Raw genomic sequence first — 288,358 nt, forward strand, 5'->3', positions numbered from 1 at the left:
ATAATCAAAAAGATATACTTGCTTGTAGCTGAGTGTTTTTGAAAGCACAAGGACATCTTGTTTTTGTTTTGCTTAAAAGAAAAAAAACCCAGTGAATGGTCGTTGACCGTTGTCATTTGCTGGAGACGAAAAGCACAAAAACATTTTGGACGTCGTTTATTTGGTCGCCATTTTGACACAGAAGACTCAGGAAAGAGAGTCTCATTAATCAAAAAAGTAAAATAAAAATGTTGACAATGGGATGAGAAGTTCCGGGATTTCGTGACATCATGAGGTTTATTATGTAAAAGAACCCGAACCGTGATGACATCATAGTTTCCGGATTAATCCATTTTTTTCCCATCCAGGAAGCACATGAATCAAGAAATGTGTATTTAATTTCAAGATTAGAATATTGTTTATACAGGAGATTGTGAAAAGTTTGTAAGATTTCTTGTTCTCAATCAAGAGACGTTTTCATGTTTTTCTGCAAGTTGTGTTTTGAAACATAAAGACATATAAATGCTTCTAACCGTACAGTCCACAGACAGAAGGATAGGCACGCTTTGGGTGTGAGGATTATTAATTCAAAGGTAGGTGCGTGATTTTATGGCATTGATATTTTTATTTGATTATATTTAAGCCTCTGCAAATCTATTGCTCTAAGAAGTTGTTACATTTCTGGTGAAAATCTACAAAATTAGTAAAAATCTTCATTACACTTTTGAACACAGTAGTAGTAATTATGACCATTAAACCGAGAGCGAATTTTCATGCCGCCCCCCCCCCCCCCCACTTTTCCTCTGAAAAAGTCCGTTCGAACTTTAATATTTGGTTTTAACCATAGCAACGTATAGAAATAATACTCGTTTTGGAGTATGATGTTAATAAATCAATTTATCAAAACTGAAATTTTAATTAAATCAACATTTTAGGTTGATCTTGCTGGTAGGTCATAAGTTAGTTTCCTCAACTAATTTAAGCTGTCAAGCACTGGTTACTGAAACATGTGTATTCGTGAAGAATTTATACGTTTACGTTACGTTATCATTCTTTTATTTGCAAAATGTACCATAATTTTCTATAATTATAACATAGTTATAATTATAAGGTTAACATCGTTTATACATGTAATATAAAAATGAGAAATCTTGACTGCAGCACTGTAGATCGGGTATACTGGCTGTTGAGTCATACAATTCCATTAAAGCAAAAATAAAAGCTAAACAAACAAAAAAACAAAAAAAAACAGGCTTATTGCAAATCGATCTAGAACCATTTTAACAAGACCTTGGACTTTCAGTAGGGCCTAGCTCTCTATTTCTTGCGTCAAAACAAGTTTAAAATGACGCGATTTCAGCTAAATATGCACCGATTGGGTAGTCTTATCTCATAAAAGCCAGATAAATCTTGTTAATTCCAAAAAGTCTTGGCTGAGTAGCACTACCAATATTAATGAAAATGACAGACCTACGTCACAATGCTGTTTGATACATCACACTACCCAAATTCCAAGCTCTTATCAAAATGGTTCTAATTCATGCTTCGTGCTAGGTAAACCTGATATGTATTGTAAATGGAACAAAAATCATGAAGACATTGATTATGTTTCGCTGAATTCATCCCCTATTGACATCAGCAAGTCTATAAAACCGCTGCCCAACTTTCGACAAAATTAGTTGTTAAATCTGCCACATTAATCTGCAAACAAACTACATCCTTGGGATGAGGATGGAAAAGAGTTGTTGAGACAAACGAGGTAATCTTTTAAGAATGAGTGGTTACCAAACATATACAAAAAAAATTTAAAGACAATTTGCAGACTGATAGGAAGGGCATCCATATAGAATCACTTAAATGATGTTTTTCTTTTCAATTTACATGTCTGATAAGGTGCTATGTAGCAACATTAAAGAGGTTCCTTCCTCTGTTTTGGGGTAACCACTATGGGTCACCTCTAGTCTGAAAATTCTGCTTCATGAAAAAATGACAATTACAAACAGTCAACCATCTTAAAAACCCATAAAACGAGATACAAATTCAAAGCAGAGCAACACGGACCTCCAAAAAGATAGAGGTAGGATTAGGTGCCAAGGAGGAGTGAGCATCCTCCGCTGACCGGTCACACCCGCTGTGTGCTCCTTGTCACAATTGGGCATGTCATGATCAAGGTAAATGTCATGATAGGAAAAAAACTATATAAATTTCGTATAATAATTCTGCTCGCACATTTAAAATTTGACAATGCCAAATATATTATTTTGAATAAAATTGTTAAAAAAATTACAAATTTACAGAGTTTAATAAGTTACTGTCTTTTGTGGCGGTATGTATTCAAAAAGAAAATATACATTTTAATTTCATAACTCAATAGATTTGAAGTAGTGGTACTTTAGGTTCCTAAATTTCAGTGCATACCAAACATCCAGATAATTAAGTCTTAAGTCTAGTTATTAATAAGCAGACAGGTACATCATTATATTATATGACGTATGTGACACCTTTACACGATACATCTTCTCATCATGAATTTGTAACATGTCTAAGACTTCATAATACGCTAAAATTCATCGATTTCAAAAGTTTGATTGCAGTTTCATCCATATCTAGTTACACCGAGAAATAAACATTAAGGTACAGGCACTATTTGTACAGTAAACTGGTATTTGAAAGTTTATCGTTTAGTCAATGAATTAGTAACACATGGGCGGTAGTGTGGTTTTTTTTTTTTTTGTTTTTTTTTTTTTTAACATTTTTATTCTAAAAACGCTAGATCTGCCCTTTTCTCTTCTTTTATATATAAAAATTTACATATCATATTACGTAGCTCAGTGAGTGTGTATTTTTTTAATTAAAATGTAGGTACGCATGGTGCCTTTCACGTCAATACCAGGAATAGAATGCATTGGAACCCCAAATATCTGAAACTATTACAAATTGCCGAATTAATTGTTATATGACCGATCAATGGCCACGGAAATAGCTCTTTGGTCTTCTTTAAGACACTCGAGCCAAGAACAGCTCTATAAAGGTCGTATAACTCGATCGTTTATGCATAAGCAGCATGTCGGCATTCCCCATTGTATTTTTTACTTTCCTACTGTCAAACATGGCACAATTTCTCTTAAATTCACAAATACTTGCTGAGAGGGCAGTCCCGTAGCATTGTTTTTGAAAGTGATTGGGGGGAAGGGGAGACTCGTCCAAAAAATCTGCACCAGCAAAAAAAAAAAAAAAAAAAAAACACTTCTCAAAATCACAAAAATCCTATTCCATGGGGGAGGGGGTGTTAATGGGTAATATAGCATACCTATAACTTCAATTTCAGTGCTAGTGTTCCTTTTCTTTTTTTCATTTCAATTTCTTTACATGTCCCAAAAAGCTGGAGGGGGGGGGGGGGCAATATTAAAATCAAGTTCAATTAATAAGCAGCTGATCTTTGAAGGTGGAATAATACACGTTATTTTTAACTGTTTTGACCCTACTTTATAATACTTACTGTAAACCAAATTTCATTTGTGTGCAAACAATTTCGCGAGGTTCGCAAGAGCCTCAATGTCGCGAATATTTGTCGCCGCGAACCAGTCCTCAAGTGTGTCTGATAATTTTAAACAAATATCACTCATCTTGATGGCAAGCTTATATTTAGTCACTGCTAACCACATCGTTAAAAGATGGTGTCGCGAATGAAAAATTGTATACACAGGAAATCAGTCTGTTATATATGTAACTATAGCAACTTCTTTCAAAAATCAAAATATATGTTATACTGTGGAATCATTAGATTTCGTGGTGGCTCAATTTTCGTGGAATTCGTGGGTACCTCTCATCCACGAATTAACATCCTCCACAAATTAAAAAATTAGGGTAACAAGGTCATATTTCCTTTGTAGGTTTAAGAGAATACACGAAATCGCGTCCCCACGAACCTGTAAAATTTAAGCAATCCACGAAAATTGGCCCCCACGAAATTTAATGATTCCACAGTAATTTATTTCACTAAAATTATGACTCCATATTTTATTACATCGGCATATTGATGTGTTGCAGATCACTCAACAGATTTTGCTATGCTTACAACAACGTGGGATACAAGAAAGCGTTAATTAGGGTAAGTCTTATTGGATGGAAAGTTGTTAACGACTTGACGATGAGTTTAGTACACTACAATCTCAGGAGTATCCATAGAATGACATTTATCTTCTTCAAAACTACTAACTAGTACCCAGTGCATCACCTCATTGTAAATGTTATAAGGTTGCCAAATCTTATTGTTATACTTTCATGTTAAATACTGAAATCTGATTGGTTAAGACGCAGTTCATAATCCATTCTATTACCCTCAGCGTTAGCAACGCACTTAGCAACGGGTAACATTACAAACATTACATGCGCAAAAATTATGCGCGTACGGTTCGCTGTAGCATTCACGTTATTCCTATATAAAAACAGTAAAATTTTCTTAAAAATTAAGACTTTCAGTATAACAAAATAAATAGTGCCTGTTTGGGAGCATAACAGTTGAAATTGACACCCCTCGAAAACCATTGTCAACCGACGCTTCGCGTCGGTTGACAATGGTTTTCTCGGGGTGTCAATTTCAACTGTTACCCTCCCAAACAGGCACTATTTATATAATGATATTCACAGTATTGATTTGAAAAAAAAACCAAAAAATAAGTTTTGTAAATACAGGATACCTTTTCTAACCATCTTAGTTGTCACTGTACCAGTCACTGCACACCAGTGGTTTTTTGTTTAACTTTATCCTTTTGTTGTCTGCTAGATGTAAAGAACATTTCTTACAGATTAAATGTGTTTTCGCCAGTTGACGAATATAGCCCCAGCCTTACACGGTATCTGAACCCACCCACTAATTAGTCAATTTGATAGATTTAGTTAAGGAGGTTAGATTAATAACAACCTACTTATCGGATCTACCTCAGAATGTTAAATATGACCATAAACTACTATTTACGTAAGAAAAATCCAAATATATTAGCTTTAATTTTAAATATATTCCTAAATCTGAAAACAGAACCTTTCTTCTACTTTAATATATTTTTAAGTATGAGATTTATACCATGTACAGTTTACGACCATTTTGCTCACGTAAAACTCCATTGCTAATCACAGCCATATATTTATCCCAATTTGCTGCTAGAAAATGCTTTAAAAATATCATTATAAGTAACGATGCTTCATCTTAACATCAGAACCACTTATGAAAGGTTGAGTCAATACACATGTGCTGTCTTGTTCTATAACCGAATTTGTGACTTTTAAAAATTCAATGCAGTTTAACAAAATTGCTAAAAAAAAGTCCTATTCTATCACCGGAATATTTTAGGATACTGTTGGGGTACAGTAGAAGCGTTCTACTTTGTAAGCTATAGAGCCCCAATTATCATTCAAATCATCAACACAAACCCTGTTAATCATAAGTTTGGTACATGTACATATCTTCTTGTACATTTTAGCAATAAAAACAGCTGCCTGCGGGTGGAGGGTCAACTATATATAAAATACCATCACTTGGTCAACTAATTACCATCAGATCTATATATAAAATGGTATAAATAAAAAAATATATAAAGTCATTAATTTTATATTTTTTGAGGCCATACACTATTTTGAAAAAAAGCCAAAATACCTTTATACATTGAGTACAATAGAAATCTTTTCACAACATACCGATAACTAAGTATAGTACAGGCTCACTCTTTCACCAAAACCCATATTTCTTAAACTCAACTGTAACAGATTTTACCCAAAGATTATTGGTCTTCGGTTGTACAAGTAAGGATAATAAATTTCAAAATCAATGGCCTCCTTCTTCTTCAGGCGTCAAATGCAATTATATTATCTTGGTGTTCAATGACGAGACACTGAAAGTATTCAATGACATTATAAATTACGAACGACATTTTTTTCATGCGATTGCAGACATTTATTAATTAATTCAAAATTTCTATAGTTCTATGTTAACTAATATGCTTTTCGACTATAGGACTTTGCTCCCGGGAACTGAAAACTCCCATTCCATTCTAAAGGATGACGTCAGAAACCACGTGGTTCATTATCTCCCTTTGTTTGCTCCAGATGGTTTGCCCTGTCTTAAGCGGGTTTGAAAAGGTGTGCACGTTTGAGACGTACAGGCGCGGCGTGCACCAGCAAGGCGCGTGCGGGGACAACCTGGCGGACATGCTTAGACTTGTTTGCCGTAAATACAAGCGGTCGGGTGGAACGCGACCAGACAAAACATATGGTAAGTGAAACCTTTGTTCCAACGTGACGAAAGTTAACGTATAACTTTCGTCACAGAAAATGCGGATAAAATGAAGTAACGGTCATTGTTTAATCAGCGTCATTTAATAATACACCACCTAGATCAGTTTTGCCCTGCATGTAGTATGACATACACTGGCGTCGGAAGCAAATTGAAAGTGGGGGGGGGGGGGGCTAGACTAATACTCAGAAATATTGAGAAATAAGTAATCCCCAAAATCATGGAAATTCGTAATCCGGGGGGGGGGGGGGGGGGGGGGGGGGGGGCTAGTATGCTTCTGAATCCAACTTCTCAATCTTTCAAGGTAAGTTAAGGAACAATAATCTTTCCTGCGAGAAAAAGTGTGTGGGGGGGGGGGCTGAACCCTCTATCATGCTATGTTTCTATAGGTTAGGTATAACTTTGCAAGAAAAGTGAGGGGAGAAAAGCCCCCCCCCCCCCCCCCCCCCCCCCCCCCCCCCCCGGTTCCGACGTCTATGACATATTAAGCTTTTTTATCAATCAGCAAAATATAGCGGAATCGTGAAATCAAATTTTAAGAATCCAAAATCAAACGGAGTACAAGTCCTGAAATTGCGTTGCCTCGGGTTGACAACGTCATTGGTTATAACGCATCACGTGATTGTCGTCCATGCGCGGATCTAGGAGAGGGGTTGGGGGGGGGGGGGGTTCCGGAACCCACCCCTCCTCTTGCAAAATTAAGATTTCTTTAAATTACATTATAGAATTACCAAAAATATGCCTCGGAACCCCTGGCAAATTCAACTAACCGTCGGACCCCCCCCCCCCCCCTAAATTTTTTTTTGATCAGCTTAAGCATATGCACTAATTCAAAAAATGTTTTAATTATCGACATGCAAAACAAAAAGCTTATCAAGCCTAATTGCCTCGCCCTCTTTGGAAATAACTTAATACGTTATACTGTCATAGATGAGAGAGAGAGAGAGAGAAAGAGAGAAAGAGAGAGAGAGCAACCTTGAGAATGACAAAAATTTTCAAATAGACACACATTTCAAAATTGACAAATATAAACTTAAATGTGTAATAGATGTACTTATTTTCTTGCAGATGTGCTGAAACGTGCGAATTTCACAGGTGGCGGGTTAAGCCCGCCACAAATACAGGCAAGATCCGCTCCCTGGAAGTCGGTCTTGAAGAGAATGATGGTGTCCAAAGAGAAAGCACTCGCCTTCATCGCCAACAATCTGGATTTCCATCGCCGCAAGAAGAAAGGATCTCCGTATAATTTAGATAAACGCTATGGCGACATCAATATCGTCTGCGAGTGCTGTTACCATAGCTGCAGTGTGGCGGAGTTTGAGGATTACTGCGCAGAGTGAAAACTATTCTGCTGGACATGCGGATGCGCATTTTTTTTTTAATTTTCCCGTTTGAAAGATTCTGTATAAATTGGACTATATTTCTTTCTCTTTTTTATTTTTTTCCCGAATACAATGATGCAGATTGATTTATTTGAATCAAAAAAACTGTTTCTACTTAAATTATACGTACTCGAAACAAATTTAATTTAAAATGTAAAGCAAATGTAGATTAGTAGGGAATAATGCATTTATTAATTCTTTCGCTGTTTAGCCTGATTCAGATACATAGATTTAATATATACTGCATATATAGTATATTGTTTTGTCTTGAATGTCATTTCTCTTGTATGAAAATTTTAGGTCTCACAACATAAGTGCGGTCTTCTGGATTTTTTTAATAATCGTGTATAGGTCTAGCTATTGAAAAAGTTCAAAGGTTGGCTCTATAATGATACGTAAACAGTCAATCAAAAACTTTGATAAAGTTAAAGAAACAACTCAGTTGTCAGTCAAAGAACATATACTGCACAATTGGGAATATTGGGAAAGGGCGGGGGTGGGGGGGGGGGGGGTGAGGGTAAGACAATTCACCAAACATCGCAAATTTTTCTTTGATTTAACAAACGATATACACTGTACATTTCGTTTACTCATTTCTTGGCGGAATTTTGCTCGCGATTTCAACTTGTCTTAACCAAGCTACCTACGTTCATTTATAGAATGTACTTATGTATATATTTGTTTTTAACATAAACATCAATACATGTTCTAAACATGCAGCAGCAAATACTGGAGTCGGGTAGGGCAGTGAAAATATCACTGATCCTAGTAGTCGTGCAATTTATTGTACACCTTCAAAGCGCTATTTTTACTTACTAATTTAATGTGTTTAATTAGAATCTTAATCTAAAAATATTACGTTAAAATGGAAACGAGTATATATACATGTAATTACGTATCGCCCCGCTACGTAAAAAAATATTCTATTCACCATTTAGCATGAAAATTTTTATTTCTACATTAGTTTATAAATAATAATTCTATTTATATATATACATGTGTAACTCACTGAAAAATAATGAGGCCTACCTTGATCAATGTCGTATACAAGCATAAATGAATGAATATGAATAGTTGAATGGCCAATAAAGATATTGCAACTTTATACATCTTCTTACTTTATCATTTTTTTTAGAATTCGAGACATTTTCCATATAAAATAGCGGCCTTTTATTTGGATGAAACATGCAACTATCATGCTTAATATGTCCAAACCTGATCCCGCTAAATTCCAGTGTTGCTATTTTTAAAAATCTTAATATTCATGCATACTCCATAACCTATATCCAAAAAAGTTTTTAGTAATGGTATTTTACATGTACATTGCCCAGATATGCTATGCGATCGAAAATTGAGATGAAAACGGCTGCGTATTTAAATGTTAAATGAATTGAAACCGTTCTCATCTAGATTGAAGAATTTGGCGTACACCAATACACCACTCAACCATTATCATGAAGAGAAACGCTATGGCACGGTGGCACCATACCACTGCCTACTCTCTAATTCACAAGACGAAGAATCTACAATAAAACATAATTACTTTCCATTTTTAAAGAGTTACCGAACCTTGCTGAGGAGCAGACGCCATTAAAATAAAAAAAAAATAAACCTATGAAAATTGTAATGTAAATAACACGTATTTTGACCATACTGCACAAACACTTTCCTTGGATGCAGTTGTTGGTTGCTTATACCAATTGGAATTATAGGAGGAAAAGCTTTATTATGTTTCACAACATAATTATAAACATCCCCTTGATGAACACTTCATATAATTTCAGATCACATGGTTCAAGACAAGAAATCATAATTTGACCCCCCCCCCTCCCCCCAATTTCCCCTCTTTAAAATATCCGGAATAAGGGAGTATTCTACTTTTTTTTATAATTCTATATGTGCAATGTAAAGTGCCTACAAACAAAACATAAATATAAAATATGTAAACATGTACTCATATAAAGAAATAAGACCAATATGAAGTACAGTGTACAAAAACACAACATCGTATCAACAAAATTTCACATTTATGAGTCGTTTATTTCACAATTTTTTTACATGTACACATTAAAGACATAAAACTAGTTATGTTTTATTCCCTTCAAAATAAGAACTACTTCTTATAAGGCAAAATAAGTGAACTTAGAATAAATAAAATCATGCAGGTCTTTCAAATTTCAAAATTAAAAAATAATCCTTTCTTTAATTTTGGGTTTTTATCATTTTGTACGATCTTGATAGCAACATCCTATAGCTACATCTCTCTCTCTCTCTCTCCCCTCTCTCTCTCTCCTCTCTCTCTCTCTAAAATAAAAGAGAGAGAATTTAATAGTTGTATAGCTAAGAGTTGAAGTTATAAGAAACAACAAACGCATGTAAAAAAAGAAATCCCTAAATGATTTATGTCTTTAATCAATCAATTTCTATCCTTCACAAACTTATTCCACTTTCTCCATGGCCTTCAGTCTCTCCAGTAGAGGGGGATGGGAGTAATTGAAGGTCGAGTACAGCCAGTCGGTGACCGGGAACCCGAGATTGTCTTTGTTGAGCTTAATCAGAGCCGATTTGAGCTCAGTGGCTCGCTTCAGCTGCTTGGCGAAGAAATCGGCCTGGAACTCACAGTGTCTGCTCCATATGATCATGATAAACCCTAGGACCTGCAAATGTAAGAACATGGACACATATCAAGCTAATTCATCTCATGTGGAAGTGAAAAACTAGTCACTAGGATTAGACTAAATGGGATAACACAATGAATGGATTTCATGAATACAGTAAAACATGGCTATAACAAACACGTTTTTAATGAATTAATGTTTACAGCGAGGTGATTTTGATTTTGATTTTCATTCCCGTTACTTTTTTACATGTTTTGAACTTGACGGATATAAGAAAATACAATTATAGCGAAGCAAAATCGCCCATCCCTGGCACCTCGTTATAAGTGAGTTTTACTGTACTGATATACTTTTAACGAACTATAATTAGTGTGCAAGAAAAATTCTTGAGGTTCATCACAACTTTGTCTTTGCTTATATTTCTAGCAAATTAGTCCTTAAAATGACTTTTGTACTTGTCTTATGATTTTTTTTTCATTACATTGGCTCAATGGCCTGAATCAGTTTATCGCTTGTGAATATGAAATAGAGCTGTTGCATAAAAGCTGATCATCAATACCCTGTAGCTAATCTGCCTTACATGGAAAAGTTATACAGATTTTATGGTAGACTTAAATAGGCAAGAAAATTTAATTGATTTCATGGTTAAACCCTACCCATTACTTACAACCTTTACAAATATTGATAAAAACTTAATACTTTCAAAATAAATCATTCAGAGAGGAAATACTTCCACCTATTGGATGTACTAAAGAATATGACAATTTAAAGGGGATACTAGTAGCTCATAATGACAATTGATATGATTATGTTAATTGTGTGAGAATATATATAAGAATAGGGACATTCAAGAACAACCTAATTTAAATCAATTCCAACTTCTTAGACATCAATTATTCATTAATTAAGATGGCTTACTTTTATTACAGTGAAACAAAAACATTCTATACATAACAGAATCTACACAACACATACCTCATTGTACGGCATAAAGATGTACTGGAACGTTATCATCATTCCGATCAGAGCGGGCTCCGTGTCGAAGCCGAATGCGCGGAAAATCACCACTTCCTTGGACAGGAAGGCGAAGACCATGAAACACAGGAAAGTGTTTAGCTGGAAGACAGATCAGGCAACAACATAAATAGGGGATGCTTCCCATGTCTGTTGTACAGTGTAATTGTATTTTCAATTTTCTGTTCTTATCATAATAAGCTGCTAGTGACCAAAGGAAAACAAGTATATTATTTCTAGATATATATTCTGTAAGTTTACTTTAAAAACTTTAAAATGTGTTCTTTGATGTAAACTTGATGTGAGTTTGAGCATAGCAAGCATTGCAGAAAATTCATAATTATTGACATGTTAGCAAGACCTGAAAAACAAAAAGGGTAATATCCTTCTGAAGGACAATCAACACCTTTAGCATTCATTTATTTTCAACTGCACAAACACAGAAAATTCAAACTGTTGTACTATACCTGAGATATAAAGAAGTTTTTAAGAACATGGTTTAGACTCCAATGACCTAGTTCATGGGCTAACACAGCCAGAATTTCCTCTGTGTTGCACCCTGTCTTTTTCTTTGGTTTTTCTTCAGATTTTGCTTCTTCTTTCTCTTCTTCCTTGGCTTCAGTCTGCAGAAAAAAAATTGAAAAAATAGAGATGAAAATATATCTGGGACTTCTTACTAATTTTGACATATCCTGGGTATCTAAGATATCAATGTCTGAGATACCAAAGTTCAACTTAAGTTAACACCATTCATTTGATAGGTATACATACATGAACCAGTTTTTGGTGAAAGTTAACATGCAGTATAATGGGCAGATAATGTGCAGAGTCAAAAGAAACCCTAAATTAAATTTTGGAGAATATCAAGGAATATACTTTTCTTCAAACATGAATGTACAATTAAACTTCGATATCTCGAACACTGATATCTCGAATACAATGGATATCTCAAAGTGATTTGTAAGTCCCAACCACTTATTTTTTAAGTATTTCACCCTTGATATCTCAAATACTCGGATATCTTGAACTATTTAAACAGTCCCATCTAGTTCGAGATAACGAAGTTTGAATGTATTATCAATATTTCTTACTTTGTCTCCCTCGTCTGGAGGTGTGTAGTCCTCTATCAGTGTGTCAAATAAAACTATCCTCTTGTTCTTAAAGAATCCATAAAAGTAGGCATTGCTGTGTGCTGAACGCTTTGATCCTAGGACAAAGAAAATTATGATACTTGGAAAAATATCTCTTTGTTTAAACATACTGTGATACTGCTTGTGTGGGATGAAATAAATGTTTACCATTTACAACAGTCATACAGCTGGGTTAGAGAGAGATCTTAATGCTTCAAAACATACAGTTTTTAATGACCTACTCAATACTTAACAGACAGCATGGTAAAGGGGACTCTACATCTTACATCTTGATGAGGCAGAACATAGTTCTCAAAGGCTAAAGATGAAGCTTGTTAAGACCAAATTTAATTCTTACCATCCACAACATACAGCTTGGTAAGGGGAAACTCAATGCTTGCTGCCAACTCCTCTATCTTGGTCCTCAAATCGCCTTCTGGTAGAGGTGTGTATTTGTCAAAGAGTGGAGCAATGAAATCAGCATAGATGGTGATGAGAAACTGCAAAATTAAAGAACCTGGTTATGAAATTTACATTGTAAAATGTATTAGAGAGAGAGAGAGAGAGAGATCCTATCTACTTGAGGCAACAGTATTAAACTCTATATAGTTTAAAGCTAATGCTTAAATCCATTCTAACTTAAAATTACACGCATATGGTAATATAATCTTCACCATTCATAATTTAAGTTATGAGTACGATACCATCTTCAAGTTGAAAGTTGTATATGCATAGAATATCATAAAACCTTAAAAGGACTAATGGAAAACACATAAAGCTTGTTTGTAAATAATTACCAGTGAAACAACCAGCATGAATGCCCAGGCATAAATAAAGAAATAATCCCCTCCTATCTTGATGATGTAAATGAGCAGGGAGACAATTGGAAGAGCCAGGGCCATTCCAACAAATAGCTTCTTTACCGTGTCCTTCAGAAAGAATGGTAGAGTCTGCAACGACAGGTCAATGTGTTTATTAAAAACAATATCAAAGCACAGAGATCAAAGATATTTCATCATATTTCAATGCTTATACAAATATATTTTTCTACAGCTAAGCAAATATGAATATCAATTCATTTTACATGCAAACTATGTGATAAGGAATATGCCTGTATTTTGTAAATTCAGCATTTGAGCAGAAAAATAAGGCAGCAAATTAACTGTGAAACACAAGCACTACAACCATAAAAAACCTCCAAGTATTAAAGTAAAAATGATGATTCTAACTGCGCAATTAATTTCTAAACTATCAAACAATAATCTAATTTTAAAAATAAGTTACCACAGTTACAGAAAAAAATTCATTGATTCTCCAGGTTCGCTTGTCTTTATATATAATATGAAGAGTAAAATATCTTTATAATGATATTTACTGTAGATTCCTAATTAAACACGAGGAATTAATATCTGCTGAAATTGCGAGAAGAATATCTCACAAATTTTTAAATCTCACTTTTATTTTTGGACATAGTATTACTTAAACTATATGAAACAATGTTAAAAATTTGGCGTTTGGTGTTTTTGTTCTCGCAATTTGATGGAAAACAGCAACAGTATTACTTACCTAACCAGTAAATGAAGCACTGAGAGTTTTAAATAGCATGTGTTAAACAAACCTGCTTGTTGAATCCATGTTTTTCCTCCAGTACAAATGTTTCATAGAGACTCCATGGAAGGGAGGTAATTGTGGAATACAGCATGAATATCAGGATAAATGTGATCGACTGTAGGATCTGGAAAAGAAGGAAAAAGGCATTGAGTAGGCAGAATACAACAAAAGCAATTGAGTAAATTAATACACAATAGTCAGTTATGTTTTTTTTGTTCTTCACTTATTATTTCATTAGTCCTTGTCACCAAGTAATTAGTACGTTCCATAAGTTTCCCATTTCTCCTCTGTAGTTAAACATGGACTCCGAGGTACTAATTGCTTTTTTTTAGACAGCATATCCGCATGCATAGTGTTTATATTATACATGCTAAGATATCTGAGATTAGAAAGTTAAACTGTATTGACCCTTTTGCGATAACTGCGGTACTGCTCTCTTGCAGGGCAAATTGATATACTTTGCCAAAGTTTAAGCACCTACTAGGTAGATAATTAAATAACGTAATTGAAACAATTGATGTTACATCATATTTTACCAAACTATATCATTTTGCCCTGCAAAAGAGCAGTTAAAGTTAGCGCGAAAGGGTCTATTTAAAGCCAGTTATCATTACCTTATGTGCAGAAGTATAATAATGTAGAGAATTAAAGTAAGCAAGAAATATTTCCATAATTTGTAATTATTAACAAAGATGTATTAATTAATGCTGGTATTTAATTTTATAGTCATTCTAAGATTAGAAATTAAATGCTGTCATATTTACCTCATAATCGCCACTAAACCCAAAGTGAGCGATAATTCGACCAGAGAGTTTCCACACAAAGGGCAGGGCACCTACACACAAGATTACCTGTAAAAGGAAACAAGCTACATGTGTAAGGAAAACCAAAAAATTCAACTCTTATACTGATTAAATTGCATTTACAGTACAGCTCTGTAAACATTTAACAGATCAATGGACAGTAATAGGATTTTTGTCACACTGTAACTTCTCCTCACCGTCGTCTCGACCTGATGATAGAGGCCGGACCAGAAACCATACGTGCTTTTGTCCAAGGAATAAAGCCTGGCTTTGGTGAACGTCTCCTGGTCCAGGACTTTCTCCAGCTCTTTAGGAACTTTTTCTACAGTCCTAGCAAGATATCTCTGTAAATGAAAAAAAAAACCCACCAAAATGTATTGATTTTGCAATAACCCAGCTGTTTCTCAGTTTAAAGTACTTATCTGCATATGCTTGAAATAATCGTACTGATACCATTTTATTACAAAACAGTCTTCAAACATGATATCAATCATATTACTCCACCAACCCTTCCTCCCCCCCCCCTCCCCCCCCCCCCCCCCCCCCCCCCCCTTCTGATAGACATTGCAGTTCTGTAGAGCACTTTACTTAATTGTTTAAAATATATAAGTATACATCGATCTACGACTAAACAATTGTCACCTGTCTCGATGAGAGATATGACTCCCAAAAGTAAACGATCCATAGGAAAACTAGGACCGAGTAAAATATTTCCTCCTCGCTAAACATATTCTGTGTTTTCTTTGCCGATGCCGTATGTTGCATGTGTATACAAGATTGTCGATCCCGATATCAATATGGATTTCATTTTAGCATTGTTTTTTGAAAAATTTCTATATTTCTCGTAATCAACAAATTCAAGAAATACCGTTCAAAATGAAATAATAGTCAGAGAGAATTTCGTTTGTCTGAGTCTTGAGTAATGTATTCCAAAGGCATCGGGCTCGAGGTCAAGAATTTGCAACTATGACAAAAATTCAATTTCCTGTGAAAACAAAAATTGAATGTGAAAAACAAGGGGATTGGATAAGTATTACTCCAGGTAATTTCTTGACGAATTCATAAAATGGACCTTTAGAAAATTGGCTTATAATGACGAGTAAGGCATGGATATCACGCCAATTGTGAAGAAATTATTACGAGCAGACGAAAAAGTTTTATACATATCCTTTTCCATGAAATGTTTAGTTCATTCTTTAGATTAGTTGCGTACCCTATTGATAAGATAACGGTTATTGAGACAGATAAAGTAAAAACGTATATTAATGCATTTGTTGTGACATAGCAAGTGTCATATTGTATGATAAGCCGGATTCAATCAGTGATTGGTTTTTACGCAATGCATGTGTTTGTAAGTGGAGAGCACTTGCAACACTAATAAAACACGATTGATAGAGGTCAATTACGTTGATGGATATTATGTTGTCCCATAGTGTTTTTTTTTTAAGAACAAATTAGTTTTATTCATTCAAACAGTTGAACTGATGCAATAAATATTTAATCTTAGACTTTATGTATATGTATCTGTTATTTAATTAATTTGCATTTTTACACTTTTGAATATTTGATTTAAAAAACACAGATTTATGCAACTATTAAGGAATTTTTCACACCCTAGTACACTGTTTGAATGCCGGTGACATTAGCTAAAGGCACACATCTGATGTTATACCGCTACGTGTAGTAACGGATAGATGAAAGTAGGGAGATATATATTAAGTGCTTACTTCCTGCTGACATATATACTTGTACTTTTCTTCTCATATTTCCAGGAAGCTTTATGATCAATCAGATTTTATTTTATGCAATTTTAGTAACTACTGTATATGGTATAGCTGTAATACCCTGAAGTAGACTTAAACTGACCTGGTAAGAAAAATCCCCCTCCCCCAAAATCCCATACGCTATTTTGTTCGATTATTGTTATACAATGTAATTTATAAACATTGATTAGTGTTTTAGATTTGAAATACTGACAACACGGTAGTTATGATTGCTAGTTTCTATGCAAGAAAGATTGCAGTCATTAACATTTTTTTTTTAAAGGATGGGGGGCAAATTATATAATATTTTGTTATTGAGGAAAATGTTCAGGAAAAAAAAAGACAGGAAAAATCATGTTGACTTTAAGTAGATTAAATGCACCAAATAACATCCTTGGTCAGTAGTCAGTAGAACTTTAAGTAGGCCGTGCAAGTCGACAGCTAAAAAGCAGCAAATCCACTAAGGTCCCATAAATTGACAGAGCTATCACATAAATGTACTTGAATAGATAAGACTCATTTTTCACTGTAACCAGAAGTTTCCCATTTTCCCTTTAATATCCTTGTCTAACTGGTAATTTTTTTTCTCACTATTTCACACACATATAACATGTATAATTATGTTAAATTGAAAGTATGTGTACTACATGTATATATATGCATCTATATGAAGCTGTAAAAAGTTCAGTTTCCTGAACAGTAGTACTGCGTGCTTGGTCGAGTGATAGAGGACAACATACAGGCAGACCGATACATTGCCATTGTCCAGAAGCAAGCAGACACTGCGTGAGTATATACCTTCTGTGGTTGTCACATACTTTAATGTACAATGTAATACTGCAGATATTAAACCCTCTGTCTTTAAATTATTAATTCTATTATTGTCAACACAAAATGTAAAGGATTTATGCAGTTTAGGTAAATATATTAAGAATGCTTTTGTAACCAGAAAACTTCATGTATAAACTTGCCTTTTTCAAGTGACCAGTGTATGTATTGTAACATGTGTATATTAATTGTATATGTCTATGAGCTGTACAGCTGTTGACCAATAAACAATATTGTCACATAATTATTTAGAATTTCCACAGTACCACAATCGTTCTGTAAATTGTTTGAATTTCACACTGTCAAAGTTTAATTTAAGGTTTTCTGTTAGACAATTTAAGGGTCTCACTGATGAGATATAGCTTCAGTGTATAAATGTTATTTAAATAAGCATTCATATGCTTCAGTAATTAAAATTTCTTTTAGTTGTATATTTAGTGATATCAAATTATCAATGTGTATGCAAATTAGAAATAATATATTAAGTGAAATTAAAACCACTTGTTGATGAAAGTTTTATGATCTATAAACATGATAAGAGCGTGTTTTTGATATAGTTAATTATATATTTTATTCAGTGAGTAGACAATGTGTGTTTTCTATCAATCAGCTTTCAACATGTTGAAACAAGAGATAAGAACAATAAAATGCTTAAATATGTCTTGAGTAAGAACTGTATATCAAATCTTTGTGTGCTTGCAAGGTGTGTTTGAAATTTGTCAGGAAGTGTCCTCTGAATGGCCAAATCTATAAAAGCAAGAAAATGTTAAAACTTTACTTAAAATTGTGTTACATAGTTTATACTATTACATACATGTATACAGACACCTCCATTATTTTCAGGCCAAAATGAATAGGAAACACACCCTTTATTTAGATCTTATTTAGAATATTTCTTGAGAGCAGGAAAAGAAAAAAATAAACTTTAAGTTTGATTGTTATTAAATTCTTGTAAATCTATTTTCAGATTATTTTTGTTTTCTTCGCGGGGAATCCCCTGCAGCAGTGAGGGAGACTTGTCAGTGGAGGATGTGATAAAAATCAACGAGGATTTCCACCTAAGGCAAAGTAAGAGTATGCTTAAGAGGCCTAGCAATAGAACAGAACAGAGTGACACACAGACAGACACACTCACTGAAAGTGATCCCATTCCCCCCAGTACACAGAGTATGAAGAGTTCATTGTTAAGGTCTTTAGTTTGGTTAACCTTGGAGTAATGCATGCACATTCATTTGGTGATCCATTATTTGGATGATTTGGTTGGGAATGAATTTGTCTTTAATGGCTCTTCAATGTACTTGCCTTGTTTGAAGTTCAAAGTTTGGAATTTTTTTTCATTTCATTTTGATACACTTATTACATTAATTATCCATTTAAGCAATCAATTTTGATAATTATGGGACAAGAGTTATCCCTCTTTTGAGAATTTTAGTTATACTTTTTTCAAAAAAGTTGATATTTTGTCACTCAAATGGAGAAAATTGAATTATAAATTGTTGTGTATTTGAATTTATTTTGGTTTTCCTGGTTGTCAAACAAATATTTGATCATATCTTGATTTTACATATTAATGTACTCATTACTTGCTGATAGGACATACATGGCTTAAAGTTAACATGGCATGAATAAGGATTTTTGTATGATATTAATATGTAGATTTGCATGATAACAATGTGGTACAACTTGATTAAAATATATCATTGATTAAATTTTTCCATTGTCATCAGGATCATTAATAGCTTATAACTACATGAGAACAGGAAAATGTTCCTTGAGTGATGATATGAATTCTGTCGTTATGTTTGATGAAATGTTTCCTGTCATTTTATAAAATAATACAATTACAAAATGTTAGCTAACGAAATATATTCAGCTCTGTTTCTCATTCTGTTACCTGACACTCTCTCTCTCTCTCTCTCTCTCTCTCTCTCTCTCTCTCTCTCTCTCTCTGACTACATATTATAATCTCCTATTTACAGATAATGTCAACAGACAGTCTTCTATAGATGACTTTGATCCTTTGAAAAACAGTATGTATGATGTAACTACTTTTTGATGTAGATACATATTTTTTACCCACAGCTAATTGATAAGGAATAATTGGCTAACTGAAGTCATACACAGTCCGCACAAGAGTTAGCTCCCATTGCGGACTGGTATTATGATGTCAGCTCCTATACACTGATCTGGTTTAATTGATACATTTTAATGGATAGAACACTAAATTTTGTTTTTGATTGACTATATTCTGCTACATGCTATCTAATTAAAGGCTGTGGGTAATAAATATTTGTTACATGGTTTTTGGTTGACCTGGTGATTATGTTGTTTATATGTGGTCAGTGTATATTCAGTAGGTACTGTGGAATCATTAGATTTCATGGTGGCTCGATTTTCGTGGAATTCGTGGCTACGAATCTACCCATGAATTAACATCCTCCACGGATAAATAAATTAGGACTGTAAAGTCATATTTCCTTTTGTAAGTATCCGAGAATACACGAAATTACGTCCCAACGAACCTGTGAAATTGTAGCAATCCACGAAAATTGGCCCCCATGAATTTTAATGATTCCACAGTATATGAATGAGCTATGCTTTAGATCGCTCCATACGGAATTAACTGACCATGTGTAAATCATATCATTGCAACTACAGACCATGAACTGTAACGACATGTAATTATAATGCCTGTACATGTATGCAGTATTCCTGTCTTGATTTATAGTCAGCTTCATGTTTAAAATGAAAACACTTATTGATTAATTTTATTTTTGTTCTACATTGATGAAATTTTAGAATTTATTCATAAATTATATTACATGTATTTCATACTATATTACAATACTACATGTAAATCTGACTTTGTATGCTTTGGTTTAGCATATGCTTTGAAATGGAGCTGAATTATGTCACTTTGATCAAATGAAATGATATCTTTAATAAAAATACGAACAATTGATGAATATTAGATAAAATTTGTTGATGATGATATGTTACAGCTGAGCAGGTGGTGGACCTTTATATCGGGAAAAAGAACCTCCGTGTATTGTTACAGGATGCCCTGTCCGCTAAGTCTCTGATTGGATGGATACAGAAAGCACAGAATCGTAAGTGTCCGTAGATATCTACATACTAGGGCATTAAAATATTGCATCATGATAGATATCCTTTAGATATTTTAAAAAAGATTCTAGTAGTGCCAGAAATGAACGTACAACGTGGGTGAAATCCATGAACGTTAAATTTTAAATTTTTAGATTTTGTAACTTAAGCAAAATCATCTGTGACACAAAGTCAGAAAAAATATTGAGCCGACACATTTCGTTAAAAAAAAATTTCACAAACATTATCTCCCCTTGACCTGCAGTGTGTTAGAAATCACAATATTTTACCTTATTAAAATTTTTAAGTTAAGTCATGACCTTGATGTCTGCTGTAGAAAATAGGTACCAGTATTTAGATATTTACTGAGGACAAAGAAATAAAACTTTCTATTGATATTTTATCATAATGCTGTTTACTAAGAGTTTAGACTCAGTGTCTCCAAAAGGTTGTATCTTTAGAGAAATTTAATGTTCACAAAAGTTTTGAGTTTAAAAGGGAATATTCCAAAATAAATTCTACGTACAATATTATTCATTGTTTTCAGAATGCTTCAATAAACATTTATTATACCCTTTGCATCACAAATATATATTCAATATATTCATATTTTATAATCCTCTGCACCATCAACCATGTTGCTAGGAAATATATCTTTTGCCAAATTCATAAATGCACGCATATATTATATGCAAGTCTTACCAGGTAGTTATAATGGCTAACTGTTGATGTATGTCCTGTGGTTTAACATATTTTACAGAACAAACTTACATGTAAAAGGCTTTTTTTGAATGACATACTGTAGATTCCTAATTTAACGAGAGGAATTAATATCCGCGTTAAATCGCAAGAAGCTTCTCTCTCCGATTTTAAAATCCCGCTTTTATTTTTATAGGAAAAGAGTACTATAAGAATTAAGATAAAAAATTCAGTGTTTGCGATTTTATATTCCTGCGATTTGATCCAAAATGACGAGATCGCGGAATTATGTGCTCACGGAAAATAAGGAATTTACAGTAATAGAACATTATTGTAAACATTATTACCTGAGTTGATAAAATGTAAATTTCTATTTTTCTTCAATGTGCTAGACTAAGTCTACAGAAAAAATCAGTTACCCCATACAATTTGAATTTCGATATCTCGAACATCAATGTCTTTGATACCATGGATCTGTGAATTTCAAAAAGATTGGGAAAAAGTCCCAACAATGGTTTCCATAAACATGTATTTTAACCTTATAAATTTTGAATTCTTTTTAAGTTTGCTGTCCACTTGAGTTCGAGACATTGAAATTTATTATATATTTCTATAGCAAATGCACCCTCTTGGAGCCTCCCATGTAATCTCCTTACAGAACTCCCTCAAGGTGCCCCTCAGGGCTTGCCCTCCTCCTTTGCATGGACAGACAAGTATCGACACTCCCAGTCCGGCTGTCTGTTTGCTGCTAATCCGCACCATCAGGATAATCCATTCCTCCACGACACCTTTAATCCTGGCTCCACAGATAATCCTTTCCAGGAAGATGTGTTTGATCCACTGAAATACATGAATATTTCAGATGGACAGAAGAGAGTCGTAGCCACTGATAATGTTCCAAGTTTGTATTTATATTCTGTTTCATCAGTACTTGTAGTGGCTTCTAAAATGCCAGCTAGAGTCTGTAAAGTTAAAAAATTTATTAAATGCCTCTAGTTCATGCAAGACTAGTCTTCTAACATAGTTTCCTGAAGATCTTGAATGTTTTTTGTGTTACCTGGTAGATAAATAATACATACTAGGTTAAAGTTTGTTAGAATTTATTTTTAAGATTAAATCCAATATTTATCAATTATCAGTTTTTTGAATTTTAGAAAATATATTATGAAATTTTTAATAATATTTCCCTATAATAATTGTAGTAAAATGATAGTAAATTTGACAAAACTAGTTTTGCAAGATATGAGAGATCAAAGCAGATGTCAGTAAGATAATGTGTCCATCACTGTAACATGGCAACAGCTGTGTCCATAGCAACAGCTGCATGCATAGCAACAGATATACATATATTCATTGTCACCACACTTCACTGACCCTAATTACAAAATCAATCATGTAGGTTGCGAGGGATGAACAGATTACCATAAATGTGAATTTCTATGAGAAACATCTCTGTTTGAAGGAGTTACTAAAATGTATTCACTGGTGACACATGGTGCTGAAAATGGGTTGATTGATCTTATTTTGATGATAAATAAACTCAAAAGAAATTGACATGTAGTTATGGGGTCATATACATGTTCATTCTTTGTAAATGAGTTCAAGACTTTGGTAAGTTGTAGAATATAGTAATTAATTGATTGGTTTAGAAAAATGATAAAAATTTGGATGTTCTCAAAGGTCAGAGTTTCCTGTGTGGAAGGTTCTATGTGGTAGTGGGGGGGGGTTAGAATTTTATTATTGAAATCAGTTACAGTAGATTTCTATTTGATAATCTGCTGAATGATTCCGTCTATGGTAAAATCCTAATGGAAGGATATTATTAGTTTTTCATTCATTTGTATTATACATGTCATTTTTATTTGAAAATGTCAAGTGGAGAAGTAATCTGTGGCAATTATTACATAGTTTACAAAGGCAGTTTGCTTTTGTTCAAATTTTGTTCAAATTAATTTTTTTCCAAAAGTCCATTTATATATAGATATTATATAAAATGAATGTTGTGAAAAAAGGATTAAGTAATAAAATGTTTGTCATAAGTCTTGTTGATATTTATTGTTTGCATAAATACTTGGTTTCAGTATTGAATGTGATGATTGAAACTTGTAAGTTTTTTGTTGTTGTATTTTAACAGGGAGACAGAAAGCTATGTCAGCAGATATGAATACAGGGGAAACAATGTCAGCCTTACGTAAAACAGAAAGTAGAGATTCTATCGACCTGATTGGAGAGTAAGTTAAATATACATTACAGCTATAACAGATTTATACCTTACCATTAGTAAAGATTTGTAAAGATTTGAAAACATAGATGATAATGAACATAATTATCCTAGCATGCAGCAGAATATTCATCAAAATATACATATATTCATACATGTGTATAACAATGGTATCACCATGGGACATTGAAAACACAGAAAGGGAAGTAACTGAGAAATTAACAATATTTGAATAAACGGTGGAGATTTTTCCCAAAATTACACGTCAGTTAATTCTGAACATTTAAGTATGATATAATTGCATAAATTTGTGCTGACATAACACCATTAAACTTTGAACAACTCATAATCATGGCAGCATCAGACACTGAAAATTGACCAATACATGTACTACATTGAATTCATTGGACAATTATTGTCCTGCATTGATGACATCCATAATTGCTTGTTTCCATAGTTACTATGGTGATGAGGACAACACAAATGGGGGCGTTCCCGATTCCTTGAAGTTGATCACCAACCAGCTGGGGATCCCTGGGTCAGGGGTGGAGCTGGTCAACAACTTGAAGCCGACCACGATGCGGGAGCACGTGGTCAAGCATTACATGCGACAGAGGGAGGAGGAGTTTACTTACAAGAAACATTACACGTAAGGACTAATCAATTATCTGTAAGAGGGGAACAAAAAAAGAGAAACATCACAAATGAGACCTAATCCATTATTTATCACAGTGAAGCATATAATGAATACAGTGAAGAAAATAATTATATCCACTGGTCATGTGAATTTGTCAAGTTTGAACTGCATGTTACACCTACAATATACTCTGCATAAATTCATCATTTATTTTAAATTGGAAAAAAACCCAGTTTTAGATGGGTATAGAGTATGGGATGCAGTCCAATATTGTAGAATTAAAAAATATTGACATTAAAGAGACTAATGAAGACTTTAGGGAAAATATTTTGATGCTTTAATAAGAATGTGAAAGATTCAATGATGATATAGTTTAATAAAATGACTATTTGTAATGAAACACACGCTCTCTATTTAAAGTATATTTTGTGGAACCTGGAACGTAAATGGACAAAACCCGCCTGTAACCCTCAAACAGTGGCTAGACAGAGTGCCCGATCCACCGGATATCTACGTCATAGGGTAAGTGTTGGCAACTCCACCAGATATCTATGTCATAGGGTAAGTGTGTGGGTATACATAGTACCCAATCGACTGGATATTTATGTCATAGGGTAAGTGTTGCCAACTCCACCAGATATCTACATGTATGTCATAGGGTAAGTGTTGCCAACTCCACAAGAGATTACGAGATCCACCCGATATCTATATATATATGGGATAAGTGTAAGAATATAAGATAAGTAATTGTTGGTAAGAATTCCTGATAATTATCTATGTATTACTAAGCAATTTTGCAGATTTTACAATGACTAAAGATTTGAAAAAAGAAAACTTCAAAAAACCACAGACAGTTTATTAGAACATGTTTCTTTATTTCTGTAAAGTTCTACCCCCTCCCCCCCCCCCCCCCCCCACATTTTGAAAAACTGTCTATATGCTATCACTATATGCTACACAGATATTGTGTTACGTTGCCCGCTAGAACGTCTGCTCTGTAGTGTGTGGTTGTTTACAGATTTCAAGAGCTGGACCTCAGTAATCAGGCCTATGTGTTCAGCGACTCGCGGAAAGAGGAACAGTGGAAGAATGCCGTCAGGAAAAGTCTACCTGTCAAGGGCAAGTACAGAAAGGTCAGTATCACCCAGCAACTGATTAATTATATGTATATATACCACGGGCCTGTTTTGACCTTAATTGCAATGTAACCATAAATAAAGATATCTATTTATGGTTACATTAGAATTAAGGTCAAAACGGGCTAAGTCCATGTTGTATATTCTGGTTTTTTTATTATGAAAAAAAGCATTGATTATTAGGGCCCCGCAAGGATTTGTGGGTGCCCTATAGTAATCACTCTGTCCGACTGTCCTTCTGTCTGTCCGTCTGTCACTCTTCCATCCACAGATTTTCTGTTTTTTTCTAATAACTTTTTTTATGGTTGCCCAATCAAATTCAAATTTGGTATGGTAGTTCAGTAGGCAGAAATACATATTTTGATGCTAAGTTTGGTTCTCTATGTCTTCTGGTTTGGAGCTGGGGTGGTGGGGTAGATTCCTTAACTATGCATAAGAATGAATGGGCAAAGAGAGATAACTGCTGAGAATGTTACCATTGTATACTTGGAAGGCTGTGCAATATTTGTCCTTTGGGATTAATTAACCTTCCACAGGAAGAAAATCCTAAGCTTTATCTTTATCTGTCACATTGAGATTAATTACTGCACTGCCTGTGTCTGCAAATGAACTTTGTTTTGAAGTTAAGGTCAATTTTGAATGATGTGTAGTATTGTGTACATTCTTTGAAATATGGATTTAAAATATAATATTCATACTTTATTTTGGTTAAAATACCGTACACAATGATTTGTAATAATTTTATTGAATTCTAAAATCAAGATATATACTAAGATATCCTTTTTCACTATTTTATTTTTTAATTATTTATTTTATTTTTTAATAAATTATTTTATTTTTTTTCTGCCTTTATGCTGTTAATTTTAACAGGTAATCAGATAATAACCCCATTCTGTCATTTCTGAAAAAAAAAAATCTTATTGTAAATCTAGAAGAAAAGGATGAGAGAGCAGAACAATTAATCCCCTGGGATTAATGATCTTGCCTGCTGCTTAGAGGCTTATCTCTATCTGTCATATGAAGATTAATGAACTCCTTTGTCTGCAACTGATGTTTGTTTTGAAGTTGAGGTCAACCCTGGGTGATACAATGTACATGTATTTGCATTCACAGAAGGCTTGCATTTTATAAAACACCTGTTTAAATCTTTTTTAAATACACATTTAATTTAGTTTTTTTATAAGACATGAGGTTATCCCTGTTTTATGCAGATACAAGGTTACTATTTAGATTTTTTGGACATTCAGGAATTGTCTTAAAATTTTAAAAATACAGTTGTTACTTATATAAATTATCATATTTTTTTTTTACCACCTTATATATATTGCAGTTCTTTACATCTTATGCCAGGCATTTATTTTTCATCATTGTTAATATAAAGAGGATGGAATTAAAAGTTTTTTTTTCACTTTTCTATATTAAATCTCATAGTGGGGCCCTTCCTGACTGGTCAGTTTTCTAGTTTATCTACTACTACCATAATTATGATACTGGTTATTAAAAATGATGCTTGGACCAACTGAATTAAAGTACGTGCATACTTAGAATTCCAGCTTTTTGGGAGGGGTAGTATTTCTTCATAAGGAAATGGTTTTGTTTTCTGAACTAAAAAAACTAATTAGAATCTTGAGTTTTTGATGCTGCACACATATTATCACTTTACATAAAAGTGTTTACATGAAGAAATTTTGATTGTAAATACACGTCAATTATATGCTTTTGTGATTGCAGGTCAAGTTGATTCGCATGGTGGGGATCATGATGCTTGTGTACGTCAAGGAATCCCTCGTCCCCGACGTCCCGCCAAGTCTTGTCGACGCTGACACAGTCGCCACAGGAATCATGGGAATTATGGTGAGGTCAAGGTTCAATGCTGAAAACAAACCACAAGACTTGGTTTAAATTTTTTTAACATTTGTTGTTTGTTCTCTCTCTCTCTCTCTCTCTCTCTCTCTCTCTCTCTCTCCAGTGCTCAAGGGAAACAACTCTCTTTTGTCACATTTATGAGTTCCATTTTTTTTTATATCAAGTATCCTTTAAACTGGTCCATGTGTTTTACAGGGTAACAAGGGTGGGGTGGGAGTGAGGATGACCCTACACAACACCTCCCTGTGTTTTATCAACACCCATCTAGCGGCCCACCAGGAGGAGTACGAAAGGAGGAACCAGGTCTGTATAGTATATATATGGTCAAATATTGAATGAACCAGGTCTGTATAACAAAAAAATTATAGTCTTTGTAAGCAAACACCCAATTGAATATTTGATGATAAAAATGTTTAAGAAGTGAATTGAGATAATTTGAAATAAGATATTATTTTTTCAATTTTGGGCCCAGAGGCAGAGGGCATAATTATTAGAGAAAAGACCTAGTAAATGAAAGTTTACAAACACAAAACAGTCCATACAAATACTATTCCGGTAGATTCCAAATTAAACGCGAGGAATTGATATCACGAGAAGCAACCCTCGCGGATTTTGAAATCTCAATTTTATTTTTTAGACAGTTTTGAACTATAGGAAATCATAACAAAAAGTTTGTGCTCTCGATTTTATATTCTCGCAATTTGATGCAAAAGAGTGGAATAGCAGAATAAAGTACTAGGTGAAATAAGGAATTTACAATATACTGTGGAACCATTAAATTTTGTGGGGGCCAATTTTCGTGGATGGATAAAATTTTACAGGTTCGTGGGGACATAATTTCATGTATTCTGATATATCTACCAAAGGAAATATGACTTTAATTATTACCCTAATTTATCAATTTGTTGAGGATGTTATTTCGTGGATAACAGGTACCCACGAATTCCACGAAAATTGAGCCACCATGAAATCTAATGATTCCACAGTATGAATGTGCAGCAGTTGGGTCAATCCTTTGTATACACATGTTTTCTGTTAAAGCATGGGTACAAATAACCAACCTGTCTTCTTAATAAATACATTTGTAGATGGTAGCCATGTTTTTCTGACTGTCTTGTAATTGTTTGTAGGATTACCGTGATGTGGAGAGTAAGATGAGGTTCAAGAACTTTGCTCCTCCATTAACGATTTCTGAGCATGAGTAAGTCCTCAGTATAAAAAATTCCACATCTAGTACTAAAGACCAAAAGTTTGATTGTCATAATATTTTGGGTAATCTTCCCTGTGAAACAAAATTATCATTGGTAATCATCCCTATGTATGGGTTTTGTGATTTTGTCAGAGCATTTAATTACTTGTAAAAAAGAACTGACATTGAGCCATTTTAAGTGACATCATTTGATTTATCTGTTTTTTTGTTTTCAGCCAGGTCTTTTGGATTGGTGATCTGAACTACAGGATAAACGGTCTGGACATTGACAAAGTGAAGACCATGATTGACAAGATGAAGTACCGGGATCTTCTTAGTTATGATCAGGTCAGAGTTCAGTCTGTGTCAGGTTAGAGTTCAATAAGGGTCAAACCAGAGGTCAAATAGGATCAAATAGAAAAAAGTTAGCTTGTGGTCATGTAAGATTTGGAGCAGGTTAAAGTTCATCTAGAATTAAAGGTCAAAAGCTATTTGATTGGTTAGTTGATACGTTGTAGTTTTCTTTATCAGAATCCTTCTACTAGTAGATGGTTGATAGGAGGTTTTGTTTTATCAGAGTCTTTTTATTTTTAGCTTCACCAGCAGCTGGGCAGATCTGATGTGTTCAAGGGCTACAAGGAGGGGATCATAGGATTCCGGCCGACCTATAAATACGACACGGGCACCAACGAGTGGGACTCGAGGTCAGTAAACTCAGTGAACTCAGAGTGGAGAAAAAGTGGGTCTGTTTGATCTCCCACTGAAATGTCTCTCCACCAAATACTAATACATGCAATAAATATCCAATAGATTCACAAGTAGCGACTTTGAGATTATAGAGTTGATTCCAAGCTGATATCTAATATCATGCAACACAAAACACACATTTGGATAAATATTAAGTAAATTAATTCATTTGGACACCTTACTTTAATGGTTAAGTCCTGAAACCACTATTTTCAAATGAAAAAATTCAGTCGTGTAAGACTTGGTTTACTGAACCTTGGTGGGTTGGACAACTGTCGATATTAATGTGGATTAAAGTACATTATAAATGAAACAGTTTCACCGCTGTAGAATTTTCTAATATTACAATTTTTAACCAAGAAATAGCTTTTAAAAATATTTGGAAATATAAAAATTGTAAAACCCTCAGTGGGATTCAAACTCATGGATAACAGAGTCGTAGTAAACCTTTAACCCACTGCACTACACTGTTAGGTGACAATATTGGGAAAGAAACTACTTATATAATTACACTTTATTTTATAATTGTTTATTTCAATAAACAGTATGTCACAACATGGAAGTGTCCAATACCACCTTATTTTGTTGGGCTAAATGAGACAGTTTTTCATCGATGTAAGATGATACTAAACATGTATCATAGAATTAATACACTAAATAGCCTTTATTAAGCTTTTGAATTAACAAAGAAAAATTTATGTGTGAAGAGATTTTAATTTTCCATGTTTCTGTGTTACAGTGAGAAGAGCCGAATCCCTGCCTGGTGTGACAGGATCCTGTATAAGGGGGCGGGGATAGAACAGGTCCACTACATCTCCCACCCAGACCTTACGATCAGTGACCACAAACCAGTCTCCTCACTGTTCAATGTAGAGGTGAGTGCTGATCTCTGTATGTGGGGTTAGGGGATGAGGGTAGGGGGTGGGTGGTAGGGGGTGGGGGGATAGAGCAGGTCCACTACATCTCTCACCCAGATCTAACGATCAGTGATCACAAACCAGTCTCCTCACTGTTCATTGTACAGGTGAGTGTGATCTCTGTATATGGGGTTAGGGGATGAGGGTAGGGGGTGGGTGGTAGGGGGTGGGGGGATAGAGCAGGTCCACTACATCTCTCACCCAGATCTAACGATCAGTGACCACAAACCAGTCTCCTCATTGTAGAGGTGAGTGTGGATCTCTGTATGTGGGGATGGGGTAGGGGGTGGGTGGTAGGGGGTGGGGGATAGAACAGGTCCATGATCTGCTATTTAATGACCACAAACCTGTTTCTCTACTGTTCATTGTAGAGGTGAGTGAAAGTCTTGAGTATTTCTATCATTACAAGCCTTTAAGTTAGTATACTGGGAACCAATTTTTATTTTTGAACAATAATTTTCAAAGAGGCCTACAGGAGCCATGTCTTTTTGAATATTCATCACCGTCAAATAATGTCTACCTGTATTGTATTAAATTTTGTTGAAGATTTCTTTTGCTTAGGCTCGGCCGCAAAGACGAGTTATGACATTGATATAATATCTCTATTTAAACACTGAGTCAGATTTATTATTACATTGACTTGCAATATAATTAATGTCTTCAGAATGAAATGAAATTGTTAACCAAAAGGCAAACTATAAAACTTGCTTTTAAAGACAAAATACTGTCAACCAATTTTTATTCGCGGCGACTTTATTTCACGATTAACTGCCAATACACTGGTTCGCGACGACTAATGTTTGCTACCAAGTCTCATCCATACCTGTATTGTTATAAAAACTATAGACAAAGGATTGGTTCGCGGCGAGAAATATTCGCGACGTCAAGACTCTCGCAAACCTCGCGAATATTCTCACATGCGAATAAAAGTTGGTTTACAGTAATACTTGTACACAGCATGATTACATATTTAAGTTTTGGAAAAAAAATACTTATTAGGGCCCCGCTCTGCGAGTGCACTATAGTGATCAGTTTGTCCGTCAGTCCATCTTTTTGTACATCTCTCCATCCGAGATCACCTTGTCCGGAGCATATCTTCTCTCCCTTTGCTATTATCTGGCTCATGCTTCACTCACAGAGGGTCTATAATCAAAGTATGTGCAGTGACCTTGAATGAAGTTTGTAGGTCAAGGGTCAAGGTCATATCTGATCAAGCAATAATCCCTTTTTCAGATCATATATATACTTTCCACTTCACACTTTTTGGCTCATACTTCACATATTAACAGAGATTTTGAGTAAAGGGTGTGTGATGACCTTCAAGCCATTTTCAAGGTCAAAGGTTAAGGTCATAGTAGAATTATATAAAATATCCTTGTCCGGAGCATATCTTTTCTTCCTTTGCTATAATCTAGCTCATATTTCACCCACATAGTGCCTCTGATCAAAGGTTATGCAGTGATCTTGAATGAAGTTTGTAAGTGAAGTGTAAAGGTCATATTGGATCACACAAAAATAATTTTTTTAGAGCATATATATACTCTGCGCCTAATCCAGTTTGGCTCATACTTTACTTACAGAGCTGTTTTGTTCATGGTTTGCAGTGACATTGAACCAAGTCAATGTGAAGGTCATAGCAGATCTCTTTATTATCAGTTTTAGGCCATAAATTATTTCCCATTTGCAAAAACTTGCTCAGATTGAACAAAAAAGCCTGTATGTAAGGGGTAATGAGATTGAAAAAGAAGTTCTATGCCAGCTGGAAAATTTTTAAGTAATAGGTCGAAAAGCAAAATTCTCTGAAATATTTTTCATCCTATAGTCAATTATTTAAGCGGGCCTTTTGAGATGGTCATGATATGCATCATAGGCCTAATGTTGTCGAGTTATTAATAAAATATAATTATAATTGTATTATCAACATTGCAATGATACACTATTAACACTATAGGACTGTGTTGAAAAACATGATGCAAAAAACAGACTGTTCAATGTTAAAGATTTTTTATGCAATCTGGGTATGTTTGAATTGTGGGAAAACAAAAATAACAGCTGCAGGTTTCTTTATTGTCAAACAACATATTTTTGATCAAGCTAGACAGGACATTATTTCTCAACCAGATAGCACTAGTAAATGCACTTTTCAAACACCAAATTGCAACCCGTATTCTACAATTTCATTTACAATTTAATTTATATCAAAAATGTATTTCAAGATTCAGATTGTCTACGCATCAATTAGCAAAAGAAACCAGTCAATTTAGTAACAGTAAAGGACAAGGTAGAAAGTGTTTTCTGTGTTCATATTATATTGATGATGAATTTCATATTACTTTAATATGTCTTGTATGTGTAGAGTATCACAAACTTAAGAATACATTATGCCTTATTACTGAAAAAAAACCCTTCAATATCTAAACTATTGCAGCTTTTTAATACTGAAAGTTTAAAATAGCTACTGTGGTTTCATTAGTATTCAAGGGTATCAATTTCGTGGATAAAGTGAAAATCACATGTTCAAGGATATGTAAATTCGTGGCCAATGATCCTTTCAATACAAATTGATAGTAGAAATTGCACTTCAATGAACATTTAATTTCATGGATAAACTTAAAAACGAAATCCACGAAAAATTGGTATGCAACGAATATTGAAGAAACCACAGTATGTAATGTAGGGAAATTTATTCAGTTTAGCTTGAAAATAAGACAAGATTTATAAAACATGTTAAAGGCAGATATCGATGTTGACATCATACATATGTGACCACGCCCGGATGTCTGGTACATAACTAGGCGATGGTGCACGTTCATTTGGGGAATTAAGCTCAAGGGGAATAAGTAAATCAAGAATGCACAAAGTCCAAATGGCAGGATATGAGAAATGTTTATTAAAGATTGAATGTTAAATAATCCAATCTACACACGCAGGTAACAACATTAATGAGCAAGTCTTGTTCCTAACTGTAATTTAGAGGAGGGGCCTAAACAGATGAATTAGAAATTTGTCTCCTAACACTCTACATGATTTCCTAGCTTCGCCCTACATCCTTTCAGTCCGAAGTCTCAACGCTAACTCTCTCTAAAAGAACTCATGTACGAGAATTAATTTTCTCTATGAAATGCCTAAGGTAAAGTTGTCACTTATGGCTAATCAAATAATTAAGTTATCAGTGTCATCCCTTTGATGTGAAGAAGTCAAAGTGGTTTTGTTTACCCTAACTAACACCTATGAGTGCCCAGTGCCATGAGCAGTGTCACTGACAATAAAGATTAACAATTACTGTGAAATCACTAAATATTCTAGGGGATTAAGAAGTAAACAACAGCTTGGACAACCTTAAGAAATAAATAATAAGGAATGCTTTAGATGTCAATAAGCAATTGCTAAGTATGGGAACATATCAGATAAGAATAAAGTAAAATAAAGTAGACTATGAAAATATATGCTAAAGTTATCAAAAGTGAAATGGATGTCATTTCACTGGTGATATGCTCCCCCTACTTCACAAAAAGATTTCTCCTGAAATCTCAGAATACCATAAGTCAATCCTGCCTTCTTTTTTTTTCATAATTTGCAAAATTAATGACACATATTATCTGATACATGTAGCAGGTCAATTATTTTTATGAAAATATCATTAACCTAAAGGCATAGGGTCAGTATAGATAATAATATCCTAAATTTAAGAAATGTCTAAACCAGGAAAAATATACTTTAAAAGTATTAATTCCTAAGGGCGTGGATTCCTTATTAATTGAATGAATTCTAAACTATAGCTACTATATACATGTATATACAAGGGCCCATTATATATAAAAAAAAAAAAAAAATTGGAGAAAGAGAAAAAAAAAAAATATCAAGACTTGCATGTACAATGCATAAGAAAAATAGTAAACAATAGAGCTATACAATTTAAAAGATGCTATTTCACTTTACATTGTTCATAATGAAAATATAATGTCTCTCTGAAAACAGCATCATAAATGTCACATCAGTCCATGGAATAATTGGATGAAATGAATCAGTCATGTTTCACATAATCACGAAAGTCTTTGTATTGGTTCTGTATTGGTTTGTTGATTTGCACTTGGTTTTCTTTTGTAATTTGTATTGTTCATTGGATTTGATGTCCTCAGACAGGAACTGCAGCAAGTGGACGTCTCCACAAAGAATTTCTACCAGTAATTGGGAAAAACTGCAACCTGGTTCATGATCATGACATCCCCTGAGGGAGTTCCATCATGATAAACAATAAGTCATGACATCCCACCTGAGTAGGGAGTTCCATCATGACAAAAAAAAGTATATATCAAAAGAGCTATAACATCCCATGTTTGCTATAGGAGTTCCATTATAGCTTATATCAAAGGTGTTCATGGCATTGGAAACAGGATGGCATCGGTTTATGTTGACCTGGAATCTGCAAATTTGGGCATTGGACAAGGCATGATAAATGATCAATCAGTAAGCACATCCACAAGAAATCAACATGTGACACAACGGAATTACCTATCATAGATTACTTATAGAAAAGAAAAATAAATAGAATAGTATATGAGATACAAAACTTTGGCAAAAATGAATTATGATTTTAAGGTATAAAGAAAAATTATTCTGATGGAAAAAGTAAGTTTACTTGATACTGAGATAGAGCATTATGCCGTGTCCCAGCAGTTTAAGAAACTACCACAGTTTCCGCTGGTTCATAACTTACAGGCGTTCTAATGTTATTCAGTAAATTAAACAAAATTCAGAATCTTTAAAGAAAAACAGAAGGGAGAATTATTTTTAAAATATTGGGGGGAAAAAAAAAAATTTTGAGTTGTGTATATTTATCCTGGGTCCTTTTAATTTGATGATAATGTGCTGCAGTCACACTACCTAGCACTATGTACAGGACACAGAATAAATATCAGCTGACCTACCGGTAATTGGGAAAATGTAATAGTCTAAGAGTGATTTTTGAAAAATTAATTTGTATTAAGCTGAGAAATTTAGAGGTTTGCATTTGTATGGAAGAGTTTGACATGATCATAGAGTTTTGTTTTGAATGCTAAAATGCCTTCTGGTGAAGAGTTACAATTTTTCAAGAGTCTGGCTTTTGAAGGAGTAAGATGATGCATGAAAAGAGTTGGTCTGTGTTTAAAGAATAAGACTCTGGATACAGGAAAGTATTGGTTGCTGTTCCAGTTTACGAACTCGCATCCTTTCCCTGATATACAGTCACTGATTTCTTGTTCAAGTTTTCTGAAGAAAGGCTTGAATAAATGGCTTGGAACTTGATAAGCATACTTTCCGTTTGTAGTAGATCCATCATGATTTTGGAGGTAAAACATGATATGTGTGCCTCTTCGGTCAATGGAAGCAGTGTGTATCTCTTGTTGACTCTTTGGAGGGAGTGAAAGGGCTTGTACAGATTCCTGTTTGTTAAAATGTTTTTTGTTGGGTCGCTTTCTTTTCTTTCCCTTGGCATTGTAGAGGGAATGGAAGGTATCTTTAAAGGATTTTGGGATTTGGTTTCCGTCTTGCCATGAAGTTTGAGCTGCACCTTTGAATTTGATCTTGTAAATCGGCTTCCCTTGGTATAGGCTATATTCAAGAATTTTGTCTATTTGGTCCGTAGAAAATGGTTTGGATTGTTTTTCATTTGGTTTTTCGCATTTTGAATTTCTTTTGTGTTTGTTTTGATTTTTGGCTTGATTTTGTGGTTTAGAAGATGATGGTTCAGGTGGAGGATTTTGATGCTGGGGATCATGAGCTGCATTTCTGATGCTTTGGTCATCATCATTATCATCATTATTCTCTTCAGCATCATCTTCATGGAGAAGCTGATTTTCATCATCAGCCGAAAGCTGATCAGCATCAGCTTGATGCTGGTCACTTGGAGGAGGAATCTCCTCATTATTTTGGTTGTCCAATTCTTCAGGATTGAGTACAACATCTTGATACTCCGGTAAGAAATAGTGAGGTCTATCCTCAGGACTATGGTAAGTTTTTAGTCTTTTGGCATGTACGAGACTCTTCAGAATTTTGTGGTCTGAATCTCTTCGGAGTTTAAAAGTATGGTTTGGTCCCTGGTAAATTACTGAATATGGACCAACCCATTTTTGTAAAAGTTTTGGAGATTTTCCTTTAGGAACATGGCTGCAGTAGAGCCATACTGTGGAGCCAACCATGAAGTCTGGTTCTTGTGCACGCTTATCATGCTGCTGAGTGTACTTCTGTTGATGTTGTCGAATGTTTTCAGCAGCAACTTCTCTGCATATTTTAAGTTGTTCCAGAACACGCATCAGATGTAACTTGGGTTCATGTGCCATGGATGGTTTTGGTGTCAGAGCAACATCAACAGGAAGGCGCATCTTCTGTCCAAACAACAAGTGAAATGGTGAAAACATTGTTGATTGTGTGGCAGGTGTAGATCTGTATGCCATGAGGACAGCCGGAATAAACTTCACCCAGTCGGATTGGTCCTTGTTACAGTATGATCTTAGTGTTTGGCTGATAAATGAGTTCATCCTTTCACAAGCAGCATTTGTTTGTGGGTGGTAAGCACTTGTATAGTGTCTGGTAACTTCAAAGAGTTCACAAAGGGCTTGGACTAATTTTGACATGAAATTTTGTCCCCGGTCTGAAATAAGTGTCCTTGGTGCTCCGTATCTCGCAAATATTTCAGCAAAGAGTACTCTGGCAACCTCGGTCGCTTCCATGGATTTCAAGGGAAAGGCCTCGCACCATTTTGAAAAGCTGTCAACAACCAAGAGAAGGTACCTGTCTTTGTTTGGTGTTATGGGTAATTCCAGGAAATCCATGTGCCATCTGCTGAAAATATCCTCAATAGGGAGTGGTCTCAAAGGGACTGGCTTCTGATGTTTAGAGTTCTTGGACTGTTGACACGTTTCGCAAGTTTTAATGTATTGTTCAATGTCTGAATACATATTTGGCCAGTAGTATTTGGCGCGGATAGCAGCATACGTACGTTCATGTCCTTGGTGTCCGCCACCAGCAATACAGTCATGATATGAGAGAAGAATATCATTCCGGAGGGGTGCAGGAATGCAAAGCTGTCTAATAAGACATTGATCAGGAGATTGGTTCCTAGCACGTTCTTTGTAAAAGTGGAAAAGAAGTCCATTAATAATTTCATAGTGGAAGGATTTTGCAACTATTGCAGTAGCTTGCTTAACATTTTGCGGCAAATTTTCTGTTCTTTTGTAATCGATAATCGCTTGAAAGTCTGGACAATTTTCTTGCAGATGCTGAAGGGTTGGGTTGTCTGAAATATGATCATCATGTTGATCGGCTGTATTTAGGGCAAGAATTTCAGGTTTCCTTGGCTGATTGTCTTCTGGATATTCAAAGGTTGTGGCAATAAACTCTTTTGTGGAAGCTTCAATGGATCCAATGGCTGGCAAGTCATCATCTGATGGAGAACATGGTTGGTCTGAAGGTGGATATTCACGACGAGACAGACAGTCGGCATTCTGGTTCTTAGTTCCTGGACGATGCTGTATCTTGAATTTGTACTGCTGAAGGAATAGAGCCCAGCGTCCTAGTCTGCCTAATGCATCCTTATTGGTATCCAACCAACGAACTGTGATGTTGTCAGTGAAGACTGTGAATTCAGCACTGGTAGGGTAAGCCTTGAAGGTTTTGATGGCTTCAATCAAAGCAAGTCCCTCTTTATGGTTTATATGCCATCGTTTTTCTTGATCCCTGAGTGCACGTCCTCCATATGCGATAACATTCTCAAGTCCTTGTGAGTTTATTTGTCCCAAGACATATCCAATGGCAGCATCAGAAGCATCCACAGACAATACAAATGGTTTGCTAAAATCAGGAAAGACAAGGATGGGTGCTGAAGTTAATTTTCTCTTCAGAAGATTGAAAGCATCAGTGTGTTCTGGTTTCCACTGGAATTTGATATTTTTCTTAAGAAGATTCAATAAGGGAGCACAGATTTTGCTATAGTCTTTGATGAATTTCCTGTAATAGTTGCACATCCCAAGGAAGCTGCGGACATGTTTAGAATTTCGAGGTTGTGGGAAGTCAGCTACTGCAGCAATCTTAGCTCTGTCTACTTGAACTCCTTTCTCAGAAATGATGTGTCCAAGGTATTTTACTTCTTGGGCAGCAAAGTGGCATTTTGTTGGCTGGAGAGTAAGATTGGCTTTACGAAGTTTTTGAAAGATAAGATCTAAATGCTGTAAATGTTCATCAAAACTTTTAGAAAAGACCAAAATGTCATCAATGTAGATAAGAGCAATTTTCCAATTTAGTTCCTGTAAAACTTTTGTCATCAGCATCTGGTAGCTTGTAGGAGCATTTGTTAAGCCGAAAGGAAGTCGTTTGAACTGGTAAAGACCTTGATGTGTGATAAATGCAGTCTTGTGTTTGGTTTTCTCATCCAAGGGCACTTGCCAGAATCCACTAGCTAAGTCTAAGACACTGAAAATTTTGGATTTAGAATCAGCTATTGTGTCAAAAACTTCATCTAATTTTGGAATCGGAAAGGAAACAAGCTCTGTGATAGAATTCAGTTTTCTGTAATCTACTGCAAATCTGTATTGTCCATTAGACTTTTTCACCATAACGACCGGACTTTGGTAAGGAGAAGTTGATTCCTCAATGACATCATTTTTCAGCATTTCTTGAATCTGACGTTCTGTCTCCTGGCGCATCTTTGGATTCTGGGAATATCTTGGGTAGCGGACTGGCTTATCAGTGTTGGTGATGATAGAGTGTGTGTGGAGGTTTGTTTTACCAAGTTCGGTGGCATCTTTGGCAAATACATCTCTGTTTCGTCCAATCAGATCTTGGAGTTGTTGAGTTTGAGCAGGAGAAAGATTTTGTTTTTCGATATGGATTTGCAGGGTTTTGGCGATAGATATATGATCTGTAGTAGAAGCCTTTGACTGACTGGTGTGATTGTCAGAGGAGTGTGTGTCAAAGCAAATAATGTAATTGTTGTCTATGTTGAACACTTTAGAAACTACAGAATTTGCTTTCAATGGAACTGATTTGTTCAGAGGATTTAGTATCCTATATGGAAGTGTGCTGTTTAGACATGTAGCAATGCATTTGCTTCCAACCAGATTCTTGTTTGTAAGAAGGTTGACTGGTTCAAGGAAGACTTGTGAACCATGAGGGATGTTCGTGACAAGGAGTGAAAGTGTGCTTTCTGAAAGGGGTGGTAACATAATATCTGATTCCGTTCGAGCAAGAGAAACATGTTTCTGGTTGTCATGTTGGATATCAGGTGTTGAAATAGAGGCAATGGTTGTTTCATTGTGAAAAGACACATATTTATGGGTAAGATCTATTACAGCGTTGTTTTGCTCTAAAAAGTCTTGGCCTAAAATGATAGTGTGGGGCAAATTTTCCAAAATATGAAAGGTATGGGGCATTTTTAAACCATTGACATCTATTTCAAGATCTGTTTGACCAAGAACAGCATGTGATGTTTTACAAACACCTGTGACAGCACAGAGATCTGATTTGTAAATATGGGGATTTTTGAAAAGTTTCTTCAAAAATTTGTCGCAAACAACAGAAATAGTAGCACCGGTATCAACAAGGGCATTGATATGAAAGTTAGAGAGCTTGATTTGAATTTTGTTCTTATTGGTAATTGCCGCTGAAATAGTAGCCAAAAAGTTGTTGGGATTGGAAGTATGTTGGGACATTGATGGGATTTCAAGTGAGGAAGCCATTATCAGTGATAAAAACAGCTAAACAATAATCAATCTATAAATGTCAAAAAATGATAACAATAGAAAGTTATCTAAACTGTGTCACATGTGATAAAAGTGGCTGTACTCACCAACAGGAACTGGCACGCTGTCTCTGTATGGACTTGGTCTTCTTTTCTTTTCATAAGAACGTTAGAGTCACAAATCACAGTTTTTGACAGCACAGAAATCCTGCAGAAATCCTAAGAGTCCCAGGATCATGGATGTTTACATCAGTTCACTGTGAGAGGAATTCCATAAGATTTGAACCGGATTCTCGACCACTCTGTGACCACGCCCGGATGTCTGGTACATAACTAGGCGATGGTGCACGTTCATTTGGGGAATTAAGCTCAAGGGGAATAAGTAAATCAAGAATGCACAAAGTCCAAATGGCAGGATATGAGAAATGTTTATTAAAGATTGAATGTTAAATAATCCAATCTACACACGCAGGTAACAACATTAATGAGCAAGTCTTGTTCCTAACTGTAATTTAGAGGAGGGGCCTAAACAGATGAATTAGAAATTTGTCTCCTAACACTCTACATGATTTCCTAGCTTCGCCCTACATCCTTTCAGTCCGAAGTCTCAACGCTAACTCTCTCTAAAAGAACTCATGTACGAGAATTAATTTTCTCTATGAATTGCCTAAGGTAAAGTTGTCACTTATGGCTAATCAAATAATTAAGTTATCAGTGTCATCCCTTTGATGTGAAGAAGTCAAAGTGGTTTTGTTTACCCTAACTAACACCTATGAGTGCCCAGTGCCATGAGCAGTGTCACTGACAATAAAGATTAACAATTACTGTGAAATCACTAAATATTCTAGGGGATTAAGAAGTAAACAACAGCTTGGACAACCTTAAGAAATAAATAATAAGGAATGCTTTAGATGTCAATAAGCAATTGCTAAGTATGGGAACATATCAGATAAGAATAAAGTAAAATAAAGTAGACTATGAAAATATATGCTAAAGTTATCAAAAGTGAAATGGATGTCATTTCACTGGTGATACATACACCTCTGTCACACTCTCCTGTTCACATATCTGTATATTGTTTATACTTACTGCACTGATAAGCTGTACCGCTGAAAGTTAATTATAAAGAATTGAACACACAACTCATTTTATGAAAATGTTTAATCCAATCACAATTCATAAAAAGGGCCTCTTTAATCCTTATTGAGTACAATTAAGGAGAATCCAGTCAAAACACACATGTAATATATACATATCCTGTCCAGCAATTATTTGTCATTTGACTGTAGTTTTAATTGGCAAACCAGCAAAATAATTAACTTTTTATGTACATGTGGGTTCTGTTGATAAACGCCAGTGTGTCACCAGCATCAATAACTTCCTGTCACATGTGACACATGTCTGGTTAATTCCTCACTTCTTCCTGAACGTTTTCTGAGTGGCATATAACCACAAATAGGCAAAATTTATAACAGAAATAGATTAAGTTTCCTTATTGAATGAACATCTTGTGCTTTTGATCTCAGTCCATCACCAATATCTAAGTAACAAGACACGTTCAATATTGAAATCACTCATTGACAAAGATTGGCTCCCATAATGGATTATTCATGTTTTCTTTAGAACTGTCAAGGAAGCATTAGCGTCCAAATTTTCAAAAATTGAGGAAATGAATAACTTTTAAGAAATTCTTTGAGTACCAGGTATTTGATTGGACTTGGATTTTTTTCATTTCATTTAAAAGAGAAAAGAATTATTTTGAATTTTTCATTTCCTTATATTTAGATGAATAATTATTCTTTGATAAGATATTTTCTGAGATTTTTAATACATGTCCCCCTAGAATGATAATTTGAAATAATAATTATAATTGTTCCTGTATTCACCATGGAACTTTTCAAGAATTTCCAAAACTTTCACCACTTTCCCCACCGCTAGAAAAATCTTTCTAAGAATACCCCCCCCCCCCCACCCCCATCTTTTCCTACGTACAACTTACCCAGTCCTCAACAAATTATCCCATCCAACAAATTAGTCAGTTTATGAAGACAGTGGGTGAATCGTTGTACATGTATGTACATACATGTATATCCCCTCATTCTGAATTTTGTTTTTAACAAATGAAAAATATTAATGTGAATTTAAACCTCAAGTGAGGAGGAAAGAGTACAGTAATGACCTGTGATGCTGTCACATTATACCAAGATCACATTTCCTCATTCAGTGTAGTCGTGTTTGGATTTAATTTCAAGTTCTCTTTATAACTTTGTGTTGTGCAATGGCAGTGGAGGTAGATAATGAAGGGAAGTTCTTGGTTTGATAGTTCTTAAGTCAAGAAATGGCAGGATCATATCCAACCACGCAGGTATCTGTACTTTAGTTATTGATGTAATTGTACCAAGATGATGTCAGTGGGCATGAAGTTTGACATCTAACAGTAACAGGCAATCTAATTTTATTGATGATTATATCAGACTCCATTGATTAATCATGAAGGCATACATTCTTTTTTTGATCCGATAAATTTATTGCTAAGAAATACTTGCTATATAAGCTTTAATTTTTTTGCACTGGCATTTAATTTCGAAGCTCCATTACATAATAACAAATTTGGAGTGTTCAATTATTACCCAGCTATATTGTTGTTCAAACTTGACTTATCAAAAATAGGGGATATTAGTATGTAAATTATGCATTCTAAAACATGGAAGTAAATTTTTATCTTTTGTTCTAAGCCTGCAAAATATTAAAAATTAATGTGCTCCTACAGACAAATGTATCTTCCAAACCACTTTACAAATGGTCATACAATGTAGCTGAAGATAAAACAATGTCTGACTCACTGGATGTTGAATCTTCAAGTTATTGTACTAGATGAATCTTCCCTGGCTTTTTAAAAAGCTAGCTTGTACATGTTCATGTCAGAGTTCTGTTTTCTGCTTGAAAGTCACCATGATAACTATATCCCTAATTTGAGAACTTTTTGCATGTTTTCAGGTGAAAGTTGTTGACAGAGAGAAATCCAACAAAGTGTATGAGGACGTTATGAAGAAACTAGACAGGCTGGAAAATGACTACCTACCTCAAGTCAAATTAGACAAGACAGAGGTAAGTCAAGTAGTGGAGAAGACAAAGTCTAGTCAAATTAGACAAGACAGAGGTAAGTCAAGTAATGGAGAAGACAAAGTCTAGTCAAATTAGACAAGACAGAGGTAAGTCAAGTAATGGAGAAGACAAAGTCTAGTCAAATTAGACAAGACAGGTGTTTGTCTAATTTAGATATTAAGTCAAGTGTTAGTCAAATTAGACAAGACAGTTGTTAGTCAAATTAGACAAGACATTAGTCAAAAATAGACAAGCTTGTGCTAGTCCAATTTTAACAAAGCGGATATTATTGTAATTACAGATGATATTTACTAAGTATCAAGGCAATTTTCAAGCAAGTTAGAATATATAATTGTTATTATTTAAGATGATATGTCACTTTGATAATTAAAGTCATTATTGTTAAGAAAAATTTGAATAAGAGAATTTTTTACCTCAAGTTAATTTTTTTGTAAATTTTAAAATGTTTAGAGTTTAGTTAAGTTGAATATGTGGTAAAACATTTTTTTTTTTAAATTAAAATTAGATTTTCATTTTGATCTGTTCCTTGATTGAGAAGGAACCATTAATTTTGTAATATTATTAGGGAAAAAAAGGAAACAGGAAGTCCTTCACACATGTTTGCTGTTTATTTTGAGTGGCAAATAGGAGATTTAATTAAACAAAAAACCAATACACAGATTGTATTTTAACATTCATCACATTTTTCCCCCATGTTTTTCAGTTCCAATTTAAAGATGTGATGTTTATTGAGAAGAAGGCAGAAATTCTGACTGTCTGCAATATAGGACAGGTAAGAAAATGTTTATAAAGCCTATTACATATTCATCAATAGTGTATGAGGCCAAAAGTTTCAAATTGAAATGCTATAGCTACAGGCAGGAATTTGTTTTCCTGTAAAATTATTGCAAGAACTAACTTTCATCAATACATTGCATTTTAATTTGAAATGGGAATGACTCAAAATTTTTCATAAACATTGTATAGAAAATTGAATTACTGTAAATTCCTTATGTAACGCAAGTACTTAATTCCGCAATCCTGATGCTTTGTATCAAATCGCGAGAATATAAAATCGCGAACATGGAACATTTATCCATATTTCTGATAGTTATCAACTCTCAGAAAATAATTGTGAGGTTTTAAAATCTGCGAGGGATGCTTGTAGCGATTTTACGCGGATATAAATTCCTCGCGTTTAATTAGGAATTTACAGTTACTGTACTGAAAGTATTTTTTTTTAATATAACTATAAAATTGATGAATTCAGCAAACAGGCATAACAGGCTTTTAACCTCTCTTTCTATTGGCCAGGTCCCTGTGGAGTTTGAATTCATCAATAAATTGGAGGAACAGAGCTACTGTCAGCCCTGGCTAAAGATAACCCCTTTTAAATCTGTGATAACCCCAGGTAATTGTCTATCATGGAAGTCATATATGAAGTCTTTGGAGTCTATAAAAAATAGAGGAAATGGCATTTTACTTGAGAGAAAAAATGATAATATGCATTTCCTTATTAATTTGAAAGAAAGCATAAACTTAGTAAAATGACCTAGAAGAGTCAAGCTTACATCCAGTTGATATCCTGTTCCAGGCTCCAGTTGTGAGATCCGGTTGGAGGTGCTGGTTGATAAGTCCTGTGTGGCGACACTTGACGCCTCAAACCATGTCCTAGATGACATCCTAGTCCTACACCTCACAGGTGGCAAAGACTTCTTTGTATCCTTCTGTTTCTATTTCAAGAGGGTAGAGAGGCTCTTAGCCAGTCTGTAGTATTCTAGCTTCTAAAAAACACTCACAAGTGTTGGGTTCCTTAAAAGGTTAAATGCCATTTACCATTTTTTTTACACATGTATGCATGTAATTGTAATAATAAAAGTTAACGAACTATGAATTATAAGCAGAATTGAATTTTTAACCTACAGTAACAAGATAAGTCATTTTTTGCTATGCCAATACATGTATTTCATCTGTAATATTAAGTGACAAAAATTATCAAGACAGATTTAAAGGATAAACTCATGGAATTATCATTGACAAACCAACTTTCATAATTACTGTTATCATACTCTTGAAAAAATCAGCTAAAAAAATATCTGTAAATCAGTCAACTGATTTCAGAAAATGCACCAGATGGAACAATTTCATAATAATGTATTTGTGTAGTTTGATTTGAATGTTAGTAAGAGTTAATGACAGTAGAGTTTCCTTAGCCCTGTGTGTAGATTACCGTGAATGGGAACTTCATTCCGTCCAGCTTTGGATGCTCATTGGAGGCTCTGGTCCAGATGCATGGACCCATCAGAGAGACCCCCACCGCCCAGCTTATAGAGATTGTAAGTGTTTGGCAAATCTAATCATTTTATCCCACATGTAATCCAAATAAAGCTGACTAATACTCCTCTATTTAAAAAGAAAATCCTCTAAACAATAATGACATAAAATGTCTTCTGTTAAGAATTTGAATATGAAGCCCCTAAAACATGGAAAAAACTGCCAAGACTGCTCCCCCATTTCATTGTCTGAGATCCCCCCCCCCCTATTCCTTTGGTTTGAGACCTCTTTGTGTTGTGTTTCTAGGAGCAGCCTGGCAGTCTGATGTCGCGGGACCTGACCCAGGGGGGCAGACTGTACGCGGTCCCCAAGGAGGTGTGGCGGCTGGTGGACCACATCTGGCACTACGGCAGGGATGAGGTAACGTAACCCTTGTATTGATACAGGCCATTATGTAATAGACTTCTCTCTACAAAACTTTGGTATTGATGTGGTGCATGATGAAATACACTTTGCTCAATAAGTAATGAAGTTTTTTTAATTAGATCATAATTTTAATGAATAATACAGTCGGAGTAGACATTTGTCCTCTTAAAATTTACATACATGTAGATAATATTATTTGAATCAAAGGAGATGGATTGTTCAAACTATCAATTCACATTATGACCATTGTTGTGTCAATCATTGGCATCACACCTTTATCACTATTTTTTTTATTTTATAAAATTTTATAAAATTTATAAAATAAAAAAAATTGTATTTAATACATCTAAGACTTTTAATTATTTTGAGATTTTAAATATACATACTTTCAAATAATATTTCAGGAAGAGCTATTTCAACAGCGTGGATTAAAGAATGAGTTGGCGGCCATTAGAGATTGCCTGGATACAGGCGTACCAGACAAAATCCGTATCCTTGGAAACATGACATACGTTACTTTATTTTTATGAGGACATAAGCAATTTTTTTTTTCCTCGATACAATAAACTTGTTGTTGTTCAAATAGTCAGTCAAAAAATGTTTTGTCCTACCAAAGCAGAAACTATATTAATTTTCTCAGACACATATTTGTATGTGAAAATGCTCTTAGTAAATAAATAGGCTAAAGTTACAATAACACCAGAATACATGTACATGTAGTTCCAAAATTGAACCCAGTGGGAAAATGAATGCTGTCAAACAAATGAATAGTTTTGATAGCTTTTCACCATGGGCAGTAAAAATTTAAGTAAAATTGTCAAGTTAGATGTAGATTAGCAGGTTTATTTGTCATAATTTTACATATACATGTACATGTAATAATACCTAGAGTTATAAGTTTGATTTCCTGAGCCGGTCCCTAGCTGGGAGCGTACACTCGGTAACGGAGGCCCTGCTACTTTTCCTGGAGTGTCTCCCGGACCCGGTCATTCCGAGCCGCGTCTACTACCGGAGTTTGGAGTGCTCTGGGAACTACATGCTGTGTAAACAGGTAACCAGGATTACCGAGCATCTTAAGTTTATCTGTGTTCTACAAGTCATTTCACAGTTGTATCTAGTAGTATATAGCTTGTACAGCTTACATGTAATTGATTCAATTAAATTAAATTCAATGATTGATATTGTGACGGTCAGACCAGGTCCAATACCGGCACAAATAGCTCAGTTGGTAGAGCATCTGACTAGAGATTCAGGGGGCCCGGGTTCAATTCCTGGTCTGGTCCGTCATTATTTCTTCTATTCTGTTACAACATCTTTAACATCAGTATCGCCAATATACCATGCATAGTTCAGAGAAAGTGATTTGAAAGCAGTCACTGTTTTTTCTGTACATTTTAACCTTTAAGCCTTTGGATATCTCGTGTGAGTTTTTTCACAGTCCACTTGAATTTGAAATAAATGAGTAAGACTGTAATTTCACTCTTTGACCATTACTGACACTGTTCTCAACTTAAACTTTAAAATTCCTTTTAACTGACAGTATACACAATAATGAGTTCAAACTGATAACGTTAGGGGTCAATGTTGAATGTTGATGAGTACGTTACAGTATCTATCATAAATAAAACTTCTATGATTTTATTTTATTTTCATTGTTAAGGGCACCTTTTTTTCCACTTTTGCAAGAAATAAAGAAAGTGAAAATAAGAATTTGTATCTTATTACCTGTAAGTTATTTAAGAACTAAGTTTATTGCTAGAATAAGGTTAGAATTACTGCATATGGAAGTTTAAATGAACAGTCAGTCGTTTTACCTTGAAACGTTTATCTTTTTGTTGATCAGCTGATATCAGAAATCCCGGAGCATCACAAGAACCTGTTCCGATATCTGTGTGCTTTCCTGAGGGAACTGTTGAATCACTCTGACAAAAACAAGCTGGATATCAGTATACTAGGTAAGTACATCTCAGACAGAAACAAGTTAGATATCAGTATACTAGGTAAGTACATCTCACACATATGACTGTGAGTAAATGGGAGGTGGAAGAGTTATCTTTCTTGTTGCAATTGGAATATGAAATAATTTAATCAGATACACCACTTGCTTTGTTCAATTCAATTAAATTAACTATGTTTGGGTCTATCGGCAGGCTTCCAGGGGAATTTTTGATATGATATGAAATGATGCAAACAAGCAGTCTGTCTGAATTTTATATGGTCCACAACTCTTAGGGAAGGAAAAGGGGGGATAGAAATATGTCCCAAATTTGTTATGTGATTTGACTATGACCCCCAATTTTGATCAAATCTGATGTTCTGAAAGTTATTATCATGTGAGAAGGTTAACTTTTAATAAATAAATGTTTTGACATATTTGCAGGACATTTTGTAGATACTTTTAAGTCTTAGAATAACGAAGTTCTCTGTTTTAAATAAAAAGATATAAGACAATATGCAATCTTTCTCTAATAAACCTGTTATAAATTCATAGAGAATTTAGTACTCAATTATTGTACCAAAAATGTAAAAGAAAAAAAATGTAATAAAACTGTGTCCTTAAAAATGCATTACAGCGTCCATCTTTGGAGAGATCTTCCTTCGTCCCCCTCCAAACACTCTGATCAGGTCACTGTCCACTCCTGCCGGGAAAGCGAAGGCCATGGAGGAGGAGATGAAGAGGACAGCCTTTGTTACGCACTTCCTGTCTAATGAGTTCGACGAATAATGAAGTGGAATCTAGGACACCTGTGATGTAGTGGAATTCAGTGAATCTTATAGTCAGTGTGTTGATTCAGTAGAGGAGATCTTCAGGGGATGCAATTAACATTGCCGTCAGGGTGCTGTGAAGGGATGAATGTTGAATGATGTAGGAGAAATGAGAATTAGGGGAATTTGATAAGGTATTCCGTTGAGGCTCTGTGATCAAGTTTGACAGTTTCATCAATGAACAGCTGTTGCAATGAGCACTCCTGATTTTAGGAGGGACAAAGTGTTGCAATTTATGAGATTGACAGAAACAAAGGAAATAGTATATTACACAGAATTACTTAAATACTAATATACACATGTATGTGTATTAAATACATGTTTTTGAAATTTAGTTCTTCAGTTTATCAAGCATTGCCCAATTCTGGCAAATTCTAGCAAACTGTGAAAAATGTGTTACAAGGGAGATAACTTTTCATGAATTTTCTTTTTTTAAAACGTTCTGCATATCATTGTGATTAAGATAATTGTGTTTTCTGAAGCTTTGTAAAGATGTTACAGTGTTCTATTGTAAAGGTCCAAATATGCCCTCATAAAATTGCATTTGTGAATTGTGAACTGAAGGTGAGACAGTAGAATTTAAATCTTAAATGCTTCATACATGTAGCTGTCAATATCGCATTTTTAATTTGCATGTATTTATTTTAGTTTAGTTTTAATTAAGAATTTTTTCTTCTGTTTTTATTTCTTTATATACATTACTGTATGGAATATAAATCTTTTGATTTGAATGAAATTTATGAAAATGAAGATATGAATAATTATGATAATAGCTAATAAACAGTATGAAAATCTTGATATTTTTGATTTTCAAAACAGAATAAAGCAAAGTTAATAATGGAAATGAACCATATTTGATTAACAGTGTTTGTTAATTAAGAATTGATGAGTAGTATTATCCTTGTAAATTTTTTCCAAGATAAGATTCCCATTTAATAATGTGTATATGATTATTTTCGCAAAAACTGTATCAACTATGTATTCAGAATTTATGATTTTTAAGAAAAACAAATGCAGATTATAAAGAGTGTCCCAGTTATCTACTTAGCAACATTTCCATAACTGTACTATGACTCATGAGAGAGAGGATTTCATTTTGTTGGTGAAAAAAATTATATTAAATGTGAGCCTGTCTGGAAACTGCTATAATTCTAGCTATTGGTAGGCCTACATATACAATCTTCAAATTCTGTAACAAATGATCTGATTGGCTTGACATTCATGCCATGTTATGTTCTCTCTTGCATAAATTGTAGGGAGAATCTTAAAAGCTTGGAAATGAATTCAGTAACCAAATATTTTAAAATGCATGACGTAGGTTTATATTATGCCTATTAACTATATTACCTTTTAATTCATATCTAGGATAAGGTATAAGAGTTAACTTTTAAGAGGCTAGGCATGCTATTTTACGCATTGATGTTATCAAGTCTCTAGTGTTTGTTGGTGATAACAGAAAGAGGTGTTACCCAATTCTAATTTTGGACCAAACATTAAGTGGAAATTAAGAAAGATATGCTGGATTCCTTTACTATATTCCCAGTATTACACTTGTGTGATGATAATACATTTTAATCTTCTTAATTTTGCAACAATGCAAAAAATGACTCCCCCTTCTTGCCCCACCCCTTCAATAAGTAGTGGGGAGGGATAAAGGGGCATTATAGACTAGTCCCCATTCAGCATGCTGGAGACAATTTTATGTTTTGATGAGTGGCCAGGGAGAGCTTGGAACATTTTTATCTAAATGTTTATCATTATGTAATAGTAGAATTCTTGGGGAAAGGGCATTTTTGAAAATTTTTCTGGTAGTATTTTCAGTTCCTTATTATTGCAGGGAGAAGTCATTCTAAGTCCCAAGAGTTTAACATGTAGCAGCTCATATTTGTGTACACATATTTTTTTTTTATTTTATCATTACCTGTACCTAAGTGCTGTCATATATATAAAATTTATGTTAACTTTATTTATTTGATTCAAAGCCATGTAACATATAGCATCCCTTTTCAAATTCAACAAAGGAAAAAGAAATGTTCTGTGTACTGCTGTTCAAACTGCTCATGAAAAAAACTAAAATGATCAAATTGAATGACAAGGTATATAAAATCATGTTTCTATTTTTAACCACACTTTTTGGGGGGGGGGGGGGGGTAGGTGTTTCTGCACATAAAGATTTCAATGTTGTTTTACCCAATATTTTTTTTTTCACACAAAAGTGATGGGCTTTGTTAAAATATTGCACAATAAAAATAAAGAATTCAAAGAAGATTTTTGAATAAAGATTAATGACTTCATAATTATCTAAATTGTTAAGTAGTTATCAGTTTTTGTACACCTTGTTATAGGAAAACTTTCTGAGTGCAGAAAGCATGCAGAAAGAATAAAAGACCTAAATTGCTGAGTAATATATTTATGGAATTTTTGCATTTGATTTTGAATTGATATGAGTGTGGTGAAATAGCAGTCTGATAATATAAGCTTTTATTGTAGCATTTGTAGTACATTTATCAGTTTCAGTACTTTGATTGCTTGCGTAAACAGCTGATTGTGAATGCAGAGCTCATTCAGATCTGATGTAATTGTTGTAATTCATTACTCTATCTTCATGATATTTATAATTGTATTCATACATACAGTACAGTAATGCAATGTTGAATACGCCTTTATGCTTAAGTGCAAGTAAATGGCAATAAAATTCAGAAATAATTTGACTCTGCTTTTTAGCTGTTCACGATAACTTTTTTGGACTGGGTGTCTTATTTGAAAATGAAGTGCACTTAGTGTAGTTAACGTTAAAAAAAACTACATGTACATCCATTATCCATTGGGTAACCTTTTGACAACTTACTGGTGAATTATTCTGAAGTTAAAAATATAAATATATTTATAGTCATAACATTGGTTAAATTGCTGCCAAAGTAAGCTGGTCTTTAGAGATTGGTTAAATATCAACTAAAGATTACAGCAAAAAAAACTTAAAGTACCTAATGTCAATCATTCATGAGAGGAAAATTGAAAAAAATCATTTTGTTTTCAAGTGGCCCCCCAAAAAGGGAATGGTCAAATCAAAATATTAATGTTTTATTTATTTAGCAGGAAAAAATGAATATTTTTCTGTATTTAAATTGTGAATAAAGATCTCTTCTTTTCAGGAGTTAAGAATAATCCGAAATTGCCATGAACACCCAGCCTCTTTAAACTACAGCTACGTTTATGTTCACATGAATGAATCCACCATATACGGACAAAACGGTGTTTCCATCTGAATAGCGTAATGTTCTAAGAAGTGAATTGGTTCCACTGTTTCATTATATAACATATACAACCAAACAAGGAGAAATAAGGAAGAAACCCATTGTAATAGGAAGCCAGCCTATGATAAAAAATAGAGTCGACCTACACAGGCACGCCCGTGTATCCTTAAAAAGTGTTGACCTAAGAGCTTTCATTAAACTTCGTGCACATACGTTATGTCATGTTTTTAAATCGAAAATAGTTTTATCTTATGTATATATAACTTCGTATATTTGGATACTTAAAAAAAGCCAATAGATTACGTTGTTGTTTTTTATATTTACAAGTCTGACATGCCTCTGACAAGAAAATGAATATGCATTAATTGTAGCTGTTTTTCATATTTAACTACAAACGTAATCTATAATTGAGATATGTTCCAAACGTATAAATATATATGCCGCGAATTCACCCATATATAAGTCCGTTAATATATATAATTGTTATACTTTCATGTTAAATACTGAAACCTGATTGGTTAAGACGCAGTTAATAATATTTACTATTACCCTCAGCGTTAGCAACGCACTTGGCAACGGGTAACATTAAAAAATGTTACATGCGCGAAAATTATGCGCGTACGGTTCGCTGTAGAATTCACATTATTCCTATATAAAAGCAGTAAAATTTTCTTAAAAAATTTTAAAAAAGACATTCAGTATAACAAAATAAATAGTGCCTGTTTGGGAGGATAACAGTTGAAATTGACACCCCTCGAAAACCATTGTCAACCTCCGCTTCGCGTCGGTTGACAATGGTTTTCTCGGGGTGTCAATTTCAACTGTTACCCTCCCAAACAGGCACTATTTATATAATGTCGTTTCAATTTTTGAGTTAGCCTACTGTCCTTTCCTATATTGCATTCTATCTAGTACTTTAAAGTAGTCATGTATAATTTATTTGACAGAATGAAATATATCTGAAAAGACACTACAATGATGTTTTAAGGTCACTCCTGATCTCATGCAATTTATTAAAATTAATAGATCTTTGATCCGCTCCAAATATATCGCTACCCCAAAAGATCTAATGAAACCCCTTAATAGGTCAAATCCAGTGACATTTTTAGTTTTTATTAAAAAAGATGTCAAAGCTTAAGTAGTCTTGACCGAGATTAATTTTTCTTTGCACAGGATGAATCTCTGCCATTCAGTCAACCGAATAATAACTGAATGGTCTGGAAAGGTGACTGAATGGCACACATATGCCATTCAGTCACATTTCAGTTACCTCTAAGTCACCTTTCAATTGACTAAATGGCAGAGATTCATCTTGTGTTGTCTATCCAGGATGTTTATAAGGAATCAAAAGATGTATATATCAAAGAAGCTATAAATCTGTTGAAAAAAAAAAGAATGTAAGGGGTTAATATGGTTGTATCATAATAAATGATTTATTTATATATAAACACGTTGTTTTAATTTTAAAAAAACAGTAATAGAGTAACGTTACAGTACTAGTAGGTGACATTAACGTAGGAAATAGCTTCCATATTTATACAAAAGGGCAAACAAATGGTGTCTGTTTTTAAGTAGCATTAGATTCGTGTACATCCTTCTATGCTAAACGTCAATTGAGCTTTTTGTTCCTGTGTGGCGGCTATTGAAGAATCAAACAACATATATTCATTCAATTAAATTGTATTTTTAAAAACTCTGTCACGGAACTGTTTTGAAATCTACAAAAAAAAAATACTATACTTTTAAGACATATTGCTTTGATTTTACATTCCACTGCGCTAGTCACCAAGTGGTTTTTGGTATGCCACATGTATAATATAAGTTAGAAAAAAAACCAGGAAATTTTAAATCAGCCTAGGTTTATGCTCATCATCGCCTGTCGTTTATATATGATTGTCTTTTGAGTAAAAAAAAAGCCTTAAACATTAACATCTGTGGTTCTTTTATCTATCATATATGGACATAGTGATCGACTCCCGTTGGATCTCCTTCAAAAGCTTTCACTTTTTTTAATTATGATATGTTTCCGACCTACTGAATAAAACTATTGGTCACTTCCGGGAAAACAATACTTGACTGCAGTGGCTTGTCAACAATCCGGAAGCGGGGCAGCGTTATAACACATTCCGACGAATAGAGACATTTTGTTTATCATTACACGGCGACACGGTGGAGAAAAAGATTCAGCCTTTTCGGTTACTTGGGATTTGTGACATTTCATTTTATTTAACGATTAAAAAAGCAACATGGACGTTAACGAGAGTGATTTTGTTACGAACCCGACTAGCAATCATTCGGTTTTTGGAAACCTAGAAGATTGGAACAACGAGATTGCGGCTGATCGTATACCCAATACGATTATCTTATGTCTGTACATGGTAATAGGGGTCACTGGTAATTTACTCGTTGTTCTTGTCTATAAATCTCGTACACACATGCAGACGGACAATCGCTACTTCATCCTGTTTCTGGCGGAGTTGGATCTCGTGTCAGTGGTAGTAGGCGTGTCTTATTCCCTTTACCTGAACTTTGCCTTCGTACTTCCCAAAGAAACTGCGGTTTGTAAGATTTTCGCTTTTCTTCTTCAAACCGCCGGAGTGACGTCAGGAATTGTTCTGTTGTATATTTCCATACAGCGCTACAAGCTAGTCTGTAGGCCAGCAAGACGTCAAATTACTGCTCGACACCGAAAGGTCATGTTGGGGGTCAGTGTCGCCGCTGCGGCGATTTTTTCTATTCCCATCTCTGCTTACTATGACGTCAGCATAATACCCAACGTTGAGAGAAATGTGACGGGATTTGAATGCGCCATTGTGAAACTGACAACCCTTCATAGAGTAACGTACGCGATGTACAACGGTATCATGTTATTGGCAACCATTGGAATCCTGATAACAATGGCTGTTTTGTATACGCTGATTTTGAAATCCATGATGAAGAGGAGCGCCACCTTCAAGGCACGAGAGAGCAGACGACAGCAGCTTCGGGAAATGGCGGATGCTAATACGGGTGATTTTTCAAGCGAGGACTTTCTTAACATCTCTTCTCAATTTCCAACTACTGAAGAGGAGTCCGTATCACGGAATTCACAATTCAATATGGTCAACTTAGCAAATGAGAAACACCCAAGAACCTCCATGATTATCGATAAGGATGATCGGTCAAAACAGAGGGAATCAATTGCAACAAGAAACTCTTGTGTTAACCCTCAGATCCCCAAGCGCAAACGTAAAGCCAGCTACCAAGCTGTGAAGAACCATTTCTCCACCCATCGATATTCCTACATATTCATATCGATAACTTTCTTCTTCGCGATATCGTACATACCAACAGTGGTGGTATCGGCATTTGAATCGCGATCAACAGAGTTCTGGATTAACCAATCATATGCCTCCTTACAAATATTATTGGTGTTGCGCCGGATGTATATTTTGAATCATATTGTGAACCCGGTGATTTACGGGTATTTTGACCGGTCTTTTCGACGCGAGGTCAAGAAAACCATTCGAAAGATGTTTTGTGGACTTGTCAAAATGGAGATTACTAGTTCCTCGGACAAGACGAGCAACCATTATTGAATACGTTGTGTACAAATGTATAATATCAATGTTATTTTGTACACTCTTTTAAAGAATTTTTTGTTTTTAATACGATTCAAAAATCATGATCTAAAATCTTGAGAATGGATTCTTGATAACGCAAAGGATATCTAAAGTACAGCGAAAGCGATGTTTTAACATTTCCGTAAGAGTAGAGACTTTTTAGTCTGTTTTTAGATTTGCCTGTCATGATTTTATTTGGTAACTATGTTTTTTCCCAACCCACATAAAAAAAGACCAGACACCACGTGACTCTATTTTTTTATTTTTCAATTTTGAAGATTTTTACAGATCGTTTTTTGTATGAAAATTTCATGTGAATGTTTTATTGTTTTATTTGAAATTTAAAACAGTTAACAGTTGAATAAATATGTGTAGCTGCCTGGTCCGCGTTTTGTTAATTAACTAAACTTATCATCTATGTTTAGCAACATTTATAAACATCACACAGATGCAAATTACCCATTAAAGTGATCAACAAAAATATCCTCCATCAATGATGACAAGAAATTCATAGATATTTAAATTATTATCTGATTTGAACACATTTTAGTCTTACGTATATATTCACACATTTATACATAGAACTTTCGGTTTCAATTACTCACAGCTATATGTATGAGTCATCTTAATGTTAAAGAAACAACACAAGTAGGCGTCTTTTCAAATATTTCGGTTACGTACTAGTGTACTTTGACAATGCTTTATGCTGACTAAGACGAATATTGATGCCATGTAGAAGCAAAACGTTAAAAAAAATCTAAACAAAATCCACATCCGTCTTTTTAGAAGTCCCATTAGTATTATATGTTTTCCTGACACTATTTGAATGCGGGGTAGGCTGAATCATTTTGTATATATTGTATAGGCAATTAAAATCAATTGAAAATTATTTCTTTAAAGATCCTTGTTCGAATTGTGTTTGTTTGTAGAAAGTGCCCTTTATTGTGGGTTAAATCTATCAAGTCATTATGCAAGAACAAATCAGGTGGTGATCTTCATCACTCAATCAACTTCCGGTACTGTCATTATGTGTAAGTGATATCTCTTAATGATACTTTAGTTTATTAGTAATGCCATGTTGTAAATTTTACCACATGGTGAACTATTTTTAATATACATGTTCTATATAATATACATATTATTATAACGATGGCAAAATTAAATGTTTTCACTGCTGGACAAATTGACTAATATTCTTATATTCACTGAACCAACCAATATAATGCAGTTATTCTATGGAATAAACACATTTGTTTGACTTGCCGTCGACGTGGTTGTTTTTCATATGCCTCTTAAGTAGTGAAGAACGATGTAGCGATCCTGGCTGCAACCCGAGACCTTGTCCTTTGCTGAATATCATGCCTATATACAGTTTGGTTGAGTTTCTTCTAGAGCTTTTGAATTATTGTTAGTTGTCGACGGAAATAAAAAAAACTTTATATACATGTACAGTGATTGTCAAAATTTAATAATAATATTCAGACCCAAATAAGCAATATATTTAAAGTAAGTACAGCCTATTGCAAAAACAGTTTCGACTCCAACATTGCAACTTTTCCCGTTCTCATTCTGTACTTTTTAAGTGTTTTTGATTTGATACTACACGTATCACAAGATACTTTTGGTTATCGCAAATAGTTGCCATTAATGCGAAGCACCTGCTGAAAAACATCAATTTCTTGTTTTGAGAGGTTTTGTCCCGGGTTATTAATTTCAATCATTCTTATTTTATTTTATCTGACTGTGCTTTTTTTAGAGGACAGAAGGAAATGTTGAAAAAATTAAATAATTTTATTCAATTATTCTATTTATCAGAGTGAACACTCAGTTTAAGTTTTTTTTAAGAGTATATAATTAAAATCAATTGATTGTCGACAAAATATAATTTCATTATCCGGAATATTCTAATTTTGTAACCCTACTTATTAAGCGTCCGCAATATAAAATGCTGTAATTAAAAAAAAAGAAGTATCATACTCAAATGTGGACGAAAATAAACGAACAGGAATGATTTATGTTGAATTGGTTGTCTTGTATTAAGATACCCCAAATGCACATTAATTTAAGGTTTTACAACATTAGTGCAGTTTTGTAGAAAAATATATTTCGACAAATTATTATTTCAAATAGCATGTATGTATGTGTGTATGTATGTATAAATGTGTAAACCATCTCCGAGTCCTTTTTTTTTCACCGTACAAAGTTAAATTTGATATGCATTTTTGTTACGTCTAGACTGGAAATATACGTATTTTTCTAGTGTACTTGAGGATAATGTTTTACATTAATGTGGACTGCCAGCGTCCCTCCATTTGTTTATACAGGATGAAGAAGATCACTTCAAAATTTGTATTTTACAAAACATCACTACGTACGTTTGGCTGTCCACATTGTTTTCAACGTAAACTTTAGAAAATGATTAAGAGGTTTGCTTTCTATACTTGTACGAGAACAAACATACTACATGGTGCAAAATATATATGTTTAGTTTTTTTCCCTTTTCCCGCTAGACCTCATCTCTCTTCGATCTTTTTTTGTCTCTATTCGGTCCTCCCTATTTCTCTCTTTCTTTTCCTGTTGGAGAAATCAAGCTACTTATCATCTTTAGCACCCCGAAGGTCTTAACTATATGGGAATTTTTCCAACATAACGTACGTGCTAATAATGCCCCCGAAAAATCATTGTTGCAAAATTAATTCGGTAATTTTAAAAATATAAATACTAATATTGGATATATCCATATATATCCCCGAGTTCGTTTGAATCAGAATGAGAGAGGATACCTAGGCATTGTGCCTGCTATTGGTCCAATTCAATGTATTTATATATATTTGAATACTTATCAAATTAAACCACAAGGGCCATACTCAATGTTAATATGCTAGCACAATTGTGTCTGTGTATGTCATTTTGTGTATCTGTGACGTGTTAAGTGTTACATTTACATATATTTTTCAAACAATTTGTTTGTTTATGTTAATTTTTTTTCTAGTCCTTATTTGCTTTAAAAACATTTTCCTTCTGTACTGGTTAACATACAGTACAATAGGCTTTATTCAACATTGATTCATTGATGCTATATGTACTACTTGACATATTTGTGAGAATACAATTAAACATGGCTTCTGTTCAAACAATTGCAATGTATATGTCTATTTATTATAAGGGCTTTGAACCACATTGTGAACAACATGTTAAAATAACAAGTCTTTCGACAACAGGTAAAAAAAAGCCGGATGCTATCCGAAAGATTAGACCAGCAGTGTGTAATATATGATTCATAATTTTGGACAGGTGATACATTTTATACAATTTGTATATATTTAACAAAATATTTTATAAAGCAGCCTAAATTAATACCCCCCCCCCCCAAATAAAAATCAAGGTAGTATGTATACAGTTTGCCGATTGATAAAGAATTAAATTATTTTAATAATTTTATCTTATCAAGAAAATCTTCACTTGTCTGTCGTATAACCTATTAGAACACCTTATTAGCAAAACAATATGTATTTTAAATGTATACTCTTGAATTAATTGAATTGTCTTCTTTTCTTCTTATTAGTCCTAGTTCATGTTCAGTTTATTTATCTTGACCATACTTAAAATGGTATATATGAGATTCAGAACAACATTACTAGTATTATCATCATAACGCATGTCGTACGTCCGAGGAAAACGTGCTACAGTGCAAAAAGGAGATAGAAGTACAGTGACATGCGCATTTATGTTATACAACCACATATATACATAATTACAGATATGACATGTAATGACTTTAAAGAGGGCAACTAAGTCTTATATTTCATGAATAAAAATACTAAGTGTTAACAATGTTTTATCATGAATGAAGAAGGCTGTTTTAATTTGTTTATCTATCACTTCAACCTGTAATTTACGGAATAGAACCTGCATGTTTAAGTAAAGATCATTACTTGATGATATTTCTATGAAGGAAACTGTTTTATTGTGACCTACTCTTATTTGCTGATCAAACTGTTATGTTTTTTAACACAAATTTATCCTATTTGTCTATTTCCTAAGCCATGTGAGTCCACATTAACAACGAATATCTGGGCATATTGATTTTATTAGTCGATTTAGTCGTATTTGCTATTGAAGATTCTGTTAATTTACGCAACTCAACTCAACATATTCATTGACCAAATTTCTATACATGTATGATACTGGCCAATTTTGACTAGATGGTAATTGTTATTTGGTTTTCATATAATAATAATAATTTCATAAATTGTATACACATATTTTAAACTAGTAATGTTTCCATTGGCTAATGTTTATAGAGAGCAAAAGGCAAATTGTCCCTATATGACTGGTGATAATGTAAACATGAACTGATAAAATATTAGCATATGAATCGATATATGCTGTAATCATTATTTGGTCGAACAGATAATGATTAATCAATTTAATTAAGAGAAAAAAATAAGAAACAACATATTATGTCTATAAAAATGTTATAAGATGCCTACTTGACTCTAATGATCCAAGTGCAACAAAACAAGTATGAAATTAATTGAATGATGAATTATTTGGACAAAAAGATGACCATGCAAATTTTTAAATTGGTTTTCATGGATGCATTTATTATTACACAAAATAACACCAAAAAAATAATAAAAATGCCTGCAACATTTTTTCTATTTTTACGCTCATATTAAATTTTTATCAATGCATATGCCAATAATTAAAAACGGTATTATAGTCTATTCCTGTCCATACTCCACATGCATGAATCGACACTAATTTACTACCCACACAATTTTCTTTTATTTGTTAACGGTGAAAGTCTCCGGATAAGTACACATATATTGTGTACACTGGGGATGCAGGCTTATCAATTTTAGTGTCCTCTGTTGTCATTATAAACAGAGGAAGGATGTGACATCTAGTTTGTCCTTGAATTAGGTCGAGTCGTGCAGGTCACACAAAATGCCATACGAGCATTTGTCGGTCTAATTTATTTTCAAATATGATGTGTGAAGTGATATTCATACAAATATTTCACAAACTCCTTTAGCCCTTTTTCCTATTTATCATCCTATTGTGCTAAATTACACACATAACATGTATTCTATGCTTTATCTAGCTTTTATTTACATAATTTGTTGTTGTACTCTGTACTCCTTGACATATATATGTATTTGCAAGTCAAAAATTAGCTAGTATGTTTTCGATTCAAACAACTGCAGTCATTGCAATTATAATTATAACTTTGATACAAAAAGAATTTAAAACGCTGATAGAATCCCATGTTTTTTTTTAAAATTATTTGTTTGAAGACATTGTATGCTCATCCTCAGAATTTTTACACAACATATATTCATTCAATTAAATTATATTTTAAAAAACTCAGTCACGAAATTGTTTTGAAATCGACAAAAAATACTACCTTTCAGACATATTGCTTTGATTTCACATTCCACTGCGCTAGTCACCTAGTGGGTTTTGGTATGCTACATGTATAATATCAGTTTTAAAAGCAAAAAAAAAAAAAAACAATAAAAAAAAAAAAAGAAAAAAAAAACAAAAACAAAAAAAAAAAAAAAAACGAAAAAAACAAACAAACAAAACAAAACAACCCTCCCTCCCCCGGAAATTTCAGACCAGCTTTGGTTTATCACTGCCTCTCGTTTAAATATGATCGTCTTTTGCAATATATAATTACAGCAATATAAAATGCTGTAATTTGGAGAAAAAAAAGTATCAAACTCAAATGTGGAAGAAACTAAACCAACAGCAATGATTCATGGTGAATTGATTGCCTTGTATTAAAATACCCAAAATGCACATTAATTTTAAGTGTTTACAACAGTAGTACAATTTTCTAGAAAAATTATTATCTCAAATGGCATGTTTGTATGTATGAATATATAAACTATCTCAGAGTACTTTTTTTCACCGTACAAACTTAAAATTGATATACATTTATGTTACGTGTAGACTGGAAATATACGTATTTTTTTTAGTATACTTGAGAAAAGTGTTTTACAGTAATGTGCACTGTCAACGTTCTTCCCTTCGTTTCAGGATAAAGAACAAAACATTATATAGATCACTTCAAAAGTTATATTATACAAAGCATCCCTATGTTCGTTTGGAAGTCCACATTGATTCAGACGTAAAATGAAGGAAATGAATAAGAGGTTTGCTTTCTTTATTTGTACGAGAACAAACAGAGTACATGGTGCAAAAAATATATCTTTAGTTTTTCCCCTATTTTCCTTTCCCTCTAGACCTCATCTCTCTTCTCTCTATATTTTCTCTTAATTCAGTCCCCCCCCACCCTCTCTCTCTTTCCTATTGGCTCTTTTTCCGGATGGAGATATCAAGCCACTTATTATCTTTAGCACCCACAAGGTCTTCACTTGTTCCCATTTTTATTAATCTAGCTTCTTCAGACGAAAAGCTCTATATATAAATATGCTTGTGAGAAAACATTCAAATATCTGATCTAAACTAAATGGATTTTTGTATAACTTTAAGTTAAAGGATAAAAATGTTTCATTTAACATTTTCATGCAAAGCCGGGTTACTTGATGACCGTCCCTCCAACATCCTTAAAAACGATATATATCATATCGCTCTCCATGATCTGTTATACCATATATCAGCTTTTTTCCGCGAATCAGGGCCTAGAAAGGTATATAAAATATACGCGAATCAAATTTTCACTTTTTCAATTCACATTATAAATATAATTCACGATTGTTTAAACCTGTGAGGTAAGAGGGGAAAAGTATCTAAATTGTTGCTCTTTGAAATGAAAAATTCGGACAATGAAACCATCTACACGATTTCCTTAATGTGAAATAATTACCGAGAATTATTTTTAGAGACGCAAACAGTCATAGATAAATAGATCATGTACTGTTACATATACCAGTAGCTCAGGTATAATAATTAGACATCGGTTTACGCAAGGAAAGCGACCGTTTTAATTAGCTTGTCAATGGATTATTAGATAAACAACGAGGCTTACAAATCTATTATCTGGCGCTTGTCCTCCGATCCCGCAATTTGTACATCAAACTAAACTAACTGAACATTGGTCACCCTACTATTATTTATCTGTTTACTTCATCAGGAAAAAAGAGAACTCTATTACAAAAACAAAACTTTGTATAAAATTTACGCTGATTTATTTTCCGCGATTCGGAAATCGTCGCGAACAAAACGGAAATTGGATACAGGCGGAAAAAACCTGATATACGGTACAAGTATTAATGACTGTCAATGATTAACAACATACAAACATTACTCCTTTATTTGTGTATGGTTGACTTATCCGTCTGGCTATGTTTGCGTGAACTTAGTACACGGCGATTCACACTTATCACAAAAAGTTGTTTACAAATATGTCATCCATTTTATTCTCAAGCTCGATTGGAAGTCCACATTGATTCAAACGTAAAATTAAGAAAATGATTAAAAGGTTTGCTTTCTTTATTTGTACGAGAACAAACATAGTACATGGTGCAAAAAATATATCTTTAGTTTTTCCACACTCTTCCTTTCCCTCTAGACCTCATCTCTCTTCTCTCTATATTTTCTCTCTATTCAATCCTCTCTCTCTCTCTCTCTCTCTCTCTCTCTCTCTCTCCTATTGGCTCTTTCTCCGGATGGAGATATCAAGCCACTTATTATCTTTAGCACCCACAAGGTCTTCACTTGTTCCCATTTTTATTAATCTAGCTTGTTCAGACTCTAAAAGCTCTCTATATAAACATGCTTGTGAGAAAACATTCAAATCTCTAATCTAAACTATATGGATTTTTGTATAACTTTAAGTTAAAGGATAAAAATGTTTCATTTAACATTTTCATGCAAATTAAAAAAACAACGATATTTATCATATCGCTCTACATGATCTTTATACAAGTATGTATTGATTGTCACTGATTGACAACATACAAACATTACTCCTTTATTGTATATGGTTGACTTATCCGTCTGGCTATGTTTTCGTGAACTTAGTACACGGCGATCCACACTTATCAGAAAAAGTTGTTTACAAATATGTCGTCTAGTTTATTCTCAAGCTCGTTTAAATCACAAGAACATACATGTATATAGACATTGTGCTTGCTGTTTGATCCCAATTCAATTAATTCAATTCAATTAATATACCGGTATATTCTTGAAGAGAATACTTATGTATGTATTATTGTACTAAATAACTTGCATTATTCTTTTGTTTATCTAACATTTATTTGGGATTTCTTTTCGTATTGTGTATTCTTTGACACATTCATAAACATACAAATAAATGAATGTCTTAAATTCGAACAGTTGCATTCATCATTATTATTGCTGTAAGTTTCATTTCCGGGTCTTTGAGCTAAACTGTTTTATTTTTTATTAATTCATGTGCAATTTGTTGTATTAAATGAGTTTGAAATATTACCTATGGAATGTAATTTAAGTAACGTTTTGGAGAAAGAATGTAACAGAATGGACAATGTACTCAACAAACGTGATAGCTATGCACCTGGGTTTTAGAATTTAGACATATTTTGGATTTATTATAATAGTTTTAAGTTACTTGTAACAACACGGTAAACTCCTAAAGATATTAGTAAATTGATACATGTTTTTAAATATTAAAATTGTTTTGGTAACAGAGTGTAAAAATACGTTCCTTCAGAATTTAAATACACATTTATTTGTCTGTTTCTCTTTGTTTTCCCCTCTCTTTCTCTCTGATTTAGATTTTCTGTTTATTTGAGCAAAAGTTAAAACCTGTCCATGGAACATATAAATGCACCAGATTAAGACTCAGAAGATAGGATAGGTGTGGCAAAGAGATGCAAGTTGTTGCTGTGAGAAGCGGGTGATTTGTGTAGGGCATGAGTGGAAATTTGCCTGAGTTGCTGAAAAATGCAAGAAAATTCTACTTAAAGTTCAAAACAACAAAAGAGAAAAGTATGGAGTTATTTAAGCAATACTAACAAAGAAAGATAACTGGAAAGACACTTTTGAAGACATGGAATAGAAAAAAGAAGAGAAACAAGAAGTACCAAAAGAGTAAGACATGGAAAAGAAGCAATAAATAAAAAATGAAAACAATGAAAAGAAACAAGAAGTTCCAAAAGAGAAGAATGAGGAAGAAAAACAAGAAGTACCAAAGAGGAAGACGGAAGTACCAAAAGAGGTAGACATGGAAGTGAAACAAGAAGTGAAAAAAGAGAAAACATGGAAAAGAAAGAAGAAGTACAAAAACAGGAAAACATGAAAGAAACAAGAAGTACCAAAACAGGAAGAAAATCAGAAGCTAAACACAAGCTAAGATAAGCAAACAAGTCATCCGTTGAAGTACCTCCTCCAGCTGGACTTTCATGTCGTTATGTTCTAGATAAGTAAGAGGAAAAGCCCTAATATCCAGTTACTGTGGTTGACGTAGATGGGTCGGAAGTATGCACTAAGATTGCAAAAGTCATGAGAGCATTTGGTTTTATTGACTAAAATCAATTGAAGATATTTGTTTGTTTGAAATGGAAAACGCGTCTCTTTTTTGTCTTGATTCTTTGTACGATTGTCCGTCCTGTTGTATTTTTGTTCGTACTTATCAGTACATATTTTGTTATAAATTTTCTTTTTAGAATGCTCTTTATGCAACGAAGTATTCTCATTAGCAGAACAGAATGTTATGTGATTTTGCCAAGTTTTGATATGTTCCCTTGAATCTGTAAATAAAACATAACACTTAAATTGTGTTTTATCCTAACAGGAAATACTTAATCATTATTAAAAGTATTTATTTTCTGAAAAAAAAATTACTTGTTTTCTGCATGTAATAATAATATAATCTTTTTCTTTAATAGAATACAACAGATTTATTAAAAATTTGTAACATTTTCCAAATTTACAGCTCTTAGTATGAAAATAACAGGATGGACATAATATTTTAGATGACATATATTAAATGACATTTTTTATTTCACACTATTTTTTTTTTCCTCATCTTGTTAATTTTCTGTAGTTCAATGTCATGTAATTGAAATAAAGTTGGAAAAAATAATGTTATTTTGCATTTTATTCTAAAAAAAAGACCCTTTTTTTTTAATGATCCATGTTTATATTTTGACAAGTGCCGGGTGATCTCTAACGCACAAGTCGTGATAAAAAAGCGAGGGAAAGATCAGAGGAATTTCGGATTAGCTTCAAGGCAGTATAATGTGTCATAACGCCAACGATGGCAAAGACAGATGTTGAGTCACGTTATGTCCGCTGTCACGTCATGTCCGCCGTCACGATATATATGTCCGCCACTTTTTTGAAAAAACCGTCACGTTATGTCCGCCAGAAATGTATTTCATGCATGCACGTCGCTAAAAATGTCAGCTTTGTTTTTTGGAAAATGTATGGTCTAATGTCCGCCACCAGTGTTGAACACACTATTCTCCCGTTTTATTTCTAAATATCATATTTGCTATCCCATTGTGTAATATAATGTCTGCCTTCATTGATCTGAAATTATTTTAAGAATGAGAATTATATACATGTATACACTTTCTTTTGCAATTTACAATGATCGTATAAAAAATTACCCATCAATGTACACACAATCTCGAAACGTTGAAAAATATGTCCGTCAAAAATTCGAAAAGATCGTATCATGTCCGACGCGGAAATTTATTGCATTATGTTTGAGTGCACGTTCAAATCGTAAGTCGGAACATTTTGTCCGCCGCCTTATATACTTGGTTTAACGCACACGATGCATATGCACACGCTAAAATTTGTGAAAAATCATGACAAAATGTCTGCAAACAAGGAATGCATGTTTAAATCGTAAGTTGTAACCTAATGTCCGACATTATAAAATATTCTCCTATTTTTTAAATGTCGTTACATTATGTCCGCCGCCTTAACTTTTGTAGAAAACGCACAATGTCTGCAAACACGAAAATGTGTCGCAACATTATGTTCGCCATTAAAAAATATGTTTCCTTATTATTATTTTTTAAGTCGTGAAAAAAAAATCCTTTTATGCCCACGTTATAAATTGTGGTATAATGTCCGCCATCATGAATGTATATTTAACGTAGATCGCGGGTTTGCTGACGTCACAGTAGAAATCGACATAAAGAGTTGACCGTCATAGTAAACTCATAGGCTACTTTTTTTTAAAATGACAAATGAGATATTTAGAAGTATAAAAGGAAATATTTCAAAAAGCTTAAATGCACTTTATCACTGTTTATACAAACATTTATTATTATCAAGTGCTGAAAATTTAAAGATGTCACATACATTGTCACATTTTGTTCTATAAAGTATGGGTGTGTATTGGAACTCTTCCTTTTAAAATCAAGTTTTAAAATAGACAAGTAAATTAATTGAACCGTATGCATTAACTTCGCCATTTTTTTTTTTACAATTAAAACTTCCGTAATTTAAACTACCGATCAATTTTTTAAAATTCTTTTGGCTTGAGCTTATTATTGAATACGATTACAAGCTTTTATGTCAGTAGTTGCCTGGAAATTGTTTTGCATTGATTGACTCAGAGTTTCATAAAAAAATAATAGCAATTTGCTGTATCTTTACAACCTTACATTAATTGCATTTGTGCATTTGATAACATTTACAATAATGTAAAATTAGTATTTACGTGTTCTAAAATGTGTTAATCAGCTAGTCTTGTCAGTAAATGCATTTCAATTTTTGGGTTCTCAGACGTAAGGAAATAATGACGTCAGGCTAAAGTCGTAATGAAAATATAAGGTTTTGAGAAATCTTTTAAATCTTTAAAGTTGTTTTGCCAAAAATTGGCCGAGAACACATACGGATTATTTTTTATGAATTGATTTAAAATTATATCCTCTGTTATTGTGTTGAGTATAATTAATTTCGTCTGAATCGTTTAAAAGTTTGGAACATAGTTTTGTAATGCGTTTCTCGACTAAGATGTGCATTTTACAATATATTTCATTGAAATGGCGTTGCTTGATTTTATTAATGACACTGTATTTAAAACACGGTATCATTATTACCGCGCAGACGAATCTCTCATAAATTTTAGAAATAAAACTCTGAAACCTATGGATCACGCGGACAAATTTTCAGGGTAGGTTTTCTCACAAGCATGTAAACCCGCGAGCTACCTTAAATCGTAAGTCGTAATGTCCGACATTAAAAAAATGTTATCCTATTTTTAAAGTTACGTGGCTTTAACTTTTAGAGAAATCATAAATGACCACGCTAAAAATTGTGGCATAATGCCCGCCGACTGTAATGCATGTCATAGCACTATGTTTGCCATCTAAAAATATTCACCTATTTTCTTAAGGTCGTGATGTTATATTTGCCTTTACATTTTTAAAGAGATTATATATTGAACACACTAAAATTGAAAAATAAAATGGCATAACATTTGCTAACACGAATGGATATTTCAATCGTAAGTCGTAACATTACATCTGCCATTAAAAAAGTGTTATTTTTTAAAAGTTGTAACAGTATGTCCGCCAGTTTGAAATTTTGGAGAAATCGTATTATGACCTAGCAAGACCTTGTGAACATTGTTGCATAATGTCCGCCGACTTGATTGTATTTCGAAACATAATGTCCGCAATTAAAAAAGGTTCCCTAGTTTCTAAAATCGTTACATTATGTCCGCTACATTTAAATTTTGAAGAAATCGTATTATGCCCACGCTAAATATTGTGAAAAAACGTGACAAAATGTCCGCCGAGAGGAATGTACGTTTAAATAAATACTAAAGTTATAAGGCTTAATATATGATAAAATCTGTTTCATGTCGAACATGGACCTGAGGGCTGATATTGATGGTTTAAATATTATGAAATGTATTTTTGTTTTTATTACGAATTTGAGATTTTTGTAACTTGATGGGTGTGCCATTTTTGGCCGTTGTCAGACATGTTCTGATTGCTATTATGAGGTAGCGTTTCGAAAAATGTGAAAGACCCTTAAAAGGGCCGTTTATTGTCTACTCCAAGGAGCGACTTTTTACTGTCTTGCTTATGGAAAGCAGGAATATGACAGTCCCAGCATCGTTAAAATGGATTTCGTCTGGTAAATAGTGTCTTGGAAAAAACCTGACGTGTATTCTGATGAAGGTTCTGCCAAGGATTTTCTTCATCTTATTGTTGGCGGTTCTCCTCTTTTCGTCAAATTCCTCCAGATGTAGAGAAGAATGGAATTTTCCTCTGGAGACTATCTCCATGATGAAAATATCAAGTTGTCGGGGAATGAAATATCTTATTCTGTGGAAGAGGCATCGGACACATCCTAAGCAGAAAAGCTCAATTTGAAAAGTTACAATGAATTAGAGTTATCAAGAGATATTAAGTTTCATATTGCTTTTTGATACGTCAGTTACCAAATCATGTGTGTACTTCTTATATAAGTCGTTTGATCTAGTGACAAACATGAACGCAGAATGATATAGGTAAACAGTTTTATTACTTATAGTCAAACATAACAAAAATAATCACATTACAAGGTTTATATTTAATTTTTACGCATTGTTATAATAAGACTTTTCGAAAAGATAAAATGATAAGAAAATGATAAGAACGAGATTAACATACATTAAATGTTCACAATAAACAAATATAAAAAAAAGTGTATTTTTTCCTATTATTATTTTTTTTATAATGAATTTAATATATATATATATATATATATATATATATATATATATATATATATATATATATATATATATATATATATATATATATATATATATATAAATATAAATATATATATATATATATATATATATATATATGTGTGTGTGTGTCTACCTATGTCTACCTATCTATCTATCTTTCTATCTATCTATCTGAAATACTCGATAATATAAAATTAGTTTAATTGTTACCAATGGTTACGATTATAAATATCAAGATTTGAACAATAGGGGCTATAGCATACGAATATGGCCTCAAAACCAACAATAGTAAAAAACACCTTTTCAGGTGGGTTGACCCTCTAATAAGAGAGATACCGTCTGTAAATTTTAGAAATCCGTTCAAAAGGTCTTATTATTTTAGGTCACTTTGTTATCTTATGTTAATAAAGGTATGTAATACTGTAATACTGTTGATGTTTTTGTTAAACAAAATGGAGTTAGTGGAATAACGTAATGTATAAACAAGCATATTTAGAAATGGAAAAACAGTATCCTTTTATTTATTGGAACAGTATCCTGTTATTTATTGGAACATGTATAATCTAAGTTCAGGATTTTCTTCACAATTTCACTTTGTTTCTGTTAACATAAAATTATTGCAAGGAAGTACAAGAAGCAATGGGGGGGGGGGGGGGTGGTGCTGGGCTCCAATTTAGTTTGAAAAGCGATTTTTTTTACGGACGACGGACCCAGATATCAGCGCATATGCTATGAATATGACGGTCACAATTACTTACATCAGAATAAAAGAAAATTATAAAGTTTTCATTCTATTTAACATAATTTGTGATTCCAAAATATTTTTAGTGGAGAAAATTTGAATTTCCTCTGTTTGCGACTAGTCCGTTATATTTCCACGGTTTACAAATCCTGAAACGCCCAAAGGCGGTTTATAGTCTTATAATCTGGTAGATACTGAATTTACACCTTTGCATAACAATATCTATATATAAAGCAGTTAATGTAATACCTGGCAATAATTAATTATGCCCTTTTTTCAATAATATTTCGGAAGAAAAATGAACCATGCAGTGAACTTTGACACAACCCCTCAAACAATTTAGGTCGATGACCTACATTTTTTTTTCTGTTCATCAGTAAGCTAATTGACTTCTTAATATTACAATTTCATTAGAGTAAAATTTCTATTGCAGAATTTTTAAAATATCAGTTTTTATACCACACCCCAGAAAATTTCCATTACTTTCTATTATATATGAGGATTTTCGTACCCAAATTTTGAAACGCCCCAGTAAAAAAATAAAGTCGATGATCAAAAATTTGGATAAAAAATCTATTGTAGAAATGAATTGGGTCCGCCGTCCTTACTTTACATATTAAAAAATGAACTTGAACGGACTTATTCCCACGTTTGGCATGGTACAAAATTTTATAGAACACTTTAAAAACTACAGGAAACTAAACACATAATTGTATCAATTATTTGGTTTTTAAAAAGAAGCAATAACTACATGTATATTCTTATTCCTACATGAAATAGTTTTTTCCCTAAAAAAAATATCACATTCCAGTGTAAAGTATATGAACAATACTTTTTTATGTTCTAGACCAGAACATGTTTGAATGGAAAAAGTTCATTTTTCTTTTAATAGCTAGTTTTCAGATGTAAATGATTTTTTTAATTGGGAAAAGCACGAGTAAGACAATTCCAAACTGTTGTAGTTTGCATCATTTGAAACTAATGTCACACTCATATTTCTTTTGTTTACATGATCAAAAGGAGTTGTTCTGACAAATAAACAAAACAATTAAAGACAGACGGACTGACTGACGGACGGACGTGCCAGTGACACTTTATCTTCGCAACTTGTTCAATGCATGTTTAAATCAAAGTACTGAAGTACTGACGGGAGTTGATTTTATCGATTATCATTTATTTAAAAATTAACTTATCTTGCATGACAATTACTATTATTAAACTTTCATGTTAAATACTGAAATCTGATTGGTTTAGACGCAGTTGATAATCCGTTCTATTACCCTCAACGTTAGCAACACACTTGGCAACGGGTAACATAACAAATTGTTACATGCGCGTAAATTATGCGCGTACGGTTCGCAATAGAATTCACGTCATTGCTACATAAAAGCAATAAAGTTTTCTTTAAAAATAAGACATTCAGTATAATAAAATAAAAAGTGCCTGTTTGGGAGGGTAACTGTTGAAATTAACACCCCTCGAAAACCATTGTCAACCTCCGCTTCGCGTCGGTTGACAATGGTTTTCTCGGGGTGCCAATTTCAACAGTTACCCTCCCAAACAGGCAATATTTATGTAAAAGTTTCTAGTATTTATTTGAATTACGCACTTTTTATAATATAAATTATTAATCTTTTCCGGCAAGAATTTCGAGAAACTCCATATGAATCATGTGTAATATTTAAAGATAGATTTCAAACTATGTATTAGTAGTCGAAACAATTCTAAAGATTGTATGGATCGAAGCACTATTGACATCGATCTCTTAATACAGTCTCGTTAAACTATACGCTCGGCTGTCTCCGTTAATCTCAGAAAAGCAAGAGAGCCTCTCTGCTTGTCGGAGATTTACGAAGACAGCCGAGCGTTTGGTTGAACGAGACTGTATTTAACTCATTAAACTCTGGCGTAGGAATACATGAGGCTACAAAAATATCTAAATTGTTCGTATTATATAAGATCTGACTATTTTCAAAGTATTTATAGATAAGTTTCCTTGAAAAACAATGATCCAGCATAAATTACATCGAATTTTTCTATTTTTCCAAAAACTACGTCTTGTCAGCGGTGATGTTTTGTGCCTAGGTCCAAACACTGTCTCACTTTCGGGTTGCCAGAGTAACTGCATAGGAGAGTTGATTAAAATCAACTTCCAAAAAGTACAACATGACAAAAAGACCTGATACAACGAAATATTTACATTCAGTGTATATTTTCCCTAATATTTGCTTTGAAATCTGTGACGTTCATTTTTCTGTAACCCACCAAACCTGATCGTGGCGTATGATCACAAGTTAACATCATGACGCGTTTTGAATAGATTTATTATTGTAGGATTAAATGATACGTTCAAATTTGCATAACCAGTATGATATGTACTATTCGTTTATAATAAAGAGTTTTTTTCGACAAAATTTCTGGTACTATATGTTTAGTCGCGGAGGCGAACTTAAAAATATGCAATTATGGTTATTCAATTAACTGCTCATATCCCTTACTATGAGCGTATATAATTGTTTTAAAGCGACGATACACAAGTATTTTATACAAATAAACATCACCATGAAAATAAATATAAGCATTGAATGCTTATTTTAGGATATCTTCGGTTTTATATTAAGTAAGGTAAACAATCGACCTAAATATAACAGAAGACATGCACAGTATACATGTAACATGTGAGATATTCAAGATTTATAGATAAATGGTGCAGATACGATCTCTTCTAATGCTTCCAAAAGTGCCTAGGGGTATATGTAACATTCTCCATAAATCGTCATTGGGCTCTCTTTCGTAAGCTTTTAACCATGTCCGCCAAACTCTGCATGGGTTTGAGTATTTCTGTATATGTATCTCTGATTGCATTGACTGTATGGAAATCGAATAATTCTACGGAACGGTTTTCCAAACCCATATAGTAAATAAGTTTAGTGTCATCTATGGTATCTGTAAGCGTAAAATCATAAATAAACCAATTATTCTTTAAAAAACAATTTGACAAAATAAACAGAAAATTTAAAGTGAGTACAATGTGCCGTAGAAACAATGCGGACACTAATGTTTCAATTGCTTTAGATGCTTTCACATAGATGATTATGGGCATATAAATATATATATATATATATATATATATATATATATATATATATATATATATATATATATATAAGATATCTATATTGAGTGATTTTATATTTGCTCTATCCAACCGTGAACGAGTTTGAAAGTTGTATATATTCGCGAGGCTTGCCGAGCGAATATAACCATTTCAACGAGTTGGATAAAGCAATACAATTATAGATGTTCTATTTATCTCATACAATTTGATTTATATTATGAAGCTTTTGAGACAGTCCCTTTTATGACCAGAATTGATTTTTTTTAAAGATAAAAAACAATGATGCAACGTTGTGTTGTGCGGTTATTGTGACCTTGCGCAATACAATTTAGTATGTCATTTCTGAGATTCTGTTTTAATGTAAAGATTCACTAAAATAAACCTTTTTTTTTTTAGCTGTAAGTAATTTTTCTTCAAGCTTATTCATTTGATTAAATGGAATAATTAATCTGAAAGACTTGAATAACCAAGTTTGTTGACATGACATAAGCCTATATAGACAAAGTTGCGAAAGCTCGTTAGTTTGAATTGACTCGAACGAGGAACAATTTTTGATGTTTTTAACACAAACACCATTCTAATGATTCGGGGTTGAAAATAGTGAATAAGGATGCTTACTGGTGGTGCAATCAAAGTCTTATAAAACATTATTTCGGTAAGTTCTTGTATATAAACACAACCAGTACGCTCTGTTTCCATCGCGTCGTCAGGATGAGCTCCTTGATAGTTAACGTAATTTGCAGTTTTATAAACTACACAAATCAAATTGAAAGTTTAAAAGGGGGTAAACTGATCAAAAATCTTGACAGACAAGAAAACAGGTCTTTCGGTTACGGCTATATACGGTTATGTGTAACTTTGCAAAAAGAGTGGGGGGGGGGGGCTATGGTCTAAGCCCCCCCCCTCCCCCCAAAGCCTGGGTTTCGACGCCTATGCCACGCAGTTATGTGTTTTCCTTCATATTTTTTATCACTTTTTGTAGTAGATATAGTCATATAATTATGTTGAAAGTTCTAGCAAATCTTTGAAAATAGGTCACTGTAGCGTTGAAGCGAGGGGCTGTGTCAAAAATAGTTTGGACCGGAAGTATTTGATAAAGCATCACCCGTTTGATATAGCAAAGGTTTATCACACGGGTAATATACACCACACGTATGATATATATATATATATATATATATATATATATATATATATATATATATATATATATATATATATATATCCAAAAAGCGTGAAAGATGATATCACACAATATAAATAATCAATACATGTACACAGCCATGGAACTCGTTCAATCTTTGCAAAAGCACGCACAAAATTGAAACTAAATGAGGTCACAATAAAAATCCTTAGGTTAATCATTGAAAATTCTGCTCGAGAATAGCGAATTTTAATTTAGTGGTCACCTATATAAACAAATTTTAAATGCCAGCATTGGGTTTTACATTTGAATTTACAAGAATAATTATTTGTTTTCCTATTTAAAAAAATTGCCCCTTCCGACATTGTGGTCCTACCTTATCCCCGGGGATCATGATTTGAACAAACTTAAATCAACCCTTCTGAGAATACTTCCACACAAGTTACAGCTTTTATAGCTAATTGGCTTTTGAAAGAAGAATGTTAAATTGACTCTATTTAATCCTATTTAAAAATGGATCTACAATTTCAGCCCAATTTAAACAATGATGTTTCCAAACAAGTTTCAGCTTTTCTAGTGAATGCTTTTTGAGACAAAGATTTTACTCTTTATATTCCTATGTAAAAATTGCCCAACCCATTTTGGGTCTACCCTACCCCCGGGTATCATGTTTTGAACAAACTTAAATCAATTACACCTGAGGATGCTTCCACACAAGTTTCCACAAGTTTCAGCTTTTCTGACAAGTTGGTTTTTGAGAAGAAGGTATTTAAAGATTTTTCTTTATATATTTCTATAAACTTGAATCTACCGTACCTGAGAATGCTTCCACACAAGTTATAGCTTTTCTGGCCAATTTGTTTTTGAGAAGAAGATATCTGAATGATACCATCACATTCTCAATAATTCTTAATTATCTCCCTTGGAAAGAGGGCATTGCTCTTCATTTTAATAAACCTTAATCCCCTTTACCTAAGACTGCTTTGTGCAAAGTTTGGTTAAAATCGGCCCCTGTGGTTCTGTAGAAGATGTCGAATACGTAAAAAGTTTACAGACACACAGACAGACACCCATACAGACGGACGCCAGACAAAAAAAATATTTTAATGAAAGTTTGTCAGATGCCTGATAAGGACACAACTGTCACCTGAAGTCGATCACAAAATAATTCTTCAGGTAGATTAACAAGCGCCTGTTGCTATGATAAAAATGCTCACTTCATAATAAGATTGATTGTACTTATACCGGAAATGAACATAATACTTGGATGTTGATTTTTGATAATTTATGAAAAAAAAATACCAGCTGTTGAACTTAGTCAATTTTCCGTATAATATTGCATATACGGTTCCCCTATTATACGAATAACTCCTCCCATAGTTTTCAAGAAAGGAATTCATTGTTTTGCAGATCAAGTGAACATAAATAAAAAATGTGCATATTACTTGGCTTTTAATTTTTGATTATTCATGAAAAAAGAATACCAGCTGTTGAACTTAAAAAAAAAATACTGCATATATAGTATTCCTTTTCTCTAGATAGGCTGTGTTATTCAATTTAGGATTGACAAATGGAATATGAATTGTTCACAATAAAAAAAGAAAACCCGGTTTGCTACCTCTTTGACAGTTTTTCTCTTGTACATTCTATTTTGTTAATTGACAGAAAATGAATTAAAAATTAAGATACATGTAAGTCTAAAATATCTGGCTTTCGTCAAAATTTCAGATATTTTTTTAGAGTGGTCAAACGATATTCCTTACGTTATATAGTAGGACATGTATTAAGATTGATCTTCAGATACTCTCATGAACATGGCCACAGAATCAGATTACACAACAACAGCTGAAAGAGTTGCAGTACCGCAAAACAAAGTCAGTAAGCACATTAACATATGCGAACACGAAGAATTTAAATGTCCCCTTTATACAAACGTTACATACAGTATTAGTGCTACAAAAAGAAGAAAGAAAACAAAACGATATTTTATTCAAGCCTTCAAAGCTCGCCTTAACATACTGCTATAATTCTACTTTACTGTGTGTACATTGTAACTGTTAAAGTTCGTTACACACCGCTCTCTCTCTATATATTAACAAACATACATACTTTGCGACTTCTTGTTGGCTATAACTAGGAGGGGTATCTGAATCATTTTTTCATTGCTTAAAACTTTTAACAACTCTTCACGCGATTCCGGAATCCTGCCTTCATCACTGATATCCACAACATATATAAGTCCTAGTCGTTAAAGAAATGAAATATAGAAATACAATTTTCAAAACTCGACAACACAAAATTGTGATAATAAACCTAATAACCTGTGAATATATGTGAAAAAATGAATAGTTATTTTAAGAGATACAAGATATATAATAATGTATTTTAATAGGTTTTTAGAGTTACATATTTATTAAACGCATTCACGAATACGGAAGATGTCTTAATTAATATTATAGAAATATTCCAATTACATTCACGTCTATTGCAAAGAATCAAATATTTAGATACAAAACAACACAGTCACCAGAAAAAGCACCTTATAGTGCATTTCAATATCTTTTTCATGCGACATTTTGGCATTTTTGCAATTACTACCTTCAAGATCCATTTCTTCCAAACGGGATTGCCAGACAGGTCTCATTTTGGGAAGACCACAAAAATCGAAAACGTGAAAGGTAATACCATCTATCGGCTCTAGCTCTTTAAGGTCAATTCCAATAGTAGGAGATGTGTCTTCATTTTCTATTTCTCTTAATCTTTTCAAAATCGTTGTTTTCCCTTCACAAAAAATCCACCTCTAATTATTATCAAATAATGTCATTTTTCATAACTACATCGTACATATGACTGAAAAATGTAGTTAAGGTATAAGATGTACAATTGACCAAAAATTGATGCCTGGTATATTCTATATACTCATTTGATAGGTATGGCTATGTAGTTTCAAAATATAGAAATTTTTCCCGCCATATCACTTTAAGGAAGTAACTATTGTGCTGCAAATCATACACGATTAAATACTATTTTTATTCGACGAAGACGTATGTATTCATGACAAAGTATGTTTGTGATGTTTCCGTACAGATACAATATTCAAATATACAATACATCAACATGTACAGTTTACAAAATATGACTTTTATAGAAAACAATTTCAAATCAATTAAAAGTGGCCCTCTGATGTCGCAATAAGCATGCAATTTTCCACGATTAGCTTGTATACAATTACCTCACATAACCTCGGACATCAGCTTCACATTGAGTGAACCTCTCGATCAAACTTTGAGTATTAGATTTCATTAGATGGTCACGCGTCTCTTTTATGCCAAAAGCAAATAGAAACAAACTGACTTTAAAACAGTCAAAATCAGTATATATTTGAATGATAGGAAATTTGGCAATTTTAAAAAAAATGAAGAATGTATGGTTCATGATCACATTCTATGAAATGCAAGAGACGAAAATTATTTTGAATACCTAAAAGGAAGAAAGTTAATGATTTTACAAGTAAATTTATGACTCTTATAATTTCGTTTGACGGCAAATAACACGTAGATGATTAAACACAATGATTACAATAAATTTGTACAAGCAATTAAACTAGTAAATCCGTATGAACAGACCTTTTTAAAATCATTTATGGTAAATACATAATGCTGGGTCTGAAATCGAGTATTTTATGTTGTTCTTTTCAATAATACAATGTTTTCGAATTTATTAAAAAAAAAACAACTTTGAAACAGTGATACACTGTGGATTCTTAATTTTTTTCTTAATGTGTACCATCCTATAGTTTTAATTTTCTTTTCTGATTATTTGTACTGAACATATTCTACTACACAGGTAATATGATAAAAAGTTACTGTAATCATTTTATTGCATAGCATTGCCCAATAAATTTTGAGAATAATTAGTTTTCAATAGTATTATCTAAGAAAAAATACATGTTTATTTACAAATGTTATTTCATTCTCTCTAGCTATTTTTAAACAAATATTCATAAAGGAAGAAAACCCCAACAGAATAAAGAAAAATCAATAGGCATTATGAAATCCTGCAAATTCATATGATACCTTCCTAAGTTACACAGTTTTACCTACCCGCTCCGTCTAATCCTAGCATTATGACACTTGCTGGATTTTCAGCTGAAGTAGAAGCACCCATCTTTTCTTTATTAAAGTTTGTCAATAATTGTACTTGCCTGAGGCATACAAAGACAAATAAAATATGTTAAAAAGACACCGTGTCCTTATTTATTGAATATAATCCGATAATATGTTTTAGACACCAATGCTCATTGGGCGGTACCAGTCACGCGCAGAATATAATACGGCTAAGTGGTTTTTTCGGGTAGTATAGTGAAGACCAATTGTTTTCCTAAAGAAAATGTTGTACTTTACTATGCACTTTTTAAGAATTCTAATATAGAAACACACTAAAATAGTGGTATATAGTGCCGTGTTTCAATTTTCATTTTCATTGACCTTTACTAAAAATCAGGATTATCATAATAACGGAAGCAATCTGTTCCTTATGTCTTAACAAGACTTTAAACAAATTAGATAAAAAGTACTAACACTTAAGAAAATATTTTCTACCTGTTGTTGCACCCTATGGATAGGCAACTGGTATTATAAATGTACAATATATGTGAGACTATGTATATATTTATCAGCTATGCATGATATCATGTAATATCGCTAGGAATGTCATAAGAATTACATAACATTCGAATCAATGTATGCTTACTTCGCATGGAGAATACTTTGCGCTGATGGGGAATTAAGATTTCAAATTACCAATATTAGCAGGTATGTTTGCTTTTGATGTATATTATATAATTAGCAGAAATTAGCGTGTCTATATTCTATCGTTGTGATGGACCTTAACAATTGACTTAATGGATAAGGTGGGCGAGATTTCAAAGTAAATGTTGGATTTAACGATGTCCCATGTAGAGGATCGGTTGGCACAAGCATCCGCCCGTAAGGTGTTAGATATAGGCAACGATATGTGAGTGAACAATGAGAAAATAGTTATTATAAATGATATTTTTGTGGTTGCCAATCTTTTATATAAAAATATAAGCATTGGCCTTGAATTGAGAAGCGAACAAAATCAGAATATGCTAACATTTTAAACAGGTTCTTTAATAAATCCACATATTATAATATGCTAGACTACGTTCCATATGCGGTGTTGTAGAAGTACAATTATTCGTATTGTATCAAATATAAATTTTTATTTTAAATTAAAGAGGTCAAATAAATATTTTGATAATTTTTTTTCTGTAAAGCTCTGATATAAATTTAAATGTGAAAAGGTAATAAGGTGTTTTGCTTCTCTTATCATGTTTTGATTCCCAGTTATTAAATACTGTTTCTTAATGATTTAAGGAACATGAACAATATTAAAAAGATTCCTCAAAGAAACATTCAATTTGGAGATAAATGCATCATCAAGTGACAAATATCTTATCAAGAATTCCGAAATGGAGAAAACGTATACACCCCACTTACATGTAGCAGTAAACCATCTTTAATCTAAGTTGAAAGGTTTTGTAGGGGATTCAGCAATTATTTTTTATATATCTTCTCCTAGGATTCATTTGACATTAGTCCATGAATATACGTAAAGCTTATATTGAGTCTCCTATTTATAGAATTGTTCAGAAATGAATTTTAAAATTGTTTTGGAATATTTTAAGTGTTCTAAGATATCGATAACATGTTTCACTGGGAAGACAAGTAGAAATGTTGTAAAAAGTCGGTGTACTGTCTCATCTTTAGCGATTTGTCTTTTTAAATTTTGTTTTTTTAAATTTAAGCTATTTTGCTTGATTAACTTTTCTTCATGTTTACAAAAATTATCTGTATTTTTATTTACATGTGGAGATGGTTTCTATATTGACAATTGCATAAATATTAGATAAACAATTTTGATCATGATTTAAAGTGAAGGTTGGATGCATGACTTTGCAAATCATGGTGTCTTTTAACATCTTCACGATTCCAGTTTAGTTTTGCTTGCATTATTGATAGTATACAAAATTATGTGTTATGTACTAAACGATGTCGAAGTTTCATAATAAGTATCAATACGTTTTAAAAATCTGTTTTTGAATAATTAGCTATAAATGTTGTTTTTGTCCAGATATATGTTTGAGGTAGAAGTTCTAATTTACGTTGTTAATTCAGATCAGGGAATATACATGTATCTTCAATCAGAAATATATTGGATTACCAATTGTTGACTTTAATTGATGAAAATATGGCAGGTTTTTAGGATTTCAAAATATTCAACTGATCGAAAAATGTTTTGGAAGGTTATTTTACAATTCTACATTTCTTGTTTACCATTCAAATTAACAGACTGTTAAGGATTCTAATTCAAGTTTCTCAACATGAATTAGAAGCAGTTTGCTGCTACCTTTTATGTGCTTTTGATCAAGTTTTTTTTCTTAACATATATTATCATATTACAATTTACAAATGATGGCATGTCCATTAACTTTATGAGGTTATCTGTCCATCAAATAAACTCTGGAGATGGGTGTTGGTGGAAGCATTAACGGCACCATTGTTTATGGTATTTCCTAACGTACTATTTTTCCATAAAACATAAAAGTTATTACAAGTTTACTAATAGTAATCATCCGCAGGTTTTTTAAATATCAAAATGTTTAAGAAAGGGAAAAAATATTTTGAATTTAAGGACAAGATCCTTCACATTTGGTAGATACTCTACATTCCACATAAACTTTAAAAAAAGATGTTTATATCAATTTATTTGACAAACATAATACTTCACAAAGGTGCTGTAGGTTGTTGTTGAATGTATTATTACAGTATCATTATCGGGCATATGTATTGTGTATATATGTATCAAATGTTTATATCAATTTATTTGATAAACATAATGCTTCACAAAGGTGCTGTAGGTTGTTGTTGAATGTATTATTACAGTATCATTATCGCGCATATGTATTGTGTATATATGTATCAAATGTTGTATTAAAATTAAATGTACATGTAATACTTATGTAGGGACAAAAAAAAAACAATGTTCAAGCTAGATTAAGAAATGCGATCCAATCTAGCTTAATCCAAGTGACCAAATATCTAAAGCAATTTATGGTTACAGATACATTTAATACTTCTTTGATGTGGAGGGGGGGGGGGTGTTAAGGTGTTGAAAGCGCCTATGGGTCACCCCTGTTGATGAAAGGTAGTACCAAGAAAGAGGAGGCTACATAAAACAGTAGGATTATACTTACTATGCAATATATGTAGTATAAGTTCTGTATACGCGTACGTACCCCTCTTTTTATCAAAGCACATACTATTTTCTGAGACAGGGTTCAATAGCCGACTGAACTGAAATTTTTCCAGATAAAAGTCTGAAAAGTAAAGCGCGTGTTGGTTTGTTGGCTGTTCATGATGATGGGTCAAACAACGAGAGATAATCTCAAGGTTTGCCCAGTATCATCCTGTACGGGAGAGAGCGTCCCGTAATATTATGTCATAGCAAGGTGTTATTTTAATAGAAATTTTCAATCACAAAATGTCTTTCACTTGCTATTTCAGGGCAATTAATCATCAATTAATAAAAAAAAAAAGAAAATAGAATTTCAATTAATTTAACAGTAATTGCTAACCAGGTGAAATTTACTTATACTTTATTGGCATCATCTTATACATGTACATGTTAAAATATGAACGGTGGAAGTAGTAACTCTTGTTTAGGAATTTCGTAGTTTATTGGCAATTCATTCATTAGTATGGATAAGCCAGAAATTAACGACAAATGAATATATATACGAGGGTTGTTCGGAAATTATTGAGACATTTACTCTTATTTCCTTGGGGGAAAAGATAAACCCTTGAAATTTCACCAAAACGTAAATCAAGATAGAGTTTATCAATGTAAAAAATTTATTGTCCATAGCATGATTAGATCATTCCTGGTAAGCAGACCAAGTTGCCATCGCCCAGTGACCCGGCGCAACCGCAAACTTACCGCAACGTCATTTTAACGCTTCTTATTGATCCTATGTTTTAAACAGCTAACAAACAAAGGGAAATTAGAATTAATTCTTCATTTCTCATCTTTTGTGTACATTTCAAGATGTCAACATTCGCATATTCCCTCTATACTTGAATTTTGTGGGAAAAAATCGTGTCATTTCTAACCAAAGGTCAAATTACTATGAAATGTCTCCTACCGTGATTCTGTGTACATATTTTTGAACTGTTGACATCAGTTATATTAGTGTGTAAAAAGTACTTGTTATTTAGTCACTTTGTCTGTATTCTAGCTAAACAATTAGTGGAAAAAGACGATAAACTGAAGTTCTTTATCCCTTGCCATCGTATAGTTTTTGTTAAAGCAATTTTCCGAGTTTATGCTTGCGCCGGGTACCCCGACCACCGATTTGTTTATCTACTGTTGTAAACAAAATATTGAACATTGTTTGAATATTACTTTTTTTAATTATTTGTAAAGGTTTCTTCAATGTTCATACCAATTTTCACCCTAATTCGTCACTTAGAAATGGAAATATCCGTGTTGTCTCTATAATTTCCGAACAACCCTCGTATATATATATGATCAGCACAAGGATTTCTAGGAAGATCTCATGGAAATTGGATTTTGACTTCAAGGTCACAGCATGGTATAAGGAGAAGTAGTACCATGTGAAACCCACACCCTTGTGCAAAAGAACCGGATCTCTAAGAGAATCCCTACCCGGGTAAGGGTTCTCTTAAATTTGAATTAAAATTAAATAAAATTTGAATTTCAAATTAATTTGATATAAATTAAATTTATTTTCCTTTTATGTTTATACTACCATAGTTGCTACTTTTCAGCTCTAAAAGCTATTTTAAATGAATTTTCTCTAATTTTTTTCTTTTTTAATTGACTCGTTCACCGAATATCTGTCTAAAATTTGTTGTTAAAATTCATTGAGGCATGAAAATTGCATTCCAATTATTAAACCTCCTTTCTCCGAAGTAAGAAGTTATGTGACTATGGTGTTAAAAACATCTCATCTTTCACCAAAACAATGAAAAAAAATGTTTTTGAAAGTTACACGACCAATGTCAAACGTATCTTTTCAATCATTACATCACAAACTTAAATGCTTCATAAAAGTGAATTTTTTTCAGATAATAATCTACATTGAGAAATTACAAATGTAAGTTACTTTATCCAAGGTGAATTTCTTCTTATTTTTTTATTCCTTTGTCACAAATCGAAATTGTACTTATTTCAAAGGTAGAAAATCTTCCAGTAATAAGTATCGCCATATTTGGCTCTGGTTGTTTAAAATATTAAACATAATTCAATTTACATAAATAAGTTGTGGGTTAAAATCAAAGTACTGAGAGTACTGAAAGACGGGGTCTTGAAAGTTTGAATTTGTAATTGTCCTGGATTTCCTCGAATATGCTTCCAAAATTTATGAGTTTGAATTAGTTGTTACAATCTATGTTAATTCAGCTTTTTTGCAATTGTCTGATACTTTGTCTAAATTTTACTCAATCCCGGCCTTCATAATTGTAGAAAATTGACACAACGGTATATTATGTAAAATAAGACCGCAAGGAAAATTTTTTAAGACTTGTTTTTATTTTCTTTGTACAAAATTCCTTTCGAGACGACCAGCATTCATACCGCAAGTAGACTGGAAGCCAATGAAACACCTATTTAATTTGTAAAACATCTGTGTATATATAACCCGTCCCGATTTTAACTTTGGCTTGCTCATAAAGTTTGGTAGTATTAAGGTGAAAAATTGTCAAAACAAAATTCACAACTTTTCAAAAATGGCACATTGCGTTTGGGAACTTAAATTTCGATTCCACCATCAATCTCTTCTATTGATTAATGAGCTTGTACACCAACTGAATCGTCCACGGCTCTGTGCATTCAGTTACGTAACTCATTCCACATTTGAACCCGTTTTAAAAAAGCCTGCAATACGTACGTGGAGCATATGCATGATTTAAACTTTTATACAGTCACATAATTATTTAGTTATATTTTGCCTTGAACGTGTTAAGAATTTCATTCGGAAGTACACTACACTCTGTTCCTATGCAGATATCCTCGATTTCACATTTCACTTAATTACTCAATATTTCAAATTATTTGAGGTTTCAAACGATGTTCATTCAAAATAATGAAAAAATTCGAAGATTTCTTTTTTAACAGCCCCACACCCATTACAGTGCTTATCATATTTTAATTCAGGCATGAAATAAAGGTGTCTGCTGGGATTTTGAATAGCACAAGACTTTAAAGTACACGGATGATAACGGTTAAACATTGTGCGAGGTATTTCGAGTGAAGAAAAGATGTCAATATTTCCCGTTATAAATTTAGGTAAGAAATCTGTTTTCGTTCCTGTTCTTTCTTCCGAGTATTGTGGTTTCATTAATATTCAAGGGTATCAATTTTCGTGGAAAAAGTGAAAATCACAGTTTCAAGGATACGTAAATTCGTGGCCAATGACCCCATCAATACAAAATATTAATATAAATTGCATTCAATGAACATTTAATTTCATGGATCAACTTAAAAACGAAATCCACGAAAATTAGTATTCAACGAAAATTGGTGAAACCACAGTAAAATATATTTATGTATTATTGAAGATTTCTTGGATATTCCCCTTTCATTGATTTCAAATTCACTTCTTTCACAGGTGTGTGTATTCTAAATAACAATCTTCAAAATGTGACGGAAACAATAGCTTCGCCTACTGAAAGTTAAGCTATTTCGGAAAACAACATCGTGATTTATGCTATTTAAAGTTCATGTATGTTGTAGTTTTGGAATTGCAAAAAAAAAAATATGATGCTGACAGTTTATATCCAAAGCCGATCATTCTTCAAGAGAAGTACTTTGTTTCAGTACTATTTACTGACATCTTTACAATCTCAGCTCCTTTGATTAATGAGAGTACCAAAATCCCTGGATGTTTACATCAGAGAAAAGTAATTGTTCCATGGGAGTATAAACATATGCTCACACGATTGTGTTTTTGTTTTCTTTTGTTCGTACTCGTATAAAGGACCAATTTATGCTTAAATGAAAAAATCCATAATTATCCTTTCCTTTGTGAAACATAATAATTTTTTTTACATTCATGCACGGTCAACAATTTTTTTCCGAAGGGGGGGGGGGAGTCCGACGGACAGAGGTGTGGAAGTCCAAGGCCTATTTTCGGTCGTTTTGTGATAACCGTGAATTTAAAAGACGATAAGCTTTTTTAAAAAGCTAAACTTGTATAGTAATTAGCATCATACATGTTATAGCAACAGTGCATAAGAGATTGAGAAAGAGTCTTTTTGACAGTATGACTTTTTCAGTTAATTTTGTTTGTTTGCGGGTTTTTTTTTGTCCTTTAAAGCGATTTTTTTGGTTGGTACGCGATTTAACCTGTGTACTCCAATGCTTATCTTGAACATCCCACCTTTTTTTATGTACGCGTGCCAAAAATCTGCTTTAGATGCACCCACATTACCTACTTCGTAGCCACTGATTTTTATTTTTTTTTTGCATTTATCTGAAATCAGTAGATAATCGACAGAAAAATTACATGTAGTTTTCAATGATCTAAAAATACATGCACGTGTTACATTAATTCAACATATTTTAATGCAGCGCCACCGTATTCAACTTTATATACATCTGGGCTGCGTTTTACAAAAGAACTTATGACTTACGACTAAATTAACGAATGCTAATTAATCACCAACTAATCAATGATTTATTCTTATGGATAAAAAATATAATAATGGGAATTGAAATATTTGTAAACAAATGGTTTTATGTCAGTTTTGTACATTAAAGATCATTTTACAAGGTTGTAAATATTTACGACTTTGTCGTAAGTTCTTTTGTAAAATCCAGCCCTGATGTTTAAAAATGCGTTGTCTGCTTTGTTAATTTTAATACAAAAAGATTTCGACCTATATGCTGGAGCGTAGGATCTAATCAAATCAAATGTTTGTGATATAATTGAATTAGTAATTCACATAATTGAATGTTTTCTTTCGGTTCTTATTTAAAGGAAACATATTTGCAAATGTAAATATTTTGATATGGCCGTATTTAGATCAGTACATGTACTAGTCATTAAGCGCGCGGGAGAGTTGTGCCCATTTTTATCAATCCTTTTTATAGACAAAGTTCTATGTATAAACATGCATTTAAGAAAACATTTAAATTTTTAATCTAAACTACATGTATATGGATTATTCTAAACTTAATCTAGTTTTAAGGGTCAAAAATCTTTAATTTAACATTTTAACGCAAATTTGATGGGTATCTTAAAAACCATCCAACATTCTTTAAAATCGATATCTATCATATCGCTCTCTATGATCTTTTATACAAGTATGTACTGATTGTCACTAATTAACAAGATACAAACATTACTCCTTTTTGAGTATGATTGACTTATCCGTCTATATTTACGTGAACTTAATACATGGGCGATCCACACTTTCCAGAGAAAGTTGTTAACAAATTTGAACAAATAGATAATTTTTATTTTTTTTTTTATTATATTTCATTTGCACATACAATATATTATACAATATATATATGCATGTAAGTATATTTAACACAATTGAAAAGTCTGTTGACAGGATCAATTTCAACAAAATTAAGGGAGAGAAAATGAGGGACAGTAGGAAATGGAGAGTGGGGGGAGAGAGTGGGGGGGGGGGGGAGAGTGGGGGAATTATGAGGATACATGTATCATGTCAGAAATATTTTATTAATAATTAGGCGTAATCAAAAAATTTACTGCCGAATTGTTGTATTCAAACAAGGTATATATAAATCGTGCCTTATGTAAATATGTCAATGGTCAGGATCTACATGTACATGAGAAAAAGCCAGTCAGTCCATTGGTTTAAGAAATTATCATATTTGCCTTGTTTTGTTGCAGTGTATTTAAGTGTAGTTATATGGGTTTTGAGATCAATCAGAAGTTCATGGATTGATAAGTTTTCCTGTAGACATCTTTTCCTGTATATGTAAGATTTGATTATAAGAAAAATTATACCCAAATAAATTGAATTAGGGGTTCCTAATATAAATGATTTTTCTTCTAATGTAATATGAAACCCTTTTCTGTCACATATTGATATAAAGTGGCCTAAAAGATTTTGGACATGTAAACAGTCCAAAAACAGATGCACGATAGTTTCTTCGTTACTTTGACATAAAGAAAAAAAACTTTGTGTCAGGTTTACCTATTTTAAATAAAAATGAGTTTGTTGTCAAAATATACTGATTTATTCTAAATTGCAACCATTGCAATTTAGAATCTTTGGTGTATAAAAAAGGAAATGTGAAGATATTTTCCCACTGAAGGTTTGAAATTTCAAAAAACTTTCCCCATTTTACTTTTCCAAGAGGAGTATCTTTTTCTGTAGTAAGAATATCGTAGATATGTTTTGTTCCTTTTTTTGTTGTTACAAAATGTTTTAATATTATGAGGAAGAAATGGTCTAGGCTATTTGTTCCAATTTGAATTTTGGAGCTTGAGAGACTTGCTTTAATTGAATTTCTAAGTGATGCATAATTCAGAAAATTTGTTTTTATCTTAATTTTTTCTTGTGAATCTTGTAAAGAATAAAAATTTCCATTTTCATCAAGCAAATCTGTTATGTATACTATGTTCTTATCAAACCAGTTTGTATAGAAAACTGTTTTGTTTTCAATTTTGATTTTCGGGTTGTTCCAAATAGGCTGAGTAATAAATTCATCCCATGATTGAACTTCTAATTTTTCTTCAATTATTTGAAAGACAGTAAATGTGTCTTTCCAGAGACGATTTTTTATTTCCTTTTTAACAAAATTAATATTGTCTGATCCAGTTTTTAATATTTTTTTCTATAGATACAGTTTTGCCAAGCAGCACTTTCCATTTTGTTTCTTGGGAATAAAGAATTCCTTTTATCCATGATGATTTTAATCCAAGATTGTAATTGTTAATATCCAGCATTTTTAAACCTCCATTAATATAGTCTCGCACTTCTTTATCTTAAGTTTATCTACTTTGGAATGCCATAAAAAATTAAAAAGAGTTTCATTCAGATTTTTCATGAAAGTATATAATGGGGAGGGTAGAGATATGAAGAGGTGATTTAATTGTGCAATAAGCAATGATTTTATAAGAGTTATTCTGCCAAGTGGAGTAAGTCGTCGTTAACTCCATTGATTAATGATATGCTTGATTTTTAATAATTTCTTGTCATAATTAAGTTTTGGTATATTTGTTAAGTCCACATCAAAATATATACCTAAAAGTTTAAAGGTGCTTGTCCATTAAAAGTTCATTTCCTCACATATTATATTAGAAGAGTATTTTTTACTACCAATCCAGACAAGTTGAGTTTTTGATATATATATTTTGAGACCATAAATTTGATAAAAGTTATTTAACTCTCTAATTGCTTCTCTGAGAGACCTCTTACTGCCATCTAATATGATAAGGGTATCGTCTGCATATTGTGATAACAAAAATTCTGAATTATCTATGTTAATACCATTTATACTTTTATTATTTTTTAATTTAATAGCTAGTACTTCAGCACATAGTTAAAAGATATATGATGAAATTGGATCATCCTGACGACAACCACGCTCTAATTTTAAAAAGTTGGATAAGTGACCTGCTTGTGATACAGAGGAGGAGGTGTTTTGTTGAAAAACTGATATCCATTTTCTGAGCGATGGACCAAAGTTAAAGAATTGAAGCGTTTTATCAATAAATTTTCAAGAGACTGAGTCAAATGCCTTTTCAAAATCAATCATTAACAGTAATCCAGGAATGTCATTATTCTCGGTATATTGCATCAAATAAAAAACAAGACGAGTATTTTCACCTATATATCTTCCTGGAACAAAGCCATTTTGATCAGTACTGATAATTGAACTGATTATTGTTTTCATTCTTTGAGCAATGCAGCCTGACCCTATTTTATAACCTACATTTTATAAAGAGATTGGCCTCCAATTTTTCATGTAAAATTTACTTTTTCCATCTTATGGTATGCAGGTGATGTTACCCTGCTTTGTGTAACAGATAACTCCCCTATATTGTATCCGTGATTTATTGATCTAATAAAAAAGTCTCCTAAGTATTTCCAAAAGACTTTAAAGAACTCTGTAGTGAAACCGTCACTTCCAGGACTCTTATTATTCGACATTTTTTTCAATACATGAGAGGCTTCCTTATAAGTTATTTCACCTTCAAGGGTATTTCTTTGAGTATCACTTAATTTGAAAATTTCAGAGTCTGATTCTAGAATCTCATTTAAATCATTGTCTTGAAATTCACCCTTGTTTTGATATAGATTTCTATGATAATTTTCTATCTCTAACAGAATTTCCTTTTGTCCATTAATTTCTTCGGAACAATCTTCTTTTATTAATTTTGGGACAATTTTATTTACAAAATTTCTATTCTCAAGATTAAGAAAGTAACTTGTTGGTTTCTCTACTTCACAAGTCCGTTTAGCTCTTGATCATACTAGACTTCCCATAAGTTTGTGATTTCTGATATTTTCTAATTCTTGCTTTTTAAAATTAATTGTTTGAATGTTTTCTTCGTACATTTCCTCTAACTGTTTGATTTGGTTTATTAAAAATTTCTCCTTTTCGTTATTTTTCTTTTTGGCATAGCTAGAATATGATATACATTTGTCCCTGATTTCCATAAATAGTGTTTCAAGAAAGAGCTGGTCATTGACAGTGAATTGAATTTCATCATTTGGAATTTTGTCAATAGATGCATTGTTATATACAGGTACTGCATAATTTTGTTTTATTTCTTGTATCTTTTTATTAACAACATCTAGGAATTCCTTATCATATAAAAGTGCATTATTAAACTTCCATAAACCTTTTCCATGTGTAAATTCATTGAATTTTAGACTAAGGAGTACTGGTGAATGATCTGACTTATAACTTGCTATGATTTCACTTTCCTGTGACATACACAGTAGGGTATTTCATATTAAAAAGAAATCTAGTCTTGCTTGTGAGTTTCTCTAAAAATATCAATAAGATTGAATTGATTTATTTTTTCTATTACTTTATCTCTTGCTTTAGGATTGTTAAGATGAAGATAATTGTAATAATCCATATCGGGATCCGTAATAAGATTAAAATCACTAACAACTAGTATGGCTTTATTTCCTATTTCACTTACAATTTTAAAGAGTTCTTCATAAAAAAGGGGTGTGTCCTCATTTGGACCATACACTGTGATCAAACTTATAAATAGATAAATTGATTGTAAAAAGTAAGTAAAATTAACTAAATTACTGTAAATGTACGTCAGTACATTTGCAAAAAGAAACATTTTTTTTTTAATCATTTTATTCAATTTCGTACATGTAGTTTATATATATATATATATATATATATATATATATATATATATATATATATATATATATATATATATATATATATATATATATATCTAAATCATACAAAATAAATTGAAAAAAAAAAACCACACACACAAAAACCATGTGTCTCACAATCTTATAACAATTGTGTTACATTTTCAATCACATCAATTCTTAAGTCACATTTACTTTTCAATACATTTATCCAAAAAATAGTACACTTTTTAACATGATTTCTTAGATTATATTCTGTTTCATCGAGACTTTCTAGTCTGCATAACATCTTGTATTTGTTGATTTTTTAAGCAACAAAATAAATGAGGTTATTTAATAAGCGTGTCTTTTTGTTACATTCAAAGTAAAAGCCAAAAATAACATCTTTCCATTGAATTCTCACATTGATTACAAAAGATAATATGTTCCAAATGCTTCGTACATTCTCGCACGTGAATACAAGATGTTGAATATCTTCAATTTCAGAGCATAAAGTGCATTTGTTACATGTGTCTTTCTTCCACTTAAACATGATTTTCTTACAGCACAACATGTTATGTAACAAATTATAATTGAATTCAGCAATATTTCTATCTAAAGCGAATTTGATTTTTTGAAGATATATAGATCTCCAATTTCAGGGAGTATATTATACATTTTTTTGTAAATACGATTATACTTTGGAGGTTCAAATTTTCTATATAATAATATATCATAGAAAAAATTACATTTCTTGTTTTCAATTGTACAATACTGTTTAAAAAACAAAAACATTCTCTTGTTTTTTATATTAATAAATTTTGCTTGAACTCCGTCACTATTTCTAATATTCTTAAAGGCAGAACTTATAATCTTATATTCACAAAGTAGATTTGCTTTACTGCAAACTTCATCACCAATTTCATACAATGATTTAAACCCATTGTCAGTGAATAGGTCTTTAACATACAGAATGTTACTTTTAATCCAATTCTTAAAGAACATAGGTTTTCCATCAAATACAAAATGCCTACTATTCCATATAGGCTCTTGTAAAACATCGTTTATATTCATACTTGATATTTCTGTAATTTTTTTACATTGATTAAAATACATAAAAATTTCTTTATAAAACGAAGGTAGGTTTTTAAACATTTCAAAGTTAGCCAACTTAACACAGTTTAATTTCAACATATATTCAAAATCTATATTGTTACTTTTTAATAGATGATCCAGGTGTTCACCCAGAATACTTCTACCTTTATTTCTCAAAAATCTTGGAATCCAAGCTGCTTTTAATGCTTGAAATTTTAAAAGTACATCAACAATACCTGTCCCTCCTTCTTCTATTTTTCCAATTATTGTTTTTCGTTTAATTCTATCTTTATTATTCCATATGAAGTTAAAAATATGGCTATACAATTTTTCAATTACATCTTCATTTGGTAATGGTAAGATTGATGCTACGTATATAAATTTACTTATACCAAGTATGTTGACAATTTCAGTTTTACCAAAAATTGTGAGTTTTCTCCTTTTCCAAGATTCATATAGCTTTTTCATGTTTTCACATTTGTCTATCCAATTTTTCTTATAGCACTCATCTTTATTATGTCCAATATATATACCTAAACATTTAATGGATGACGTGTTTATTTTTATTCCAAAAATATCATTTTTACAACTTTTTAAACGACATGTCAATATACATTCTGTTTTGTCAATGTTTAGTTTAGACCCTGCATGTTTAGATAATTCTTTTATAGTCTTTATGGCCTCTTTTAGGGATTCCCTATTTCTTAAAACAATGTCAGATCATCTGCATGTTGTATATGTTTAAACTCTTTACTATAATTACTTGGTTTTATTCCTAGAATTTGATCATTGTTTTTCACTTTTAAAGCTAGAATATCGGCTACAAATAAATATAGTATTGCCGAAATTGGACATCCTTGTCGTATTCCTCTGGACATATAGCATGTTTTAGAAATCCATCCATTATTTTTTATTCGAAACATCGGGCTTTTGTACAGAATCTTCATCCACTTTATAAATTTTTTTTTGAATTTGTATTTCTCTAGTGCTTTTAATAAGAAGTTCCATTCTATCGAATCAAAAGCCTTTTCAAAATCTAGGAAAAGAAAATTTCCCTCATTATTTGTTTCCTCGCAATAATCGAATAAATCTAAAATTATTCTTGCGTTTTCTCCAATATACCTCCCTTTAATGTACGCCGATTGATTTTCGTTTATTAAGTTATCAGTCACTTTTTGAAGTCTTCTTGCAAATACAAAAGCTATAATTTTATAATCTGTATTAGTCAAACTAATTGGTCTGTAATTTTTAATGTTGGTTTGATCGCCTTTTTTAAATATAAGGGAAATAACTGCCAGTCTCTGTGAATAACTCATTTGATCATTTTCAAAAATGCATTTTAGTGTATCTTGAAATAGTTGCTTTAAATCTTTCCAAAAGCATTGATAAAATTCATTAGTTAGACCATCTAAACCTGGAGATTTGTTAAGTTTTAAACTCATGACAGCCTCAGTACATTCTTCACAAGACGGGAATTGCTCGCAAAAATTAGCATCGTGCTCGCTAAGTTTATTATCAATTTCTACAGATGATAAATATTCATCAATGCAATTGTCGGAAACTTTGTTCGAGGAGTATAATTTTTCATAGAAATCGCACATTACGCCCATAATGTCATTTGTTTTATTAAATGTACCGTTGTCAGTTTTTAGTTCTTTAATTATACTTTGTTTTTGTCTACTTATTTCTAAGTTAAAAAAATATTTTGAAGATTTTTCTCCCTCTAACATCCATTTAGACCTTGACCTTACAAATGCTCCTTTACATTTTATATCGTAAATTTTATCCAATTCAGCCTCAAGATTGCGTTTTTTTAGTCATATCAATATGATGAAATTCCAATTTTTCAATGTCGTCTATTTCTTTTTCCAATGATAATATTCTTTGTTTAATACTTTCTTTTGAGTTTTTTGCAAAGTTAATAGAAAATTCACGAGCTCTTGCTTTGAAAGATTCCCACTTTACCATAGGATTGGTGTTTTCTTCATATTTTATTTCGTTAATCAAAGTTTGAATACCTTTTTGATAATTTTCGTCAGATAAGTATGAATTGTTAAGCTTCCAATAACCGTTTCCCCTTTTGTTAATATTTGTTTTAAAAGAAGTTTTCAGAAGTCTATGATCAGACAATCTCTTCCCATTAATTGTTCCGGGAATTTTTTCAAAATCATAAATAAAATTTCTGCTCACAAATGTATAGTCAATTCTGCTACTAGGAACATTATCTGCGTTACACCAAGTATAACCATCCAAATCGGGATATTCTGTATGCCAAATATCATACATTTCTAGTGAAGAAACAATTTTATTTAGTTTATTTGAACTTTGATCTTGTGGATTATTAGTTTTACAGTTAAAATCACCACACATTATTATATTATCAAGATCAACTACGCATCTTTTGTGTAAAAAACTGTTTAACTTAATAAAAAAATCATTTCTATATTTAGCAGAGTTTGGTGCATATACATTTACAAGAGTTAGTTCAATGCCGTTAATTTTTACTTTCAAAAACAGTCGTCTACCATCTATAGACCCATGTTTTTCTATTAATTCTACATCTTATTCTTTTTTAAAAAAAATTGATTCACCCCTACTAAATTTTGAATCGCTAAAACAATGATACGATTTTTCTAACCATCTAGCATCATATTTTAATACATCTTTTTCTATATAGTGGGTTTCTTGCACAAAAATTATATCTGTTTGAATATCATGTAACCATGCATATAATTTAGTTCTTTTTTCGTCCGAGTTCAGGCCTCGGGCATTAACTGTTTAAATTTCAAACTTATCCATTTAAAAATTTTACATGTATGAAATAAGCTATCGTTCTAAATGAAAAAACAGTACAGATTGAAGTATGTTTAACAATATACAGTCTACAATACGCAGTCCTTAAAATCATGTCCGGGTCGATCATCAGACTACAGTGTTTAAGAGCGCGCACTAACCACTATCATAGTCCGTACCCAGTGGTTTTTCTCCGAGAGAGTTGACATCGGTGTTTTTGTAGCCTGCATTTTTGCGCCTGTTGGTCCGCATAGATTTACGCGGAGACCGAGAGTGGTCTTGCATAGTAGACGGCTGCTTATCAGCTCTTTTGTCGGATTTCCGATTCGAACTCAACATGTCTGAGATATGACGCTGTGAGGCTGCCTGTAGATTCCTAGGAACAGACTCAGATCTCCGTGGTGGCGCCGGCCTTCGCGTACTGACGATCTTACGAAAGATCTGCCCCAGCACATTCTGTCCAGGCCATTTTCTGTGATCGGTATGTTCTGTTCCGGCTTTGTTTAGACCTGTTCCCCAGAAATCGTCATAAACACTCTCAGCAAAGAGTGTTGATTGTTCTTTTTTTTTTTTTGTTCTTGAATTTCCCGAAAAGCTTCAACCTGATCATACTTTGCATTCACAATTTCTTCCATTAGTTTTTCCTGTTTATCAATGAATTCATCATTAATCTGGATTGTTTTACTAATCCTTTTTGCGTCTAGAGCCGTTTCTGCTGCATGTATAGCTGTAGCCTTTGAGAGATCTCCGCAGTAAATGGCTTTAACATATTGAAAAGCGTGTTCTGCGGAGCGATGATGGATTCCAAAGACATGTATGGTACATGGAAAGAAATTCGATAATGGGTTATCGGCACCGGCAAAGGATATGACGTTCTTCTGGTTTTCGACAAAAGCCTCACACTTCTCTGATCCTGGTTCATGATCTGTTTTAAGGCAAATGCGACAACGCTTTTTGTCGCTGCATTGGGTACGCCAGTGTTCTCCCCAACAGTTTGTACATTTGGGTACTCGTTTTTTAGATGGCTGGCCTTTATGGTAAATGAGACATTTAATGCCTGCACAAAAAGCTAATCGTGGGAGTGATTGGCCATTTTGTAGAGGTTTGGCATAGACAAAACGGTTCCCATTTAGGATGCTTGTCATTTTATGAGTAGTGGGATGTCTAATATTTTCATATTTAATTGGACTTGTAAGGCTAACTTTGCAGCTATCCAGCATTTTGATAATTTCACCATCGTCTACGGACAATGGTACTCCCTTGATTGTGATTCGCAGAACTTCCTCTAAGGGCGAGTTTGTTCCCGCAGAGAAGGGATTTGTTTCAAAGACATTGATATGTGTATTTCGAAAGTCAAAACCTTCGGTTAGTAGTTTATCCCTACTTTGGGTAGTGTTCACATAAATTCTCCAGAGACCTCGGTCTCTTTGAATACACTTGATTTCACTAGTACAGATTAAGACGGATTTAAGAATTTCATAGTCTGTAACAGGGTTTGAACCTTGAACAATATCAGAGTTTCTCAAATAGACTGGTTTTAGCATACCAGTGGCCATTATGTACAGTTATTTACAGAGTATCTATATACACGTACAAAAGCTAACGGTACCTTGTCACGTTGATAACTGAAGAGTGGTCACTCACCGTGACGGTACTTGAGCAGGTATTCACAGAAGTATACAGGTATACAGGTATATTTACAAATTACGAAAAATCGCAAAAAAACCTCAAGAAGCACACTTACTGAGTGTTGCTGATTGTTGGGGGTGGAAATTCCGGACAGAGAAAGTCGCATTCTAGCCTAGAACTTCACAAAATTGTCAAAATGACGAGAGCCAAGTTAAATACAACCGCCATGGCCCATGTCACGTGACCTTTGCAAAAAGAAACATGTGAATTTTTTTTTCTGCAATGACCGCTTCCTTTATAACGCGCGTTAATTATCAAAGAAAGCATTTTGTTGTTCATATTTATATCTTTTAAAAAAAAATTAATAAAGAAAATGTAAAAAAAAAAAGTAAAATTAACTAATTTACTGTTAATATACATCAGTACATTAGCTTAAAGAACATGTACAGCCAAATCGTCTCCGATGGGAATTTGAGTCTGAAATCATCATTAATATTTTGTGCAGTCCGTGATCTTTCTTAGGTAGCTGTGGGTTTCGACCAATCGATAGACGGGGCGTGTAGATTTCAGTCTGGCTGTTTCTATAGAGCTATGAATTAACTATAAGTTTTCGTAAGAAATAGAGGGAATCATTCTCGGTAGATGTAAATATATGTGTAAGTTGTTTAAGAACTTTGAACCACTTTGTTAACAAACTAATTAAAATAACGGGTCTCTCGACGTCCGAACGATTAGACCAGCAATGTAAAATATATGATATATAGCCTTTGTGATACAGTTCATACAATTTGTAAGAATATCATACAATACAGTATGAAATTTACATAATATGATACAATATTGCATCACGATATTATGCCATATACATGCATTTCTCCTATTAAAGATGAGCCATACATAAACTAATCAAGTTGTGACCTTGACCTTCTATCTACTTGAACATGGATTAAAGTCGCAAAACGGTTCATGTATTAGACAGCTTGTAATAATGATAGCCTTCTATGTTTTGTGTTAAATGGAGTAGACAAACAATGGTTTTAGAGAGATTTTATTACATTTTAATTATTATTTCAATTTGTAAATCAAACTGGTTTGTAAAAAGAATTACTCTTGCTTTATATGGCTAGTAGCATTTCTAATGCATGTACATTTTCACTTTTCCATTAAAACCCCAAATGTACATGCAGAAATGCATTATGTGTGTTAATATGTTCAACAAATTGACTTCAAAAAAAATAGAGACATTTAAATTTAAATATTTAATAAGTAAATAAGATTATAAAATCGTGTATAAAACCAACAAATTACAATATATGTCAGAATCTCACATAAACTATGTTTTAGTCAATTGGACGGACTACTGATAGTAGTACCGATACATCAGGAGGTGCTCAAAGGAAAATTAGTAATCAAGATCCAGTAAAAAGCGCATTCAATCAATCTCGTCTATTTAAATGTAACTACATGTACAAGACTATTTTAAAAATTGTTCAAACTTTCCATCATTTTCTACTAATATAAAAAAGAAAAAAATGTCATACAACCTGATTATTACACATGAAAAAAAGAAAAATACTTCAAGGACAAATGTCTCTCAAATTGTACATGTTAACTCAAAAATAGTTTTTTGATCAATTAAAGTGAAATGTTGGTGCAGCATTTCTTTTATCAAAATAAAGCAGTTCATTTTATTGATTGATAATATCAGCAAGAAAGTATGAACATCGCTTTATCAATTTTTAAAATAAACATGTATATAATAAAACAAATACAACTATTAACATTCTCACTTATCATTTACTTGATCATAGAATGAAACTTAAATTTAATAGTTATAAATGCAAGCAATCAGATCAAAACCTTCTAGATTGGATTTATATAAAGTCGTGTACAATTGTATCACAGATATACAATCTAAGAAAAGTACTTCTACAAATAATACACAAACTAACTTATAAATATGCATAAAACACACTCATAAACATTGAAAGGCGAGTTCAAGTTCATGCAATGCTCAGAAAATGTATAAGTAAACCATCACAAATAGTAGTTTCAGTTCTGACCCGTGTACCTGCCGTCACTTCCAGGAAACAAAAGTCACATGGGCCACATCGCTCGCCGGAGTAAGAATAGCTAATTAAATCAGCTTTATGAACCTGGACAATGTACATTTTACATTTAGTAGATTAGATCCTCTATAAAAAGATTATCTCCAGATCTGGTCTCCAGATATTAATGTGTACACTTTATGTCATATGACTATAATCTCCTATGTAAACCCCTCCCCTACCCAACCCAATTATGGTCCTTACCCATCCCCTGGGATCATGTTTTGAACAAACTTGAATCAACACTACCTGAGGATGTTTCCACACAACTAACAGATTTTCTGGCCAAAATATTTTTAAAAAAGATTTTTAAAGATTTTTCTCTATATATATATTCCTAACATATACAAATTTGACCCCAGCCCCCAGCTCCTCTGGCCAAGTGTTTTTGAGAAGATATTTAAAAAATACAAACAAATATTCAATAATTAATAATTAACTCTCATTGGAAGAAGGCTTGGCCCTTCATTTTAAAAAAAAATGTATCTTCTTAAGCCAATAATACGTAGCGAGTTTGTTCAAAATGGCCAGTGGGTCTGGAGAAGAAGTCGAAAATGTAAAACATTAACAGACAGACGGACAGACAGATGGAAGAACACCGGACACAAATTAATCAGAAAGGTTCACTTGAGCTTTCAGCTCAGGTGAGCCAAAACATCTTGGCCCTATTGGCAAGATAACTTCACACCTTCATAAAAATAAATAAATTCTTCAAAATTGTAAAAGCTTTCAAATTCTTGTCACTAAAGGAACTAATTTGCGAATGTGTAAAGAAAATACAGAAATGAAATTTGATTCCGATTCAGTACAGTTAAAGTCAATCTAAAAAGACACCTTGATACAATTTATATCTCCGAAAAAATAGAGTACTATCCCTTCCACAACCAGTCAATAACAGCCCATATAATAATGGCTTTGTACACATTAAGTGATTTTTACAGTTTGCTGCTGGTGTCTTTGTAGATGCAAGCGAAAAACAAAAGAATTCAGGGCAAGCATGTTCTAGTTCACTCACAAAGTTTGACACCTGGTTCACCTCTACTTCCAACTGTGAGTTTTCCTGTTTAAGAAATATAAAAAAATATCTTAATCATGTGTTTTGTGTGACAATGAAATTGACAATTTTGGAGTTTGAGAAAACAAGACGTTATCTAAAACATGTAACAAATATATCTACAATCAAACACTTCATATTTGGGATTTGAACATGCAATGAATCTAAAATTTACATGTATTTTCAGTAAATGTCGTGGGATTCCAGTTGATACTTGCTAAATCTTTGATCACAGACAAAAAGATGAAAACATTGTCTTCTACCCAAGAGCAGAGCATGACAGTACATGTAGCTGAATACTTATATTAACATGTACATATACGAATGACAAATTTGAGGAGTTTAATTTAGTCTAACAGATCCTGTATATAAAAAGGTCAGTTTTTTCCCCAGATATTCTGTTTATTATTGATCCCTTTTTGTCACAGTATAGTCAGTTCATATATTGAGCATTACAGTTCTCAGAAGGATCTAAATCAAATGGGATATAAACCTACATCAAACTTGTGAAGCCCAAGAATTGACCAGAGGTCTAAGTCTAACAATTTTAAAGAATCAAAAATATGTTAAAATGCTTGCATATAAGTAAAACCATATATTATAACATTTGAATTTAGGTGAATTTAAATTGTTTTCTTTTGTAAAATTTGGGCCCCACTCCACCCCATGCGGCTCCATCATATTCCTGAAAAACATGATTTTTACAAATAAAAATTTTCCTTATATTCCTATGTAAAAATTTGACCCCCATTGTGGCCCCACCTTACCCCCAGGGACCATAATTTGAGCAAACTTTAATCTACACTGCCTGAGGATGCTTCCATAAAAGTTTCAGCTTTTTTGGCCTAATAGTTTTTGAGAAGTAATTTTTTAAAGTTAGCTCTATATATTCCTATGTAAAACTTCGACCCCCCCCCATTGTGGCCCCATCTTACCCCCAGGGAACATGATTTGAACACATTTGAATCTTCTTTATCTGAGGATGCTTCCACACAAGTATCAGCTTTTCGGGCCTAATGGTTTTTGAGAAGATTTTTAAAGATTTACTCTATATACTCCTATGTAAAACTTCGACCCCCCCCCCCCATTGTAGCCTCACTTTACTATCAGGGACCATGCTTTGAAAAAACTGAAATATCTGAGTATGCTTCAGCAAAAGATTTAGCTTTTCTGGCCTAATGGTTTTAGAGTAGACGATTTTTGAAAAATATTACCAATTTTCAATAAATCCAAATTATTTCCACTAAAAATAAAGCATGTGCCTTTATTTTCACAAACTTGAATCCCTTTTTACCCAATAATGCTTTGTGCCAAGTTTAGTTGAAATTGACCAAGTGGTTCAGGAGAAGAAGTCGAAAATGTAAAAAGTTTACAGACAGACGCACAGACGGACGGACAGACTGACGCTGGACAAAAAGTGATCAGAAAAGCTCACTTGAGCTTTCAGCTCAGGTGAGCTAAAAACTATTTGCCTTTGATATTCATTTTTTCAGAACAATATAAAGTAAAGCTCAATAATCTATACTACTGGATTCGATGTGATAAATAAATTTATATAACTGAAACCTAGTGAGAACTTTTGATGCTCATATATTTCAAATGTGACGCTGGACAGAAAACATGTACATAAACATGTACATGTACACGTATACAGCCGTGTTCTCCTCTTCCATAAATATTCAAATTTTGAAAGTATATTTTTCTTAAATGACAAATCTGACAAAGCTTTTTCATAGCTCCCTGAGCAGTAAATATCAAGAGATTCCAAGGGGCGACATTGCTCGCCTGAGTAACATTCGGCGGAACTCTAATTAGCTAGCGGCATTAAACCTAATTTACGATCTAAAGCTCCTCCCTCCAATAAGGCTGCACATTCCGACTTTAGTAATAATGTTAATAAATATCTTCAAAATAAACACATATATGCTTCAACTTGTAATGATATTCTACACATGATATAAAAAAGAAATAGCTGTTTGCTATGAAAAGACAAAGGGTTTTACATTTTGTGTAATACTTTGTATTTTTTGTGTTTTCTTAGTGCTTCTTTCGTTAAATGCATTTTAAAAATTGTTAATTTTCGGATTGATTCTTCATATATTGCATTTAATTTTTTGCACATCAATATTTGTAAGACTTATTGAGTTTAAGTAAATTGTTGATTCATAATCCGTTTGATGCAAGTCTAACATTAATTTGAACTTGCGTCATTCGTGATTTTGTAAGGTAATGCACCATCATGACGACAGGGACCGGGCGTCTGCTTTAAATCTTATGAGAAACGAGTTATAGAACCAAGGTATAACATAAACATATACCTGCAATAATTTATACCCAATAGAATTAATTTCTGAATGCCAACCCACACTTTAATAAAGATTCTTAAAAACATATTTCATTTCTTTTTTTTCTAAGTCAGTCAAGTAAGTTTACACCAAGAATGTTTCACTCTTGCGCTATAACCGTTATGGTATAATGACATGATATTGACTTACCTTGATGAGTAGACCCTCGTGTTTAATGTTAAATATTTTAGCGATCATTTAGTTTTTGGTGCCTCCACCACAAATGATACACTTTGTCTTTAATTTCATCAACTTTCTCATTTACTCTGTCCACTCTTTAAATCGAAGAAAATGAATTAAAGCAAGTTTTATTATCAAATTCGTTATCATCTTAAAAGAGTTATATTTTGTTTTTTAACTAAATATACCCTGGTATGATTTGTTTATTAGAATTCATGATGTGAAAAGTAAAAGATCTATCCTCCATACATGAAAAAATATACATAAATTTCAAAAGTTTTGTGTCGTTATTGGACTGATTACATACATTACATACAAGTTTTGCACTACTAAATTATTCTATGAGAAGAGTACCTTTTGTCTGTTGTTTGTATTTTCGTGTCAGTCTTGTCCTTTTCCAGAGTCAACTTAGAGCGCATGTACTCCTCCATCGCATTGCGCTCGAACTGAGACAGTTGTTTCTGTTCCTTCTTACTCAGCTTCTCTCCTGCAACAATTGATGCTCCAATTCAATACATAGGTTTTATGCACACAAAATGGAATACACAAATAAATGCATCACTATCGTGTCAATGTGGAGATACATGTTCTATTTTTATGCACGGATGTTTTTCAACATCTAGGAATAACCGTTCACTTTACAATGTACATTCTGAAATTCTGAGAAATATCATTTTACAGAATAGGTACATTCTGTAGTATATAACATGGCTCGTCTACTAGCATTATAGAGCAATTCTGTGATTCTGAAATATGAAAGCACGATTAGCACCGGTACATTTATTGAATGGGAATAGAGAGTGACAAAGACAACAGAATTGGTACAAACAAAATAATGCTTAATTCATAAGTAGTATAAGGCTGCCTGAGTACCAATAACATTCACACGCTACGTGAACAACTATGAACTCGAAATCAATTACCTGTATATAAAACACAGTCATGTGCAAATCATTGATATAATGCTTCTAATGCCAAAGTTATCCTTTTAGCATCGATCTTTATCAAACGAGGAAACCACAATCAATGAATTTTATTCAGAGTAATATCTAATATGAAACGTTAAAATTTCATCAATACATCATTTAAAAGTGCAGAAAATGGATGAACAGAAAATTAAATGATTAATTAAACTGTATTTTATCGCCAAAGATTTGTGGTATATTTGTTCAGTTAATAAAACCCCAAAACAGCATTGCCAAGTACTTGACCAAGTTTGTTTAAGGTAAGTGAAGTTTTGTACAGTACATGTATAGAAGAACTATTTGAAAAAGATAAACAACAACGACGACATTATTCATGTTGTTTTAAAATCATACTGTAGATTTTAGGGGCATTGTCCCGACCTTGGTCAAATTTTGTTCATCTATTTTTATAGTTCACTAAGCTTTAGAAACACATTTCTAATGATCAACCATAATTTGAGTGTGAGTGGTAGAGTTTTAAGCAAGATTCAGAACTCACAACTCATGTAAACAAGGCCTGTGTCCTGTTTTGTTAACATTTGTTCAATTTATTACCAGTTAAATTTCTACTTAATACTGATATTTTCTTTCTTCTTATTCGTTTTAAGCATAATAAATAGACATTTCCTAGCGTTTATCAGTTCATGCTAAATCTAAACCAGGAACTTTAACATTTAAATGTAAACAAAACAATGATGTAAGTTTTGGTTACATAACTGAGTTGTAAGCTCTGTATCTAGCTAAAACACAAAAACTGACAATGATATTTTGGTAAGCTATTAGAAATGTCGTACTGAAGCACTATAAACAATTAAAAACGGGGAAATAAATTTGATCAAAATTGTGACCATGCATGCCCTTTTAAATGCCTTTACTATGCCAAACAGCAAAAAAATCAGAAAGATTTCAACCCATTGTCTAATGGACAAAGGTACCTCACTACACCTTGACTTATACTTTTTAAGACACTTCGTCACAAGATGGCGATTTAATGTTTTGTTAAACTGTTTATATCGTTCGATTAGGTTGTATTTTTTCGTAGGTTAGTGGTTAAAGTATTGGGCTTCTGAACCGCAGATCATGACTTTGAATCCGCCTGGAGCTTTTCTTCATGTTAACTGAATTAAATTTTCAAAAATGTTAATTTTCACCAAAAATTGCACATTTTTGCCTATTTGACTTACTTATCCATTATGATACATGTATCTATCATAATCAAATAATTTTCTTCTGATTTGAGAAAATATTTCAATGTGTAGTGAGCTACCTTAATTAAGAGCTATGAAAATATAAAACTATGTTTAAGCTGAACACGACTCATGAAAAGACAATCCACCTCGGAAACCCGTGTACAATGTATATCTATATAAACAAATATTTTGCTACATTTGATTGCACATCTAAAACTCATGGCAAGTCTGTATTGTTTCACTTACAATGACTTAGACTTATACGTGTATTTTTTTTTCATTGCTTAAAGTGAGTATTCGTCTGTTAATAAATATATGCGTTGATCCGTATAGTTGATGCCTTAATTCACATGGTTTGGTAAAAGTGCCTAAAATTTGATTATTTTACCTGACCGAGTAACATGACGACATAAGATGCACGTCCGCGCAGGTGAGGCTTCAGCAGAATTTGAACCTGGGCTAATTAATCCCAAGACAGGTGCTCAACCAACTAAAATATTAACCATCACAGTGGCTTTTAAAGAGATATACGGTGGACATTGCCTTTTACAAGTTGTGTTCAGAATTAAGACACAATGAAAACTCACTAAAGCTGGTGTCTTTTTTGTTGTCGCTGGTGCTTTCGTTGTTGTTACAGCACCACTGTATAATTTTACAAAGTAATCCAGTATGTTCAGTGGTGGGAAGAGGAAAGGCCTGTTATAGTACTCATACACCAGGGAAAATCTGTGGAATCTCCACTCCTTCTCAGAGTTTTCATGGACTTTCTTGACCGTGTCACTGTCAAATGGTCAAAACAGGCTTATATTTCATAATTATATCTTATCTTCAACTGAAAACCGTTAATAAAGAACTATAAATGATATGAGTTAAATTTGGCCCCTATAATTCGCAATTTTTAAAAGTGTTTCAGGTACATTAATATTTTTTTAGAGTATTTGATATATAATATATTTTTCACCCATTAATTTTATTTATTTGAACTCATTGGCAGTATTTGACATCATAACATATTTTTTACCCATTAATTTGATTTATTTTAACTCATTGGCAGTATATGACATCATTCAAAATCAGTCAAAAATTGACATTTTTGTTATCTTTTTACGAATGGGAAATATAGAGCGCATGCTTTAACAAGCAATTTTTTTTCTCACTTAAAAGTCTTGGCTAGATATATCTCTGATTAAGATATATTGTTTGTTCAAGCATGCGCTCTATGTTTTGTGAGAGAAAAACTGCTCGAAAGCAAGGTGTTTAATGCTAAAAATGCAAAAATGGGATAAAGATTGGTTTTACGATGTCATATTTATAAACTGTGGGCACTTGAAACAAAATGAATAATATGTAAAATATTACATGTGTATTTGTACAAAGACAATGAAGAATAACAGTAAAGTGAAGATGTTCATTTAAGGGGACCATTTTAGGCCCTTATCATATACAGTCATTTATCAATTATGTACACGAATATACTTATATATGTAAATGTTATCCATAAATAACAATTTTGAAAACTAAATAATATATTATAGTAAATATATTCTTGTGATACATTATATTGATTTTTAAACTTCATTTGAAAGCCAATTGATAAGAAATTTACCAATTATTTGTAGTTAAATAAGTAGATTCATGTCAAACAACTGCATCGAAATTTACGTACACGTATATATGCTATGAGTAATGAAATCTCAACTGATAAATTACAAAAACGTGTAGGTGTATGTGTAGTTATAACACACGTACGCGTACCCATACACATTTTAAATCTCAGTTCTTTAATATCTTGCATAAACCTTCTTTTCAACCAAAAAAATATTTTATATTTATTTTTCCATCAAAAGTAGTAGTACCAGTGTTTTCATGCAAATCCCGTACATTTGAAAGTTTACCTGAACATAGCGATCAACAGGTTGAGTAAAAGAACATTAGTCAATAGCAAGAACACCGCCATCAACAATACTACCAGGAAACTTTTCTCTGGACAGCGTTCCTTCTCCCCTGACCTCCAGAGAGTCTCGTTCTTTGTGCAGGTTCCTAAATCCTCTGATGGGTCTTTTCCTACAACATGAAAGTAAATTACTGCAGTATACACTCTCACTGCAAATTCATGTTTATCAAATCATGTTGATCATGGCTTTTCTATGCAGACACTTCTATTTGAAAAAAAACCCCTGTATGTATTCAGTATTTTACCTGCCTATACAAGCACAAAAAATTGTTGGATTTCATTACAAAAATTAAACAGATCTTTCTTAAAAAGATAATTAGAGTATTTTTATATGCAAAGCAATGAAAAAGCAAGGGATATAGGACCAGCTTAAAATGACCAAAAAAGTTTTTAAACTTGAGTTTGCACTTTTAAATCTTGATCTACTTATATTAAAAAGTACTTTTTGGGAGTTGAACTATGTTCAACCTCCCCAGGCTGTCGCGAAAACTCAGCGCAAGAATAATTTGTGTAGGGCAAACTACTCAATATAATGTCAATTTTGTACTCCGCGTTCAAATAATCCGTTTTGATTGATGTTGATAAAATACATGAACAGATGAATATGATGTTAACGATATTAATTTAATATTTTCAATTTATATTCTTCTTCAATTTTTGATTGATATCTAAAGTATAATGAATTATTGTTTTTTATGTCTTGTAACGAAACGTGCTTTTGAAAGTAGTGCTCTTGACAAGACGGACACGGTGGCGCGACACAGCTTGGCAATGTATAGAGTGTAATGAAACATAGTATGTTTTATAGCTTTTACTTAAAAGATATCTCAAGTATATTAGAACAATTTATATACGAATACCTCACAAGTTTTCGTGTTAAAATTCAGAAGTTTTTATTTTCGTACAGTAAAATATTCACACACCATTGCGTAATCAAGTTTTGTTTACATTAGAATACGATCGAAGAAAACTGTTTTTAGGAGTCAAAAGAAAATGAGGTTTTTTGTCAAATCCTATCAAAGTCAAGGTAAGTGCTAAATTAACATTTTACTGCACAAATTCGTATTTTCACAAGAAAGTCAGCAATTCAGTTTGATTAGAGCTGTATATGTGGTTAAACTAAAAAATATCAAGAGTTGAAAAACATAGAGATGAAAAAATTAACATTGATTATTGAGATTAAATCATAGAGTTGATCATTGAAGTTAAACCGTAGAGTTGAGCATCCATTGGTAAATGGAACAAACAAAGAGATGAACATTCTAGAGACGAACTTTCAAGAGAGAGGAATTTAATGAAAATCAAGGACATGGGACTAGAACAGTTAATTTTTTCACATACATCAATTAAAGGAAAGGGCGTATAGATATGTGTGTGTGTGTTCAGTGTATCAATTTATTATGAGGGAATTTTGTTTTTGAAATTAACACCAATATACCAAAAAGATATATATTACTTTCTTGTTGTAATGAAACAACAAAAATGTGCTTGTGGTAGCAGTGATGTTGAAAAAAGTGTGGTTGGTAATTTTTACAATATATATTACTTTCTTGTTCTAATGAAACAACAAAAATGTGCTTGTGGTAGCAGTGTGGTTGGTAATTTTTACCAAGGTTCTAATATATTTCCAGAATAAAGTCGAGGAGGGCAGTGTGTTTCAAATGCACTCATCAGTATATTGTACAAGTATTTTGATTTAAAGGAAGTTCTGGATTGGACTTCAGGTGATAAAGATTTCATTATGAAAAATGGTGATGAGCTTTATCAGCACGTTTGTCAGTATGCTAGACATGTTTATTTAAATCCATGTGATCTGATAAATCATTTTTGTTTTAAAAACAAATTGCTACGATGCTTTCTCGGGCAATATAAGTGTATAATTTGTTGAAAATTGTCCTTTGCTGTCCCTAAAGTCGGCTATATCTATGTGTTTTATTGAATTATCTCGAACAGGTATCTTTATTTGTAAAGAAACGTTCTTAGCCAACTGGAAAATGTCTAACTTATGGGTCAATGTCAAAGCAAAGTCTTTGAAATTCTTTTCATTCTATTGTCCATTATCTAAACAGTGCCTTTTGGAATGGTTACCATCTCAATGTTGTCTAGTTATTAATGTACATTGTACAACTACAAACATATTACTGAAATTAAATTAATGCAAGTTAAATTCCCATGAGTATTTTCAGTACTTTGATTTGTATAGGCAGTTTGCAGACTGTTAGCACTTTCAGTAAAAGTCAATTTTATCTTTTTTTGGACAATTTAAGTGTGTTAAATGGATTTTAAAAAATAATTAAAACACCTTCTTTGTTTTCAAGGAACAGTTCTCCATACATCTGCCAGTAAGGGTGGTACAACACATCCTGCAGAACAGACCACTCTTGGGGTGCGTTGGGGTACAGGTTGGCCTGATAAGTTACCCCAAAACTCAGGATAAACACCAGCAGGATCAACAGGAAAAACTTCAGATCATTTAACTGCCAAAATTTGCATTATCTTTTATAAACCACTGCATATGATTAGGTATAACTACTTTAAAGAAACCAAATACTTTTGTCTTGATATCTTAATATAGAATATCAGATTACAGAACACAACACAACTAATCATCACCTTTATGAGACCATCTTTTTCATATTTTATGATAATCATAGTTTATGATAATCATTAGCAAATTAAATCGTGTGATACGACACGATTTTGAAGTCAGTTCAATTCCATTACACTGCAAGATCTTACCATTCTGGAGATCATAGTGACCTTTGGCCCAATATTTTTATCTGCTTCGAAGTATTGCAAGAAACGGAAGAAGTACATTCCTAATGTCAAGCTGTACAGCCTGCGGGCCCAGACAAAGTCCTCTCCATAGAGCGAAAACCGCAAAATGACCGACGTTAAAAAGAAAAGGTATAGGACGATGTCAAAGCGGTTCCACGCATTTCTAAACCAACTCCCAATCTTGTGGCAGATGGAACCATGATTTCTGGTTTTAACCTACACCAAAAAAATGTAATGGAGACATCATAGCATCAGTATATCCATATACAATGAGACAATTAAAAATTCATAATGGTCTTAGCACCAAAAAGATACATGTACTCAGGGAAAAGAAGGCCAAGGTTGGATGTCCAAGATGGTCATGTTAATATCGGCTTCGCAAAATTGGTCGAGTTAATGTGGAATTAAGCTTAATATATAGTTGACAAGAGTCTTGTTAAGGAGCTGTTTGGACGTATTTTTTGTGTAGATATATTCGTGTTTTTTGGATTGAGTGAGGAATTGAAGAAAATGGATCAAAAAACAAAGTTAAAACCGGGATGTCCAAAAAGTAAGGTAAACAATACGAAGAACAAAGGATCTGATAATAGTTTACTAGAGCGAGTAGTAAAAGATGATAAGGACTCATCGATAGAAAATGGCATTAAAACTGTTCAAAAGAGTGAACAAGGAATAAATAAAAGGCTTCTTAACTATAAAAACTGATCAGGTGAGTTGAAAAGGGTCACATTAGTGATCGAAGATGAGATATATCGCTGTACAATCTAAGAGTAAAACTGATGAGCCATTTTTTGTGCGATCAGAAAACACGCGGGCATGTTAAGGCTTCCCGATGGATTTTACAGCGATGTGTAGAAAGTCACTTGTCTGTACTTCATACGATATGACGTCATAATTAACTTTGACGTCACGATCTGCATTCCTGTCGATAGTTCCCAGGGAATGTATCTCAACGTTAAAAGTGAATTACATCAAACCACTATAAAACCGTATGTTTCCTTTACATAGATGCTGCCGTTAATGCTGGACGTACAGAATTTATGCATATTAAAAACCAGTATCAAATAATCGGCAGTTGTAAAGCTTCGTTATAAGTAAAAGACAATTTATAAACTAGTGGTTTGGAGACTCTCCCTGCTACGTGTAAACAACTGAATGAAGAAATTTTAATGCATGTAAAAACAGCTTGGCGCAAGTGAAAGATCAACATAATTAAGGTCTTCCGTTTCCAACGGAAGACCTTGTACTGATTCTGATGGTTCTTCTTCATTAGGGTCTTCCGTTTCCAACGGAAGACCCTCTTGTTATTCTACGGTTTCTTTTTATTATTAGGGTCTTCCGTTTCCAACGGAAGACCCTCTTGTTATTCTACGGTTTCTTTTTCTTTATTATTCTTTTTTTTCTTTTTCTGACTTTTTTGAAGCGCAATTTCTCAAAAACTATCCAACCGATTCGCACAAAATTTTTAGGACGCATAAAGGATGATCGGCGCTACATATTATTAAATTTTCAAATGATGACGTCACTTCCGGTTTCAGATATTGAGGATTTTGTAAATATTTAAGGGTCATTTTGTCCACGCATCTCCTCCGAAACTAATCAAGATAGAAGCTTGAAATTTTCAGGGATTGTAGATGAATGTATGTAGATGTACCCCCATGCTTCCAATGATGAAAAATGCTTTAGGCCTCAAAGCTCGCCTGAACCTGAAAATTGGCACCAAATTTTTTCACGAAATTTTTGCACATTTTCTGTGATATCTTTTGATGTATAAATATTTTGTTAAAACATGTAATGCAAAAGATGTTTCAAATGACACGGGCTTTCGTTTAATATCAAGAAAAAGGGGCTAACCCCTCCAATTAGGGGCCAAGTGGGCTGTAAAGTCTTCTTACAATAACTCTTTACTGAATAATAATTTGTTATTAATTATAGAAGCAAAAATGTTCATTGTTGGGCTGTTTATCTATGCAGTACCATACTTAAGTCATATGTTACGTAATTAGGGGTTTCAAGGGGCCAGAAATTCAAAATTTCGATCATTAATATATGAAAAAGGAGAAATATTTTGAAAAGCATTGTAGAACAAAAGTTGCGTAAAATAATGTTCTGTACAATATGCCACCTTAAATTTTGCTGTTCATGACCCCATTTAGGAGATAAAGGACCGGCCCCTAAAACACATTTGTAAAGATATCCTTAGAACGGTTAACATTTCGTGAACACTTGTTGAACAAAATATGTTTATATTTGCAAGACCTTTCATTTGATATCAAGAAAAAGGGGCTGGCCCCTCCAATAAGGGGTCAAGAGGGGTCTTAAATTTTCTTACAAGAACTCTTTACTGAACAATAATTTGTTATTAATTATAGAAGCAAAAATGTTCATTGTACAACTGTTTATCTATACAGTATCATACCTAAGTCATATATTACGGAATTAGGGGTTTCAAGGGGCCAGAATTCAAAACTTTGATCATTAATATCTGAAAAAGGAGAACTTTTTTTAAAAGCAATGTAGAACAAAAGTTGTACAAAATAATGTTCTGAACAATATGATACCATAAATTTTGTTGTTAGTGGCCCCGGTAAAGAGTTAAAGGGTCGGCCCCTAAAATACAGTTGTTTAGATATATCGATAACGGTTAACCATTCGTGAACATTTGTAGAACAAAATATGCTTATATTAGCGAGACCTTTTATTTGATATCAAGAAAAAGAGGCTAACCCCCCAAATTAAGGGCCAGAAGGTATATAAGGTCTTTTTATAATAACTCTCTTCTGACCAATAATTTGAGTTAAATCATTAAGCAACAAAGGGGCTTTTATTAAGCTTAATTTAAAACTGAAATCTGTTTTAAATCGGACGATGCATTACAAAAATATTGGGATTTCAAAATTGAGTTTTCCGGAAATTGTGATTCCACATTCTTGGTTAAGAAAATAGTGTTATGTTTGAAGTGAAATTAACTAGTACCTAAAATAATTCGGAAATTGTTAATTCGTACTTGAAGACATTCGGGACTTTTTTTTATTAAGTCGTTCTAGAAATTGTAAAGGTATTTGTTAATTCGTTCTTGAAATCATTCAAACATTGTTAAGTCGTACCAAGAATTATTCGATTTTTAAAAAATATCTTTTTTATTTTCTTTGTAGTTGGTTTGTACTCTGCTTCTTACAGGAACTTCTATCTTTACTTTCGACACCACCGGAAGACCCACTCGTTGCTTTGCAACGAGCTTTGCTCTAGTTATTCTATATTTTTCCTCTGACATTTTTCGAGAGCTATAACTCAAAAACTGTTTGGTCGATTTTCACCAAATTTACAGGACTGATAGAACATAGAAAGTGCTTGCGAATATAAAATTTTGAGCTGATGACGTCACTTCCGGTTTGAGATTTTGAGGATTTTGTGAATTTTTAAGGACCATTTTGTCCACGTAACTCCTCCGAAACTAAAGGGTATAGAAAAGTGAAACTTTCAGGAATATGTAGATGAATGTCTGTAGATGATCCTCTGTTTTTGACATTGTGGAAAATGCGCACGGCGCCGAAGCTCGCCCGAGGTCAAAAATTGTCACCAAAATTTTTGGCAAAATTTTAACACGTTTTGCAAAATATCTTTTAACCTTTTGATAATTTGTTAAAACATGTAATGCAAAAGTTGTTAAGATTTACACGAGCTTCTGTTTTGTTTTAATAAAAAGGGGCTGGCCCCTTTAATTAGGGGCCAGGAGGGCTCTAAAGTCTTTTAATTTTAACTCTTAACTGAGCAATAATTTGTCATTAATTATAGAAGCAAAAATGTTCATTGTACAGCTGTTTATCTACACAGTACCTTATTTTAAACATTTGTTACGTAATTAGGGGTTTCAAGGGGCCAGAAGACCAACACTTTGATCATTAATATCTTGAAAAGGAGAAATATTTTGAAAGGCAATGTTGAACAAAAGTTGCTTAAAATAATGTTCTTTAGAACATGATACCTTAAAATTTATGGTTTGTGGCCCCAGTAAGGAGTTTAAGGGTCGGCCCCTAAAACACTGTTGTTAAGATATCTCCAAATCGGTCAACAATTTATGAACACTTATTAAACAAAATATGTTTATATTAATAAGATCTTTTATTTAATATTAAGAAAAAGGGACTAGCCCCTCAAATTAGGGGCCAAGAGCGCTCTAAAATCTTTATATAATAACTCTTTACTGAAAAATATTTTTGTTATTATTTATAGAAGCAAAAATGTTCATTGTACAGCTGTTCATCTATTCTGGACCATACTAAAGTCATATGTTACATAATTAGGGGTTTGAAGGGGCCAGAAGTCCAAAACTTTGATCAATATTATCTTGAAAAGGAGAAATATTTTGAAAAACATTGTATAACAAAAGTTGCTGAAAATAATGTTGTGAACAATGTGATACCTAAACATTTTTCGTTGGTGGCCCCAGTAAGGAGTTGAAGGGTCGGCCCCTAAAACACAGTTGTTCCGATATCTCTATAACGGTTAACAATTCGTGAACATTTGTTGAATAAAATATGTTTATATTTGCGAGACCTTTAATTTGATATCAAGAAAAAGGGGCTGACCCTTCAAATTAGGGGCCAGGAGGGCTATGCTACAAAGTCTTTTTATAGTAACCTTTTTCCGAGCGATAATTTGTTATTAATCATAAAAGCAAAAATAAAAGCTTATTAAGTTTAATGTAAAACTGAAATCCGTTTTAAAATCGGCCGATGCATTACAAAGATATAGGTGTTTGAAAATTGACTTTTCTGGAAATTTTGATTCCACATTCTTGGTAAAGAAAAGAATGTTATGTTCATAGTTTAATTAACTCGTCCCTAAAATATATCGATAATTGTTAAATCGTACTTAAACACATTCGGATTTGTATTTGCTAAGTCGTTCTTGAAATTTATAATGTTATTGCTAATTCGTACCTAGAATCATTTTGATTTTGTGAACTCGTACCAAAAATAATTCGATTTTTTTTCTTTTTGTTTTATTTACTTATGTTTATTGGTTTAAGAACTCTGTTTCTTAGAGACAGTTTTAGCTTTACCTTCGACATTATTGGAAGACCAACTCGTTGCTTTGCAACGAGCTTTGCTCTAGTTATAATTTTTCTTCTTCTAGACGTTTTAAAATCCTCAATAACTTATTTGGTTGTCATCCGATTTCGTTCAAATTTTCACGGTATATTGTAAATTAAAAAAGGTTGTTAGAGCACAAAAAGAATTGAAATTGCAACTTCCGGTTTTGAGTTATTTCCCTTTTTCTTAAATTTTAGGGGCATTAGTTTCCAGACAAAGGCTCCGAAATGGTCCGTAGCAAATAATTTATAGTTTAAAATCTTTATTATAGACACTTTGAATATTGTCCTCTGATTTTTGTATTTTAATTTTTTCCAATTATTCCACTCGAACTAATCAATCGAAATCTATGTTCTAAAAATAGCAAAAATTTTCTCATGTTTTAGCTTCGTAACTTTTTAGTTTAAAATATTTCCTAAATACATATAGAACAAAAGTTGTGCAAAATGTTAAGGGCTTTCATTTGACACCAATAAAAAAGGGCTGGCCCCTTAAATTAAGGGCCAGTAACCCTTAAAAGATTTTGCTGAATAACTAAAAAACGGTTAGGATTTCGATATGGCTGTCGCTGGAAAAGTTGTTTGTTGGGATCTTATAAAGGTCGTTACAATGTTATTTTGTAAGTGATTTGTGTAGTATGAGTGTAAAAAGCTTTACATGTTAACATGTACCTGTTTTCATTTGGCAACTTAACGAAAGTCGTTGTGCTTAAAACTTGCATAAAGTGACCACAGAAAGTATGCTGGTTTATACAGGAGGCTTTAATTCATGAGAAAAAAAATTAAAACACATGCTGTTTTTTATTTTTCTTTAAAGAATTCCGAAGTTTAAGTCCTTGTTGCTTATTTCTTATGGTGCACAGTCCTTACAGACGAGAATCGGAAAACAAAACATTCTTTTTCTTCTCTAGTTAAACACAAAATACGTATTGTAAAAAATTCTATGCATTACATTTTAGTTATCATACTGCATGCATTTAAAATCCACCTTGAATCAGAGCTGTGTGCGTATTATTACGTAAGCTATCCCTCGCCCGCAGCCGAGGAAATCGGTCACCATGGTCGCGGCTGGACTACCTAGCGGTCAGCGGTTATCCAATACACGAGCGTTGCGTCTCTCATATATGAGTTTAATTTAGCTTCGAACTGAAGAATTGTTTCAGTTTTGATTACGTACACATAAAGGTTTATTCTTCAATTGGATTAAACGATAGGGTGTCAATTAAAAAACCGTTCAGTTAATTTTTAAAAGCAATGCCATTCTCAATCTAATGCAATATCAGACATATGCAGCAAAACTCGAATATAACGAACACGGATATAGCGAATTTACGGCTATAACGAATTATTATTCATGTCCCGGCAAATTTCTTATATAAACCTTTAGAAAATTAATGTCTATAACGAACACGGCTATAACGAATTTACGGCTATAACGAAGTAATTTTAAGACCCCTGCTGGCAAAATCTTAACGTATTTTATCATTTTTATAACGAATTTTTTCCATTTCAAATTCATTGAAGATGCATGCAATGTTAAGATGCATATATGAAAAACTTAAATTCAAATAGTATACGGTTTTTGTTTTAAATTAAAATGAAATGGTTATATTGACATTTTTTGTAAATAACAGTAATACTTATTTCATAACTTACGATAGTGTGGAAAACTGTAAGCCGATTATTTTACAACGAATTCGCTATAATATTTTAGACGAGTTCGTTATAAACGTATAGCGAATTACGGCTATAACGAAGTTTTTTCTACGGTCCCTTGAAATTCGTTATAAACGAGTTTTGCTGTAGATCAATTGTGGGTTTAAGGTAAAACAAAAAGTTTCTATTTGATAGATTTTAGTCATTAAATTGCAAACTTTTCAAATCTTCCTAGGTTCTGAGCTGTGCTTGTGTATGCGTTCAATCGATCTTTACGTAATCTATCGTTCGCCCGCGGCCGAGGAAATCATCCACGGCTACACTACCTAGCGGTAAACGGTTATCTAATTAAATACACAAGATTCGCACCCGCACACTTACATGAATATGAACTTGTTTGAGTTTATATAGCCGTAAATACACTGTACATTGTTTTAATTATAAGTTATAAAAGTTTGTTCGTTTTGTATCTGTTTAAATTAAACATTGGAGAGTAAATTAAAAAGTCGTTCTGAAAATTAATAAAAGAGATATTACTCCAAATCGGAAATACTCGTCAGACATATTTGAATGGTTGGTTTGAAAGTCTTAAATGTTTTAAAAACTGTATAAATAATGTTTTCAATCAACAACAACAACAACAAAAAAACACACACAAATATCAAAACCTTTAAATAATGATCATCATTCGCACATGGCCGAGGAGATCCCGCGCAAGTGACATCTTCTACGTTTACCTTATCACGCGTGCATGTTTGGTATTTTGTATGAACGCAACTTTTTTTTATTATGTTTTCAACTATTATATTGGTTAAAGGTAAAGAGATGAATTTATGTTACCCGTACAGTTGATTTAGCATTGATTTATACGACAGCGTACAAGGTAATTTAAAAATCAAATCAAATTATGATCAAACTGCAATGTTACATGTTTGCAGTAGGTGCTGGCACGATAAAAGAATGCCCTAATTTGAGGCATTCGGTGATTATTTTAAAGAATATTCAATTGAGTTTTGAAACAAGTTTTGTTTAGATTCTATCGGTCACATATAAATAACGTCTGTAGTGTTTCTACATCGTCGTTCGATCATTTCATTGTGAAAACGAACTTATTTCTGTGTTGCCCTCCCACCGCCCCGCTGCCAAGTGCTCTTTTTTTTTTAAATTGTCGAAAATCATTTGATAGTGACTTCATCTTATGTTTAATATTTTCTCCTGAACGTGTTTCTCTTTCCCACCCGGTTTTTTATTCGGTCAGTCTTTGTAAATTTCAACTTTCTTTATTGCGTAAATTCAATCGCCACGTGCTACCGAAAATCTTGTGCCGCTTCAGCGCACACAGCTCAGAACATATATAGCCCCAGGTTATTTATGGCTGCAAATCATCAATTGTTATGTAATTAATCAACAGTTCGCAGGGTGCTCTCTTCAAAGTGGTCAGTTATCAAACAATAAGACTTCCATTTTCACATTAAAGGTGCGAGTTCATAATCTGAGAATGTGGCTATAATAAATTGACCTGTTGAACACGCTAAACTTCTATTATATATAGTTATGAACAGAATTATATATATTATAATAAAAAGCTTTAAGTAAAACGTAATTTGTTCTTTGGATTAGATGTTATGAAATACGACTACATTATGCTTTGCAGGCGGTCGCCATAGAAATCATCAAAGTATTGCAAGTGTGGACAGATTAGTTCACTTGACTTACAGACTATAATATAGTGACATACATGTATCTGCCTCCAAAAAATATATGCGCTTCTCAAAGATATATACTTCAGTGAGATGGACATGTGTTCTTGGGGATTTTCTTTATTGCTAATTATATGAAAATTTATTCTAGTTATATGAAAATTGATTGAAAAAAAAAAGTTTTATTGAAGTTGTGTGGTATGAGGTTGTCATGCAACTTAATTTACTTACAAGGTTAGCTACAGCCAGTGGAATACTCATTTTAGGTCAACAATGAATACACAATCTATTAAAATACCAGAGAAATAGATAAGGCAAATATTGCTTGTGACGTACGTAATTTTTTATATATATCTTTATGATAAAACAGAGAAAAGCAAAAAACAAAAACAAACAAAAAACCCACAAAAAACAAACAGGGAACTTGCATCAAATTTACTTTATATACATGTTACCCCAAAATTCCGACCGAATATGCCCCTTTGTCACATTTAATTTAAGTGACTGAAAATAAAAACCGTAACACCTAAATTTTTCGCTTATTTTTATTAAAAAAGTTTACCGGGTTTTTTTTTCAAAATACATACGTAAACTTTCTCCGAGAGAATTACTTATGATCCGATAAAGGAGAAAAAACTGACTTAATTAAATAGGTATTTTGTATATTGTTGCATCGTCGAGAGAAGTAATATTCATTTCTGTAAATAATGTCATTTAATTTTAAGTTACAGAACGGTGTCTCTATATCAGATGTAAAATCTAGACGCTCACTTATGTATAAATTCTCCCGATGATCTTTCATAGCTGATTATTATTTCAAATGTTCAAGTCTACTCGTATTATCAAATAATATCAGCCCTGAACAAATTTTCAGAGATGCCATCAATTTTGGCTATTTACCAAATTTTGACAGCACGAAACAAATCCAAACTTGCACATAGTCTTCAAAAAATTAGAAAGATTTATTTACAGAAGTTACGTGTTTTTTATGCACGTTTTTGCGTGCATTTCCTTACATGAATCATGAATACATGTATATAACAATCCTTGCTACCCTTAAATATTAACTAGCCATTAAACTTCTCATTGTTTAAACCCCTGTCACACTGGAGCTGCGTCCTCACGGCGATCCCGCTGCGTCATTGAATAATGTAAAACGCCATGGTAAACGAACTAGAGTCTTCTACAGTGCCGTAACAACTCAACGGCATCTTCGTTCGCCGCGGTGGGATACTAGTATCCTAGCCTAGAACATTTTAGAACGCCATGCGACGGCGCGCACTTTGAACATGCACAAGGTACGCGCCGTGGCTCTGCGTTCCGATAAACACGCTGTAGAAGTGGAGTAAGGTCGCCATAACAGCGCCGTAAAGTCTCCAACAGCGCATGTGCACACAGTCAGTGCGCAGAGCACGCTGTGGATGCGCGGTAAAAACTCCTAGCACGTCATGAGCGCTCGGCGGATACCCAGCGAGAGGGCAGTCAATCGCCAAGTAGAACTCTGTGGAAACGTAGTTGGGAGCTCTGTAAGAACGCCTTTCTGAATTTTCCTTGCGATCCTTTACAACGCCGTGAACACGTCATGGGAACGCAACTTTGTGTGACCGGCCTTAAAGAGTTTTCAAAACAATTACACAAACTGTGTTCGACAAACAGTTTTCCTAAAACATTTTCTTCCCGTCTTTATACAGGCTTTCAATCACAGCACGTTTTTATAACAAAAGCAGAAGTGAAATTTTAGTCATTAGTCATTATAATCGTTTGACACCAAATCACATAAATTTTCATCTCGCAGCAACAACGGAAGACCTACTCGTGGCTTTGCCACGAGCTCTGCTCTAGTTTTAGAATATTTTACGTAAAATTGGTAGAGAATATAAGTACCAATGTGAATCGTGCTACGGAAACCTACGGATTAACCCCAATTTTTTGTAAATCGCTTTTGATTAGTAAAAATGTGCATTATTTTGATGATTTTCTGGAATGTTTCAACAATATCTTCGATAAACGAAATATCTATTTCTTTCCCGAGCAATAACTTCAAAGTATATGACTTAACAAAGAAGTTGTCTAAAAAATATGTTTGATTTAATGTCATTAATCACCTGCGCCGATGCGATTTAAAAAGATCATTTGCAATACTAGGATTCGCCCGTCACGTGATTACAAAGAACATATAACGTCACAAAATGCATCAAATGATAATGTTTAACATCGGTGTCAATAAACGTAACATAGATTTTAAGAAATACTCCCGGTCAAAGTATTTTTGCGATGATTCAATTAATATCGTTTTCCAGCCGTATTTTAGCATCGGGACGCCTTAACATTGCTGCGCACATAATTACGTTGAGAAATTGACCTAGTGGGTGCTATGATAATATATGTAGATAGGGGAATGAAGCATAGGGAATCTGAAATTGGATTTTAGGTCAAGGGCAATGCGCAGAAATATCCACATTCATAATTTGGCTTATACACCTGTAGCAAATTTAGATCAACACGTTCCCCATATCCTTATACACTACCTAAGCGTAGACGTCAAATTCGTCCGCATTCACAGAAATAGCGTGGGGTTGTGAATTCTAAGCCAGTTTTCATAACAGGAGAACTAGTGGACGGCATCGAAAAGAACTTCGTGCCCAGAAAGAGAAAAAGAAAGGTAAAGCCAGTTTACCTTTCTTCATCACAGCTCAAGTGCCAGCCTCCAATGTGAAGGAGCGAAAACAACTTTATAAGATCTCCGATTCCAAAAAAACAAATAAAATTGTCTGCGGACTTAAGGTAATAAGGCATTAGTACCGCAGGACTAATGTATTAAAAAGTAAATTTTAACACCGATACAGTATATATATATATATATATATATATATATATATATATATATATATATATATATATATATATATATATGTCACTTTTGCTGCATTTTGATTTGTACCTGATAGACCTCGTCTATCAAACTAGTGATTGTGTATATCCATGAGAAGATCTCTACCAGAGAGGGGGCGCCATTCTCACCAATCGGATGCAGGTCAGTCAAAACAAAGAAGGAAAACAGCCCAAGAAACACAATGTTGGCGAACTTTAAGTAAAAAAAATAACTGTCACCTTACAAATTAAACTTTAAAAGAAAATCTATAAAAGAAAAATATCAACTAAATCATTAATATGCTGGCTTATAAAAATGAGTAACAGAGCTGTTTTATAATTTGATAGAAGCTATTACATGTTGTCAGGTCTCTCTAATTATCATACATTTAAATGAATAAGAAAGAAATCAGTAGAATTTTTTTGCGGTTTAAATGAACTAATAAATTACCATAGCTGTAATAAACTTGGTAACTGGTGCAGTGTAAAAGGAGCGAAAGTTATCATAACACCAGTTTGAGTCACACCAATGCTGCTCATCCTTTGACTTGAAACCTGGAAAAGGAGCCACTTTTCCATTCAAACCTCTTATTTTTACATGACGGTCTTTGCAGACGGCAACATCCTGCTGCTCAGGCATACAGTTCTTTTCTGTGAGATTAAGTGGGTCTAGGTCGTCCAACTTATCTCGTAAAGCTTTTTTGTCCACAAATATTATGGCAAATATACATAAAGGCATTAATATGGTTGCCACTATCTGAAAAAAGAGTGAAGGATTTAAAAAATTTCTACTGTTTTTCAACATCCTACAAAAGTCTTTCAATCCTGAATATTTTAAACTTATCCAATGTCTGAGTGGGATAGTTTTTTTTTTATTATTAAACTCAAGACATTAACAATTACCCAAGAAATATATAGTGTCAAGATTCGATAAAAGAGATATTTTACTTACAGCCATTGGATAAATGTTTTATTATACTAATGTAAATATATTTTACCGTCTTGTTACAGTAAACTCATTGTACTAACAGCTACTGGGTAACTTTTGGGATCAGCATTTTCAATATTATAATATTTAATTGATTAACACAGTACATAATTGTATAGGACTCGTACCTACTGATCTCAATTGCTACAAACACTGTTTTGGAACTTTTTGTCAATCAAATTACATGAATAAAAATGGCGTCAAAACTTGAGTGATAGCATTTCAAGGGGGTATATAGTATATAAATAGTGCCCGTTCAGGATGGTTACAGTTGAAATTGACACCCAAAGAATACCATTGTCAACCGACGCGAAACGGAGGTATAATATTTCATTATACCGAATGTCTTAATTTCAGAGGAAATGTAACTGCTTTTATAGAAGTAACGTGAAACTATGGCGTACCGTACACTCATAATTTACGCGCATGTAACAATTCGTTGCGTTACCTGTTTTCAAGTGTGTTGTTAACGCTCAGGGTAATAGAACGGATTATCAACTGCGTCTAAACCAATCAGATTTCAATATTTAACATGAAAGTATAATACCCTAGAGCATAGTTTTACTATGCAAGAACAAGCAAAACAATTTTGTAGAAGTATTATATTTGCTGATTATCAAAAAATTATATTCAAATTCAAATATAATAATTTCATGTACGAATAATAGCAAGGGTAATGAAGATAATAATTGATAAAAAAAAAAATAAACATTCCAACTTACGTTTGTCCTCTTGCAAATAAAGTTTACAATTTACTGTACACTCGAAGCATACGTTGTAAATTTTTACTCATAACTCACAGAATTTCTTATAACAATTATTTACGGTAAAAATACCATCGTCTACAAATTAAAAGAAAGGCAACATTAGGTATGATTTTAATGCAGAAGGTGATATACCTTTTTCCTGGAGGTGGACAGAGCCATGTGTTTTTTCCAGATGGCACTAAGCTTTGTCTGACAACAAGTCTGGGCTAGAAAGTCCATCAATATATTTTCTTCGGCCATACAAAAGAGGGTGGTGTTGCCAAACTCCTTCAGTTCCCTGACCAACAACTGGTGAGACAGGTAGCGGCTCTTTAAGTAGCAAATGCCAAGGACCTCCGAAGCCAGCTTCTCAAACTCCCTAAAAATTAGTCAGGCCAGTACAACAAATTATTAAAATATAAATCCTGATCAAAAGAGCAATGAATGTGTTTTTTTCTTTTTACAAAATTTCACGAATTTCACGCGTCTGTTGCTTGAATCATGATAATTAAAGCAAAAGAAAAGACTTAGATTTAAAACATAAGATAAAATTATCCATACCAATTGAAATTAATAAATAGTGGACTATCTTTTGACTTACAAAGAGTGCTTTTTTAATGTAGTACTAAGTTCTAACTCATCTTCTTCGTAAGCCTCCTTAGACAATTTCTTCAGCAAACAGCTTGCAAACAAAGCAGTTCCTAAAGGAAGGATATTTATTTAATAAACATTAGCATTGGTTTTGTCTCTCAATCAAAATGTTGATGACGTTCTCTTTCCAATGAGTTAGCTTTTAGAAAAAAATCCGCAACACATAGAGTAAAAAGTTATCTAAAGATATAGTGAGAATTTTAAGATAATATGACATATCAGTGATCAAACATCCTGATTGTTTAAAAGAAGTCTTTTAGTATTTCTGTGATCATATCTATAAATCTAGTTGCCATGCACATACAGTACGTAACGACCAGACACAACCCAATACCAGAGCAGACCGCAAAAGCTGACCCTTGGTTTCCTTTGTGTCTGTCTGGGGTCTGGTTTTTTTTTTTTGAATTTGCGTCTGCTCTTGGTCATATAATAATCGACACCGGATTGCACACCATGATTCCCTTTTTTAGTTTTAATCTGAATGACACGAAAGTGATATTCCACTGCTACATGAATGAAACAGTATACAGAGAAAGTATGGTTTGTCCATGGTCACAAGCGGTCTTTGCTAGTCTTTAGACAGTTTGTCGAAACACGACTTTACTCTCTAGCGCCATATTAGATATAAAAATATGATGCACTCCTACAATTTACAAGAAAATGCATGCATTAATTAATTTTATTATTATCATAATTATTCATTCAACGGATTTTTTGCGTCTGTTACTCGGACCTGTAATGCCCAGTTTTTATCGGACCAGAAGTTCCCTGTAAATATGGTTTCCAATTTTATTAATGACAGTGCACATTGTAAATATACTGCTGGTACAACGTACATGGGTATGCAACATCCAACCCTTTAACTTCTGTACACATATAAATACAATCGAGTGACGTCATAATGTTTTTCTTTCACATTGATCCTTTTCGGCGTCAGTAAATTTCGTCCCACAACGCGATTCCAAGCATTTCAAATCAAAGTAAAACTTTTTAGAACCAGACAACATGTGTAATTTCAAAAACGTCATGCTTTTAAGGAAAATAAAACAGTTTTAATTATCAGGAGAGTTTTTTAAAGAGCCAGATGACACTAAACTAACGTGAACTCTGACGTCTCAATGACGTAAGATAAGGGACATTAACTCTGACAGTTACTTAATAACTGTAAATGAGATAACCGAAATCTGAAATCCTCGTAAAATCTTGCAAAAGCTAACGATTGAGGGTATTTCTTCAGAGATACGAAGCAATTGCAACAAGCTCTCATTTGAATGCTCACGATTAAAAGATTTTGAAAGGATACAGGTAATTAAACGTAAAATGCCATAGCATGGGGCTATATCGCTCACCTGAGCAACAATGGCTTTATATGGGCGTTTAAAAGATATTGTCCAATAAGGCCCCTCGGTTGAATAACAAAATATAAATACCGTAAAAAGTCCAAATTTTACACTTCTTTTTTTGCCCACACAACAATCTTTGACATTGTACCTTTATGAAATACCATTTTTACCGAAAATAAGACGATGCTATGCAAGATATAAATTCTTTCTGTAAGTTGTGTCTGTTCTGTAGTGTATATGGTTAATTTAAAGACATACTTCAATTACAAAATGTATTGAATAAAGGGTTTCCTAGTTTGTTCAATGGTGTTTATCATTACTCTATCTAAACACAGATATAGTCTCGATGTTGAACAACTTGAGGCACTATCAAGTTTTTTTTGTCATTCAAAAAAAAAAAAAACAAAACCAAAAACCCACCAACATGATCATTTCCAATCCTCCACAAATGTATAGCGAGGCTCATACGGTTCATCAGGATTGCCCAAATAAATAGGTTCTTGGTAGGGTTGACCGCAAGCAGTCTCGGATTATACACTATTTAACATAAAGTAATTACTAATACATGCATTTGTATGAACAACAAAAAAACACATTAAAATCATATAAAACTTTGATCTATATGTCTACGCAGGTCAAGGAATGACTAAACATTAACAGATCTTCTGACAGGTCATCGCAGATCTTGGAATGTAAACAAACGCCACTTCCTCATCATAGATATCGAACTTATATATTGTCAACACCACAACCAAATCATAGGATATATCAAAAAGATTTTATGCTTTCTTACAAATATCATGTTTGACATTAAATTTTAATACAATATATAAAAGCACCTTAGAATTAGAAAAAAATCATTAGAAGTATTATTCTGAATAGATCTCGAGTTTCTCATTATTCAATATTGTGATGATCTGTTAAACAATATATCTCGGTCATATTTTTTTTCAGACTTTTTCCTTCATATATCGAAAAGAATCTGTCAATATAAATATTGCTTTACCAACAAAAACGTACCAAAGGACATGGCATTATTGCAAAGAAGATCAGCTATGACTTGTCCGATGCAGTATAAATATTCAGATATATCTAGAGGTTCATTTTTCATCTTTTTCATGCGCACTAGTACAGGCTGAAATTTGTAAAAAATCGTTTTTACTAATCAGTTGATCAACACATAAAATCATATCCAGTTAAAGACATTCATTTTCAATATACAAAAATATCACTAATCGAATTGATACCGAGCACAGCAAGAGGCGAGCGAAGCCCGCCTCGCGAAGCAAGACTTAACGGTAACACGTAAATATAATAAAATGAGTAAAAAATGAGAGTTAAATCAGCAGTACTAGGGGCCAAAAAAATTTCTTCGCCACATTGGCTGCCATTTTGTTTTTAAAATGTTAGCTTGATAATTAAATGAATTGCGCTTATCGATGTTTATTGCCCAGAAAGTCAATTTAAAACTTTCTAATGTCTCATTTGTAAGTAACTTTAATTCAGGTCAATGATTATGCAAACTAGATAAGTATCAAAAATGTTTTAATCAAGAATTAGGACTAGTTTAGGTTGCCAGGGACAGAATTGGATAAAGTACCCGTCAATATTTTTTGTAAAATTGAAAGTTGCTGTACTTGAAGGGTTATGAGTGTTGCTAGAATTCATGAAATGATTGTTAATGTTAATTATTAGTTAGAGGGATGTCTCTTGTTGAAATTGGCATGCTCAATGTAGGCCCCTAATGTAAAGAACATGAGAATCAGATGTAAAATGCGAAACTTGCGGGTATAACTGTTGTGTTGACTTTGCACAGTGAAATTGTAAGTTACAGACGAGAGGTAAAATTACGCGAAAAGTAGGTGGATGGGACGTAGTCGTCTATACACTGTTACGTATGTGACATGTGATGGTACAAGATGCACACAGTACGGTACGAAATGTCAACCCTCTGCATGGAATAAGCTGGGGGGGGGGGGGTCTAAAAGGCTGAAACATCATGAAAAATGGTCGAAATATAGAAGGGTCATAATCTCAGAAAAACCAGCATGTAGAAAATTTTACGGGTTCTGAAAAGTAATATCCCTCAGAAATTGGTAATTGGCCTAATAAAATTACAACAGGTCATCTACGCATTACAATGACTAATGAAAGTAATGCAAACATAATAGAAAACGTACATGAAAATGATATGCTTGCATTATTCAATATCAACTTGTTAAATCAAACAAAAAGCTATGTAAAATTGGGTTGCAAAATGCTTCATACCTTTCATTCAATCATCGGAAATCCATGCATATGGTCATTCAGTCCGCATCACTGAATTATTCTGATAATCTTGAATAAGTAAAACTGTATTCCGATTGGCTTTGTCACACTTTCGTGCAGGTAATATCACCAATCTCGTTAACACTTACAGATGCATCTATCAACCCTGTTTTCATAAAGTTGTTTGCATTTTATACTTCGGAAGGCAAAAGATGTTTTGCTTTCTCATTCGTAAAATAAGAATGATAAATATTCATGAACAAAGTGAAAAATTTAACGAGTTAGTCCACTGTCTGTTAGTGTACGCGAGACTGACCATGGGTTTCGAATGACGTCCTCTCTTACTTCAAATCATTCTGTGAGCTTTAAAGGGGCATGGTCACGATTTTCGTCAAATTCTTTTTTTCTATTTTTATTATTTACAATGCTTTAGAAATGCATTTCTAATGATCAAATGAAATTTAAGAGTCAGTCTTAAAGTTTTAAGCAAGGTACAGAGCTCTAAAATCTGTGTCATGTAAAGAAGGCTCGTGCAATGTTTTTGTTCACATAGGTTCAATTTACCAATTAAAAACCTTATTCAAGCTGATTTTTCTATCCTCATATTTATTTTAAGCATAGATAAACAGTTTCTAGCGTTTAACGCATTCATGTTAGGTCTAAATTTGAAATTTTGACTTCAACACTCCAACACTCTAAATAAAAAAAAAAAGCTTTCTTTTACATGTCAAATAATTGTAAGCTCTTAAACTCGCTTATAACTCAGCAAATGACACTCAAATTTTCTTTACCTATTAGGATTGCCTCACTAAAGCATTGTATTTATTCAAATCCGAAGAAAAAATTTTTGACCAAAATCGTGACCATACTCCTTAAAATAGTTTACCCTGTCCATAAGGTTCCTCAGCAACTGTGCAGAAGCATCATTTTTGTCATTAAAACACTGAAAACAAAAAAAAACAGAGTCCTCTTTAAAGAAAATTGACTAAAACCTAGATCCATGTTTTTAAAACTCATGGAAATGAAATTTACCCCCCCCCCCCCTTAAAAAAAGGAAATCTTGTATGAATAAAATTGAGAATGCCTGCTGTAAAAGTAAATATTTGCTTCCTATTCTCTACACAAATCAAAGGTGAAAACAATACATGTAGAGTTATGTCTGCAGTTTTTGTACGTTACTTACAGTTATTCTGTTTTATGTCGTAAAAAATTAACATAACAAAAATTCATTTTTCTAAACAACCTTCCTAGCCCAGTTTGAGCCTAGCTTACATTTACGAAGAGCTTCCATAGATTGTGAATGTCGAGGAACTGGGAAAGATCAATGCCATTCTCCAGGAAGAGTTTGACAAACTCCAGACGGTCCTGTATGAAGGCTGACATCATAGCATCGTGCAGATCCAGCTTCTATCGAATGTCATTTACAAAATGTATATAATTGTACAATGCACTTTCAACAACAAATGTCTATGCAACCGCATGTATTAGTACCGGTATATAGTTGTATATACTTCAATGAAATATTCATATACTAAATGCAAAAATCTAAGCATAGAACAAAGTACGAGGGTTGTTAGAAAAGTTTGCGGACAAGTTTGAATGTGAGCGGACTTTTCGCATGATACCAGCGAAACTTTTCATATTTAGTCTTGACGTCTTTTAATTATTTTGATAAGATATGCTTCCCGGAGCATTTCAGTTTTTAATTGTTTTATATTTTGTACGTATTTTTATTTATTAAGAAAATGTACAGTTTAAGCGTAAAATAAACGATATTTTATATGGGATCACAATAAGTTATATATGAAAGTCATTTTGTAAAAGTTTGTAAACATTTTTGACCGTTTTATCGCCAAATATGGACGACCAACGCTAGAAAAATGAGTCATAAACGTTAACGTACACGGACACCAGGCTTGGGGCGAATTACATTGTAGAGTAATGCATTACATTACCATTACTTAATGAATTTGGGCATTGAATTACCTTTACCATTAATTGATTTTCTTGAAGTAATGCATTACATTACCATTACATGAGTAAAGTAATGCATTACCATTACCATTACTTTGTTTTAAAAAAGTAAAGCTAATAAAGAGTTTTTGCAAATGTTTCAAATATAAAACACTCTTTAACATATCTACAGGTTCATGTTCAGTATCAGGTTCAAATTCAATGACTATATATACAAGAGTCATTCTATATTTGCTCAATATATAATAATCTTGTGGCATTATGAACAACATATTACATATTAAGTAAAAAGATATTTCCATACATTTTGTCAGATATGATATAGAGACACAGAATTCGTGCATAACAGAGAACAATTTATGGAATAATGTTGCGGGTATTAAGATATTTCCCCAGATAACACAAATCTAATAATTTTGGATACTTAATTGTATTAATTTATAGACAGAGGGTTTTTCCCAGTTATATTTCTTAATATATTTTAATCGGATTTCTTTATGCTGACAACACTTTCAGACAAAAGATTTCTGTTGCACTTTATGATCAAAGTTTCAAAGGTTTTAACTTAAAACTGCATCCTATTAGTTTGAAAATCTTCCCAGCTATACTAAATAAACGTTCTACGGTGCAGTGGAAGCTGGGACTGAAAGATTGTTTGACAATCTTTATCTTAGGACATATTAAGTGAAAATATAGGAAAAAATAGATGAATCTTGTATTTTCTATCAGTCCAAAGTAATGTACTAAATATACATGTACAACAGAGAGGTGAGAGAGAGAGAGAGAGAGAGAGAGAGAGAGAGAGAGAGAGAGAGAGAGAGAGAGAGAGAGAGATTATAATTATTTTCAAATGGGTTATAATATGGGAAGTGAATTTGATTTTCATCATGGAAAAACAGTCTGTGTATTCATCTTGCCCTTAAAGGTGCATATCTGTCCCCTATTCTATTGGGACATGGGTAGGGAAGGGGATTGGGGTGTTTAGCACTTCTTCTAACAATAGATTGTTTTGACACTTAGTTTATCCTGGGGGCATAGTGTGTTGTTGACACATCTTTATTGAAGTGCAAACTAATTGGAGTACATTGTTTAAATGATTTAAAACTCTTAAAAACAATACTCTAAAAATGTTATGAAACCGTGTTGTTATATCAAATAATATGAACAATTTAAAAATGAAATTTTATAATTCTTTTTTAATACAACTAAAACATTCTTATTTCAAGAATTATTTCTTTCTTCTTTATAATAAAGTTAATCAAATTCAATTTCAGCTATTCATTTATTTATCACATTTTTTAAAGTTAACATGCATAAATAAGCATAGTAATGCAAAGTAATGCCATGTAATGCCAGCATTACACTAGATTTTGGAAAGAAATGAATTACATTACCATTACTTGTAATGCTAATTTTGTGGCATTACACATTACTAGCATTACTTTGAAAACATGTAATGCATTTCAATGCATTACCATTACATTTAGCATTACCCCAAGCCTGACGGACACCTAGGAGCATCGGCCGTCGTTAAATTTTGTTTGCAAGCAGAAAATTCTCCGTTTGAGACCAAAACGTTCTTAGATGCAGCTATTTTTAAAGAGCAAAGGTTAACAAGGGGCCCATGGGCCACATCGCTCACCTGAACAGCAGTTCCTTGTGACATTCTATTTCGTACCATATGCTTTTTTCTATTTTAAACATTGAACTCCTTTATGGGCCCCAGTATTGGTCCGAGGTTTAAAGTTGGCTTTAACAACATAAATTGTAACATAGGAATGAAAATGTGTAGCACTGCGGCGGGACTGCACGTACACAGCCTGAAAAAATGAACGTACAAGAGTTCCACATCAAGAGGAATAACTCTCAGACTGTACAGAACAACATCAAGAAAGATAACTCTTGGTTCCAGTACATTAGAGTTTACACAATTTGAGGATCCTTGCATAGTAATCTCATAAACTGTAGCATTATAGTTCTCGAGAAAAAAACTTTTTAAAACATTTTCAATATACTGTAAACGTATTATAATTAGCGTGTACGATATTTGGCGGAATATGATTTTTAACAAATTGGCGTGGATTTGATTAAGCGCATTCCTGAATGTACCTATTCATCTACTTATATATTTACATTTCGCGACGTACTTGATTTAGCGGACCCCTTTTACCGCCAAAAACGCAAAATAGAATACACAGCCAAATGTAATACGTTTACAGTATCTTTCTATGTTAAACTTTGGACCCCTCTTTGGGCCCCAGTATTAGTCCTGTGCCAAAGCTTTATTTATTTGGAATCTACATTATTTTAGGATGCTTGCATAGTAATCTCACAAGCTGAATCATTATAGTTTCCTACAAATAGATTTTTAAACATTTCCCCTCTATATTTCTATGCTAAACTTTGAACACCTCTTGGGGCTCAGTATTAGATCGAGGGTCACGGCTTTTATAATCTCGAATCTACACTATTTGTGAATGCGTATGTAGTTATCTGACAAATTGAAGCATTTTAGTTCTCGAGAAGAAGATTTCAAAACAATTTCTATATATACTTCTACATTTAACTTTTAATCCAGCTTGGGTCCCAAGTATTAGTCCAGGGGTCACTATTTTGAAACTATCGAACCTACATTATCCAAGGTTGTATGCATGCTACATGTAGTAATCTCACAAATTGAGGCATTGTAATCCTTGAGAAGAAGATTTTTTAAACATGTTACCTTAAGTTTATATTTCTACAATAAACGTTGACCCCCTCTTGGGGCCCCAGTATCGGTTCGGGGGTCATGATTTTACCAACTAAGACTCTACATAAGCCAGGGATGCATGCATAGTAATTCCACAAATTATAACATTGTAGTTCTTGAGAAGAACATTTTTAAACGTTTCCTTTATATTTTTTAAAATGTTTAAATTTTGAACCCCTCTTGGTGCCTCATTATTTCTCCGGGAGTCACGATTTTTACAAATTAGAATCTGCATTAGTTTATTAAGGATGTACATGTATGCATAGTAATATCCCAAACTGTTGCATTAAAGTTCTTGAGAAGAAGATTTTAAAACATTTTCCTATATATGTTAAAATTCAAACCCCTCCTAGGGCCCCACTTATTGTCCGGGGGTCACGATTTTTACAATTTAGAATCTTCAGTATATATACAACCTTTTTTGTAAATATTAGCATCTTTGGTGCAGTAGTTCTTGAGAAGAAAATTTTAAGGTACTTCACTACACCGAGACTTATATTTTTTAAGACACTACGTCACAAGATGGCGATTAAAATGTTTTGTTAAACTGTTTGTATCAATCGATTCAGATGTATATTGTCATAGCTCAGTGGTTAAAGTATCAAGACTTGTGAACCGCAGGTCATGAGTTCGAATCCACCTGGGGCTTTTGTTTATGTTTACTGAATGAAATTTTTGAAAACATCATTTTTTATCTAAAATTGTACATTTTTTCGCCTATTTGACATATATACTTTTTATCCATCATGCTTTCTGTCATAATCAAGTAATTTTCTGCTGATTTGAGAAACTATTTCACGATGTAGTGAGGCACCTTAAAACATTTTCCTATGTAGTTCTATGTTAAACTTTGAACCCCACCTGGGGCTCAAGTTTTGGTCCGAGGGTCACGATTTCTACAATTTAGAGTCTTCACTATACATATCAAAGGCCGGAACGCCCACAAATGCCGCGAGCTGACATTTTCTTTAAGATAGGTATCATTAATTCAAATATCTGTACCAATAGTCGTATATCAAATAATATCAGAATAAAAATATTTTGTGTAACCGCCGTGCACTGGGACACATCAGTCCTCGACCAGGGAGCCCGCGGAGATCCGTGCAGGTGTCACTGCAGTATTAAATTTTACTATATATTCTTACCAAAGTTGCACAATTTTACATACAGAATAAAAATTCAAAACGAACTTCTGGAAAAAATCCTCTTGACATATTTTTAAACAACGCTACATTTACAATACTCACATGCATCCAGCAAGGCGTGAGACTTTGTTTACCTGCAAGTTACACATGCGTTTGAAAATCAAGCCCGGGCCTTTAACCCCCCCCCCCCCTCCGGAAACAACACGCATCAAAAATTCAAATGACCTCGCATTATCACAAAACTCGGATAGTTAGACCTCTTACACATTGTTTTTCATCTTATAAAAAAATCAGCTCCTGTCGCGTGCGGAAACGCCCGAATTCAAAGGAAAATTCGGGAATTATTTTGCCTCAGCCATGTCAGTGAAATACTGTAATAACACCTGCACGCGCTGTCTGAGTTAGGTCGTACGTACAATAAGTCCATATATACCACAATATGCAATTATATTTTTATATGCAATTTTAACATCACCATGTGACTGTATACTCAGTATATTTCCTTATAAAATACGTAGTGATGCATTTGTAATACAATGAATTTTTATATGCTCATCATGGTTACAAAAATCGAAGAAATTTCAGAGTATATAAATAAATTATCTTCTTTCTGCTTTGAACATTCTTTGAACAAATTTTACGGCTTCATCATTTGTATACGAGGGTAACACATAAACAGTGTTTCCCTAATTATAATAAAACATACTTGTTTTAAAATCTAATTCCCACGTGAAACAAGATTATCTATCGTATGGTTGTTTACAAATAAATCCACAACACGTGCGTTGATCTGCCGTATCTATAATGCTCAACCAAACTAGCTGCAATCTTGCAACAAAATCTCAAGATGAATTTATCGCTTATATTTAACCTGGAAACCGTTCCCGATAACAAAAAAAATTATATATTGATTGTTTATTATTGGGCACGGTATCTAAATAAAATGTAAGCGATGAACTAAAATAATATTTAGTGAATTTTTACTCCTTATCGTATTCATCCGTCATTTCATGTTTAAACAACCTTATATACTTATGCAATGAGTTGTCAATAATCAGGGAGACACAATTGGGTTTTTTGGTGCACAATTTAGTTGAATAAATGGTACAAAAGTCATGTTAACATTTTTCCTATGTATTTGTATGTTAAACTTTGAACCCCGCCTGGGGCCCCAATTTTGGTCCGGGGGTCACGATTTTTACAATTTAGAATCTTCACTATATATACAAGCTTTTGTGTTAATATTAGCATTTCTGGTGAAGTGGTTCTTGAGAAGAATATTTTTAAAACATTTTCCTATGTATTTCTATATTAAACTTTAAACCCCGCCTGAGGCCCCAGTTCTAATCCGAGGGTCACGATTTTTACAATTTAGAATTTTCACAATATATACAAGCTTTTGTGTAAAAATTGGCATTTCTGGTGCAGTGGTTCTTGAGAAGAATTTTAAAGACACGCACCCTATACTCATTGTTTCGCAATTATCTACCTTTTGAAAAGAACTGTGCCCTTTATTTTAACAATTAATAACCCCCTTTCCATAAGGATGCTTTGTACCAAATTTGGTTACATTTGGCCCAGTGGTTTTTGAGAAGAAGTCGTAAATGTGAAAAGTTTACAGACGGACAGACGGACGACGGACAACAGGTGATCAGAAAAGCTCACTTTAACCTTCGGTTCAGGTGAGCTAAAATTGGAACCACAATTGGAATTGAAGGTTTGAAAATGGAAATACTGATTTTTTGAGCTCTTGCAGCACCCCAACCCCCCGTACAACCTGGATCTTGCATCTATGGATTTCGCTATTTCCTTATCTGAAGTCGGAACTGTGCGGACAGAGATTTTGGACCTAAGTGATCTACGATATGGCACAAAAGAAAAAGAAAAAAATTAACAAAGAATTGTGTATACATACGTTTTAAAAATGGGTTAACAGCATGAAAAGTGTGTGAACTAAAAGGTGTTTACTTTGAGAAGAGTGACAGGTGTAAATTGTCTTTCAGTAGTTTGACGTCATCTGACGTATACTTTGTGTTCATTTATGCGAATAAATATATTTTCTGTATGTTTTCTTTTCAACGGATGTTATTTCCGATCACTACGAACTCCCCTGACTAGTTGGAGTTTTGCGATAAACAATGTGATTATGTAAACGAGTCTTGTTCGATCTACTTAATTTCATAAAATTAATACATGTTATCTACTGTACTAAGACACACCCATTCACTTTAATTTATCAAAAGAACATGGGCACAAACTACAACGGAATTCACTGTTACTGGGTCTATAAATTTATGGATAATGTGTCAATCATTACAATCAAAAAGATCCAAGCGGTTAAAACACATAAAGATGTGTAATGTTTTCATACACTCATTTAAAAATTATCAAAATCATTATAGAACTTCTCTAATGCATTGTATAAAAATGGGCCACTGACATATGTTAAGGGATATCGTCCTTTTGATTAGGTGATATTCATCGATAAACCAAAATACTTACAGTTTTGAACATCAAGCATATCTACTGATAAATTGAGGGAATGAGGAAGTGAATATCAACATGCTTTTCGCTCAGATGAAATCGCCAAATATTTAGAATAAAACTGTATGATTGTTTTGATACAATAGTTTATTTAAAAAAATAAACGAATTTCTTTTACGATTTACAATCTGTAAAGAGTGCGTGTGACACTATTTACCAAAGCAATTTATTTCATTTTTCCTACATTAAAAACCCACATAACATAATAAAGATTTTGAAACATCATTTAGAAGTTAAAAAACGATTCATCTATAAATTATATAGCCCACTGTTTTTGGCTTTGACCTGTGAGAAAAAATGACACGGAAAAAATCTTACCTAAAGTTTCTTGCCATGTATAGTCATAAGAATCATACATGTACACATGTAACATCTTTTATATACAAAGGACTATACATGATATGGGCCTAAAATGGCCCCTTAAAATGAACATCATCATTTTACTGTAATTCTTTGTTTTCTTTGTACAGATATATATGTGATGTTTTTACATTATGTTCATCTTGATTCAAGTGCCCACAATTAGGAAATATGATATAAAGACAACCTTTTTTTCCCCGCCATTTTTGCTTTTTAGCAGAAAACAGCTTGTTTTCAACAGTTTTCTCTCCAAAAATATAGAGCACATGCTTGAACAAACAAAATATTTTAATCGGATATGTAACTAGCCAAGACTAATAACTGACAAAAAAAATCCTTGTTAAAGCATGCGCTCTATATTTCTCATTCGTAAAAAGATAAGGAAAATGTCAATTGTTGACTGATTTTGATTGAATTATAGAAATAGCTCCACCTCTGACGTCATATACTGCAAGTGAATGCAAATAAATCAAATAAATAGGTGAAACATATATTTTATATCAACTCTTCTTAAACATAACATAACATTTTATTGTTCCCGAAACATTTAAAAAAGGGCGAATTTTGGGGGCCAAATTCAACACATATCATTTATAGTTCTTTAAGTAAATTATAAATATGAATTACAGCACCTGATGCTTGTTGCAAACAACGTCTTACAAATCTGTATGGAATTTCAAGATTCTAGTATGTATTGTTATATAAATGTATAGTATATCTTAGAGTCTCTGTTACTCTTGTACATATGTACATATATAGCCAGCACTACAAAGAGCACTGACCAATCCTGCTGTGTTTGGACTAACTTTGTATAATTCACTTGATTTCCTTTGTAATAATTCTTATCATTTCATTAATAACATTTAAAAACAAGATAATTTGACGTGACCACCAATCGTACACTCTGTAATTATACTATTTTAACATGTAAATAAAACATGCATAAATGAACTTCGATCACGCCTTATTTCATTAAAAGCAATTTACCTTTCATTTTTATCCCATTTTTAAAACCGTTACCTACATTCATGTAATTTTTTATCGAATGTTAGTAAATACAGGAGTTAATATACTTAACAGTCTTTGAAAGTGCTCTCACATTGTTTCTAACCATATTTTCTTTTTTTCAGTCTCCTCTTCATCTGATCAAACTCGAAGAAATGCAATGGTTTCGAGTAAAAAATTGATGGCTTTTATTGCTTGGTACATGTGAATTACCTGATAGTTAGTCTTGTTTGAGGCTGTGAAGATCTCATTCTTGGCAATGTCTGGCATGTTCCATGCAAGAGCCAGACTCAGCTGGGTGTTGGTGTTAGATCTGGTGGCTGAAATTTCAATCTGATACATATAGTATGTACCTATGTAAATGTATTATGAATTGCATTTGATTTAGTCAGATACTGGTATACAGTATATAGCGAAACATCCGTGCTAGCATCATTGGCCGTTATAGTTTTGCTAAATGGCCTTAAATTTGTTCTGACTTTATATCTTTATTAAAATAACAATGCTTATTCTGATTCAGTCCCGTAAAATCCATACTGATGTTTTGCTTTGCAATTATGAGTTCATTTTTAGTACCTTTTAAAAGGGCATATAGGATGGCTCTGTCAATTTCCTCTGTTTCATTGTCGTTCAAATCAAACACTGTCAACTAAAATCAAAGATAAAAACCATGATTTTGTTTTTATTTTAAATATTCAATTTAAGTTCTAAATTAAATGAAAGCTGCAACAGAGCTTCGTTCACCCACCAGTTCTCTATGTTGCAGAGCCTCTCTCAACTGCTTTAAACAGCTCTCCACCAATTTTTGCTTTTTAGGCAAATCTTCCGCCTTCCACGCAAAGATTATGTCAACAAGGTCCTTTAAATCTTCATCAAAAGTTAAGGGGAAGAAGCTTTCCTCTTTACTAAAGATATAAACATTTAAACATAACAAGACACAACCATTTCAAAAAAGTCACCTACTGGAAAAAAATTCAAACAACTTAATTCTCTTTTTTTTAAATTGCTTTTTGTGTAGGAATGATCATAAACTTGTAAGGTTGTTTTATCATTTTAACCTTGTTTAATCTAATTTAAAATTTATGAAAAGGACAAAGTCATAATTTTAATTCATCGATAATTTATAAATGATTTTTAATAAATTATAAATTTCCCTCAGGTTGTTGGCAACATTTCATAAGGGTATCTCTAATATAAAACTTAAATTTAAATTGACCATGCCTTATTGATGATATCGACATTTGTAATATCAAGCTTTATGTACATAATTCTGTTTTTGAGCTTATAGTCACCAGTGAAATGCCCTCCATTTCACTTTTAATAATTTTAACCATGTATTTAAGCATTTTACGTTAATTCACTTTATTCTTATTACTTTCCCCTACTCAGCAATTGTTTATGGACATCTCAAGCAATCCTAATTATTGATTTCTAAAGTTTGACAAGGCTGTTGCTTACATCTTAATCCCCTGGAATATTTAGTGATTAAATATTCATCTAAATTGTCACTGACTCTGCAGATGGCACACGTGTTATATATAGTAACCAAAACCCTTTTTACTTCCTGGCATCAAATGATGACACTAGTATACGTTAATAATTAGATTAGCACTTTGTGACGACCTTACCTGAGGGAATTTAAAGAACAGATTAATTCATGTAGATAAGAATTAAGGGAGTTAGCTTTTAGAATTTGAACTGGAACGATGTAAAATGGAGAGCCAGAGTAACCATTTTGAGTGTAGTGTTAAGAGACAACTTCCATTTGTTAATTTAGGCTCCTTCCTCCAAATTACCATAAGATAAGAACAGGACTTGCTTATCAATATATTGGTGTTCAAATGGGCATGGTTATGATTTTGTCAAATTCTATTTTTCTGTTTTTATTACTAACAATGCTTAAGAAATGCATTTCTTATAATCAAATGAAATTTAAGAGTCAGCCTTTAGAAATCTTTTTCATTATTTTGAGCATGATAAACAGTTCCTAATGTTTAAACTATTCTATTTAGGTTCAAAATTGAAATTTTTACTTCAACGTTAAAATGTAAACAAACGCTTTGTTTACATAGCGAGGAATTTCAAGCTCTGTACCTCGCTTATAACTCAACAAATGACACTCGACTTTCGGTGGCCTATTTAAAATGCCTTTCTAAATCATTGTAAATATCAAAATCGAAAAATGATTTTTTTACCAAAATCGTGACCATGCCCCTTTAACGTGAATTATTATATTTAATATTGAATAAACTATTCTTTCTTCTATCCATTTGGACTGTGTGCCTTTTTTATTTATTTCCCTTTGAGCTAAATTCCCAATGAACGTGAACCGTTGCTGAATTATGTACAAGACATTGGTGTGCGCGCACAGCATTATAATTCACTTTTTGAAAGATGAAATCAGGCCACTAACTTGTATAAGTTGGTGGTGATTTTGTAGCCAAGTGCTATGAAGTCTGCTACTCCTCCCGAGGACTGTAACACTAACACTGGTATCCTATTCATCACAGACTGCCACATCACTTTCATAGTATTGATATCTCCGCCCACAATAATAGAAATCGCAGGAATAGTTCGAGCTGAAAAATGAATTACTAAATTAGTCGTATGCATAAAAATTCAATAAACATTCTTAAGTTTATGCTTAACTTTCTTAAGAATATTCTTAACTAATCAAGATGCTTAATTTCAATTGCATAGCATTTCTAAGCAACATGCTTAGTAATTCTTAAAGCTGACATGAATTCATAAATACGCATTATTTCCCTTTTATCTCCGACTACCGCCATATTAGTTGTCGATTTCTATTGTTCTGCTCATCGCTACACAACCCCTATATAAGGCCGAGAGCCCTCGTCTTGCTTCAACGCATTCAGGAATTTCATACACCCGAACACGTTACCTTGGACGAAAAGACTTGTAAAAACGCGATTTAAACAAAAATAATGACAACCACTTCACTGGCAAGATATATCCAATAAACGATGAAACAAGACAGACGGAAATCCAGGCGCAGATACTTCAAAAATTCCTTGATAATTGTAGACCGTTTCCCTGTGTATGTTATAACATCGCACATGCGCAAACCATACACTGTGGCAGATCGAGCAATGTCAATTATCGCATGGATTTTATAAATGGGGAGTTTTTGAAGGAACGGATGGAAACGTTGTTACTTTCTTGGATTTACTATCATTTATTTACTGTGTTGGATGTAGTGTCGCCGGGGTTTTCAAGAAAATGCAGACGTTGTGCACTGTATGAACGACACACGTGTTCGATGTGCATGCGAAGTAAGGCAGCACTTTCTGTGCAAAAATAATACGGATACCTTGGACATCCTTTCAAAGAATAAATATATTTGTACTTCATTGATTGTTGTTTTCTTTATTCTTTATTACTACATTTTACTACAATGTGTAGTTCATGCATTTAGAAGTCCGTGCAACGTGAATGCCTCGATCGGTAAGCAACCGACCGTAACCTTCTCAACCGGTATATATACCCCAGTGGCAGTAGAGGAGCGATCGAAACTAATATGGCCACCAAATGCTTTTATGAATTCATGTCAGCTTTAACTAAGCATATCGCAATCTGCTTAGGTATATCGTTGGTACGTCAACTGTCATTTCTGCTTTTACTGTACTGTCAACAAAGACTGCATTTTGTTTTAGCCAAATCCCAATAATTTTTCACTGTATTATTTGAAAACGTAATAAATATTAGTATAATGTTTTCCCCTATGTTTTATCATGTTTGAAGGGTTTTTAATACGGATATTAAAAGCGCGATATTATCGTCTGTTTTTGACCGGTGTTTAAAATGGCAGAAAACAAAGATGAAAGTTATAGCGTATCAAAGAAGAAAAAAACAAACTGGTCGACAGACGAATGCTTATATTTAAGCAAATTGGTTGATGAAAACTAAAGCGTCTACATTTGGGACAGGGGTAACGACAGTTTAAAAAGGGAAATCTGGAGAAAAATTACAGATGCCATCAGTGCCACCTCCCCTTCCAAACGTTCGGTAAAGGAAGTTGAAAAAAGTGGCACAACCTTCAGATGCAAGACGCAATGTCCAAAAAACAGGTAACGAAACTGCACTGTATTGTATCATGAGCGGGTCTTAAAGGGTGAACCCATCTCCCTTGCAAAATTTAAACTTTCAAATTCTCATACTCTCAATAAAGAAATTCATCCCCATCTACGATTGAGAAAAAACAAATGAATTTAATCTGAGTTGTACTTTAAAGGTGTCTGTAAAATAATTTTAACTAGATGCTGTCATTAGACAGTAATACCCGCACCATGTGTTTGCCCCTAAATAACACTGTTTTGTACCAGTTTAATTAAAAATGAAGGCTACATGCAAGCTCCGGTAATACAATTAAAGAAGATGGGGGAATAAGATGGCGCAAATGCCCATTCGGTTTAGTAGTGAAATACAATTTTGAATTTATGTTTCCCCAATTAAATCTATTCAAATATATTATAATAAAACTTTGCAAAAGCAAAATTTCTAACTATAGTCAGTTTTTAATATATTTAACAATCAGTGAGGGGTCCAGACCCCCCCCCCCCCCCCAGCCCCATGAAAATTCATTTATATCAATTGTAAAATTACCAAAAATACACCTTGGACCCCAGTGCTCTTACAGACATGTAAACGCTCTAACCCATTGCGCTTCAATGTTAGGTTACATTATTTGGGGGGTAAATATTTAATCAATATTTAATATACTTTATTGTTTATCTCAATAGAAAGTATACATGTACATCACAATATGCAGGTGTCCTGCACCACCTTAAAGCTGTTATTTACCTAATAAAATAGTGCAAGTGGATTTGAAGAATAGGTCATAAAAATACATGCATGTTACAAATGAATGATCTTTGTCTGAAGTTACGTACACAACACAGGTCTGCATGTCTCATTAGCGGGTACTAGTTTTACCCAGCTCTTGGATTAGATGGGTTCACGTGTATACATACATGGGTGTTGCTAAAACGCGGAACGGAAAACGGAATGGAAAACGGAAAATCTTATCTAATGTTATTTACCTCATAGATTTGCTAATCATGCTAAAACGATATACTTTATGTACCTTTTTAATTTTTTATGAAAGATAAGCAATATTAGATTATTTATTCAAGAATATTTATTTCCGCAAAATTAACAGTACATGCATTGACCACTATATTCTGTCCCAAAATATCCTCGATTCACTTTTTGCTGTATATTTATTAATACCTCAGGGTTCAAGCGATTCTCTTTTAGAAGCATTAAACATATTCATTATTCTTTCTTTAAACGTCCTCTCTAGCTTATCAGCTGGTATAAATGCACTGCTAAAAATAAAGAAGTCTACGGGGTTTTGCATTTCAACAGACCCGGATGATAGTGTTGAAAAATTGTGCAAGGTCTTCTGAGTGACTTCCAAATGGAGAAAAGATGTCAACATTTTCCATTATAAATCGTCCAAATGTGCTGCATGAATATTTTGGGATCGACAGACTATAGTCCCAATATATAATCGGAAAATCAAACCAGGCAACGTCAAGAGCTCTCTATTCAGATCATATGTACTGTAGAAGCAGAAATATTCGTTGAGGATTTAATTCCGTTATTTTCGTTGGCAAAATAAATCAACGAAATTAAATCCATGACGAATTTTTAACCCTGGTATTAATGAATACAAAAAGATTACGATATGACGAAATTAAATGCCAACAAAATCTTGTTTGGTTTAAAAACAACGAAATTTTGACCCAACGAAAATATATGTTTCTACAGTATATAGCTGCTGGTATAAACAACTGCTTAGTAATGCAAACGTAAGCAAAATTGCATTGCTAAAAATACTAGTTTCACAAATTACTAGTTTCACAAATTACCGGGTATTTTAATGTTTACTGTATTTTAATTATTAATGTCATCAGTCCTACGGTTTTTTTTCTTCCATCTCAATGATACTGTATCATCTGTATGACAAAAGATCGCCTAGAACACCGAAAATTCAATTTTGATGTAAGTATATACATGTACATCATATTTGAAATATAAATATAATCAAAACACGCATAAAACGCTTTCACTAAATGCGTACATTACGCTGATATGCCAGCCATACCATATAAGAAAAATATGTAAAAAGTTATAGATAATTTGCTCGTTTAATCATGTTAATGTTTCACAATTCGTATACATTTGATGTTTCCGTTTCGTACTCAACTAAAGCCGAATGAATACAATGCTATAATTGATTGACATTCATATGAATGTTAATAAGATAACAACATGTTGATAATCATTTATTAGATATAAATAAAAGATACAAAGTAAATCGTTTCTGGTCAGTCTATACCCTTTTTAAGCGACAAACGTGATGATATTTTCCATTCCGTTCCGCTTTCCGTTCCGTTTTCCGTTCCGCGTTTTAGCAACACCCATACATACAATGTCTGTGTTTTCCGTATGCAGAAAAGGAATAGTTAAGATCAGCTAAAGGAATTCATTATTGTGTTTTAATTGGATTATCATTATGATGTTGACCAATTTAGGTAAGCATAATACATGTAGTAGCAGTAGCACAATATAGTGAGATGCCAGCATACATATATAAGTTCTACTTTCACTTTCTTAATGTGATTTCCCTTTGACAGCATACTGTATCATCACCTTTTTTAAAATATTTAAATAAGCTTATCATCGTTACCTATCCTAACGCATTTGTAAAGTTTCTGTCATTTTAGTTGCAAAAGTAAATTTTTTTCATTTGTCAGACTGCATTCACTATTGAGTTGACCCCATATTGACCCTGTATAAACAATTTCTTATTAAATTTGTGTATTACATGTAAGTAGGTGTAGACACTTATCTTTTTTATATGAGTTATAATAGGAAGGAAGGGGTATTTCTTTCTTAATGTATTATAATGCATCAAATACAATGTAGGTCATGACCTTATATGGGACTGTTCTGACCCCACGAAACAGGAAAATACAAAATATCTTCTAATGTCATTATGATGCATCAAATGGTGTAAAGTACATTAATGACCCCCAGATATTGTCTTTAACCCCCCCCCCCCCCTTCCTTTATGAAATAGGAAATGATATGATACACTGTATATATTGTTAACTTCTGAGATCTGAGATCCTCATCCCTAAACCATATAATTTATTTTTGCTCTTTGTGTCATTGCACGTAAAATTGTATATAGATTATGCCCTCTTGGAGACACCCTGACATTTTAGAACTAGAAATAATAATGTATTTTATCTTATTCATATGTTATACAGTAGTGTTTGATCCATGTGGGTAATTCCTAGCATAATGATGTCACTGCTTTGTTTAAGAGACTTTACAATTTTGTTTATAAATCTTATAATTTGAATTAAGCAATTTCCAAAATGTTAATGTGAATCACGAGAGAAAAAGCAATCAAGAAATGATCTAAAATTTGCTACTGTACAAATGTAAGAATGTATTAGAAGACTGAATCTTTATAACCAGGTTAGATTGGGGGGGGGGGGGGTGAATGTGGAGTATAAACATTTATAAGTTGAATCATTTATTGTTATTAATTTTAACTTGTCAATGATTACTACTTATTGATCCCAAGGTAGAAATATGACCTCTGATCATATCTCAATAGATCATTTGTCAATTATGCAAGGTGTAATATAATTTTTTTTAAGAATAACATTTTTTACCAGTTTATAAAAGTTTTTAGACACCAAAATTATATTTTAATTTTAATAGATCATTCGACAAGGGGGGGGGGGGGGAGAGAACAGTTTATATTTGAGTTTGTTTGGGAGTGGGGGTTCAAAGTCATATTTTTGACAATTTTTTAATGTAATTTAAAATAAGACTAAGCCATACTACAGTCATGAACATGAATAGTATAGAACAAAACACAAACAAATACATGTACAATTGTACATGTATATATACATAGGAAGTATTACAAAACAGATGATTGATCTATATCTGGGTTCTTAAATTGAATCATATATCATGTTCATATTATATTATTGTTTCTTTGTTCAAGGCATTTAAGATTGTATTTAAAGGTCATGTTCCCAAGTGCTCTTCCCGAAATTATTAAATATCATAAAAACCATTGAGATCCCCACCTTAATCCAAAGATATTATTCCTCCTTAGGTCATGCAGGCGCATCAGATCATTATGGCATGTAAGTCATGACCCTAAGGGGTCATCCTGACCCCCTTAGAATCAGAAATCGTCAATTATCTTTAATTATTGATGTTTGATGATCCTATCTCTATTTAATCTTTATTATTAAGTCTCCCGAATGAAATTTGGAGACTTATTGTTTTTGTACGGTTCTTAATACATGTATTATTATTCTTCATCTTCTATTTCTTCTTTCCTGCTCTGAACTTGTTTCTCAGAGATGGCTGAACAGATCGAATTGTACAAAACTCTAGGATATGATAGGCCTGCATATCTAGTTGTGCACCCTGGTTTGATTTTTTCATTTTGGGTTAGACAACCACTTTTCGGGGGAGGGGGGGGGGAGGGGGTGTCAAAAGGGTGTGGGGTCTAACATTGAACCTTGTAGGAAGAATCGTAGACTCTATTGTAAATGGTAACTTGAAAACAGACAAAGATAATAATATAGGGTTTTCATAATCATATATTGGCTGTTGCTGGCAATATATAGGGTTTATTAGATCTGACTCCTGGGGTCATCCCCACCCCCCAGGAATTTGAAATTACCATATATATATCAGAAACTGTTATAATCATGACCCCTAAAGCATATATATTCATGTTTCTGATGTCAAGGGGCATCAAATGTTATGTAGGTCATGGGCCCTGTTGGTGGTCCTGACCCCCTCAAACAGCAAGTCCCTTAATATCTTCAAAACAGTTGAGATCCCACCCTTAAACCATATATATTCTTGTTCCTTGTGTCAAGGGGCATCAAACGGTATGTAGGTCATGGGCCCCGGGGGTGGTCATGACCTCCCTTGAACAGGAAGTGCATGAATATCTCGAAAACGGTTGAGATCCCCACCCCTTAACCATATATATTCTTGATCCTTAAAGGGCATCAAAAGGTAAGTACTGGTAGGTAATGGGCCTCAGGGTTAAATTTGATTTTTCAAAACCGTAATGCACATCTATGGAACAGTTATATCATATCCCAAGATATGTTGTGTCTATCCATTAAATCATAAAAGGAGTTCTAGGATCTATGTTTTTTTTGAAGTGATAACGTCAATTGTTTGCTACTTGTTGACTCCCTGGATGAAATTAAAACTTTTAAAACCTTACTGCACATCTATAGAACAGTCCCTATCACATCCCAAGATATGATTGTCTATCCATTAAATCATAAAAGGAGCTCTTGGATCAATGGGTTTTTTTTTTTGTGATAAACATCAATTTTCTGCTACTATTTGACTCCTTGGATGAAATTTAAATTTTTAAAACCTTATTGCACATCTATAGGACAGCCCCAATTATATCCCAAGAGATGACGTAGCTACTCCAAAAGTTGTAAGAGGAGTTCTGGGAACCATATTTTTTTGGCCAAAAAACGTCATTTTTTGTTGCCCACTGATCCCCTTAATAAAAAAAAAATCTGGAACCTGATCATGCCTCAATATGACACCCCCAATCATATTCTAGAAGATCATTTGGCTACTACCAAAAAAAAAAGACGTTTTTGAAACCAGTTTTTTGTAAAAAAAAAACCGTCATTTTTCAGCCATTAAATGACCCCCAGGACAAAATTGAAAATTCCGAAACCTTATTGCGCATCTATAGGATACCCTAAAACATATTCCAAAAGATGATTTGTCTACTGTTGAATATGTAGGAGGAGTTCGAGGAAGAAGGCTTTTTGTGAAAAAAACGTCATTTTTCAGCCATTAAATGACCCCCAGGACAAACTTGAAAATTCCGAAACCTTATTGCGCATCTATAGGATACCCTAAAACATATTCCAAAAGATGATTTGTCTACTGTTGAAAATGTAGGAGGAGTTCGAGGAAGAAGGTTTTTTGTGAAAAAACGTCATTTTTCACCAATTATTTGCCCCCAGGACTAACAGAGAATTTTTGAAACCTTTTTACAAAACAACATGGTACCCCAAATCAAACTCCAAGAGTTCAGTTTGCTGGTTTATAAAATGTAAGAGCAGTTTGAGAAAGTAAAACGTGACAGACGGACGGACGGACGGAGAGACGGACGGACGGACGGACGGAACAGGGTAACAACAATATACCCGAACTTTCTTTAGAAAGTGCAGGTATAATAATAAAATACATCCCCAGATTACTATTGAAATAATAACCTCAATAGTAGTTGAATTTCAATAGTGGTTGCAAAATGATTTTCAAAATAATTTATTTGAATAGGATTTTTATTTTAATAGTGGTTGCAACATGGAACAAACACCGACTGCGATGATCGTAAGTACAAGGGTATTACAAAAATCTATACTACATTATTATATTGTAATTATAACTTAAGAGGAAGAAAAACTCCTAAATTCAAATCTTCACAAAATGAAGATTTCTTTTATTTTGGCAAATTTGACGGGATTTTTACGAATATTCATGTCTTCAGCACTGCTGAGTGCGCTGATGGTCAGCAGCAACTACATGTAAGTGTCGTTGCTGTGCCCCCACAAAATTTATTCCCGTCCTGTAGTTGTAATCATGGCATTGACGAAGAACTGCAAATGAAAACATTAGAATTAGAAATTCAAACTTAACCCTGCGAAACAAATTAGATCAACTTCAAATTGAAAGATTTGAGGCAGATAGTCAGTGATATCTAGCAATGGTGATAAATTAATTATTTTAAAAATTTTAATTAAACTGCTATAAATGTAATTAAAAAAGTAAGAGTTGATCAATAAATTCTAGCTCATCATTAAATAGGGATGCATTAATCTGCTCTACATTTACTAATCGGGTAATCGCAATTCGTTCGGATCGAAACACGTGCCACAGAAATCACGAGATGATTAATCTGTTAATGTGCTGATCACAATATTAGATGAAAATTAATTATCATAATATTATATTAAGTTACGTTTAATACAGATCATGACATTATATAATTGTATTTCAACATGTTTCATTTATTTTATTCTATATTGAGAAATATTTATTTTAATTGTTGAATAAGAAATAAGAACTTTTAAGATATCTACGATAATTAATAGTGAACATGGATAGTGTTAGCTGTTTTAATGCTATAATTATATAATGCTATCTGCCAAATTTAATGAGTGTTTTAAAAGAAAGAATGTTTCTTTTTTAATATTCATGGTTCAGAATTTTTAAACTTTCAACAAGTTGTACTTCAAAACAATTTAATTCAAACGCATTTCAAAGTATTGAATATAATTTCAAACTACTTTCGGCTCCATAAAAACAAGTTGGTTTCCAACGTAGCAAAAAAGGCGTTTACCGGTAATATAGAATATATACATTTAAGTTTTGTGGGATATGATGATCAATAACATTTTTTCTTTGGACTATATATGCATATTCCAGTCCTGTCAGTTTCAGTTTAGCCATGAATTAAAATCGGTTATCTTAATAATAGAGGAGACTGCAAATTTATATAACATGAAAGAAAACTTTTGAAAATCATTTGTAACATGTACATACCTCATTTGCCATTCAAGTGAAATTGGTAGCGACAATATGGTTTCTGTATGCGCGACCATCAACACTTTGGAAGTCTCTAACTAAGTGGTTTGCATTGTCATTGTCGTCAGGTCCATCTTCATTATCGTCTTCAACTCCGTGCTCCTGTGGCAGGTGGATGTTAAACATCTTTGTAATGTTGTGTAGAATTCCACATGCTGTGATGATTTTGCTGACTCGGTCAGGGCTCTGTCGAATTTTAACATGGAGGATGTGAAATCGTTTTCTCAGTTCGTCGATCGTTCTTTCCCCAGTTGTTGTAATTCATTTGTGCGACCTAAATTATATAATTCAAAATTATGAAAGAGAAGTCAAATGGCTTGTTATATCTGATGCATCAAGTAATGAAAACATACGAATTTTTACCGAGGTGCGGTGGGGGAGGGCTAGAATATTGATCAGAAATCTTGACAAGCCACAAAAAAAAATAATTCCCCAAAAATCAGGATAATCCTAATCCTAAAATATAAACCTCCAAAAAAATCTTACTTACCAAAAAAAAGTATAGTATGGTAGTATAATTTTTAATAGCACTATCGATAATTGAATCATTTAAAGGTTAATTAAGGAACAATTATGTTTGCGGCGAAAAAAGTGGGGGCTAGCCCTTCCCTGATGCTATGTATCTAATGGTTAGGTCTACCTTTGCGAAAAAAGTGGGCTAAGCCCCCTGCCCTCTCCCAGCCCTCTTGGTTCCGATGCCTTTGTAAAACAATTTAAGCTGGGAAAACAGACATGTCTGCATAAAGCTGTAGGAGTATGCTATTTTATCAGTAATGTGTGAAAAAAACCCAATAAATCTAGATTAAGACCTCGGTGTTCGTTAATTTTGTTCTCGCACTGATGGAATGACATCACAATAAGATGACGTTGGTTTTGTTGACGTTGCGAAACATTATGTTTAAAATCGCTATAGATGAAAGTAGATACTATAACATTTTTTTCTGTTTAATGTTAACTTTACAGTTAAACCGACCATGTCGCTGTAATGTCTGAACAATGACATTTAAATACTTTATCTAATGTGTAGTGCAAACGTTACAGAATTTATAAACTTCTACATATTTTCAGACCTGTTGTTAAGAGACTGTGGTCCAATAGCTGGATTTAAAAAATGGAGTTAACAGCCAGTCTTTTGCAGGGTATCCTTGGTCCCCATGGAGATGACACTTGCAGGCAAGAGGCGTCTTTCAAATAGATGGAAAAGTCCACTTTCCCGAAGGATTTTTGGATCATGTGTCGCTTCAGACCGAGTCTAACTAAGTCTAGAATTCTATTGCTTGCGTCACAAACAAGCTGGAAATTGATGTTATCGAAGTTTTTTGCCATTCACATACTCTGGTTCATTTTCAGATGGAGCTAGAATGCGTATATGGGTGCCGTCAATAGCCCCAATAACCCCCAAAAATTGTGCAATGACAAAAAAATTAGACCAGTGCTTTCTGTACAGTTGTACAGGAAAGGGTATGAAACTTCTAACAATATGAGGCCGTACAGGGACAGTGGTCAACCTGTAAATTATTCCCGATACAGTGGATTGATCAATGACCAAAATTGCCCTCACTGAACAGCTGCAGTCTTCCAGTTAAAAAGTATCTCAATGTTACCATTACTTTTACATGTGCTTGAAAGCTATAATTTCTGGTTGTCGGAGGATCGATAAAATCACAAATAAAATTTGTTATAAAGTCGATGCCCTCTTGGTTAAACTGAAATCTTGCCTACAATGCATCGGCTGTCAGGGATCGTAATAGATCTATTCTTGGCTTAAATGTTGTTCTCTTTCTTGCAACCATTTTTGATTAACTTAATTATTTGCTTAAAACTGGTGCCAAATAAATATAATGCTTAACTTTAAGAACATACAAAGAATATACTTAAGAGTTAAGAAGTTTTAAGCAACATGCTATGCAATATGCTTAGCCAAAATTTCAATCTGCTAAGTACAAATTCTGTACTTTAGAATATGCTTAAGCACTTAAGAATTTTTTATGCATACGACTCCTGGTACTTACCATCAAAATGGTATCCCTTTTTTTTCTTTTTCTTTTTTTTTCTTTTATAAATTTTCAATTTTCAGGTCTACAATTTTTCTAACTATATTGTCAAAAGTACTATTTTTTATCAATTCCATTTTGCTTTATATCTAGGAATAATAAATTATTAACAATATCAATGAACTATAGGCTTTAATAAACTCACTTCTGAGATCTTTGCCTCAGATGTATTAAATAATTAAAGATATTTTCCCCAATAAATAGCTAGATCAAGATAAAAATATGTACCCCCCCCCCCTCCATATACCAAATCTTCATATTTAAAATCAGTAAGATGTATTTTGCTGAGACTCAGAAAGAATTGTATGTTAGTATAAGAAAAAACCCCAGACAGCACAATTTTGTATGTTAACTAGTGACATGCTTTAATTAATAAAAAAAAATCCTATATTTTGAGGTAAATTTCTTTTCAATTATAGGTGAATACCTATTCGTATTGGTATGAAAACCTAATAGGAAAAAGTTATGGGATCAATGAATACAAATAGAACACCTCAGTTACTTGCAGAAATGGAAATTAAGTCTATATTGACTTACAAATTGTTAACAATAGAAAGCAAGCTCAACAATTCAACCATACGTGTACGTGGCAGTCCACATTCACTGAACGCTGTAACGTGTGTGTTATCAACGGGTGCCGCATAAACATAGCCGCGACAAAGATAAATGTGTCTCTCCCAACACTACCAAATTTGATTAATTAAAATAAAAAATAAAATTGATTTATTAATGTGTCTGAATACATTTCCAGCATAAACCAACTTTAATGTGCCAGATTGCATTGCCAGCATAACCCATATTTTTAAAATTGTCTTTAAATCCAATTTCAAACAATAAAGTGACTCAAGTTCTCCTCTGATCATGGAACTCAATAAAAACTTCAAAACAGCTGAAGTAAGGACCATATATTTCATTGATTTGTGGCAGCTAAAGTAATTGTAGGATCAGCTGTTTTGTATTTTCAGAGTCAGGAAAATATGGACAACTTTTATCATCATTATTGTTAGAACAAATATCAACATAATTATTAAAGTAAACTAAATTAAAAACCTCTATTTGATGTTCGGTACATGAGTAGTAAAAGACTATTCAAATCGTTTTTCGTACAGAGCAGATAATTAATATTAGATTAAAGATCTACCAAATGATGTATTAATGCACATGTCTCTACTGGAATTGATTATCACAGGACAGGAAATTTTATTAAAACTACTATAAATGCATTAAAAATAATTCACTATATATCTTAACACAGGAATATTTCCATGTACAACATAAACGTTGACGATAAATTAGTGGTCCAACATGTGCATAAAAAAGCCACTCACACGAATCTTTGTCATGAGGGTCCACTCTCTGCTCTGAAATGAACTTCTCCAATCTAGATCTGAATTCTATCTCTCCACCAAATTTGTTTTCCGAGCCGTCATCAATCAAAATGAAGTGTGTGTGGATCTTGCCCTGTGGGACGTTCTTATAAATATATAAGATTTGAATTAAATTCATGTAGAACAAGAAAAATTGCACTTTAAGTATTAATTAAAGATTCATCATTATATAAATATTAAATATTGAAGAAAATTTTCAAAATTATTGATTTATCAAAAACTATTTTGCCATTTAATATCAGCAGAGAAAACAGATAGTTACCTGAAAACTAAAACAAACCATTAGATTTACTAGCAAACTATTGTACTTCTCTATAAAAATTGCAAACATTTTCAAACACTTAAAAGGAGTAATAAAAAAAAGGGTCAAGTTTTTATATCAAATAAAATCAGTATATTGTTTTTTTAATGCAAAAAAGTACATATATATGCAAATATCTATTTCCACACAAAGGTATAATTTTTATGAAGCTTTTTCATAAAAGCATGAATTTCTCTGTATCAAGATGCAAGGTTTTACTTAAGCCAAAAGAACTGAATTAGATGAATGATTATGCATGAATATCTATTCTAAGCTCTAAATCGCACAATTTTCTTTAAAAAAAAATTAATGTTTAACAAATTCTTACCGTATTATCATTAGGATTTCTCTTCTGTATGAAAATTAAATGAATAAATGTAATAAAAGTAAGAGGTCTATCTATAACAAGACACAATGTTGAAAAATTAAGATTGAAAAAAAATGGTTTCGAAGTCGTGTATACTTGAGGAGAATCCATTATATTTTTATGCATTTACTTTAATAGTTAACGGTAAAATTCGTTATTTGTGTTTTGTGCATGTCCCAGAAAATTTTGCTTCTACCTCCTCCTCTTCCAGAGCTTGTCTGTTGGCCACACATCCCCAGGGAGCCACTCCCAGGACCACTACATCATTTTTACGTTCCCAGCTGGAGTTGTGGTCCTTGACAGCATCTCCCATTAATTCCCACACCCCCGATTGTGTCCCTCCAGTGATTATCCAAGTACCTGTTATAAAGAAATGTATTGTTAATCGTAAATATTCTAGACGTTATTGGTATAAAGTACCTTTTATTCATCAAGTATCTTTATGATTCAAGTTTGTATTTGAAAGCTTCTTTTTATCATCTATACTGGAGACACAATAAAACGATCGTTATAAACGAATTGTAAAATAATACGTATCAAATTACCCCCCAAAACAGGCAAATTTACATATTTATTAAACTAGTTTTAAATAACACACCCACCCACCCACCCATCTTCCCACTAAAATCTCCAGAAAAAAAGGTTTTTAAAGTTGTGCCTGCCGCCAAAGCTTTGTTTTCAAAACTTAATTATTACAAACATATCAAGAACCGTTTATACTTTCCAAATATGCATGAAAGGTTAAAAAGTATTACATGATGATGTTGGTGCATTCATTAAATTTAACTTTTCCTGCATAGTGCGCTTCAGGTCAAACCGCTGGGCATCACCGGTAACTGAGATAATCAGCTGTGGCCGCTTCAGATGCCACTGATCGATCAACATAGCCCAGATGATGTCAGCTTTGGTATCTGGTACACATCGAAGGTACTGAAATGCAATTATTGATTTGAAAGGTAGGATTCATCGGTACAAAAGAGCGGACCTGCTTATAAAACGTCAATTTTATTGCTTATACAGAATATATATATAGAATATGAAATTCAGATTCCTATCCATGATAAAGCTACAAAGATTTATAAAGCTATATTAATTTCCAAGATACATTATCCCTGCATTTTATTTTCACATAAAGCTTAATACTCTGGATTGTGACATGCTCTCTTCTGATTATTTATGAATATAGTATATTTAATCTTGAATAATTAAATTAAGAGAGAGAAAAAGAGTTTTCTTTACAAATCCTTGAAATAAGACTAGCTCAAAGTGTTGCATTTACTTACTCGGGTCAAGGCATCATTTTCAGCAAATCCTGTATTATCTATTATTCCAAAAGAATCTGAGAGCTCTTGCTTTGTATGTGCATTTCTAAGACAATAACAAAAAAAAAACAAAGCAATTACATTTAATGTTACATGGAAAACTAACAGTTAACAACCCTGTCTGCCAGGCATGGGGTAATCGTAATCGAGTAATCGTAATCGATTGTAATGATTACTCTTTTTCAAGTAATCGACAGTAATCTGTAATCGAAAATATTTTCGATTACAGCTAAAAAGGTCAGTGTAATTATAATTGCTTTTTCGATAACTTTCGATTACTCTTTACATAAACATTGTGAAGCACTTATTGTATGAAAAAATATTCTTCAAGTGTTTATAATACAATTCATTGAATAAAATTGTTTATATTCATTTTTATGATTTTCCACTTTCACTTAAAATATAAATATTGGTTGACATGTCATTGAGTGCAGAATCAGATAATCAGTTTACTCTGTGTTTCACACTTTTTTGCAGAATTTTTTAACATAGTGTGGTTCTGAAAAACCACTAAGCTACTGACAATTATCATAGAGAGAGAGAGTTTTATATTTTGTGTCTATTTTGCCAGAGAAAGATACAAAATGGTGTGTAAGTGTCACTAAGTGTGTTTGTCCTTGTCAGGTACGGAATCCACAAAGCAGTTAATGAGGTGTGACAACCCTAATCATGTTTAGATAACAATTAAAATAGCCCCATTAAGGATCTATTTTAAAAATCAACACAATTACAAGCTCCAAACACAATTCATTTAAATCATGAAGCAAGGTTGCCTAAAAGTTCTTTGCATATTTCTGATGATAGTTTCAAAAATTATAAAATTTCAATCAAATTCAATTCTCGTATTACCAATTACAACCGAATAATTATAATGGCTAATGGTGCAAGGTCAAGAATTCATCTAAACTCATTCACCCCCAAGAACAGAAACTTGTTTACATGACAGAGCTGTATATAATTGCTTATAATTTGACATTTAAATAAGCAGTAGAAATTATAAAATGTTATTTTATGAAGATTGAAATATGAAGTCTCAATTTTTCATATCATTCATAATGAAAATACCCCTTTAACTCTAAAACCAAATTAACTTGAATAGTTTTTATATGATATGTTCAGAACATGTACCATGAACATTTTAATGTAATTTTTTTCTAAAGTATTCGATTAATAATCGGTTACATGTTATAAAGTAATCGATTACAATCAATTACTGGACAAAAATGAGTGTAATCAATTAATAATCGATTACACAAAATTCCCCTAAGTAATCGATTATTAATCGATTACTTTTTTTTGAGTAATCGTGCCCATGCCTGCTGTCTGCGTGTGATAAGTTCAATGAATATTTTCAAAGAATTCCGCATGCATATTAAACTGTAATTTTACTGAATGGTAAAACAATAAATCCATAGTCCTTTTACGTTTTTTTAAATACATTTGATCAATGCTTAATAAATATCCTAGATATACAGGGTGTCCCAGAATATAATATCTGATGCCATTTAAATTTCATATAAATTAGATAATGTTTAATCAAATCTCGTAAATTGCGACTGAATTAAAAAGTAAAATAGTTTAATTTTTTGCCACAGAAAAATTGGGTAGAAAAGCATGCCTTTTCTTGAATTATAATGTTACAAATTTGAAACATTTTTCTTTATTAAATTTAGTTTTACATAAAATGAAACTGAAAAGAGAGCTAGCATTTTTTTTTTATTTCAAACTGTATTTTCAAACACAGACTACATATATAGTCGTACGTATTGTGAAATAAGACGACCCTGTGGAAAACAATGCATCAAGAAAATAGTGTTGGTAATGCATTTGTAATGCATTTGATGTTTTGTAAAATAAATCTAATCAAAAGTTATCTAAATAGTTAATAGTATCGGATATGATGGGACACCCTGTACTATTACAGTCAGGTACTCTACACACAATTGCTCTGAAAAATATAGTTCCATTCATGATCAGCGAATACAACATTACTACACATGTTTAGACTATCTTTGTATAGGTACCACGTATTACATGGAAGAAAACAAAATTAAAGTAAAAGATTTATAAAACCTCATTTTCCCCCAGAAATGCAAGTATTTATATTCCTACACTAGCTGCCTCCTCAGACTTTTGCACTGAAATTTTGGTCATTTTTTGATTGACTTTTTTCACCAATGAATAATGCTTTTATTATTGCAGCAATTAAATTATTTTCATGATTATTAGTCGATAATTATCACTCTCTTCTGAGGGAGAATGTTAATTATTCATTGTGTATATTGGTGTGTTTTTAATGAAGGAATAACTTTGCAACCCCTCCTAAGATTTTCTGTAAGCACTTGAGTAGACCCGGACTATTTGTAGGGGATGCAATTGTAAAGTCGTGACAAAGTGAAGTATACACGTATGTTAAAATACAGATCAGCAGATTTCTACGCTGGTTTCTGTTAAATTTCAACGAGTATAGAGAGCTTACTGTTTTTTATGTTCAGTCAATTTGTGCCAAAGTAAGTTTAATCTATTCCGTTGACAGTTTTTGCTACGGACATGAAGAACTATAAACGCGTCTAGTTTCTTAACAAGTCCAGTGTTTTTAACCTGGAAGTGCTAGTAGCATACAAGTCGAATATCTTGGATATGAGGAAACCCATATCTATTCTTGTATAATTCAAACAAGAGGCCCATGGGAATTAAATTATAATTAAATGGCTGTTGTTTACCTCGCGTAAACTCGTGACTTTTATAATTTTACTCACACTTGATTGATAATACACTGGAATGAAAAAAGTTGTCACGTGACATGTTAAAGTGCTATAAAAATCAATGTTACCGTATTGACAGGCACATCACTCTAATGTACTATGGCCCACCCATTATTTTCATTTTTATTAAAAAATAACAAATGACTACAAACCAGGATAATTTTCCGCTGTTATATTTTCTTAGGAATAGCGATAATTCTTTTATCCCCGCAACAGTAATGTGTCAGAACTATGGAAACTGTTTTTAAGATTTTTTATTTACTCACATTTCACATTATTCATTGTATAAAGGGGGGCCCCAGAGAGTAGTTATATACAGCATATCATTCTTTGATTTGTTTTGTGTACAAGTATTTAGCATACTCTAATTCATAGAGTATTTCTTATGATCAACCAAAATTTCAGCGTCAATCGTAGAAGTATAAGCAAGATGAGCTCAAAATGTTGCTAAGTTTGAGTCATATTTTGTTCACATGAGTTTATTACATTCAGCTTAAGATTTTTAACTTGGTATTTCCTATTTGGCATTTAAAATGGAAAAAAATGGCCTCAGATCTGTGTACAAACATAGACTTGTGAGCAAATCTCTGTATATTGCTGATAATTCGAAGCTTAACACTCAAATATGGTAAGTAAATAGAAATTATAAACAATTAAACACAAGAAACATGCACTATAACAAATAAAGAACACAATTAATTTTTCAAAATGAATCATATACATGTATATACCTACATATTTCCGTCAGAGATATTAAACTCTATTTAAACTGAATGAACTCGGGAAAATGCCGAGCATCTGAACAAAACATATTGCATTGTTCTACCATTACGCAAAAGATGATACCGAATTACCGATAGCCTGAATGAATTGCATTTTAGTTCTTTCTTAATACATTAGATGTTGCTTAATTTGCGCAAGTAAACAGTAAACTGTTTGATTAACCGAAGTCTCTGTTTGATTTGATACGTAAAAATCAGGAAATACAAGCGACAGTTCCCAGGTTAACGCAAAGCATAAATGAAAACGAAACGAAAATCACAACAACCTAATATCACCGTCATATATGAAAACTGTCAACGCATTGAAATATTTAGCCTCAGTTTATTTTACAAAATCGGCACCAATGTATTTTGCATGTTTCAAAGATTCCCTTCGTACACGAACTGTTGCACAACAAACAAATTCATCATTGTCAGATCGGCCCGTTTATCATATAGTGTCATGGCTGCTTTAGACAAAGAACCTCGTTTTAGAATTATGGAATACGAGTCTTGGTAAAATGGGTAAGCAAACCCGGGCCTGGACAAAATAAAAGCCGGGGCAGATTGGCAATCGTCAATTCCAATCACACATTATTTTGCAGCAATATTTACAGCGAATACAAATATACTGGTCAGTAAATATCTTGAAATTTTAATGAGATTGGCAGATTAATAACTGTCAATCTTTTGTTTTGCCCTGGCCTGGTCATGCCTACCCATTTTACCAAGACTCATGGATGCTATACATTGCTTGAAACACGCCTTTTCTTTATTATTTTCGTAATAACTCAGGTTTTAAACAGAATTAGCCCATAATTTTTGCAATTTATATTTTTCTTCCCATAAGAATTATTCATGCTAAATAACGTTGAATTTGCCTCAGTAGTTCTTGAGAAGAAGATTTTTAAAAATGCACCCCCCCTTTTTCTACAGTTTTGAGGTTTTCTCAGCTTTGAATAATCATAGGTTTTTTATTTCTGCAATTTATATTTGCCTTACCATAAGGATGCTTCGTGCCAAATGTGGTTGAAATTGGATAAATGGTTTTAGAGAAGAAGATCAAAATGTAAATAAGTTTACAGACGGACAGACGGACGGACGGACAGACGGTGTGACAGACGGACGACGGACAAAATGCGATCAGAATAGCTCACTTGAGCTTTCACCTCAGGTAAGCTAATAATAAATAAATCATTTAAAATATCATACTTACTCTAACTCATCCTCTTTCAACGGAATTCTTATCATAATTTTGCTCTTTGTTACAAAATTCCTGAAAGATGTCTGCAAAAAAGGAACACATGCATTGTTATAATCTACATTCAATTTGGTAATAAACAAATTATCAAGACATACACCTCACAATATTAGTTTGTTTTACATAAATATAAAATATCAATAAGGAACAAGTACTATTTGCTGTACTGATCTTCTGCATGGCAAAATAACTAAGTTGGTGAATTGTATGTTTTATCGATTTTAAATTTATATCAATTTATCTTTTTGCCCTTTTATAAAGAAGTACGGCAGTTATCATGAAAGGGCAGTCATTTATATTATCTAATTTATATATTGCCAGTTCCAGCAGCATATAGATATATACATATAAATACGAGAGTAAAAAGGTCTGTTTCTATCAAAACCTACCTCATTGATTCTTCTCGCTGTTATTTTTTTAGACAATCCCATCGGCTCTTTCCTATTCTGTCTTGTTTCACCAACGCAATCCTTGTCATCATCGTTTTGGGTATAAGTCCCGTTACTTTTCACTAATGCCAATTCCACAGCAGGGTCAGCGTTACTTAAGGACTTGTTGGTTATCCTTTGATTGGTGTATGTACCTGTACTATCATTCACCTCTGACGTCTTTCCTTTCTTTGAATACCCTTCCGAAGACCTTGAAAGTGGATCACTGACGGTAAAACTGCCGCTCCCGTCTCGAGACTTTTCCTTATCCATCTTGCGTTTTTTGCGTTTTGCTTTCTTGGTTTTTCCATCACCTTGGAATGGTTCCTTCTCGCGTTCAAGTTCAATCAAGTCATGAATTGGTTGCAATTTATGTTGAAATTTTGGTTTTCTAAAAAAACATTATCCAAATTTAATATACAGCTACTCTAGTGAAATTGCAAAGTTTCAAGAAAATCTACCATCTGGTTCTTTTTAAAGGTCATCTCAAAATACAGGTACATTTAGTATAGTTATATATAGTAAACTGTAATGTGTTTGCACTTTGAAGCAGGATTTTATTAATTCACCTAAAATTGTAATACGTGATCATGATAAGTAATTTCATTTTCTACTTAAACATCACTGAATTCTACCATCTGGTTTTTAATAGGGGATCATCTCAAAATATTACCAATATAAAAATTTAATAAAATTAAATATATATTAGGACTGTTACAAATAAGATTGGTACAATGGAATCATTCAAAAATTAAGAAAATAACCCTAAGGATAGCATAATTCTGTGTGAAAAATTGCCAACGCCTACTCATTTTTTTTTCTTTTATCTTATTTCTTTTAACGTACTTCTACAAAGTTTATTTTATCTCAACGCCAAACAAGTTGCCCATGGGCCATATCGCTCAACTAAACAACAGTAATTCATTGTATTATTTTTATTAGTTATTTAAATATTTTACCAATGTATATCTCTGATAAAATTTAAACAGCTTTTGGGAACCCATTATTAGTCTAGGGGTTACAAAGTTAAACAAATTGAGAATTTACATGATCTTATGATGCTTGCAGTGAAATTTCAGAAATGCTAGCATTGTAGTTCTTTAAAAGAAGATTTTAAAAATATTTCCTTATTTTTTTAAAATTTAGAATTTGAACTTTTTAGGGGGCCTAAGTATTGTTTTGTGGGTCACAAAATTAACAGTTTATAATCTACATTATTTGAGGAATCTTGCATACTTATTTTACAATTAGGAGCATTATATTCTTAAAAAGACGATTTTTAGATATTATCCCTATATTTTTTATGTAGTACTTTGAACTCCTGATGGGCCCCAGTATTGGTCTAGGGGTTCATAAATTTAAGAATCAAGAATCTACACTATTTGAGGATTTTTGCATAGTCATGCAATGGTGTTAAGGAAGCATATGGAATCTGAATTAGATGTAAATTCTAGTTATTAAATACATATTCTATCCTCTGAGCAACGAAACGTAAAAGAAAACTGGATGAATAACTATTTAGAAAATTTGAGCAATTTAACTATCAAGAAGAACATAGAATTCTAGCAGCGTTTTTTTTTTATCAAACTGAGATGTTTTGCCTTTAGTTGGTGTGTTTATTGAGTGTTGTTCTATCTCATGTTATGTTAAGGAATATACGTAAGCTATTTATAGTTGTCACGTGATAATGCACAAATACGGAAGGATGTCTTCCCGATTTTTTTTTTGGCACTTATATCAAAGCTTCACAGAAGTCCTTTCAAACAGAGATTTATAGCAGGTTCCAGTAAATGTTCTACCAAACCTCTCCCTTCACCCCTTACTAGAATTCTTACTATAGTGAAGGAGAAAGTTCAAAAGTACTGCACAACAATACACTTCAGAAATGGTATGAATCAGATGTGGATACTGAAAAACTGTAAAGAATTATTAGAAATTTTGAGGTCACAAAATCTTACCCATTCAACAGCATTAAAAGGTACGACTTTTTAACACCTAATACAACCATTCCCTATGACAAATTCAAATCTAGGCTTTTGATATCATCGTTGTTTCTTCAACAAAAATGGAAGTCGTAAAAATGATCACCTTGTCATTGGAAATCTAAAATATTATTTTGTTAAAAACCATTCTAATTGCATACACAAGTACCCTGAAGTTGACATACAAAAGATGCAAAAGTTTCTGATAGACAATATCTATGTAGTTTTTGGAAATCAAGTCTTCCAACAATCTGTTTGAATTCTCATGGATACCAATGGTGCCCGATTGTTAGCAGATTTATTTTTGTTTTCTTACGAAGCAGAATTTATTCAAAAACTTGTACGTGAAAAAAAAATCACTGTGGCCTTCAACTCAACATGCAAGTGAATCGACGACGAGGTATTATCAATTAACAATTGTTACTTCTATGGTCGATACAAAGACCTTGTCGGCAAATATAATCTTCCACTGGGTCGCGTGCTTACTAGTTGCTAGACCATAATTTAAACCTAATTGTCTACGGACTTTTCCAATTTTTTCGATTACGACAAAAAGCAAAAAGCAAAAGGCAGGTGTGACCGGTCAGAATAGGATGCTCACTCCTAGGCACCTGATCCTTCCTCTGCCATTTTGGAGGTCCGTGATTCTATGCATTCGTATTTAGTTTTATGGAATTTTGGGATGGTTGACGGTTTGTTTTTGTCATTTTTTCATCTGAAAGGTTAATACTAAGTATTTTGGATCTTATTCAAAACAGTTATGTATTCTCACGATTTTGAATATAACAGTCAAAATAAGACGCTAAATTGCCGATATGCTTCCTTTACACCACCGCATATATCGATTATTGAAGTACTATAGTACTGTCTTGAGAAAAGAACTTTGAAATAATTTCCCAATACTCAGTATATTTCTATGTTATACTTCAAACCCCTCTTTGGTATCACTATTTGTCTCGCCGTCACGATTTTAACAATTTATAATCTACATCATTGGGGGTGAATGAATAGTAATCTGTGTGTAGTAATGTAGTTCTAGAGAAGATTTTATAACATTTTCCCTATATATTTCTACGTTAAATATAATATAAAACTCTTCTTGTGGCTTCAGTGTTAGTCCTCCGTAACAAATTTTACAATTCAGAATATACATTACTTGAAGATGCTTGCATTTTAATTTCACAAATCGGAGCATTTTAGTTCTTGAGAAGAAGATTTATAAACATTTTCCCTACATATTTCTATGTTAAACTTTGAACCCCTCCTTGGGCCTCGGTAATGGTCCTGTGGTTTACGATTTTAATTGTTTCAATCTAATTAAGCTGAATATGCTTGCATAGTAATTTCACAAGTTGGAGGATTATATTTCATGAGAAAAAAAATCAAGCATTTTCTCTACTTCTTTCTATGTTAAAATTTGAACCCCTTATGGGGCCTAAGTGGTCAGGGGGTCATGAGTTCAACAATTTATAATCTACATTATTTAAGAATATTTGCATAGCAATATAACAACTTGTAGCATTGAAGTTCTTGAGAAGAAGAGTTTTAAACAATTCCCCCCTATATTTCTACTTTAAAATTTGAGCCCCTTCTGGGGCCCAAGTATTGGCGTGGTCGTCACGATTTTAACAATTTATAATCGTCACTGTATATAAAATCTTTTCTGTTAATATTGGTTTACCTGGTGCAGTTGTTCTTAAAACGATTTTATAGACAAAGGTATAATTTTCACTGTTTTGCAAATATATCCCTAATAAAAAAGGGTTTGTTCTTTATTTTAACAATTAAAAATCCCCCTTCTAAAAGGATGCAATTTGGCCCAGTCGTTCTTGAGAAGACGTCAAAATGTATAATGTTTACATCAGACCGTCGCACAGGCAGAGAGAGTGACGGACGGATGGACGGACAGACGGGCGGACGACGGACAACAGGTGATCAGAAAAGCTCACTTAAACCTTCGGTTCAGGTTAGCTTAAAAAACATTAGTAATGCTTACCTACTTTAGAAGAGAGATATCGTATAATTATATATAAAATAACACTTTCCTTTCAAATTTAAATATTGTTATCCGTATTTTGTTTATTGTGTTTAATTCATTAATGGTATCAAAAAAACTTTAAAAGAATAAATTTTCTGAATTTTACTAGATAGCACAAAACATGCGTAATGACAGCTAAATTTGGCCACCAAGTTACTAAGTTACTTCTAAATACATATCACCGTATTCATGATCCAATCCCATTCGTGATTTGGCAGAGGTGACTTACTTGACCTCAGCTTTATCCTTATTTTTTTTTTAACCTTTTCACTTGTGTCGGTTCCTTGTCAGCATTTTTCTGATTCCCGTGTGACTCCTCCTCCTCTTCCTTCTTTTCCTCCTCCTCCCTTGCCTCTCTTCTCCGAGGACTTCCAATTAATTCATGTTGAGGTTGATTTAAGCTTCTACCTGGTATAACTAAAGAGACAAATATTTCCAAAATATTATATATTGTACCCACATACAATACATATATATTTAATTAAATGTTCTCAAGAGATTCTGCTATCTATAGAATGTTTTAATTAACTGTTTTCGTCATGTTTTGACGAATTTTTACGAAAATAAACATAACAGTATTAAGTTTCATTAAAATGCCTCTGAAGACATAAAATAGAATTTATCAATTATTTTCAAGTACAAAGTTTTATCAGTTGTGATGGTTCTCCATTCATGATTTCTGATTAGGCCATTTCACTGAAATTTTGCTTTCGTTTTGCCATAGAAATTGAATACGAGAGTTGTTTAAACTTCAAAAATATCAGATACACAGACTATTTTACTGCCCTTATATTTTACTTACATATTGTATTTTAAATCAATCATCAAATTAATTGATTGTTTTTCTTGAATTAACAACTAACTGAATCGTTGACTTCGTAAGTTAAAAGGTATGATTTAATACACCGTTTTATGCATTTTAGATTCAACTCATTTTCGAAAATATTAATGACACTAAATCCGTGGAATTCATTGATCATTGAACGTTCGGTTTGGTGGTTAAATAATTGAACAATAATCAACTCACCCCCACTATAAGCAGATGCGCTCTCTACGTTTGCCTCTTTGCTGTCCATGTTTGTAAATGATATTAATATGATATATTTGGTACGCTGCAATTATCAATCGCAACCTCTAGGGCCATTCCAGCAAGCTCAGAAAAACACATCGACTGTTTTAACATTACCGGTTGTTAGGGTCTTATACAAAATGGATTCGCTTTCCATCAAAACATGTAACAGCTAGTCAGCCATGTGTGTCGCCTCTGTGGTACATTTTAGGGTATTTAAAGCTGATCACCGCTTGTAAATAGGCATTGCCCTCCACTCTCACTTTCATTACTGCTGTTCCTACAACCCTTATATAAGGCTAAGACCTTTAAACAGTTCAAAGTACTTCGTTGTAGAGATCTCACCTGTGTGAACGTACATTTTATCTCTACGTGTTACTTGGTCGCACTGAAATCATCATTTTCTTTTTTTCAAGCCAGTAGAAAACTAACGATAAATCTATTGGCCAATGCATTATTTACAAACAGAATATGCACGTAGAATAAGAAATAAATGCACAAAATCCAGTTACCACGAAAGGAATACTACACGTTGGCCACAAGTTTTAGGTGTGCAATCGGGTGTAAGAAAATCGAAGGGTACAAATGGTACCTGTGTGAGGTTACGGTGCCTATTTACGAGCGGTGTTCAGCTTTTATTGACTTAAAAGAAGTCTAGCTCGTATATCAACAGATCGTAAAATGTGTTGTATTTAAGGTGACTCACTACACCTTGAAATATTTTCTCAAATCAGCAGAAAATATGATGATTATGATAAATATCATAATGGATGAGAAGATATTTAAGTCAAATAGGCAAACAATGTACGATTTTGGATGAAAATTTCGAAAATTTAATCCAGTAAACATGAGCAAAAGCTATAGGCGGATTCGAACTCAGGATCTGCGATTCAGAAGTCCAATACTTTAACCACTGAGCTAGGACTCTATACAACCCAATTGAATGATATAAACAGTTTAACAAAACATTTAAATCGCCATCTTGTGACGTAGAGTCTTAAAAAGTACAAGTCTAGGTATATTGGGATACCTTAAAAACGGGGATTGTCATGGACGCCTGTATAGAGGTCTCTTGTCATCGATATTTATAGAAATGGGGTTTCTTGTCATCGATAATTATAGTAATATTTAAAAAAAAACGACCTTTCCATTAGGATTGTCAAAGAGTACAGAACAAAAGGAAATAATTGTACCATAAGACGTGGACTTTGAAGGAGAACTTTTCGTTTGACATTGTTGAAGTCTGTAAAAAAATATTAATGAAGTGACCTGAAACGGTCTTTAAAATTTAAAAGTATGCCCTCCGCGAGCACTTGATATGAATTAGATGAATGAAATACAAACAAAGAAAGTTGGCGCACAAGATTGTTAATTTGCAGTGATCGTCCACACCAATCAATTGGGATTTAAATGTCTCTTATGAATACATGTAACTCTCGAACAGAATTTTTTTACTTTAAATTTTGCAAGTATTTTTTAGGACGTTGAAGTGCATGCATATACTTACTTTTTTAAAACACTCACGAGATATCTAAAAATAGGCAATAGGGGTAAATGGATGAATGTTTATATCGTTATTTGTAAAATTATATTGTATGTTATATATTTTAAGCAGTTTTATTAAATAAAACAATATTCTATTACATGTTATACAATAAAATCAAAACGATTTATTTTTTCCCTTTTTCTCCACAAAATTTCTCAGAGATGGCTGGATAGATTTTTTTTTGATTTTTTTAGGAATATGGACAATGTTAATATTCAAATCAAAATTCATTTTCTGTCGTCCGTTTCGTGTCTCTCAACGACAAGCAAGAGACATCGAGATCTTAAAAACGAATTAAGAATTATTATAAGAAGTTTTTAACGCATTTAATTTATTTCACACACAATTGAAATATAAGTTTAAATGCTTATATATGTCATCCATCCGATGTTAATTGAACAAAAAAAAAACTCTACTTCAGGTGAGGTATCTCAAATATCTCAAGTAGTCTTTTTAAAACAAATGTTGAAACAACGAGATCTCAGAAACTGTTAATGATACAGACACGAGACTTACATGGATGATAGAAATTTGATAGAAAATGTGTATAACTGCTTTTATTTTGTCAACCATCACTTTCAGTTCCCAACAGAGGCGTTCAAATTCCTTATAAGTTAATCTGTTTTTCTTTGACAATTTTAGATAAATTAATATGCAATAAAGACTGTTTGTCGAATCTTTAACAAGAACAAGAATTCCTTTTAAAGGAATGATCGACAATAATGATATCTTGATAGCTAGAAGCAATCAACATTATCAGTTTTATGTAAAAAAAAATGTATAAAAAGTACTGTATTTTTGAATCTGTACACCATAATTTCATCATTATAAACCGTCAACAAATTTGATTTTGAAATAAATTCAGGGAAAGCCGTTCGTAAACTCCTTGTCTATTTTTATATTTTTAACGTAATTATTAAATGTTGATTTATCTTCTTCTTCTTCTTTAGAATACTGAGTAGGCTCTTCAAAGAGCATTAACACGTATACAAAGAAAGAGTTGTATTAAAATAACTAAATGCGACTAAAAACATTGAATGCCATCATAACTTGCTATTGAGGTTGCATTATAACATAACCTTGTTTATAAATCAAGCCGTCTTCCTAGCTACTGTTATGCAAAATCAATAGATCGAAGTCAGTTCATGGAGCATCTTTTTATGATCGAGGTCAGTTCATCGAGGTCAATTGCATTACTGAATGAATCTTTCGATCGACATTCTTACGCGTGAGACAAATTGTGCATTTTTGAATTAACAGGTCAAAACTGTATTTTGAGTATGTTTGCATCTCTTAAGGTAAATGAATGGAAATAAAACTGAGTAAAATGTTATATAAATACTTAACCAAACTGCAGGTTTTTATAAGAACTACTTATGCAAGCGGAATGTGTGCACACGTGAAAGCATTTGCCGGATGCCTCATGTAGACACAACAGTGGTCGGTCGAAGCCGATCATGAACATAATAACTTTCATTCTTGAGCACTTTTGTTTGTACGTTTGCTGTCCCGAGAAGAATAACCTTGGCTCCTTGAGATCTCCAAAACGATCATGACTTGAACAGTCAAACTGTGTACATGTGGGATGCTAGACCTATTGTTATAGATGTGTTAACACAATTTTGTATTGTTCGGCGTAACATCCGGTCGTCACTGGAAGGACTTCCAAATTTTTCCCCTTTTTTAGTTATTTTACATAGATTGATTATTTTAGTATAAATCCTACAATAAGTCATCTATGCGATGTTAAATAAACTAAAAATCTTCATAAGATCTCAGAAACTGTAAGTGTTCAAAACAAAACTTACATAGATGATACACATTTTGTAGAAGGTTTGTTTTCGTAAGCTTGATAAACAGTAATGTGCGGGAGGCAAATGTCAAAGAAATATTAACTTTTATTTTCATTGAGCATGTCTGTTCGTCCGCCCCCCCCCCCCCCCCCCCCCCCGAGACAATAAACAGTGTTTCTACGAGATCTCAAAAACGGTAAAGAATTCAACAACCAAACTACTGTGGGATGATTAACCTTTGCATATAGATATTATAAACATGTTTTTCTTGAATTATCATAAACTTCCTGTTTTCACAGGTAGTAGTCAAAATATGATTTTCATTTTACATTTCGTTGTTTGACATGGAAGTTAAACAGGAAGAATCTCTGCCATTCAGTCAACTGAAATGTGACCGAATGGTTACTGAAAGGTGACTGAATGGCATAGTTATGCCATTCAGTCACCTTTCCAGACCTTTCAGTTATCATTCAGTTGACTGAAGAGCAGAGGTTCATTCTGTGAATTATTTCTGGTAGTTTTCTTCAAAGTAAATATTATATCGATTATATTTTTTAATTGAAAAAAGCCTTTTTTTACAGAATAAACAAGAGTTTAGTCTAAAATGTGTAAGTGTTCGTAAGACCTTTCGAATGAACTTAAGAAAAATGGGCTGGCCCCTTAAATTAGGGGCCAAGATACTCGCAAAGACTTTTACACATACCTTAAAAGCGATCAAGATTTTGTAAAGCATCGTAACAACATCAGTTTGTAAAACTCATTGCCACATCCATTGATGACGTAAATAGGGATTTAAGGGGACTAAAAACTTAAATCTTTATTGTGCTGTATTTGAAAAAGCAAAATACTTTGTTAAGCATTTAAAAGGATACTGACAATCGTATATTTTATCTGAAAGGAAGTGTTTGAGGTACAATTCTAAAATTTCATTACTAATTTTATCATATAGTAAAACACTTGAACGGAAAACCTTCTCATTACTCGTAACGAGAGCGTATCTAGTTAAGGTCTTCCGTTTGCAACGGAAGACCTTCTTGTTATTGCTTTGTTTCTTTTTCCCTATTATTATTATGATTTTTTTCCGTCGCGTTTTCTCAAACATGCTTCAGCCGATTTTTTTTGAAACTTTCAGATCCTATTCATGACAAAATTTGTAAGAAAATTACACGATATTTTTTTGATAGTCACTTCCGGTACCGAGATATTAAAGATTTTATGTTTTTGCTTGTTCACAATTTTACTCAAAAAGTATTAAAGATAGGACATTCAAATTTTCAGAGAAAAAAAATGCCCTTTGCATACCCGAACGTTCGCCGTCACTTCCGGTCGTCACCGAAAGGAAATGAAAAACCTTTTTTTTCAATTTTTAGGATTTCATTTTTTTTTATTTTTTCATATGATAGAGACGTTTTACATTTTTTGAAAATGGAAATTGTTTAAAAATCGATTCACTCATTCTTGAGATTTTGAACTCCAACATCCTGAATCGAGGGTCCACGTAGCTCAGTCGTTAGAGTGTTGGACTATAAATATTTTCTCCAAATTATTTTTGTACAGAAATCCTCTAGTTAAAGAAACGGAGGGTGTGTTGATATTTATTTTTTAATACTTGTCCTTTTCAATTGTTAGACTATATTGTCCAGGCGACCCGGGTTCAGTCCCTGAGTGCCGAATCCTTTTTCTCTCTTATTTGTGTTTTTATTAATAATTAATATTATTGTGTTTTGATTTTATCTTTAAAATGATGGATTTGAATGTTTTCCATATTATTGCGTGGACCCTGAGGTCCACGCAGAAAATATATAAGCGAGGTTAAACCGGATGCTATGGGGGAAATTCAGCCTGCGCATGAGCTAGCCTGGTTCCTGTGCGTAATGGGTAGCTCAGGGAACCAGGCTAGCACAAGTTTATCTGAATCGGGATCGGGATTCCGTGCCATATGACACATAAGTTCAAAGGCGCTGTAATATTGTAAAGTTGTCGGTAAACAGTACAGAAACAAGGTATTCCTTTTAAAGAAATGATTTGCATGTGATGTGAATTATCAGTATTATGAAATAAGTTAATGTTATGCCGAAACTACAACATGCATCAAATAGCATAATTTGCAATGTTTTGTTGTTTTCCGAATACACATGTAACTTAACTTTACATTTATAAAGTAGGCGAGGCTAGAGAACTACCCAATTAAATTTTTAAGCATTTAAGTATGATTGAATAATTATGTCACTATAAAAGTTTAAATCTCAAGAAAAATGCATCAAAATATGAATTTTTTTCATTTACACAAAGCTGTCACTGCATAGTTAATAAAGTAAAGCGAATCGTAATGTGTGTGCAAATAGCAGAATTCACCGATTGCCTGATACCATACATGCAAACTTCATTCATAGATAAATCATAATTATTTTAGAAGTATGAATCCTTTAAATTCTGAGATAAAAAGTCAGGGCTATATATGCATGTATACGCAATACAACATACAAATTATGTGGCTAAAAGCAGAGGGCTAGATTCTGTGGAATGTCTGATAATTTTAAGGCTTTCACGTTTTCGTTGGAAACACATGCAAATGGTCCACGTATTGTAGTCCTTTTTTAAAGGACAGGAACTTGTTTTTGTCATAAATAAAAATAATAGCGGCTTTTTCAGTACAAATATAAAGCTCTTTTCTGTCAGCAGCTCTCTAAATTCCGACGCTCGTCGCATCGCCGACATAAAGACATTCCGCCGAAGCACCCCTGCAGTTCGACGGCATTAGAGTTTGCTGGGTTGCTTTGCCGGCATCAAAGAAATGCCGCCATCTCATTGACTGTATGCACACAACATTTAGCAATGCACCCAAGTTATTCTACATGGCTTAAAAAGGAGGACTGATTAGTATTTATTCCCATATATATATATATATATATATATAGATATATATATATATATATATATATATATATATATATATATATATATATATATATATATATATATATATATATATATATATGAATGTATACATGTGTTTATTGACATACCGGTATGTTGCTTATTTTTTGGAATTACTGAACACTACAAAACACTATGAAATCTCTCTCTCTCTCTCTCTCACTCTTTCTCTCTTTCTCTCTTTCTAACTCTGACGACCGGTTGACTGCGATATGGTGTGAAAACTGATCACCAATGTATGTGTGTTTGGGCTTAGGTATGAACAGATGTAAACACCGACCATGGAGATACACTGTTGAAACACAGAGTCGGATTATTCACTTTTGATTTTAAAAAAAATCATTACGGCAGGGTGGATTTGGATTATAATCATTTAATATCAGTCTTATAAAGTTCGTAGTTATTTACAAAGGTCAACAAACTTGTACATGTTCGGCCGAAATTAAATCGGGATTAGAGATTAAGCATCAGGGTCAAAAATTCACAAATTTTCTATCTTATTAACCGATTGCTTACATGTAACACTGATCGTTTAGACATAACACTGGGGTATCGAGTGGATTTGGGAAAAATGGGGATAATTAACCATGCTACATTTGTAAGATGTGTGTTATTTTATTTTCCGATTTAGCAGAATTTTTATCACCCAGTGTTAGTCGGCAAAGATAAACTTAAGACAAAAAGAAAAATAATCGATGTATCAAAGAAGCAGATAAAAAAATAACCAATTTCTTCACCGAATCGATTTTTGATTAACTTACCCTCTCTCTCCATCTCTCTCTCTCTCTCTCTCTCTCTCTCTCTCTCTCTCTCTCTCTCTCTCTCTCTCTCTCTCTCTTCTACTCTATAGTGCTTAATTTGAGGCCCCGAGTCAGAAAGGTAAAAACACGATAAATCCCCTTACAGCATCAAAACCACCAGTTCCAACACAGTTTTGATTGTAAATTTTCCTCCGATATTTACGTACCTCAGAGATCTTCAACATGTCGATATACGTGATATTTTATTTATAAGTGTATAGCTAGATAAACAATGAACGTGCATATCCGTATAGATTAGCCTAGCGAAAATTTTTATCTGGGGACAATGTATGTATTAGTTTATTAAATCGGAATTCGAACTAATTATTCGTCCCTGGGAATAAACCCCGTTTCAAAATCGCCCCCCACTTGGCTTCAGACTTTTGACGAGTCTTCGGACAATATGCTTTGCCCTGCGTACATGTATAATCTCTCTCGGATGGGGATCCGATTATTACTGATCAAATAAAATGACTATTATTGATGAAATAAAGTGTTTTTTCTATTAACTTATATAGGAAGTTAAAAATGCTGATGTGGATCAAAAATACGCTTCTTATAACAACAGTTTCAATCCAGTGTTTTCTCAGACGTCAGAGTCAATTTGTTCCCGCCCATTTCAAATGTTTTGACTGTAACAGGTGACGTTAGCTGTATATTTCCAATCTTGTCAGTTTATGTTCTGCGGTCTTTGTTTTGTATCCTTGCAGTTGAATGAGATGTATTTTTATATGCTTATGACCGCCAGTTTACAAAATTAACAAATTAATTAGATGAAATTTATGCACTTTTTTAAAAATCAGGTTCAGCATGTAAAATTTAGATTTTTCATCTTCTAGATAGGGAAAATATCTTAAAGAAAATATCATTATTTTGTGATCCTAACATTAAAAATCGATGAAAATTAAATAAAAACGACCTGATGCATTCTTCTCCATGTACCTAATATTAATGTTATACATATATTAGAAAAGTAAATATCAAAGAAAATATCATACTGAAGATTTTAAGAAAGATTTTAATTTTCAAATCAATGGTACAGTGGCGTACAGTGGGGTACAGTACTTGTCAGTTCTCTGTACAGTGCCACACAGTAAGGGTACAGTGCTTCAGTAGGACTGTATAGTGGGGTACAGTGGTAGTAAGTAAAAGGTACAGTGAGGTACAGTTAATGTACAGTAAATGTCAGGCAATGAAAGTCAATTTTTCAAGAATATAATTAGATTTTAAATTTAGTAATCTTACTGCCAGGCTTCTCTCTCTCTGCATCAAACTGTCAGTGATGATTGTTATTCTTCAGCTGCAGTGCACTTCGAACGTTCGCCATCACTTCCGGTCGGCACCGGAAGAAAGCAGAAACATTCATTTTTCATTTTTTCTTGTTTTTAAATATTTTTTCTGTCATATTACGATACAGACGCTATAATAAATGCAGAATATGTTTTTTGTTCAAAAAGCGATCCACATTAGAGTAGTAGTCAATAAAAATATGGGGAAATTTTTGTGATGAAAACACGTATACTTTAGTTAAACTGGCATGTCCTTTTTAAAATCCATAACAGTCACTCAAATGCAATATATTTCTAATATATATATATATATATATATATATATATATATATATATATATATATATATATATATATATATATATATATATATATATATATATATATAACAGTACAATATTTTATGTTCATGGTGGTCACGTGATATGGCAGTCGCATGGTACAAGCAGATGTATTTGTGGTTTGGAGGTCATTTAAAAAATTCAATATTGCAAGGGCATAATCATGTCAAAATTCACAACTTAATTATGAAACAACTTGATGTTATATCGTAGATTTTGAATACGGTGCGAACTTTTTAAGATAAGAATATTTGTTATAGAGGAAACCGTAATTTATAATGCATATGTTGAATAATTTTGAAGGTCACAGGGTTAATTTCATTAACAAATAATTGATTTGTAAGATTTTACAAGGATCGTAGAAGTTTTTAAGTTACATAGCATATTTCAAATTCACATGTAAAAGTTTGTCGGGATCAGGTAAATGTATGCCCTTCCAATTAAGTGATTTATTTAGGTACTCAGATTTTAGATAATTTATACAATATTTTATACAAATTCGAGGTGGCTTCTTTATACGATGCATACTTTTAACAAAATGAAAATAAGACTATATAGGTAGCATTCTACTAATAATAATTTTATACAAAATATTCATTTGTACTTTTCTGTTAATGTATGACATTTATTTTTCTTCGCTATAAAACTGCACGATAGCCTTCAATGATTTAACTTAATGCGTCATTTTGAAGCATATGACGTCATATTTTGTAGTACAGCGAGAACGACATCTCGCTTATTTTTCAGTGTGTACGATATAACGGACATCAAAATTGTAAGTAATAGCATTTGTTGTTTATAATTAAAAGATTAGTATAAGTTAATTTTACTAATAAATAGATTGATAAGTACTTTCGAGGTTTGTAATATACTGTGATGTCATAATGCACATTTCCCGTACTTTTTGTCTGAACGGAGTTTATTGACAGCCTTAACTGTGCTGCGTACACTTTTGTCCAAGCGGCATGGGTGCAATCCCCGAGTGCCGACTCTTTTTTTAGACGGAGGCTCTATGAGCCTCCTCTATTGCTACCGGTCAGCTCACATGTGACGTCGACAGTGGATTTGACGGACACCAACTAGCGGCAAAAATTGCAATATTCGTTTGGGATTCATATTTCAATATTATTATGGAATAAATATCTTATTTGCAATTACAATAAATAGAATATATACATATTGCGATCAATAAACATAATTTCTCTCGAAAATTTTAGTTTATATGTCAAATTCCAAGTAAGTATGAATATGCATGAGTGTAAGAATAGCAATGTTGTGTAATCGTTTAGTGGCTATTTATACTTCTTATACAGCTTCCCGTCCGTGACGTCAAATAATGAGAATTCCTCAAGAACCATCTTGTGTTGACCGAAATATTGAATAATTATGAGATTCAATGGATAAACGCGGCGGTGGTTCTTAGTCTGTATCGTATATTACTTGCGCATTATCGATAAATCTCCTGCGGAGATATATCTTTCTATGTATAGCTACACTCCCGCCCCCGGCATCGATCCAATGAAATGATAATTCAACAAGTTGAACCACTGCTATGTGAACTTGAGTATTCCCCCCAATGAATTACAGACAACCGTGTTCGTAGCATGGCACATTTTAGTTTAGCTTTACTTGGCATGCATACTAAACCTAATATGTTTTACGGTGCTACCGTTCTGGCGAGCGCAGCATACCTTGCATCATTGTTAACTTATAGTTTTATTTAGGTATCAAGGAACTCAAAGAATGTTTGAGAGAGTATTGCTCTACAATAAGTATGGTACTAATTTTAATGGTTATGATACATACAGCGCAACCCCCTACCCAGAGAGAGAGAGAGAGAGAGAGAGAGAGAGAGAGAGAGAGAGAGAGAGAGAGAGAGAGAGAGCGGTACCTGTTTGTAGGTGTGTAATTTCCCACTTTTAAATTCAATAGTCTAACTATATGCAATATCTACATAATTTTTTTTACCTGTTTATTATTTCATTTTATTCCTTTTTATTTAGTTCAAAATGTTCTATTGTTTATTTACTCCCTTCTCATATACTTACCTGCCTACTGTACCTGCATGCACAATTAGCTTAAAAATGGATCGATATGACAGTAAAGGATGGCTCTTGCTAGTTTATATATGTATATATATATAATCTCTATATTAAAAAAAAGATTAAAAACAAATCATATGTCAATGAGGCAGGTATCGCAGTCTATACTGAAATAGCCAGTACACTCATTACAAATGTTTGATCCACCTTTAAATTTATCGCGGGAAATATAGCGCGAGTGCATTGTGACGTCATCCATGACTTTGTTCGTCTTTGTTTACGTTTCTCGACTCAATACGAAGGTATGGAAGCATGTAACAAATCTTTTGAGTCTCGCAAAAGCATATGCGGTACTCAAAACGTGTCTTCAAACTTTAAGTCACCGTAAATTACGAGTTAAAAGTCAGCCATTTTTGGCATAGAACCACGGGTGAAAACATTAGAGAGCATTATGGGACGTAGACAAAAATTTTTGTTTGATGAACTGTAGGTTTTGCTCGTTCTTTTTCCCGCGCACACTGGTTCTTAGAGCTCGCTTCACTCGCCGGCGCTGCGCGCCGGCGAGCTGCGCTCGCTATTATTAGGATAGTGTAACAAATAAATTAAACATCTAGATTGCACCCATTAACGCACCCCCCCCCCCCCCCCAAACACATTCAGTGTGTGCATAGGTAGAGTACCAAGGCCACGTGCTATGAAGCTTGAATAATCCTGCAGTGTCTGGTCAGCGCTGTCGAGTAAATTGGGAAGTCAGTGTGTTTTTTGCAAGCTCATAAGCGAATTTCGCGTAAAAAAATGCAATAACATTTTACAGAATGTTCATATTTTCTGTTAAAAGTGAAGTACGGGGTATTATAAGATCTACCGCGGTATATTATTGTAAATTTAGCTTTAAAGAGATATTATAACAGCGAATTCTCTTCATTTTGGATATTTCCCTTTTTAAACATAGTTAAATAAAAGAATAGAAGTCGTGCATATACTAAAAGATTGAATCTTTTTACAGCAAAAAAAGCGCGCGATTGCGTGTTAAATATTTTTTTCGAAATTCTAAATTTATATCTCTAAAAAATTGTTTACACCACAAGTAAAATCTGTATAAATTCGTAATATTTTAATCCTTTGCAGAAAGTCAAGATGCAATGTTTACAGTTGGTGCGCTAAGCTGTTGATCAAGAGACTGAGCTAGTAATATTTACTTTTTTGACCGCCTGAAATGATTAAATCAACGGTAATTTTGAGCAAAATGAGCTGTAGCGTCTCTTATATATAAATATTTCATCTCCATAACTTTTTGAAACGCTTAGAAATATACCTGATCACTCTCTACAATCGAATCGTACATTCTGCAAAAGAAAAAGAACAACAACTATGCAAGATTGAGATCATGCATGTATTACCTACATGTTACATTAGGGGTTTTTAAGCATGAACGATTTTTTTTCATATAAAAAAAAGTTCACTGTTCAGAAGTTTTCATTGATTACATATCATAAATTTTAGTATATAATGTGAATCATTAGTTATAGTACTGACTAACAAAATATTTTTTGTTTGTAATTTGTTTTTGCATATTCCATAAAAGAGCATGAATATATTATTTTTCTTAATTGTGCTTCGATTCAAAATGTGTCTCTGAAATAATGGACTTTAATTATTTTTGCTTGAATTTAATTAAAATTCACAGTAGCATCGCCTTTTCCTTAAATGAAGATATGTCTGTTGAAATCCTTAAAGAGGCTTACTGGAATTTGAGAAAGTGTTGAGAAATAAAAAAAAAACTGTCCCGATAGCCCTTTTAAGGTGTTTTCAAACGGAAGACCTCTTGTTGCTTGCAACGAGCGTCTAGTTATAATAATTATTTTTCCCCACATATTTTGTGCACGCGATTTCTCAAAAACTATCCCACCGATTTACATTATTATTTCACAGATTATTGGAAGTGATCTGATTTTATTTTGCTTTTAATATTTTTTCCGTCGTCACTTCCGGTAACGATTTATCGCTGATTTTATATCTTTAACGACCAATTTTGTGCACGCTTAATCTAAAAAACTATGAGATATGAATATGAAATTTTCAGGATAGGTAGACAATAGTTTGAAATTGTACCTATTGTTTTTGTTTTACGCCAGTATATAGTGCTTTTCTTAAGAGCTCACTATGGCTGAAAAATTGGGTATGAGTTTTGTTCCCCTTTTTTGTACACAAGATTTCTCAGAGATGTCTCGATAGATTTTCTTGAAATTTGCAGAAGCGATAGAAAAAAAATTATCTCAAGGATTTAATTTCATATTTTCCAAAGTTCATTTCATATCATCCGTTTCCTGTCCCGCGACAAAAAGCTTGTGCCATTGTGATCTCAAAAATTATAAGGACTTGAATAAACAAACTTTGTGGGATGATAGCCCTAGGTATGTATCCGTGTTTACATTATTTTGTTTGAATCGTCGTCACTCCGGTCGTCACCAGAAGCCTTAAAAATATTTGTTTCCCCTATTTCTTTCTACATGGAATGAATACCGGTATATCATTACAAGACCTTATATATGTTAACTATATAATGTTAATTAAGCAATCATATTCCACTTCCGGTGAGTTATATCAAATATCTTAGGGACCTAACCGTTTTACAAAATTGATTCCTGCGAGATTTTAGCCACTGTAAGTGATTGAGACATAAACTTTTATGAATGATAGACAATTGATTGAATATGTATTAAACGTGTTTTATGTTGGCATCCGTCACTTCCGGTACTCACCGGAAGGGTTCAAACTTTCATGATTTAACAAGTTTAACAGATTTTCTTTGAGTGTTTTATCTAGCATGATAAACAGTGATGTACATAAGGAAAATGTACAAAAAACAGCTTTTATTTTCATTGATCACTTTTGTTCGTCCGTATCCGGTCTCGACACAAAAAAACTATTTTTACCAAGATCTCAGATTTGGCAGAGAGTATCGATATTTCATCGTATCATATAAAACAAAATCGGACGGAAGACCTACTTGTCACTCGTAACGAGTTCTGGCGATGGTTCTTGTTACTTCTTTACTAGTAGGATTTAACCATTCAGGGTTAAATCCATTTATCGAAGGGCCAATATGCTTATTTCAATATTCAATGGGTCTTGCCTTGAATGTACTATTATCAGTGTTCTCAGGCTCTTTTGGCCTTTCGGATATTAGTAACCTCAACCAAATCTGTGACGTCATACGCAAGTTCGTCAGTCTTCTCGAAAAAATTCACAAGGTAAGATGTCTTTAAATTTCGCTTCACAAATCTGTATTTCGGCCCGTAATTTGTCAAGATACTAACGTTCAAGTAATTTGTGGTGACAAATATGATTGTTGAAGCGGTAATTAGGTAAACAAAATGATCCGATGAACGATTATTCTTGTCGATTTGTGGGGATGGTATACAAGCTTCATCCGCGTGCAGACAGCAGCATGTCCATCGGTCTACACGTAATTTCTGGCGTATTGATGCATTTTTCTATTTCTTAACCTGATATATTTTTGTTTTGTATTTACATTCCGAGCAATTCGGCATGCCAAAAAGAAAAAATCGAGAGCCGGCCCAGCCAACGACGAGGTCCAAGAGGCAACCCAGGCACCACCATGGGGCAGTTGCTGCTAACCCCCAAGCTCAGTCAGCACCCATATCTATTGACCCTGTGGCACCAGCACAGACGACAACATCGTTGCTCTCCAGCGAGCAGTTGCAACAAGTGTCCCAAGCGGTGGCGGATATTCTAGGCCAAAATCGGACACAGCCAATGCCCATCGAGCCGCTACAGCCAGGCATGGGGACGCAACCAATGCCCATCGAGTCGCTACAGCCAAGCATGGCGGGCCCTGATCAATGTACAGGTACAGTGCCTGAAATTATTTCTAACAATTGTTTTGCCCAAACACAGAGTTACGAAAGTGATTTGGGCCATGTGGTGCCTAATAGATTAAAAATTAAAATCGCAAATGGGGAGTATGTCAATATGGGCCTTTTAATTGCTAACTTAGATGGGGGTGACCCCAATGATGACATAAAATTATTTTCCATGAAAGAGGGTAACCTCACCTTGGCACCCAAGTCAAAGGCTAAGACCATTACTGATATACAGGTGTGGACAGACGCATTTCTTATTTTCGCCTCCATATATACATCAGCACATCCCGAAGCAGCTGTACAATTGTTCAAATACATGCATACAATTAGGTTGGGGGCAAGTAGAGTTAAGACATTAGGATGGCGGGATTATGATATACAATTTAGGCTGAAAAAGGAGGCTAACCCCTCCATGTCATTTGCCATTGTTGATCAAGAGCTATGGCTCTTGTACATGTACAGCACACATATAACTGGTACCCAGATACAATCACAGCAGACCCCTCTATTGAAGTGCTATGATTTCAATTATAAGGGGCAATGTAGCAAATACCAGTGCCAATACAAACATGAATGTATTTTGTGTTCACTCAATCACCCTTACATTAGGCATAAGACACCTTCAGGATCTAGTTTGAATTTTAGGTCTGGTGGTGGGCAGACAGCATGGCGGCCTCAGCTCCCAAGGAGGCCCTCAGCCCCAAGTGCAGCCAGTCGTGCCCCTTACTCCCAGTCATTTAGACCTCAGTAACATTGCTGCTAGCCCAGTCAAAGTTTCAAAATTACGGGAATTTTTAGTTGATTATCCACTCAGTTTAGTGGCCTTAGAATTAATACAGGGATTTTCGTTTGGCTTTAAGCTTTGTTATGAGGGTCCACGAGTAGCCACTGATTGCAAAAACCTCAAATCCATGTCAGGGTTAGAATATGAAGCAGTTCAATTAGTATCACAGGAAATTACATTGGGCAGAGTAGCAGGCCCATTTGATGACCCCCCTTTGAAAGACCTAAGGTTGTCACCAGTAGGCATGGTACCAAAAAAGGGAGGCTCATATAGATTAATACACCATCTATCCCACCCCCCTGGAGCCAGTGTAAATGATTTTATAGACAAAAAGTATTGTTCAGTTAGGTATTCTTCTTTTGATGAGGCGTTAAACATGCTCTCTAAGCTAGGTCATGAAGCGCTGGTAGCACGTTTAGACATAAAAAATGCTTTTAGATTATTGCCAGTTCACAAATCTGATTTCCAGTTACTGGGGTATAGAATTCGGGGTAAAATATTTGTGGATAAGTGTTTACCTTTTGGGTGTTCTATAAGCTGCTCAAAATTTGAGAAATTTTCAACATTTTTAGAGTGGGCCCTCAAGCAGCAAGCCAAGAGCAATGATGTTGTTCACTATTTGGATGATTTTTTGGTAGCAGGTAGAAAGGGCACTCAGGATTGCGCTAACCTTATGTCAATCTTTAGTTTTATCTGTTTAGAGTTGGGGGTGCCATTGGCACATGAAAAAACCCTTGGGCCCACAACCAATTTAGTTTACTTAGGTTTAGAAATTGACACAATCAATATGTCAATCAGAATACCTGTGGAGAAATTGCAGCAACTCAAAGCACAGCTTTTGTCCTTATTAGATAAGCGTAAGGTTACATTGAAAGAGCTTCAATCTCTCACAGGTTTGCTCAACTTTTGCATTAGGGCTATCCCAGCTGGTAGGGTTTTTGTTAGAAGGCTTTACGATTCTACCTGCGGACTATCGAAACCACACCACAAGCGCAGGGTTAGCTTAGAAATGAAGGCAGACATACAGATGTGGCTAGTGTTCTTAGATTGTTTCAATGGAATCACATCATACAAAATTATAGATTGGTCCAATGATTACGAATTTGAGTTGTTTACAGATAGTGCAGGGAATATAGAGTTAGGTTGTGGGGCAATCCTGCAAAAGCAATGTGGGAAGGGACAGTGGGAAGGGACAGAAGTCATTAGGGACATTACATTTCTTGAACTAGTACCAATCGCCATGGCATTTAGTATTTGGGGTACAAAACTAGCTGGCAAGAGAGTTATTCTTCATACAGACAACCAAGCCCTGGTATCAATTCTCAATACTCAAACATCCAAGTCTAGTAGAGTCATGCACTTGTTAAGGAAGTTAGTTTTGCAAGGGTTAGTGTACAATATCCAGTTCAAGGCAACACATATAATGGGTCTCGATAATACTAAAGCTGATGCTCTTTCTCGACAGCAATGGTCGCGTTTCCAGGCCAGCTTCCCAGACTCAGAGGAAGAGCCATCAGTAATTCCCCAGTCCTTTCTTCAAGTCATCTCCAACTTAGATCTCAAGAGCTCTTGAGATACTCCATGTCTGACAATACAAAGAAATTGTATGACACTGCAATCAATGCTTTCAACTCCTTTCGTAGGGCTTATTATCAAGTAGAAGAGTGGCCTCCCCATCCCAATCAGTTGGTTGATTTTGTCGCATACTTGTCTTATAAGCAGTTTTCACCTAATACAGTTAAATCATACATATCAGGGATATCATACTTCTGCAAGATCCGCAGCCTGCCTGACCCAACACAGGGGTTTGTACTTAAAAAAGTCTTGGTTGGGCTTAGTCGTAGGAATGGGCGGGTTGACGACCGAAAACCACTTTCATTCGAAATCCTATCCAGCATCATCCATTTAATGCCTACAATATGTAAATCAACCTATGAATCAACTCTGTTCTCAGTCATATTCTCCACAGCATTTTTCGGGTACTTTAGAATGGGGGAGCTGGTACATAACTCGTTGCAAGACCCAGGTCATGCCATTCAATATGGGGATGTAACCTATCTCGCACACAACAATACTGTTCACATTCTTCTTAGACATTCAAAAACTGACCAGGAAGGAAAAGGTTCAAGTATATCGCTAACCCCCACACTACTGCCAATATGTCCTGTACGCATAGTTCAATCATTCATGCAGGCAAGACCCACCAACCCGGGGGCATTTTTTTGCCACCTTTCAGGAAGACCAGTCACTAGGTACCAAGTTGCATCAGTATTTAATTTAGCACTCAAAAAATTGGGGTTAGACAACCAATCATACAAACCTCATTCGTTCCGCATTGGGGCAGCGTCCGCTGCTTGGGTCTCGGGTACCAGCGCACATGATATTGCTAGCAAGGGGAGATGGAAGTCCCGTTGTATGTACAGGTACATAAGAAATTAGGGCTAATGTCACCCAACACAATTAGTATTTTAAATTTTGTTTAATAACCATTTTTTAGGTCCTAGAACGATATGGATCCTTGGTTCTTCCATTGTCAAGCATGCATTTTGCTACGCTAGAAAATCCCAGTATGGTGCCAACCTAGAGCTAGATCGCCATAATGCTACCATATTTTGGCAAGGCAAAGGGGGAATGAGGGTGGAAGAGATTTGTTCAAAAGTTAGAACACTGCTTAAGGTACAAAATGCACCCCATATGTTAGTCATCCATTGTGGTGGTAACAACATCCCCGCTTCCAAAGGGGCTAAAATAGGTGATAGGCACGCTAAATCAGCCGACCTGCGTGACAAACTAAAAACCGTGATAGAAAAACTAATTCAATTACTACCTTCCACCATAATTATATGGTCCCAAATTCTCCCACGCCTGCATTGGAGGGGGGGTATTAATCAGCCGGCCATGGAGAGAACTAGAATGCGGGTTAATAGTTATGTGGCTACTCTTTTAATCGGGTTGGGGGGAAAGTACATCAGGTACCCTGAATTACATAAAGCCAACACAGGCATGTTTTGCAAAGATAAGGTCCACCTTTCTGGAATGGGAAATGACATGTTTTTGTACAGATTGCAACAGGCATTGCAAGCATTTTTGAATGATTCAAGTGTCAAAGTGTCACCTAGAGTTGGGCAAAATGGGCCATGGCTGCGCTATGACTAATTGTTGGGTCATAGATTATTTGTTCATAGACTATTGAAGGTCTATGGTATTGTAATTTCACACCTAGTATCATTTTGTGGTATTGTCTTGGTCATGTGATAAGATCAAGTATTTGAATTTGCCTTTATTACAATTTTTTGTGGCAAGCTATTTCATTTTCTTGTGGCATGAGTGCCATTTTGATTTTTGACAGCCCATTATTTTGTTTATAACATACAAAATTTACTCAAATTGACTTTATTCTTTATTGGGTCCAAGCTTAACGGCCGGGGGATTGCCCTACTGGTGGCGCAGCCTATGCCTTGGCATAGTCTCATGGCGTCTATTTGGCTCACCAGTAGTGCTCAACTATCTCCTATTTGACATTGTATTTGCATTTTTATCTATACTAGGTGATCAAGCAGGTGAGCATCTGTTCCCAGGGCTCACCATTCTTGCTTGTATTGTCTGGGGATGCCCAACAAGGCAATAATTGATGCCTGGCTCCCTTATTGTAAGCAGCCGTGGCCTAAATCGCCAATAAAATCATTATGAGGTTATGTTTGTATTGTTATTTTTATTACTCCTATGCATTAGGCATCTTTGATAATAGGATTTAACCATTCAGGGTTAAATCCATTTATCGAAGGGCCAATATGCTTATTTCAATATTCAATGGGTCTTGCCTTGAATGTACTATTATCAGTGTTCTCAGGCTCTTTTGGCCTTTCGGATATTAGTAACCTCAACCAAATCTGTGACGTCATACGCAAGTTCGTCAGTCTTCTCGAAAAAATTCACCCCTCCCTCCCAAACCCGTCAATTTTTTTTTTCCCCAATGTAAATGTTTAAACGTTTGCTATACTTAGTTCCGCTGCTCTCTCGTGTTTTTCTTGTTATAATTTCAGAGAAACACTCATTGGTCCATCTGATCTTCCACCAACCCAATCGTCACGGCTGTAAACAAGTTTACCAGGAGTGGGAGCTCTCCAGGTGTCTATTTGGCTCACCAGTAGTGCTCAACTATCTCCTATTTGACATTGTATTTGCATTTTTATCTATACTAGGTGATCAAGCAGGTGAGCATCTGTTCCCAGGGCTCACCATTCTTGCTTGTATTGTCTGGGGATGCCCAACAAGGCAATAATTGATGCCTGGCTCCCTTATTGTAAGCAGCCGTGGCCTAAATCGCCAATAAAATCATTATGAGGTTATGTTTGTATTGTTATTTTTATTACTCCTATGCATTAGGCATCTTTGATAATGGATTATTAAACGAAGATAATTATACTTTGCTGAGATTCACAGAGCCAGGAACATAACACTCAAGAAAAGGAGATCAAAGTATTGCCAATGATGACAATGGTAAATAAAACATATATCATGTATCTTATACATTGCCTAACTATAACACAGAATGTTAAACAAAGTTCATAATTAGATGCCAATAACAAGATCGATAATCTTTAACATATCTTTTATTAGATTTTATGCGCGTCATCACAATTACTAATATTTTCCGTCTTTATAATGACAATTATTAGCAACAAAATTATTAACAATTATTTAAAACCTATTCAGAAAATGAAAACTATAATTTGTTGTTTGTTGATATTAAATTTTTTTTAGAGACCATAAAGACCACTTACAAATTGAAAGTATGTATACAAACCAAATAGATGATTATGTATGTCATTGTACATTGTAGCATTAAAGCTATACACGCTATAATTGGCGTCGATTTTGAATGACAGTCAAAACGCATGTGTTTGTCTAATTATAAAAGTTACCTTTATTCTCTCAATTACAAATTCCATCTCTTTACAAAGATATAGATTTTTAATTGTTAATTTACCTGCCAGGAAAGTAATACCTTTTCATGAATATTGATGAAGGAAGAGCGAAACCGACCTCATTGCGCATGTCCGCCGTAAATCAGGTTGCTGTTATTGTTTGCCTAATTAAATATCCGACTTGATTTTTAATATGCTTAACAGTTGTTAATTTGAAATACATACATGTATAATAAATAAAATATGTTTGTCACTCACGATACCCTTACTTTTGCACTAACACTTACATGTTCTAAAAATAGCACATAGGGGAAACACGTAGGTCTACGTCATTATTTTTGAAGGAAGTATTCATATGTACTCATAGAATCGTAATTTATGTACATGTATTTTGGACAAATTTATGCTTTACTGAAAATATCCTTTCCTTTGTAAAACTATTACAATTATAAAGATTGTAAAGGCATAAAGACCCTACACAAAGTTTTGCATGATAGACTAAATTTAGCTGTCGATATCACGTGGTATATTGATATTCATTAGGAGGCATTTTTTTCCTGGTTGTTACGTGATCGGATTGAGCATTGTAATTAACAGCATAAAAGTATCATTTTTTAAGTAATCAAACAAATGCATTTTCCCCGTTATTCAAAATTGGCGCAAATTACAGCGTGTAAGCTTTCAAAAACTGTTAGAAAAATTCAAACGAAAACCTTATTTTGCTAAATGCTATATTAACAATATATAACATCTATTATTGTTATACTTTCATGTTAAATACTGAAATCTGATTGGTTTAGACGCAGTTAATAATATTTTATATTACCCTCAGCGTTAGCAACGCACTTAGCAACGGGTAACATTAAAAAATGTTACATGCGCGAAAATTATGCGCGTACGGTTCGCTGTAGAATTCACGTTATTCCTATATAAAAGCAATAAAATTTTCTTAAAAATTAAGACATTCAGTATAACAAAATAAATAGTGCCTGTTTGGGAGGATAACAGTTGAAATTGACACCCCTCGAAAACCATTGTCAACCTCCGCTTCGCGTCGGTTGACAATGGTTTTCGAGGGGTGTCAATTTCAACTGTTACCCTCCCAAACAGGCACTATTTATATAAAATTTGTTATATTTTTGAAAATAAAAAAAAATATCATTTTTAAAATGTATTTTTCGTTGTGTTGTTCACAATTTTTGTATAAACATATAATATGTTACTTATTGGGCGTAAATCCATTGTTCTTTCTTTTTAAGATTTTGTAATTTTAGAATTTTAACTAGGCAATTTTCAACAAGTAATTAATAAACATATATCTTTATTTACTTTCATTTGAGCATATACACATAGGCAGACCTGGTAAACATGTATGTTATCTGCAATGGGCCAAGAAATAGTCGTCTTGTATTGGCTTTTCCAATGAAATAGTCCATATATCCTGGTATATATGAAAATCATAGTCAAAATGAAAATGTCTCATATGCATAAATTCATTGAAAAAAACAATTGCAATCGACACTACAATGGTGTGCATTGTAGAAATATATCTGTCAAGAAAGAATAGTAAAAGATGTATACTTTTCTCGTAGGGACGTTCATGAAGTTAAAAGTATGTATACGTCAAGTTTTTTTGTTTGACCTTTTCAATGTTAGGATTTTATTTTATTCAAAAACGTGTTTTATCTGCTGAGAGTCCAACAAAAGCAATATATTTGACATTCGTTGAGTAATATCCATGTCACTTTAAAACAAAGATAGATGCGTACATTTGGTGCATCTGTGATAAACACATGCTGTGTAATTTCAAACTGAACAAAACACAAGTGTTCGACGTTTCATTGACTTCCGTTTTTTAATCTAATATATTAACTCTTTATACTTTGTTTGATTCGATGCTTAACATTACTGTCAGTGTATGACAGACGTACTAGAACATGTGTTAATTAAATAAATAAATAACCAAATAAGTAAATGCAAAAATCTGTTTGAAAAATTATTTTCGTGTAACATTTAGCAATGAAGATCAAATCTTTCGACCACTAACTAATCATCCATATACTGTAGATTCCTAATTGAACGCGAGGAATTAATATCCGCGTAAAATTGCAAGAAGCACCCTTCGCGGATTGAAAAATTTCGACATTATATTTTTTAAATATTTTTAACTGATTTAAAACTTTTTGCTCATTATGATAATATTTCTAAACATGGATTTAAAAAAAATCAAAGTACCGAAGTACTGGCAGGAGATGATTTTATCGATTTTCATTTATTTTAAAATCAACTTATCTTGCATGGCAATTAGTTACTAGTCTGTATTTGAATTACGCACTTTTTCATAATATGAATTTAAGACAAGAATTTCGAGAAACCCCATATGAATCATGTTGTGTAATATTTAAAGACAGATTTCAAACTATGTATTAGTAATCGATGTAATTCTGAAAATTGTATGGATCCAAGCACTATTGATATATCAAACTCTTGTCTCGTTCAACCAGACGCTCGGCTGTCTCCGTTAATCTCCGACAAGCAAGAAAGCCTCTCTGCTTGTCGGAGATTTACGGGGACAGCCGAGCGTTTGGTAGAACGAGGCTATATTAAACTCTGGCGTAGGAATACATGAGACTCTTAATTGTATCTTAATTGTTCGTATTGTATAAATTCTGACTATTTCCAAAGTGTTTATTGATAACTTTCCTTAAAAAATGCTTCAGCATACATTATATCGATTTTTTTTTAATTTTCAATAACTAAGTCTTGTCAGCGGTGATGATTTGTGTTTAGGTTCAAACACTGTTTCACTTTCGGTTTGCCAGAGTAACTGCATATGAGAGTTGATTAAAATCAACTCCCAAAAACATTTACATTTTTAATCTAAACTACATGTGTAAGGATTATTGTAAACTTAATATAATTTTAAGGTAAAAAATGTTCAATTTTACATGTTAACGCCAATGTGATGGGTATCTTAAAAACCATCCAACATCCTCTAGAATCGATATTAATCATATCGCTCTCCATGATTTTTATACAAGTATGTACTGATTGTCACCAACAACGTACACACATTACTCCTTTATTTGAGTATGATTGACTTATCCGTTTATGTTTACATAAACTTAATACATGGGTTATCCGCACATTTCAGAGAAAGTTGTAAACAAATTTTAACAAATCAATAAATTGATTGTAAAAAATAAGTAAAAGTCACTAAATTACTGTTAACGTTCGTCAGTACACTAGCAAAAAGAAACGTGAATTTTATTTCTGCAATGACCGCTTCCTTCAAAACGTGCGTTAATCTTCAAAGAAAGCATTTTGTTGTTTATATTTACATCTTTTAAAAAAATATCAATAAATTGATTGTAAAAAGAAAGAAAAATTCACTAAACTGTTAATATACATCAGTATATTAGCTAAAAGAACATGTACAGCCAAATCGTCTCTGATGGGAATTTGAGTCTGAAATCATCATTATTTTTTTCATGCAGTCCGTGATTTTTCTGAGGTCCCTGTTGGTTTCGACCAATCGATAGACGGGGTGTGTAGATTTCACTCTGGCTGTTTCTATAGAGCTATGAATTAGCTATGAGTTTTCGTAAGAAATAGAGGGAATCATTTTCGGTAGATGTAAATATATATCTATGTAGTTTAAGAGTGTGAACAAACTCATTAAAATAACGGGTCTCTCGACGTCAGATAAAAAATAAGTCAGACGCTATCCAAAAGATTAGACCAGCAATGAAAAATATATGATATATAGCCTTGGTGATACAGTTCATACAATTTGTAACACCATCATACAATAGAGTATGAAATTTACATAATATGATACAATATTGTATCATGATATTATGCCATAGATTTCTCCTATAAAAGATGACCCATACATAAACTAATCAAGTTGTGACTTTGACCATCTACATGTATCTACTTGAACATGGATTAAAGTTGCAAAACGGTTTATGTTATAGACAGCTTGTACCAAGTGATAGCCTCCCGTGTTTTGTGTCTAACGGAGCAGACAAACAATGCGTTTAGAGATATTTTATGACATTTTAATTATAATTTCTTCTAAACTTCTAAATCAAAGTGATATGTTTTAAGATTTGCTCTTGCTTTATATGGCTAGTAGCATTTCTAATGCATGTACATTTTCACTTTTCCATTAAAACCCAAAATTTACATGCAGAAATGCATTATGTGTGTTAATATGTTCAACAAATTGACTTCATAAAAATAGAGACATTTAAAGCGAAATATTTATTAAGAGAATAATATCATAAAATCGTGTATAAAGCCAACAAATTACAATATATGTCAGAATCTCACATAAACTATTTTTTTAGTCAATTGGACGGACTACTGATAGAAGTACCGATAAATAAGGAGGTGCTCGAAGGAAAATTAGTAATCAAGATCCAGTAAAAAAGCGCATTCAATCAATCTCGTCTTTTTAGATGTGACTACATGTACAGGACTATTTTAAAAATTGTTCAAACTTTCTATCATTTTCTACTTATATAAAAAAGAAAAAATAATGTCATACAACCTGATTATAACACATGAAAAAATTGAAAAATACTTCAAGGACAAATGTCTCACAAATTGTACATGTTAACTCAAAAATAGTTTTTTGATCAATTATAGTGAAATGTTGGTGCAGCATTTCTTTTATCAAAATAAAGCAGTTCATTTTATTGATTGATCATATCATCAAGAAAGTATGAGCATCACTTTATCAATTTTCAAAATAAACGTGTATATAATAAAACAAATACAGCTAACTAACATTATCATTTATCATTTACTTGATTATAAAATGAAAGTTAAATTCAATCGAAATATATGCAAGCAATCGTAAACTTTCTTCATTGAATATATATAAAATCGTGTACAATCGAATCACAGATAAGCAACCTAAGAAAATATTTGTGTCACAAACATATAGTTTAAAAAGGTACTTCTAAAAAATATTACACAAATTAATTTGCACAAAGAAAAAACAAAATTAAAAATTGTTCATTATATTTACAAACTAGATCATTTAAAAGACGATAACAATTCAAATTTTTGAAATTGAACAAATGTGACCAGAAAGAAATGATTTGGTTGACAAAAATATGCATAAAACACACTCATACACATTGATAGTTTAAGTGCATGTAATGCTCAAAAAATGTACTAGTAAACTATTACACTACCACACATTGTGGTTACAGTTTAGACCAATATAGCTGCCGTCACTTCCAGGAAACAAGAGGCACATGAGCCACATCACTCGCCAGAGCAAAATAGCTCATAAAATCAGCTTTTTGTACCTGGACAATTTACATGTGTAGATTGGATCCGTTATTAAACAATATTTAAATAGGTCTCCAGATATTAATATTTGTTTTCCCTTGGACTGAAATGTCATATTTTCATTGGTTTAAACATAGCACGTGATTGCCTCATATATCTCTATATTTGTTCTGTGAGAAATAATATTAGGCAATATGGCCGTCATTGGTCGACACTTCGCTTACTCATGTCGACATTTCATAGTATTCATTTACATTAACTGCATGCCGTAAAGTCTTAAAGTATTTGGAGTAGTTGCCCTTTGAAATTCCTTAAAATTAGAGTAGTTGCCCTTAGAATATTGACGTCACATTGTTTTGTTTGGAGCAGAACAAAATAGCAGCGTCGAAAGTTGCTCAAATCTCTGCAGAGGAAAGGGAGAGAACATATAAAATTGAAAAGCAACAAAACATTGTAAGTAAACATGGGTGAAGCAAAGATTTTGAAAGAGTATTTGAAAGGTGAGATTGAAAACTTTGAAGAGTTTAAATGAGTTAAATTGGACGAGATGTAAGGCATCTTGTACATGGCTTTGCGTAGATCATCGCTATTTGTGAATAAATATGTCGCTTGATAGTTCTCGAGAAAACAAAACACTTATTAGGTTAGTTACTGACTCACTATGGAAATATATTGGGTTGATCAATCTCGGCTTCGCATCGCCATCTATGAGATTGATCAACCCAATATATTCCGTAGTGAGTCAGTAACTAACCTAATAAGTAATAGTATACTGCATGTCATATGAATATAACCCCTGTGTAAACCCCTTCCCCCCATTATGGCCCCTACCAACCCACGGAATCATGTTTTGCACGAATTTGAATCAACACTACCTGAGGATGCTTCCACACAACTTACAGATTTTCTGGCCAAAATATTTTTGCAAAGATTCTTAAGATTTTTCTATATATATATTCCTCATATGTAAAAAATTTGACCCTAGACCACAGCTCCTCTGGCCAAATGTTTTTATGAGAAGATATATGAAAAATACAAACAAATGTTTAATCATTATTAATTAACTCTCCTTGAAAGAAGGCTTGGTCCTTCATTTTAACAATTTTGAATCCTCTTCAGCCAACAATGCGTAGCGAGTTTGGTTAAAATGGCCAGTGGGTATGGGGAAGCAGTCGAAAATGTAAAACTTTCTCAGACAAACGGGCAGACAGAAGGACACCAGACAAAATGGGATCAGAAAAGCTCACTTGAGCTTTCAGCTTGGCCCTAGTGGCAAGTTAAAATTATAACTTCATAAAAATGATTCAATTCTATAAATCTGTGAAAGCATGCAAATTCTTGATAATAAAGAGACTCATTTGTAAATGTGTAAAAATAATCTACAAAGATGAAATTTAATTCTGATTTAGTTAAGTTATGGATAATCTAAAACGACGCCCTGATACAATTTATATCTCAGAAAAAACAGAGTACGACCCCTACAACAGCTAGTAAATAACACCATAAATGATCGGTGCTTTGTACATATTAAGTGATGTTTACAGTTTGCTGCTGTTTTTCTTTTGGATGCGAGCGAAGAACAAAATTCAGGGCAAGCATGTCTTAACTCCCTCACAAAGTTTGACAACTAGTTCACTTCTACCTCCAACTGTGAATTTTCCTGTTTAAGAAATGTACAAAAATATATAATAATCATGTCTTTTGTGTGACCATAAAATTGAAAATTCAAAGGTTTGAGAAAAGATGTTCTTAAAGGTATCCCACACCTCAATGTTCTTATATCAGGAATTTCTTGAGAAGAATATCAATGATATTTGCAGACAAAACACAGTTAAAAAATATAAAAGCAATGAAAGGTCAGTGTTCATCCCTCTGAGTTACAGCAAATTTAATTTGACCTTTTTGCATCTAAAATTCGATTTCTGCCTGATTAGGATTTGTTGTCAATATATTTATTTTTTTTTTTAAGTTTTTTGTTGAAATATTGTTCTTAATTATGCACAATGGTCACACTGACTAGAAAGATTACGAAAAAAAATTTGAATGAAAATGCATAAATTTTTGTGTGACCTTTTTGCCCTTAAATTAGGCATTTTTAATTATAGTTACAATTTGATTTGAAATAAAAACATTTTGAATATCAAGAATTTTATAAAAATATTTCAATTTTCCCCAAAAATATATTCAGTATAATTTTGACATAATAAAACATGGGGATCAGTGATGTCAAATTTTAGATCTATGGCTTCAAAAGTAAATTCTCGCAAAATTTGGCTTTAACAAATTCAGACATTGTTCTATATATTTGCATGATTCTATGCTTAACGTCTATTACTCTCTCAAAACTAAGTTTTGTAAGAGTCGCACAGGACTTATAGAACATGTCACAAACCTATCAAATGTTAAAAATGAGAATAATGAATAAAGAATAATAAAAAGACAAGTAAATTGAAAATTCATAAAATTGCTGTTTTTTGTCATTTTCGACTAAAAAACCTTCCACAAGAGATAACAGTTCACCTAAAAATTGTTTGTTTATTCAACTCAAAGGGATATTCTTTATGAATGTTGGTTAATTATGAAATGATGGTCTTTCTGTGAGGTTTAAATTAATGAAATCATATTCCTTTAAAGTATAATCGACATCTCATGATCTGCGTAATGAAATCAACACGTGGGGAGTGAGGTACTTTTAAACACATAATTATCATATACATGTAATAACAAACAAGGCATGCTTTGGATGTGAATTAGAAATCTAAATTTACATGTATTTACAGTAAATGTCATAGGATTCCAGTTAAGTGCTTGTTATAACTTTGATCATAGACAAAAGAAAGATAAACAAAGTTGTCTTCTACCCAAGAACATTTGACAGAGCATGACAGTACATGTAGCTGAATACATGTATTTACATGTACATTTAAACAATAAAATACTTTTTTTGGTGATACATTCGGGATATGACGGTAGCAAAATTGCAGAAAAAAAACATGACCCGCGTTAGCTGGTTATGTAATTTGTTTCTGCATTGATCGCTACCTTCATAACCCGAATGAATCATCAAAGAAAGCATTTTATTGTTTGTATTAACATCTTTCTTTTAGCTAATTGATAAATTGATTATGAAAAGTAAGTAAAATTCATTAAAATACTGTGAATGTAAGTAAGTACGTTAGCAAAAAGAAACAGCCAAATCGTCTCCTGTGAGACTTTGAGTCTGACATCGTCATGATTATTTCGTGCAGTCCGTGATTTTCTCTAGGTCGCTGTAGGTTTGGACCAATCGATAAACAAGGCGTGTCTATATATGTCTTGTCAGTTTCATATCATTTGCAGCAGCTGTAGATTTCGACCATTCGATAAACGGGTCGTGTAGATTTCAGTCTGGCTGTTTCTATAGAGCTATGAATTAACTATAAGTTTCCGTAAGAAATAGAGGGAATAATAGTTTGTAGATGTCAATAATTCGAGGAGTCTTATTAGGTATGTTAAAAAAAATATTTGCCTTTGATATTCAATTTTTCAGGACAATTTAAAGTAAAGCTCAATAATATCTTCTACTGTTTCGGACTCGATGTGATGTATAAATGTTAATTGGAACCCAGTGAGAGCTTCTGATGCTCATATATTTTAAATGTGATGCATGCCAGAAAACATGTACATAAACATGCATGCAGCCGTATTTTCCTCTTCCATAAATATTTTCACGGTTTATAAGTTTAAATATATATATATTAAAATGACAAATCTGACAGAGCTTTTTCATAGCTTCTTGAGCAGTAAATTATAAGGAGAAAAACAAAAGTCCCAGGGGCCACATCGCTCACCTAAGTAACATTAGGCATAACTTTAATCAGCTAGCGGCATAACAAAAACCTAATTTACAATCTAAAGGCACCTTCCGACTCTAGTAATAATGTTTATATAGATATCTAAAAAATATACACATATATGCTTCAACTTGTAATAATATTCTACACATTTTATAAACAAATAAATAGCTATTTGATATGAAAAGGCAGATGGTTAAACATTCTGTGTAATACTTTGTAATTTTTTGTTTTCTTACAGCTTCATTCGTTAAATGTATTGTAAAAAAATTTATTTTTTTGATTGAGTCTTCATACATTGCATACATAATTTTTTGCATATCATTATTTTAAAGACTTATTGAGTTTAAGTAAATTAGTGATTCATAATCCGTTTGATGCAAGTCTGACATTAATTTGTACTTGCCTCGTTCGTGATTTTGTAATGCACCATTTTGACCACAGGGGCCAGACGCTTGTATCAAATCTTATGGGAAACGAGTTATAGAACCAAGGTATAACATTAACATATCACTGCAATAATTTATACCCAAGAGAAATAATTTCTGAATGCCAACTCACACTTAAATAAAGGATCTTAAAAACATGTATGATTTCTTCTTTTTTTCTAAGACAGTAGAGTTAGTTTACACCAAGAATGTTTCACTCTTGCGCTATAATCCCTATGGTATAATGACATGATATTGACTTACCTTGATGAGTAGACTCTCGTTTTTAATATTTTAGCGATCATTTAGTTTTTGGTGCCTCCACCACAAATTATTCACTTTTTCTTTAATTTCATCCACATTCTCATTTACTCTGTCCACTCTTTAAATCGAAGAAAATGAATTAAATCAAGTTTTGTTATCAAATTCTTTATCATCTTAAAAAGTTATAGTTTGTTTTTTAACTAAATATACCCTGGTATGATTTGTTTATTAGAATTCATGATGTGCAAAGTCAAAGATCTATCCTCCGTACATGAAATACAAACATAGATTTCAAAAGGTTTGTGTCGTTATTAGAATGATTACATACATGTTTTGAATTATTCTGTGAGTAGAGTACCTTTTGACTATTGTTTTTAGTTTATTTTTTATCTTTTCGTTATCCAGAGTCCACCAAGAGCTCTTGTACTTCTTCATCGCTTTGCGCTGAAGCTTAGGCAGTTCCTTCTCATTCAGCTTCATTCCTGCAACAATTGATGCTCCAATTTAATACATAAGTTTTATCCACCCAAAATGGAATACCTAATTATTACATTCGCATCTTGTCAATGCTGATGTATATGTACTACCTTTTATCCATAACATAGCTCGTCTACCTGTCATTGGAGAACAATGATGTTATTTAATTATGAAAGCATGATTAGCACCGACACATGTAATAATTGGGAATAGACAAAGACTACAGGATTGATACCCATTAACAATCAAAAGGAGTTAATGCTTGATACAAATGTACTATAAGGATGCCTGGAACCAATGTATTCAATAACGCTACGTAAACAACTATGAACTCGGAATCAATTACCTGTATACAAAACACAGCCATGTCCAAATAATTGCTATAATGATTCTGGTGCCAAAGTTATCCTTTAAGCATCGATATTTATCAAATAAGGAAGCCACAAGCTTCAATATCAAGTCAATGAATTTTATTAAGAGTAGAATCTAATGTATAACGCTCAAAAGTTTAACATGTTTACTGTTCAACATTTAAAAGTGCAGAAAAGGAAAGGATGAACAAAATATTAATTTACTGTTCTTCCTTTGCCAATTTTTTTTTTGTATATTTGTGGAGTCAACTAAATTCAAATTTTTCTCCAGTTGAACATCTTGTTATTTAAAACATAGAGAGCTTTTTTGTTGTTTCAGCTTTTGAAAATGATTTTCCCAGATTTTTCTCTATCTATTTGAATGTAAAACATCAACCCTTTCCATCAACTGAAATATCTTGCGCAGGGATTTAAATAGGTCGTCAGACCTTCACCTTCCTCCCCTGCAAATGATCTTTGTTCTCAAAGATCACCCAGATTCTCTTCCCTGGCAAGAGTAACCTATGCACCAAATGTGACGAGATTGGAAATATAATGACAGAACAGACCGAGATTTAAACCTGGTCCCCCTGAATATCTTGTCAGGTGCTCTACCAACTGAGCTATCCCGGGCTGATACTCGAACTGGTCTAACTGTCACATTACCCCTCCCAAACCTTATATAATCTTCGCCCTCTAAGATCACCCAAGGCTTTTTCCCCTGGCTGGAGTTAACCTGTTCCAGTGGTTGAAATGGCACAAAATGTAACGGGATGAGAGAAATAATTACGGACCAGACTGGGATAAGAACCCTTGCCCTCTGAATCAGATGGTCTACCAAATGATCTATCTAGCGCTGGTATTCGAACCGGCCTAGCTATCACAGTGGCAATTAAAGAGACATATGGTGAACATTGCCTTTTGCAAGTCGTGTTCAAGAACAAAGACACAATGAAAACTTACTGAAGCTGTCTTCTTTGCAGAAATGGCGTCTAAACGGCCAGAATATGTAAACCAGTATGTTCAATGGTTGGAAGAGGAAAGGCTTGTTATAGTACTCATAGACTAGGGAAAATCTGTGGAACCTCCACTCCTTCTCAGAGTTATCATGGACTTTTTTGACTGTGTCACTGTCAAAAGGTTAAAACAGGCTCATATTTAACAATTAAAGACACCTTATCTTCAACTGATAACTGTTTCGTTAAGAAAGTAATTCATAATGTACATGGTTATACCTATATATATAAATGTTATTCATAAATAACAATTTTGAAAACAAGGGGTTTGTATGTATATTTATGTACATTACTTATGTGTAGTTCAAACTGCATGGTTATCTGAAATGGTCAGTAACTACATATTTATCCTCAGAATTACATAAGATTAATTTTGAATCAGATTATTATTTTTTTTATTTCCGTGACAAATACTTAAGTAAGATACATTGAAATCTGTATTGCAGGTATAAATACATGTGCATGCAAGGTATGTGCATTTACAACTTAATTACAACACTTTCAAATTTTAAAATTAAGAACAATCTATTAATATCTTGCATTAAAAACTATTTTTGACCAAAAATGTGTTTTATTTTTTTAACATCAAAGGTACTAGTACCAGATTTTTAATGCAAATCCTGTCCATTTGAAAGTTTACCTGAACATAGCGATCAACAGGTTGAGTAAAAGAACATTGGTCAATAGCAAGAACGCCGCCATCACCAATACTGCCAGAAAACTTTTCTCTGGACAGCGTTCCATCTTCCCTGACCTCCAGAGAGTCTCGTTCTTTGTGCAGGTTCCTGCATCCTCTGATGGTTCGTTCCCTACAACATGAAAGCAACTCACTGCAGTAAACCATCTCACTGTAAATCCATAGTTATCAAACAATCTCTCTTTTTATGCAAACATTCCTACTTGACAATTACCTCTATATAAGTAATTCAGTATTTCATCTGCCTACACAAACACAAAATATTTTCAGATTTCATTGGTACAATTTAACAGATCTCTCTTTAAAAGATAATTAGAGCATTTCTAATATGCAAAGCAATTAATGAGCAAGGAACAGCTGTAAATGAAAAAAAATAGTTTTTAAATTTTTCTCTGAGTTTGCACTTTTAAATCTTAATCTATTTACATTCAAAGGTACTGTAATGTAAAGGCAAATTGAAGACTGTAAGTGCCTTAAGTAAAAGACAATTTAAACTTTGTTGGAACGGTTGAATTGTGTTCAATATTTTTTTTAAATAATCAAAACACCTTCTATGTTTTCAAGAGACAGTTCACCATACATCTGCCAGTAAGGGTAGTACAGCACATCCTTTAGAACAGACCACTGTTGGGATGCGTTGGGGTATAAGTTGGCATGGTAAGTTACTCCAAAACTCAGGATAAACACCATCAGGATCAACAGGAAGAACCTCAGATCATTTAACTGCCAAAATGTATATTATCTTTTGTAAGCCACTGCATATGATTAGGTAAAACTACCTTAAAGAAACCGAATTCTCTTGTCTTGATATCTTAGTAATGTTAATCAAATATTACAGAGCACAACACGACTAGTCATCACGTTTATGAGACCATCTTTTTATTATTTTATGAAAATCAAAGAGTATGATCTTTATTAACATATTGTATTGTGTGATATGACACAACATTCTTTAATATCACATGATACAAAATTGTATCATATCATATGTAATTTTCATACTGTATTGTATGATTAAAAAAAATATTGTGTTACATAACTAATACCATATGATAATTTTGATATTGAATAAACTCATATGATGAAATAAATATTGTATGAGATGATATCGTGGGAAAGGATATTATATCATATGATGTGATCATGTTATAATGTCATGTAAAATGATACAAAATGGAATCATTTAAGAAACAATATTGTATCATGTAATATGATACAGTCTTGTTAAATGAAATAAAATACAATATTGTATCATGTTATTGATACATATTATATCATGTAATATGATTTATTATGTAACTTGTAATATTCTGTAACATGTTATATGCTATCATATAATGATGAAGGCTGAAAACCGTAACCTGCTCAAAAAACATTAACCTCACCAAGCATCTAGATCCTACAGCTCAGAATCAGCTTTCAAGACTGTATATGTCTTAAGATGCATCATCAATAAAAATATGGTAAAATTAGAAACAGTAATTACTTTGATATGGTTATCAAAGAACACTGGTTCCAAAAACACTTTATGTAACCTGCTCTTAAAACTTTTACCTTCTCCAGCATCCGAAACCTTAGCCTCAGATTCAGCATCCAAGCCAATAAAATATTATAAGAAGAAGGAATTATTAGATGCATCATTAATACAAGTTTGGTGAAGATAGGACCATTCATAATTTAGAAATGGCTATCAAAAGGTACCAGTACCAAAAACATTAACTACCGTCAGCATCTCAAATTCATTGCCCACATTTAGACATTTAGAAGTCTTTAAATGCATAAGTACATCCAAATCCACCAATCATTCACGTTTGTGAAGAAAGGACAAGTATTAAGTACAGGACCAGCTACAAAAACTTGAACCAGGTCTTGACGTTAATGCCAACGCCAGGGGTATAGCATAACCTTCCTTGACTTTGTCTTGGTGAGCTAATAAAAGGCTAGGTGTTAAACTGTTTAATGCTTCAATTACATGTAAATGCTTTCTGTAGAAGATTTTAATTCAAACATTTTCATCCCAAAATTCTTTTTCACACAATCAACAAAAAACCTTTAAGATCATCACATTATGTTTTTTATATTTAATGGTATCTTGAAAAAACTTTTTATCGAAACCAATTCAATTCCATGCAATTAACACTGCAGAACCTTACCATTCTGGAGATCATAGTGACTTTTGGCCCAATATTTTGATCTGCATCGAAGTATTGCAATAAGCGGAAAAAGCACATTCCCAATGTCAGGCTGTACAGCATGCGGGCCCAGATAAAGTCCTTCCCATACAGCGAAAGCCTCAGAATGACCGACGTAAGAAAGGAAAGGTATATGGCGATGTCAAACCAATTCCACGTACTGCGAAGCCAACTCCGAATATTGTACCAGATGGAACCATGATTTCTGGTTACAACCTACACCAGAAAATGAAATGCAAACATCACAGCATCAGTATATCCATATAAAATGATACACTTTAAATTCATAATGGTTTAGCACCAAAAAGATACTCCGGAAACCTTCTACACAGATGTAACAATATTTAAAGCACATAAAAACACACTTTTAATGATTGCAAATATCATGATTAAACATGAATAAAAATACAAATGTAGTGATTTTTTAGAATTGTACCTGATTGATCTCGTCCATCACACCATTGATTGCGTATATCCATGTGAAGATCTCCACAAGAGAGGGGGCGCCATTCTCACCGAGAGGATGCAAGTCAGTCAAAACAAAGAAAGAAAACAGCCCCAGAAACACAATGTTGGCGAACTTTAAGTAAAAAATATCTGTCACCTTACAAATTAAACTTTAAAAAAAAAAAACTAAAAAAAGATATATCAACTAAATTAATAATGTGCTGGCTTAACGTAAAATGAAACGTAAAATAGAGCTGTTTTAAATTTTGATAGAAGCTAGTACATTTTTCAAGTCGCTATAATTAGCAGTCATTTAAACGAATAAATGAGAATACAAAAAATATTTCTGAAGTTTGAATAAACTAATAAGTTACCATAGTTGTAATAAATTTGGTAACTGGTGCAGTGTAAAAGGAGCAAATATCTTGAAAGCATTTCTTTGCGCTCTCGCAACACCAATGATGACCAACTCCTTCCTGTGTCTTTGACTTGGAGTCTGGAGAAGAAGTCACTTTTTCATTACAAAAACTTGCTCTTTTTACACAACGGGCCTCTCTGAAGGCATCGTCCTGATGTTCTGGCATAAGTTCCTCGTCCTTGGTACAAAGTGAATTTAAGTCGTCGAACTTATTTTCCACAAACATTTTGACAGATATTAACAAAGGCATAAATATGGATGCCACGATCTAAAAAGAGTGAAGAAAATATAAAAAGGTTTTATGTATTTCAACATTTTACAAACAAATTCAATCGTGAATATTTTTAATTTATCCAATGAATGTGAGTGGGATAGGGATTTTCAATATTATAAACATTTAATTGATGAACACAGTAAATAATTGTATAGGACTCTACTACCTACTACTGCTCTCAATTGCTAACATCACTGTTGTGGAACTCTTTGTCAATCAAATTACACGAAACTAAAATTGGCGTCAAAATTTTAGAGATAGCATTTGGAGGGGTAGATACTTCATCTTATACCCCAGACAATAGTTTTGCTACGCAAGAACAAGATTTAACTAGGGACAAATTACCAATTTTACATTCTGAACTTCACACAGAAGCAATTTTGTAGAAGTTATATGGATTTTAAAAATAATTTATTGATAATCAGCATTCATAATACTCCTACGAAATTGTACCAATGATATCGTGGATAATGATAATACAGAAGTTCTTATAAAAACATTTACGGTAAAAATACAGGAGTCTACTGAAATAATTGATTGACAACATTAGTTATAATTTAATTGCAAAAGAGTGATACTGTGGAATTATTATTATTCGTGGAAGACTGTGTCCTTCGTGGGTACCCCTTGAATAGAAATTAATTTCCCCACGAACGAATGTACAAGCATATGTTTAATATTTATTTTCGAAATAGAACTTGATACCAGCGAGATTACGTCCCCCGAACCAGAAAACATTTGGCTACCCACAATCATTGACCCCCACAAACAAAAATGATTCTAAGGTATACCATTTTCCTTGAGGTGGACAGAGGTATGACATCCTTCCAGATCTCCTCAAGCTTGGCCTGACAACAGTTCCGGCCCATGAAGTCCATCAATTTGTTTTCTTCGGCCAGACAAAAGAGGGTGGTGTTGCCAAACTCACTCATTTCACTGATCAACAACTGCTTGGACCGTTCACGGTCCTGTAGGTAGCATTTGTCAAGGACCTTCGAGGCCACCTTTTCATACTTCCTGAAACCAGTCAGGCCAGTATAGTAAATTAAGGAAGGGGTTTTCTCGTTATCAAACATACTTCTTATAAAAAGTAATTCATGAAATTTTGACACAGTCAAACGGATCATATTACCAAATAATTCTATCAGTTTAATCAAATTTGACCTTTTCGTTTTCGCATAAAGGTCAGGTCAAGGTCACTACCTTTTTCCTCAATGTAAAGGATGATAAAATTAAGTGTAGCTCTTTGCAGTTATGTAGACATTTGTTTAAGATTTAAAGATTCTATTCTTCAATGAAATGATAGAATTTCAGAATGTCCAACAGCTAATACTACTTAACTGAAATAATTATTTATACTTAAATTGGTATTGTTTTGCCCCACTCTTATTTTCTTAAAGTTTGAAGAAATTTTGACTATTTTTTTATGCTTCCAATAATAAAATATTTCTGATTTTTATGAATTATGAAGACTTTATATAAAAAAAATAAATTGACAGAAAAGCTAATTTATTGACTATCTAATAAGAGAGAAAATACTGATTGTAATTTGATAGGCAAATCATATTTCAAAAACATATTCGGAAACCCAAGTATCATATCATTAAAAAAAAATCCAACATTGATGTTATTGTTTTTAAAATGCTAAAACAGACTCATTAATCTGCAGCAATTCTGATTGCAAAACATGTGATATTTAGCTACGCCAATGTTCCGCCAAAAAATATAGTCCTTGTTAGATTCTAAACATTGATTACTTTTTCTATGCCAAGTCGTATGATAGTAAAAAAAATATATATATATATACTATTTTAATTTCCTTTCATCTTGATTTAATGAACAATTTATCAAATTTACGTTTGACGAAAACCAGAAAAGACTCCTTCCTTAAATAATACAGTATAAAGAAACAAAGAGCAAATGAATTTATTTTTCTTTTTGCAAATGGATTAAACAAGAACACCCGTCTGTTGTTTGATTTTACGATAACGGAAAATAAAAGAACTATACTTAAAACAAACGATAAAATTCTTCAGACCAATGAACATTAATTGATTAATAATGAAGTCCTTAGACTTACGAAGAGTGCCTTGTCAATGACTCACTGAGTTCTTGCTCATATTCATCGGAAGCCATTTTAGACAACTTCTTCAGCAAACAGCTCGCAAACAAAGCAGTTTCTAAAGGAAGGATATTAATTGATAACACACTAGCATTAGCTTAGTTTCCACATCTCAATCAAAATGTTGATCACGTTATCTCTCCAATTAGTTTCTCTTTAGATAAAAAAAAAAGTGCGTAAAGTAAAAGGCTAATCTAAAGGCTTTCTCTTTAGATAAAAAAGTGCGTAAAGTAAAAGGCTAATCTAAAGGCATGGTGAAAATTTCAAGTTAATATCAATACATCAGTGATCAAACATCCTGATTGTTAAAGAGGAGCCTTTAAGTATTTCCGTGGTCATATCTAAGTACCAAGTTGCCCTGCACACACAGTTCAAACCAACTAGACACAACCTAACACCAAAGCAGACCCCAAAAGCATACCCCGGGTTTCCTTTGCGTCTGCTCTGGGTTTGCAGTTTAAAGCAGACCGTTTTTTTTCTTACCACCCGTAAGAATCCCCCTCACTTTTTTTATATTTCAAATATACATGTATAGACATCTGTTCATTTTTCAGTAGCAATCATACAGTAGGTACATGCATTTACTTTAAGGACAAACTTTACAATTCTTCATAACCTACTTCTAACTATTCCTCCCCCTAGACCTAATGCTAACTGATACCAGTAACCCCTGTAACCTGTCACAAATACATAATACTTTGTAAATCTTTCATAATCATGCATTGTAACTAATGTTACGAAAGTTACTGGTTAAAAATTGAAGGGGTAAAAGTCAGGACTAAATTTTGATCTAATTTTGTCAAAAACAAAGTGCGTAATTTACACAAGTCTATAGACTTTATTGTACCAAAGTAAACATATATATATTTACGTACATGTACGTTTAGATTTGTACATTGTTCAATATTTAATGTAAACGATCATTTTCCTGCACGACAGAGTTATCAACTAGTGATCTGATTGGTCCGTGCAATGATTGGTCAAAGCGTTTTATTTATTATCATGATTGACAGGTCTGTTTGTAAGACTGGACCCAAGGTTCGCTGTCAGTGTCTGCTTCTAAAATCAGGGCCTGCTCTCTGTGTCTGCTCTGAGTTTTTTCTGGGTCAGCTCTAATTCCGCCATATCAGACCCAAAGAGACCCCAGGTTTGGTTGGGGTCTTCTTTTTGTAAGGTTCTGTCTAGTTGGTACTCTATGGGGTTAATTTGAAGGCATACTCAAATTGCAAAATGCATTGAATAAAGGATTTGAAAAAAATATCAAATAAAATGGACTATAATGAGCTACAAAAAATTTGGTTTTGTCAATGGTGTTTATCACTATTCTTTCTAATCACAGATATAGCATCGATATTACTTACCGTAAATCTGGAAATTTTTACTGTAGATAAATTTTTCGCTAATTTGCGTCTGCTCTGCATTCGCAAAAAATTTTTTCCTAAAAATTAATCAACAAGAAAAAAAAGTAATAACAATTTTGCCAAAGGCTGGTCTCTTCTCCTTACTATATGAACAGGTGTCCGTAAGTAGTGGTCATTTAAAAAACCTGTTTATATAACCAGGTAATTACCCCCAAGCTATAACCAGCGTGTGCAGAAGGACTTCACTCAAAATCGGTATCTTCGGTTGACTTGTAGCCTCATGTCTATCTAAGTGTACATGTATACTGATGACACTGCATGCATGCGTGATTTATTCATAGATATGATATGTACCGGTGTTACGCAGAATGTAGCGTTATTTTTTTTACCCCATTCACAGTGTACCGGCAGGACACCAAAATTCACGGAATACGAAAATTTGTACAGTATTTTTAATTTCTCGCTGAATGCTGCCATTTTCTTCTCATTCTCGCTCGCTTGACACAGGAAAACATCACCTGTGTTTGACACGTGACCCTCCGATACTTGTGTGGTGTACACAAACCGTCTCATGTGAAGGTGTGAACTGCTAATTGGGATAATCATCTCGCTATAAATCCGTATCAAGATACCCCTTTAGGTAGTTTGCTGCTGTTATTGTATAAATCGGTAATTTAAACAAGATATAAATTGCTTACATCAACTCTCACATGATACTATATGAAGTTGGTAAACATATACGATTCGTGAGAAAATTAGAGGCGGCGGTAATATACGATGTCCGAAGGTAAGCTAACATTGTGCATGTCAGTATGTTGACATTTAATATTTGAGTGCTTTTTATTTTTAGCGCCGATGACAATTCGCAAAAATTTAAAACGTAAAAATTAATCTATATGTTCATGACTCGAATTCGCAAAAATAAATCGACGTAAAAATTTCCAGATTTACGGTATTACGTCTTTACCAACTTGAGGCACTAGCCAGTAATTTTTGTTTTGTCATTCAAAAAGAAAAACCCTACCAATATAACCACTTCCAATCCTCCAGAAGAATTTGGCCACACTCATACGGTTCATCAGGACGGCCCAAATAAATAAGTGCTTAGCGCGGATCTCCAGCTGTTCTTTCCCCTGTACTAATTATTAAGTAAACACATGTGCTTGTATAAATAATGAAAATAAAACACCCCAAAATCTTTTAAAACTCTCTTCATATATTTCCCAAAGTCTATGAATGACTGAACATTTACAGTAATGTTCCTGGCAGAGCTTTTCATGTCTTAAAATGTACCCAACACCACTTTCCCATTAAAGATTTATATATTGTCAGTACCAGAGTCAATATATAGGATATATTAATGAGATTTTTTGGTTTCTTAAAGATTTCATGTATTAAAGCACATAAAGCACATTTAACATGAACATAGTTTTTTCAAACTTTTTTTGTAATAAACCTGTCTATATAAATATTGGTAAACCAACAGAACTTACCCGGGTACATATTTATGTTTTTATTGCCAAGGAGATCAGCTATGACATTTCCAATGTAGTTTAAAAGGTCAGGTCTCCTTTCATTATCCTTAGCACATCCACAGCACAATGCTTGCTACAATTTTTAAAGTTGTTTCTACTATACTTAATGAATATATAAAGTCATATTTAATTTAAAGCAATTTTTTTTTCAATGGACACAAAAATATTTAAAATCTAATTGATGATTCATAATTTGTAAAACTTATCATGTAAAGAATCGAGCTGACTAAAAATACGACAAATGCACAATTCAAAGAATTTATACTTTCTTATTTCCAACGGAAGACCATCTTATTGAAGACGGTTTCTTTTTAGCGTCTTCTGTTTCAAACGGAAGTCCCTCTAGTTATTCTACTGTTCCTTTTCATTATCATAAGGATATTTCGTCTCCAGCGAAAGACCCTACTATTATTCTATTGTTTCTGTTTAACATTTCTTTTTAAGGTCTTCCGTGACCAACAGCAGCCCTTATTGTTTTTGGGTTTTTTCTCCATTGTTAATTTTTTTTTAAATCAATTTTCTCCTCACTCTTTTTTCTATAGACGATTTTTTTAATAAAAAACGACGATTGTCAAGTTTTCATATCTGATAGAGGGTGCCAGGCATTAAATATCGTTTTCTTTAATTAGATGACGTCACTTCCTTTCGCAGGCGTCGTCTGTTTCCTTTTTTGGACAGGGAATTTGTCCAGCAGCTTTCTCAAATATGATTTTAGATATTAATCTTAATTTTCTACGATCATATATATTTTTAAGGGTGACAAGGGGATATATGATCATTGTCCGTCACTTCTGGTCCCCTCCAAATGCAATTTTCTAATAATGATTTTTAAAACTCTTTCAAATTAAGACAATCTCATTTTTTCTTTTTCAGAATCAGAACTGAATTTGAAATTGAATATAAAAAAATATTTAAATCAAGATTAACTAGTGACTTTAAAAACGATAAATTGCATTTATTTACTTCTAATGTTTACATAAAAAAGAATCTTATGCGATAAATTTTCAGTTTCTCAAAAACTTACATTCATTTGAATAGAATTAAAATGACTAAATTCATTTCAAATCATCATGTCTAAGGTGATCCTTCAATTTTGCGTATGATGACGTTTAATTCGAATTTATTTAATAAATAGAAGAAATTTAATTTTTTTTTAAATTCATTTTAATCTTGCATTATTTTGTTGGTTGCCATTTCATACGGATAAATTGAGTAAAGTTTAAATTGTTCAAATCTTAAAAAGCCTTTTAAATCGAGTTTAAATGATTTCAAACTGAGATCAATCTCCGTAATAGTACTATTAAAGAAATAGTTGTTTACCTAAAGTTGTTTAATTTCATCTTTTCTAATGTGAATTTACCATATAAAAAACAAAATTTTTTAAAAAATGGATTTTTGGCACATCGAGACTTTTTTTTCAGTTCAAAAAATGTTGGCCTCTTGAGATCTGAGAAACTTTGCGAAATATTAGTCATCTGTATGTAAATCTGTTTAAACTATATTGTTTGGTTCGTCGTTACTTCTGTTCGTCACAAAAGGTACTTCAAACATTGATTTTTTTTAAAAACATATTTTTAAATGGAACAATTATATTATTTCAGAATAAAACGTTGCATTTGTCATCTTTCCTTACTTTTAGTCCTTCTATGAACCTTAATTTGTTTATCCTCTTCCTCAGCAACCGTGCAGAAACATCGTCTTCGTCTTTGAAACACTGAAAAAAAAAATCTAGACGGAGTCCTCTTTAAATAAATTTACTGAATACTATTTTTTCAATAACTTTTTAAAAAATCCACCCGAAACACATACACACACACACACACACACACACACACACACACACACACACACACACACACACAGATAGATATAGAGATATATATATATATATATATATATATATATATATATATATATATATATATATATATATATATATATATATATATATATATATATATATATATAAAGTTGAGAATATCTGCTGCAAAAATAAATCTTTGCCTCCTGTTTATAACGCAAGGATACGTACGCTTTAAATTATATTATGTTTTATGTCGGATAAAAAATTGAAACGAAATTTTATTACTCTAAAAAGCCCTCTTTTTGGTGGCATCTCTCTGTCCCTTGTGTGCAAGTTATTTTTTAATAATTATATTGACATGCATAATAAAGATGTTGACATGTAAGATAGTTATGTCAACATGCAACAAAACTATGTTGACATACAAGAAAATCAGATGTTAGATTTATACAAAATCTTGAAAAATCTCAAATATCGCACACCTGTGACATCCAAGATGATAGATGCATCCTTTTTGTATCAACATGCAACCTCTTTATGTCAACATGCAAGATAAAAATGCTGACATGCAAATTATTTATGTCAACATACAACTTGTTAATGTTATCATGCAATTTATTTATGTCAACATGCGAGATAAATATGTTGACATGCAACGTAGTTATGTTAACATGCGAGATAAGTATGTCGACATGCAACTTATAGGTTGTATATCAACATAACTAAGTCTCATGTCGACAAAAATATGTTGCATGTCAACATATTTATCTTGCATGTTAACATAACTAAGTTGCATGTCGACATAAATAAGTTGCATGTCGACATAAAGAAGTTGCATGTTAACATTATTAAGTTGCATGTTGACATCAATAGGTAGCGTATCCAGCATCTTGGATGTCAGATGTTAGCGATATTTGAGATCTTTTATAACTCCTATTTGATTGCAGTTTTCTTGCATGCCAACATAGTTATGTTGCATGTTGACATAACTATCTTGCATGTCAACATCTTTATCTTGCATGTCAATTTAATTATTAGAAAAATAACTTGCAGAGATATGCCACAATACTTCTCAGCTTAGGTCGAGTCTAGCTTACTTTTAAGTAGAGGTTTTGTAGATCGCTGATGTCGAGGACCTGGGACAGATTAATTTCATTCTTCAGGAAGAGTTCGACAGACTCTGAATCGTCCTGTACCAATGCATCAGTCAGTGTCAGCTTCTATCAAAGGTCATGTACAAAATGTAAGGAATTGTATAATGTACTTTCAACAACAAATGTCCATGCATGCGCATGTATTAGTACCGGTATATTATTACTTATTAGGTTAGTTACTGACTCACTACGGAAATATATTGGGTTGATCAATCTCATAGATGGCGAGGCGAAGCCGAGCCTTCTATGAGATTGATCAACCCAATATATTTCCGTAGTGAGTCAGTAACTAACCTAATAAGTGTTTTGTTTTCTCGAGGACGTTCAAGCGACATATTTATTCACAAATAGCGATGATCTACGCAAAGCCATGTACAAGATGCCTTACATCTCGTCCAATTTAACTCATTTTAACTCTTCAAAATCTTCAATCTCACCTTTCAAATACTCTTTCAAAATCTTTGCTTCACCCATGCTTACTTACAATGTTTTGTTGCTATTCAATTTTAAATGTTTTCTCCCCTTCCTCTTCAGAGATTTGAGCAAATTTCGACGCTGCCCTTTTCTGTATTGCTCCAGACAAAACAATGTGACGTCAATATTCTAAGAATTTCAAAGGGCACTACTCTAAATACTTTAAGAACTTACGCATGCAGTTTATGTATAAAATACTATGAAATGTCGAAATGAGTAAGCGAAGCGTCGACCAATGACGGCCATATTGCCTTATATTATTTCTCACAGAACAAATATAGAGATATATGAGGCAATCACGTGCTATGTTAAAACCAATGAAAACGTGACATTTCAGTCCAAGGGAAAACGAAGTTATATACTGCGATGAAATATTTATATACTATATACTATATACTGCAAAAGTTTAAACATAGATCAAAGTGCATAACATTCAATGTGCGAAAAGATCATCAAAAGTAAAAACATAAATAGGAAACATAACGTTGATAAATTGTTTCGTATGTGTACATGTATTAGTTGTTTCTTGCTTTCGCTCTAATTTAGAGCTATTCTTCCGTTTTCCAGCGGAAGACCCTTCTATTATTCTTCGAGAGCATTTTCGCACAATAATTTTTTTTCTTACAAATTTTGTGCACGCGATTTCTCGAAAACGGCTCGGCCGATTTTTATGAAACTTTCAGATCTGATAGCTACTCATCCGAACCTTATACGTTTTTTTTTTTAAATTGATGACGTCACTTCCGGTTTTTAGATTTTGACGTTTTAGCAATTTTCAGAGGGTCGGTTTGTCCACGCATCTCCTCCTAAACCATTGAAGGTATTGAGTTGAAATTTTCAGGGATGATTGTCAGAATATTGTAGATGTGCCATTAGGCATCCGATTCTGTCTGGCGCATAAAGTGCCGAAGCTCGGCAGGGATCGAAAAATGAGATGAACAAAGCGCCGTTATTTTTTGTAGTTTTCTGTCATTATCTTTTTACTCTGAATTATTTTCTTAAGACATGTAGAACAAAAAAGGTGTATACAGACAATTTTTTTCATTTGCCGTCAAGAAAAAGGGGCTGGCCCTTAAAATGAAGGGTTCAGAGGGGTCTTAAGTCTTTCATTGATAGCTCTTTATCTAAGAATATTTTGTTATACATTAAAGAAGGAAAACTGTTCGTTTTAAAGTTATACGCCTAGACATTTAGAACTTTTCTCAAATCTTACGTAATTCGGGATTGAAAGGGGCTAGACGTCCAATCGCCCGCTCTATCATATCTCTAAACGGAGAAATATTTTGAAAAGCAATATTGAGCAAAAAATGCTCAGAATTCTGCTCTTAACAATATTCTTCCTATCAATCTTCAATACACAGCCCCAATAAGTACACGAAAAGCTAGACCCTTAAACGTTCTTCTCCATATATCTCAAGAGCTGATCATGAACAGAAATTCTAAACACTTGAAAAACAAAATAAATTTCAAATTAAATGAGTAATCAATTCACATCCAAAGAAAGGGGTTGACCCTTTAAATTAGGGGCCTAAGGGGCTCTAAACATTATTTTCACATATAGAGTTGGTACTAATATGTAAATCCCGATTTCATTAAAATTTGATTTGTAATCTTTTTTTCCGATTATGCTGAAACACTAGAGATAATTTAACAAAAAGCCCTTATATTGACCTTCATCTTTGACAATTGACGGCCTTAAATTCATCATGTTATTCTCAATGGAGATCATGTCAACGGCCTCAGTCTTGTAACAATTTTTACAGTGTTTAGAATAATTCCGCTCTTTTAAATTTCAATTAACGTTTTAGCCATGGCCTCTAGTTATTATTATTAGGGTCTTCCGTCTTCAGCGGAAGACCCTTCTATTATTCTATTGTTTCTTTTTCACTTTTCTTATTAGGGTCTTCTGTCTTCAGCGGAAGACCCTTCTATTATTCTTCTGTTTCTTTTTCACTTTTCTTATTAGGGTCTTCCGTCTTCAGCGGAAGACCCTTCTATTATTCTATTGTTTCTTTTTCACTTTTCTTATTATTAGGGTCTTCCGCTTCCAACGGAAGACCCTCTTGTTATTCTACGGTTTCTTCTTTATTAAGGTCTTCCGTTTCCAACGGAAGACCTTATTGTTTTTCTTCGGTTTCTTCTTCCCTATTATTATTATTTTTGTTTTTTTTTCTTACAAATTTTGTGCACGCGAGTTCTCGGAAATGGCTCGGCCGATTTTCATGAAACGTTCAGATCTAATAGATATTGATCTGAACCTTATTGGAAATTTTTTATTTTGATGACGTCATTTCCGTTTCAGAGATATTGACGTTTTAGCGATTTTTAGAGGGTCAGCTTGTCCGTCAAACTCCTCCTAAACAAATTCAAATTTTCAGGAAATGTAGACGAATGATTGTAGTTTTGTCTAAAGTGAGCCATTTATGTTTGGCGCAAAAGGCGCCGAAGCTCGCCTGGACCCGAAAATTGAGATATAAAAAATGTAGTGATTTTTCTTGGTTTTCTTTGATTATCTCTTTTCTCGAGATATTTTGTTAAGACATGTAGAGCAATTAAAATGTATGTTTACAACAGCTTTCATTTAAGATCAAGAAAAAGGGACTGGCCCTTCAAATTAGGGGCCGATAAGGCTCTAAAGTCTTTTAATGGTAACTTTTTACTGTAAAATATTTTGTGATACGTCATAGAAGCAATTTTGTTTATTCTAACGTTATTCACCTATACATGGCAATCATTTACTCCTATATTACGTAATTAGGGATTTTAAGGGGCCAGAAGTCCAAAACTTTGATGCTCAACATCTCTAAATGGAGAAACATTTTGATAAGCAATATTGAACAAAAGATGCTCAAAATATTGAACTTATCAATCTGCAACAACAGTTTCTTAGTTATGCGGTCCCTGAAAGGAGTTACAGGGTCGGCCCCTAAAACGACCCTCTCCAGATATCTCCAGAACGGTACAGAATTTCTAAGCACTTGTTGAACAAAATGTGTTTGAATTGACACGAGCTTTCATTTAAGATCAAGAAAAAGGGGCTGGCCCTTCAAATTAGGGGCCGATAACGCTCTAAAGTCTTTTAATGGTAACTTTTTACTGTAAAATTTTTGTGATACGTCATAGAAGCAATTTTGTTTATTCTAACGTTATTCACCTATACATGGCAATCATTTACTCCTATATTACGTAATTAGGGATTTTAAGGGGCCAGAAGTCCAAAACTTTGATGCTCAATATCTCTAAATGGAGAAACATTTTGATAAGCAATATTGAACAAAAGATGCTCAAAATATTGAACTTATCAATCTGCAACAATAATTTCTTTGTTATGCGGTCCCTAATAGGAGTTACAGGGTCGGCCCCTAAAACGACCCTCTCCAGATATCTCCAGAACGGTACAGAATTTCTAATAACTTGTTGAACAATATGTGTTTAAATTGACAAGAGCTTTCATTTGAGATCAAAAAAAGGGGCTGACCCTTCAAATTAGGGGCTGAGGGGACTCTAAAGTCTTTTGATGATAACTTTTTACTGTAAAATATTTTGTGATACCTTATAAAAACAATTATGTTTATTCTAACGTTATTCACCTATACATGGGAATCATTTACTCCTATATTACGTAATTAGGGATTTTAAGGGGCCAGAAGTCCAAAACTTTGATCCTCTATATCTCTAAATGGAGGAAAATTTTGAAAAACAATTTTGAACAAAAGATGCTAAAAAATTAAGCTTAACAATATGCAACCATATGTTATGTGTGATACGGTCCTTAAAAGGAGTTACAGGGTCGGCCCCTAAATCGACCCCTCCAGATATCTCCAGAACGGTACAGAATTTCAAACACTTGTTGAACAAAATGTGTTTGAATTGACAAACACATTCTTATGACATCATAAAAAAGGGGCTGGCCCTTCAAATAAGGGGCTGAGGGGGCTCTAAAGACTTTTAATGATAACTTTTTACTGTAAAATATTTTGTGATACCTTATAAAAACAATTTTGTTTATTCTAACGTTATTCACCTATACATGGCAATCATTTACTCCTATATTACGTAATTAGGGATTTTAAGGGGCCAGAAGTCCAAAACTCTGATCCTCTATATCTCAAAATGGAGGACATTCCGAAAAGCAGTATTTAACAAAAGATACTCAAAATAATGTGCTTAACAATGTACAACCATATATTGTTTGTTATGTGGACCCTAAAAGGAGTTTAGGACCAGATATCAATACGATTTTTCACATATATCTCAAAAACGATAACCAATTTCTAAACACTTATTAGCAGTACACAAAAATACCTTTTAATTAAAATGAATGAAAAGGAGCTGATCCCTCAAAAAAGGGACCCAAAAGGGGTAGATAGTCTTTCACCCATTACTCTTAGACCCCGCTTCAATTTCAAATCACGTATCGTTGACGAAGATCAAGAGCAAGGTCATTCCGTATTCTAAAAATCGGACGGAAGACCTCCTCGTTGCTCGCAACGAGATCGTGTCTAGTTATTAGGGTTTTCCGTTTTCAACGGAAAACCCTTTTTTAGGGTTTTCCGTTTTCAACGGAAAACCCTTTTGTTATTCTACGGTTTCTTTTTCTTTATTATTATACTTTTTTTTCTTTTTCTGACTTTTTTGGATCGTTATTTCTCAGAAACTATTCAACTGATTTACACCAAAATTTTAGGAGTTAACAAGCATCAATGTCGCTACTGATTATTAAAATTTCAAATGATTACGTCACTTCCGGTTTCAGATATGGACGATTTTGTAAATTTTTAAGGGTCATTTTGTCCACGCATCTCCTCTGAAACTAATCATGATAAAAGCTTAAAATTTGCAGGGATTGTAGAGGAATGTCTGTAGATTTCCCCCCATGATTCCAATTGCGAAAAATGCGTAAGGCCTAGAAGCTCGCCTGAACCTGAAAATTAGCACCAAATTTTTTCACAAAATTTTCGCACATTTTCCGTAATATCTTTTGACGTATAAATATTTTGTTAAAACATGTAATGCAAAAGCTGTTTTAATTTGCACGGGCTTTAATTTGATATCAAGAAAAAGGGGCTGGCCCCTCAAATTAGGGGCCAAGAGGGTTCTAAAGTCTATTTGCAATAACTGTTTAGTGAACAATAATTTGTTATCAATTATAGAAGCAAAAGTGTTCATTGTACAGCTGTTTATCTATACAGTACCATACTTAAGTCATATATTACGTAATTAGGGGTTTCAAGGGGCCAGAAGTTCAAAACTTTGATCATTAATATCTGAAAAAGGAGAAATATTTTGAAAAGCAATGTAGAACAAAACTTGTTCAAAATAATGTTTTGTACAATATGCTACCTTAAATGTTTTTGTTTATGACCCCATTTAGGAGTTAAAGGGTCGGCCCCTAAAACACATTTGTACAGATATCTCAAGAACGGTAAACATTTTGTGAACACTTGTGTAACGAAATATGTTTAAATTTACAAGACCTTTCATTTGATGTCAAGAAAAAGGGGCTGGCCCCTCAAATTAGGGGCCAAGAGGGCTCTTATGTCTTCTTTCAATAAATCTTTACTGAACAATATTTTGTTATTAATAATGGAAGCAAAAATGTTCATTGTACAGCTGTTCATCTATACATTACCATACCTAAGTCATATATTACCTAATTAGGGGTTTTAAGGGGCCAGAACTCACAACTCTGATCATTAATATCTGAAAAAGGAGAAATATTTTGAAAAGCAATGTAGAACAAAAGTTCTTCTAAATAATGTTCTTAACAATATGATACTAAACATTTTGTTGTTAGTCGCCCCGGTAAGGGGTTAAAGGGTCGGCCCCTAAAACGCATTTGTACAGAGATCTCGAGAACGGTTTACAATTCATGAACACTTGTAGAACAAAATATGGTTATATTAGCGAGACCTTTTATTTGATATCAAGAAAAAGGGGCTGACCCCTCAAATTAGGGGCCAGAAGGGCTACTAAGTCTTTTCATAATAACTCTTTTTTGACCAATAATTTGATATTAATCATAACGCAGGAAAGAAGCTTTTATTAAGTTTAATTTAAAACCAAAACCCGTTTTAAAATCGGACGATGCTTTACAGAGATATCGGGGTTTTAAAATTAAGTTTTCCGGAAATTTTGATTCCGCGTCCTTGGTTTAAAAAATAGCGTAATGTTTAAAGTAAAATTAACTCGTACCAAAAATAATTGTTATGTCGTACTTGAACACATTCGGATTTTTTTTGTTAAGTCGTTCTTGAAATCGGAAAGGTGTTTGTTAATTCGTACTTAAAATCATTCGTATTTTGATAAGTCGTACCAGGAATAATTCGATGTTATTCATGATTTATATTTTAGTTACTCTTGTTATTGGTTTAAGAGCTCTGCTTTTTACAGGAACTTCCAGCTTTACTTTCCGACAATAACGGAAGACCCACTCGTTGCTTTGCAACGAGCTTTGCTCTAGTTCTTTTTTTTCTTTTTCTGACTTTTTTGGAGCGCTATTTCTCATAAACTATCCAACCGATTCGCACAAAATTTTCAGGACTGATAAAACATGATCGGCTCGACATATTATAAAATTTTCCAATGATGACGTCACTTCCGGTTTCAGATATTGACGATTTTGTAAATTTTTAAGGGTCATTTTGTCCTCGCATCTCCTCCAAAACTAATCGAGATAGAAGCTTGAAATTTTCAGGGATTGTAGATGAATGTATGTAGATGTACCCCCATGTTCCCAATGATAAAAATTGCTAAAGGCCTCGAAGCTCGCCTGAACCTGAAAATTGGCACCAAATTTTTTCACGAAATTTGTGCACATTTTCTGTAATATCTTTTGATGTATAAATATTTTTTTAAAACACGTAAGGCAAAAGTTGTTTCAAAATACACGGGCTTTCATTTGATATCAAGAAATAGGAGCTGGCCCCTCAAATTAGGGGCCAAGAGGGCTGTAAAGTCTTCTTACAATAACTCTTTACTGAATAATAATTTGTTATTATTTATTGAAGCAAAAACGTTCATTGTTCGGCTGTTTATCTATACAGTACAATATCTAAGTCATATGTTACGTAATAAGGGGTTTCAAGGGGCCAGAATTTCAAAATTTCGATCATTAATATATGAAAAAGGAGAAATATTTTGAAAAGCATTGTAGAACAAAAGTTGCTTAAAATAATGTTCTCTACAATATGCCACCTTAATTTTTTTTATTCATGACCCCATTTAGGAGATAAAGGGCCGGCCCCTAAAACACATTTGTAAAGATATCCTAAGAACGGATAACATTTCGTGAACACTTGTTGAACAAAATATGTTTATATTTGCAAGACCTTTCATTTGATATCAAGAAAAAGGGGCTGGCCCCTCCAATTAAGGGTCAAGAGGGCTCTTTAATCTTCTTACAAGAACTCTTTACTGAACAATAATTTGTTATCAATTATAGAAGCAAAAATGTTCATTGTACAGCTGTTTATCTATACAGTATCATACCTTAGTCATAAATTACGTAATTAGGGGTTTCAAGGGGCCAGAATTCAAAACTTTGATCATTTATATCTGAAAAAGGAGAAATATTTTTAAAAGCAATGTAGAACAAAAGTTGTTCAAAATAATGTTCTGAACAATATGACACCATTAATTTTGTTGTTAGTGGCCCCAGTAAAGAGTTAAAGGGTCGGCCCCTAAAATACAGTTGTTTAGATATCTCTCGATAACGGTTAACCATTCGTGAACATTTGTAGAACAAAATATGTTTCTATTAGCGAGACCTTTTATTTGATATTAAAAAAAAAAGGGGCTGACCCCTCAAATTAGGGGCCAGAAGGGCTATTAAGTATTTTTATAATAACTCTTTTCTGACCAACAATTTGATAAAAATCATTCGCAACAAAGGAGCTTTTATTAAGCTTCATTTAAAACTGAAATCCGTTTTGAAATCGGACGATGCATTACAAAAATATTGGGATTTAAAAATTGAGTTTTCCGGAAATTTTGATTCCACGTTCTTGGTTAAGAAAATAGTGTAATGTTAAAAGTTGAATTAACTCGTACCTAAAATAATTTGGAAATTGTCAATTCATACTTGAAGACATTAGGGACTTTTTTTGTTAAGTCGTTTTAGAAATTGTAAAGATTTTTGTTAATTCGTTCTTGAAATCATTCAGATATATTTAAGTCGTACTAAGAATTATTCGTTTTAAAAAAAAAAAAAATTATTTTCTTTATAGTTGGTTTTAGAACTCTGCTTCTTACAGGAACTTCTATCTTTACATCTTGAAACCACCGGAAGACCCACTCGTTGCTTTGCAACGAGCTTTGCTCTAGTTCTTATTCTTTTTTTTTCTTCTTACCGATTTTATGCAGGCGATTTCTCGGAGATGGCTTGCTTGATTTCAGTCAAATTTTCAGGGATGGTGCCTTGTCAACTGAAGTTTGTACCGCCTGAACAGTTTTTTAAAATTTACTTCCGGTCGGAAGTTATCGTCATTAAACGATTTTTTTAAAGTCAAATTTGTCTGCGACGTTTCTCAAAAACGACTGAAGATATAGAGCTGAAATTTTTAGAGATGATAGATTTAACGTTTTTCTGGTGCACTATTGTCTAAAAAATGTCCGTCGTCACTTTTGGTCTTCTCTGGAAGGAATTTTAAAAAATTGAATTTTTCGACTTTTTTATTTTCTAATATTTTTTTTTGAAATTTTTACACCTTATAGAGACCTTCTTACTGATTTAGAATATGTAATTTGTTTTAAAATCGATCAAGGCATTCTTGAGAAATTAAGCGTCAAAGTCCTGAAGCGAGAGTCCGAGTAGCTCAGTCGATATAGTCGTGGACATGGCCCAGGCGACCCGATTTCAAGCCCCGAGTGCCGCAATTTTTTTTCTCTTTTTTTCGCTTAGATCTACGATTTTATCTTTGATTTAATGATTTTAATCAATTCTATTCAAAAATCGTACGGAAGACCCACTCGTTGCTCGCAACGAGATCGAATCTAGTTATTATTATTAAAGTCTTCCGTTTCCAACGGAAGACCTTATTGTTTTCGTTAGGTTTCTTTTGACCTATTATTTTTCTTGTTTTTTTTCCTGCACCAAATTTTTTAAAACCGAATATTTCAAAAACAATTCGACGGATTTTCTCGAAAATTTCACAGATACAAGACGGTCACTATAGCTAAGCATACGAATCTTTTCGAATATGACGTCACTTCCGTTCGTTAACGTCGTTAAGTTTACTTTTTTAAAAATTCATTTTGTCCAGCGAATATTTAAATATTGGTTGAAGATAGAAACTTGAAATTTTCAGCGATGATAGATCTATCTTTGGAAGGATGCCCTTAGGTTAAATGGTTCACGTCCGTCACTTCCGGTCGTCACCGGAAGAAAAGACAAAAAATCGATTTTTTCAACTTTTTCCTTTTTTGATATTTTTCTGTAGAGTTGATAGAGACCCTTTCACTGATTCAGAATATGTAATTTGTTTGAAAAATCGATCAAGGCATTCTCGAGAAACTAAGCGTCAAAGTTCTGAAGCGAGAGTCTGAGTAGCTCAGTCGATAGAGTCGTGGACATGGCCCAGGCGACCCGGGTTCAAGCCCCGAGTGCCGCAATTTTTTAAAACTATTTTTCGCTTAGGTCTACGATTTTATCTTTGAATTAATAAGTTTCAATTTTTTAAAACTATTTTTCGCTTAGGTCTACGATTTTATCTTTGAATTAATAAGTTTGATCTAATCTATTAAAAAATCGGACGGAAGACCCATTCGTTGCTCGCAACGAGATCGTGTCTAGTTATTATTATTGTTATTATTATAGCAGAACAGAGGATAAATGTACATAAATGATTGTTTGCTAAATGAAAACTATTTTGGCAAAAAGATAGTGAAAAGTTTCCCTTTCTTTTAAGTTGATGAAAATATGGCAATAACAAACCATCAACCATCTGAGAAACGATAATACAAATTCAAAGCAGAGCAACACGGACCCCCAAAGAGATAGAGAGGTAGGATCAGGTGCCAAGGAGGAGTTTTAATTTTTTATAAAATAGATGATTACAGGTAATCTGCTTCAGTTTTAAGTGGTTTTTCTTCAGCCGTCTTAAATTTTTGCATTTTATTTACAATATATATATGTGTACTGTAGGATCAAATATTCATTTTTGTGTTTTTTATTTTTCATATATTTTTTAAATTGAATTATTGGCTTTTAAAATGATATCAATCAATTTTTGCTTTCAATTGAACTATTTGAACTTTAAATGATGCCATAAAATTAAGTCTGTGAAACAATTTAAAACATGAGAAAGATAAGATCGCCTCTTTAATATAATCTGACTTTATTTACCTTGTGTGAACTACAGTGTACTTAACCTTTCCAAATTAACCACACACGTCACTTGACAACCATTTTGGCAAGTGTGTTCATTTATGCAAATACCCGGTAATACATTTTCTGTTTATTGTATTTTGAACGGATGTTATTTCCGACCGCTAAGTATTCCCCCAACTATTGAGAGTTTGGTGATTAACAATGTCACATGATAATGTAAACGAGTCTTGTTCGATCTGCTTTATTTCGTCATACACATATCATCTATAGTATTAACACCCCCCGATTTATTTTTATTTATAAATAGAACATATTCACAAACTAGAACAATAATTACTGTAATCGGGTCAACAAAATTATCGATAATGCATCAATCATTACAAGAAAAAAGATCGAAGCTTATAACACACATCAGGGTGTGGCATTTCTTTTTATTCTTATTTAAAGATGATCAAAATCATGATATAATTTCTGTAATTCAGTGTATTAAAAGGTGCCGCTGACATATGTTAAGGGGTACAACTGTAACATCCTTTAATTGGGAAAAATTTATCGATAAACAAATATACTTACAGTTTTGAACACCAAGTAAATTTATTGATATATTGAGGGATTGAGAAAGTAAATATCAACTAAGATGAAATCGCCCAAAGCAAGTTATTAAAAAATACAAATTAAAGCTGAAGTAGAAATTAGAATTATTAAAATATTAATAGAATACTACTAAAATAAAGATTATGTTGTTGTAAATAAAATATTGCCTCTGTGTGTAGAAAACATAGGAGGAAAGGGCAGTAAATATATAGTTGACGAGATTGACGTCATAATGTCCTTGTTTACTTTATGGATAAAAGTTGTTTGAGTATTGGACTTATTGTTTATATATATATATATATATATATATATATATATATATATATATATATATATATATATATATATATATATATATATATATATATATATATATATATATATTGTTTCAAACCATTTTATAATACTAATAATTATTGAATTCATTGCTTATAATTTAATTTTTTTACTCTTTTTTGTAGATAAAAATGGTCATTTGACCTTTAAAATGATGTAAAATTGTACAAAATTCAAACGTTACGTCAGGGCCTATTGATACGTTTTTTTACGTTAGTCCTACTATGACGTAGGCAACATTCTTTACACGATATAAAATAATGTTTTTGCCAATCAGAAAGCGCGTTACAACCAGAATTAAATTATTTGTGTATAACTGTCTGAAGAGCCGACATGGCTGAAAGCGCTAACAGTAAACAATTTATTTAATTTGCCCTGTAAAAATGCATTACGACAGTTATCATGAATGGGCAATTCTGTATGATATCTGATATATATTGCCTTTACCAGCAGCATATAGATGTAAACATATACATATCAAATACGTATCGTCCTGGATAATCCTACCGGCTCTTTCCTAATCTGTCCTGTTTCACCAACGCAACACTTGTCCTCATCTTTTTGGGCATTAGTCCCGTTCACTGATGCCGAGTAAACAGCAGGGCCAGCGCCATTGCTCCCGTCTCGGAGTTTATAGTTATTTCTCTTGGGTTTATTGGTTTTTGAGTTTTTGGTTTCCCTTCCATAAAAACAACAATATAAAAATTCTCTATTTTTTTTGTACAATGTGTAATATATACCTACTCTAGTATAATTGCCATCTGGTTCTTTTTAGGGGCCATCTCAAATACAGGTAGATTTACAATAGTAATATATACTAGTTAACTGTCATTTTCCACACTTTGAAGCAGATTAAAAAAAACTATAATTAAGATTAGCCTAAAATTGTATTTGTGATACATGTATATCAGTTTATACCTTATACATAAACACTACTAAATTCTACCATCTGGTTTTAAATTGGAAGTCATCACGAGATATTTACGGTATAATAATGTAAAAAAAAAAATGATATAATATTAGGAGTGTTACACATAACGATTGGTACAGTTGAAGCATTTAAGTATTAAGAAAATAACGCTGAGAATAGCATCATTATGTGTGTAAAATTGCCAAGACTTACACGTTTTTTTGTTGTTGTTTTTTTATTTCTTATAACCTTCTTCTACAAAGGTTAATTTTATAATAACGTCATAGAGCACAGTAGCAATGATCACATATCTAACATACTTAATAACGGAAAAATCGTTTAAGGAATAATACTTTCCTCTAAAATCTTATATTTTTAATTGTATTTTGCTTACTGTGTTTAATTCATAAAATGTATCGAAAAAAATCTTAACAAATCTAAATGTTCTGTATTTAACTAGATGGCGCTAAACATGTGCAATGAAAGCCTAAGTCGGCCACCATAAGTTACTTCCTAATACTTATCACTGTATTCACAATCCAATCCCATTCCTGATTTGGCAGAGGTAACTTACTTGACCTCAGCTTTATCCTTATATTTTTTACCTTTTTTCTAGTGTCGGTTCCTTGTCAGAATTTATCTGATTCCTCTGTGACTCCCACTTCTCCTCCCTTGCCTCTCTTCTCAGAGGACTTCCAAATGGTACATATTGAGTTTGATGAAAGCTTCTACGTTGTAAAACTAAAAGGACAAATATTTCCAAAATATTATATATTTTACCCATATACATGTACAATACATCTATATTCAATTAAATGTTCTCTAAAATTTCTGCTGCCTAAAGTATGTTCTAGGGGTGTGTTCCCGATGAAACTTCACCTTTTTCTTTTGTATCCTTGGCGTACGTCAAGGAGAAAATCTATCACCTTTTCTATTTTCAATGTATATCAACGATATAGAAAACTTTATGAACGAGAGAAATGTCAATGGGCTAAGTAGAATCACAAATGTTTTAGAAGAAGAGTTGCTTGTTTACAGTAAACTTTTTATTTTGTTTTATGCTGACGACACTGTCATACTAACAGGGTCGGCTCAAGATTTACAACATGCGCTTGACGAATTTTGTATATGTATATATTGTAAATACTGGAAACTTACAGTTAATGTGAAAAAACCCAAAGTTATGATATTCTTCAAAGGACCTGCTCCTAAGTGCTCATTTATGTACAATAATGATAAATTAGAAGTAGTTAAAGAGTATAATTACCTAGAAATATTATTTTCCCGATCTGGCTCTTTTTGTAAAGCCAAGAAGCCAAGAAACACTTGTGTACTTAATCCCAGAAAGCTATGTATGGTATTATTAGAAAAATGAGATATTTTGACATGTCCTTTGATTATCAATTAGACTTATTTGACAAGGTTGTTTTACCAGTTTTGCTATACTCTTGTGAAATATGGGGTTACGAAAATATTGATGTTATCGAGCGTGTACATTTAAGGTTTCTTAAACACATACTTAACTTGAAAAGTAGTACCCCCAGTTTTATGGTTTATGGGGAGACAGGTCGTTTTCCATTATATATAACAATTTATACGAGAATGATTGGATTTTGGGCAAAGATGATGTTATGCCAGGAGAATAAGTTATGTAAAACTATGTATATGTATCTTTACAATTGTTACATTAGAGGTGAAATCAATAATAAGTGGATAGTTTGTATAAAAAAAACATTCTTGATAGCTGTGGCTTATCCTTTCTATGGCACCAGCAAAATCCTGTTAGCGTAAAATGGTTAGAAAATATTGTCAAACAAAATCTTAAAGATCAATTTGTCCAAAAATGGAATAATGAATTAGATAGTTCGTCAAAAGGTGCTATATATCGTATTTTTAAATGTAATTTTTGTTGTGAAGACTATTCACGAAAATTAAGAAACTTGTTTGTTAAATATAGAACTACAAACCATCACCTCCCTAGAGAAATTGGTAGGTGGAACAATACTCCACGTGAAGACCGCAAATGCAGCTTATGTGAAGCCAATCAAATTGGCGATGAATTTCATTATGTTTTAGAATGTAGTGCACTGTCACATGTACGAAAAAAATTGTTTAGTAATTATTATCTTAAAAACCCAAACATCTTAAAATTTATGTCATCTTTAAATCATGTAATACTTATGAAAATGTGTACTTTAAAATATTTGATTTGGTCGGTCATCCTACGTAACAACTATAACAAATTCATTGTTTACTTTATTCTGTTTCTTTTTGTAAATCCTGCTTTTCTTATACTTTTGTATATAATTCTTCTGCACCTCATGTAACATTATATGTTATGAGTGAAAAATAAATGAACTTGAACTTGAACCCGTTTTGCACACATTTGATAATTAGGTATAGAACAATAGGTGTGATCTGTGTTGTGATAGCAATTATAGTCTGCTTTCAATCAAAGAATTTACCTGGGTTTTTACCTGTGTTTTATCAGCGCTTTATTCAATTCAATTGAATTGAATTTAATTGTATTTTATGTCTGATTACTAATAACTCACCATTTTTTTCATTTGATAAAATAAAGATAATGATATTTTTAGTCTTTAATTTCCACTCACTGATAAGAAAAATAATGATTTGACTTTTACATTTTTGTCCATTTATCTTAAATATAAAATTAAATGAATATTGAGGGAAAATTCTGGTTCCAAGCCAACTGGAAGCTGATTCAATGGATAATTATAATATGATGTATAATTAAATGATGAATGGGAAAACTACACGTACAATCATGGGGTACTCCGTGTTTCTTTTTACAACTTGACAGTAGTTCTTATGACATCACCGCTTTAGTATATATTGCGGATCACTTTCTGGTTTTTCAAATCAGTAGCTATATACATGAAGCACAAGAATTTTCGACAAAAATAATGATTTTAGTATTGATTCGGTAAGTTCTTATGACATCAACGCTTTAGTATATCACAGGCCACTTTCTGGGGGTTTTTTTCAAATCAGTAGCTAAACTGATGCACAAAAAATTCCGACTAAAATAATAATAAAATAATAATAATATGGATTTGATAAACTTCAAACTGAAGAAGGTTGGCTATGCATGAATTACATGAAGGTCTACATTTGATAGATTTTATGAAAATATCTTTACAGTTTTTGAAGCATAAAAAATTGCTGATTTATCATCATACAATTTGTCTATTTTCTTCGATTATTCAAGCCGTAGCATAACTGAAAAATATTTAGCGTTTTCACTAGACACATTTCCTCCATTTATGTCAGCAAAAGCAATAATTGAACAGTGAAATATATTTTCTCTTCAAACTTGTTACATGTACTTCTTGTAGACAGCAAGTTAAACAAAACCGCTACAAATACAATAGTTTTGCAGTAATCTTTCTTGTTTAAATAAATTAATAAAATTGTTCGTGACCAAATTGACGTCTGAAATTCAAGAACATGGATGTCAATTATATGTAAATGTGTTTTTATACAAGTTATATTGTAACATGTAATAAATGTAAATATCAATTGGGAGTAGATATGTTTTATTTATTTTATTGTCAATTGTCCTCACTGGAACTGTGATATACACTATAGCAATTAAGCAATTAACTCACCTGGTCAAATTCCCGTTTCGCACACATTTTTTCGATACCTAATTTTCAAATGTGTGCAAAACGGGAACAAACCGTTCTAGGTTACTGTTTTCGTCATGTTTTGACGAATTTTTACGAAAATAAACATAACAGTAAATCATTTAAATGCATCTGAATACATTAAATAGAATTAATCAATTATTTTCAAGTACAAAGTTTTATCGGTGGTGATGGTTTTCCATTCATGATTTCTGATTAAGTCCAATCACTGTAATTTTACTTTCGTTTTGCCATAGAAATTGAATACCAGAGTTGTTTAAACTCCCAAAATATCAGATACGCAGACTATTTTACATGTACCTCCCTTCATTGGGACATAAATATTGTATTTTAAATCAATCATCAAATTAAATGACTGTTTCCTTGAATTAACAACTAACTGAATTAAATTAGCAACAATCGTTCATCTCGTAAGTTAAAAAGAATGATGTAATACACCGTTTTATGCATTTCATATTCAACTTATTTTCAAAAATATTAATGACACTAAATCCGCTGAATTCATTGATCATTGAACGTTCGGTGTGGTGGTTAGATAATTGAACAATAATTAACTTGCCCCCACTATAAGCAGATGCGCTCTCCACGTTTTCCTCCATGCTGTCCATGTTTGTAAATGACATTAATAATATATTTGGTGTGCTCCAAGTATTAATCGCAACTTTTCGGGCCATTCCAGCAAGCTCTGAAAAACACATCGACTGTATGAACACTACCGGTTGTTAGAGTCTTGTACAAAATAGAGTCGCTTCACTTTAAAACATGTATCAGATAGTCAGCCATGTGTGTCGCCTCTGTGCTTTATTTCAGGGTAAATATTTGACTTGAATGGAGTCTAGCTCGTATACCAACAGATCGTTAAATGTGTTGTATTTAAAAACGGCCATTGTCATGGACGCCTGTATAGGGGTGTTGCTAAAACGCGGAACGGAAAACGGAACGGAAAGCGGAACGGAACGGAAAACGAAAAATACTTTGACGTTTAATGCCTTAAATATTGTATAGCTTAGACACAAATATGTACTTTGTATCTTTCATTAATTTTTTAATGATTATTTTCAAAAGGTAGCTTAATTATTTGATGTCATTCTTACGATAGTCTATCAACTATATCATTGCATTTAATTTGCTTAATAAAGTACGAAACGGAAAAATGAAATGTACACACACTGTGATTAAATAAGCTTTAAAAATAATTGTTTAATTATTTTCCATTTGAAATATTGTTGGAATAACAGTATAGGGCATTTATTTGAGCGTTTTGATTGTGTTTTTCATGACTTCGAACCTTGCTTTGGATTTTATACATGTTTTAAAAAATTCAAACATTTTTAGTGATTCATACTATTTATAGTCTGTCCCAAGTTATTGCTTTCATCACTTTTTTGTGATTTTTAAAAAAAATACACATACCTGTGAAAAAAAAATACATTTGAAGTCGATGAAAGGGAATATATCAAAGATATCTTTATTGAACAATTATCATTTTTCACTCCCAAACGTTTGCAGAAACGAAAACAAATTTCTTACGGAGATTTACAATGAGAAATGTTTCCATCTTTTCTCCATTCGGAAGTACTTGGGATACCCGCGCAATTTTTCAACGTTATCATCCGGGCTTATTAACGGCTGATGCAATGCAAAATCCCCGTAGAATTTCTATTTTGGGATGTGTATTGAAGCTTGAAGCGGTAGAGGAAGCGTTTCAAAACGGATAATCTGGACATTTTTCATAGTAGTGGATGAACGTTGTTTGAGCACAAAGGTATTCATGATTATTGAAATATCAAGCAAAAAGTGGTGGAAGCAAAAACTCGGGACAGAGTTTAAAAAATTCATCAATAGATATTGATATAAAAAACGTGACCTACGAACAGCATATACCATCATTGTCAAGGTTTTGCTGAAACATCTGTCTGCTAACCTTTTCGTCTCGCTATTTTAAAGATCACTTAATCGGAAACAAAATCATTTTATTGGGTCACTAACACTCTATATGTCCCGCAAAGTCTCTTTTCTTTCTTTTGATATCGCCGTTCGTTGTCTACATCTTATACCGTTTCAGATTACTTATTCCTAGTATTTCAGTTATGACAGTTTCTTTATGTTTACGTGATTGTACAGTCCTGCAACTTAATTGAATAGAGCGCTGGATATGTTGTTTAGTTTGATAAATTGGGACTAGTGGCCAAAGCATGTAATGTTAATTGAGAGAAATCATACATTTTCGAAATAAATAAAATTGAGTATGAATATCAGTTTTAACAATATTAAAAAAATTTGTCAAGTATATCGTTTATAGCTTTTTTAGCACATCTATCGAGTAAATAACATTACATAACATTTTCCGTATTCCATTCCGTTCCGCTTTCCGTTCCGTGTTCCGTTCCGCGTTTTAGCAACACCCCCTGCATAGAGGTCTCTTGTCATCGATATTTATAGAAATGGGGTTGTTATCGATAATTATAGTACCGGGAACCCTGTCACAACTGTATCATTATATTTATGAAATAAAGAGCATGCCCAGATATGATTTCTGATAAAAAAATTTAAGTAAAAGACAACCATTCCATTATGGACGGTCAATTAGTACAGAACAAAAGGAAATAATTGTATGGAGGGCATTAAAAAAATCATTATAAGAACTATAACCATAAGACGTGGACTTTGAAGGAGAACTGAAGTCTGTAGAAAAAAATTATAAAGTGACCTGAAACGCCTACAATTTTGCCGACAGCTGTGTCTTTAAAATGTAAAAGTATGCCCTCGGCGAGCACTTGATATACTGAGTATTTAGATGAATGAAATACAAACAAAGAAAGTTTGCGCACAAGATTGTCAATTTACAGGAATTGTTTACACCAATCAATTGGGATTTAAATGTCTCTTATAAATACATGTAACTCTCGAACAAAAAAATAATTACTTTAAATAATACAAGTATTCTTATTTAGGAAGTTGAAGTGCATGCACATTCTTTAAAAACACTCACGAGATTTCAAAAAATTGGGCAATGAGGGGTAAATCGATGAATATTTATATCGTTATTTGTAAAATTATATTGTAGTTTATATGTTTTAAGCAGTCTTATTAATTACAGTACATACTGTATAAAACAATATTCTATTACATGTAATACGATAAAATCAAAGCGATTTATTTTTCCCCTTTTTCGTCCACAACATTTCTCAAAGATGGCTGGATAGATTTTCTTGATTTTTTTTAGGAATAATAGATATTTTAATATCTAATTTCGATTTCGATTTAATATTCAAATCAACATTCATTTCCTGTCGTCCGTTTCCTGACCCGCAACAACAAGCGACATCGAGATCTCAAAAAACGAATTAAGATTAATTATAATTATTTTCTACGCATTTAATTTATTCCACACAGAAACGAAATATAAGTATAAATGCTTATATATGTCATCTATCCGTTGTTAATTGAACAAAAAATTCTACTTCGGCCCGGGTAAGACATCTCAAATATCTCAAGTAGTCTTTACAAAACAAATGTTGAAACAAGAAGATCTCAGAAACTGTTACATATGTAATTATAAAGGCACGAAACTTACACGGATGATAGAAATTTGATAGAAAATGTATATACTTTTATTTTGTCAACCATCATTTCCAGTTCACAGCAGAAGAGTTCAAATAAATCAAATTCTTTATAAGTTAAAGCAATATGAGCTGTATTTTTTAGAATTTTATTTTGCTGCAAAAACCTGCTAGTATGATAAGTCTACATATAACTCAAACTTTTATGATAAATCGGATTTGAAAACATCATTAATTTTTGTCAAAGGAAATATTTCTCTTCTAAGGAATATATAGCAAATCAATTTTTGTACAGGACGACAATAATTCAATTTTGCTCCAAAAAAGGCTTCTTAACGGCCTTTTCCACAAAAATATGGCTAACAGAAATTTAAAAACCATGATTTTTTTGTCATTTTAGTAGAAAAGAACATTTTAGTAAAAAAAAAAATCAACATAAAAAATGCAGCTTATATTGCTTTAAACTGTTTTTCTTTGACAATTTTAGATAAATTGATATGCAATAAAGTCTTTTTGTCGAATGGTTAAGAAAGACTAACTTTCATTTTCATTGAACACTTCTGTTTGTATGTTTGTTGTCCCGAGACAGAAAAATATTGGCTCCTCGGCATCTCAAAAACGGTAATGACTTGAACAATCAAACTTTGGGTGATGATAGACCTATAGTCGTAGATGTGTTAACACAATTTTGTATTGTTCGGCGTAACTTCCGGTCGTCATCGGAAGGACTTCAAAAATTATTTTTTTACCTGTTTTAGTTATTTGACATAGAATGATTTTAGTATAAATCCTTAAGACCAATTCTATGTAAGAATCAAATTTCGGTGGCCACGCATAGTCACGGATTTTCTTCATACTTGACAATTTGATAGACTTTGGTGGGTAAAAAAAGCCTAACACCATTTGTTTGTTGCTATGTGGTCCCGTTGCAATGGTAACCGAGGGTAAAGATGTAAAAATGACATATTTCCTATTTTTGTACGATTGACTGATTTTCTTTATGTATTGTAATTTATAACATGAAATCTCCGCAAGGGGGAAATAAAGATTGAATGAATGAATGAATGAATGAATGAATGAATGAACATGTTACTTATGTATATTTAAGAGATGATGAGGGAGCTAGAAGCTGGCATATGCTAACTTAAGAGCAACGGAATTCGAATCATCTAGCTTTAAACAAATCACATTTAGGTTATCTGTCTATTTAATTTTTTCCCATAATACTGGGCCAGAACGCACCTTGGGAGAAAAATTAAAGTAAAGACCTAGAAATATTTTGCTTTTTCGTAAATTGTCGCCTTGTAGCTAGATACCTGTTTAACGCCAAATCTTTCTAACATTAGCTACATTATATTTTCGGTGGTAACCAAATTAGATTTGAGTTGCATGTATTGTTAAAAGTGCACTTGATCTGAGTTTTTGAAGTTTATAAAGACAGATTCGCAATCGACTCGCTATTGCTGCAAAACAAAAACATTTTATGTTAGAAACAAGAATCTCATGTGCTTTTATAGGTTTAATGGTCCCTAGATAATAATACAAGTCATAAACAAATTAGGATTTAAAATGTGTTTTTCTTAGAGAACTGTTGGTATGCCAATTTTAAACTGTAGTTTTCTTTCCCTACCGATCGCCTGGAAAAGAAGCGCTTTGTGTTAAGCTATATGAAAATGCTAAAATGTATTAGATATTCCTTTACTGAATGGTAGTTTATACAGCTTCAAAATGATAGCTATATAATTGATGGGGAAAAAGATGTTGCGTAGAAAAATTAATCGTCAATGAATAATTCCTCACTTTAACACATTACTCGTCTAACCCCCCCCCCCCCCCCCCCCCCAACAAAGTACATTGATAATTGTTTTATGTGCTTTCACATTTTGTTCAAATGAAGAATCAAACACTCCAAAAATTTGAAGAGGTGATTTTAGCAATACTCTGATAAAATTATGATATTGCTAGGTAAACAAAAGAATGTTTTAATTCATTTTGAAAAAAAATTCCGTTCTTAAAATTAATTAATATTACTTGCAAATAAATTCGATCATATAAAATATTTAGTGACCCCCCCCCCCCCCCTCCCACTCTGCCAGACCACAGCACGATGTTTTCTATATTAGCCATATTAACTGACATTTTTAAAAAAGAATAGCTTGAATGTTGATATAATCAGGAATATCAGTGTGTTTCATAATATAAAGATCAAAATATACTTTAGTCAATACATAAATAACTCTATGCAAAGATGAATAACTCTGATCACATTGGTTCAAAAGTAAATAAATACATATATGTACAGAACTAATTATGGTTAATATTATCATCACAATATTTGATTAGCAATATAATGTCAATGTAACTTCTTTTTATTGTTCATTTATTCAAAGAAATATCGTTATATTTATAAACTTAATGTTGCTCACTTAGTTGAACAATTGCAAAGCTTGTTGAACTCCCATTATAAGGTATATAAATGTTAATTTTACATATTCATTTAAAAAGGACCACTATATGTACACTTTATTAAACAGCAATATCTAAGTACTCCAATAAATGGAACAAACAATTTATTCTTGATAAATGTGAATCACATCACTATGGTATAAAATAAATTCTCTTGATACATAAAAACTTTAACTTTCCAGAAAGAGTGACCCAAATGTAACTCGATTTACAAATAATATCAATAGTTTAAGTTATGTAGTTTTGAACGTTAAAACACATCATGAATAATGAATTATTTTAAAGTGGAGAAATAAATTCCAGTACTCCATCTGGAAAATATATGTATATGGTTTTTTTTTTTCGTCTGCCAATAAGTATATTCAATAAACGCGATAAATCATTGAAAATATTGAGTTGTTAGTTGTTTTAACCAATGATCTTGTACTTAAGCCTGATCTTTAACTTAAAAAAAAAATCCCGCAAATACTAATTTCTGAGGACATATTAATTCGACATTCGTTATGTATTAAGAGTTGAAAACAGCGCAATATCTTGACATAAACCAATCCGAAAAATTGATTTTTCTATTCATGCTATCTTAAAAGAAGATGTAACATGGTATACCATATAAAAATATTAAACCATAAGATACAACACACAATACACTTTCACCATGATTTTAATCAACTCTCCTATTAGATACTCTAGATCTAGCAAACCGAAAGTGAAACAGTGTTTGGACCGAAGCACAGATCAACATCGCTGACAACATTTAGTTCTAATCGATAAATTCGATGTAGTGTATTCTAAAGCTTTGTTTCCAAGAAAACTTATTCATAGATACCTTGTAAATAGTCAGATTTTAAATGGTACGAACAATTAAGATATTTTTTGTAGTCGTGTATTCATTTGTATGTATTCCTACGCCATAGTGTTCAACCAGACGCTCGGCTGTCTCCGTAAATCTCCGACAAGCAGAGAGTCTTTCTCGCTTGTCGGAGATTAAGAGAGACAGCCTAATGTTGATCTGGTTGAAAGAGACTAGAATTCAATATTGCCTAAATCCATACAATTTCTCAGAACTATTTTGATTACTCACACGTAGTTTGATGGAACTAATTCTTTGAATATTACACAACAAGATTCAAATGGGTTTTCACGAAATTCCTGTCGGAGAATTTGTATAATAAAAAATGTGCTTAATTCAAATACATGTAGGAAAATACATACCATGCAAAATAAGATATCGTTAATTTTAAAATAAATAATAATTGATCAAATCAACTCCCGTCAGTTCTTCAGTACTTTGATTCTTTTATGTATTGTTACATGTAAGACAATTAAGCCTCATTTTCTTTGTAAATAACAATATCAATATAAAATCATCTATGTTTGAATTCAAATGTACTCTAAACAATCTGTCATTAAGGATTATGTTTACTTAGAATGAAAACAAATGCAACTGATGATAATATGAAGCCATTAATTGTATTTATTTCATTGTTGTGTTATTTTTCAGTTTCAAAAAATGGGTAAATGAACTATTTTTCAGTTAATGGCCTTTGAATATGTATGGGAATTTTCAGAAAAATCCCTAAAAATTTTACACTGTGATTGGGATTTCCTTAATTGAAATAAAATTAATAATAAAATAAAAAAAAATAATACAAATTGCTTAACTTTATTAAAAATGAAATACAGCTTATGAATGGCGGGGCACTTAATAGATACAAAGCATTAAGTTTTCGTTGACATTTTTTTAAAGTAAAATTTCAGTTTCCTCTTAGGCTATTCGTTTTTAAATCCGTACCCATTTTTTATTTAATTTAACAAATATTCAATAATTATACTGAAACATTTATAGTATTTATCTTACTATATTGACCTTATTCTGCTGGCATAAAAATTTATATAAGACCAATTATCATAATTTTGAGAAATGATGTCTTTCATTCTTTTAAAGCAATTTGCGATATTTTTGTAGTGTGTGCCATCTGTTTATCTTACAGAAACAGAAAATATGCAAAATTTTATCGACTAACAATTAAAATCCTAACTTTGAATATTATAGTAATGCCAAAAAAAAAAATCAGTGAAAAACACAAAATCTGAAAAAATTTTAATCCGAATTTTCTCTGTTTTGCTAAAAGCCCAATTTGGTTTGAGCCTAATTCTACAATAAAGTAAAATTTCGAATGTTATGTTAATAATAATTCATTCCATTCATACTTTGTGTTTCGAGCAAATTTTACTCATGACATTGAATTTTATAACAATCCTAATTTGCGAACTCAAACCATGAGTAAACAACGTCCTCAATGCGTTAACTTTAGCATTTTACAATATTGTAACATCAAAGGGTATCATTGATCGTTCCGTTCCCCTCATACTGTTCAATATAATCCATCATGAGGTATAGGGAAACAACTTTTGTCTTCATTATGTTATGTGTGTGTTTGTGTCGTTTTTATTTTGGTTATCACTAAAGTTTTTATAAGGGGAGCGTTTCATGAGAAAAGTAAATATAAGATAGATAGAGTGATGCATGCCAATAAAGTAACAAGTTTACTATATAGATCTGCATATGTGAGCATTTATATGCTCAACAATAATATGGATACATGTAGTTGTAAAGTTTGTTGATAATTGTTTATTCCTACTCTTACAATCCTACATTACAAAACCTTTAAAAGTGGATTTAAAGGGTGCTTTATCTCCAATCTGTCAAAAGAAGGAAAAAAAAAGATAGTGTTATTTTTTAAAAATCAAATACAATGTTTAGATAAAATACTTGGCCTATATAAAGTAAATATAGCTTTTAGCAACAAAAAAAAAGTTTTTTGTTGAATTTGTTTACAGTTTCTAAATGTTACATATACAACCATGATCACCCATTGAAATTGTTAAATAAACATATTCTAACAATTTTGTAAGTTGTAATTTGGAGGTTGATCTCCATGACCAGTAATTTCATTTCAGGAATGCGTTGATTTGGTATCACTTTCCCTAACTAATATTCTGGCCTTTTCTATCATCCATCATCTACAATAAAAAAAAAATCTAAACATTTTCTGAAAATGCCTTTTTGAAGCAATGTACATGTAAATAAATAACATTTTGCTATTGTCACTAAATACATGTATATAAATTAAATAGATATTATGAAGACGCGGATAAGCCAGTGTTAGACTAATTAACGCCTATAGATGCGGAACTCCTCATCTTGTAATTGGCTTTTAATGATGAACTTTAAGATTGGATGGTCATGAAATTAACCATTTGATCTACCTTATATTTTCAGACATGATTTGTTTAGCTATCATATATTATTACGTAGAAAAACTATATAAAATATATTTTAGCTTTTAGATATTCTTAGAATTCTCTTTATACTCTCAATGAGATCAATACAATCTAGAAATGGCCACGATCATGCATTCAACCCTCACAACAATCTCTTATACTCTAATTTTGAACTCGTACATTTTACACATTATATGTTGCAAACATGTTATACCTGGTGTATACAACTAGAAGATATATGACTTATTTATTTCTTTATTTACCAATCATCAGTGGCGATACCGTGGTGTCCATTTCCTTAATATCATGTTCCTGGTTCTGTGAATTTCTACAAAAAGTTTTTAACTTCGTACGAAAGGCCACTAGTAGGATAACCAACACCATTATAATTATTAGAGTGAACAAACCAACCAATGGTACTCCAAATGAATGAGTAGTTTTGTCCATAAGATGAGATTGTGTTGCATTCCTCGACTGGTTCGAAGTGTTGTTTTCATCTGTTTCCGTTGAGTTTGTAATTGGAGTTACAGTTTGGTTTGTAGCTTTGCTAGGAACGAGGTCCCCGGTTCTGTTTTGCGAGGGATGTGTTGTTTCACTATGACTGCCGTGAATAACCTTAAATGGCTTTATTCTTTTGGCGTCAATCTAAGTTATATAGAGAAAAAATCTAATCAATTTCTGAACTTGTTGCCTTATCTTGACGAATATTGACAATTGATCTTGTTATTTCTATTTGATGTAAATTGTATTCATCAGTAGGACCGCACGAGACTGGGTAATACATGATTCGAAACAATTTTTATGACTCTCATATTCTTACAAGTTGTGTTGGTTGTATCTATATTATACTGCATGGTTATGTCAATGTATAATTTGAAGCTTTTCAATCCATTCTTTGGAAACATAACATTTCAGGTGGAATGTAACACCAAAATTTTATTTGATGGATCGTGTTAAAGTATCTTTTCTGACACATGATTTCGTTGTTCAAAGATTGATATATGCTCTTAATTATTTTAAACATTTTTTAATAAGACACGTTTCTTAAAAAGATCTCTTCCATAATTTTAAAAATTATGAATAAAAGTTAAAAATTGATTTCCATTTTCAGAAATATTTTTTTATTTAAAAAAAAGTTAAAGGTTTTAATGACATTACTGGACATGATTTATTAGATATTTTTTTTAATTGTTCCTAAAAGAAAGGGGGGGGGGTATACACCCAAACTTCAATTTTTATATGTAAAATTTTTAAAAAGTATGGGAGGGGCAGTCCCCCCACCCCGACGCTATGTGCCTGTCTATATCTGTTATTGAAACATTATTTGATTATAAAATTGCAATTATATGTATAATCAAAGAACATAAATCATATTTCAAAATAAATGCATTGTCTGCTTTCGTTTAAATCAAAGTCTAAATATAGATTTAAATCATTTAAATACCAAGTCGATAAAAATAAATCCATCTCATCAATAGTTAAATACATATACTAGGTTATTCTGTCGGTCGTAAGGCAGATTGAAGATATCTCATTCTTAAAAAAAAATTCTTGACAATATAACACACACACACACACACACACACACACACAGACACACACACACACACACACACACACTCTCTCTCTCTCTCTCTCTCTCTCTCTCTCTCTCTCTCTCTCTCTCATTTCTACATACGTCACTTTTTTTACTTTCTCCTTCTCTTTCATATCAACTTTCTTTCTTTTTTCACTTTTTCCATTCAATAAACTTACCAGTAGGAACAAGAAAATCGATCCTATGACAAAAATACAAATACGAAATACAAACATTGTACCTCCACAAAAAAATATATCAAACAGAAAGTAGGTTTTTTATGATTTAAAAAAAAATACCAAAGAGTTAACGTGTTCTTTTATTGTTAGTTTTCATAATAAACTTCATTTCTGCTCTTTTGTTATTAATGAATATAGTGAATTCTAGCATCTAGTTTGTATGAAGTCTGAGTGACAAATAACATTCGAAGACAATTTCATTAAATAACTATGATAATCACATGTAACTTGTGTTATCTAAAAATACAATTTTTCGTTTGAAATAACATGTTGAAAGTCAGCAGACCAAACTTTAGTACATGTGTGCACATGGGCGACTTTTCAAACATCATATAGATTTCAATGCAACATGAAACAAATATCAAATACTTAGTGCGAAAAGATTTGCATACTTTATATATGAATTCTATGTATTTATCGAAATAGTACACACAACAGATGAATATCAGGAAGTATAATTATTTTACCTCAAAGGAGGGTTGTCTGACTAGACAAAGGAGCAATGTGATTGTCGGTGTATTAAAGTTGTTAATTAATAATATTGTTTTAACATATTTACTTTCATGTTTAATCCGATAGTCATCCCCCATCCTTCTCAAGCATATCATTTTATATTTATAGTTAACCCTTAAAAAAATAAATAAGAAAAAAATCAATTCTACACATTCAAACATCTTTGCTAAAGGAATTACGAATAAGAAACGAAATGGAAAAAAGTAACAGTGCGTCAACATTTTATCATTAAACACTAGTGTCTTGGTAATTTAAACGTCGATTTAAATACATGTAGTCCGGCCAAATTTTTCTCACATGATATATCTAATTGATGTTAAAAATGTTATACAAAATAAAAATCATATATCAATGAAGATGAAATTATTACTTAGATACAAAATTGAGAAATCAACATTGCTTGATTTTACAGGACGACGAGGAGAAGTCTCCAATAATTTTAGAGTAATGACTTCCTCTAAAACGAATTAAAAATAGCATATGTCTTTTACTGGGAGATCTGATTTACCTTCCGTTGACGTGGACGTAATCATTGACATCACCAACTGACAATCTTAGATATTGAATGACTCATACAGACTTGTTATTACTTTATTTTGTTTTACGTATATGTCTATTATTCCATTTCATATGATTGTGTGAAAAGCATATGTTTATATTTACATCTACCATGTAAAATTTCCTCTTTTTCTTACGGAAAATTTATCGTCAATTCATAGCTCTATAGAAACAGCCAGACTGAAATCTAAACGCCCATTTATCAATTGGTCGAAATCTACAGCGGCTGAAAGTGACAGGACTGAAATTGACACGCCCTGTTTATCGATTGGTCTGAATCTACAGCGACCTATGTAAACTCACAGACTGCACGAAATAATCATGATGATGTCAGACTCAGTCTCACAAGAGACGATTTGGCTGTTTCTTTTAGCTAACGTACTTATGTACGGTAACAGTAATTTAGTGGATTTTACTAACTTTTCATAATCAATTTATTAATTAGTTAAAGAAAGATGTTAATATAAACAATAAAATGCTTTCTTTGATGATTCATGCGGGTTATGAAGGTAGCGATCATTGCAGGAAAAATTAACATTACCGGCTAACGCGGGTTATGTATTTTTCCTGCAATGTCGCTACCTTCATATCCCGAATGAATCACCAAAAAAAGCATTTTATTGTTTAAATGAAACCAGTTTTAAAAAGAGGCTGATAGTCAGCAAATTAACTATTTGATCTGCCTTAATATTTTAGACATGATTTTTAAGCCGTAAACAGCTATTTAGAGATATAGTACTAAATAAATGTTTTAGCTTAAAACTTTCAACGGCTTCCTAAATCTATATATACACAAAGGTCTCGATTAAGGGAGATTACTATCCACTGACCTGAAAATGGCAATGACCATCCATTCCTCTTAACGTACTTTTTAATATTATAATTCTTATTTAAACATGCAATGCAACAAGATGGACCTTTACAGAAAATAAATACTGAAGTAGTCATGTTGTATTTTTCATTTCAGAAAATGAAATATATCGGAAAGGACAATACTCTAAAAGGCTAAATTATGTTCGTGTTCTCAAGAATATGAATGTCATCTACTGAACATTAAAAGTGAATCAAGGCTTTTAACATTTAAACACTGTCAACAAATCATCAAAAATATCATTATTCTATCCTACATATCGAATTGTTCATGGATACAGGAGTTGTCAAACTTTGATGAGAAAATTCTAATTAAAGCTGAAAAAAAAAGTATACATGTACATGTATATATGATAAAAATCAAATTTTTGGTAGCATTAAAATGAAATCTATATCCATGCATGTAAGATTGTTTTGTGATATATCAAAACAAAATGAACTCACCATAAACATCCGTCGGCCATTTTACTCATGGATATGTTCACTGTAGAGGTCAAGTTTTTAGACATTTATTTTTTCTTTTTTGGGTTGTCACTTTCTGGTGGGATATCTAATGTTATTCTTGAAAGTAATATTGATGGAAATCGTAAGAGAATCAACGCAACAAAATTACCTCATCATACACTCTCAGAAACATTGAAATGAATAGAATAGAAACCGCTTCAACGTCTTTTTTCCGAAATTGTTACACCTTGACTTTATAAGTATACTTTATAAGTAAAGATTTCTTTTGGGTTATCACTTACTGGTGTGATATCTCATTTTTATCTTGAAAGTAATATCTCGTTTAATTGATGGAATTCGAAAGAAAAGCAGTGAATAGAATAGAGTAGAAACCGCTTCAACGTCTTTTGTCCGAAATTGTGACACCTTGACTTTTAGGAAACGTACAGACGTATTGACACTATTCTATAGTTATCTCAGTCTGATTTAAACTACAATAACATGTCGATACTGACACTGAAGGTAAATGTCTATCATAAAGTCAGCTTGGCTTTGTCTTGGTGAGCTGAAAAGAGCTGCGAAAATATTATTTTCATTGACCTTTAAATAATGTCATTTCACCAGAAACACTTCAAAGTGCGGTTACAGATACATGTAAATTATTTACATCTTTGGTTCAACACTGGATAACCATTTTCAAAGATAAATCCCTCAACAAATTATCATATTTTCATATATTTATTTCACAAATGTTTCTGTTAAACACTTAGAATACATTTATTCATTATATATACCTATGTCATTTCTGACTCTTTACAAAAAATGTCACATGATCAGATGATAACAAAAACATATATATATATATATATATATCTATATATAACACTGATTTTCTAATTCACCAACAAAACTTCTGGGACGAATCAAGAAGCTCCCTATGAAAAGCACTGAGAAAATGAAGGGGTGATTACAATATAACAAAGATAACTGAAACTGTTAATAAAGGCTTTGAAATACATGTACTGTGTTTGAAATGATTAAGAAACCTAAATTAGCGACTCAGATGGGAAAAAACCATAATCATTAATATGAGGATAAATGAATGTTGGCTGTATTGCTTCTATCCGCGACCTCTAGACCGGAAGTGACCCTATTTGTCACCGGAAGCACCATGTATTATTTGATTTGACTCCATGATGGTTCTCAGTTGATAAAAAATGAAATACTTTGCTGCAAGCTGCATTTTTTTTTACAAAATATAATGGAAAACGCCAATAAAATTAACATGTTTAAATTTGTAATTTGAACTCAAAACTAAGGCTTCCAAGGTGCGCATAGTGCATGACAAGTCTTATTATTGTGTAAAATATTAACTCGCATAAATGAAAAACAATGACAGCATTTATTTATCAATATATATAAAGAACATCTATATATAATAGCATAATAGTGGCTAGGTCTTGTTGATTAAAATAGAAATCAAAAAAGGGGGAAACTCATTTTTATCATTCTCACACAAACACACACATTAACACTAGCACATCACAAATTCACGTTTATCACATATGAGCACAAAATCTAATAACATACAAAGAACAAGAACTCAAACACAACTGCTACCTTTTAACAAAAAAGATACATCGCAGAGTGATCGGTATAAAAAAGGTCTGAGGTCTATCTACATCTGGTGTTTCTTAAAGTAGAAAAATAATAAAATTGATTCATGTGAATTCGTCTGAAGACTTTAAAAACAAAGAGACTCTATTAGAGGTCAGCTCTTTCATCTAGATTATTTTAAAGACTAAAGAAGAAAAGTCTGATTTCTTCCATAAATAATGCCCATCGTGATGATGAAAATTCACAAAACCCTACAAAAAGCATTATTCTTTTACTATTTTTTAACTTGTACAGCAGATGCAATAAGAGAATAATTCTTTGTACTATTTTGGGGGGCTAAAAATAACCAAAAAAATAAACTTAACAGTATTTTGCCAATAAAACACAAACAAAAAACATCTTTCCATATCAAACCCTGATAAGCCATATTTGCAAAAGACTTTGAACAACACTTCAAAACACACCCTTTGCTAATTAATATTTTTCACAAAGTTTTAAGTAAGGGCATCAGACTGTGTGAAATTTCTGTGACAATGCCCCCCTTTTTAACAAATTGCAAACATGGCTTCTCTGGATTTGAGAGGTCTCATTAACATGTATATTATATATATATATAGGCACTTCTCAACTAAAACTACGGAATCTAAAAAACAAGCATACAACAAAGGGGTAGAAGTTTAGTTCTTAATTCACAGCATTTTAAAACAAATAGCCAAAACGTTTTAGAGGTGACATGTTTATCATTACATCTTTTCTACTTCACAGATAGACAGATAATTCAATCGAAGAAAACCTAGTCAACAGAGTCAACATAAACTCGGAACAAAATCAACAACAGAATTTTTCTCTGCAAATATGTGCCACACTCAGTATTTCTATTGAAAGAGAATCTATAAGCAAGGCAATTTACATTGATGCAGACCAAGAACACTGAAATAACAAGTCATAAGCAAATGTTTCCACAAATAACAATAGATGTCTAAAAGTAGCAATAGAAAATTGAACAGATATATTATTTGCCCCAACTTATTTTCTACAAATATCATTTAAATAAAGTTTCCCCATTTTGAATTTGCCCTAATCTAAGTAATTTTGTAAATGTTAAGACTTATTACTATTCATTTTGTCCTTTTAAATTCATGGTTGAAATACAAAGTTCTTGGAATAAAATGAACTTTACAAACATAACACTGTTCTTAACATGAAATACGCTTACAATGAAATTATGAACTTGTTCACAGGATATTCAAATAAGGCAACTTGTCTGAATAATCTAGATTTCTGTGTTGATAATTTCAGAATCTCTTTCTTAGAGTACACATTTTCTTGATTGAACATGCCATTTCAAGGATTCCCAAACACTGCATAACAAAGTTTTAAAATTTCTCTTTTATATAACCTGCTGCTGCTGTTCTTGCATTTCTTGAACACCGGATCTTTCATGTATCAGGATATTTTTCCTCGCCTCAAAAATCACAGATAACGATATATATAAAATAAAAAAAAAAACTCCAATGTTATGAACAGATAACTCATTCATCAAGGGGCAGACAACTCGGTAAGAAAGGGGCAGATAACTTAGCCACTAGTCCTCTGCAAGAAGCCTAAATCAAGGGCAGACAGCTAGTCAATATTGTGCAATTGTCCTCTAAAAAGGAATCTTAATCAATGTAACACTTTATATGAGCGACACTAAAGGAATATATTCTACCTTGATCAATTTCTGATGACAGGCACATATACATATTTTAACGGTTAGCATCTTTTCCTTAAGGTCTCAAAACTGAAAATGAATTAGCAGACTTTGTGATAGTTTGGTTGGGCATAACAGTTTGGCTTTTAACTCAACTTTGGTTTTCAATTTTCAGACTGTTTTCAGTTTTTCCTTACTTTAGTGTGAATTATGGAAGCTTTTGTCCCAAGCATAAATTTATCATAAATAACCAAAACAGGAAGAGAGTGAAATACAATAGGGATAGTTAAATGCAAAATGGGAACGATCATGACAAATGTAACAGATGTGGGAAAATGCCATGTAAATGAAACTCTAAAAAAAAAGAATAATAACAGTAATTCTTAAGTCTACATATTTTGATTTTAAAAAAAAACAAACAAACAACCTTTTTGCAACAATGAAATAAAATACTGCCATCACATGATAAACATGACATCTTCATATGAAGATGTGTTTGATACATAAAAACAGACACAGGTAGATATATTTCATTCTGTAACACTATGTAATTACATACATAAGATCCTTAACAATATATACATCTGACAAAATTAACAATATGGAAAAGAACGACAACTCCCAGCTCGACATTGAGATACTACATCTGACTACACTGTACAAGTTATCTCCCTTTGCATTTGGATATGAAATCGCTACATGTATTTACAAAATTAATATATAACTATATTGAACAAACAAACAAAAAAAGTTGTAAAACCATGTTAGCCTATACAGATGATCTGGATGTAGACAATAAAAAAGGGGAGTTGACCATGATTAAAATTAATCAAGTACGTGAAGATTATGAGATAATATTTACAAGTTCTGAATGAGTTTGATGTTCATCCATCATTGAGCAAATGCCGGGGTGCTGATGAAGGGAGTCACTCTTTACCATTAAAATAAATTGCTGCGAATCAACGCAACACCAGTTTGTACAAAATGGCAAATCTATTGGTGAAGCAATCAATCAGTGGGGATAAAACAAATGGAAGCTGACCTTTAAGCTGTAGAGAAATGCATCTTCATTAAAAAAGACAAACCAATATAAATATTAATCAAACTCATGACCTACTGACCTAGTTAATTCCACCTTCATTAAGACACAGGGAGAGAATTGGGTCAGTAGACCTCTTGTGACATCACAAGGATTGCGTAGATCGTGGGGAAATCAAAAGGTCACAGAATACCAGTCAAATTCAGATGCCATTAAATGTCTGAGAGTGACAACCCATTTCTCCCTAGAAATTGGTTTCCATGGCAACAATCACCTTTAGATTCTTTTCTTCCTTAAATGAATTTACTGAGGAGAATGAATTCACCCAGCCCTCCCAATCAAAGATATAACTAAATTCTGATGTGTTTTGAAACAGAGAGGGAGAAAGCGAGAGATGACAGAAAAAAAAATCCCTCTTCGCCGAGAAGTGAGAACTGTTGCATCACTATTAATTTCACAGTAGACATAATCTTCACACTGGCAAGCAGATAATGAAAAAATCAATACGAACGGTTTAGACCCACATATAATGATCTTCCTTTGACAATAACATTGCTACTAGTTATTCTAGTCCAAATGCCATTCTCAGACAGAATTTTAGCATTTATTTAACATACAGAGCTTAGAAATAATTTCTTTTTAAAGAAATACTGAGTTTTCGGGAAAAGAAAGGATTTGTAATTTTGAAATCGGCTACAGCTTCCTATAGAATGTGAATAGTCGATCACACAGTGGATTTACATCTGAAATCAATCAACATTTGCTTGGTTAGATGTCATCTAGAAGGAAGCTATACCACCCACTGCCATTCTCCGAGGGCAAACCTAGAGAAATAGAGAGCAAAGCTTGGAAACCCAATCTCTGTCAAAACAAGATGGACGCTGCGGGTTAAAATGTAAAGGAACAAATCGCCTCATAACAGCACTCCTACCTCAGACCAGGAAAACAGCACAAACATTAAAGCATAGTTGGATGAGAAAACATTTCTATGAAGTTAATCCTACACAATGTAATCAAACTCAGTTTCAGGTCATTTTTCCTCTGTAATATATATACATCTTTATATAGGTAAAAGGAGAGAAGACGAGCGGGGAAGCCAGCCTTTGGAAAAAGGAAAACTTTTAATAAGTATAGCAAGCTTCATCGATTCATTTACACAGAAAATAGGTATCTGGGTATCAGTTCAACTGTTCCACTAGACTTCAATTTGCACTGGTACTAAGAGGGTGGGTTTGGGGGATTGGGGTAGAATGGACCATTCTCCATCCAGGGTCGTAAGCACTCTTTGGATATCCACTTGACTTTATAATGTACATATGTATATATAATATATATCTGCACAAAATCTCAATAGGTCAACTATTGGAATGTCAAAAATTTAGAGGGAAAAAAAAATCATTTAGTCAAAAATCAAACTACATTGTACATTTTTCATAAAAAATTTGGTAATTGTAATAGAAAAACTTTTTTCATTAATTTTATGAAAAAAAAATACTAAGAAATAAGGCATGCAAAATTAACATATTTTGGTACACAATTTAGTCTAATTCTACACCCAAGTGAAACATATACTACATGAAACGATGTTAAATTCATCTTTCCCATAAATATTACATAATTTTACATATCAATTTTAAACTTCCTTTTACATGTTGGTGTTTTTACAAAACAAAATTGTAAGGCTTAAAATGGCCCAATGCATCCTAACATGATGAAAATAACATGATAAATTGGCTTTCTGAGAGAAAAAATTAAGATACTTGTAATTTGCTTACAAATGATGTTAAATATATAATAAATTTGTTTTTTGGCTAGATTTCCATTCAGCAGAGAATTTTCACCCACCCAGTTGCATGTATCCATCTTCTGACCTGAAGAGACAGACAACCAAGAAGTTTCTATCCAGGAATCGTAACGCTCTCCATTCCACTCTTGTTTTACTTCTACCCGTTTTCACTAGAAGTAGGCTGGCTATCTGCCATTTTATTTTACTTTAAAAATGGCATAAAAAAAAAAAAACATGATTATTTAAAAAAAAAAAAATGAAAAATACTAGTGTTGAGATACACGTTGATATCTTGAAGTACACACAGAACAATACACTTGTTCTCCCAAGTCTGAGATCACTCGAACTGTTCTCCCCTCGGTCCTCCAGCGCCGCTTTATCTGTGCCAGTATCAGAGAGAGGTCAACACCCTCCACACAGGTCCGCGCTTACTTCCCCTTTGCACAATGAGCAGAGCAACCATGTGGGGTATTGCTCTATTGTTCAAGTTGCTGATAAGTTTTTATTTTTTTAAGTTGCTGCCACAGAGATGCTGGAACCTGGCTTGGGACAACAAAAAGATTTTTTTTTCTTCATAAAACACAACAACTACAGAATGAATACATCATTCTAGATTTTTCTCTCTATCACAAACTTTTTGTTTTTTCCCCAATTTCACACATCTGCTAGGGCAGAAAATCGTCATCGAACCATGCTATTAGAATCCATGGATCCAGTTGGACCAGAGCCAGCCGGATCAAAGTCAAAATCCAGACTGCCCTCCAGATTGAGTTCCTGCTGGAGAACTTTATGCATGTCACTCTCCGATTCAAAGAAATCGGGACTCATTTCGCTAAGCGACGAATTGGAATTGTTCTCCGAGATTACTGGCTGCGTGGAAAGAACCGACTGGGTGGAGATCATATTGGGAGAGCCTGCCAGCGCCTGCTGTAGGGATGTCATGGTGTTTCTAACATTCTGCTGGGTGGAAACCAAGTTGTTGTTAAGCCCGTTAGTGAGGCTGATCACATGCCTGGGCACGGGGCACAGGTTAGTGAAGCCTGAATTCTGTGAGGAGGAGGTGGTGAATGGGACCTGATTCGTGTTTGTCGTCTGTTTGGGGTACTGAGGACTGGTCTTCTGTGTCAGGGCCTGTCGTAGAAGCGAATCAGAGGGCGACTGTCGGAGATGCGACTCCGGATTCTGTTCCAGACAGCGCTGTAGTAGCGATGGCTGAGAGGAACCAGAGGGCGACCGATTCATCATTGGTTGAGGAGACATGGGCTTCATGTTGGGCTGTGGAGAGTGCTGCTGCTGCTGTTGCTGTTGTTGCTGGGGGCTGTAATTCATCATGCGGTTGTTGAAGTTGGGGCTCACCTGTTGCTGAGGTGAGCGTGAGGGAGATGGCATCTGTGTATTGATGCTCAGTGAGCTACCGGATGGACTTCCTCCACTGGTGTGCTGCATTAGTAAGGCCTCTTGCTGGGAATACATCGGGCTGTGCTGGGCTGACTGTTGACTGTTATATAGTCTCATGTTCTGCAAGTCTGTGAAGCCCCCAAGGAGCTGTTCCAAGTTGCCTGGCTGTTGGGGACTTCGCCTCATGGAATCTTGGTAGGGGGGAGGGGCCGGGAGATTCCCACCGTATTGATTGCTGTCACTGAAGTTGGCACTTTGATCATTATACTGGGGCATGGATATGTTTCCATTGTGGGACATCATCTGTTGCGTTACACTCTCGTTTATATTGCCTTGACTGTTGTTGAGCAATGACTGCACCATCCCGCCCTCTGCCATCATCTCAATCTCTGAGGGATCCATTCTGAGCCCCATCTCCTCCGGAATTCCCATATTGCTCCCATCCAACTTCATCCCATCCACCAGGCTACTGATAATAGGATCATACGGAACATCTGAATAATTTCCAGATGTATCCAGCTCCTGGCCCCAGTGGATCGGGGACATCCTGGGCACCTGATTATCGTGGAGATCCGGCTCTATACTGGCGGGAATGGGTGACAAACGGCCGCAACTACTGGCATTAGAACTGGCCCGAGGTCGGAAGTCAGGACTCAACTGGAAACTTAGTGGGGAATCCAGATAGTCCTCGGTAGTTGAGGAGGGACTGCTGTTCTCAAGTGCTGCCCTCATGGCTTCCACTTTCTTTTTGACCCGGCCCCTGCGCTTTTCATAGTTCTTTGTCTCCATGCTGTTGACCCTCCTTCGAGGGGTTTTCCCGGGCTTGGCATCTGGGTTGATGACCCACCAGGAACTTTTTCCTGTCCCCTCATTCTGGATCCTCATAAACCGACTGTGGAGAGACAGGTTGTGTCTGATGGAATTCTGAAAGATACAACCGGAAAATGTCATTTATTCTATTCCAGTACAAGCAATTGACATATACATGTACCTGCTACATATATGTAAAATATCTTAAATCAAAATCATTTCTTTATATGAGGTCAACATATGAATAGAATATTTAAAACTGATGTGAGAGTGAAGGTAAAAGAGTCTTCAAATAACAATTAGCAGGTTTACGCTGAAGTATATATCTACATGTATTCATGTGCATTGTCATATCTTTTGGATGTATATATAATGAGATTCATTAACTATAGACGGAAAGAAAAATGCTAATACATGTATAACATCACCATCCTACAATTTTCAGTGTGACTGCCAACCTATGTCATCGCTTTTCTAAATATCTGAAAAAGGCACTCCAGCACTGGCAAGGATGAAATGTGACCACACCCAAGAAGAAACCAAACCACACACAATTAAATGATAGTGTGCAAGAACAATCCGCGACAATGCCATGATTGTCACCTTGATAAGGGTATCAGGGAGTGGATGCAAGTCCAAACCCCCCCCTGAACCACAGACTTGAACCAGAAACGCCTCCCAATGTCCGACAGCAAGGGCCGTGAACTCTTGCAGGAGATACTTAAAAGTGCATATCCTGACTCAGTTGCATTATATACTAGGAACTTAGTTCGGCCATTTCTGAGACTTAAGGATGCTAACCCACGTAGGAGATGCAATGACAGCCAACTTTCCTTGACAACTCTGACATCATCTACATGATCAGTTACAACATCACCTGATCTTTGAAAACAATAAACTGTATCACGAAAACAAGACAGGGGACTGTTTTTATGTCTGACCTACAGGTGAGGGTACAAGGTCTTAAGCTTACATGTATCTTCCCTTAAAAAAAAATCAATCGATGATTTAGTCAATGGTGTAGGGCTGAACTATTACCTAAGGCAACTGTAACCTACCACCGGAACAATCAGTCCTATGATCGGTGCACTATATCAAGGCATTTTAAAGGCAGCTATTCATTACCTATCCAATACAGTGCCAGATAGTTCAAACTATTTCCTTTATTGTAATTTTGGTTTTTTCAGGCACTTAAACAGTTAAGAAGCTATTTCCAGTTCCTATAAATGCCAGAGGGGAAATAAAACCCATATAAGAGTACCTATGCGCACTTCTGTCCATTAATTAGACCACTATAAGTATACTAATTATACTAATTCATGAATTAACTGTCACTTATGACTTTCCCACCAAGACCTTAACATATTACATTGATTATCTTATAAATATTCATGCTTTCTCCTGGTTAAACCTTCCAGATATATTTTTAGGAACAAAATACATCATTTCTATTTTCCTACCTATATTTCTGAGAGAGAGAGAGAGAGAGAGAGAGAGAGAGAGAGAGAGAGAGAGAGAGAGAGAGAATTATAATTCTTTCAGTTTAGTTCATATACATGAGAGAACATTATTATAATGGATTATCAGCCAATAAATAAATGTGCATTTAATACCAGTAATGACTTAGCTCTGTAAATTACTTAAATAGGTCAATTCTAGATCAAATATTTGCTCAGTTTTGCTATACTTAATACAGGGAAATATTTCCCCCTTTTAATTTTGCCCCTTTCACCCTTGTTGTCAGTAGGCAAATTTAAGACTGGGCGAACTCCAATGTCTAAAATTATCTTCATTTTAAACAAAATTGTGTCTGGGCGAATTCATGACAAAGCAATCGTCTTTGCAAGTGTAGAAGGGCAAAAATTACACAGGGAGAAAACAACCCTGTAAACAGTACATTTGTGTCCAGATGTCCTTAATTCAGTAGCTTTAGTAGCACCACCTGATGTTGACAGACCGGAGACAGTAGCCCTTCCGACAGGAAGCTCAGCCTTCAAGGTTACATCTCATTCATACAAACAGGACTCTCTCATCGTCCACATCGTGCATCAATGGACATTCTCTCCCAATCTGAGTCAGGAAATACACATCAGGAGCTGACCTTTACTTTAGACAAGGATGTAGTTCAATCTTACACTCCATTGGCTACGCAACCTATCAGCTTATATATATCAGATCATTCACTGCAGAGTGCATCAACTCAAGTCCCCCATCTTACAATCATTTTTCATCTATAATATTAAAAACAATATTATAGATGAAAAATGATTGTAAGATGGGGGACTTGGGTTGATGCACTCTGCAGTGAATGATCTGATATATATATAAGCTGATTCATATTTATTATTTATTATAATAATTTATATTACTTAATTCATTTTACATGCATCTGGTTTTTGTTCACTGTTACAGCACATCATCTACAAAATATTCAGTTGACCCCCTCCACCTTATCGTATTAATTTTTTTTTTGGATCAATGAATTAATTGAATGTCATTAAGTATGTGATTAGACTGCCTCACAATCACACGACTTCCATGAACCCTTTAAAGTTTGCACTTGAACTGATCAGGAAGATGTGACATTTGCTGTAGTTCATAGCAATATAAAAGCCCCTTGATGAGGACATAGCCATGCTTTCCCCTGACTAAGCATGTACTTCCTACTCCAGGCTGGCCCAGTGACCTATAAAACTCTGGCAGACACCTTCCTGCTATTAACAGCATTGACACACTAACTTGATCCCATCTATTGTCCACCAAATGTCATGTAAACTTTCCTTGTTTTAGGTCTAGAAACAATCGAATTTCAGATAAAAATTGTTGCACATATTAACATGAACATTTGTATCTTTTTCTCAAAACCTTGCGTGTATGCATTTTAGCAATTTCATAAAAAGTGTTACTGTAGAAGCATAAATATTCGTTGAGGATTTAATTTCGTTATTTTCGTTGGCAATATAAATCAACGAAATTAAATCCATGACGAATTTTTAACCCTGGTATTAATGAATACAAAAAGATTACGATATGACGAAATCTTGTTTGGTTTAAAAACAACGAAATTTTGACCCAACGAAAATATATGTTTCTACAGTATTTTAAAAAAAAATTAACAAAAATTTAAATTCCAGAAAAAGAGAAGACCCACAGAGAGACTAAGTACTGTGCAAAGTCTATAACTGCATTAATATGATACAACACGTTGATTAATCCTTACAGTTACATACTTCAACAACTATACTACCATAAATGTTATTACATGTATTTCATTTTCAAAGTTGATAATTATCCAGCAAAATGAAGAATTCAATGTCAGCAATTAACTTTTAACAGCAGCAGTACACCTGACATATAGAGTAATGTTGCCAATCCATTAAAAGTTTGTACAATTCTGATATTTTTCATTAAGACTGGGGGGCACATAGCAGTCTGCTCCCTTTCAGATACAGGTGTCATACATTTCTGCCGACACTACACATCTCTCGCCCCCAGGGCCTGCAATCTTTGGGGGTAATTAGCATTAAGTATAAAAGACCAAGAATTAACATCGAAGACAACTTAATTTGAAATCTCTTTGATCTCTGATCAGACTAATTTCACACAATTCAATCATTAGGTTTGAAAGATTGCTTTTTTGTCTCTTCATTTTAAATGCTCATAAACCTTTTTATTACTTTTCCACATTTTTCATCTCAGCATGAAAGACTTATTGCACAATGGTTTATAGAATGGTTTTTAATTAAGGTTGCAGAACACACATCAAGAATGACAATGATTTACAACTGTGCATGAACACTGTATCCTTTTGTAAACAGTCCCTCTAATTAATTACCTTTCATTTATGACTACATCAACACCTTTTCAGCATTGTATTAGTTACCTTATTCTCACCATTCCTGACCTAATTCACACAAGCCCTAAGTGATATCTAGCGTACATATTCTTAAATAGGTCTCTTCCCATATTTCTTACAGACTATCAGAACATTGTTTTATATGGATTGGACGACGTGCACTGCACAAATAATTCCATGATAAGAAATGAATGAGTAATTCTTTTTGTATTTAAATTACGGTAAAAATCTGCTCCCCTAAATTAATGCCTCCATGCTCCAGACACATGCAGCTGTCAGCTAGATTTGAACATAGTATTTTTGTTTATGCTAAGCGGAATCTGTTAATTTTCTTATTCTCATTTAGATGTAGACTTCACATCACGCAGACGTTTAGCATTGTTACATGTGCCCAGAGCTATTGGTAAAAAATACTGAAAATGATTATAGGGTTGGATACTGTTAAGGATGAAAAGATACGATACCATACCAGTATTTTTGAAACGATACGGTATTTTTAACGATACGGTACTAGACCTCAAAAAATAAGAATGAAAATTACCGTTATTAGTACCAGTAATAAATGAAACAGTATTTTACCGGTATTTTTAAAGCAACTACTCGGTATGGTATTGGTACCGTGTACCGGTATCCAACCCTAAAAATGAAGTTGTAATACATGCAGAGTATTAATTGTCTACTTCTTAATTAGGATGCAGGTAATTAATAATATCAGCTCCAACAGCGGTCTTTCAAATGAGGCACATGAATTTCAAGAGACAGATCTATTAATATCAGACCAGTCATTTGTATCGGTAAGTTTCCAGAGCCAAAAGAGTATGAGCTTTTGTTGTTGTTGTTTTTTTTTTTGGGGGGGGGGGGGGAAAGGGGGGGGGCTTATAATCACTCAGTGACATCATAATATAAATAAATAAGATGCTATCTACTTCATAGCTCATGCTGTAAAATTTGGCCTATTCATCCTTGTGAATAATTACAGGGCGGGGTGTAAGTATAGAGGGAAAATTTGCATCTTTAACAGTTGTGAAATAACTGTCAAGTTTTTATTCAACTTTATAAAATATGCAATAACTTACATGTATGACCATCTCTCTAATAAGAATCCCTCTTCAGATTATTACACACCATGGGTACATGTACTTCTTTATTTAAATATATATATTAACAGAGATCGTAAAGTTACCCTAAAGGCAGGTTCCTCAGACATCAACACATAAAAACATGTACCGGTATATAATTAAAATTGCCATCAAACTTCTCCACACCACAAAATATGCATATAAATCTCATAATTGACTTTGAAAATATATGGCAGCCATCGCCAACAGCTTTCCATCACGGCTGTAATTGTATGTGCAGTCTGCCATCTTAGCAAACCTTATCCCTGTAAACGACATTTTAATCGGGATGCACTTAAACACATCTCACATAGCTTTTTTCCTTCACCTAATGGTAACAGAGGCAGGTTTTTAGATAGCATGGAAGCTTTGATGACATTATATTTAGAGTAAATTCTATGAAAGCAAGCATTGAAATAAACCATGATCACTGAAGATATATCTTAATGGGTTTACCATGCCTAAAACTGATGCACTTAGTTACACAGACCGAGTCGCATTGCACCGATTTTGTTGTTTTTGTTATTATTTCAATTTTTTTTCAATAAACATTCAAAATAATGTAGCCTAGCAGGCTAAATCCATTTCCATATGAAAAAATCTGAGAACTTGAGATTCCCTGATCTACGCATATTGCCCGAGTCAATCCCAGCCATTGTCCAAGTGTGTAAACAAAATTATTGCGTCAAAATGACTGAAATTCTACAGCTTGCAGTCGCAGTTGTCTGACCTCTTTGCAATTCAGTTCATCTTGATTAAAAGAATCTTTTATCTTGATACTGTTCAAAAAATCAGGAAGAAATATTACAGAACATTCAGGTGAATGGAATTGGATCAAAACATAACTCCATGAACCTGTGACTCAAGCATAAATTATTAAAGTGAAAGACTTGATGCATACGCATTACTGATATAACCAGATTTACAATGTATTAATACCAGCTATACCTGGCAATTAAGCCTTAAATCAGCCTACATAAAAAACACATTTTAACAAACCATAGGCTTCTTTAATCAGTAGGAAAATCAAGGCCATTGCCAAATTTAAATGTACCTTGCATAATAGGCTAGCGCTTGGCGGCAATTCAACCATGTCTGAACTTTATATTTATATTCCTCCTGTATCTTGCCCTCTTTTTAAAGGAAAAAATTTGTGTCAAGTCCTTGAAATCCACAAAGCCACTTAACATTACTAGTGGGACCACGAGTTAAAAATAGGGATAGTACTGTGGTCAGACACACAGGGGGAAGTGGTCAGCGACACAGGGACTCTCATTAGTAGGCCGCTAAGTCAACTTGTTGTACAGCTTATAGTGGAACAAGAAGAATCAAATGGCTTTTTACTATCACACTACAAAATCTCAAATCTCTTTGAGTTTTCTTTTCGATATCAAATTACATTTTACTTTAATTAAATGGAAGGACAGGCTGTTGATTATTCTATTGGGCGAAGCCTTGGGAGTGGGTCTTCCTTCAGGTCAATATGGGGTGGGGTGGGGTGGGGGGGGGGGGGGGGGTCTTCCTTACGCCATAAAATAATGTTGTCAATGCAAACATGACAAGCAGAACTCTAATTTGAGTGTAGGTCTATAATTTTAATTTTCTTAGAAAATAAGAGACCAACTGCTGATTTCCTGTCATTCCTGATTTGATATAATATACATTTGTACTCACAAAACTATAGTAGATGGTAGTTAATGACTCTTTTTATTCGCCGTAATAGGGAAAATATTGTAGTGTCAGTGGGCCTTATATAAACTGCCTTTCCACAACAACAATAAAAATTAGTCCAAGTATTTCAGGAAAAAAATGTACCTATCTATAAAACTGAATGTTTGATTGTGTTGACAGAGCTTAATAGTATTCAAACAGGAGACTACCACTCCTTGAGCACGATCAGAAAACTCAATAGTACTTGATGGTCTCCATCCTGTGGGTGAATACATTGACACATTATCTCGGTAAATGTGAGGTCTAGCTAATGAAAATAAAAACATGCATTTGTAGTACGATTAAAAACACCTACGTCACAGTCAAGAATTTGATACTTGATAATACAACTCATAAGGTGCATTCTGCAACAACCTCAGGTGCATTATAAAGCTAATATTTCTACAAGATTGAAGGTGTCAAATGTCAATCAAAAAATTATGAAGTGATACATATCTACCCTGCTACAAGGTCAGCAGGTATATCTACTTAGTGTACTTGGTATGGCCTGATAAAGAACAGATATGACCTCTGTGTATACTTATATGGACAATCAGGAAAGATTGGCTGATATACAGCACACAGCTACAATCCAAGATTACTTCTCAGTGACCAGCAATCATAAAATTGATCAGGAAATTACACAGTACACTGTATTTACTTCAGAACCTGTGCCTGAAACTACACACACACACACACACACACACAGAAATAAATTATAGGCATAGCTTCAACTTCTTATTTTTCTAGATTGTCTTGACAGTCTTTATACTTGCAGAAAAAATATAATTTTAATTCTGGATTATTTTCTGATAGCTTATTGCTATTGTTACCATAGCTCTCAGACTCTAACAAGTGTATAACAGTATTCACCAACTCCTCATTTGATTACGAAACAAACCTTTATCAATAATTTAATCCGTAATTATCATTTCCTTCCCTTTTGAATAGTGATGCTATGAGAGAGAGAGAGAGAGAGAGAGAGAGAGAGAGAGAGAGAGAATGTGTACTCATGTAATGTTACAAATAGGACTACAAATTGTTGAAGCATACAGATATACTTTTAAAATTAGTGAAAACAGAGATAATAAACAAATCAAAGTTATCATACATGTAGTTAATGCATTTGCTCATTTCTTACTTTTATATATATTCAAATATGTTCAGGAACAACATACACACTTTTAATTCTCCGCATCTAAAAATTGTACATGTACAAGGTTGTCCTAAATCTGTTTCAATATGTGCAGCAAGAATTAGCATATTTTGAAAGAGCTGTAAATGATTACTCCATGGAGAGTTTCAAAAGATCTCCTCATTAATCTCAGCTGTGGGTGCCTATGTCATTGATACAATTATGAAAACGAGAGGTTCTGAGGAAACAAGGACAGATTGTACTAAGCAAGGACACCTGTCCCTAGTAGTAGTAGGACACCCTTATACAATCAAAACTTGCCCATTTCCAACAGCTCTCTCTCTCTCTCTCTCTCTCTCTCTCTCTCTCTCTCTCTCTCTCTCTCCATAAATGTACAAACTTGTGTGTATGTTTGTGGAGAAACTCTCAATCGAAAGAAACATATATGGAGCACACGCAAGTTTTACAATACATCTAGCTTGGGTTACACTGAGTTTCCCAGAAATTTCCACAAACATAGCCTGATTTCTGGCTTTCTGCATACGGTTAAATTATCCACTCTATTAATGTCCCTTAATCTGTCATTTTATGGCAAAAATATTCAAAATCTGAGAGCCTTATTAATACGAATGATGATGGATGCTAGCTTCACACTAACAGAGAAACTATATCAGTCTGTAATTATCACTCATTCTTCTTTCATTTTTTACACAGGTGCAAATTTTATACACTGTGAAATTTGGTTCATTAGACAATTTTCAAAAATGGGGCTTGTTTTTTGCTTAATCTTGTCAAATAGACTTCTAGCAAGCTTTCTGATAACAAAGTAGCATACATTTACTGTAAATTTTGTGTAAATGGTACAATGAGCGGCACCCTACAATGAGTCTACATATTAGACTTTTAATAAGAAATTCTAAGACTATTTCCATATTACCAGTACTTTGTATATATGTATGAGAAAATGGGGCGAAAAGAGTTAAAATGTCCACTACTAAAAGTCTTTTATCATCCATACGTGTATCGCCAAATGCCAAACTCATTCTGTCTGTATCTACAGTAATATGTTTACATCATTCAATTATTAATGAAGTCTAATTTAAAACAACCAAAAACAAATTGCTACAACTATGACAGTATACTGTTTGTCTCATCTGACCTAAGAACAGATGCTTTCGTCTGTGTTGTGACAAATTATGGTACATGTTTTCCAAATAAAGGTCTCTGAACCAAACCCAGATGACAGCTAAAACAAAACCATGACAATGCAACTTTTCTACAACTACTTTTGACATTCAATCAATTATAAGATCACCATGTAAATAGTCTCAATCAGTTGTCAGTTTCTGATAATTGATGCTCCCTACCCCTTTTTTACTTTAGCAGCAAGAAAGGTCCTTTAAAGATTTTAAGATGTTACTCTGCCTTACATTAGGTTTTGGAGGGGTAGGGGAGGAAGTTCAAAAGGTCAATTACATGTTCAATGTTTTAGTAGCTGCTTTATATTCCTTGCAATCTTGTAAGGGTGTATATACAGTGAGAAAACTACCGAGGTTTCTACAGTATGTTTTCTGGACAAATCAGTACAAATACACTACCCAAGCACCCAATCTCTGCAGTTTGCACAGGGTCTTTGACTTTCAGAAATAAACATGTCAGCTTTCATTTAACAATGCACATTGACAGGAGGTGATTAAGAGGGACATCATAACGAGCCCCGTCAACAATGAGTTCCTAGGAGCCAATCACAAATGAGCATTGAACACCTATAATAGCTCACAGTCTGACTAAACAGACAACACAACATAAAAACACATGTAATTCTTTATTCTATTATGTGTGCATTCACATAACTAAAGGTATAGTGCTCAATGTGGCTAGTCAGTACCACTCTTCATTAATAAGATCATGTGTAATGTTGCATGAATCCATCAGGTATACTATTAGTATAGCTGCAGCCGTAGAATATTTAAGTAAATGACTAGGTTTAACATTTAGCCTGATCTGGTATTCTCTTGGGGATCTATAGATTTTGGGTTGTTTATAATTAATGCAATTTTACAAATTTCAACCTAACTGAAAGAGCAATAGAGTAACAAAATCATCTTTAATACTAGACTACACAGTGCAAACTCACATTCAATGATTCAGAAGAATTCACATGTTAATTAAAACATGAGATCTTTGTGGTGTTTGAAATCAACACATTATTATCCACATGTTCTAGTTAGTAAATTTACTCAAAGATTATAATTTAGGCCAATCAGACGAAACTCAGAAAGAGGAAAAAAGGGACCCACTGTATGATAACTATGACATCAACTGACAAATAGCACCTGCCATTTTTCCTTAAGGATGTGAAAACCTATGCAAACATCATCATTTCTCATTAACAAGCTTAAAGCATTTGCCAATATTTTCCTCTGATAAAATGTCACCTGATGTATATCAGATAGACTCCATCTGCAGCAAATTATCCCTCTGTGAAATTCATCACATTGATAAGTCTTGATACAGGCAAGTCTTGGGGTCTGCTTATGGTTAATACATCAACATTTTGGAAGCGTTTCGCCTTTGAAACACAAAAAAAGTGTTTCGCCTTTGAAACACAATTTTTTTTTGAATAATAAAGATTCTCCATAGCGAGTTAAAAACGGAATCAAAATCCAAACTACAATTATTGTCACATCTTGTCAGTGCTTGCAGACTGTGCGAACTGCTGATGGGCGAAAGATTTGGGAGAGGTTCAGGGGCTGTTTGGGGCACTTGCAAATAAGAGGGAAAATTTAATAGGTAACCTTTTCGTGACAACTCTTCAGTAGTGCAAATTTATACACATGTAATTTATTGAATTCTCAATTGATTAATAACTGATGCTTATAAAAAAATGGTTCTCTTGATGTCATTCTAAAATTAAAACAAACTATGTGAAAAAACACTGCAAAAGAGCAGTATCGCAGTTATTGTGAAGGCGTTCAACGGTACTTTCATTCCATTGATATGTAAAAACAATAAATGATATTTTAAGCCAATCATCATGGTTAAATAAATTAATAGATTACTTGATAAATAATACTCATGTGAAAATATTAGATAAAAAAAATTCATTTCTTCTAAGAATGGATATTAATAATGCAATTTAACAAGTTGGGACCAATCGCTCAAATGGGATATACATGTAAGCTAAATAATATGGCCTGTATGAGATATATAATATCCCAAATGGGATATATAAATTTGAAGTGCAAAAAGAAAAGATTTTTTTATTAAGCTATAACTAAGGAAAATCTGTATTAGAATAGATGAAATGTAACAACTTTTGGTAAATTCCTTTTTCTGTAACAGTAAGTATAGACTTAAAAGGAAGACTTGTCAACCAAAAGTTGTTGCATTTGATATGTATACTATACAATAATGCAGATTTATATGAAAAATGACCAAATCAAAAAACTTCATTGTTGGCACTTTTAATTTATATATCCCACCTGGGCTAGTTACATGTAATCCCAAACGGGTTGTCCTACCCATTTGGGCGGTTGGTATCAACCTATTTAAGACAAGATTCAGAATTTGATCATAATCCTAACACTTCTTTTCAGGAGTTTACAGTCTTTGATTTATAATCAATTTGATGTGCTGTTTAAATTGACCCAAGAAAGAGTATATGTATTATATGGAGTAAAAATAGAGATATATATGCAATGATATGATACATGATTGTATTTTTTATGAACTGTCATAGCATGAATATGAACAAAAGTACATAAATGGGAGCATCATAACGGGACAGTAGTAAGCACGTGGTAAGGGCGCTACGTCACACAGTCAAAACAAATATTCGGCGGGGATCAAAAGGGGGCAATGTCGACCACAGGAATGCGAAACAAGTATACCAACCTTCCATCCAGCAGAACTTGTGCTGTCCCCTTTATCCTTAAAATACGGCACATTCTGCACCATCCAGTCGTAAATTTGTGACAATGTCAATCTCTGCTCTGGAGAACTTTGAATCGCCTTCGTAATTAGGTCAGCGTATGAAAGATTTCCCCATGCATTACGCCTAGACGAGGTCTTTTTATTCAGACCAAGATTTTCCGGTTTGACCTGATTGTCTGCTGTCGATTCATCCGACACCGGGGAGCATTGAGCCTCCACAACATCCTCCCGTGGACGGCACGGCCAAGTATTGCACCGAACTCGCTGCTGCGGCTCAAAATCTGGGTCGATCTCGATGGCTTGACGGACGTCCATTTTGGATGTATGCACTTCTACTACTAGCGTAAGGCACTATTTATCGCGGTTAAATCCGCTAGAAAAACGAATCTGCTATCGACGATCATATAGGTCCAAGGGTGACACACATTCCAATGTTGATTATCTACACTACTAATCGCCTCATTTTCCGTTTCACCCCTAAAAACAGCTGTATTCTCAAACCAAAACAAATATTATTTAGCAGGTAATATTCCTCGCATCGGGGGCACCTGATGACGTAGTTGTTGTCACGGGTGATTTGCATATTCTGCGCAATCGATCATTGCGCAACTACTTTCTCCACAACTTCCGCAAAAAGGTCAACATACTTACCGAAAGGTTTTATTTTTAGTGGCCCCAGTACCAATGACCGATAGGAATTTCTTAGAGTGAAAAATTAAATGGAGCCCCATAGACATGTGTTGTTATTTGATCGGCTCTAGATGGGCGTGTAAAAACCCGTTATCGTAAATGTCATTTTTAAAGCATTAAGTAAGTGTGGGGCGCGGATCAAGCGTGTATTAATAAGTTGGCTAATATTGTTTTGATTTGGTTTTTTGTACCTTTTTTGTAGTGTCAGGTATTCTGTTAAATCAATGAAAAGTTAATTATGTAACTTACCGTCTCTCTCTCTCTCTCTCTCTCTCTCTCTCTCTTCTCTCTCTCTCTCTCTCTCTCTCTCTCTCTCTCTCTCTCTCTCTCTCTCTCTCTCTGTAATGTACCATATTATGCATGCCATTTTACGGCCTTATTCGAATTAAATTTGTACTTTGTTAACTTGTCTGTGTTTTCAGTGTTTTGTATCTAATTCATTCATACCAGTAGCTAGAAATTCAGCCTAATGAATCAATTAAGATGGCACATGGCACGTATACACATTGACAATAACAATTGCGGCTTTTGTTACTCGCGAGAACACCCCTGTCAACTTTCACGCCATTTTATGGTCTACGGATAATGCGACCACTTTGCAATACATGGGCTTTTAAATGAAATCTCTTCAAGTAATTCCTTGAATGACTATTTAAACATATACTTGTGAGCGATTTATTCGGTCAAAGACCAGAAAAAAGCAATAGCGAGGCAACTGAACTTTGTTGGAATGTTTAACACACTGATACATTTATAAACGTAATAATTCATATTTCTTGAGAATATAGGACTTAACTGTAAATGTAGATGATACCCTGTAGATGTCAAGTTTCATGAAGGTAGGGGAAAAAAAAGGAAAAATGATATTTAAAAAAAATATACATGTTTGCATACACGTAGATTAATCTGCAATGTACATATACTATAACATAAATCACCTGCTTATATCTAAATATTCATCATGTTCATCTAGCTTATAATCATAAACATATATAAATTCATGCGACCTACATACAGTATAATATAAGGCTTTAAGCATAGGCACTCGTGTATCTTGCCCTAGCATGTGTGTGTGTGTGTGTGTGTGTCTCTCTCTCTCTCTCTCTCTCTCTCTCTCTCTCTCTCTCATTCTCTCTCTCTCTCTCTCTCTATATATATATATATATATATCGCAAAACTACCGCCGTCTCGACAAACCCAGAAATTAATAACTCTAAAAAAAAAATACATGTACATGTCAGGATCATACGACCAGGAAAATTTTTGAATAATGTAAAATCTTATATTGTGTAAGGCAATAATGACGCGTGTACTATATTGTACGATAAACGATATAAAAACGAGATAAAAAGAAAGTTGCGCATCACATTTCAGAAATGAGTTATACGTACGTACACGTACACTATAGAAATATAAACATTGCTTTGAAACACCGTGGTGGAAAGACATGGAAAACGATCAAAGGTCTGCGAGGGTTTGACTTTGTAAACGAAATATAAAATGTTGAAAAAATAGGGCAAAGTGTTACAAGAACATCCGATTATATATAAAAGGTGTCAGATTTTTTACAACATAAACCCAGTAAGAAATGTTAATTGCCAATTTTTCTGGGTTATTAGAGGGAATATGTTAGATCAATTTCTTTTTAAAAATGTAAAATACTGTTTCAACCGCTCTTTACTGATTGGTATGTAAATAAATTCAGATAATAGACAAAAACTGCGAAACTTGGAATAGACAAGTCATTTTAATTACATGCACATGTTTTAAATTGATTTTCTGGCTTCTACTAACGCATATAGTCTGAACCCAATATAGCGGATTGTTATTCTTAATTAAGTAGATTTAGATATAGACAAGAAATGCAGTTCCATTCCTTTCATTTTCCTTTACATATTGCACGAAAGCTTATTAAACTAGAACAAAAAACAAAAACAATCAACAAACCCCCCCCCCCCCCCCCCCCCCAAAAAAAAAAACCACACCAGTTTTTTTTTTATTCCGTCAGACATTGAATCATAAAATTTGACAATCAGCTACATGTACACGTGCAACAAGTGATACTGAAAACGTAAGGAAAAGATCAAAAGATAAGCTGCATGAGCATTTAGAGAAAAGAAATTTGTCGCGCTAAAGTGACAAATGAGTAACCTAGTGGACAGTATATTAATTTTGTCCAATATACCTTCAAACCAAATGACATGGAGGTTTTCGTAAGAATTTTGTGTTTTTAGGTTAAATAACATTTACAAAAATGCATATTATACAAGATTCAGTTGTATTCGTGATGTTTGAACAATAGGATTATAGTAAGTCAAGCACTGAATCATTATTTTTTGATAAATACAGTCTCATAATTGCAGCAGTGTGTGCATACAAATTGAGTTTCGCGCGTTTTTATTGTTGAATTGCCTCATATTAGATGCTCATCAAAGTAAGGTATGCTACACAGATATTATTGTTATACCTTGTTATACTTTAGTCATTGTCCAACATGAGCGGATCAAGGGGTTCCGTACCCCCCCCCACCCCATTCCAGGAAAATTCAAAATAGTAAAATTTCCAATAAACGGCCAAAAATCGCCCCCCCCCCCGAAAACAATCTTTGATTTAATTTACATTAAACAATATTTTATTATGCAATATATCAGATAAACGGATAGGATAGCAGGTATTGCCTACATAAATCCTCTCCGACATACAAGGGAAATAATCTTGATCCGCTAATGTCCAAGAAGTTAAATTCATTTTCTTTAATCCATAAAAATTAATATATTGATGTCCACAAATATTAGAAACCATAGTATATTACTGCTACTATTAGGCTCTTCCCTTTTATCTAATTTTTACTTTGCTTAAAGTGACATGTTTACGAATCAAACTGAAAATTAGGTTCTATTCTCATGTTTAATGTTTGATAGTCAGCCAAACTTGGTATATCAGATGTAAAGTTATGCATGTGAAAGAAACAGAGCTCAAAGTGCTGCATTCATGCTTTATGTAAAAACTGGTGCCATGTTTTTGTTGCATAATTTTGTTAAAAATACTCTATTGTAAAAGTTCTTTTTCAAGTAGATTTTCTCTGTTCACTACATCGTTATGAACATAAGTAAATAATATCTGGTGTTTGTATTCATATTTGTTTGTTTTAAACAAAATATTGAATAATTTATTTCTTTTTTAATTCGATTTATTTAGGATTGTGTAGAGTAAGACAATGGACGGCTTGGTAGAAGTAAAGAAGTAGGGGCTATAGCATTGTTGAACACACCGCCATAGCAATGTAATCCCAATTAATCATACAACATCCATGTTAGATTATGATATTCTAATAATTGTTGTCTGGTTTGTTGTGCTGATAAATTGGCAATACCTCGGGCAAACTTTAGTAAATACTAGTATTCAAAATGGAACCACCCTAATTTTAGTGGAATCTTTTCATCTAGAGCAATGATGTAAAGTCTAAAACATGTCTTGATCACTTTGAAACATTTCTGAGGCAATTATGGTAATGATTCACCTGGCTCATATGGAACAGAACTTTGTTAAAAAAAAAACAAACAAACATACAAAAAAAAAAGGAACAAATGTTTAGCATCCTGTAGTTTAAGAAGTATTTTATTTTATTTTATAAGCAGAGAGTTACATAAATGAATATGGATCGAGGCATGCGTTGAAAACTATAATATGAAACTTTCATTATGACAATGAATATTGTCTGGTACACTAAAACATAAATATAGAAGTATAAATGGAAATAAAGCAGTATAAGCAAAAGATGGTGTTAAATGTATTAGGATTTACATATATAAAATTAAAAGGAATTAAGAATGCTATGACAAAAACTGAAAGTAAATCTACAACGATATATAGAGAGACGTTTTGATTCGTGGTTATCCAGAAAATTAACACCTAACTTTGAAAAATCGTACATTAAATTTAAAATGCTTTCGCTATATCAAAACAAATATACGTCGACGTTGCTTCTGTTTTGTGTCTCCCAGATAAGGAATTTATCATCAAGTTCTCCGCCTAAACATTATTTTCAGTTTTCCATGGAATCACAAAGTATAAATCACATTTTGGATATAAAAATCATGTTTAGGGTACCATTGATCTGAAGTTATTTTAGACAGAGGGGCATGCAAAAATGCATGTTTTCAAAATAGTGTTATATTTATCATACACAGATGTTTAATTAATTATTAATAATTGGTTGAAGTCCATGTAATAACCATCTGCTAATGAAAAAAATTAACTGTTGCATTAATTAGTGGAAAGAATCCTAACTAGTAATGATATAATTTTATCATTAACGTACTACCTATCCGTCCATTATTGATGCAGTTTCAAAATTATATTACTTATGGCCAAAATTCACATCAACTAATAATATATCAAGTAAAAACGCAAAACATGCAATCTTTGACCTTTAATGATGTTATTTTTACTTGCATTAGTTGATAAACTTAACCATTTAAGAAACAATTGTGTATTCTTTAGTACTGTTTTGAACAAGTTTTCGACAAGTCATGCTTTTTTGCTTTTTTTCTATTTTTCTGTTGACTAAGAATAATTTATTGAATGGATTATCAACAAAGTTGACAATCTAAGATGAGTACGTCGTTGAACAGTAAAGATAAATCTTGATAGATTGCCTTAGGCCTAGTGGATAGTTTACTAGATGCACAAGTCAAGCTCTTCTTCTTGACACTCTGTCTACTTCTCGTACTGTACTGTTAGCTATACGAAAAGTATAAGATAGATTATTTAAAAAAATATTAAGTATAAACATTACATCACTGCCTGATAATGATATATACTTATTTTGCATAAGTCCTAGTGGATGGTCTTCCCTAATGAATGGACTTCAACCATTGATACAATGGCATGTATGTATGAAGAGGTATACATGCAAAACTGTAAAATTCTGAACAGTACTATTTCATACATAATTGTAATTATAATGATTGAAGTTCATCTTCTAATGCAATGAAAATTATATGAATGATGGTCAACAAGGTACTTATTTTGCATTTTCCTCTTTATCATTAGTGGATGTGAATTTTGACCATCAATGATATAATTTTGAAATTGTATCATTAGGGGATGGCTTCGTAGTTCGCTAATGATAAAATTATATCAATAATGGTCAGGAGTCTGACCACTAATGAAACTTTATATCATAAGTGGACACTGTATCATTAAAGGTTGCTACAAGGCTTAATTAAATATGTAGCGTGCTTGATGCCTAATCTTATCATGTTTATATGTACATTATATATATATGTTATTATCATTAAAATGTTTGTAAAACTGAGTAAAATATAGGTTGTGTTAAAGGGGCATGGTCACGATTTTGGTCCAATTCTATTTTTCTGTTTTTATTATTTACAAATGAATGCTTAAGATATGCATTTCTAATGATCATATGAAATTTTAGAGTCAGTCATTAGTTTATAAGCAAGATACAGAGCTCACAATTCGTTGTTATGTAAACAAGGCTCGTGCCCTGTTTTTGTTTACATAGGTTCAATATACTAGTAAAAAGTCTTTTTCAAGCTGATTTGTCTATCTTTTTATTCATCTTAAGCATAAATAATCAGTTCATAACGTTTAACACATTCATTTAAGGTCTAAAACTGGACTTTTCACTTCAACAATCAAAATGTAAACAAAAGCATTGTTTACATAGTAAAGACTTGTGAGCTCTGTAACTCGCTCATAACTCAACGAATGGCACTCAAATTTTGGTTGAATATTAAAAATGCCTTACTTAAGCATTGTAAACATTTAAATTGGAAAAAATAATTTTGACCAAAATCGTGACCACGCCCATTTAAGAAAATTGATCGAGAAAATTCTCGGATAGGAATATTTTTTAAAATTGTTCTTCAAACCTTATTTTTTGTTTTTATTCAGTTAAATTACCCTTTAATCTAATTTTTAAAGAGTTTATGTTTGCTCTATAATTTTACAACTAGGAAAATCTCATAGAAATGTTACCTATTTATACTGCCATTTTATGCGGCAATACAATTAGTCCAGCAAGCGTCGTGCATGACTTGTACATGTATGCATTTTGTCGTGAAAGTACTAGAATATTATGTTATGTATTAAAGGGAATTACACACGATTTAAGCTCAAATTTCGTAAAAATCATTTTTTCATTTTTAATGTCTAGAATGATCAATATGGACGATTTTTTAAAGTCTTTGAAAGTCAAATATCGTGTTATAAGCGAGTTACAGAAGTTAGAATTCTTTGTTTTGTAAACAAAGCTCGAGCCCTTTTTTTATTTACAAATGTATTGTATTGCTACATGTATAAGTTTCAATCTAATGTTGCTTTTTGTTGTTGATAGAATTATTTATGAACACATTTAATCAATTTATCTTATTTCCACAAGTTTTTTTGTCAAAGAAATGGTAATTTCTTTACTTTACATTATTTGTAAAGAAATATAAAACTCGAACTTTGTTTATATAACAACGACTTTTTCCTGTAGCTCGCTTTTAACATGACTTCTAACATTCAAATTTTAAAAAGTCATTCAAAATAATACACATGTAAACTATTTTATGCATAAAAATTAAAAAATAAATTTTTCATCTTAAATCATGTCCACGTCCCTTTAACTTGTGTCGCATTTTATCCTATTTTAAAATAATTTTTTCGTAATAAATAATAAAGAACCATGGAATGAATAATTAAATAATTTTCAAACATTTTAGGATAAATAGCCCCCAAGCCAGTTTCATGTAAATGTGCATATTTAGGAAAAAATGTTTACATCTTCATCAGTTTTAAGGTGGAATAACACCTGGAAAAATTCACTCAAATTAACAGGAAATATTTCTATAATGAAAGATATAATGATAAATAAACTGTACAAATGTCAAATAAGCGAAAAATTTGCATTTTGGGGATGAAAAATGAATATCTGAAATAATTATTCCAGTAAGTAACAACAAAAGACCCTGCGGGTTTCGAACTCCGGATGTACGGATCACAAGTCCGACAGGTAATCCACTCGGCTATGGAGTATGTTACATGTTTTAGTCCATAAAATCCTTTTCATAAAACGAAATGTCGTTTCGATCAGCAGTCAGCCATTTTTTGATGATGTGTTTTTCCACATCCTTTTACATTTAAAAAACATGGTAGAGCAAAATCATTTGAATCTTGCATAGAGAAACATTTTGTGTATACTGAACAAAATGATATGTGATTTAGGTGCATTTTCAAAAAGGAAAATTACAAACAAGCCGTAATTAAACCTTACCTTTATTAAACTGCCTTTTATTTTACCCTTTTTTATATCGTCATATTTTATCTTATTTTACGTTCTTGATAAGTTAAGGGAATTATATAGAAAATAAAAAAACTTCCTCGACATTCTATTTGAAATGTTAAAAACAGTAAACCTGATACTTATACTGTATACAGGGAAATATTCGCCCCCGTTTTATTTTCGACCCTTTCGCCCTCGTTGTAAGCGGGTGAATTTAAGACTGGGCGAACTCTATGTCGCAAATAATATCTCTGTTAATATATCTGTATCTGGGCGAATTCAAGACGGGGCAAATCCGTATGCAAGTGAAAACGGGCGAAAATAACACGGGGCGAAAATAACCCTGTATACAGTATCCGACTTCGTATGATGTTCAAGAAGAGGTACACTGTACATATTCTTGATTTATTCTATTTGTCAGAAATGGAAGAAAAAAGTCACATATTTTTAACTTATCTCTTTTTGTCTCATTGAAATTGGTTTTTAGCATGTTTACAAAAATACACTCATTATATCAAGCTATCACCTTGAAGCATTATTGAAATATTTCATATCTCAAATTAATACCAATACTTGTTACCTATAGGCTCCTTTCATGTATACAACATCTTGACTTCAAAGGTTCAATTCCGGCATTCATTTGATGTGCAGTGTTTCGGACTCAAATTTTCGGAAATGACAAAATGGTCGATAACTTAAAATGTCTACTGAACCTCATATATGTATACATATGAATGGCTGATATGATATATAATTGATTAATCAAACATAATTAAGTAAGTTTGATTCATACATGACATTCATACATAAAAAGAATTTTATGAAATAAAATATTGTTTACATCAGACATAACTTGCTTTGGTTCATTTGTGTTCCTAAAGAAGAAGAACTCTTGTACTAATTTTGATTTCATAAAATAAAGTCCACTTACGATAACTCTTACAATCCTGTCATTGTTATAAACCCTAAGGGTAACTACTGGATTATATCCAAACTAGACATAACATATTAATGGACTGCAGAAAATATACTTTAAACCCAAGGCATGTTAGTAATGGGGTTAGATGCTCCTTGGTGATTTTTTTTTTTAAAAATGCCTCTCAGAAAAAAAAACCCGAGTCATATTGAATGAATTTTTAAAATTATTATCTTTTTACACAAGCACATTTAATTCTCTCTGCATTTGAAATATCAAGAATGCTGACCTGGCCTCGTTTAGTTAGAATTAAAACAGAATATTTAAGCATTGAATTATTATTTTTTTTGAAAGATGTCGTCTCATAACTGCAACGGTGTGTGCAAACAAATTTTCATAACGTGCTAGCACACACCGTTGCAGTTATGAGACCACTTCTTTAAAAAAAAATAATGATTCAATGCTTATATTAACGTTTACTAACATTTATTCTTTTTCCGAAAACATGATTTAGTTTTAAAAATCTCTGCCGTATTCAACGAGTAATGTGCAATTAACGGATAAGCCATTGAAACAGCCGAATCATGCTCACAAAAATAGTGCACAGAGATTTGATAACTTTGATAACTTTGAGAAGTTTATTTTCATTTTTTAATTTGATGAATTTACTTTTAGTACTAGTAAGAAATTAATAAATTGAATTCATGTTTACGTCAATGAAATATTAATCAGCGTGAGTATAATAATATGTTTTACGATGCGACCGTTGGGGCGAGCACAGCATGTGATCAAACAATGAATTACTAGTATGATAAATCAATAAAAATAAAATTAACAACGTAAATGAATTTGATTGCAACATAAAATAAAACATACCTATTTTTCAGTAAATTTTCATTATTCATAGTTTATCAGATTTGTTATAATTTATCTATTTAAAAGTAAAACAATAGTTTAATCTCAGATACAATGCTGTTGAATAATAAAGATTTTAATATAAATGTTAATTGCACTGTATCTCCTCTTTTAAAGTGATTGTAACGTCGGTTCATCCCCTTTTTTTTGCATATAAAAATTGAATCATTATAGAGCATCCCACAACCCCCCCCCCCCCCATGTTAAAAAAATAATATTTAATTTTATTTTCAATTTACACAAAGAAAATCGACTTCTCATGGATTTGCCCCCTCCACTTTTAAAAAAAAAATAATTTTTGATTTTTTTTAAATTTACGCTTAAAAATATTTGCTTATCATATTAAAAGAACGTGGAGTTGCCCCCCCCCCTTTTGGGATTTGGAGCATGTAATTAATGATAGTGAAAATAAAGAAACCATTGAACTGCTAAAGAGCTGAAGGATTAGAATTTTTATAATTTTTTTCTTTTTGCTTGTAAAATTTTTTTTGATGACGCTGCTATCCACCCACCCACCCCATTTTTAAAAAAAAGCTATGCTACATGTACGTTCCAGGAAATTACCGTAATTATAGTGAATAAAATAAATGTGAGTTAATGTGTGTTATCCAAATGAGTGCAAGTTACAACTTTTCCCTGTATCTGAAGCAGTGCGCTCGCTATCAGGTCGTGATCTGGCTTGATGTCGCGAGGAGACTCAGTCATGTTCCTCGAGAAATACTAAAGGAAGACTGTATTCATACGCACCAGCTTTGATGATTGGGTCTTCTGTGTTTTGCGTAAATATCACTCAAACAAATCAACGCAATTTGATAGGGGGAAAGAAAGTAAATGTAAATATTGACTCATGTAGCTACATGTAGAGTAATGACATTTTTGACGTAGTTAAAAATAACCTCAGTGATAATTTGAAACAGTGAAATGACGGGGTTGCCTGTAGAAAAAGTGTCGTTATCCTCAAACCCAACCCATTCTTTATGAGAAAACAAATAAAGTCATCGTCGAATAGTAAACATTTTTTTTAACAAGTCTTTTTTTTCGAGTAAGATAAAAATTTTAAACAATGCTTTGGTTAATTGTAAATCTTAATCCAATGATAATTGTTAAGTATCAGAAAATCTTTTGATGAGAAAAAACTGATATTGTACATGGGGTTCTGAAACTTATTGCAGGGGCAAGGTCACACTTGTTTTTTTTTTAATTTTTATTTTAATATCATAAGCTATAAGTGTGACAGAGTTTACAATTTCTGTTGTGTAAACAAGGCAGTGTTTTTCCTAATATAGATTGTTAAAAAACATGCATAATTTATAATTTAAAGAAAATAAAAATGGAACAACACAAGAAACTGTGAAACCATGGACATATTTAACACGCAGATATATAAACCCTAAAACAATTAGGCTTTATCAGTAAATATTTACATTCCGCATATATTTTGCAAGTACATGTAAGTGTGTAAAAGCAACTGCAGATATAACACCATAACACAGACAGGGTACTCAAAGTTAAATTATGCGTTTTATTATGGCGCACAAACGTTTGACGTTGTGCAACTTCACACGCCAAAATCAAAGTTCACGCTAAAATTGTGTCTGTTACAGTGTCTCATCAATTTGTACTTACCTATAGGACAATACAGTAGTTTTGAGGCATGAATCACAATTGCAGACAAGACGTAACGTAAAATTTAAATGTTAATATAAGCATTAAATCGTTATTTTTTATAGATAGAGTCTATGAACAAACTTTTCATAACGTACTAACGCACTTTACTCAATTTGTGCACACACCGTTGCAGTAATGCGACTATATCTTTGTGAGAAAAATTAAGCAATCAATGTCCACGGTTTGTTTGATGCACGTTGTATCATGTTGGTGGGACTTTTGTCGCATTATTCCGATGTGAAGCACACGGCTCGATTGCCTTGGGCGTTAGACCATGCCCAGTAACCGAAAGGTCGCTGGTTCAAACCCCGCTGTGATCACTTCAAGTTGTATGCTGTGGAATTAAACATGGCACTTTATCTACATTTTCTGTTGAAATCGGATATAAGCTTGGAATTAATTAGCCTCGTTGAATGGTGTTCCATTCAAGGGAAGTATACGAGTCTCATTCGCATAGCACTATAGAAACCGGCGATAAGCATCCGCCTTATGTGCCAAGTGGAACGGAGAAGGATTTGTTGGTTTTAAATTCTGATAAAAAAACTAACTGTGTTCCCAAATACTTCTTCGGTTAATGTGTTGCATAAAAAGATAATAGAAAGTATCTATATCTTCACAGGTTATCATATGAAGTGCATATTACACATGATACACAAATCAAACAACTTCTTTACTCTGCGATAAATATTTCTACGTAATGCTTATTAAAAAAGCAAGCACATTAAAAGGCACAGAGAGAGAGAGAGAGAGAGAGAGAGAGAGAGAGAGAGAGCCCTCAATCAAACATAACGTTAACCATCCTCCCTTTTTACGTATAGTTTTCATTCCAAAATATAATTTTCCTTCCAGTTCAAAATAATAATAATAAAAATAGGCGCATATATTTGGACGTGATTTATTGCAATTTGTTAGTAACTTATACAAGTTTTTCAGGATATGTTATTAGCAAAATTACAGATTAAACAAATCAGGCAAACATTGTAAATGTTATCCTTATCTTACACTATAAATATGTTCTTCCTCTATGATACGGAAGACATTTCATTTTGTTATGTTTAATGGAAAATGCTTTCAAAACATTCCACAAAAAAAACAAGCATTGTTAATAACAACAGTTTTAGAAACAAGTTAATCAATCAAGTAATTGTTTTGATGATAAAATATTTAAATGATAACTTACTTTTTCAAAAACAAATTTGAAAAAAATATCAAATAATTACAGGTAAATACTCAAAGTCAACCATGTCACAAAGTTCGATGACAACGTATAATACTGACCGCTTAAGCATAGAGATCAGGTAAATGAACATGCTTTTGTTACTTTTACATGTTTATGTCTTCCGATTTGAAAAAAATTTAATCTTCCAGAATACAAATTACAAAATTATTGTTATTAAATGTATAACCTAAGTATATTTACTATTTACATAAAAGGCGATATTAAAAAAGTTATTTAGATAGATAAATAAAATTAACTAATATCACAAAAATCATTTATTTACAAATTGTTCTTGAAGAACAAAAAAAAAATCCTAAACAAAATCGAAACTGAATGTCAAGAAAATGATTCTTCAGTGAAAATATCAAGTGTTTATTTCTCGTTCAATTTGGCGTTGCAGGCGGTTTTGTTTGTTTGTTTGTTTTTTGTTTTGTTTTTGTTTTTGTGTTTCTATGTACACTAAACCAGATGCACATAATAATATAATAATAATAATGAAACAAACATTTAGTAATATGTTATATATCAGGACAAAATTAAAATGTATTAAAAAGACAGAATAACAAAGAGCCAGAAAAACGATGGAACACTTCTGGAACAAGGTATAGCTTACACAGGATGAATGACCATCTTTAAGTCCCACACCAATGACCCCATCGCGCTAACATCCGTGCCAACGAGAGATATTAATATAAGTTGAAGAACTTGTTTATCAATCGTTGTAAAATAAATAAAGTTCAGTTCAGTTCAAAGATAGCTTAAAGGTGTTTAAAGGTAGCTTAAAGACGATCTTTAAGCCACCTTTAAGCTACCTTTAAGCTATATGTATTGCTTAAAGGTGGCTTAAAGAAAGCGTAAAGATGGCTTAAAGGCAGCTTAAAGACTATCTTTAAGTCACCTTTAAGCCACCTTTAAGGACAACTTATAGGTCCTTAATGTCCAAACTTCTTTAAGCCATCTTTAAGCCACCTTTAAGCTACCTTTAAGCCACCTTTAAGCCATTAAAAAAAATTTAATTCAGTGTTGTGCTTAATTTCCAACAAAATGTATTAACTTTATGAAAGAAAAGGTATTAAAACGGTTTTTGTTCTAGAAAAAAAAATGAAAACAAAAAAACAAAAAACACCGGCCACGGCGAGAATTGAACCCGGGACCCTTAGTTTACTTGCATCATCACACATCCTCTGCGCCACGGCAACTTACATATATGTGAGCGTTTTTATATCCTATATATCAGTGGATATTGAATCACTGTATTGAATGTGTTTACTTGAAAAGATTTTGACAAACCATTCAGTTTGTAACAATCAATTATATCTAATTTATAAATTACATGCATGCATGTATTTAGAATGAAATACGGAACTTGGTCTTCAGTGAACAAAAATATATTATACCTAAATGGAAACCGTTAGGTTCACTATAGTAGGCTTTCTGACATGTAGTTAATAAATTTAAACCGAGTAGATATACGTTCATCTTATTTATAGCTATAAAAATGTAAGAAAGAAAATGAAATCATTTCTTTTATTAAATGCATTGATACTGTTAGGGTATTTGTTCAATTTCCCGCAATTTCCAGGTTTTCATGATCGCGGCGCCGTTCCAATATGTTTAAATATTTACATGTAATTGTATGTACATGATTTATAAACTATCAATTCGATAACAAACAAAATTACCAATTACCGGTGACGTATTTACTGCATGTGGCAATTGCAAATGACTTGTACATACAATTGTATGATGTGCCAGGCCGGGTATATTTGACATATTTACCCTTATACATATATCTAAATAATCAACCCCTATTTATGATCACCGGTACATTAATTAATTAGCCTCAAGATTTTACTCTTACATACATGTATCGTTAATTTGTAGACGTAACATCTTTGAAACCCAGAGCTAGGAAATAATACTTTGAAAATGAATTACAAATGTAAATTAACTTTTATTCACTAGAATTATCGTATATTCGTACATACTAAAATTCAACGCCTTTAGAAACCCTGACGTGCACCTGGGCACACGACACACCTGTTGTGTATATCTTGTATATTCTGTGTTAGTTCCAGGGGTTTTCTTAAGTTGGACAAACAATAGACTTTAATTAGATATACACAAACATGCACCTGGGCACTCGACACAACTGTTGTGTATATCTTGTATATTCTGTGTTAGTTCCAGGGGTTTTCTTAAGTTGTACAAACAATAGACTCTAATTAGATATACACAAACGAACAAAACTATGTCTAGACAAACAAAGCAGTAATATCCTGCCCGATATAACAAAGGCAGTTGAGAGTCTTTTCATCTTTAACATGTATCTAGCAGATCTAGAGTTAGAAATAATGAAAATTGAAAAAAAAAATACAAACCTTAAACCGATTAACAAATTAAATCATGCATTTTTGGTTCATTATCTTTATTTTGTTTAATAACCGGATGAACTGAGAGAGAGAGAGAGAGAGAGAGAGAGAGAGAGAGAGAGAGAGAGAGAGAGAGAGAGATTTTTTCACCGATTAATTTATAATAGGGAACAAACATACTTTAATTAGTTTTATGCACATATTAAGATACAGAGACTGCGCTCATCCCTACAATAATTTTGAAACCCCCAAAAAATTATAAAGAATTTTATAACGGCAATCTGTGTCCATCGGAGCGGTGCTGATGATAGCGATCTGTGTTTAATGGAGCGACGATTAAAACCGCCTGGAACACCCCCCCCCCTTCCTTGGAAATTATATTATCACTCGAATGACCCCCTTCCATCTCTATAAAAGAGCTTTTGCATTTAATATATGTGTTTATTGTTCAGCTTGATCAATATTGACTTAAAGGCCACTTAAAGACAGTGTAAAGGCAGTGTAAAGAGAGCGTAAATGCCACTTAAAGATGCTTAAAGGTGGCTTAAAGGTGGCTTAAAGAAGTTTGGACATTAAGGACCTATAAGCACTTGCTTAAAGGTGACTTAAAGGCGGCTTAAAGGTCGTATAGCCTTTAAGCTCCTTTAAGTCACCTTTAAGCCACCTTTAAGGACTTGCTTAAAGGTGGTTTTTCGTCCTGTGTTACAAATCAAAACTACAAAGAAAAATCTGCTATTTTCAATTGTATCGCCAAAACTGCCGCATATAAAAATAGTTAAATTTTTTGATTTTTATTTACTTTATAGCTATAGCGATTTATCGTTTAAGTCGATGATCGCCGTGATAGTCGAGTACTCTTTGACAACTCTAACTATATTGTTAATAAATGTACTAAAATAACAGAAGATAGTCAATAATTATTTGTTACCAGTAAATATTAGTTTGAACAATTCAAAATCCAAGCTTGTTATAAAACAATTATGGTGTTTTAATTAAGTTAAACAATAACATGTTTTCTTTGGTGATTAGTCCGGGATATAAAGGTGACGACATTGCAGGAAAAATAAACAACCCGCGTTAGCGTGTTAAATGTATGTGTTTTTTCTGCAATGATCGCTACCTTAATAGCCTGCATGAATCATCAAAGGAAGCAATTTATTGTTTATATTTACATCTTTCTTTTAACAATGTAATGAATTGATTGTAAAAAGTAAGTAAAATTCACTGAATAATTGTTTTAAAATGTACATCAGTACGTTAGCTAAAAGAAACAGCCAAATCGTCTCCTTTGGGAATCTAAGTCTGGGAATCATCATCATGGTTATTTCGTGCAGTCCGTGATTTTTCTTATGTCGCTGTAGGTTTCGACCAATCGATAGACGATCCGTGTATATTTAAGTCCTGTCAGTTTTAGTCGCTGCATATTTGAACTAATAGATTTCAGTCTGGCTGTTTCTATAGAGCTATAAATTAACTATAAGTTTCCGTCAGAAAAATAGGGAATCTATCAATACTTATATTGTTTTGATAAATTCCGATATTTTAAGAATTTCATTCATTAACCAATCTAAATATTTTTTTAATAAACAAGACAACAAACATAAGCATATATAAAATTAAAGTAACATTTGATTGTATCATTTTCTTTAAGAAAATGTGACTGGAGCTCCTCTGAAAATTCTTTGTTTTTATCAAAATAATAACTTTCTTCCAGTTTCGAAATGTGTACCTTTTATACCAAAAGAATGATGGAAATTCCGTTGGCATGTTTAAGGCTCCAATTTGATTTCAAAGTGATATTTAAAAAGTCACTTGACTGCGCCGTACAATATGAAGTAATAATTAGTTCTGCTACCACAATCTGCTTTCAATTTGTAAGTTTGAAGGAAATATTTCAAAATGCTAAAAGCGATGAGTTATTTTTCCTGTTTCAGTGATATAAACGGGGTTTTTTATATTCACATACTAACATTAAGTTTTGTGAAACTGATTGCATAATCAAAATTAATATTCGACAGCTTTATTGTCAGCATGACATTCAATAATATGACTTGGAAACGCACACAGTTTACCGCAGGTAAAGGGTGAAACATTTTTTTGAATTGCGTAAAACTTGGAGAGAGAAAATAAAGCATGACTGGGAAACCCCAGTATTATGTCAATTGATTTAGTAGTAAATATTTGACTAATTTGACGACTCAATGAACAATTTTCCAATATCATAGCTAAATATGTAACTGTAAATTTAACGAACCATATTTTTATTAATTCTTTTTAGATGAAACTATATATTTGCAGAAGTTTTGCTACAAAATCAATTATTTGAGAGTTAAAAAATATTCATTTCTAACCCGATTTTCCTAAGGGTCGATCGGTTTTTGGGGGTTTTTTATCAATATTTTGTTTTCACTTATTTACACTTTTGACCAAATTAATTTCAATTAAATGAAACAATGATAAAAATTGCCAAATATTGTAAATTATAAAAATATTATATATTAACTTGATTCTTTTTTTTTATTCAAGCCTCCAAATAAGGATGGCTGTTTTATATATTTAAGGATTTACCTAGATGAACAATAATGGATTAGCTTTCTGATAGATGTATGCATGCATGTAACAGCTAAGCTGTTGTTTCACTTCTGCATATGATTAATAAAGAAATTAACATCGATTACATGTAATTTACAAGGTGACTTTTAAAATTTTATTTTCAGTGATTTATCCATCTCTCCTATGGGGATATACATGCAGCGATATATATTTGCTTATAAAAATAGTTTTTAAAGAAATAAAAAGATATTCAAACTTATTTTGTTTATTTTCTAAAGACCACGATAGCAACGTTTTAGGAAGGAAAGAAGGCTCAAATACGTTTTCTTTTAGATTCAAGCAAGGTAATCATATGTACAATATTGGAAAAGTCAACTGTCATCAATCACAAAATTAATTCAACTCAAAAACATTAAGGACAAGATCAATGTTATAAATTCGCACTCCATGAAAATATAAAATTGCTGAAAGAGATACGTACTACTCGAAGTATTGTTATCTAGTATCTTAAGGGAGCTAGGTGGTCAACAAAATTAACCATAAGATCAACCTTGTATTCATAAAATATTTGGTTACGCTATTGACTATTATTTAGCAAAGAAAATAATCCATAAATTGTAACTCTAAAATTCAATTTTTCTGATTTTATTATTTACAATGCTTTAGGAATACATTTCTAATTATCAAATAAAATTTGATAGTCAGTCGTACAGTTGAAATCGAGATATAGCGCTCACAACTCTGTGTCATGTAAACAAGGCTCGTGTCCTGTTGTTGTTTACATAAATTCAATATACATATGCATGTTTTTTAAATTTATTTTAGGTCTAAAACTGGAATTTTTACTTCAACATACAAAATGTAAACAAAAGCTTTGTTTACATAACAAAAATTGTAAGCTCTTCAACTTATAACTCAACGAACGACTCTTAAATTTTAGTTGTCTATTAAAATGCATTTCTAAAGCACTGTAAACATTAAAATCGTCAAAATAATGTTTGACCAAAATCGTGACCATGCCCCTTAAAGCCTTCTTTAATCACGGGTGCAAGAACAGCATACATTTTCATATAATATCAGGCAATACAATGAATATTTCAAGAAGATATAAAAAAAATAATAAGAAAATATTCTTTGAGTATTATGAGCTGATAATGTCGGTCAGGGTGTGTTCAAATACAATTGAGTCCGAAAGGCTTAATGATTGATATGATCACGGCCCGACCGAAATTATCAGTTCATAATTTTCAAAACGTTGTTCCTAATTACATTTTTATATGCATAATTTTTCCTAGCTCTCTGATGGCTGATATAAAACAATCTAGACAAAATCAAACGTTATTATATTTACCTGCACGGGACCTGGGAGGTCTATATAACATTTGATTTTCTCTACATTAGACCATATAAGATTGTTCAATGAAATATTGCGTTTCTCATTTTGTTTGACTATGGCTTCAAACTAAAATCTTCGCTTAAAAACACTCATTTTGACATGTCCGTATCAATTCGTCACTAAATCATATATTAAAACAGCTTTTGTTTGGCTTTGTTTGGATCAATACGATATCAATACGATGGTTTAGCTACCCTAAAAGTACAATATTCAGATTGTCTTCGGCTCGGTGAATATTGTACTTCTCGGGTAGCTAAATCACAGTATTGACCTAAAAAAAAACAACAATAATTGTATAATATTATATACTATAGAGCAATTTACGATTAAATGTTATGATATTGACCAATTTATGTGATTGTTCTTATTTTGATTTTGCAAACATTGTTTGCACCGCAACAATATGTAACTTGAATCTTTTTAACTGTAAAATACAAATTCAACTTGTAAATATTAATATTTTGATGCCATAAATCACTGGCGGGGATGAAATTCAAATATATCATTTAGAATGTTTGCTTAACCACTCAAAGTGAGTAATATATACAATAAAACAACACAAAAATGCATGAATAAATTGATAACTTACATTTTCAATTTGGAGAAAAGAAGCCAAAACTACTGTTCCACGAATTCTTTTTCCGGTGATTCAATCAATACCGTTACAAGTGATATTCTAGCTTCAAGAAACCTTAACATTGCTCCGGTTTTGTTTTCTTTTTTCGCAAATCAGTAAACCCTTTCTTTCAAAACTTATGGATTTAAATTTCTAAATAATTATAAATAGTGTTTGGTAAGTCTTTGAAACTGATTACCTGCATATGACGTCTGTGTCCTAAACCCAGTTGCTGTAAGGTTTTCGTTGACAACATCTGCTTTATAAAGCATTGAAATGGTCAATATAAACTTATAACTGCGATTTCATGATTTCATTTCTGAAATGTATATCTATTTTTTAAAATAACTTATCATTAGGGTAGCTCAAAGGCTTACTGTGTTTGAGACAGTCTAATTTCTTTATATAAAAAAATGCTTCTAGATCTGCATGGTTTCAATATTTTCACGACTCAAACAAAGTTATGCTGATCAAATCAAGCCAAACTAGCTAGTAAACCCTTTCTTTCAAAACTTACGTAATGTTTTAATTTCTAAATAATTATAAATAGCGTTGCGTAAATCTTTGAGCTGGTTACCTGTATGTGGCGTTTGTGTCCTAAACTCAGTTGTTGTAAGGTTTTCGTTTACAAGATCTGCATTATATCATTGAAATGGTTATAAATTTATAGCTGAGATTACATGGATTTCATTTCTGAAATTCATCATTATTTCTTTAAATAATTCTTCATTAAGGTAGCTCGCAGGCTTACTGAATTTGAGACAGACTAAAAATTGACTTTCTTGAGGGAATAAATCTTCATATTTTCCGTACATTTATGCATTATTGTTAGAGGCTGTATCGAACAACTTAATTGTAAACAACGTTTGCAATAACGTCTAGTTTTAGAAGGTTTACTTGCGAGTCGTATCGACTAGAAAGTGCAGGAAAAGTTCTCTATGACATAATACAAAACAACATGTTATAAAAAATGTTTTTAAAAAAACCCCAAAATATGCAATTTTCATCGGTACGGGCATATAAAATACATTGATTAAAAATAAATTCCTTTAGTAGTCAAATCCAACACTGTTAAATACAAACAAATGATGACCACGATGCACTATTGCAATAAAATTGAAATAAAACCACTATTGAAATAAATTATATCAACAGTGGTTGGGGATGTATTTCATTAGAAGAATCACTGTGCAACCACTATTGAAATACAACCACTCTTGAACTAATTATTTCAATTTTAGTTCGCGATGTGTTTCATTGTAAAAATAACTTTACAGACAGTACCTAAATTGTGTATTTGAAATTGTTCGTTAGATAAAGTGTTTCTTGCATTTGAAAATATTTGCAAACATGTTTTACAATTTTTTTCTTTCCAAATGAGTTGCAATAGTCATTACAGAGTAATATTTATAAAAAAAAATTCTTTCCCAACTATGATTGAATATATTTTTTAATAGTTGTTATACTTCAATAACGTCTGTAAAGTAATTCTTATTATAATGAAATACATCCGAAACCACTATTGAAATAATTAGTACAATAATGGTTGTATTTCAATAGTGGTTGCACTTACGTGATTCTTCTAATGATAAACATTCCCAAACACTATTGAAATAATTTATTTCAATATTGGTTACAGCAATGCACTTGTCTATGAGACGTCATACTGTAAATTCCAACGCATATCGTGGGTAGAGTGAGACGTTTTAATAGTTTTTGAATAAAAAGTTATATTTCATAGATAAACAGAGCATAATATATTTACATAAATTATATACCAGTTAATCCTATTCATTATGCTTATCAAAATTCAGCATGTAAATATTTGTATAGAATACTTTAAAGCTTTTTTAAAATAAAATATTTTTTCTGCTTAAGTGTTAACACGTCGAACATTCTACGTCGCATTACATTCATTTGTAAAGACATCAAAAATTGCGAGCTACCTTATCTTTTTCAATTATTATCACTTATTAAGTACAGCATAGCAATATTATTCCAGTTAAAACAGTGTTTGATAGATATTGACCTGCTTTCTGCGTTGTTATGATGATAGTACTAGTCTTCTTTGGAAAGATTCGGTTGATGAATTCTGTATATTAGAAAACGACATTAAGAGGCATTCACAATTTTTATAAATAAATAAGTGTTTTTTTTAAAGATTCCTTATTGGTACACATTAACGGATGTTATTCAAAGAGATTTTCCGATTACACTTAAGGTCAAGATCTAGTAAATGAAAGGTGCCTACAGGTTTATGAAATTCAAGATATAAACCCTTTTAATTATGCCTCATAACAATACATGTATCTTTGTATCATAGGGTGTACCGGGGCTTAAATATTTGGTAAACACAATCAAAAATCATGCAACCATTTTCTATGAAATGTGAAGGATCAAAGTAACAAATATTGGATTTTTGTCAATTTTAAACTAATGAAATATATCTAGAATGCCTACAGTCTCTCCAAAAACGACATTAAACAACCTCTTTACCTCCTCTTTAATATGATGTCAAATTGAATATAGATACCGTGATTATTTTTCCCGTGATTAAATATAGAATGACAAATTATTGTTTTATTTTCTACATAATTCCTTTAAAACCGTAAATTACGGGAAAAGATTCATCAAATCAATAACGACGTCATAGTAGTTCTAGCACCAAAAAGACAGTCTGGAATCATTTACTAGATCTTGACCTTAATACGAAATTGGAGTTCATGTTAAAGTAATTATTATGGCAGGAACAGCAGACATTCGAGACATTCGAGACATTTTCTATGTGAGTCCTCTTAGCTTTTTTAATCTTTGATCTACTAAAGCTTTTTTTTAATTTTCTGGATTTTAAGGTAAAAGTGTATATGGGTCATGATATCAACAAAACAAGATTGGACAATAATTAAGATGTACTGTAGTTCAAAAGTGCCAAACTAGGAAAAGGTTGCAGTTTGCTTAGGGTAGTTTTGTCTCAGAATTAATTAAAGTCAATTCCCATGGACATTTCTAGAATGAAACAATCTGCCAGACAGTGATTTCACATAAAGGGTATTCAATCTAGAAAATTCATTCAGAAACATATTAACGTCTGTTCAAACGTTTTTGATTGGACTTTGACATATCAAAGTTCATACAAGCAAACTTGATAGACACTGTGCTCCGGAAAATGAATTTAAGGATATAAACATTGAACCTTAATCTACAAAATTGGTTAGACGTCACTTGAACATCCTCTACTAATCTATGTTCTTAGGCTAAAGTATGATCCTTACCTAACTCACGGTACGGTCACAATGTGATTTTTTATCCGATTTTAAATCAAATTGCTCAGTTAATCGATTAGAGTCAATTGTTTAAATGGTCCCGCGATACGGTTTTACGATCGATTTTCAATTAATAAAACAAGTATATCAATTTTTAATGTACGAAAAAAGTCATTGTGACGCCTTGATTCTCACCAGAAAGTCTATTGAAAATCGGACAAACATCAAACTTTCAATCAATACCTTCGACTTTCGACTGTGGTGGTACGATTTTAGTCGAAAGCGAATTCGATAAAAATTCGGATGCTAAATCCCATCGGGTGACCGTATCTTAAAAGAGGAAGTTATCAAAACGGGTTTAAACCACATACTTGTTTAACATTGACTTTGATCAAGAAAATCAGTTAAATTTCAAAGAACAATTTCAATGTTTTTTCAAACGTTACAGTATTTGATCTTATTCATTTTTGTTGCATGATTTTTCTTTATTCTATAATTTTCCATTTACATTCTATAACTTTCATTTGTATTCTATATTTTCTCTGTAATTTTTTATTTATATGGTCTAATTTTCATTGTAGTTTATACATTTTATTTGTATTGTATAATTCAACATTTGTATTAGATAATTTTCATTTGTATTCATTTAATTTTATATTTGTATTATATAGTTTCCATTTGTATTGTATTTTATTCGTATTGTAAAAATTTTATTTGTGTTGTTTCTCAGAGTTTGATAATAATTATATTTTACAAAAGAGCTCATTTGTAATCTTATTCGTACCAGTATTTGAAATGGGTAATACGCAATGTGTTTTTGAAGATTTACAAGATGTCATCGGTCTTAGTTATTTTACAATTGAAATTGTTAGCGTTAACCTTTTTGTCTAAGTAGTTTTAGAAAACATGAAAGACGAATCTGCATGATGCACATTTTTTGCGTACATATTTTCACGGAGTAATAATCTTATTTCTTTGATTAAACTTGACCTCATTCTGACCAGATGGAGAAAGGTATTGTCATTAACAGTATCTCAACTGCAGAAAGATGTTGTAGCTATGAATTTGATCTAAAATTGTACTGTGAATATGAAGTTTAGGGACACTTTGGTCACATGGGATAAGTGATTTTCACAAAGGAAATAAGACGGACAGACAGAGGGACGGATCTACAAAATGAGATTAATCAATGCAGGCAAATAAATTATTTAACCCAAATACATGTACCTGCAGCTAAATATTATGAATACTACAAATGTGATAAGATTTTCACTTACTTTGTTTAAAATTTGGACAACCGGAAGTAAAACTGCATTTTGAAGGGGAACACGCGCAAGTTTGTTGGCAATGGACTCCATAGTATGGGAACGTACACTGTATATCACAATATCTTCCAATATATCCTAATGGACATTCAGTGCCTTTAATAATCATATGATTATAAATATTATTTAATTTTTCTGTATACATTTAATATTCCTTTCGTGTTTTTTAAAAGATCAAAAACGCCCCAGCAAAATATTTATTTTTATTTAAATGTTAGTGTCCCCGAAAAGTTAAAAAAATCATATTTATTTTTCCACTAAATAATAAGCAATACATGTGTTTGCAAATATCAAGCCTCTTATATATGTTTGATTTTTATTAACCTATTTTCAATTCGCTTTAAAAAATTCATACCCCTTTCATACTGAAAAAAATGATACAAACTGTAGTTTCAGTACGACATGCATCTTTTAATTGAAATGCGAGTGATTGTTACCCAAGGTTGGACATCCAGTTTTAAAGTGGCACAATTTAGGTTTGCATTTACATTTCCCCTTGCACCGATTCCCAAAGGAAGGATACGGACAAGACTCGTAACAACCACTTCCGTAATATCCAGGATAACATCGTTGTTTTACAGGAGCACTGGAATAACATTTTCAAGTAGAGAGTAAAGGAACATGATCAGTTTAAATGAATTTTGATGCCTTTTTGTAAAATAAGCGGATAGAAGATAAATAAATATACATTCAATAGGCTTACATATTTTGTCAGGCATTGCAGCACAGGGAAAATGATATGAATTCTCAAATTGTTTTCTTTTATCCTGGGCATGGCAATATAACATGTAGATATCGATTTCTTATGTTACAGGTGTTGCTAAATATGCTATTCACTGCATTCAGATATTTCTTTCATATAGGGAAAGATATATATGTAAACATGCGGAACGAAAAAAATCCTAAACAAATAAATTAAACAAGTGCAGTTGACGGAACTCTCCAAGAACATTAAAATTTCTGGCTTAAGGTACTTCTCTACACCGAGACTTATACTTTTTAAACCACTACGTCACACGATGGCGATATAAATGTTTTGTTAAACTGTTTGTATCAATCAATTCCGATGTATATCGTTATAGCTCAGTGGTTAAAGTACCAGGCTTTGGAACCGCAGGTCATGAGTTCGAATCCGTCTGGAGCTTTTGTTTACTGAATGAAATTTTTGAAAATATCATTTTTGGGAGTTGATTTTAATCAACTCTCCTATGCAGTCACGCAGACAAACCGAAAGTGAAACAGTGTTTGGACCTCAGCACAAATCATCGCTGTTGACAAGACTTAGTTCTTGAAAATAATTGATAAATTCGATGTAATGTATGCTAAAGCATTATTTTTCAAGGAAACTTATTTATAAATACCTTGATAATAGTTAGATTTTTAAAAATAGTACGAATAATTTAGGTATTTTTTGTAGTCGTATGTATTCCTACGCCAGAGTTCAATATAGTCTAGTTCAACTCGACGCTCGGCTGTTTCCGTAAATCTCCGACAAGCAGAAAGTCTCTCTAGCTTCTCGGAGATTTACGGTGTCAGCCGAGCGTTTGGTTGAACGAGACTAGAGTTCAATATTGCTTGCATTGGATCCATACAATCCATACAATTTTCGAGAAATGTTTCTATTACTGATACATAAATGTAGTTTGATTGAATTAATTTTATCTTTAAATATTATTTAACATGATTCATATGGGGGTTTCTCGACATTCTTGTCGAAAAAGTCCAAAAATTCATATTATAAAATTGTGTGTAATTCAAATAAAAATTAGAAACTACATGTACTTGTCATGCAAAATAACATCATTGATTTTAAAATAAATAAACATCGACAAAATCAACTCTCGTCAGTTCTACTTTGATCTTATCTAAAATTGCACATTTTTCGCCTATTTGACATGTATACTTCTTATCCATCATGCTTTCTATCATAATCAAGTAATTTTCTGTTGATTTGAGAAACTATTTCAAGGTGTAGTGAGGCACCTTTAATATTTCAAAAGTCGCTCATACAGAGCGGTTCGTTGTTCTTTATCTCTGTTACATGTTAATTGTCGCACGTGTGCGAAACATAAATGTTCTGTTTATTTCCAGGAAACAGAAAAACCTTATAATGGTAATCTTTTTATTAACAAAATAGTACGAGCAATATATATAGGAAGTAACTTATTAGGATTTAAAATCGCAAATCCCCGGCCTATTATTTTTGATATAGTGTTATGGTCTTTAATATGATTAAATCGTAATGCACTCTGTGCGAGCTGCACCCGTATTCCACGTGAACGCGAACGTACTGCTTATGTTCAAGATTTATCGGATATCATGACAACCCCTACTTACATTTTTTCTTTATTAATGTTAAGGTGGTTTCTAATTCCCTTCATTAAAGATACAGTTCATGTACTTTTTAAAAAATTCATGCGATGTAAATGCCTCTATCAGAAAGCAACCGGCCTTCATTATCTATTAGTGGTCAACAATGAATATACCCAGTACGACTAGAAGAACAATCCAAAATTGAATGGGGATTACACACTTTTAATTTTTGTCTTCGTGTCAGCCTTAATTACAATGACTTCAATTGCCGTGATATATTGTGATTGTTCTAATTAGGTTACCGGTAACTTATTTCTGAATATTACTTAAACGTTTGATCAGAAACTGTAAAAACATTGAAGTGTCAATTATTGGTCGAGGTAATTAGAAAAACACAACATTTTTGACATATTTGACTTCAAATATATATAGATGTTTTACCGTACTTACACATAAGACCCTGAACCATAAGCCGCAGCAACTTTTATCAATCCAAAGACAAAACCACCTGTAAAAAACACTTTAGTTATCATTGCTATCTTATGCTAATAAACCTTTGTAGGAAATAAGTTTTGCCTCCAGTGAATTTCTAGTCCAGCTTTTCCTTTTTAAATCGCAATTTGTTTCCGTGTATAATTAAATATATACATATGTTAGTTTTACTTTTGATTAGTTGACTTTCGATGAGTTGTCGCATTCGGCGAGTACAAGTATCATTTAGTTTGATGACAGGTGAAATAACACAAACGAAAGCTGATTCATCCATTTTCTCAAATAGTCTTTAAGAGATACAGGTGACAGTCGATGGCTCGAACTTCGATCTCTCGCAGTTATTGATCTCTCGAAGTGAACTCACGGTCCCGATTTTTTTCACTATATAACTAAGTAAATTTACTCTTGATCTCTCGAACTCCGATCCCTCGAAGTTCTTGATCTCTCGAGGTAAAACCTGGTCCCGTTATACATATTTCATTGTTTTACACTCTTGATAATTCGAAGTGGTTGCTGTGTACACACGCAGCCGATCAAGCGTATAATTATAGCTCCGCGTGAACCTTACCTGGATGGTTGAGTGAACTCCTGGGGGCTAGCGTGGTATAGTGTTAATTGGTTGATTACGTAAGTGACACTACCCCTTGCTTCCTTCAAAGGGTAGATAGGTAATTTGTAACTGATATATTAATTTCAACAACTTGTGAAAGTTACGGTAAACTGCTCTTTATTTAAAATATTCTAATTTTATGATTTGGAAAACATAATATGCTTAAAAGATTTTTAACGTGAAAAAATACACTTAATAACCACACAACTAAGTTTTGTTTTGTTTAAATTGAAGTTATGTACCAGAAAATACGGTAGAAATCATATCAGACTATCCCTCCATGTTATGAATATAAATTTCCGGCTACTATAATTTTAGAACCAAAATTACCGGAACAAAAATTTCCGGAATTTTTTACACTTTCGATCTCTCGAACTCCTGATCTCTCTAAGTTTAATCATGGTCCCCTGAAGTTCGAGTTATCGAGATTCACCTGTATATACAATCATATGGGCAATTAAGGCCTTTTCACACCAAGTTGCGTTCCCATAATGTGAACACGGCGTTGTAAAATTTCTGGAATCACCGTAGGATCGCAGGAAAATTTTAGAAAAATGGAATAATTTTATTTGAAATTTTTACAAATGAAAATGGCAAGGCGTCCTGACGGCGACCGAGGCGTTTCTACCGAACTCCCGCGGCGTGAAATTGCGTTTCCACAGAGTTTCTCTTTAGCTATTGACTGCGCTTCTTGCTGAGTATCCGCCAAGCGACCAAGGCGGGCTAAGAGTTTTTGCCTCGCGTTCACGGTGTGCATTAATCCAGCGAGATTCGTCGAGGCTGAAATTTTTTTGACGGACGTCTCTTCCGAATCTCAGACCAGTGCCACACAAAGTAATTCGGGAAAATTTGCCCCAACTTCGGCCGGTTGTTATGTTAGAAATACGCTGAATTAAATCTTCTGCTTGCTTCAACTTTTTACTTTGAACATCCCTTTAACTCCCTATCAACATAAAATGTTAGGTTCCTACCGTTAAAAGATTTATATCCCACAAAATATGAACTTGTTTATTTTTCAATTCATTTCCACACTCATTCACATGTCCAATGCTGAAGAGTTCCAGTCAAGGCCATAAATAGACTGTTTCAAAATATGTCGTATTCGTAGTTTTACATAGAAAACTATAATGGGCAAACAGAAACTTTATAAATGCATTTAGATGTCAAGTTTTTTGCCAAAAAAATAAAATATGGAATTTATAATAAATTAAAAGGAAATATCCGGTATTTATAACTAAACCTTTTAATTTTATAATGTAATATTCATAAAATGATAAGGTTGAAACCTTTGAGTACGACATATTCTGAAACAGGCTATTTGTGACCTTGACTGGAACTCTTCAGCATTGGAGATTTTTTCTTCGTAGAATAATGACCCCACCCCCCTCCCCCGGTCATTATTCTACGTAGAAAAATGACCCCTTTGCCTGAAGAATAAGTGTCATTTCATAAAAATGAGCACACTCTACCTGAAGTAAAGTGATCCCTGTAGAATAATGACCCCCTTATAAATTTAAGTTTTCTTGTATCATCGTTTCTTGTTATGTGTGAAATAGTCTCAACAATATTGTAATTTTTTTTTGCTGTAACTGAAAGTGACCCGAGATTTGAATTCATACTCAAATAAATTAAGTGTATGATGGAGTATATTTTAGAGAATAAAATCCTTCGTTATAACAAGATACTGACATACTGTACCGAGGTATAATTCTCATCACAACGGGTTACATGCGTCTCATTATTACAAATAAAACATATTAAAATTACTTCATTATAAAACTAAATTATGTTTATTGGCGATGAAAGAGTATATAATATATTTGTCATATTTTATACTCTATAAATATCTCTTACTACTTAACTACTGTTTGGGATTATCACTCGAATGATCTATCCATCCGTCTATCTATCTATCTATCTATCTATCTATCTATCTATCTATCTATCTATCTATCTATCTATCTATCTATCTATCTATCTATCTATCTATTACTGTATAGGTATATTTTGACATATTTATTTACACAATAAAATGCTGTCTGGTGATTCGTGCGGAATATAGATGTAGCGATAGTGCAAAAAGTACATTTCATACGTAATCCGTTAACGCGGGTTATATAACAAAATTTCTGCAATAATTTATAACGACCATATCACAAAGATAGCATTGTATTGTTTATATATGTCTTTTAAAAATTAAATTAATTAATAGTAAGGAGTATGTAATATGGGAAGTTGAGTATAACATCATCATAATTGTTTCGTGCAGGTTTTTTTTTCCTAAATTTTTCTTCAGTCGTTAAAGGTTTCAACAGTTCTTAAACAGGTTAGAAGTAAATCGTGTAGATTTTTGTTTTGCCAGTATGTGCTTAAGTTGTAAATTACGATCAATTTTTACAAAAATGGAGGGTATCATAGGGATTGAATAGAAATATAAAACAATATCCGCGATCTAAATGAAGAACCAAACCTTCTCTCCATATGATATGCTACATCTACTAAGCAATTTTTCCTCCATTTCTTTTAGAAAACCGATTTTGATTCATAGCTTTGTGGAAACTGACAGGTATTATTTAAGACGGTTTAGTGAAAAAAAAGATGTAAAATACAAAAAGTACCACCAATATTGTAATTTTTAATGGTTTTCTAAATGAGTAAATAGTAAAACCAGGCAAAATTTGTGAGATGTCACTTCCCTACAAATATATTTCGAAGTCGCTCCAATCACATAGAAGATTGAAGATATTTGGGTCCAGATTGAATCTGCAGGGTGTACAGTACCTTTCCGTGAATTTTTTTGTGTACACATGTGGAGGGTTAATATCCTCAAAGTCCCTTAACTTTTGCTCGTCTGAAGCTGCATTGACTAGGGAAGAATCCAACATTTCTTGTGAGAGAAAATGGCGATATCTACGGTTAAGATAATCACCGATCCTAAGATATGGGGTTCTGGTGTATATCTCTTCTTGAACATCCAATACTGGCTCAAAATGGCCATATTTGTTCACGAGATACACGCAAGGATTGTTTGTGCTGTTTCCTGCAAGAGGCTTATAAGGTAACCATCTCCACCCTTGACCGCCACAATTGCAAAAAACATATACAGTTGTGTTGCACAATGAGGAAAATGCCAGAATCTCCATTTCTGTACCCCAGGTGCCAAGTTCTTTCATTTTTGATATTGATAGATACTGCTCCATCGGTGTGCCTTCCACCTTTGTAAACAAAACTTTATTGTCTTCCATGAAAGAGACCAGTCTTTCCCTAACGCATTTGTGAAATGTTTGAACTCAAAACACAATGAAACTAAATGCGCGGAACAAACAATTTCCATCTCCCCTCATATTGGCGATTTTTCTAGGTTCTGTTGTGATTTTCATTTTTCTTTTTCTGCCATTATCATTTATGTTTTTCACATGAATATCAAATATCAACGATTTTGTTTCCTGCCATTGCTCATCAGTGGGAAAAAAATTAACCATGGTGTTCCCCTCATAGCCCCCAACTATAATTGGGTCACTGCCGTTAATACTGTCTTTCTCATCTCGGAAAGGCTCGAATGAATTTTCACCATCTGGACAAGAACATTCGGAGTGAATGTTTTCTTCAACATCAGCCTCTGAGCGCGGACATCTTATTTCAGGGGCAGCAATTTTGTTTTTGTCGTGTTTTTTTCTTTTCCCAGGGCCCATTGCAGTTTCAGTGGAGGATCCATCAGTGTTTTCTTCATCATCTCCAGAGCACTGGCATCTTATTTTAGGGCTGACATCTTGGTCTTTGTTACGTTTTTTTCTTTTCCCAGGGACCTTTGCAGTTTGAATGGAGGATCCATCGCTGTTTTCTTCAACATCAGCCTCAAAGCGCGGGAATCTTATTTCAGGGGTGACATCTTTGTCACGTTTTTTCCTATTTCCGTGGCCCTTTGCAGTTTTAGTTGAGGATCCATTGGCATTTTTCTCAAC

The 288,358-nt window shown here is 32.9% G+C and overlaps 11 protein-coding genes and 1 long non-coding RNA gene across 15 annotated transcripts; 5 read left to right on the forward strand and 7 right to left on the reverse strand.

Annotated features, from left to right (window-relative positions):
- Window positions 1–209: 209 nt before the first annotated feature.
- Window positions 210–7,693, forward strand: LOC128184500 (con-Ins Im1-like). Its single transcript, XM_052854016.1, has 4 exons — window positions 210–572; window positions 4,030–4,090; window positions 5,990–6,247; window positions 7,337–7,693. The coding sequence occupies exons 3-4, from the start codon at window positions 6,034–6,036 to the stop codon at window positions 7,606–7,608; spliced, it is 486 nt and encodes a 161-aa protein (XP_052709976.1). The 5' UTR covers window positions 210–572; window positions 4,030–4,090; window positions 5,990–6,033; the 3' UTR covers window positions 7,609–7,693.
- A 2,349-nt stretch (window positions 7,694–10,042) lies between these two features.
- Window positions 10,043–15,625, reverse strand: LOC128183433 (CAAX prenyl protease 1 homolog). The gene is made up of 10 exons (XM_052852420.1): window positions 15,469–15,625; window positions 15,024–15,170; window positions 14,788–14,874; window positions 14,031–14,147; window positions 13,210–13,362; window positions 12,771–12,912; window positions 12,374–12,489; window positions 11,750–11,905; window positions 11,244–11,384; window positions 10,043–10,307 (listed from the first exon to the last, which is right to left on the reverse strand). Exons 1-10 carry the CDS (start codon window positions 15,589–15,591, stop codon window positions 10,089–10,091), a joined length of 1,401 nt encoding a protein of 466 aa, XP_052708380.1. The 5' UTR covers window positions 15,592–15,625; the 3' UTR covers window positions 10,043–10,088.
- A 132-nt stretch (window positions 15,626–15,757) lies between these two features.
- Window positions 15,758–50,931, forward strand: LOC128183432 (inositol polyphosphate 5-phosphatase OCRL-like). 2 transcript variants are annotated; one of them, XM_052852418.1, is made up of 26 exons: window positions 15,758–15,986; window positions 17,293–17,375; window positions 18,385–18,485; window positions 19,397–19,447; window positions 20,420–20,527; window positions 21,838–22,122; window positions 23,356–23,452; window positions 23,900–24,091; window positions 24,500–24,601; window positions 25,098–25,212; window positions 26,947–27,069; window positions 27,277–27,384; window positions 28,212–28,282; window positions 28,507–28,618; window positions 28,865–28,974; window positions 29,757–29,892; window positions 42,647–42,757; window positions 43,479–43,547; window positions 44,069–44,165; window positions 44,349–44,473; window positions 44,980–45,090; window positions 45,335–45,448; window positions 45,859–45,943; window positions 46,378–46,505; window positions 47,298–47,409; window positions 48,028–50,931. In XM_052852418.1, the coding sequence occupies exons 1-26, from the start codon at window positions 15,933–15,935 to the stop codon at window positions 48,177–48,179; spliced, it is 2,952 nt and encodes a 983-aa protein (XP_052708378.1). In that variant the 5' UTR covers window positions 15,758–15,932; the 3' UTR covers window positions 48,180–50,931. The 2 variants fall into 2 exon arrangements, with proteins under 2 accessions (XP_052708378.1, XP_052708379.1); XM_052852419.1 differs by having other exon boundaries at window positions 21,880–22,122.
- Window positions 26,952–41,962, reverse strand: LOC128183434 (uncharacterized). Its single transcript, XR_008243600.1, has 3 exons — window positions 41,649–41,962; window positions 40,739–41,189; window positions 26,952–27,088 (listed from the first exon to the last, which is right to left on the reverse strand). It is a non-coding gene; the product is annotated as an uncharacterized LOC128183434 (long non-coding RNA).
- Window positions 50,932–53,421: 2,490 nt separating the features above from the next.
- Window positions 53,422–55,398, forward strand: LOC128186280 (cholecystokinin receptor type A-like). The gene has a single exon (XM_052856074.1). It carries the CDS (start codon window positions 53,721–53,723, stop codon window positions 55,050–55,052), a length of 1,332 nt encoding a protein of 443 aa, XP_052712034.1. The 5' UTR covers window positions 53,422–53,720; the 3' UTR covers window positions 55,053–55,398.
- A 15,678-nt stretch (window positions 55,399–71,076) lies between these two features.
- LOC128185903 (ADP-ribosylation factor-like protein 11) lies at window positions 71,077–77,990 on the reverse strand. Its single transcript, XM_052855610.1, has 4 exons — window positions 77,853–77,990; window positions 76,348–76,530; window positions 75,859–75,990; window positions 71,077–72,433 (listed from the first exon to the last, which is right to left on the reverse strand). Exons 1-4 carry the CDS (start codon window positions 77,914–77,916, stop codon window positions 72,264–72,266), a joined length of 549 nt encoding a protein of 182 aa, XP_052711570.1. The 5' UTR covers window positions 77,917–77,990; the 3' UTR covers window positions 71,077–72,263.
- An 18,941-nt stretch (window positions 77,991–96,931) lies between these two features.
- LOC128184035 (transient receptor potential cation channel subfamily M member-like 2) lies at window positions 96,932–163,354 on the reverse strand. 3 transcript variants are annotated; one of them, XM_052853322.1, is made up of 28 exons: window positions 162,757–163,354; window positions 161,993–162,146; window positions 157,671–158,100; window positions 157,237–157,307; window positions 152,456–152,540; window positions 151,928–152,102; window positions 151,369–151,532; window positions 151,134–151,157; window positions 150,445–150,589; window positions 137,770–137,935; window positions 136,105–136,261; window positions 135,933–136,005; window positions 135,570–135,676; window positions 126,852–126,983; window positions 126,466–126,522; window positions 124,332–124,446; window positions 123,732–123,848; window positions 121,919–122,018; window positions 121,471–121,696; window positions 120,035–120,340; window positions 119,654–119,797; window positions 108,223–108,477; window positions 107,786–107,960; window positions 105,425–105,593; window positions 104,117–104,309; window positions 101,729–101,861; window positions 101,345–101,469; window positions 96,932–98,855 (listed from the first exon to the last, which is right to left on the reverse strand). In XM_052853322.1, exons 1-26 carry the CDS (start codon window positions 162,803–162,805, stop codon window positions 101,850–101,852), a joined length of 3,801 nt encoding a protein of 1,266 aa, XP_052709282.1. In that variant the 5' UTR covers window positions 162,806–163,354; the 3' UTR covers window positions 96,932–98,855; window positions 101,345–101,469; window positions 101,729–101,849. The 3 variants fall into 3 exon arrangements, with proteins under 3 accessions (XP_052709282.1, XP_052709281.1, XP_052709283.1); XM_052853321.1 differs by having other exon boundaries at window positions 126,852–126,986; XM_052853323.1 differs by lacking the exon at window positions 119,654–119,797 and having other exon boundaries at window positions 126,852–126,986.
- Window positions 163,355–176,612: 13,258 nt separating this feature from the next.
- On the forward strand, window positions 176,613–182,608 carry LOC128186327 (uncharacterized). The gene is made up of 2 exons (XM_052856127.1): window positions 176,613–177,420; window positions 180,715–182,608. The coding sequence occupies exons 1-2, from the start codon at window positions 177,099–177,101 to the stop codon at window positions 181,371–181,373; spliced, it is 981 nt and encodes a 326-aa protein (XP_052712087.1). The 5' UTR covers window positions 176,613–177,098; the 3' UTR covers window positions 181,374–182,608.
- Window positions 179,407–180,724, forward strand: LOC128186328 (uncharacterized). The gene has a single exon (XM_052856128.1). The coding sequence runs from the start codon at window positions 179,685–179,687 to the stop codon at window positions 180,654–180,656; it is 972 nt and encodes a 323-aa protein (XP_052712088.1). The 5' UTR covers window positions 179,407–179,684; the 3' UTR covers window positions 180,657–180,724.
- A 6,635-nt stretch (window positions 182,609–189,243) lies between the features above and the next one.
- On the reverse strand, window positions 189,244–223,986 carry LOC128186043 (transient receptor potential cation channel subfamily M member-like 2). Its single transcript, XM_052855770.1, has 18 exons — window positions 223,702–223,986; window positions 220,077–220,212; window positions 219,069–219,240; window positions 206,771–206,893; window positions 205,503–205,583; window positions 203,828–203,942; window positions 203,359–203,472; window positions 200,932–201,031; window positions 199,643–199,868; window positions 198,534–198,845; window positions 198,149–198,292; window positions 197,674–197,928; window positions 196,069–196,243; window positions 195,464–195,632; window positions 194,771–194,937; window positions 193,339–193,462; window positions 192,981–193,098; window positions 189,244–190,115 (listed from the first exon to the last, which is right to left on the reverse strand). The coding sequence occupies exons 1-17, from the start codon at window positions 223,838–223,840 to the stop codon at window positions 193,011–193,013; spliced, it is 2,640 nt and encodes an 879-aa protein (XP_052711730.1). The 5' UTR covers window positions 223,841–223,986; the 3' UTR covers window positions 189,244–190,115; window positions 192,981–193,010.
- A 7,927-nt stretch (window positions 223,987–231,913) lies between these two features.
- Window positions 231,914–234,281, reverse strand: LOC128183020 (uncharacterized). Its single transcript, XM_052851805.1, has 3 exons — window positions 234,212–234,281; window positions 232,720–233,101; window positions 231,914–232,195 (listed from the first exon to the last, which is right to left on the reverse strand). The coding sequence occupies exons 1-3, from the start codon at window positions 234,266–234,268 to the stop codon at window positions 232,185–232,187; spliced, it is 450 nt and encodes a 149-aa protein (XP_052707765.1). The 5' UTR covers window positions 234,269–234,281; the 3' UTR covers window positions 231,914–232,184.
- Window positions 234,282–240,940: 6,659 nt separating this feature from the next.
- Window positions 240,941–257,332, reverse strand: LOC128183345 (forkhead box protein O-like). The gene is made up of 2 exons (XM_052852312.1): window positions 256,716–257,332; window positions 240,941–245,113 (listed from the first exon to the last, which is right to left on the reverse strand). The coding sequence occupies exons 1-2, from the start codon at window positions 257,067–257,069 to the stop codon at window positions 243,473–243,475; spliced, it is 1,995 nt and encodes a 664-aa protein (XP_052708272.1). The 5' UTR covers window positions 257,070–257,332; the 3' UTR covers window positions 240,941–243,472.
- Window positions 257,333–288,358: the final 31,026 nt, after the last annotated feature.

Source organism: Crassostrea angulata, chromosome 5, assembly GCF_025612915.1.
Source record: "Crassostrea angulata isolate pt1a10 chromosome 5, ASM2561291v2, whole genome shotgun sequence".
NCBI lineage: Eukaryota > Metazoa > Mollusca > Bivalvia > Ostreida > Ostreidae > Magallana > Magallana angulata.

Bases quoted from the DNA above. Each gene is read 5' to 3' on its own strand.
- LOC128184500 (XM_052854016.1), top strand. From the start codon at position 6,034: ATGACGTCAGAAACCACGTGGTTCATTATCTCCCTTTGTTTGCTCCAG. The intron at 6,248-7,336 runs GTAAGTGAAACC...ATTTTCTTGCAG, and splicing joins GCGACCAGACAAAACATATG to ATGTGCTGAAACGTGCGAAT.
- LOC128183433 (XM_052852420.1), bottom strand. From the start codon at position 15,591: ATGCAACATACGGCATCGGCAAAGAAAACACAGAATATGTTTAGCGAG. The intron at 11,906-12,373 runs GTAAGAAATATT...TTTTTTCTGCAG, and splicing joins CTCCAGACGAGGGAGACAAA to ACTGAAGCCAAGGAAGAAGA. The intron at 10,308-11,243 runs GTATGTGTTGTG...TTACATTTGCAG, and splicing joins TCTTTATGCCGTACAATGAG to GTCCTAGGGTTTATCATGAT.
- LOC128183432 (XM_052852418.1), top strand. From the start codon at position 15,933: ATGGATATCACGCCAATTGTGAAGAAATTATTACGAGCAGACGAAAAA. The intron at 24,092-24,499 runs GTAAGGACTAAT...CTCTATTTAAAG, and splicing joins ACTTACAAGAAACATTACAC to TATATTTTGTGGAACCTGGA. The intron at 27,385-28,211 runs GTCTGTATAGTA...AATTGTTTGTAG, and splicing joins AGTACGAAAGGAGGAACCAG to GATTACCGTGATGTGGAGAG.
- LOC128186280 (XM_052856074.1), top strand. From the start codon at position 53,721: ATGGACGTTAACGAGAGTGATTTTGTTACGAACCCGACTAGCAATCAT.
- LOC128185903 (XM_052855610.1), bottom strand. From the start codon at position 77,916: ATGGGTGCTTCTACTTCAGCTGAAAATCCAGCAAGTGTCATAATGCTA. The intron at 76,531-77,852 runs GTAGGTAAAACT...TTTTTTGTGAAG, and splicing joins GCTAGGATTAGACGGAGCGG to GGAAAACAACGATTTTGAAA. The intron at 75,991-76,347 runs GTAGTAATTGCA...TTTAACGACTAG, and splicing joins GGAAGAAATGGATCTTGAAG to GACTTATATATGTTGTGGAT.
- LOC128184035 (XM_052853321.1), bottom strand. From the start codon at position 162,805: ATGGACAGCAAAGAGGCAAACGTAGAGAGCGCATCTGCTTATAGTGGG. The intron at 151,533-151,927 runs GTAATACTTTTT...TCTTTATAACAG, and splicing joins GAATGCACCAACATCATCAT to GTACTTGGATAATCACTGGA. The intron at 136,006-136,104 runs GTGGGTGAACGA...CTTTGATTTTAG, and splicing joins CTCTGCAACATAGAGAACTG to TTGACAGTGTTTGATTTGAA.
- LOC128186327 (XM_052856127.1), top strand. From the start codon at position 177,099: ATGCCAAAAAGAAAAAATCGAGAGCCGGCCCAGCCAACGACGAGGTCC. The intron at 177,421-180,714 runs GTACAGTGCCTG...ACCATTTTTTAG, and splicing joins GGGCCCTGATCAATGTACAG to GTCCTAGAACGATATGGATC.
- LOC128186328 (XM_052856128.1), top strand. From the start codon at position 179,685: ATGGTCGCGTTTCCAGGCCAGCTTCCCAGACTCAGAGGAAGAGCCATC.
- LOC128186043 (XM_052855770.1), bottom strand. From the start codon at position 223,840: ATGTGTTTTTCAGAGCTTGCTGGAATGGCCCGAAAAGTTGCGATTAAT. The intron at 193,463-194,770 runs GTAAGTTTTCAT...CAATTGTTGCAG, and splicing joins CTGCAAAGAAGACAGCTTCA to GAATGAAGCTGAATGAGAAG. The intron at 193,099-193,338 runs GTACTCTACTCA...TTCGATTTAAAG, and splicing joins CTAAAAACAATAGTCAAAAG to AGTGGACAGAGTAAATGAGA.
- LOC128183020 (XM_052851805.1), bottom strand. From the start codon at position 234,268: ATGTTTGTATTTCGTATTTGTATTTTTGTCATAGGATCGATTTTCTTG. The intron at 233,102-234,211 runs GTAAGTTTATTG...TATATAACTTAG, and splicing joins CGATTTTCTTGTTCCTACTG to ATTGACGCCAAAAGAATAAA.
- LOC128183345 (XM_052852312.1), bottom strand. From the start codon at position 257,069: ATGGACGTCCGTCAAGCCATCGAGATCGACCCAGATTTTGAGCCGCAG. The intron at 245,114-256,715 runs GTTGGTATACTT...TGTATCTTTCAG, and splicing joins CAAGTTCTGCTGGATGGAAG to AATTCCATCAGACACAACCT.